Source organism: Cinclus cinclus, chromosome 8 (genome assembly GCF_963662255.1).
Source record: "Cinclus cinclus chromosome 8, bCinCin1.1, whole genome shotgun sequence".
NCBI lineage: Eukaryota > Metazoa > Chordata > Aves > Passeriformes > Cinclidae > Cinclus > Cinclus cinclus.
The window spans coordinates 3129160-3414290 of NC_085053.1; the positions used below are offsets into that span (position 1 = coordinate 3129160).

The 285131-nt window shown below is 45.3% G+C and overlaps 10 protein-coding genes across 17 annotated transcripts; 4 read left to right on the forward strand and 6 right to left on the reverse strand.

Annotated features, from left to right (window-relative positions):
- Positions 1-330: 330 nt before the first annotated feature.
- Positions 331-70520, reverse strand: CEP350 (centrosomal protein 350). Of its 3 annotated transcripts, none has more exons than XM_062497845.1 (38): positions 70486-70520; positions 59859-59944; positions 58188-58231; positions 57125-57239; positions 56366-56498; positions 54770-55365; positions 54138-54248; positions 51617-51730; positions 48178-48321; positions 46708-47360; positions 46236-46357; positions 43921-44969; positions 43171-43324; positions 41913-42076; positions 40836-41025; positions 39238-39476; positions 38963-39126; positions 38204-38314; positions 37828-37959; positions 36187-36326; positions 35691-35810; positions 35084-35250; positions 34404-34600; positions 33704-33888; positions 32694-32781; positions 32199-32345; positions 30787-30944; positions 23370-23569; positions 21436-21647; positions 20102-20246; positions 17305-17465; positions 16602-16741; positions 15686-15768; positions 13002-15058; positions 12308-12709; positions 12073-12219; positions 10842-10964; positions 331-4385 (listed from the first exon to the last, which is right to left on the reverse strand). In XM_062497845.1, exons 2-38 carry the CDS (start codon positions 59929-59931, stop codon positions 4221-4223), a joined length of 9345 nt encoding a protein of 3114 aa, XP_062353829.1. In that variant the 5' UTR covers positions 59932-59944; positions 70486-70520; the 3' UTR covers positions 331-4220. The 3 variants fall into 3 exon arrangements, with proteins under 3 accessions (XP_062353829.1, XP_062353828.1, XP_062353830.1); XM_062497844.1 differs by having other exon boundaries at positions 17278-17465; XM_062497846.1 differs by lacking the exon at positions 37828-37959 and having other exon boundaries at positions 17278-17465.
- Positions 70521-74948: 4428 nt separating this feature from the next.
- On the reverse strand, positions 74949-85576 carry LOC134046893 (torsin-1A-interacting protein 1-like). The gene is made up of 6 exons (XM_062497717.1): positions 85416-85576; positions 85130-85198; positions 82117-82218; positions 81224-81283; positions 78638-78697; positions 74949-77578 (listed from the first exon to the last, which is right to left on the reverse strand). Exons 1-6 carry the CDS (start codon positions 85558-85560, stop codon positions 76785-76787), a joined length of 1230 nt encoding a protein of 409 aa, XP_062353701.1. The 5' UTR covers positions 85561-85576; the 3' UTR covers positions 74949-76784.
- Positions 85577-90147: 4571 nt separating this feature from the next.
- On the forward strand, positions 90148-94698 carry TOR1AIP2 (torsin 1A interacting protein 2). Its single transcript, XM_062497718.1, has 6 exons — positions 90148-90181; positions 91813-91868; positions 91929-92172; positions 92303-92617; positions 92983-93147; positions 93938-94698. Exons 1-6 carry the CDS (start codon positions 90148-90150, stop codon positions 94696-94698), a joined length of 1575 nt encoding a protein of 524 aa, XP_062353702.1.
- A 7179-nt stretch (positions 94699-101877) lies between these two features.
- Positions 101878-121867, forward strand: LOC134046871 (ADAMTS-like protein 2). Its single transcript, XM_062497692.1, has 18 exons — positions 101878-101982; positions 108393-108535; positions 110605-110680; positions 111180-111282; positions 111954-112099; positions 112341-112464; positions 113723-113803; positions 114118-114293; positions 114536-114986; positions 115635-116046; positions 116790-116896; positions 117082-117208; positions 117534-117747; positions 118324-118479; positions 118862-119032; positions 120641-120817; positions 121492-121636; positions 121749-121867. Exons 1-18 carry the CDS (start codon positions 101878-101880, stop codon positions 121865-121867), a joined length of 3033 nt encoding a protein of 1010 aa, XP_062353676.1.
- Positions 121868-125005: 3138 nt separating this feature from the next.
- On the reverse strand, positions 125006-126336 carry LOC134046954 (protein FAM163A-like). Its single transcript, XM_062497838.1, has 2 exons — positions 126244-126336; positions 125006-125407 (listed from the first exon to the last, which is right to left on the reverse strand). The coding sequence occupies exons 1-2, from the start codon at positions 126334-126336 to the stop codon at positions 125006-125008; spliced, it is 495 nt and encodes a 164-aa protein (XP_062353822.1).
- A 22117-nt stretch (positions 126337-148453) lies between these two features.
- Positions 148454-161672, reverse strand: TDRD5 (tudor domain containing 5). Its single transcript, XM_062497721.1, is given in 13 exon segments — positions 148454-148474; positions 149058-149125; positions 150049-150262; positions 152054-152103; positions 152349-152463; positions 153313-153513; positions 154460-154526; positions 155553-155759; positions 156440-156645; positions 158638-158768; positions 159562-160008; positions 160965-161203; positions 161440-161672. Coding segments are annotated over 13 exon segments (2199 nt in total).
- A 2447-nt stretch (positions 161673-164119) lies between these two features.
- Positions 164120-169830, forward strand: NPHS2 (NPHS2 stomatin family member, podocin). The gene is made up of 8 exons (XM_062497493.1): positions 164120-164396; positions 165939-166042; positions 166890-166962; positions 167298-167380; positions 167655-167858; positions 168205-168260; positions 169088-169166; positions 169552-169830. The coding sequence occupies exons 1-8, from the start codon at positions 164120-164122 to the stop codon at positions 169828-169830; spliced, it is 1155 nt and encodes a 384-aa protein (XP_062353477.1).
- A 17759-nt stretch (positions 169831-187589) lies between these two features.
- On the reverse strand, positions 187590-208791 carry SOAT1 (sterol O-acyltransferase 1). Its single transcript, XM_062497494.1, has 15 exons — positions 208662-208791; positions 201239-201297; positions 197416-197564; positions 197262-197321; positions 196844-196951; positions 194885-195167; positions 193705-193783; positions 192966-193047; positions 192260-192305; positions 191058-191187; positions 190546-190643; positions 189960-190058; positions 189332-189467; positions 188414-188559; positions 187590-187646 (listed from the first exon to the last, which is right to left on the reverse strand). The coding sequence occupies exons 1-15, from the start codon at positions 208783-208785 to the stop codon at positions 187590-187592; spliced, it is 1656 nt and encodes a 551-aa protein (XP_062353478.1). The 5' UTR covers positions 208786-208791.
- An 18528-nt stretch (positions 208792-227319) lies between these two features.
- Positions 227320-267399, forward strand: ABL2 (ABL proto-oncogene 2, non-receptor tyrosine kinase). 6 transcript variants are annotated; one of them, XM_062497037.1, is made up of 15 exons: positions 227320-227485; positions 231360-231366; positions 233103-233135; positions 240097-240119; positions 257036-257206; positions 257932-258227; positions 258795-259067; positions 259799-259883; positions 261467-261644; positions 262214-262398; positions 262688-262840; positions 263686-263775; positions 264981-265154; positions 265709-265942; positions 266258-267399. In XM_062497037.1, exons 1-15 carry the CDS (start codon positions 227320-227322, stop codon positions 267397-267399), a joined length of 3210 nt encoding a protein of 1069 aa, XP_062353021.1. The 6 variants fall into 6 exon arrangements, with proteins under 6 accessions (XP_062353021.1, XP_062353017.1, XP_062353020.1 ...); XM_062497033.1 differs by having other exon boundaries at positions 265709-267399; XM_062497036.1 differs by lacking the exons at positions 231360-231366; positions 233103-233135; positions 240097-240119 and having other exon boundaries at positions 265709-266455; positions 266525-266862; positions 266929-267399.
- A 6803-nt stretch (positions 267400-274202) lies between these two features.
- On the reverse strand, positions 274203-279241 carry TOR3A (torsin family 3 member A). Its single transcript, XM_062497722.1, has 6 exons — positions 278920-279241; positions 278451-278564; positions 277563-277828; positions 276817-276992; positions 274883-275007; positions 274203-274453 (listed from the first exon to the last, which is right to left on the reverse strand). Exons 1-6 carry the CDS (start codon positions 279239-279241, stop codon positions 274203-274205), a joined length of 1254 nt encoding a protein of 417 aa, XP_062353706.1.
- Between the last annotated feature and the right edge of the window lie 5890 nt (positions 279242-285131).

The window sequence follows — 285131 nt, forward strand, 5'->3', positions numbered from 1 at the left end:
TAAACCATGAGTTTTTAAAACATATTTTAAACAAATATGTGGAAGGAGCAGCTTTTCTCCCACAGTGAACTCCTGCAAGGATCGCTCAATGCTATTTTCTGGTGTTATCAACAGTCAGCTTTAACACTAAGGAATTTCTAATAAAGTTATGATTATAATTAAGGCAACTGTAATGGGATTTTGTAGACTGTGATTGGCATCCAAAGCACAGCATCAGACAGAAAGGGGAATGTACAAGGGACAAATCTCCAGGACACCATCAGAATTAGCAATTGCTTGGGTAATTAGAAAGCTCTATTTTATAAAAACCAGAAAACAAGATTAATTTATAAATCAGTTTATTTACAGATTTTGTTTTCTTAAAGTACATTTCAGTTACCAAAGATATTTACACTGGTGTACACAGGGACCACCCTGGTTATTTTACAGTTCTTAATTACAAAAAAACCTCCCCAACCCCTCCACATCCTTGGGTCTGTCTACTGTGCAAAGCTGCTGTGGATGTGAACATGAGCTGAAACTGGCCCAAACCCCAAGTTACAAGGTTATTTACACATAAACAGTAAATGGGTTACTTTTCAGCATCTCCACAACACAGTACAGGGGGAGACCGAACCTCCCAAAAGGTGGCTTTGCTAATGTGTATCAAAAGGCTCTGCAAAATCAAGGAAAAAAAAACCCTAGTAAATGCAGGTTAATTACAGTATCCTTTTTTTCATCTGTATATAATTTTGCATTTAACACTTAAATTACAAATAAGTTCAATAGTTTGCTTTTCTCCATTTTAGTTGGTTTGTAAACACTTCAGATGCACTAAATAACTTGTAAGATTCAACTGTTTGTCTTCTGAAAAGTACTTTGTTTTCCTACTATTCTTAAGGTAGCAAAGATATATGAAAGCTGGAACTGCACACAGTTCCTTGCAGAATAGTCACTTAAAAGGTCTCTGTCACTGTGCTACTGAGGGTCTTCTGCAGGTACACACTTATTCAAGTATTGCAAAAAGCTAAGGCCACTTTTTCAAAAAAGGAAAAGGAACAATATGGGATTTTTCAATCCCTCATTCCACCTTGTGAGCAACAAGCCTTCTCTGAAAGGCAGAAGTACTGACATTCCAGGGCTCGGCTCACAGAGCGTCCTGCTGTTAGAGGTACTTGCACTCTGTGTTCCCACAAGCCTGGGCTTTCCCACCTGGCTCTGAGATCCTTCCCAAGATAGAACAGCATGCCCCCAGTGATGACAGCCACTGCCCCAAACAGCTCACGGGTCTCAGCAAAATGTCCCAGCCTTGAATCTTCTTATGTGGTTGCACCAAGATAACCAGGACGTGGAAATATATTCCTCTTACAAAGGGAAGGTTGGGGAGAGAAGCAGAGAATTCAGCCTGTTTATGGGACCCCAGGCTTCCCCATATATCCTCACTACTAGCCCGACCCAGCCTGACCCTTGCTCCATCGCAGTAATCATCAGCCCACAAGTACTCAACCCGCTTGAGGTTTTGAACATACACTCAACTCAAAGCAACTCAACACGTGCGAGGTATTGAGAAGGCGATTCACGTACGTTCAAGTCATTTTAGGGTTGCTCCCAGCAAGGATTGCTACCAAAAAAATCAGTAATGTCTGCAAAGGAACAAAGCCATTACTTAGACACAGCTTCCTTCTGTCCAAACACCTCTTAAAAATAGTTAGTGCTTCTGTGGAGGGTACTATAGCCAAAAGACAACAGATCTCCAACAGACCCCCATTCCCTGCCAGGCCCGATGCTCAACCTCCTCCCTTCCTGCTGGACAGACCAGAAGTGTTCCTTGAGCCCCTCAGAAGAGCAAAAAGCCCTGGGCATGCAGGACAACCTTCTCAACACTGGCACGGTATCTACAGAACAGAACCTAACCTGATGCTCCAGGTACAAACCGACTCTTCAGGTTTCTGTCCTCTTTGCATAATTGCTACCTATAAAAATAGTAGCAATCCTTGCTATTAAACGAGATACACCCAGGAAAGGGAATCTGAGGTGGTGTCCCAATCAGTGACACCATGCTGGTAAAATCTAGCAGCTTTAGTTTGCTTCTGTCTTAAGCGTCAAAGGGTTTCCTGGTTCAGCATCATGACATTGTAAAATGTACAAATGAATCACTTGAAAAAAAAAAAAAAAAACAGCTGAGCAATGTTCCACCAAGACCACTTGACTTTCAGCCACCCAGAAGGGCCACTACTGTGGGACATAACATGCATATGCCAATTGAAAGTGTCCCTACCCACCATTACCTCCTCCTTGTTCTTCCACTCACAGAGCTCCCATGGATATGGCTCACCACTAACTCACAAGTGAGGCGCTGGCAATACTACATCTGAGAATCTGCATGGATCTCTGGCAAATCCAAGATTTCCCAGTGCTGTCCCTGAAGAGTTACCAGCTGTGCGTCATTGTGCAAAATGCAAATATTCCAATGATAGCTTTCAAAAAATCCCAAACAGTAAACAACCCAACTGAAAAAAAAAAGGTGGAAAAGAAAAATCAAACTGGACCAGTAGAGGAGCAGGAAGCCCAAGAACCAAGCAGATGAATTAAACAATTGAGATCACTCTGCCATGCCTCTTGGGGGCTGCAGCATCTTTGGGGCACACCTCTGAGGGCTTCTAAGTGTCTGTCTACACTCCAGTGCCTGGAGAATCTGACTTTCCTCTGGGTCTTGTTCCAGGTTAGCAAACGGACATCCACTATTAAGGCATCAACGTTTGACCCCAGATTGTCCACGTTCCTCCAAGAAAAACACAAGAACAGGAAGAACAGGTCAGGAACCAGCACTCAGCAGAACAATACTGCAGATGAATCCAGCACCAGATCAACCACGTAACATGGTGCAGAAATTCTGGGGAAGGAAGGGAATAGAAAGAGCTGGGAATTTTCACGTGATTTTTCAGCTCAGGCCCCTCAACTCTCCATCGTCTCTGAGCAAAGTGCTTCGGTTTTTAAGCTCCGCTCCTAGACCTGTTTTTGCGTCCCACCCTTGGTCAGTGAGGTTTGGTTCTTCCTACCTTCACCCCCCTCGTATCTGCCTCATGAAGCTGGAGGTTTTGTGCGAAGAATATGGAGCTCTGGAAGATTCCAAACCAAATGCTCTCTCAAGTTCGTCTGTCTCAAAACACAAGACAGTGCAGCCAACTGCACAGGACACTCTCCTGTAACCCACTTAATAAATTATCTTAAAATAAATTAAAAAAAGCACAAAACATGCAGACAGTCAAGCACCAGACACCGCTTTCTTTGGTGAATACACTCTGTTCTCTAAATTGTTCAAGTAACAGCTTCTCCAATTCATTAGGTGACAGTAAGGGAGAAAGCTGAGGGATTGAAGGCCAAATTTTTGTGAGGAAATATTTTCCACTCCTGCATGTCTCGTGCCTGAGAAAATCCTGAGTATCCATTATCTGGGAGCAGCTGGTGCTCCGGTAAGAGAAGTGCTACACAGTAGGAGGCAAGTTGTCCATGGGCTCATCTTTCACACTTGACATTAGGCAGGCTTTATCTTGCTCTGCCTAGGAGCAAAGCAGCAATAATTCTTTACTTGTAGGCAGGAAGCAACATCATCTAATTTCCCTGGACTGGGCTGGCACCATGCTTGGTACCACATCACAGAAGAAAGATGAAAACCAGCTTCACGGAGAAATTAATTAAATAGGCTCTGAAGCAGAAGGAACTGATGCACATTGTTAGGGCTGCAGGAGAAGATGTGTTAAGATTATAACACTGCTCAGTATGGCAAGTCTCTGTTTATGACCGAAACTCAACCAAACTGTTGCTTCTCCAAATTACTCACATTTCCAAAGACAAGTTGAGTACTGATGGCTGACCACCATTCCAGCAAAACAGCCAGTATCCCAACTTAACCCAACCCTTTCAGGGAACAAGCCAAGCATGTCAAAGCCCCAGGATGGGACCTGAGCAGCTGCTGACAGTTATGTGACATAACTGCATTGGCACATGAACAGTCTTGAGCACTCCTTGAAGCAGCCTCAAGTGAGGGATCAGCTTGTTCCAAACAATAAATACGGTGCGAGGTCTTGGCAGCCAATTCAGGTTCTCTTCATCCCATCTGAACTGCCTGGGAACCCCATGCATGGAAGTCCAGCTGCACCACATGCAGGAAGGAGAGCAGGTCAGGAGTCAGAGAGGCCTGTGACTCTATTGTTGGCAGCTCTGAGCTCACTTCAGCACTGTCAGACAAGCAGCAGCCTCCGCTGTTTCTCGTTTATCTGGTTCAGTACATCAACAGTGTCTCTGATTAAGGCCTCGAAGATCCCATCTGCCAGCTGCATCTTTACACACAGTTCATCCTCGTCGTAGTTCACCCACTGTGCTTCTTCCTCGTGGAGTTCCTGCACCTTGGAGGGTAAGAAAGGCAACACAAACATTACAATTCTGTTGCTTTAAAATAATATTGCCTGCAAAGTTCCAGAAAGAGTCCAAAGCAGAGTGTATCTGACAACAACATATCTGTCTTTGTAAGAGATTACAGGAAACGCTTGGAGTAGCAAAACAAGCACAGTTCTGTTTGAACCAGGCTATTTCACTGTATTAATGTTTTCTACTTTTCACTGTAGTGTCCATTTTACAGGCTTTCATATTCCTGCTCAAGTTTTTCACTTGAAAAGACTCAGCTAATGGGTTATTCTTGGCCAACAGCAGAAGCTCTATTAATTAATTAGTCCCTAATTATGTTTTTGCAAGACGCTGATTCCACGCACCTTAAACTGGTAAGAAATAATGGAAAGGCCTTGAACAGGGCAAGGGGAAAAAGAAAAGATTGCACTGCAGTTCAGTTTATAATATAGTAAGAAAATTTTAGGGAAACAACTAACTTCTAATTCTTCAGCATAGGAAGACAAAATGCTTGCATGTGTTGTAACAGCATTACAGCTCATTTGCACAGAATACTCCATGCTTCGTTGGATTTGACAGCATTACTACAAATGAAATTTTGTACCAGTACATCTGAAAAGTACATATTTCCTTCTATTATTAAATTGTTGACAAAGAAAATCCCCTTTCACTGCTCACTAACAGGTGGGTTTAGTATTAGACTGAAATACATAATTTCATTCAGCAAATCAAGTCTCTCCAAACTCTGGCAGTCTTCAATTAAACTTATTAAAAATCTGTCTTACTGACCATTTCAGTATTACAGACAAACCTTAACACAGCCCAAACTTTTTAGAAAAAAAAGGAATGAGTGCAAACATCACTTGTATTTAAAATGACCAAGAAAACCCATTGAAAGCTCTGTCTCTGCTCACTTCAGCAAAAACCTCCTTTGCCCATAAATCTTACACTCTGAACTCAAAATACATTTGCAGTCTGCAAGTGGGGCAGACACCTACACATTGCCAAACTAAGGTTAAACATACTGAAAAATCCACTAACCCAGGATCAGTATGTAATAGTGTTGTTTCCTGAGACAGAACATAAACTACAGCCCCAACACACTCTCCTCCGTTTGCCTGAGGCTAAACCTCCCAGAAACTGATCTGTTTTAAAGCTGACAGCTGCTGTGGCACAATGATGATTCAATAACCCCAGCACAGTGTGAAGCCCAAGAAAAGCCTGCTATGGGAACCCCAGGGAACTGGCACTGCTGCAGGCTTTGCAGGCATTTATAAGGCCCCAGTTAAGACACGGGGCTTCAGGCTGACAGCTCCTTTCTCCCTCTTTTAAGAGAGCCTGGGGAGAGGGGCAGGGATCTTACCCTACAAACAGCTTTTGGAAGAGTCACGCTGCCTGTTTACAAATCTGTGCTACCACAGCAGGCACATCTTTCCCACACAGCTGTCAAGGACGAGGCATTAATGGCTTCATTAGGCTTGTTACTAATAAGGAAGAAGCAACATTATTTGCAATCAAACTTTGAAGGAGCACTGTAGGTGAGAAATAACTTAAATGGAAGGTTAACAAGTAGAAGATAATTAAGTGTGGGTTTGTGTGAGTCTGAAAAAGACTCCTGAACTTTCACACAGAAATGGGCTGCCTGCAAGCTGTATGTGCTGGTTGTAAATGCTGACAAAGTAAACAGCAGCATGTCCCAAGTCCTTCCATCAATAAAGACGCATAAGATAGAAGCAGCAGTTAGCAGACTGATCATATGCTGTGTGTCTGCTTCATAGACTATTTAGATGAGGAAAGAAAGAGACAGGGGTCATGAAAATAAGAGGTGATGCTGAAAAAGGAGATCCTAAAAGCAGAAGTGATTAGGGAAAAAACAAGAGGGGGCTCAAAGGTAGAAGGTGAAGATGGCTGCTGCAGGAAAATCCTGGAAATGGGGGAAGATCCTGAAGACAAAGGAGGTGGGTGGAGACAAAATCCCCTGGGCATCCCCTGGCATGCCCAGGGATCTGGACTGATGACATCCAAGGCTGGTAACCTGGAGCAGCTGCATGACAGTGACTGACGGATTTTCTGCCCAACCCTCTCAGGCCAGCCTCGACTCCACTGCTGAAAGGTGAAGTCAAGACTTAATGAAGGTAACACTGTGGGAAGAGAGTGAGTAAAATAATCAAGCAGGTTAAAAGCTCTGATCTCACTGGCCTTGAACAAACCCCGATGTCCAGATCCACACTTAAGGTGCTGTTTATTTGGTCTCCTCGACAACTGCATGATGAGACAATTTCTTTATGGTGCTCTAGCAGGGAAAAGAGATACATGGGATAAAGAAGTAAAACTAAACAAAAGAGAAGAAGGTACTTGATCCAGGCAGAGAAAGGCTGGATGTTTAACAGCACCAGAAACAAAAACAGTATCAATGATCAATTTTCTCTTGCCTGTATCATTGCCCCTTCCCTCAGAGGCAGAGTGCACAATTTCCTTTGGCATTAGGAAGACTTCCTCTAGCATACTTTTGGAAAACCGCGAAAATGTGCAATTTGCAGCTGCAGGCAAGTCTTGTTTATAGTGTATTCAGAACACGTGTGGAAACTGCCGTGCTGCTTTGTAGCCCTGGCTGCACCATCTGAGCCAAGGCAGTTGTGACTCCTTTGTCTGGGAAAGGTTTGATCCATTTGCTGTGTTATCACAAACTGCTCCTAAGTAATTGAGACAGTTTCTTTAATATCTGACAACTATCATGGCTTGCATGGAAATAAGCTTTGCTTTGTCTTCAGTACTTTGTACTTTCTCATGAAAAAAGTAAAACTTCACATATTTGATACCAGGAAGCAAGATCTCTATACCTGAAAGAAATTCCATTTGGGTAAAGACAGGAAAGCTACAGTTGTAATGAAACTGAATTCCATTCTACATGGAAAGATAAATAGCGATGAAATGCAGAAGGCTGTGTGGTATTTTTTTCTCTGTGCCTCTTTTTTTGTATGCACTTTTTATTAAAACACAAACAAAACCACACATAAGGGGAGCATGCACACAAATTAAAAACCAGGAGATAACATGGTTATATGATCCTGCTGGCCATCTAGTAAATGTCACAGCACCTAAAAACCCCCACATAAAGTAATATTATCAGAAGGAACTTTAGAGAGTGACTTAGCATGTTTTGATTTTTTTGAGATTCCTGTTCGGAACCATGAATATCTCCTAAATAAACTACATTTCAGGAGTCAGTAGACTATTTGGGAGACTGAAAAGAATAAGCATCCAGATATAAAGTAGTGTCTTGGAAGAAGGCCAGCAGGAAGAAGGCAGACAGGTGCGTTCTCACAGCCCTTTGCTCTCAGAGTGCCTGGAAATCTTATGACAGTATACAAGCAGCCTTTCAGTCTGTTACTGTGCACTCCCCTTGGGTTTAGATCTGAGGTGCTGCAGCAGTGGCCCCTCGAGCTTTCCAATTAAGCCAGCTTGGTAGGAACAGCCCTGCTCTGTTGCAGAGTTTCTGCACAGAGAGAAACATTTTGGCTGGTAAATCAACACATCAGAAAATCATGCACTTTTCAGCTGCTGGCAGACTCCTCAGGTGTGAAAACCAAACACATAGGTTTGGCAGTATCATGTGAGCTCTGCTTTCTCAAGCTCCAGATAAAAGAGAAGGGGGCCTGGCAGGGAAAGCAATGGCAGAGTTTGTTCTAGCCCCATGCAAACACATCAGCACAGGGAGTTTTGGCTGAAGATCCAAATGGAAAAAAAAAAAAGGAGTGGAAAGGATCTATTGTCAGCACCTGAACTTAAATAAGGAGATATGAGGGTTTTTGCTGTAGTTTAAATTTGAAAGATGCTGGCAGCCCTGATGTACCAAAATGTACATTTGACAAAATGTACATTCTCCACAAAGAACAGATGGTACGCATGTGATAAAGGAACAACATGAAGGGACAAGAAGGGAAGAAAGCAAACACTTAGACATTCCTTTAACTTCATTTTAAACAAAGCAGCTTGTTTACTGAAAGCGAAAATTTGTTGTAAATGGTGGTAACTGCAGCAAATATCCAGCAGATCAGAGGGAACCCTGAAGAATCCCAATACAAATCCTTTCTGAGGACAGAGATGCCTCAAGAGATTGAAGACAAAAAAAAAATGCTGCAGAAAGGAGAGGAGGAATACGTTCTTTTGTCACTGGCACTAAAACATGACTCACCACACTGGTGTCAATACTGGCAAAGCACAGACCAAAGCGAAAATGCAACTAAAAGTGCAGTGACTGGAAGAAGAAGCAAAGCTGAAGGCAGAGCAAGAAGGTGAAGGATTAATCCATCCTGTTGTTCCTTTAGTTCCCAGCAGGTGTGGTGGCCAACCCACAGGTCCCAGTGTCACAGACATCACCAGTGCTGCTTCTCCTGCTGTGCTCCTTCCCACAGGGATGAACCTTCCACTGGGAATTAAGTTTAATATGATAAACCCGGAACAGTGCACCCAGGCATAATCAAGGAGAGAATAAGTTCAGTAAAACAGTATTTTACTGTCATTTGTTTCTGCGCCTACAGAAGAAATAGAAGTCATGCCCAGCTCCTGGGTCAGACAGTACTGGACAATCAGGTGTGCTCAATCTCAGTATCACTAAAGTTGTCTCAACAGAAAACTGTGAAGGGATGTTTTCATTTTAGGTTTATTTTGACTTAAAATGGAAATGAAGAAACTGGGAAGAAACTATGCTCCAAGTTTAAATGCAAGTAACAGAAGCCTAAGAATGTTCATCTCTGTTTTAAAAGAGGTTTTATTTTAACAGTAGTTGTCTTTACAAGCATCAAAAGAAAGTGGAGAATCAATCAGCTCATGTATGTATTCATATGACATCCCCTACGCATTGCAGTGGTGTATACTGGCTACATCTTCACAAAAACCAGAACTAAGTATTTTGAACTCTGATTTTCAAAGACAATTCTACAACACCTAAATCTACAAAAAACATCTCATTTTCTCTTTCAGGAAATTGCTCTCTTGTACTACTTGAATACACTTTCAACAAAATGTGGAGAATTCTAAAACTGGCCTCTCAGTTTAGGGCTACCCCTTGAGCCAACTGGGGATAGGCAGAGGGTCTTACACCTGTATATCCTCTTCTGGCCTTGGATCTGTGTTACCACAGAATTCATGACCTTAAACTGGGGTTGACTAGGAGACAGAGAAAGCTGTCCAAATACTTCATGTTTCATAGAGATTTTAATAAAATAGAGTTCATTTTCTCTTGCCTTATCCCCTTAGATTTTCAGCTATAAGTTCCTCTCATAGTGCCTCACATCACAGTACAAATTTGTAAGCAATGCCCCTGGGACTGCCTTATTGCTAAATCATGCCCTGCTGCAACCTTCACAGAGTTATTCCCAGTCTTCAGCTGAAGTTTTATTACCATATTCTTGTGAGAACAAAATAAAGTTAAACACATTATTTATTAGGCCAAACTTGTCCAAGCTCCATTAATCTTTGATGTCTGGGTCTGCATGTAAATCACAAACTGGACTGTCTGAACTTCAAACCTCACCTGAAGCACTCTGGATGCCTTCAAGTAGAAAAAACTTTTCCAGTCAGGAATCTTTCTTTCTGGCTACGTTGCAAAAAAATTAGGAAGCTGGTACACGTGCATAATAGCTGTAATATTAGTTCCCTTGGGGATCTAAACACAGAACTTTCTTGTGCATGCTTCAACAACCTCCACATCCCAGAATCAAGTGTATCAGGATGTATTGGGATCTATAAATAGATATTCTGTTTAAATACAATTAAACTCCTGTGTTGGAAACCCTCCAGTGATGGGCAATTAAAAGACCACACAACCCATGACTCCAAATTACTTATATGTGCTTGTTGTGTGGAATCAATTCCAGGTGTAATTAAGTGAAGCACAGTGCTAATGACGACTCATATTCCCAAGCAGAACCTTCACTATCATTACAGCCAATAAAGATGTTAATCATCCTGGCAATACAAGCCAACAAAATAACTTTCAAAAACTGTACACAGCCAGACAAGCTCCATCTTAGGCTGTTTTAACACTGAACTGTCTCTGCCCTAGTGGCAGTTGCATTCATAGTTTAATTACATTCTCTGTATCACTGTCTCAAATTAAATAATATTACTTCAAAATAGAAACATTTTAAATTAAAGTAAGAGGAAAACCATATTCCCTTCTCAAAGAAAAAGTTTACTGTCAGTCAAATATTTCAGTGTTTCCTTCTGGAAATTCATGCTTTTAACTTTTTGGGAGTGAGTGAATTTATACTGCAGTCAAATGAGCAGGCAGAATTAACTCAAGTCACCTTCCCTCACTGGCACTGGACCTCTGACAGCTCCTGTACACTTTGTATTTTTTAAACAGCTTGACTGAATACTGAAAATACACTCATATGCCAAACTTCAGTCTGGTGAACAGTATCTGACACAACTGCTTGTTTTCACACACTTACCAGTATGTGATCCACCCGGTCTCGTTTCTTCCGCCCAAATTTCATCATCTTCTGCCAGTCTGTTTTGTGATTAGGCTCTTTCCTCAGGCTGAATAACTTCAGTACTTCAGCTGCAATGAAGTTCTACAGAACAGTAAAGGTGAGACTTGTCACATTTGGGCTAAGAAATTAAAGGTATGCACAAAGCAGTTCCCCTAAAAAGTCACACTATAGAATTCACATCAGCTGTCAGGACAATTATTAAACCCAGAAGTTGGCGGGGGGAAACCAAGACACCCACTGCTGTAACAGCCTGCAGAACAGACACTTTCAACACTACACAAACAGAAGATTGTTACAATTTATTTTATGGGAAAACATTAAAGAAAAGCAGGGTGGGAATTAGATGTCCTTGTCCCATGCCCCTGCTGTCCCCAGCCACATGCTTTTGAAAATCTTCTCAACTAAGGACTGAGTGATTTAGATACTATTTCTTTCTTTTCTTTGATTTTCTGGACACATAACACACCGTATCTTCAGCAGGTTAATCAAAATTTAATCAACCCCCTCAATTTCAGAAGAAACAGTGCAGGTGGGAAGTTTTCATTTGTGTCCTGATGAGCCATATGGAAGGTTCTTTGTGGAGGGCTTTAAGGGAGACAGGCTTTTTCTCAATGTCCAGCCCTGCAAGTTTAACCTAGGTCCAGTTAGGCTCTTGTTGGTCCCCCAGGCTCTGTGATTTTGTCCTTCCTTGAGCGCTACCACCTATAACATGGAGGCCTCCTTTGGCTTGTCAAATACAACCATGTCCTCACTAGTCAAATTTTGGGTTCCTCTGGGCAGCTCCTGCTGTCCTCAGAGAGGCTGGCATATGTGTCTGACTGAAAAATCTAGCTCATCCCATTTGGCCCAATCCTACCATTGGATCCATTCCAGTTTAGCCATACGGAGCTCCACAGAAATCTGCTACAGCAGCAGCCTGTCAGCATACCAATTTTACAAGATCAAGTTCATCCTGACAGTTCTGCACAGAGCACTGAGGTTTAAAAACAACCAGCAGCAGTCATAAGGACAGGGAGGCCAAACTGTTAAAGGACCTCTCTGACATATTTTCTTTCAGGTTGGCAATCTCCTTTCTTTTCTCAACTCATCTCTTGCTGGATACACCTCTTATGATCTTCCAATACTAAGGTAAATGCCAGTTCAGTGTTTTTCATCTTACTTTCCCTGCTCAGCAAAGATTTCTTCCTACCTTGATTTCATCCAGATCATTTGGATCTTTGACTCGGCGAAAATAAGCAGATGCAATCCTACATGGTTTCATCCAAATGGGTTGATTCAGATTAGGATCCTCAGCGAAGATTTCCCCAAAAATCTCTCTCGTTAAATCAAATACCACCTGAACAAAGGAAGAAGTAAAAGTTATGGCTTCTCATTGTCCATGATAAATTTTCAAAGGAGAAGACCAAAATGTCTGAAGACCATACCTTTCTGTAAACCTGCTTGTTTATGGTGTCTGTATCCTGCTCTTGGAGGGTACCACTAAGATCTGTTTTAAGGCTGCAGCTTTGAAGATTGTGACCCAGCTCTTTCAGTTTCCAGAGTTCCTCAGCTGCTGCATGCACCATCCCTTCCACCTCGACCGCAGTGTGAGGGACCGCCAGAGGCTCCTCGCTTGGCTTTGTCAGCACTTTCTGTGCCTCTGCCTGGGGCAGCACTGCTGGTTCCTCAGCTTGTTTCTTCTGCAGCTTACGGGAACTCAGGCCATAGTCCTCATCAAACCAGTCTTGATCATCTCCCAGCACACTCAGGAACTCCTGGTTGAGCTCCAGCTCTGCCAGTCTCTTGGCAAGCTCCTCCTGGCCACTGGCACCAAAGACAGGACTCTCCTGTGAATCAAGAGGCACAGAATAAACGTGAAAGCGGTGTCACACTGTTGTCTCGCTCAGCTTACATTTTTAAATGCTTTACTGATGTAGTTGGCAATAAATGGCTACCAAAACAAGCCACGCACTGGGATACACAAAAACATCTAAGACGCATACAGAACATACAGGTAACCTCCACATCATCCAACAGAACTCGGGAGAGAAACTGTGCCACACCACATTCGTGACTCTATCATCCCCAGTCAAAGACACAATCAACTCTTAAAATCAGTGCAAGATGTCTGCTACTCACTGGTCTGGGACACATGTCTGGAGAGGAAAGCTCTTCTCTGTCATCTTCCAAATCAGAGCTTAGGAAGAAGTTATTCAGTCTGTCTGAAATCTGCTTTTCAACCTGATGGGGTGGGGTAGCAGCTTCCTCCTTCACCTCACACAGCTCCTGGTTGCTGAGCTGGATTTTCTCATTCTTGATCTTCTTTATTTGCTGCAACTGATTGACTGTGTCTTTCACAAAATCTCTTAGTAGACTGTCTGTCAGCAAACTGACCTTTTCCAGCTGGTCTTTTGACTTTTCTTCCTCTCTAAGAGGCAGGCTGAGCTGTGCTTCTAGCTGATTCTTTTCTTTTGTCAGCAAATCCAGCAGTGGAGTTGCAGGCTTCTCTACGACACCAGGAGAGAGATCATCTAACTTTTCAGCACATTCCTCTCCCAGTGTCTTCTGCCTCTCCAGTTTTTCAGAAAGGAAATCTGACAGGTCATCTGACTGAACAGTGGAAATCTCATCCACAACACTAGAAGTGAGAGGAGTGTGGCAGGCCTCCTCTTTTACAGCATCCTTCAGGTAATCCACCACTGACAGGTCCTGTGCAAATGAACCAGTAGCTGCAGAAATCTCTGTTGTGTTGTTTGCTTTAGATGATAACTCCACATCAACCTTTTCCTCAGCTGAGGCTTCTGAAACAGCTGTGTCCACAGGAGCTTCATCCTGGGAATAGTTCTCTGTTGCATTTCTGCTCTGGCTTTCAGCTTCTTTGCCAGGTTTGGAACTTTCTCTATCTTTCTGCTCAGCTTTGTGTTGTTTCTCCAGTCTATCATCAAAGAATGAATCTTCATCATCCTTATTTGTGTCTAAATGGCTATAGATACTTTCTGTCATGTGAGAGATTTTCTCGGGAGGAGCAAAAATACCATGCTTTTCTCTGCAATCAAAATATTTAATATCATTGTAAGTTCCATTGTTGTTTCCTTCAGGTTTATCTAACTCCACGCCAGCCCAAAACCCTTTGGCAAATTTAGTCAGCCCTTTGAACCGCAATGTTCCAGGCTGGACTTTACTCACAAGTACTCTATCTCCAATGTTGAAACTGGACAAACTATCTGTTTCTTCTGTGATTGAAGCTGAAGCCCACAGTGGTGAACAAGTAGGAGCCTGTTCTTGCTCCGCATCTCTGCGTTCAGTATTTTTCAGAAGTTCTGTTGGGGACTTCAGTTCCAGCAGCCTCTCTGAGTGCATGCTGCCAGAGAGAGACCTGTCACTGAGGCACTCACTGATTTCACCATCACTGCCCAGGCTGGTGGACCTGCTTCGGCTGGCCTGGGTTTGCTGGGACTGCTCCCTCAGCGACTCCCTGTTAGCAGAGAGCAGGGATCCCTCAAAGTCATCTTTGTAGCATTCCCCAGGCAGCGTTTCTTCCGCTGAAGCTTGTTTTCTGGAAGAGGATCCTTCAAAGTCTTCAAGGTACGATGGCTCTTTTTGACTCAAGAGCTGTTCTGAAAGCAGATCACCTTTCTCCCCTGCAGGCTTGCTGAGCTTGTGAGAAATCTCCTCTATGCTTGGGCCACTTACAGCAACTTTATTTGACTGTCTCTGTTCTAAGATTTCTTCTGTATCATGAAGACTTTCCAACGCTACATCTAACAGTTCCTTCTGAGAGTGTTTGTTTTCAGAGCAGTGACCCAGTGAACTCTCCCGTCCTTCATCTAATGTTAGCAAGACATCAGAACTCTCCACAGGCTTAACATAAGAACCTTCACTCTCATATTCCTCTGACTTTATGTATTCCAGTTCTTCTATAATCTCAGGTTTATGGCTAATGGTAGAACCAACACTGGATGCATTTATCACTTTGTTCACTGACTCAAGGGATATCCTGCTAATGTCTTTCATATCTTTGAGATGAGCTGAAGAAGGGGAACTATCTGAGAAATCACCAGATCCTTCTATGGAACTCTTTGGTAAGACTAAAGCCAAGGAAGCTGCTCCAGAAGGTTCTCCTACATGGACAGCTGTCACAGCCACCTTCTTGGTGTGCACAGACACTGACCTCTCAGTTCTTGATGACACAGCATCTTGAAGGAAAATAAAAAGCTAGTTTCAGCAGATTGTAAAACCCACATTGTATTATTGCAAACTGCAATCACAGACAACTAAATTAATATCAAGGCTGCTATGTTAAAAGACAATACAAACTGGTGCCTCGGAAACATGTACTCTGGCTGTCCTATGAACATAAGAAACTTCCATTCAGTTCCAGGGTTATAAAGCTTTCTTTCTACTTTTTCCTTTAACCAGTATCCCAAGGTAAGAACCCGGTTTTTTGTTCACAATGAAGATTAGAAAGAAAGATAATGAGATAATCATGAACAGCAAACCAGTGAAAAGCATCTGAACTCAAGTGGTAAAGGAACAAGAGACAAAAGAAAGTAAAAAGGTTGTCACTTAATTTTGGTTTCATATACACCTCAGAAAGAGTAAACTAAATACTGTGAATACACAGGTTGCTCTGCAAAAGCAGATCCTGGTAAATAAAACTTAAAAAATTACAGCTTCATCACTATCATCTTATGAAGTTTCCATCCTCTCTTAAAGGGAGGATTCACCCTTTTTGTGAATCAAGAAGGAAAAGGTTCAATAATTTTAAAACAATTGGTCTTCAAGATCTTAAATCTGTAGTATGGATTCTTCCAGTTACATACCTGCATGTTCTGAAATGGATTCCAAAGATGCTCTGGATCTCTCTGACTCAGTCAGTGATTTCCAGTTTTTAGCTGTCTCGGGCCTAAATTGGAAAAATCAAATTGCATGAATTACAGTTACACCAGAGGGTGATGTTTGGTTGTTTTTTTTTAATAGATAAAAATGGAAATACAAGCATGTAAAATTGTATCACCACACCAATGTGGCATTATAATTATAACATAAATAGTGTGCTTTGTCAACATACTGTGACTTTAGAAAATAGGAATGGGGACAGAGGAGAGTCTGGTGAGTCCTGGAAAGTAATTTTTAAAAAAAGATTAATCAAACTTTATCTCTTTCCAGGAAAAAAAAAAGAGAGAGAGAAAAAAGTTGGGCTGCTTCTGTTGTTTTTTTTTTTATTTGAATGCACTAAAATTGCACCATCTGCTGGAGAAAATGAAATGCTTAAAAATACAGCAGGAAGTGCAGAAGACAGCTGAATTCTCTACCCTTTAAAACCTAAGATCTAAACCAGATTTAAGTTGCAAAGATGAATGGTTTGCCTTACACAGTGCAGTGGACATAATGAGTGACCAAAATGGCAAGAAGAAAGTGCCTTCAGGCTGCTAATCCATGCAAAGCATCTGGCAGAATTATTGCACAATGAAAAATTATTATTTAAAAAATATTTTAAAAAACTGAAAATCGAGCCTGAAAGGCTGGGCAGAAGAAAAGTGATGTGTTTAAGATAACAGACACAATAAATCTTATCTGTTTTGGGTCTGGTGACAGCAGCAAATAGGTCAATTGGATACTGCCAATGTCCAGTGCTTTAAGGCAGAGCAGTTAACAGCTTTCCTTGCATCCATGGTTTTCACTAAAACAGCAATCAGTTCCAGAATAATCTCAAAAAGAAAGAGAAATCTCAGCTACCTGTGGAGCGATGGTGCCTTGATCTTAGGTTTTTCAGCAGCAGCTGAGGACAGAGTTTTAATCTGAGGTTTGGCTGTTGGTGATGCCTCCAGATCTTGGTTCAGCTCTGCTTCAGTCTTCTTGATAAACTCATCGTATGACTGCACATGGAAAACAATTCCAGCTGTTAATACACTAAACCACAACTATAATTCAACAATCAAAACCTATTAAGTGAATATACACTTGGTTTCTCTAGAAACCAATCTATTTAACTTTCGCAAGACCTACAGCTGCAAATCCTAGAAATTTTAGTATCACTAATCTTTAATCCCAGCTAGGATAGTAATGTGTATAAATGTACATAACCCCCAGAATGCTGCTACCAACTCATTACAGATAGACATTTTAAAAGGGAATGGCATTTTTGCCTCAAGGCTCTGGCTCATGATTGGAAATGGTTAAATAGCTAGGTTGGATGGAGCTTTGAGCAACCTGGTCTAGTGGAAGGTATCCCTGCTCATAGCAGGGCGACTGAAATGAAAGGATTTTCAAGGTTCTTGCCAACCCAAACTGTTCTGTGATTCTGTATAACAGTCACACTTCTATCAGAACAATGTGTCTTTCACAGCTGTTGATACAGTATTATGCCAACATCCATACTATAAAAATTTATCCAAGGCCAACAATCTTTTACTTTGCCCTTCTTTCTTCTGTTCCTAACCTCCAGTTGTTTGATCAAACTGGCTTCCTGGGCCTTCAGTCTCTCCTTTTGTCTCTTTTTCTGCTCCTTTTTCAGCTGATAAACCACAGATTTCCTTTTCCGTAGTTCATCCTTCAGGGCCCTGATGCGTCCTTCGATGTCACTTTGATCAGAGGTGGTTTCTGAAAAAGTTTGGTTTTAGTCTTTACAAACTTGGGCCTCACACAACAATTCTAAACAAAGCAATAAACAGTCATTCAATAATTACAAAATAGAGTCCAAGAAAAATGTCAAAGAATTTAATGTCAACATATTATTTAACATGGTAAGACTCTTAAGGTGGGAATTCAGATTCTAAACACTCCTATGTGTGTAAGATATAAAAAGGTGTTGCATCTTGCTTAATTTAAAAGAGATAGGCTCTGATACAATAACTTGTTATAAAATGTATTCACACTGACCACACATTTATGGTCTTCAACATTAGCTGCTTGTCATGTTGGGTACTGCAGAAATTCATTTTCTGACATATTTAAAAATACAGCTCAAAGCTGCACACCAAAAGTATATCTCAAACACAGGCTTGTAATTGTATTACCAATTTTCAAGTTGCAGAGTATAGTTCATTGATAAGAATGTCACTTGGGACAGTGGACTTCAAGCCAAGTATAAGTTTCTGGCCCATGCAGATTTTGTATCACCTAGACTAAGTACATCTATGAAATACAGAGCTGGATGGCCAACAGCTGGAAGGGAAGTCAGTTTGAACAATGCAGGGAGTGTCACTGTTCCCAGATACTCAGACCTAGTCTCTGCATGGTAACATAATTCTACCAATAACTCTGATTTTCTTATTTCTGCCATAACAGCTTTCCTTATTTCCTCTTTGTCTCTCAGACTGCCTCAGTCTCTCATTAGTTTTTTATTCCACTCACCTGACCACGTCCACTTGTTTCTTGTTTTAAATGTATACCAACATAGTGCAAAACAAGATCCTTGTCCCAGATTGGTGCTACCACAATTAACTATCAAAAACTCTTCAAAGTATTTCCCTGACATAGCCTTACTGGAGCCCCTCCCTGAGCTGATGGGCCCCTTCCTCTTCTATAGCTGCCACTCCTAAGAGGAGGATTTTGGCTGGTTTGTTTTTCTAATGCTTAGTATCATCTGTAATTTTTTCTAGATGCTCATAAATGCCAATTACTTTATTTAGTAATTTAGAAGGTCATTTACCAATATGCTTTGGTCAGCTAGCAGGAATAGATGACATTTCCCTAATCCATCTCATTTCTGAACATAACAAACCACCATAATGAAGGATTCCATTCTTAACAACAACCAGTAAATGCAATCAAACTATTGTATTCTTTTTGCATCAACAAGTGTTGTTCAACATATAAAGAATTTTAAAAAAAGAAAAAAAAACCCACACAAAAAGAATGGAACCTCACTTGCTAATCAGGAGCACTTTGTGATGCCACTGTAATTAACTGCTCCTCCCTAACAGTAAGTGACTAGAATGTAATTACAACACTTCTTGATCAACTCAGAAGGGAAAGATCTGCACATGTTTTCATCGTTGACGATCTTGTCTACGCATGCATCAGACTGACAGGGCAATGACTTCACTGCTACTCAGCAGGCCAGAATATTTGTCTCTTTACAGTGGAATGATTTATTGTGAAACCAGCACCAGCCTGATCAGCTTCCACCTTTCTGTAGAATCTGAGATCAAAGACTGTCAGTATTTTATTTTACACAAGTTTTTTTTCATGACCACTGTTGCCTGCTCAACATTTCATAATGGCTTCCTTACATGAGTGCTGAATCAGAGCTTTAAAATAACTTTATCAAGGTGCTGAAAGCTTCACTGTGTTGGAAACTGCTCTCCAAACAGAACCCCAACACAGATTACTCAGTGCAAATATGTAGATATTTCTCACAGTAAGCTACCAACCATCACAAACAACAGACAGTACATACAAGAGAACCTGCTAATTCTTTTTCCACTGAAGACTTACCATTAACAAAAAACAAGGAAAATGTTATCTCATTTCCCAAGAAGCATTTTGTGCTGCTCTATCAATTGTGGAAAACAAGATGTTCAAGAGACTAAAAGCACGGAAAGAGTAAAAAAAGACTTCCCAGGTGAACAGAGTGGACAACAGTGACCCACTGGATGGTGGCTCAGGAACCCCTGCAATCCACATGACTGAGAGCACAGCAGGGAAATGGCTGTTCTATACCACTTCACTTCCAGCATTCCTCCCCTCAGCATTTACTGGCAGCCAGCTTGGGTACTGGATAAGGGGTATAATGAATCCATACAGGAAATTTTACAGCTCAAATTGCCACCTTAGGCCCTATTTTACTGCGCACAGACCAAACACTCCTCTAAAAATAAATCCCTATGTCCTGCAGCATCCACTGATTCTGCATGTGGCAGAGTAGGCCCAAAGGTCTCTCCCATATTGCCATGTAACAGAGCTGTTCTGCTTCTGCAGCTGGGTGCAGAAGCAGGGATTTTTAAATCCTAGGACCACCTTTAACTACCGACTCTTATCTTCTTCATCTCTGTTTGCAGAACCTGTACCACTTTCTACAAGAAGATATAAAGTAAAAACCTTCTTACATTAAGATTTTCTTCCGCTGAAGAGATCAAATTGCATATGGGAAAATAGTCCCATCAACCTCAAGCCTTGGCCTTGGCCATTTCCAGGAATTTGTCTGCTTCCCCACACCTATGTCTGCATTTCCAGTTTGTTAACTGCAAAAGCTTAGAAAAAGCAGTTTAAACCCAAGTGGGGATTACACTTACCTGACTGTGTCATAGATAAAGATTCATCAGACCAGTTGTGAGATGTCTGGTGGGACTTCACAGGTGAACGTAGCTGTCCTCCATTTCTGTGACTGCCTTTGCTGGAGTCTTGTTTTGATACAGATATGCTGCTTTTGAGAGGAGACTGAGAGAGGAAAAGGATAAATAAGAAATTGCAGTTTGAAAGTAAAAGATCACTGTCATCAGGAACCAGTTACAAGGACAGAACAGCATGACAAGAGGACAACTCAAACAACGGTACCTATTCAACAATCTTAAGAATTTGCTAGACAATAAAACAATAATACCAACAGCAGCAACAGCTGACTGCTTACTTCGAGCCTAGATTTCAATAAACCTGCTTAGACTACTCTACCACCTAAGTAAACTGACATGGCTCTGACTCACAAGTGTTCAATACATATGTGTCATCTGCAGCAATAGTAACTCCTAGTAAATAAACTAATGAAATTAACCACTTCGTGTAAAGGGTGGAAGATGACATTTTGAATCAGTGAAACAACACAGCACTATTTTTCTGAGGCCAGGCAAAAATTCAAAGAGCAAATGTTTTTCCGAAATGCTGCTTAATGCTTCAACATTATCCTACATACCTTTAAAACCCCCTGGACATAACTTCTGGCACACATTAGACACATTTTATTATCTCCTCAGCAAATTTGCAAGAAAACATTTGTAATCAGTCTGGATCAACAGTTCTTTTACCCCACAGACACTGCACTTTCTGTCTTATTGAGCACAGGGCAAAGTTATTGGGACGAAATTCATCAAAATTATCATCCAACTAGAAATAACAATTGGAATAGAATGATAAGGCAGAATTAAGCAGCAAGCAGATACAATCTGAAACCCAAAGGACTGTGCATGAAGTTACAAGTCTGCTTCTTCATTCCACAGCTACACTCTGGGATACATTACTTGCAAATAAGGCAAAACGGAAAAACAGCATAGCTTCCATGGCCTCAAAGAATTTATACAATGGCAACAAGCTAGCCTACAGCTAATTCACACTGCTAAACTGGGTCAGTGTTCCACCACTTAGCACTGCATACCTACGTGACATACGCAAAATGTTTTGCAAGACTACCCACAAGTTTAAAAATATCTGAACTCTGTGCGGAAACAGTATTTCCTCAAGACTTCAAAGTGCACGTATGATCATAATGATTACTCACAGTAATGTGAAATGGTATCACAAACACAGAGAACAGATTTAGTTAAAAGTGTAATTTCTGCTTGGACAACTGGGATGGCTGCACTTGCCACTTCTCTGATAGTGTGTAACAGTACATACGGCAGAACAGCTCACTCACCAGTTTGCCAGGCGAGGTAGAGGACTTGAAATCTTCAGAATAAGCCATTTCTTCATTAATTGCACTCTGAGCTGGGCTTTCTGGCTGTCCATGGCTCATGGGCTCTGATGGGACAGACTCGGCAGCTAGACTGCCAAGATCTTCTGGGATAGAGCTCTCACTATTCAGATGAGAGCAAGAAGGCACTGGAGACTCTTCCTCACTAGCTGTTTCTGAGATTTAATGAGAGAAAAAACAAAGCACATCAGAACTTGCACCATCTTATATGCAGAGGCTGAAGGCATAAGGTTGAAGGCAAACTTACTGTGCTGTCTGCAGATAAAGTAGTAACATGCTCATGTCAACTGTTCAGGTCAAACATTATTTCACTCCTCTAGACACTGAGGGTGAAATAATTAGCAAGAACAACCCTGTTTACCAAAGAAGTATGATTTAAAGCTATGATTTGTGTTCAAGAAACAACTGGACGTGACACCTAGTGCCCTGATCTAGTTGACAAGGCAGTATCAGTAAGATATTGGACTTTATGATCTCATGAGGCCTTTTCCAATCCAAGTGATTCTGTGCATCTGTGAAAACTGCCCAACAATCTTAGTGATTGCTGAATATCTAAAATAAAGAAGTTTTCAGGATATTCTAACATTTTCCAGACAACACACTCCTAAAAGATTATTAGGGAAACCTGTCCTTCCAGTTAACCATACAGAAGCAAGAGTCACTATTAGTCTGAAGAAGTAATGGAGGAGCATATAATCTGCAGGCCAGATCTTGGATTCAGAATTGATTGCTTCCTTTACAGTAGTTGCAGAAAACATTTTAATGTTATGATTTCATCATGAGTCTCTCAAATGGCAACAAACAAAATAATAATTTGGGTTTTCAATATTCCTGTTTACTAAATTCCGCAGGAGTCATGGCGTTACTGAGGCTGCCATGGAGAACTGTTCAGTGTTTGAGTAAAGGCTGGGGAGAAGGACTTTTCCTTCTGAAGCAGGGCTGTGCTCCAATGCTTTGTACAATTAATACAAAGCAAGGCTTTTCTCACTTACTGACAAGAATTTAGCATTTGTGCTGAATTTTTGTTCATTGGAACTTACTGACCCATACACCTCTCATCTTTAAAATGTCTTACAATGCCTAAAACCCACATGACTGCTTTCAGCATTAAGTGTAATAGGGCATTACTCTGAATTCCCTCTGCACATTCAAAGCATGTGTTGCCTACTTTCAGCAAAGTGGGGAAAAAAAGGAAAATAGATGTGTTTTAAGAACAATCTCTGAAATAATTTTCTCTCATTGCAATTCAGTTTCCTGTGCATCAGCATGATCCACTTCAGACAGAGCTGTAAAGTTGTAGCTTCCAACATCTGGGAATTCAATTTTTCCTCACAATAGCATCATTTATACTAATTACATCCTAGCATACTTCACCACAGCTACACATTTCAAACAGGTTGCATTAAAAATGGAGGGAAGAAAAAAATTCTTTCAAATTTTTGATAACACAGACAATGGCAAAGCAGGTCCTGACAGGAGCCATCCTCACCAATAGTACTAAAGCTAACAAGCAGAGACATTTGGCTAACTGCTGGGGAAAATGGTTATAACATAGTAAGTTCAGACTACCAACAAAAGATCATACCATAGTGCAGTATTTCTGCTTTGAAATATAGAAACACGGTTTAAAAATTGTATGTGGAAGTGACTGATGGGCTTATGCTGCACTGTTCACTTGGGAGGATACATAGGAAAGGAGAAACACACACTTAACTGTGGTGTAGAACAGGCAACAGAGTGCAGAAATCGAGACTCTAAGACTGTCCAGAAAACAACCAAAATATCAGAAAAGGAAACAACTGCAAACCTAAGCAATCCTTGTGTCAAATTATGCTTTACTCTTGTCATACACGTCACTTTCCCCAAGTTTCCATTACCTTTGGGCTCATTTCTCTGATCCCCCAGTTCTTTCTTGGCTATCTTGGTTTTGAGCAGCTCTTTGTCCCAGGCAGCCAGAGCCTGCTTTTCCATCCGCCGTATTTCTGCTTCCTCTGCATCCAGGCGGCGTTTCCACTCCAGCAGTTCCTCGGCGTGCTGTCGGCGCTGCATCAGCTTCTGCTCCCTCTTAGTGAGGAACCTGGCAGGCAGAGCACAGGACAATGGCAAACCAGCCAGCCACACTCTGAGCTCCCCACACCCAGATGCTCGATTGCCACCATTCCCAGAATTGCAGCTGTTCAGTTTTCTAGGATAACATCCACAATAATTGCTATCTCCCAGGCTGCTGATGTGCTGCTGCAAAAACCCCACGAGTAGATAAGGGTTCTTTTCTCTGTAGGAAGTAATGTCTGCACCATACTGTAAACAGGCTGTTTACACTTTAAAAAATCTTCAAAATCATTAAAAGTGCAACAAACTATGTGCTAAACTGAATTGAAAAAGTTCCCAATTTCAGGACATGATAAGTACCTGTGGTATTAAACTGGAACCTTCTAGAAAGCCATGAACATTTGAAAAAATGAACTTTTTCTTTTTTGCTAAGACCAATGACAGAAAAATGGTAACCTCGGTTGCCCCATGGTTTTTTCCAAGCATGTTATTATAAGAGAAGGTGATTCTATATTAATAGTCCTCCTGGAGTTTTAATCCTTCTTCCTTTAAGCATCATCTCTATGGACTGGCACACTTGGAATGTTAATTATGAGCTGACAGCATCAAGAGAATAATGATACTGGACTGTTTCTTCCCAGCTACTAACATATCTGGCTGGTAGTTCAAGAAGAAATAAAAATTAAAGCTCATGCTCAAAATTCACAGGTATTTTCTCTCTGACAAAGAGCTCCTAAGTGATCCATGAAACCTTAGCACTGACAAAACTCTCACAGGATTTTGTAGGTATTAATAGGTTTGTGTGAACACACTTGTGCTCTTTGCCAGCTCCTGTCTCATTTCTGAGCACTGAAGTAACCATAGCACTTAACCTTTAAGACAGTAAATTGGAAGCAAGTTCAACATCAATTGCACAAACTTCCTCTGGCACGCCAAGTCTAGAGAAGAGTGTCTATCAATCCATTAATCTCCTACCCTGAAAGCTTTAAGATGCCACAGAATCACTCTGTAGAAAGTCCATTGTTTGCCAGCTAGGGAGTTTGCCTTTGGTACAGAAGTTGTGGTGTTGTGGAAGGCAGACTTCAAAGACTTGTGATATTTTGTTTTTGCAAATGTCCTTATAATTAACAAGCCATCCCAAGCACTTAGCATCAAAGTTTTTAAGCTGCAAAGCAGATAGTAATCTCATTTGTGCTTTTCAATCTCTCATGTTTCAAAAACCCCTTTTATTTACAGAGACTGGAATAGCCAAGTGACTAATGTTCAGGCCTTGCCTGCTAAGGGACATTTCTCATTTGCTCACTTGGTGTTTGTTCTGTTCCCTGGAAAAGTGAGCTGGCAGTTGATCAGAAAGGTTGATTCAGATAAGTCCTTCTCTAAGACAGATTTGGACAAAGGGAGCAAGTTATGATATGAAAAGTTTCAGAAGCCAGTTCGAGATGCTCACAATCCTCTTTCTGATAGTCAAAACAAGAGGAGGTGGTAAACAGAAGCACCTCAGAATCTCTGGAACATCTGCCATCTTCAAGCTGACAGATTCCATGATTTTGTGCACTATTCTATCACTTTCTATAGACAAACATCAAACATTATCTACACTTATGCAAAACTGACAGGCTGGTATCATTAAGAGAGCAAACTACCAACAGCAATTACGTTACAAACATGACAGGGACAGTCATGATAATGTTGTGTCTTTCACCAGCACTATCAGATCTATCCACTCTTACTCTCATTCACACATCAGTTCCAATTAGTCCAGCAGATCATGCATGTGGAACTCATTTCAGAGGTTGCAAAAAGCAACTTTTTCTTCTTTCTACTGTTTCATTTCATCAGAAAATTTTGCAGTTTACTGGATCTTGAGAGAGCCAAGTCCAGTTGAAATAAAAGGTAAGAGAAAGGCTAAAATAAATGGATTCTAAGGAGCAGGACTCCTTAAAAGCAGATGTCAAATGAATTAACCCAGAAGACCAAAAACAGGAGGAGAATTAATGAAATTGCCATGAAAATAATTACCACACAAGAACTACTTAATAAGAAAGGTAAGTCAACAGAAGCGATGGGAGAGAAAGAGGATTCCAACAAAAAACCCACAAGAGGAAGATCAAAGCAGCATGGCCAAAGACACAGACCCTTTCATAACCCTGGGGTTTTAAAGGCCAGAGCCACAAAATAGCAGATGCATTGCCTTAATATTTACTGCAGTCTAGAGGGTTCCAGTTGCAACACCAAGCGTACACATCTATCCTCAAAAGCAGAAAAAACAATTGCAAAAGCACATCTGGCATCTGTGCAGTTGGAAATGTGGGGGAGCAATGAGGAAGCAGCAGCACTCTGATTACAGCAGCATTCAAAGACTATTTCCCTGAGGCTAACATCACACATTTTATCCATGCATTTCAAATATTAGTTTTAACCTGCTGCTCTAAACTGTACTTGCACATTTTAAGGTATACTGACTATAAGCCCAAAGTGAGGTTTCAGCAGCTATTCTGAAGTAGCAACCAGACAGTGGGAGCAAAGTGAACTGTGTTTGCCACTCAGAATACAGTAGGAATAAGATTAGAATCCTGGAATGGTTTGGGCTGGAAAGGACATTAAAGATCATCTAGTTTTACCCCTCTACCATAGGCAGGGACTCCTTTTGCTAGACCAGGCTGCTCAAAGCCCCAGATGACCTGGCCTTGAACACTTCCAGGGATGGGACAGGTTGTTTCTCTGGGCAAACTGTGCCAGTGCTTCACCCATCTCACAGCAAAGAACTTCTTTCTTATATTTAATCTAGATCTACCCTCTCAGCCTAAAACCATTACCCCCTGCCCTATCACTACAGGCCCTGGTAAGTCTCTCTCCATTTTTCTCACAAACTCCCTGCATATGCTGAAAAGGCGCAATAAGATCTTCCTGGAGCCTTCTCTTCTCCAGACTGAACAAGCCCAACTTTCTTCATAGGAAAGGTGCTCCCTCTTATTTTTCTGTGGCTTCCTCTGGACCTGTTCCTACAGATTCATGCCCTTCTTGCACTGGGGACCCCAGAGCTGGACACAGGACTGCAGGTGGGGTCTCAACAGAGTGGAGTAGAGGGGTAGAACCACCTCCCTCGACCTGCTGTTTATCCATGCGGCCCAAAATAGAGGTGGTTTTCTGGGCTGCAAGTGCACACTGCAAGGTCATACCCAATTTTTGGTCCATCAGCATCTCCAAGTCCTTCTCTGAAGAACTGCTCTCAATCCATTCACTCCCTAGACTGAACTGATAGTGGGGATTGTCCTGACCCAGGTGCGGGGCCTTGCACTTGGCCTTGTTGACCTTCATGAGGGTCACACTGGCCCACTCCTCAAGCTTGTCCAGGTCCCTCTGGATGGCACCTCTTTCCTCCACCAAATCAACTGCACTGCTTTGCTTGGTGCTGAGGGTGGAGTGATCCCCCTGTCTATGTCATTGATAAAGATCTGGAAACAGCGAGGCAAGTGTTGAACACATCGACTGCTGAAGAACCTCTGGACTTTCTAGGACTGAACAGAGCATGCTCTATCAAAGAGTCTATCACTGGAGAAATATACAGTTACCTGACCAATTGGTTGTAGATATACAGCTGGAATTTGGGGTGGAGGTTGGGAAAACAGACACTGAGAGAGGCCCAGTGGTGAGACGTAAAGACAGAGAAGAAGTAGTGAACAGGAGAGCAGTGTCTACAAAATAAGGAGGAAGAGTTTAAAACTAAGATAGCAGTTAAGGCAGAAAGAATGAGAAAAGGATAGCATCTGGCAAAGAACTTTAAAATTAATTGCATTTAACATTGTATAGTTAATACCCAACATCTGCAGTACAAAAACTATACACTGTTATGCAGAAGTTTATAGAACATACACTTATAACACCTTGTTTTCTGTTAATGAAAGACAAGCTATTTTCTTTAAATTTCGGAGAGTTTTATTACTTTGATGTGGATTTCCACGTGCTCAGTTAACATATCTCAGCCTGACCTTTCTCGTGCTATTCTCTCAGAAGAGTGCACTGATGGTATTAAAGAGCATGCTGGTTTTGCAATATCAACAATTTGCTGGTCTGAAACTTTAAACACATTTTCTTCACGTGGCAAAACCTCAGTAAAATTATTTCTACAGTAAGGTAAGCCCCAGCGAAAGAGCAAAGAAAAAAAGAGATTAAATAATTTTCTTTAATAACATTAACAGTTCCAGGAGAAGTCCAAGATATACCCACCATTCAAATTCTAGCTGCTAATTGGGATTTTTTGCAACAAAGTACAGACTTGATCTCAGAATACTCAGTACTTTCATTTGAAGTACTAACTGCAGAAAGATAGTACCTACTGTTTCTTTAAAAAAATCTATATAACTTACAGCTCTGCTTAAAATGGTATTTCTTAAAAGTACTACCATTTTAAGCTAATTCCTAATGAATTATCAAATTTATAGAAAAATACCATGCTCTATTTAGCTCCATCAACTACAATGCAAGCTAAGAAGCACACTAAGGAAAAGCAAACGAAAATAAGCATTTAATCCATTACTGCACAGATTATCACTAATGCTGCATAGGCAAGGAAAGCCAGGGGAAAGTGGTTAATTCTCTTTGACAGAGCATGCTCCTGTTCACATGCAGGCTACACAGACTCATCAGTTACAATGAAAACAGAACTATTCTTTCATTCTGCTTTTAGCAGAAGACAAACAATAAAGCTGCCTCCTAAGTAAGGAAGCCAAAGGATTTCCACCTTGCTGTGGAATACAGCAAACCCAGCATAGCAGGCTTTCCCAGTTCCTTCCTCCAGTTCCATAGTATTTATCATTCAGCTTCTTCCCTTGAGCCCTATTTCCTACCCTGATTCCCCTCAAATGGCAGCTTGCTATCATTACACCCCAAACCAAACACTTTACTGTTACTTTTATGTGTTTTACAAATAAGGATATTTAAAAAAAAGATACCAAGTCAGCACTGTTTTTCAATTAATAAGCACTGCTATCACTATCAAAACATCTGCCAAAGGTGTGCAAAAACAGTACAAGAGGAAAATCAAGTTTTAGAGAATCATTTACGCTTATAAAAAATACTTCCTCCTTTGAACATATACAAAAAATCCAAGACTGCTAAAACCATAAAACCAAAAACACATGACCACACAGACCACACACAATTTCCACTTGTTCTTCTTAGAAGTAATTGTTCCATCTCAAATCCTGGTATCCAGCTTTTGAAAAGTATTCTCCAGTGAGCAATATTTCCAACTACATAAAATAATAATCAAATGATGACTAAAATATCTTTAAATGTAGAACATACTTTATATCTGCTACTATCCCTTGTAATATATGTCTTCATGCAATTGTAAATGTTGCTTAGAAATGAAGGTACTTTGAAAAAAAAAATCATTTTAAGAATAATATTGACAAAGACACTAGCTGATAAAAAGTGGCAAAGGATGTCTTGAATATACAAGTATATTTGTCATCTTTTTTATGATTAATACTGTATCTCAAAATTTGTAAGCTGCAGATAGTTTTTAATCACCATTTGAAATTTGTTGAATTTGTTTGTGGGGAAAAATAAGATTAAAGACTCTCTCTTAACAAAAAAATAAGATTAGAAGAAAAAAAATTATTTTCTTGAAACCCTAGAAGTCAGCATGGCCTACAACATACATGCTTTTCAAGTCCCCATCTTAAGGAATTTACCAGTCTCAAAAAATACTTTGAGAATTCGCCACTATGATGATGGGGTGGTTTTCGTACAACTTGGAATCCCAGGAGTTTAGTTTTGGAAATATGGCACCTCAGAAACTTTTCATTATCAGCGATTTGGGCTGTTCCATTTACCAGATGCCACCACAGGAGTCCAAATAAAACACCAACCAACTCAGGAGATACACAAAGGCCACGAAACTACAACATGTTTTGAGTTTTTCCTGCTTCTACCAAAGTCTTCCTTACTGCTGTTGTGTTTTATTTTCATCATGCTCCAATACATACACGGGTGGGAAATGTGCTTCTCAAATGACTGCAAGCAAACAGGCTTGCTAAGGAGTCAAGGATAGCTGACCTTTACATGGCATTGCTTGCTTTGGCATCTTTTATCCAGCTGTGTTTGGAGCCTCAACAAAAAACACATCCCAAAGATCACCCACATAGACTGAAGTGCAGGGACTGTCTTGGTTCTAAGCTCAAAAGAATTGTCTAAGAAAATATTATTTCTTGTGGCAACTGGCAGAAGCCAGACTTTCAAGGAATTAGTCTCGAATAAGAATGCAGGGCTCCAAACTAATGAGCACAAGCAGGTAAAGTGTTTAGGATGCTTTGTGCACACAAAGTAATTCCTACAATGAAAGTACATGGAAACAAGTTTTTATCTAAAACAACTTCATAGGTGAAATCAGAAGATTCATTTTAGGTTTTCAGACCCAGAAACTGCACACAGATTTTGTTATTTCCTCTGGAGCCTAACAAGCATTTTCAACATTTTTCCAACCTCTGAACCACGTATCTTCTCAGTTACCTATCACCTCCTTTAATAAAGAAAATATTTGAAGAATCCATCCTAGCTACTATTAATGCAAACAGAATTAAAATGCAGCAGTTGGATAATTAGATAGAAATCACACATATCTGACAACCTCAGTGTCTTTCTGTGAGATCTGAAACTCAGTTACTAGTTTTTGCCTAAGACAATTGTTGTTATAAGTTACGTTTCAACTCAAAATAAAAATTTGCACTGTAATTCTAAAGTCTCACTCCCTATACTTTTTTACTCTTTAAAGGTAAAAGGGGAGATACAAAATACAGGCACCATTTTGATAATCTGACTTCAGGTCTCTCATTGCAAGAGAAACTCTGACAGGACGTGCTGTGAAGACAGAACATATTCCTTGTACCTACAAACATCAACATCTCTTAAGATGATGTGCTTTTACCAACCCTATCATAAAGTACCGAGAATATTAAACCAAATCTTCTGTAATAAAACCTTGACCACATGATCTGCCAAAATGTTTGAATCTTAGTACCATGCAAGAACTGTAGCCTTTAAATTCTTATATTCAAAGATTAATATGTTTCTGTTCATGTTTCCAAACAGCTGTTTTTCAGGCCATTCAGATCAAAGTGTGATATCAACAACATCAATATTTCTGATGGTCACTTTTTAGTGCAGATGTGGGCCAAACCAACTTGTTCCATTAAAACAGCAAACTTATGTAAAAGGAAGAAAAAAAATATATATAGTTACTTTTCGTCCATTCTGCTGCGCATTTTTTTAAGTTTCTGCATAATGCTGCTGGTCTCACTGCTGGAGATGGAGACTGGGGAAGGGCTGCGTGTTTCTGCATCAGTTGGAAGTGGGCTGAAACCATTGCTCTGCTTGATGTCATCCTCACTGGGAAGCTCCTGCAATTAAAGGGTTAAAATAAAAGAGGCTTTAAAAGAATATTCCAAAATCCTTTAAAAATTAGGTTAATTTGTGTTAATTCATTTTGTAATCTCTAGATTACATGAAATACTGCTTCAGGTAAGTCTGTCCACTTGCAGATTTAACTTCATAACCTCATTTTTACTTGACACACAGCTTTTAGCACACTCTTTCTCACCATAATTTACGTTTTTCCCTAACTGTCGAGAACAAAAAGAAAACAAACAAACCAAGAAGCCACCCCCAAAGCAACAAACCACCAGAATTCAGTTACCCAAACAGGAAACCAATCCTTTCTACAGTACTACTATTAAACTTGTGTCTTCTCAAAATTTTGTAAGGAGGCAGCCAGCTACCAAAACCTCATATAACTACCTTGTAAAGTAGATGCAAGAAACTTAGCATAATTACATTAACACACACAGCAGGAAGTTTTGGGGTTAGGGCTTATATTTAGTACTTTGGGCCTGACAAATAATCAAACAGAAATCAAAGCCTGAGAGATCTAAGCATCAAAAAAAACCTCACATTCCCAAAGTCATTAGTTCAGCTTGAAAATGAACAAACACCATCTACTGTGCATTTAAAACATTCTGTAATTTCTCCAAAGGCATTTCCTTAAACGATGTTCTAAAGAAACTGATGACTTAAATTTTAGCTTTCATATTTTCCAGATTCTGTACTGCTTCAGTATGTAACTCTGAACTTCAAATAAAATGTTAGCAAGTTCTCTTCACAGCTCAGTCAGACAAAACAATCCTTTTCCAGCCCCAGAACCAAGGACACTGATGCAATTTCAGGCCCAAAATATATAAACTACAGTGAATTGAGAAGAGCAATCTGGGAGGATGGGACTTCATAGCCTGGAGCTGTATTGGACAATTAACCCCAATATGGAAATGAACCCAAACTTATAAAAGTGTGAAAACTTGCGACACACCGTCCATCTTGGGTGTAGCTATGGCCGGACTCTTGTACTGCCCAAGGTCTATCCTTTGAAGACCTTTTTAATAAATACCTACTTTATTCCTTTAATACTGCCTAGCTTCTGTTCTAGGTAGCCTCTTTAGGCATCAAAATTAAACATAAATTGCTGAGATAAAGGGGTAAGACTATTTCAGGCAGACAAAACTTCCAACTGATAGGTCAAATCTAGTAGTCTTCCATTCCTATAAACACTGAAGCTGCTTGGCTGAAGAGGGAAGACTCCAACTTCTGTGCTGAACACTCACCAGCTTGTTTTCTCCTGCAGACTTCAGTTTTTCCTGCAATTTCATTGTAGTCTGACGGATTCGCTCAATTTCTGCCTGCTGTTTAAGGATGAGCTGCCTCTCCTTCCGAGCGGCCTTGTTCGCCTCCTGGAGACGTTTAATTTCTGCCTTTTAGGTATAAAAGATTCAGCATAAGAACACTGACAGACCCCTCTCAAGAACACACTCAAAGCTGCCACAGTGCCCTTGCTATGGATTTGACATGACTGCAGTTACATGACGAAGGAACTAGGCTGAACTTCAGGAGCCAAGAACTGCAGATCAATTAATAATTCAGAGTCTCAGTCATGAGATTAGAGATAGAGAAGGACCCTTGAGAGCAACATGCTGAGTATGACTGAAATGCAATTAAAACTTACAGGTAAGAAATACTGCTGGTTCTCCATTCTTGTATTTACAGGTCTGAAATGGGTATACATGGCTTTCAACAGGACTTTCCCAGAGGGCAACCCTTACCTTTTCCTGCTGTAATCTCAGCAGCAGACCACGCTGCCTCTTTCGAATAGGAGGCATTTTATCATCCTCTCCCTTGTCTCGCAAATGCCTGCAAGTAGATTGAAAGGAAGAAGCATAAATGAAGCAATAAGATTACTTTATAATAATACATAATGATAAAGTAATATGAAAAAAAGGCACAGCAGGCCTTTCACTCTTTAAAGTGAAAAAAAAAAGTTTACTTTTCCTATTCTGCAGAAGGGTATACACCTTAATCCTTGGTATGCTCTATGATGGAATATTTTGCATGGTTTGGTCAGAAAGGTACAGTAAAAAGGCCAGTGCAGGTAATAGATCTCAGAAGAATGGGCAGAGGCTCTGTAGAGGTGGCACACTCACCATGTGAGAAACGCAGAAGGAAGAACACTTGGCTCACTACCTAATAATATTTTGTCAAATCCACAATAACAAGAAATTGTAAGAAAAGGTCTGCTGAACAAGGGTACTGTCATGCAGGGAAAATTGCTGATTACTAGTATCAGTGGATACTGCTGTTTACTAGTATTGGTGGGTACTTCAAGTGGACTTCAGGACAAAGCATATCTCGGACTGGAAACAAATCACTAAGTACAACATGCCAGATTCACAAAATGTGGCCTGAGTCAACTAAAATTACCTCAGATACACATCAAACAAAGAAAGATCAAACTGTTTGACACTTCTGTATCTTCCTGCCTAAAAATGTGTAGAGGAATGGTTGGCAACTACCTTCTCTAACTGACAACAGACATCTGCTCTTCTACTGTTTCAGTGAAATTCTTAATCAAATCACATTCAATGTAAATATCAAAGCACGTTATAAACTGGGTCCCATTCTTTCCAAGTCCCAGTAACAACTGTACAGAATACTGATGCCAGAAGATTAGTTCAACCATTAATACTTAATAAGGGAGTGGTAAGGGGGAAACAAAACCTTGAAAAATAGAAGGAAATGGTCAGTCAGCAGTTATATATATTCAGAGCTGCCTTACTTTTTCTGGTGTTCCAGCCAAGCCAGCTCAGCCTTGGTCTTCTCTTTGAGAGCCTTCTCCCGGAGCCGGAGGAGTGAGGACTGATGGGCTGCTCGCATTTCCTCCTCTTTCATGTACTGTCTTACCATCTCCATGGTAAACTTAGAGAAACTATCCTGCCCTCCTGAGAATGGCATGCTTAGCTCCTAAAAGGAAAGACAAAGTTGGCACAAAACCACAGAAATGCCATGGCTTTTTTTTCAATTACAAAGAGCATGTCTGTGTGTGTATATCCACAGATACACAAAAACAGATGCAGGAAGGGAAGTTGTTTTTTTCTCTCAGCTTTTTGCAGACCAGCTTTTTTTGCCCTGGGCTGTGTGACAGTTTTGGAAGGTCCCCACTTTCTCCAGAGCTGTGTGTTAGCACAGTTGGAGGGCTTAATCCACTGTGCTTTTAAAACCTACCTCAAGAAGTCACTCTTCCTAAGCCACAAGGTAGAGGCCTGGATGGACTGTTCCATAAGTCATCACATTTGTACAACAATGACATACAGCATGATTCACACATCTCTCTGTTTTGAGATGCTCAGGGAACCACAGGGAACAAAAGAACCCTCAACCCTGCAAACACGGCTAAGAACAGCTCACTTGAAGCTTATCAGCTTAACCATGTCAGCTCAGTTAATTTAATTTAACTTAAATATGGTTGCCTCATCTACCTTGATAGATGACAGAGCTGTTTTGTCTGGGGACACTTCCTCATCAGAATCATCACGACAGCCCCGCTTCTTCTCCAGATTATTTCTGCGATGACTCTCAGAGGGCAGCAAAGACCGAAAAGATTTTTCTTCAATCTCATCCTCTGTCATGGACTCATCAAATTTCAGGGAATACTCTGTTGCAACAGAACCGGAATCTGAGGGAGAAATCAGGGAAGCAGCTTTCACTCAGTTTTGCACCATGAATGCAATTTCAGTCTGTCTCATCTCACTAATGTTAAGGGGGTCAGAAAGACAGGGAGATAGCTAATGCAGAAAAATGGGTGTTTAGGAAAGAGTGATTTTGAGTTACAGGACATCTGTTATCCAGCTTCGAGCGATCTAACAGATCTGTGTACACAGGTATAAACACGTCTGGAGTTGCTGAAACATTTGGTGTTGTCCCTGAAGGTTCAGCATGTGAGCATCTGGCTAAACTAACATAGCAGAATCTCAAAGGTTCCCATCTCACTGTGCCATTCTCTGTTACCTCTTAAGAGACTACAATTCACCTTGGGTTCAGCTTTCTTTACACGCTTTCCCTCATTTATTTCAGAAATTCATTCTGAAACGGCACTACCATCATGTCTCCCTTCCCCTCACCACCTTCAGACCCACCACACACCAGCAGTACAGCCAACCTTTTTCATCTGGTAGGGATAAAACACTGTCACTGGGCAAGGAATCATCTGCAGCAGTCTGAGCCTCCTCTTCAATACTGCTGGCTGTCTTCTCACGACAGGGAAGCTTTTTCTCATTCTCCTTAGAAGATGGAACTGAAGGGCTCTCCTGGCGGCTGCTGGTACTACTGTGTTAACCAGAGATTATTTTTAAAAAAAAATACTTTCCACTTTTCAAAATCCTTACATTACATTACTACCATACACACCATGACTAACATCACAACAATAAACAATACGCAGAGGGCTTGATTTTGGTTTTAAAATGCAGTTTGGCTACTTTAAAATTCCAACTTTCATCAAACTGACTGCTGTTTTATTCTAGCTTAAAATCCATGTGGTCCGAAGGTATACACATCCTTTACCTGACGATGAGTAGTGATGATAAACAAATGCAAACAAATCCTTCAGATTTTAAAAGAATGAGTAAGCTAGAAACTTTGTTTTAGCAGTTAGAAAAATTACAGAGGACAACATTTTTCCAGTTCAAGATCAGAGAAGGGCAGTGAGAAACTTTATGGGACCTAACCATATCAGGTAAGTGAACAGGACACAGAAAGCTTCTTACCTATGATCATGAACCTTTGATCTTGAGGACTCAGAGTAACTATCAAACATTGGTGAATATGTCTGTTTTGAGTCACCTGTCTCCTCTTTACCTTGTGATATGGCACCAGACTCACATTTCCTGGAAATGAGAAGCATTTGGGGTAAAGCTGCATTGTCTTAAACATAGGAGTAATACAGTTTTTATTAGCATTCATCAGTTTACTAGAAGCAGTAACAACTAAAATTTCTGCTAAAAGATTTCTGAAAGCTTAAACTAGGTTAAATCATCCCACAAAACATTTCAATTACCCTTTTCTACTCTTTTAGGTAGCGTTTCACAGAACCAGTTAACATCACCTTTGGTGTATGCTATTAAGGGCATAAATATGGAATTCAAGCTCATCTTAAATGCTTACTTATTATGACATCTTAGCATTTTCTGCAAGAACAGGTGAAGCAAAACCTAAAAAATCTTATTTCCCCCTCCTCCCAAGATGTGAAACATTAAGTCAAACCTGTTTGTATCAGCTTGGGCCCTCAGCTGCTTCATGAACTCTGAATTGTTGTGCTGCCGTTGGTGGTCAAACAAGGTGGAGACTGCAGCAGCTGGGGCACTGACAGTGTCTGAGATCTGGGTCCGTGCTAACTCTGCCATCTGAGTATAGCAAAAAAACATGGGAATACAGTGAGCTCAGCAGCATCAAAATGCTTCTGGAAGAGAAAATAATCATTCTGGCAGGCAACTTAGTGATTTATAACAACTGTGTTAAGACATGGGGTTAAATTGGTTTGTAACCCTACATGTCAATTCTGGTGGTAAAGGTGCATACTGCTCTGTGAATACATATTCCTCCATACTCCATTCCTTTACACATATTAAATTACAGTGTACATTCAAAAATATTCCCAGCACATTGGTGACAGGTGTTTCCACTGCTGCATTCCAGTTAAAGCAAATGGCTGCTCAACTGAGTACCTGGAGTCACTTGCGAACTGAGATGGAAAAGCTACTCTGCTGACCCAGCATCAGTGATCAGGTCATCCCCATCAGCCTCTCCACCATCACTTCTTATGAGTATCATACTTCAAACTCCAATCAAGACCTGAAGAGATTAAAACCCTACACCAAATAAAAGCTGCCTTCTCTGTTTCTTCTCCATTGTTTCTTAACTGGTTCCTACCCACTTCAGCTCTAAAAACTACAAATGCTTCCTTGTCTTTATCCAAGACTTCACTACCTACTCTCAACAACCAATACACTGCATCCATTTGAGGTATCTGAGCTTTTTCTGCTCCTTTAACCCATTCTTGTCTACTCAAAAATTATTTAAACTTCACATATTTAGCAGAGCCCAGACAAACACACCAGTATTATTCAACAATTCCATTACTCATTATAAAACCAGCCTTGGTGAGCCCCAACATCTGCATGAGCTGTGAAGAAACAGTTCTGTTCACACTCATCAGCCTTTTGCACTCCATCCCATAATACAGACCCACAGCCACTGTGATTTCCAAACTATGATGGAATAAGAGCATTTCTTGGTTACTGTGCTCCTTAGCCATGTCTGAAGCAGCTTCTACATACACATACAGGGAACAAGAAGTATAATAACTGATATAAAAATCTGAAAACTAATAAATATTCTGCATAGTACAAGAGGAACAAAGAGAGATTCAAAACGAGGAAAGTTCAAACTCTGTACCAAGTCAAGAGCTTTGCTGAAGATTCTCCCTTCTCTTTTTTTTAATTTTATTTGTTGTTCTTCTACCTTCAGCAGTAAGCAAAACTGTAGTTCTCTGCTTTTGCAGTTTAATTTGCATATGAAACAGATATAGGATCAAACCGTGATGGAGAGCAACTCTTACAAACTAGAGGCTGTGTTCACTGTAATCAATCTATCCTGGAAGAACAAACTTCTTAAGAGTTCATTAACTGGAAGATCATAAGAATATGGAACAGGGACTTAAGGCTGATGATTGACTTCTATGTAAAAATGCCAGAGTAGCTCCTTTGAAGCCCTATCATTTATCGTGTTATGAAAGTGAAGAAGTTGTACCAAGAACGACACCAAACAGAAAATAACTTAAAAGGCAAGAAAGTATTCAAGTAACACTGCAATTAAAGCAGCTTTTCTCTTTCCCTAGGGCCTCACCTCACCGAGCTGGTGAGCTGCATCTGTAGAGAGCAGTGCAGGTTCTGCCTGTTCAGCTGCAGCCTTGCATGGGAACTCCTGTCCAGCCTCCTGCCGTGACTGGACCAGCTGCTGCAGTGACTCTGCATGGACCTACGCAGAAAACACAGAGAGCTCAGCTCTCCAAAACAGTCTGGCTATAATAACTACAGATTTATTTCTCAAGATCTAGCAGTAAAAAGTTCGAAATAGGCCCTTGAGAGTTTCTTTTAGCTATATTAAACCCTTCTGGCACTTCCATATGTTCACAGCTTCAAACTAAGGATACCTGTAGGCATGGATTCACTTACAACATTTTGCCTCTTACACACTCCATATTTCTGAAGGGCAGCCTTACCTGAGCTGCCTTCTGCCTTGCCTCTTCCAGCTGTCTCTGACTTTCTAATGCTTCTTGTTCAGCCTTGATTTTCCAAAGAGCCAAGTCCCGTTCATGGCGCTGCTGTTGTGCCTACAGATGAGGAACATAAGCTTTAACTGTGCAAGTTAAACATAAAGATGCTATTTTGCCTCAGCCACTGGTTGCAACTATCTCTTAGAGATCTGGATCTACTCTGCTCGGGTGTCTCTTCTGCTGAAACAGTTTTTAACCCACTGACTGTCTTCCATTTTAAGGCAATGCACATTCCCCTTATTATTCCACCACAGTGCAGAAAAAGAGTTCAGGAGATCAATTCAACAAACTAGAAGAAACAATCTTGCCAACATAGGGAAACTTCAACCAAAAATATTGTTTTTGTGGAATAAAACAAATCATCCAGCCCAAACAACTACACTGCATGGCACTGCAACTCAACATCAATCCCAGTAAACAATCATGCTTTTATCTGAGGAACACAACCAAAACAGTGATTCCAGCTAATGGTATATAAATGACACGTATTCCAGAGTAGCTACTTCCTTGGTATCAACTTAAAAAAAGAAAGATAACAGACATTAATCCTAAAAAATGGCCATTATCAGAAATGCCCTATCATGCCCATTACAATTTCTCTGCACTGCTAACAAAAGCTTAACCTGCCCTGACTTAATTTTCTTGCAAACAAGCAATTAAAAAAAAAAAAAAAAAAGTTAAGACAAAGAAGTGTTTTCCCATTACCTTGAGAATCTGAGCCAAAGAAACAGTCTCCTGCTGGGCAAGGGAAATGCCTCGTACTCGCTCCAGCTCCGAGAGCTGCCGCACGGACTCCTCGATAGCGCTCAGGTAGTTCAGCTCTGCTGACAGACGGTGCTGCAGCCCCGCAGGGGAGAAGCGCGTGCAGCCTGCAGGACAACACGCACTGCTCACCCTCACGCTTCAGCGTTCCACGTCTAAAACTCAAGGGAAAACGCTGCAGCTGCCCTGGCATCAGCAGAGATTTTACAAATACTCACCGCTTGCTGAGGCTGCTCCTGCTGCAGACCTGCTGGCTCCCAGGCCCATGTCAGGGAAGGCCACGTTTGGCCTGGGGCTGCACTGGGGGCTGCACCCTGGGGCTGCACCTCCAGAAAAGCCAGCAGGTGACTTGACTCTTTCTGCTGTATTGCCTACAGAATCCAACTGCAACATTTTTTGGGAGCCGGGAGATGGGGAAGAAGTTGGTGTCTTCTGGGGTCTTCCCTTGTCTGAGAAACTGACGGTGAAACAAAAACCAAAAGGAGTCAATAATTCTCCTAGTCCAGAATAATGGAATAACCTTGTTCTTCCATTCCTACACACAAACAGATCTGTGCAAAGGGCACAGTCTGCTCAGTTTGCACGGGCCCAGTCTGTCTTCAGGAAATGGCCTCACGAGATGGGCTTTGTCCCTAAACCCCAGTTCAAAGTTAAGTTTCTAGAGCACCTTGTTTTTCCCCATGTGTTAAGCCTAGTTTGCACATACACACACACACACACGATTTTTTTTTTTCAATAACACAGTATCTTCATATTCTACATGACCAGAGAAATGGTTTCAGTGCCTCCTGTTAGGAGGCTGATATGAGGAAGTCACAATGCAATCATCTGTACATGCATCTTAAAAAGTGAACAGTTTACTATCAGCATGGATGATAGTCTACATTAGGACAGGATAGGGTAGCATTTACTATCATCAATGGATGCAACTGATTGTGACAAGCCACTGCCCTGAGTCTTGACCTCTCTCCTAAAATGCAATGGAGACCAAAACTTGACTTGAACAATTTTTAAGATACTACGGTAACACGTTTTGAGAAAAGATACTTCCTTTTTAAACAGAGAAAATGATATGGATACTTCTTAAATTTACTATTTCAATTTTATTAGGCTGAAGACAATTAACAGTGGCTGTTTAAATCCTTTGGGAAGACATTCTGCTTTACTGGCATCTCTTAGGAGGTCAAAGGACCTTTGAAACCCAATCCTGGATGTTAGCAACAGTCACCAAAAGAAGCCAATACCTCAGAACTGCTCTAAACCAACAGAGACTGAGAGATCACTCATATTAACCAATGCTTTTTAGAAAAAAGTACAGTGAAAACTGTTTCACAACCACACTCATTGGACAATTACTAGAAAAACTGCATTTTTAGCTAGACAAAAAGAGGTTGCAACAGAAAAGATATGTTTCTTTCTTTCTTTCAATACATTCGTTTCCAAGGATGGGTTCATCTCTCAGAAGGCATCGACTCACAGAGCTGGATAGGCTTTGTGAGTATTAGCTGAACAAAAGTACAGCCAAAACTGTCTGAAAAAAGAAAGGTGACTGCACAGGTTGAACAGACCCTGACACATTTCTAACAGACCCTTTCTAGAAGAGGGAAAGAAAAACTGTATTTCAATGCTTAAGGTACTAAGCATGACAGGATACCATGTTTCATATTTAAAATATAGGGAAAAAGTGTTTTCTGCATGCACAGCCAACTCACTTTTGACCATTTCTGTTACTCCCATCTTGCATATCCAAAGACACAGCCATTAACACTACCAAGCATCATTATATTTTCATCAAGTCTTATAACTTTCCTGTTACCTCAGCAGGGAGTGTCCAGATAAGTTCTCCAGTGTGCTGTCTGTATCTGGGTTCTGCTCATGCTCTTTATTAGAAATTCTGCTACTCGGTAAGGATTTCTTAGCTTGTTGGGATCCCCTCTCTAATTCAGACAGTATTTTATCTTCTTCCACAGAAAAGTGGTGAGAACTTCCATTGAAAGAGTCCAACCCTAAGAAGCAACAACAGTGTCAGAAGTTTGTTTGGTTCTACATGTGAATATCTTACAAGCCCCAAAACAATGAATTGACAAGTTTTTCCCCAATTAAAGAAGCCTTTGAGTTAGAAGTCTATAGATCCAACAAGCAAGAAATGTAGAATTGACAATGAAGCTCTCTTCTCTTCTATTGTGGTCACCGCCAAAACTGTCACTCAGCTTTCCTTTCAGCACACTATCAGTTTAAATAAGGAAAATACAAATTTAATTCTTTACTATTAAATATCAGAATATAGCCTAGCTTTCTGAGGGAAAGGTGAAGAGTTTTGAAAAAACAGGAAGACAAATTAGAATGCCTAATGTCATGTCTCTATTGGCTTAAAACCTAGCTTTTTTTATCCATTGCTTATATACTATCAGTGCACCAAGCCTCCAGTTTCTTCATGCTTTTGTAATGTTACTACAGAAATCAATGTAGTTATTAATTTGTGCACTGATGAAAACTAACTGTGATCCAAAACCAAAACATTCAGGCAAAAGTGTTGTCACCTTCACAAACATGACCATAACTCAGAAGCCTACTGGCATTTCCTTAGTACAGAACCTAAGGATAGTTCCCACACAATATTGAAATTAACTGATTTATTACGAGGCTGGTCTAAGAAAGGAAATTTTTCAATGCTGTTGACAACTTATTGCTTATTTAACTTTAAATTACTGTATTTTACTGTCAGAGCATAACCAAAATCGAAAAGAATCTAAGAACGAATCACTGGAGAAATAAATAAATCAATCATTCTATCACTATTAGATTACAGTTTCCAGATATGTAGGACTGCGATTTTCCTAACAAGAAAAGCCTTCACAGAAAAGGATACTCTACAGCCAAATAGTGCACTTACGTTCCTTTTTCCCTCTCTTTTTAGAGGAAGCAGACGAGCGGGAAGATGCTGCAGAGTGGGGTGCAGACGAGTGCTGAGAATCAAGCTCCACAGATCGGGGCTCCAGGGGTGACCTCCTGCTGGGAATTTCTTCCTGAATGCTTGAATTACTGCTGCCAGCAACACTAAAAAGGAGCACATTGGTGGAGACAAGATGAGTGAACTGCATGAATCAGCCCATCTAGAAAAGCAATGGTTTTGAGATTAAAAGCTATGACAGCTAAGACATTGGGAAGTTTGATATGATACTGAACATGTTGAAATGTGTTTCCAATAATATGAAAGACTAAAAGATGGATAACAACTGTCCCATCCAATTTTAACTCTTAAGAGCTATTTGACTCCACACCTGAACAAAACAAGAATGACTCAAAATGTGACTGCATTTCAGATAATCTCTGGGCATACAGATAACAACTGCCAGAAATATGAGCAATTTTCAAGAAAGAACTACAAAAGATTTGCAAAAAAGAGACACCAATGAATCATACACTAAATAATACCAACAGAAAAAAGAAGCTTTAATCAGAAAGTTTTTTACAGCCAACATTTTCAGAGTGAAAAGTGCCTTTTAATTTCTTTTCTTCTGAAGTTAAGTATCATTGGCACAAACACACTTGTGGCCTCTCTCCCAAGTTGCCCATACGATAAAATACAACTTACTAGAAAAAAGAGGGTCTTGTAAAATTCAGGAAGCCATGCAGTAGACATGGACAGTCTAGGATCTACAGTCTTCAAATTTTAATTTGAATAGAAGCTTTTAAAAATTCTTACAGACAGTTTATGTATCCATTACTAAGTAAGCACTGACAAATGAAAGCAATTATGGATTTACTACAAAGTTTTGAAGTACTGAAGGCATTTTGAGACTTAGAAATAGCTTTTCTATTTTTTCTGAATTACAAGACTACCCAACTGAGTGTTACAGTAGTCACACTGTAATTGTAATTCTCACTGGACTACAAAGGATAAGAATCTTGTCTAAAGCTACCTGTCCAGGCTAAAGAACAGCAAAAATGAGACAGGGAACAGGAATACTGTTCTGTCTTAAGGACTCTCTCTTAACTATGTTGGCTGCTGTATTAACTGCAAGGTCCTAAGAAAGTTCTTCACTTTACAGCAGAAAATACATCCAGCATATTATGAAACAAATTTTGTATTAACTGTTTTCTCTTGAATTCTGCATTTTTAATTTTTCTAGGAAGTCTAACACAGTTACCTGAGGTCACGTGAAATCTTTTTGTCTGTTAAAGTGCTGCTTCCCTGTGATGAGGCAAAATCATCCTCGTAAGAAGCCACGCTCTCTGGAGGGCTCATGGCAGGGAGCAAAGGGCGCAGAAGGGCAGAGCCTCCGTTCAGCCTTTCTTCAAACACTGAAGTGTGGAGAGAGAAAGGAGGGGACAAAATTATAACAAATACAAATATACATCAAATAGGTAATAGGAATTAAAATGCTCCTGACCATGAGTTACAATGACTGCCTTTCAAACACAAAATCATCAGGAGAAGAGCAGTACAGCTGTCCTATGGCAGTTTTACACAACATAACAAGCAGTCTTCCTCTTTTTTGTAAATTATCAAATTCTTTACTTCATTAACATACTCCAAACAAAACATTCTTGAAGACCAGAGTGCTTTTGAGTCACCTGCAGAAAATTTCATGCAAATCATCTTTAACGAAAATAACATGAAGGTAAAAAGAATCAAGAAAAACCACCAGAGAAAAATCAAATTGTCAGAAAACATTCCTCCTCAGAATGAGGAGCTCCAGGTCAGAGACAAAGTACTCATAAAAAGAGGAAAAAATCTGTACAAAATGCATGAGACAGCTGTAAATCATGTCTTACACAGATTCACATTTGAGACCTCTGAAAGGATATTCCTTAACTCTGAAGCATGAAGTGCATGGAGCAGTAAGATGGGGGAAACAGCAGTTCACAGGAGGTTTAAGAAATGTTCCAATCTTTACCTTTTCCATGAAGCTGGTAATTCTTTGCAAAGATGTTGATGACACTGTGGGGACTTCCCTTTGCCAGCTCCTCCCAGGGCCCCTTGCTGTGTGTGTCACTTGTCTGAGTGAAAAGTGGGGAGTACCTCTCAGCTGCTTTCTGAAACTCCTTTATGGGCTCAAAAGCATTTCTCTCCCGAATGCAAAAATCCTTCTCTTTTAATGTCTCCAACATCTTCAGGGGCAGCTGCTTGTGCTGGCCTCCCTCCTCTTCTGAGAGGTTTTCATCACTCAGGAGAGGCCCTTCACTGATGGAGTCAATGCTGGACTCGTGCGGAGTAACGGCTTTGCTCAGAGGATACGCCTGGTTCTCACGCCCTGGGGAGTCCGTCTGCCTCTTGCATGAATGTCCCAGGACTCCTTCATGCCTGTTAGCAGCAGGAGACCTCAATCCAAGGCTGATTACATCAGTAAGAGGTCTGATAGTTTCAGGGAGCTTTTTAAACTCACTAAGGTTGCCTACCCCAGGAAGGTTGTCATCAAAGGCTGTATGAGACACACAGGCACCCAGCATCCTTTGAATTCTGGCTGAAAAAGTATTTTCATTTTCCTCCCTCACAGGAGGACTCACAGCCTTTGCCCACCGTCCCTCATCATGGTTTTCTTGCATTAATTCTGAGTTCCACTTGGTACCATAGTTGATACCGGCGCCAGCCAACTTTTTGGCTTCAGTTTCAATCCTGCTAGAAAGGGAAGCAGCTGTAGCTTTCAAAGCTTCAAGGCGATCTAATTTGCTCTTATACTGGCTGGCAGGTTTCACTAAGAGGTTTTCCTGTGCAGCAGATGAATTCAGGTATGACTGAGGTATCAGGGACCCCACAGGGGCAGAATGGCTCCTCCTGCCTGCCAACATCGCGTCACACTCCTTTGACAGAAGGTCCATCTGCTCCAGACTCCAGAGCTGGGAACAAGGGCCTCCACTTGATCCCAAGAGAGCTTGTGGGTGGGGGAGCTGGACTCTCGGGCTCAACCTGTCTGGCTGCACCCATGGAGGCTCCATCAAATCGCTCCTGAAATGAGAAGTCAACATTTACGTTGATGACTTACATGAGTATTGATGTCCTAGATTAAAGCATCGTTGCCAGAGATTTATTTTCAGGACAAAATACTTTTTGGTGGAATCAGAGGGGCGGGGAATGGGACAGTAAAGAGATACACAATGTTATTTAGTAAAAAAACAACAAACCAAGCAACACAGCATCTCCCAAATCTGAAATGCCATTGATGGTGTACTCTTTGTTTTAGGGTTGTAACAAGTTGAGATTTTTCACTGTTAGCAGTAAGTCTTTTCCAAAAACTTCTGACTCCAAAAGGGAGAAATTTTTTTTTCCTTATCACCTGCCCATGTCCAGAACACCTACAACACCCCGAAAGACCCCCAAAAAAACTTCTGCTCTGATTACTATGAGGGCCTCTGAACACATTTTGAAGTCCCATGAGTCTCATCTACTATTAGTGATTACATTTCTTTTTTGATGTTACACTAATAGTATTTACTATATGGTTTAGCTTTTTATTCTACACGTAGTTGTACGTGGCATTCCCAGTGAGCTTCCTTGAACTTTTCCAGAAGAGAACAGGTCTCACTGCACTATGTCAAGAGTACAGATACTGAAGCAAGTACACATTTAAGAAGCAGACATTAATTATGTAGTTAAAAATAAAGACACTTGCACAACAGGGCTATCAAGGATATCCAAGAAACTTCAGGATTTTTAGTTTCTTACGTCTAAGTGTTTGGTTAGGCACCTTGACTTCCAGTAAAAAAACTCTGATAATACACTGAACAATTCAAAATTGGGAAAGCTACATTAAAAGAAATAGGGAAAGGCTAGTTCCAAGCAGAAGCAGAGGTGTTTGGTACTTCACAGAGAATAACTACTGGCTGAATCTTAAACAATAGTTTAAACAGCAACACTGAGCAAATCAAGTAAGAAAAATCAACAGATGCATTCATACAATTGGCTTCTCTTGCCCAATGGCAATGTCAGAGGAAATGAGTGTCCCTACATAAAATATGCATCCCACTGATGTCAACAAAACATTACCAAGAGCCACCATTCACTATTTATTTACACACTCACAAACCAGCCATAGCCAAAATTTTCATATGGCTTCCTGCATCAGCCTCCTCTTTACTGTGAGGAAAAGGCTGCAACTGCCGTAAAGACAATTACTATCACTGGAACAGGAACTCAAGAGCCAAGGCAATTTTCACCTCTCAGAGATGAAAGCAGGAGCACTTCCCTCTCTCTCCCAAGGCCCCATCTGCTTACCTCAGTAGTGGCAGCTGTGGTTCCGAAAGGGACATGTCACTGCTGGAAGATGCACTTGGAGGACGCTCTTGAGCCTTGTTTTCTTTGTCAGATTCCCCAGATGGTTGATAACCAGGTCTGGGCTAGAGATGAAGACAAGCAGAAAAATGCATTTTCAGAAGTGTGTCAGAGTTTAGGAGCTCTTGCCTCATCACAATTGAAAAGGCAAATATCCAGAGTTCAGCTTCTCATTAAAATAGAAACATGATTTTCAATCAGCATTCTAGTAGGCCTTGCTGGGCCAAAAAGCAGCCACTAGCAAAGAAGCTGCACATGACTGAAATCACTATGTTTTAGGCAAAGCTACACATTTTGATTTGTTCTTTTTTCTTAACCAATAACCACCAGAACAACACAAGTCACAACCTCCCTAAACATACTGCCTCCTATTCCTGCAAACAACTGCAAGACTAGGTTAGTGAATCAGCTGTACCTGTGCTTCCTGCACCGTAGGCTGCTGAGGTGGCTCTTCTAAAAGCGTTCGTTCCAGCAAGAGTTTGGAATAGGTTTCCTGTAACCGTTTGGCTGCTGAAGGCTCAGGAGGAGGCACATTCTTCACTTTAGTAACAGCCTCCTTCTGCTTTCTGTAGAGTTCTTGGAGCCTTTTGTTCTTCTGTTCTGTTGCCTCCTTTTGTGCTTTCTTCTCTTCATTCTGCTTCTTCTTCCTCTCCTCCTGCTGCCTGATGATGTACTGACGAACCTCATTACTGTCATAGTGGCGTTTCTTAGAGATGACCTGAGGCTCCTCACTGGCTGCTACCTTGTCCGGTTTCCTTTTGGTGGGACTGTGGCTCCTCATACTTTGAGCAGGCAAAACAGATTTTTGATTCTGCTTTTCCCCATCTGCCTCTTGCTTTGTAGTCATGGAATCCAACTGCAGGTCATCAAGAATTCCACGTATCTCCATGGGCAGGAAATCCTTGTTTACAGAAGCATGATCCTGGTTATCACCTGGAAGAGCAGCTTCCAGTTTTCTCAGATTGGCGTCAGACCGTACTTTACTTCTTGACCTTTCGGAACTTCTTGAAGAGCTTCTACGGGTAACATCCAGTCTAGAATCAGAACCTGTCCTTCCAATGCAACCTGCTAAAGAATGAGATGTCAAATATGTCAGGTGACAAGTAAATTTGCAAAAACAGCTGCGTAAAGAAGGATGATGGAGGTGGGCAGATCTCGCTGTAAACAGGTCTTTGCTTCATTCAGTATCACAGTCTGAATATGGCAGCCTTTGCTCAGAATGAGCCCACACCCTTTCTACTCTTACCAGCCTCACAACCTCACAGGCATAAGAAGCATAGCAGTTTCCAGCATGCCTTATTTGTCCTGTCTGAGATTCTGGATAAATTCTGAAAAAGGGTGGTGGAGGAATCAATGAATATTTATGATGCACATGGATAACGTTATACTGCATCTGGAAGAACCACAATTCCTGTTAAACTGGGATGTTTAATCAATCATCTTATGGATTATATACAGCACACTTGGAAAATTCATCTGGCCTGTGGACTGCTGCTAGCCATTTCTTTCCCCACTGGGTTCAAGAGGCAAAGACAGATTGCAGGTGGTCCATTTTTTTGGTTGTAGCCTGTATCTCATCTTTTCCAGATACCCCAAGTACCCTTGCAGCATGCACCACCCCTCAAGTCCCATGTGCAGGGACCACGACACCAAGAAAAGTCCATAATGCACCCAGGAACAGGGTTTATGCATCCCTAGCCATGGTTATGAGCAAAATTTCCCCCCTCCCATTTGCCTCAAATTCAAGGTTAAAAATAGAAGTAATTTTGATAAGAAACTTCTGTCCCAGAACACTCTACCTCAGAAGTGTCCACTAGTCTGCAGACATGCAGTGTTATATAATAAAGTAAAATGAAGTAAGTCCAGTGATAAAAGACCAACATACCAGACTTGGTAACTCTCTCTTGGCCTGTTCTGTCACTGGATACAGCTCTTCTGTCCTGTTCTATTCTGGGAGCTGGACCCAGGATCTTTTTTACCAGCTTCTGTCCCTCCCGCCAGGAGGATGCACTTATCACATAGCTTCCACCTGCAAAATAAAGAATAAAGAAAAGTCAAGCTCTAGAGGATATGCCATGGTATCAGAAAGAAATATTCACTGCAGCCATTCATCATTTTTGTACCACTTAATTCTGCATTAGTGGTACAGCTGCAGTTACACAGCCAGAACACTGATGTCCCAGCATAACACCCAAAACACGCTTCAGCACATTAAAGCCCTACAAAGCCCGATTTTAAAAAGAAGAACGGGTTATGCAAATCTAAAATATACAAACAAGCCTTACTAGGGACAGGGGTAATATTTCTAGAGCTGTTCACCACCACTCAAATATGGAGAATAAGAAATAAAAACATAAAAGCAACTCAATTGCTGTAATAATAGGAACAAAATAAAGATGAGATATAAAAATCCCTTAACCTTCCTATCAAAATAATATGAGCTAACACTCCAGGAAAAAAACTCGAAAGTACTTTAAAGATTTTTACAGATTATTAATTGGTGAGATACCTGTCTTGTGAGTAGGTTAAAAAATACTGAGCAGCAGCTGTTTTACACCAATGCTAACTCACTGTCCCTTAACTGGGACTTCTGTTCCAGCACTGAAAACAGCTAAGAATAAACCCTATTAGTTGATACTTAATTCAAGGACAGAGTATGTTGCAGGTGACAAAAATCCAATCAAAATGTTCTAGTATTATTTTATCATCCTACATATAATTAAATGATAACAATTGGTTATGGTGGCATCTTTACCTAATACTGGGTAGATTAAATAATAGGTCTATTTAACTCACCTTTCAACACACTAACTTCAAACATTACTAATATTTTTTTTAATAATGACATCAAATGTGCTCTGGAGAAAAACACAGTATAGAAAATGAAATTTAAATCGGTCATTCAGATAATTAATGATCTATAAATTAATCAGACCTTTCAGAGGTATTTAATTGCTAGAAAAGTACCTAACTTGAATATATAATATGCAGCTGATTTTTAACTTTAAATTTAAAATTTAAATTTAAATTCCATTTCAGGCTCTACCTCCAAGTGTTCTGCTTAAAGAAACCCAGCCACTGCAGCATGAGATCACCACAGCCAAACAAAAAAGGTACTGTACTGGGCCCAAGAGCACTTTGAAGACAGGATACCAACAATGTTAAGTGAAATCCAGCACAGCAGAATAATAGTTTTGGCAATCCCTGTCGTCAGTTTCCAACTCCCTTTCTTGCTGTTACTTTAATCTACAAGTCTGCAGCCCACTACTCAACCCTTTGCTAGCAGAACTCCTTGCCTGCATTGTAAATTATCTAAGTATTTTATAAAAGAGCTGTCACTCAAAATACGTCACTACGAGCCTCTTTGAAACAGAGGCATCAGCCAAAGGGGTTCTCCTGCAGAACTCACTGTTCTATTAGTTCTGTGGGTGTTTAAAGAGCCAGTGTAAAGTGTCATCTTCCATTTCAAGTCAGCTGTTTAACTCAAACACGCCAACGGGGCAGAACATAAGCCATGGCTATTAATAGCCTTGGCCATGGTAAGCAGTTTCTTACTGCAATGACTGGAGGAGGATGGACTAGCATGGATATGTCACTTAGAGCTGCTTCTTGTCTTCCAGGGATTTCAGGCCGTTATTTTCCACACATTTAATCCACTCTAACAGGGGGTGGTGCTGTATATGATGGAGGGGCTGGGGCTTACAGCTGTTGAGTCCCTTGAAGGCAGAGAGGACTTCCTCACAAGGGAAAGCAGAGCAGTGGGTACTGATCTCCTCTCTGTGCTAACCAGTGACAGGACCTGAGGGAATGGCCTGAAGTTGTGTCAGGGGAAGGTCAGGCTGGATATTAGGAAAAGAGTCTTCATTCAAAGGGTTTTTGGGCACTGAACAATCTCCCCAGGGAACTGGTCACAGTCCCAAGACTGAGAGCTCAAGAAGTGTTTGGATAATGCTCTCAGACACAGGGTGGGATTGCTGGGGTTGTCCTGGGCTCTGAGCTCCTCCCTCACTTGGAACTGTCATAAATACATAAGACAACTGATTCTTTAAGACAGACAGATTCCTTAAGTAGGGATTGATCAGCATAGGAGGGAGTTAAATCCATGCTTATCACTTGAAGCATTAGTATTCCTTACCACAAAATATTCACAAGCAGGATTTACAGCATGCAGAAGCACATATTCACTCTCTAAAAATCCTTTGCAATAATTTTGACGCTGTTTTTTTTTTTTTGATTCAAAATGTTTACAGATTATGGGTCGCTTTACATAAGGAGAAATATAAAACCTTAGGAGGGATCCAAAAGGTGCCTAAACTTGCACATATTTAAAGAAAATAAATTGCTCTGTGTGTGACTGCAGCCATACCTACTTACTTTGTATGAAAACTAAAACCAAATATGAAATGTATCTGGAAGTCTTCCTAATTCTTTTGCTGCCAATATCAAAGATTCACACTACTGGAAAAACTAAGAAGCACTGTCAGAATTCCATATGTATTTAATTTTTCCTTCTTCTATAAGGCAATGCTCTAGAGTAACCTGCTTGCATCCTCGTCTCTAAATAATTAAATTGTATTTAATAATCAGTGAAATTGTCAGACAACAGTGGGGAAAAAAGTTCTCAGTTGGTAAAAGAAATAAACATTTCTTTAAAAAATACCCAGATTCGGAAGACTAGTCAGGGAATGTATATTTACACTCTTCCACCAACTGAAAAGGTGACGAGTGGGTTAAGCCAGAACTGAAGGTGCAGAATAGCAACAACTTGAAACACGGAAGAACAGCAACAGAGAATCCTGGTCTCTGCTTCCCCACTGAGAAATCATCCAAGAGAACACCTTTAACTGTAGCCCCTGCTTACTCGATGGGAGAGGAACTTGGCAAGTGCCACTGGCACTGATTTTGATATCATGTCTCAGCATTGCTGACTGAGCCATGGGTCAGGCTCTAGTCAGCTTCATCACAAGCTGAACAGAAACAGGATCCAGAGCAGAGCTACTGCTTCTTTTTGTCTACATTACCCTGACAGACACCTAAGGATAGCTCTCCCTACAAGAAACTCACACTCCACAGCAGTTTCCTCAAGGTGCACACAGCAAATGGAAAGGTAAAAAATTAAAATAAACCACCAAAAAATGCACAGAGGCACCAACCAACAACCCTACACGACCCCCAATTCTGCAAGGTGTACAAACTCACTACAATAGCACTGCTGCACATCTAAGAAGGCTTTTAAAGCAATATGCTTTAATTTGTCTTTCTTGAGCCAAAACTCATCTCTGAAGGACACGTAACAATCCTCCCTCTACAGCAGAAATAGTCACCTTGTTTGGACTCCGGACTTGGCAATCGTGTCAGTTTTTGCACTTTCCGCACTGGTCTGGTTGCTTTCTTCTCTTTGTTTCTCTCATTCAATTTTCCTTTCATTGTTAAATCCTCTAAAAACAAACAAAACCTGTTAAGTGATATCCCACAGGGGAGAACACAGAATAACAAGCTTGCTTTGACATTTGAAAAACCAGAACTCAGAGAAACACAATAGAATTCACTGACTTTCCCAGATTATATACCCAGATCAATGACTTCCAGTCCAGCACTTCAAAATCCTCACAGCAAGAGAATTTTGAATCAAGGTCTGTTTACCTTCACAATGGAAGGCAACGAAGCCACAGCAAGGCTATAACAGATCTTTACAAAGTTAATTTTCAATCGTAAAAGAAATGTCAGCAGTTTAACGGGAACAACTGTTGGCTCTCTTCTGTTACAGATACTACATTTTACTGCTCTAAAGCTCTACAAGGACATGTAGTTCCTGAACACATGGGCTGCTGCTTCCACATTAATGCATGACAGCACATTCAGCACATCAGGAACTCTGTGGCTTCTGTTACCATTGTTTCCTGGTTCCTCCTCTCTAAAGAATGGCATCAGACAACCTAAAACAACCATGCAACCCCCCCCCTCCATGGACAGATGTGAAGCTTTATTTAGATGCCTATGAAAACATGTAAAGCCTCTACTTTCAAGTAAATCCACTCTCTCATGGGTCTCCATAGGAAGCATCAGAGGCAGAAGAGAAGGCTATATTTCACAGATAGAGAAATGGAATTTTAAGAGTCTTTCTCACCCTTAGCACCCTTACAAATTTTCTAGCTGCTTTTAAGGCTGATAACAAAAGCAAGATTGTCTAATCAATGCACTGAGTACCAGAGGCCTCAGTGACTGCATTTGCAGAAAGTTAACTTCTTCTCACCTCTTTTAGTAACAAACAGCCCTTTCCTGACTCCAGGAAAGTACAGGCTGCTTCCCCACCCTGCTTCTATTACAGCAATTTTGTTCTAGTACGGCAAATCCTGAACATCTTTAAGACGAAATTATTGGAAGCTTGGGATCCATACAATATCCTTTAGCCTAACTGTTACACAAAGATGAAGATATCGTGTATGGTCTATGCTTACACACAAAAATCTTTTTGTTGTAAAGAACAGTGCTGCTGTAGATATCAGAGATATAACAGATTATTTCAGCACTAGAGAGCAAAGAACAGTTCTGATACAACTGACTGTACAAATCCAAAACACCACATGCTGTAAATTTAATACAGAAGTAACACATGGATAGATAATCTGACAACCTAAAAATACATTTACAGTATATATTATGTGCAGCACCAGTGTTTGTTTACTAGCAATCAGCTATTCAGTATAATCTTTTCACCTCAGAAAGGAGACACTTTCCACAACAGCTGCTCTACACATGGCATCAGGACAGGAGTGTGGATCAACACACACAAAGCTCCTTCCTTTTGTAGGCACTGGACACATGATCCAAGTGCCTTTTAATTGGATCTCTTCAATGATGCTTTTAAAAAAGATTGAATTTCTATAAACAGCTTGTTATGCTTGCCAAAACTTAAAAAAAAAATAAAAAAAATGCTAGTGTAGATTAAAAGTCTGTGGAAATTAGGCATTAATTTCACAGACTGATCTGAACAGTGTATTTGTAAAATAACTTTACTGAAAAGGAGCATCTCTTCTTTCTGAACTACTTTTATGCGATTCCATAAAAAGTCCTCAGTAACTTAGCAAGTTATACAAGGAAAAGACAAATTGGTTTATTACTACACATACCTACAGATTTAAATCTCAATGCATTTTCCTTCAGTCTTACATGATTTGAACAAAGAGAAAAATTGTTCTTAATAAGTAAGCTCTTACACTGTAAAACTAGAGGTTCTCTGGGTATTTTATTTTCCATTCCCTTCCATTTTATTCACCTGATCTCTTCCCTCTCCCCCAACTCAGTCAGCCAGAGGCAAGCTTACAGCACTCCATTGTCCAGCCTAGCAAATAAAAGAAGCACACTTGGGCATCCTACTCCAGCTCACACAGAGAAAAGAGCTGCCAATGGTACTGTAATTTTCCAGAGTGAAAGACTATGAATAAAGATTGTATCTTGGAGCAGTATATTTGAAAACATGAACAAAAAGTGGATTTTGAACTTTTAACCAGGAAATTGTACTAATTCATGCAAACATGTATAAAAAAGCCACAAAATTAAACAAATATTATTCTAATTGAAACAGGAAAAAAGGGAAGTCTCCAAGAAATGTCATTATTTGATTCTTTTCAGTACTGCTTTTTTATTAAAAGTATTTGAATTGGGAGAAGAACTTATTCTGTTGTTGTTTTAGCATTCATTAATTATTCCTCCTGTGGAGCAAATTACAATGTATTTAACACTCACTGCTTCAATTTTTTGTTTCCACAACTTTGTAACTTGTACAGAACACATTTCTCTGCCTCTTAAGATTGTGTGGCTTAATCAATTCCACCTGTGGCTCACCTTTTAACTGGAGTGAAATATCTCTGTAAAGCTCGCGACTAATACGAAACTCGTCTGCATGCCAGATCTTTCCATCTGGAGTGCGAATCCTTGTTTCAGCAGGATTAAAACCTGAAAGTAAACAATTCAAGAGTTTAAAATAACTACCTAAAATGTAAACACAGCTTTGTCAGGGTGGAAGGGATGGGAAACTGCTAAACAAAAAAGGAACTACACACATTTCTAATGCCAAATTAGAAGAAAGTAATATACCAGTCTGTCACTTGCTAGCAGTTGAAAAACAGCAGACTGGGTGAGGAAAAGATTATTAAAAATGTGAAATGCTTTTTCAATCAAGACAACGTTACTAAGTTCTGAGACCACAAAAAATTATTGAAATCAAACCAAACACCCATACAGGGAGCTTCTTTTTACAGTAATTCTAAGAAGAGACAAGAAAATTTCAAAGGAATTTCAGTAAATTAGCAAGAATTTCCTTTTACTTGTGATCTGTGATCAAACAATGTTATTCACTCCCATATTGCCCAAAGAGAGCTATGAGCCAGGTCCATGCTTTGAAATGCTGCTCAGTGGATTGAGCTCTGCTCCCTCACCCCATCCAGCCAGCAGGGAAGGGATCTGCACCTCCATACCTCTGTACGAAGGAGCAGCAGGCACAGCTGTCACCTTCCTGACCTTGGGAGTCACCGTGTTCTCCACATTAGTGACCACCACAGGCTGCTCAGCATATCCCAAGCGCTGCCCTCTGCCACCGAGCTCCTCAGAATGCTCCCACTGCTTTCGGATCCTCTCCTTCAGCTTCTCCAACTTGGCGTCGTGCTGCCGCTGTTTCAGGATTTCCAGCCTATGAGCACTGCAAATACTCGTGGCAGAAGGGGAAGACACTTTCAGTTCACTGTCCTGGGATGTGTTACTCTGAGAAGCTCTAGGACTACTCTCATCTCCCCTGGAGCCATTGCTTTTTTCTTCTTCCAGTCTTGGAGGTGCTGCAAGCCTAAGAAATGCCTCATTACTGTGCAGGGCATCGATTGTTGGTCGGTCATTGAGGTACCTCACGACAGTCTCGTCTGCAGCACAAGGGAAGGGGTTGTCAAAGCCTCTGCTGTGCCGCTCCCGCTCGTCCCGCTCGTCCCGCTCGTGTGCCAGACAGGCTGAGGGTTCACTCTTCCCTTCTGCTTCACTCAGCTCCAAACCAGACAGCAGTTGCTTGGCCTCAAGCTGGCTAGAACTGTGATAAGACAGAGAACTATATATATCCCTGATGTAACAGAAGGGGGAAAAATTCACCATCAGAAACACAAGGCAGGACCTTCAAACTCAGCAATCGACACATTCATCAACTAAATGAATGACTTCCTCTACCTTGGCTCCACTTTAAAGGCAAGTTCTTTTAAAGTCTGACCACCTCACATTTAACAGCGCAAGTCTGACAAAACAGAAGGAGACTTCTGTTCAAAATTTTGTTTGTTGCACTCTGTCTGAAAAGAACCATATATAACATTGAAGACTAGAAAATCAGCAAGCAGTAATGTCACCCTTCAATTTAAAAGAGAAAAGCCTTAAATAACAAGTACAGAACTTATGAGAAGCATAATTAGTACATGAGCTATTAGATTAACAAAACTGACCCGAATCAGTCCCATATGCAGCCAGGAGGACGACCTCACAGCTGACTCAAGCAGTGGAAAAAGAGACCAAAACTTAGATGTCAGGATAACAATCACGTTCTATGGCCTGTTCTATGTTCTGTGCTGCTTTTGCTCCATCAGAAGCTGTTCTTGTATGAGTTTCTCACACTCACAAAAATGGAATGTATCTTTAGTACTAGCTCTAGTACTACTAGTACTACTCTTGCTCCACACTGTGTTGGTAACACATTTGGGAACATGTGCTGAAGAACTAATGGAACAAAGCTGGAAAAGCATAACGAAATAGTCTTTTTGGTTCTTAGTACTGAAACTAAATACCTTTCGAACCCCATCAGGTCACTAATGCCACAGCCATACTACTTCATGACCTGGCCTCATTTCAAAACAGTTGACCTTATACTCACTGGATAAAAAATAAATTTGTAATATTAACTAAAAAAGCCAATACTACATGCTGTCATGTGGGTGGATGATGGGAGGAAGCAAACCAATTTTTGAGGAGTTGTCAAAAATGCCACTATTAGCTTAAATCTAATCTTAGTGTGTTTTTCTTCAATAGTCAGCTGTCCCAGCACTAACCTGTACGTAGGCAATGGCTCACAAAATTCCACACGACTGCATTTTTTCACATTGCTTTCCAGAGTGGTTGCTCGAAGAGGGCTGCGGGAGGACTTCTCCTTGCTCGATTTATTTTGTCCACAGCACCGGGAACCTGAAGCAGAAAACAAAGAATACTCTATGTATCTACCTCTCCAGAAAGAGAAACCTCCTGGGGCTGAATAATTGACATAGTTTTTCTGGGGTTTGAGCAGCTCTCTCTCTTTCAGCAAGCTGAGTTCAACAACTAGGAGCAAGGCAGTAAGTGCCTGAAACAATGATCATACTTAAAAAGAGATAATAATGCTTAAAGATTAATTATAAGTAATTAAATCTGTGAAGTTGGCTGTGTTACCACTAGAGGTCGGTCCGTCTGTTCTTCAGTAGCACACTACCAGAATGCTCTTAGTATATAAAATGAGGGCTTATTTCCTATAAGCAAATGCTCTCCTTCAGTCAGATAACAGAAGCACCAGATTTAGCAAACTTCCTATCAGAGTGGGACAGCCAGTTCACTCACAGCGTGGGGCAAGTCCTGCCACACCCTCTAACCAAGTGACTGGGATAGAACACTCTCCTTCCTAAGCTCAGGGAAGGAGACATCAGTTTCTTTTGGGCAATTAGAGTTTCAGGAATAAAGACCACAGGCAGGAGACAAGCTGGGGGCAGGGAGAACCCAAGCTTTCCCAGAATGCAGTGGCTTTATGCTGCCTCACATGCTCTCTCCTCAATAATACATACCCTTCCTGCTGCTCTTCCTGCTGGCACTAGCAGAGGGCTTCTTGGCATCCATGACTGAATCAAACACAGCCGTGCTGGTGGGAGCTATTTCCAATTTGTTCTCTATATGACGTAGCTAGAATTGGAAGATAATGCAAATTAGAACTTTTTTTTCCTATTTTTAAGCTACATTTTCATTTCCCTCCAAACATGACAAATTATTCATTTTTCATGATGAATCAAACTGCAGGCATGAGCAAATTCACAAGGCTGACATTGCAAAACTGTGTGGTCTTATGGCCAGGAACTACTATTAAGTTTAGTTTAATAAGATTATCTAAACTAGGTTTTGTTGCCTAGTGTTGTTCCCTTAAGTAGGCTGTTTTGAAAAAAAGTAATAATAACATACCATTCAGAGACTTAATGCTTGGCCTGAATAAAATATTAATTCCACTTGGAAAATATTTTGTAATACGCTCTTATAAATGGAGCGTGATACAAATTCCACATGTAAAACCCCACACTGATGCTCCACTACTGAGAAAAAAGAGGGACAAAGCTATGGGAAAGAGCTGAATTCTGTGAAAACTCAAACTGCCTGGCCTCATGAAGCCATGTTTCATAAACTACTACATCATCTTAAGCACCTGAATTAATTACCACAGAACTACAGCAACCCCAATGCTCATAATGGAAAAATATTAAATACACTGGTGTTGCCCCAGTTTCTGACTGGTTTGAGTAAGCAGGGGAGAGCTGTTTTTCCAAGTCTTCAGACAAATGTGACATCACCACTTTGTTAAATAAAAAGGTATTACTACACTCCACTCCAAGTTTGCTGTGGCAAAAGTTTCTCCTTGTGTGCAGAAAACTTTTTCCAAGATACAACAATGTTCAACATTTGCATACTCCAATGGCTTTGTGCTATTTACAACTTGTTGAAGAGACAATCACTGAATAAAATAATACTTTGGTTAAAGCTTCTGTAGGCACTAACCGATTTGAAAATGAGTAAAAAATCCCCAAACCAAACAACCCCAAAGGAAAAAAAAACAAAAAACCAAAAGGTTAAAAAAGTACTTACAGCAGCCTTAGTCTGAGAAAAAGAAGCCCATGCTGCAGTCAGATCTTCCAGGGCAGGAACAAAGAAATTAATCTCTCATTAGTACATGAAAAACAATGAAATCAAATGTTGCTTCAAAACAATTTTCATGGACTTTTCAAGTTCTTTTCACTACCCATGTGCAGCCTGTAAATCTCCTCTATGAAAGACTATTATCAGTCAAGGCTCATCTTAGCAAAGCTATAAAGTCTCTAATGTAACACACTATGAATTTACTAAGTTAGGTTGAATGCATCATGACCTGAAATCAAATCCACCACACATAACAGACATAACAGAAGATATTTAGAAGGTAAAATGAAGCCCGTTCTCTACCCCAACATAAATATTCTATATTTTGCTATTATACTATAGTTTAACTCCTTTTTTTTTCCCTTCCATTTTCTTCTTCAGTAAACTAAGCATGAATACAGGGTCACTGAAAGACTCTACTCAAAACCCAAGCTCTGAACAGCAGAATTATGAACAGCAATCTTTCTGAACTGTATACCCTACAAACAAAACAGAAATAATGTTTGTGATCAACCAGGAGGTACTAACCCAAGCCTTTTAATCTAAACAGACAGCACCTACTCTATAAGCAATTGAGCTTAGGAGGATGTAGTAGTGTTTTCCTCTATAAATATTTACTTCCTCAGTTCCCTTCTTTTTTTGTTTTCTAATGCTTCTTATAATCTAATGGTTTATAAAACACAACATCCGTGTGTCAGAACTATGAACAGCAGTAGTAACAGAGAGTTGAAAGAAATAATCTCTTCCTTATAGTAAAAAAACCTGCCAATTTCATTTCAGGCAAGATGCAAGAACACAAAGGAGAAGGGTTAGGGAAGCAGCACAGAAAAAACTTTGCTTTGACTTCTAGAGATGGTGCTTCTTGTCCACAGAACACCACAGCTTCAAAAAGTAAGTAATTTTAAAAGAAACTGAACATACTACAGGAAATAATCAGCAAAAATGTTCTCTTGCAGATAAAATAATAATCTTTCTACTTTCAAAATAACTTCTGGAGTCCAGTTTTGTCATATTGGAAATCATATGATTGATCTCAAACCACAGGCTTAGCACGCGACTCAGTTGCTCCACAGATGAGACCTTTCTTCCTTTCTGGGAAGATTTTTTCAGGGAAGTACTATAATTCAAAAATTTTTCTGCCCCCTCCTTTCTTAAATTAGAGTAATCATAACAGTAAAAAGCTAAACGATTTTTCCAACTAAGGGAGACAAAAGTGCTGTAAGTCATCCTAGTGGAGATGCACTGCTGCTATTCAAGTGTCTTCACCACTGTGGAAACTGTCAGCAACTGTCACAGAGGCTCTTCCTCACTTCCTTCAAGAGCCAACAATTCCCAGTTTCTGTTCCTGCACTGCTCCTCCCTTACAGAACTTAAAAAATATCTGTCCCTATGCCATCTTGGCAACCATATCCCAGGCTGGCAACTGCTAAAGCAGATCAGCAAATACCCCAGAGATCAGAGTACAAGATTGCTATCTGCAAAAACAAAGCCACAGAACACATGTTCTTAGCTCCAAACTGAGGCAGGAGAACGCTCTCTGGAACAATTCTCCAAAGTTTCAGACAACTCATGACAAAATATCTCCCAAAACAGAAGAAGCAGAACAGAGAAAATCCTTACCTCTGGTGGAATCCTTGCTTTGGGTATGCCTCGGATTTTGTAGAGGCACCTCATTAGACTTGCTGCTCCACATTGTGTCAATTTACCTAAAAAAAAACAAAAACAAACAAACCAGCCATATAAGAATCAAAGAGGTATAAAGTAAAAGCAAATGTATCTTAGTCTAAAGAGAACATAACCTTGATCGTTATGATGAATGTTCACCTCATCTGAAGACTTCAAACCCTCATCATGAAGGTCAGACAATCAGCATGAAATCACAGATGTGGTCACAGCTTCCAGCAGAAACCACGTAATTCCATGGATAAAGAAGGGCTTGATTTTGTTCTCTGTCATAAAGAAACATTAACTTGATAAAAGGAGGCCCAGAGGCTGACACAATTTAGATCAGAGTAACAAGTATTGCAGCAAGTCTGAAGAAGTCCACACTGAAATACTGCACACACAGGCCTAACAGAGACAGCACCACATGGCTTGAACCTATAAATGCTTGAGGAAAATGTCCAACTCCACCAGGGACAGAATGAACGTGTCACTGATCTCTGTAAAAGGAAAAGGCACAGTAGAACTGCAGGACACTACAGACAGGAAAAACGGCAAGGCTGGTGCCACCATTGTTTTCCTGTGGACTTCAAAGGTAAGACACACAGTAAATCTAAGAAAAAGTGTGAACTCCCAGCCACTATCACCAAAGCAGTTTTTATAAAGGATAAAAGAAAACAACAACAACAAAAGACCCCAGTACATGCTTACTGACCTATCTTCATAACACATCGACAACACTTCTGTTATGGAAAGAAAAAAATCAGGTGACCACAGAATTCCAACAGGAAGTTCCAGACCTCTGAAAGAGTAATAAAAGCACATTTTTCTCTCTCTTCTTTCATGAACTCCCAGATGTAATTTTTCTTATTTTTCAATTACTGAAAATGTATTTTGCTCTCACTTCCCTATACGGTGTGCCACATGAAAAAGCAATCAAATATAAAGATCAATCTTCTGGTAAAAGCAGACCAAAATTAACACTATCTACTACTCACTGAAACAGATTTTTGCCCATACATTTTGTGACAAGGATTTTTATCATATATGGTCTTAAGGATACTCACAGTGACCAGCAGTAAAGTTTGATCTTACATTCAGTCATATATCCTGTACTTATAGCAGTAAGTTATCCCACATAACTGCTCTTATGACCCAGGAAAAACTATCAATAATAAGAACACAGGTCTTCAAAACACCTTCAGTTGTGACTTTCTTTGAGGAGACCAAGTAAGTATTTGAAAGACTGAGGAAAAGGCATGCAATCTTATATATGTAGGTACAGAAAAACAAGCCCACAATAACGCAGAAATTCTAGAAAGGAAGGGTGGGTGTGTTAGTTTTTAAGTATCCAATAGTTATGGGCATCAAGCCAATTAGAAAATTCTGCTTCTAGGACAGGTGCTGAAGAGCTCATCCATGCAGAACGGCGCTTTGCGCCTCACATCATTCATGCTGTAAATCACAGCACTGCCCTGCCCTGGAAATCATCCAGCTGATCCTCTCTGTCGTTGCAGAAATGATCTGTTGGGCTAGAAATGTAGAAAATAAATATTAATAAAAATGAGGGAATTTTCCATGGTGAACTGATTTTGAGAGCTGCTGAAAATTCCATATCATACCGGTATTGGTTTCTTGCCCAAACACGTATGTAACAAAACCTACCGAATATATTCAAATTTAGCATACTATAACTTCTGGACAAGCAGCCACCTATTAAAGGATTAAGTATCCATTTTAATGTAATTGCTTGGGATTTATTCTTATCATTGCAATTATTAATATAGATAAGAAAACTTAACGAGGGACTATAATTATTCTTTTTATTTTACACGTACAGATCTACATAGTTTAATTTTAGGATGCCCTGTGAATGGAGAATTGTAACACACTCTATATATTCCTTAAATCTGTATGAAAGGTACCAGATTAAACAATCTGAAATTGCTTGTTAATAGCTTTCATCCTGACACTAAAAACTGCCAGTCCTTTACCTGAGCTGAACAGAACTCGGACACAGAGAACACCTCATAAAGGGCACACTACTCACAGTGATCATCAGCACACATCTGTGAGAATAACAGATGCTCAGTTATTCCCACGGGTGTGTGCTGACCATCACCAGTGGTCACTAATTCTATCTCAATTCCTTCAAAAGTCTCTAACACCCCTCAATAAAAGGCCATTCGACCTCCCCTTCCAGCTGGCAAGAAATCAGAAAGCATCTTGCTGTACTTATCCTAATGCACACCTGCAGTACCAGCTCCAAGTGTAAAGTTCAACCCCCAGTGACTTCAGAGAAGCCCCTGAGATTCACTGAGCAGTTCTGCTTAACTCAGGTTGCTGCTGATTGAAAAAAAAAAGACAAGTCAGAACCAAGCACTCTGGAGCTGTCTACATTTTCAGGAAGGCAATGCTGCAGTAGTTTTCAGTCCTGATGCAATCGTAACTCGGAGGGTTTGGGGTTTAAGGTGTCCCTCTCCCAGTCCTTTGGAAGGGTGAGAGAATTTTATGAACTTTTCAAAACCTACATACAAATAAATGATGTTGATTCCCATAAGCCTTTGAATTCCTACATATTACTAAAGTAACTTCTCTCTATTGCTACAGCTTATATGAATAAGCAGCACTTTATATAAAAAAAAAAAACAAGGATTTGTATTTGTACAATTCAATACCCTGCTTCTGCAAAAAGCTCAACCAGACAGAGAAGACTCTTTAATGTTACCAAGAGTAGAGAAAAAGGGAGGGAAATAAAAAAGAAATAAATCCAGACACAGTTACCATGTCTGTTTATAGGACTTTCATGTGGGGTAATAGATAAGTTAAACACCGAAATACATTGAAATTAATATTGATCAGAGAATAATACTAAACAAAAAAAATATAAAGGAAACTTAAATTAGTTTTAAAATACATTTTCCATCAATACAAAAGTTGTCTCAAAAGTCCCATGAATAGCTTTTAGATAAAATATATAAAAACTACATTCTGAAATGATTGCTTCAAAGAGATCTCGTTCTGCTAAACTAAATGATCCATCTCTATTTAATATTGACCTTAAACGAAGAGACTGAGCACAAAAGATGAAATGCCAAAGAACTTCTGAGGAGACAGCACTGATGGCAAAAGGTTATCTGCAGGCTGGATAAGGCTTTGAGAATTTTAAGATTGCTGGAAAAAAGGTGGAAAACCGCAGAATGAACAGATCTAATCTCATGGTCATTGGATTGCTCACTGGGAGACACAGCCATCCCACAGGTCCATTCAAGGCCGCTTAGCCAAGCCCATCCTCGGGTGAGTGATTAAGATACAAACTCCATTGTGTTCTGACATTTCAATCCCACATCAAGTAGCCATCTCATTCTTTAATCACTTGTCAAAAAAAAAAAAAAAAAAAAAAAAAAAAGGAAGGCACTGCAGAACTGCTACAGATGAGGACCTAAGAGGAAATGTGAAAGGAAACAATATACTCCAAACTCCTGGAAGAAACTGAATGGAGGGATGCATACAGGACCTGACAATCACTCTCTTCTACAAACACTGTTCCTACAAGAAGACACTGAATTGAACTGACAGATGAGAAAATGCATGAGAAAGCACCGGAAAGGAGGAAATGGAAACAAAGAGAAAACCACAGCCACATAACAAAGGAGCATGAGAAACCAACCCATTTAATACAAAACATACCAAGGATGGCATCGAAAGATATAACAGACAACAAAACAAGAAGTCAACATAGTTAAGAGCACAGCATTTTAAAAAGAGCAAGAGATATGAAAGTAGAATATGATTAGCAAAGATATAAAACATGCAAAGAGATTAAAAACAAGACTGGGAAAAATGAAAAATGCTGAGAGAAGCAGAATATAAAAAGGAAGAGAATGAGGAAGCTAGGAAGGTGAGAAATGCAATGAACTTTTAAAGAACTGGCATACAGATCAGCAAAAAGGAAGAAAAGAAACTTGTGTATTGGTCCAGTTGTGAGGTTTTTTTCAAAGATCCTTGGCAAGGTTGTTTTTTTCTTTTTTTTTCCTTTTCTTAGTAGCACAGACTTGGTGAGAAAAAGAAAGAGGAAACTCCGAAGTCATGGCACTGGAACAAGGAAACAGGAGAGGAAACTGAATTGTGCAGATTCAGAGAAGGAAGACAATGTGAGCAAGCTATTTTCACTAACATTTGGTGGTTATGAAAAACAAAAAAATACTTTGTTTCTTCTAAAAAACACAAGGGATACTAAGCAACAGGGATACCACAAAAGAAAAGATGAAGGCTTGCTAAGAGTATGGAATTAAACAAGTTATTAACATTGACTTCTATGAGATATTCTCAAATGTTTCATCTACATAGTGGCAGATTTTGCTACAAACTGTGCGTAGTGCACAAGCACAACATTTCATGCAGTTTAAGCAAAAATAAGGTGCCAGCACCAATAAAAGAAACCATATTTTCCTTTCTTTATGCCTGGGCCTCTCCTCGTCTTATTCAGGCAGAAAGTCAATGGGCTTATGAGGTAAAGCAAAGTGAACTGGGAGTCTGGTACAGGCTAAAAGAATTTTGCCAATTCTTTTTGCTTTATTAGTTTTATCTATGTCACATTATAAGCAACACCCTCCATGCAAGCAGAATGAGGAGGGATGGAAACATTGGTGAACAGTCAGACCAGTCTCTGCTGGTACTGGCTGCTGCTCCCCAGGAGCAAATGTGTGAAGCTGCTCTTGCCTTTGCCTCAAGGAGAACACTGGAACTGGGAAAAACAAGAACCATGCATCTTCTTCTTACCAGTGGAGATACCACTGGAGCTCAAGGGCACCCTGCCCTGGTGTATCCCACTGCACCCACACCTCACACAGTGCACGCCTCTCTGTGGAGGAAATGGACACAGACACAAATAATGGGTTTTGGGGATGTTTTTTCCTGTTTTCAAAAACATTCTAAGTTTCCATGTATAAATACAAAGGTGACTTTTGAATCTTAAAAGACCCTCTGGAGCTGCTGCCTGTGCAGCTAAAGCTCCGCAGTGCTGGCAGGAACAGACACAGGTGGACAGGCACAGGCAGACCCAATCATGCAAATTGTTTAGCTGAGCCAGTCCATGGAAAATGGTGGAAATTAGATTTAAAGATGCCAGAAACACTTTCCATGTCTTCTTAAATACCACAAAATACAATTTATTATGATATGCTTGTGTCTGGAATAAAAATAACGTTAACCTACTCGTTTTTCCGGAATCCAAGTTCTTACCATATTGCATTATCCCATTTAAATGAGAGTTAAAAATATCTGTAATACATTGTTCTAAGACTTGTTTTGGTTATGTATATGGGCTTAATTTTTTTTTTTTGATACAAGACTGACATATTCTTTATTTGGCCAGAGCATATTTTGAGAAAACTTTGCCTTTCAACACTATCAGATGCAGGCAATGTACTGACCTTCCTCAGGATTGAGGACAAATTCCAGCACAACAAACAAATGCATGACGTGTTTGTCCAAAAAGCTCCACATCTCCAGAATCTACAGCTGACACTGCAGAATGAGGCAAGTCCTCCCTCCACCTTCTTCCAACACTCATTTATACGCTAAGCTTCCAAATGAAATTTAAAGGAAGTGAACACCAGCAATGCCCGAGGAGCTCATGAACATTAGCTGCTCTGAGTGATCCAAGTTTAGGTAACATACAACATTTTGTCTTGCAGTACAAGCAGTATATACACCAGAAGAACTCACACTCCAGTCATCATTATTTTGGAAAATAATTACAACAAAACAAAACAGCTTCATAAGTCAAAGAAATTAAATAAAATTGGATCTGTCTTAAGCTAGATAAAAAAAGCTTTAGGGATGCTAAGGCAGTACAAAAAGAGAGCAATCAAGATACAGCACACACTTGCAGACAGAAGAGCATTTAAAAATTTCAAAACATGTGTCACTACCTCTAGGTGTTAACCAGGAAGATAAATGACATATACACACATCCATCAAATGTCAAAAAACCCAGTAGAAAATACAAATATGTTTCCTGAGTTCTATGATTAAATCACTGGCACCAGTCAGCTACTAAATTTGCATCCAAACTATAATGAAGATTTCTCTATAAATGAAACATGTCTGAATCTGATTCTTTCCTACTGTATGCTGAAAATGCACATTTACCACATTTTTTTGCTATGAAAAGACATGGCAACTCGCAAAAGTGTCTCTGCTTCATCACAAGTGATGGAGAAGTGATAAAAAAATAAAACTGGCCCTAAAAAGGGACTAGTGGCTCTACTGAAAGTGAAATGCATTGAATGTCTTCCTCTGCTGCATCATGTGCCTGGAGGTACTCTGAGGAAATCTGTTGAAATGAATGTTGTGACAACTAGTGTAACTTGATTCATTGTTCATGAAGAAATCAGAGTACAAAGGCACAGAGAATGCATCCATTTATTAAGGAGATGCACACAAGGGTTTGCCTATCCATGCACAAGTTCCGTATTTTCTTGGACTTCGAAGACCTTAGCATTTATGACAGAGAAGAAAATACACCAGTTTCTAGAACCAATAAAGTACTCCTGCATTTTCTTTCCTTGGCCTTCAAAACAAGAACTTGTACACTTGTTCCACCTCCAGTTACCAGAAACTACACATTAGAAGATTTCAATTCCTGCAGCCCACAATAAATCCATTCAGCAGAATATGCTCAAATTCTTCAAGTTCTGTCTCATCTCACAAGGAACACTCCACTGTGAGGGAGTCTTCTTAGAACTTACAGGCAATGCTCTCGGCCAAGAACAAGAACCAGACCTGTCAACTGTGGGAAAGACAGCAGCTTTCAACATCTCAACACAACCACAGACATACGAGCAGAGAAGCAACTTCATCTGCAGCTGTGCCAACTGCAGGATGATTGCTATTTTTCTTTCCAAGCAAAGTGCATGAAAACTTCAGGGAAAATGTTCCAAATGCCACTTTCTCACCTTTGATGCCTCTGCTCAGAATTGCATTCAGAAGGAGCATCTAAGAAGTGTCCCAATAACAGCACAAGATGTCGAAACACCCCAAACACAAAAACCTCATGACAAGCTAAACAGTGACCACCAGCTCTGCTTCTGACCTGGCATTACAAAGGCATGTACCAGGACTCTGCTAAAAGACTTTTTCTTGATCTAGCTAAATGTAGCAATAAGATATTTTCTCATATTTAAGTAACACCATCCCTTTAAAAGTTTTTCTGTTTCAGTATGAGAAACCTGGTGCATTGCCATGGATGTGACTTAGTGAGAAATTCTGCCATCAGTGAGAAGTGCTCTTAGGAAGCTAAACCACCCAGAACTTCTGTTAAAATTCACTAAGTTTCAATTGACCTGGTATAATTGATCAGTTCATTTATTTGCTCTATTCTTTCTCTAGCATATTGACAAAAGTTTCAGACTTAGGCATACAAGTAATTTTATTCTCAATGGAGCAGTCCATTAAAGCCTATTATATCATTAGCACAATGATACACATCTATCTTCCAAGCACTTACATCTATGGATAAATTTTACTCTTCTGTTCTAATCCAGCCACATGCCTAATATATTGACTACACTGGGAAAGCTTTCTTTCTGCATTCAACTATCAAAATCCTTCTGTTATCATTACTGTAGCACTACACCTGATCTCATATTAACACTCATATTGATTTGAACAGTATTAGTTAGTTTAGGTACATCGATAGCAGAGTTAAACAGTTCTGCTGTACTGATAAAAAGGTGTCTCTCTGATGTAAATTTTCAACGTGGAGTTGAGCAGATTTAGCAGCTCCACAGGAGGAATCCAAATATTCCTTGCTACCTTCTCTAGCAACCATGTCATCCCGTCACAGATGCAATGCTCACCTGACTGCATCACAACTCACAAACCTGGCAGAAAATTAATAATTTTTCTTTTATGGTGACTTTTCTGTCATTTTATCAAGCTCTTCTCAGGACAGTCAAGGTGGGAGGAAAGAAGCAGCAACAGCACATCACACTATTCATGTTATGTTGTGTAGCTTCACTCATCTCCCAGAGATGGTAATGCAGAACAGATCCAGTTGCTGTATGCACTGACACTCCTGATTTCAAACCTAACTGGAAACACATTAACAGGACTGTAGCCTCATCTGAGCACTCTAAAGACAATGGGACTTTATCCACAAGTCTGCTTGATACAAGGAAACTTTTTTAGCAGAAAGCAGCTGTATGTCTGGTAGAGGAGTAAAAGGAGACACAAAGTTCTTTACATCCAAGTCAACAAAACCTTCAGTACACATGTAGCAACTCCAAGATTAGATTCTTATCCATTTAAGGGATGCTTTTGCTGTGATGACAGAAATTGCCAATGAAGTTATTTCAAGACATAAAAAGACATGATCCACATTGGGACTGGTTTATCAGTAAAGTGTTCAAACCTGAGCTGTGCGCCAAAGCTTAGTAAAACAAACCCACCCAAACAAGATGTTCTTTAATTTTAAAATCACTTTCTCTCAGTCACTACCACACCCAGCCTAGGCAGCCTACAAGATGATCCATGCCCATCAGCACCACTGAATCCTAGAATGGTTTGGGTTGGAAGGGACTTTAAAGATTATTTAGTTCCAACTCACAACCATGGGACACCTTCCACTATCCCAAGTTGCTCCAAGCCCCATCCAATGTAGCCTTGAACACTCCCAGGGATGGGGCAGCCACAGCTCTGGGCAACCTGTGCCAGGACCTCACCACCCTCACAGGGAAGAATTTCTTCCCAATGCCTAAGCTAAACCCAGTCTCTCAGTTTGAAGGCATTCCCTCTTGTCCTACTTCTGTAGTTCCCAACGAAGAGTCCCTCTCTGATTTCCTCGTAGGTCCCTTCAGATACTGAACCTGCTGTGAGGTGTCCATGCAATCTTCCCCGAACAGCCCCAGTGTTCTCAGCCTGTCCTTCAGGGGAGAGGTGCTCCACTTCTCCTACCAACTTTGTGGCCTCCTCTGGATTTGCCTCCAACAGCTCTATGTCCTTTCTACACTGGGGACACCTGAACTGTAAGCAGCACCCAGGTGAGGTCTCAGGAGACTGGACCAGAGGGGCACAATCGCCTCTCTCAAGATGCTGCCCACACTCCTTTGGATGCACGTAATTTCCACAGTACCATGGCCCCTTGCAGAAATGTGCAATTACTACATAAATTAAGTTGGTCTGCTTAGTGGGAACAGGATATCTTCTCTTTAAAGTAGCGTCACTCACCTAAAGAAACCGAAGCCTTGGACAGTTTTCGGTGTTCTCGTGGCCACACCCTCAGTTGTATCTAATTATCTCAAGCATTACCTAATGAAAGTGTTGCAGCAACCAGAACTATAGCAAAGAGACAGCAAAACTTATCCCGTCTGTGCAGACAGCCTGAGAGAACACCGAGAACGTACATGCAAAGCAGTGAATCACTTACAGCTCCACACGTTTGTCTCACAAACACTTTTGGTAACCATACTTTGAGTTTTCCAATCAGTATAACAGTTGAAGCAGCTTCAGATGACAACCCTCCCCCACCAAGAACCGACCAGTCAAACGTTAAATTTTCAATTTCAAGACAGTGGATTGCTCATCTACGCAATGAAGCTATTTCACAGACAAACCTCTACCTGCAAATTTACACAGTGTACCAGGAGATGCTCGGCTGCTGAGCTACAGCTTATATCCGGAGACAGAAACAGCCAGAGAACTAGAAAATTGTCAAGGTTGGAAGAGAACTTTAAGATCACCAAGTCAAATCATTCACCGACTGCATCCCTTAAACCACTAAACCACACTACCAGATCCAGACACGTCCTAAACACCTCTGGTGATAGTGACTCCACCACCTCCCCTGGGCAACCTATTCCAGTGCCTGACCACCCTCACTGTTCCACAAAAACTACACCGACAACAGGCAATATACCACACAAAACTGCGTTCACAGGGAAAAAAAAAAAAAAAAAAAAAAAACCACAAACAAATACACCACAAAAAACCCAAGAAGCCTTTATGTCTCCAACAGGCACGGTGCATGGCACCGATGAAGTCAGAGAACGCTCGGGGCAGATGTTCCCGGGGATGTCAGGAGGACTTTGAGCGGGCACACACTGAGCGATGCCGCAATGCCGGGGCAGGACGCCCCGGCACAGCACAGGCACGAGCAAATCGCACATTTAAACTTTAAAAGCGCCGTCCCGGTGCTCGGGACCGCTCCGAGAGCAGTGGGGCCACCCCAGGCTCCGTTTCTGATTCTCGGCAGAAACACCCGGGGTCGGCGGTTTCCCCCACAACGCGAAAAGACAACAGCGAAACGGAGCACCCCAGCCCTCTCCCTTCATCTGCCACCCCCCGGTACGACAAGCAGCGGAAAACAAATCAAAACTAGAAAAAGAAAAGAGACTTAACGGGTGAAGCGGATGCCGCGGAGACGCCGCAGCCGGGCGAAGCGGCCGAGCCAAGTGACAGCCGGCAGCTCCTCAGGCCGGGCCCGCCCCGGCCCCACCTCGCCCGACGCCCCGGCGGGGCGGCACCGCTGGCCGAGCGGGGCCTGGGGCGGCGGCGCGGGCCGCTCCCGCCGCCTCCTCACCTGGTGGAATCCCGCTGCTCCGGCGGCAGGTCGCGGCACATCCCGCGGAGGGCGGGCGCAGGGAGGGCGGCCCGAGCCCAGGTGCGCGGCCCCTCAGCGGCCCCTCAGCGCCGCCATTACCGGCCCGCAACTGACACGGAGCGGCGGCGGCGGCGCACCGGAAACTCTCGCGAGAACAGGCCCGCCGCCGACCTTCCCAGCATGGCGCCGTCCCGCCGGGCCCCCTCGGCGCCGGCCGCCATCTTGGGCGCGGCGCGGCAGCCGTGCCCTCCCTCAGCCTCGGGAGAGCCTCGTTCTTCAGCGTTTCCCTCGGAGCTTTTCTTTTTGCCGTCACAGTACTACAGGCTCGACCTGCCGGGTCAGTCCCTTTGCGTTTTATATGCAGAGCCCTGGGTGTCGGTGAAAGGCCAGGACTTGGCAATGCTAATTAAAGCCAGCGCTGATGTTGGCATTCCCGAAGCGGCTCCAGCCGAAACTAGGACACCGCTTTTTAATCATTTGTGTTCATAGCCAAGTCATCTCTAGAATTTTTTTTTTTTTTTTGCAAATGAAAGCGTCTCCAATTATACTCTCCCAAATTTAAATTTAAATAAACCTTTGCAGAACTTTCAGAGACAGGACTGAGTACAACAGGCTTCTTTTCACTTTTAACATCCATTATAAACACGGAAAAATTTGTTAGTATACTAACAATAATGTGAGTATACTGACTTCTAAACCCGTAGATTCCACGCTGAAGATGCACTACCCACACTTCAAAAATAAGTCTCAGATATTACCCAGCTACAGCAAATTTTTTTTTCCACTGAAGAAGGAAAGGTATTAGTATAGGAAAAAAGAATTTCTTCCTATAGTTATTTTGGGAATGTTCCCTTCAGGGCCTGTCTGGTTTTCAGTCATTAGTGTGATTGTTTGGTGCCAAATTTCTTGGGGGAGCACGGGGGTGGAGAATTATCTACCCTAAACGCTAAAGGATCATGGAAACTACCAGAGCTACTTACTTCCTTTAAAAAAATATATATATTTTTTTAGACTTCACTGAAAAGGATTAATCTATTTTTACATAGCCTCTGCTCTAATAAATGGTCAACATTTTGCATGTAAATTGTTCCAGTATGGGAACATCATAGGAAAACACCCTAAATACTGAGAGATTACAGCTATGAAGTTTAGGCAATGCAGAATTTAATCACGTCACAATTACAGGATACTCATGTAGCCTTAATTTGGGTCTTTTACATATACAAACTAATTGCAGAGTATATTTTCCTGCATAAGCATACCTCCTTTGAAAGAAGAGGTAAGCTTGAGATGTCAGCGGTAAAACCCTTGGAAATTGTTTTGTTTTGCCAGATGAGGAGAAAAAAATACCTGAACATGGAAAGACAAGCACAGCTCCAGTGAGAAAGAGTGCTAAGTGTTGCAAAATTCCCTCCTGAGTCCTCAAAGTGTGAGCTTGCTGCTCCCAAATAAAGAAGACTCTAAGTAATAATAAGAAAAATAATTATGGCAATTTCAGTCAATGAAAACAATATTACTGCAATGGATGGGAGCCCTGATTGCAGACTAGGGGAAATTAAATTATTACATTCCCCATCATCACATAGTGTTTGCTTAAATTTACTGCTTAATATTGCTGGACTGGCAGCCCATTTAAATTATTCAGCACTTTCATAATGTACTGCCTCTTTAATTATGCTTTTAAACAGTTTCTCTTTTCTGCTTGGACGCAGTTAGTCTAGTTTCATGCTCCTCCTCATCTCCAGGCAAACTAAGCATCACATTAGGATTTTCTCAAACATGGAAATCATTTGGTTTCAGCCAAATAAAATTAAAAGGCAATGTTTTGTGTTCTGGTTTTGCTCCTATTTTTTCTCTGTATCTGCCAGTGCAACCTAACTGTGACACTTCAGATTACACTTTTCAAAGCTTCCCCTACAACGAGTGGAAAGCTCTGATGGGCAAACATCCTACACGAGAAGAGAAAGGAAAAGAGAAAGACATTATTGCGGAAAACGCAGTCACCGTGTTAAACTCTCAGCGATCAGAAATAAAGAAACCATTTACCTGCGAAGAGCCACAGCTGAGAGGACCGGAGGGGTTGAGCACTCTGCAGCTGGATGAGATTCCTAAAGGGCAAAGCAACGCAGGGAAGAGCAGCAAGCGCTGCCCCAGCGCTGGAGGTGGCAGATGGAGACATGCACCAAGTTAAAAGTAAGGAGCCACATTCTCATCTTTCACTAACTCGGTTGTTGCAGCTCCAGGAGAGAGGTTTGGAAAGTTTTCCACTCCACACTGTTCTTGCATACCCCTTCTAAAATTAGAAAGGGGCAGCTGGCTCCTGCCGCCAAGAGCCCCCAGACTCCCTCCCCCCTGGCCCTGATTGACTTGGCTCCCAAGAGCCACGGAGGAATTTGGGGAAGGGTGCTTCCACCTGTTGGACACGGAATGAGATTTTCCAGGCATACAATTATAAATCCAACTGTCGGGAGCTGGCAATAAAACAGGACACAGGGCAGCTGTGAAGACTACAGGACACCCCCCTCCCTTCCCTGTACTCCTACGACTTTGCAGTCCATCTGACAGCAGAAACGACACATGAAAAATTCTTCTCTTATAAAATAAAAGCATCATTTCAGATTTCTTGCCAGTTTCCCAACTATACCACAGGGTCCTAACAGAATCTGGCAAGTTGTTCATGTCCCGCTACACCCCTCCAAAAAAACAGATTCTTTTTCTTAAATACAGAATGCTGGCACTTGCACTGCAGATGGTGCATAGTTGTGTCCTGCACAGCAAATAATTTTATACCTGCCTTAACATGGAGCTCCCCCTTACCTTTTGCACTCAGTTTGAGCTGGACATTTTATTCAAAATAAATATAATTTTCAAAATCAAGGATATGAAAGCCACAACTTTTTTTTTAAAATTTAATTTGCAGAAAGTAAGATTTTGTTGATGTGAAAAAATGGGGGGGGGAGGGGGGGGGAATTAATTCCTTTTCCCAAACCTGCTTAGCATGCTCCACACTCAACACAGCGTGACTCAGAGCAGGGTGTGAGAGACAAGGTAACAACAGCCACTGCTGAAGGCAGTAAGGTGTTTTCATCCTGCAGGTGCCCACAGGTGACAGCAGGAGAGGGGCCACACTCCCCCTTCCGCCTGCAAGGGGCTCTCACCTTGACCCTGTCCAGTCCAATTTGCAGAGTGCTGGAAATCTTGTCTGCAACTTGGTGTGTAGCTGATTCAGCACATCCCCCCCAAAAAAGCTTTTTTTTTTTTTTTTTTTTTTTTTTTGCTAAGGCCACAGAGAAAGAAAAATCCCCTTCTTGGTCTCTCAAGGCCAGATCTGGTGTCTTTGCTCTGTAAAACCACATTTTTTTTTTTCCTGTCACAAGCTAATTTCTTGGGCTGCTGACAGTCAGGGATGCTTCAACTTCACAAGTGAGATTTCTCAAGAAGAAGCCAAACTATTTTACAGTTTGGAAAACATCAAATGGTTCAATTTGCCCCAGGTAACAAAATAATTATACAAAAAGAGGATAGTAATCAGCTGCCTGTGAGGAGCACAGACAGACATTACTCTTCACCTCTGGCTGAGTAGGAGTTGCTTAATGAGCTCTGCATTAAGTACCTGTGGATATTTAATGAGAGCCTTTTAAGGACAAACCCACAAACAGCTACAAAAGGACCTCCTGCTTCAAGAACAGGGTCTTCCAATCCTGAGCCCTTCCCCCTCCTATAGAAGGGGCAACTGATTATACCATCTAGTTTTTTACCTTCCTCAGGCTAAGCAGCACAATATATTTGTATATATACCCCTGTGGGCTTTCCCTACAGCTCATAAAAGCAAAGAAAAAACAAACCAAAACAAAAAAAACCAAAAAAACAACAAAAAAAACCCCACAAAAAACAAACAAACAAACAAACAAAACCACAACAAGTGATTTTCCTTTGGCTAGCACAACATTAAGTTTTTGGTTTCCAGACACCATCCTATTTTCTCTTGAACCTTTTAATACCTATAAGGAAGAGAAGTTTTAAAAACAGAAAATAACCTGTATTAAATGTTTTATTTCTATGTATGTGCAATCTCCTGCCTTCATATCACAACTTTGTCCTTTTTTTTTGTGGTGGCCACTTCTGATAATTTTTTCTAAGGTACTTTTCAGTAAGACTGTCCCTCCAGTCAGTTCACAGTGCACTAGTTTGCAACACCAAAGGTACAGAACATGCAGCTAGGAGTGGAACAAGAATGAAGTCATCCCTTTTGTCAGCTGCTGACTCTTGTATTGGCTAATGAAACAAGTGAACCATATCTTATCATTAGTTCCAGCTGAAATCAGAACTGGGAAATTAGTACAAGAACACCAAGTAAAAGACAATTCACAGCCATTTCCTGAAACATTCCCTGTTAGACAAAAGCCCTGATATTATGAAATACATGCATCTGCATCCCAGTATCTACCACTCCACTTAAGTTTCTTAAAAAGTTCTAAATTTTGCAAAAAGTCATAACACGGGAAAAGAATATCTGAGCACTTAAAATTCAATGGGCAAGTCTTATAACAGCTTTATAAAACAAACAAATGTGTTTATTTTGAATCATTACTAAAATAGTTTACATAATATACAAACAAATATGCTATGAAGACAAATTTGAAAATAAGTCACAGTTTTTTTAATAAAAAACATTTGTCCAGTGAAATGTTCAAAATGTAAATGCCATCTTTTCCTTCCTGAGCTATTAAACATCCAGAACAACAGCACTTCCATTCCATTTTGCCCATTAAAATAGGAAGCATTATCCATTGCTGGCTCTCAAGTTAGAACAAATCCACCTCCTGTTTAAGTGACTGCAGCTCTCCCAAACTCTGCTCTTTTATATGCTTCAGGTGATTTTGGTTGATTCCACTTAACACCCCAAATCTTGCCTTGCATAAACAAGCCAGAAGCTCCAGCTCCTCAACAGGTTTTCCTGGCTGAAAAGGATTTATTTTTTTTTTCTGGCAACAGGACAGTTCAAAGGGCTTGTGAATGAAGGATGGGCCAAATCTCTCAGCTGTTACAAGACAACATCGTATTAATTTGACAGCATCTTCACACATTCCTTCATACTCAATAAAACCAAATGGACCAACAGCTCAGAGCATGAAGTAACAGCAATGAAATGGAAGTGCTGCCATTCTCTTTATTGTTTCATGCAAAATACTTAACAACAGAAACAGGTACTTGTTTTTAATCTGGTATGAGGAATTCTTGACACGAGAGACTAAAAACATTTTAAAAGCATGCTCTGCAAATCTGTTCTTTGCTAGAAATTTATACAGCAAGCAGCCAGCTAGCTATACACAGATACAAGAAGAAAAGTTATTTTTTTAGGATATCAAGTACCACAAATAAATAGATTCTCTCAATGCAAAAATAATTATCTTAGTAAAATGAGAAATAACCTATGTCTTCCTAAAATTTTGTTTGGAAAGCAGATAGTATGTACACGGGGATGTAATTTTATCATTTCCATCCAAATTTTACGACTTGTAAAACTTTGAAAAAGAGTTGAGAACTCCTGCAAGCAGCCAGGCAAAGAGGTATTGAAGAGTTATTTAACTGACCTTAGTACTACTGACTTTAAGCAACCTCTCTACCTCAGCTTTTCTCTTTCTCCAGAACTGTTTGGGGCAGGCTCATTTAAGGAAGAAATGTTTGCTGAAAGGTTCTCTACAGGTCACAGATCTTTCAAGCAATTTTGCCACTTCTACAAGTGGCCAAAGATAGCTGACATGCTGTGATCCACTGGATCAGGAAGAAGCTTGTGCTTAGACTCACATCACTTTATCATCATTTTCTGTTTATTTATTATGTTAGAAGAAAAGTAAGCAATTCAGGGAGACGAAGGTGATGGTTTTACACTCTGTTACCTTGCCAAATATGATACCAGCTTTATGCACCACCAGAGAAGGATCCTCACAGCAAAGCCAACAGTCCTTCAACAGACTCAGAGGCAGATGAGTGACTCTGCACTGATGCACAGCAATACCCAGCTCCAGGACACCAAGGCTGAATGCATCACCGAATACAATTTACCAACAAACAGCAAGGTCTTGCTTACACTCTGTAGTTTACTTAGGGAAGTCCCAGTTACTTTGGCAGAAACAACCCTGCCAGTTGGTGGAAAGTTTCTGCACAGAAAAGACTGGTTTGCTGCTGCCTGAGCTCAGCAGCCACACCAGTCCCTGTTCTGCTTTGCAACACACATTTTGTGTCTTCCTCCTTTCCCAAGTGCTCTCCAGCAACTTTTATGTGCATCCTTCCAGTGGGAGGCCCTTTTCAGGCCAAACAGGCAACACAAGATGAGATATCCGGCTCCACAGTCCACTCAGCTTTTCTGTGTCCATGCTATTATAAGAACTAGGGACATCTGAACTGGTGAACTTTGCCCATAGGAAATCCCGGACTTTCTCCTCCACTTCTTGAAAGGTGAGGCTCTTTCTCAGCGACTGCTCATCCAGGAGAACTGTCAGCAGAAGAGCCACGTCCTTAAACGCTGCGTTCTCGTGGTCACAGTACTTGTAAAAGATTAAGGTGGAGCCTGCAGGCAGCGACTCAAATCGATGCACCACTGCCACCTTCTTGCCTTTACTGAACCCAGAGCTGAGCTCTGTGTCCACCTCCAGCTTGACAGCGTCGCTGTCCTGTATAGCCTTGTCCACCCCGTTGATGCTGATGGTAGTGGCATTCTGGGAGGAGGCAAAAGCATTGGCAATCTCGTTGCTCAGGCACCTCAGGGCCTTCTCAGCTTCCTGGCCAGCTGTGAGCAGCAGGATAGCAGGCTCCAGATGTACATGGGAAGAGTTAAGACGTTTCTCCAGAGACGTGTGGGCTCTTCTCCACAGGTTGGGGTCCTGGCTTTGGTAAGTATTTTTTAGTTTCTCCATTCGCGCTCGAAACTCTTGCAGAATTTCAGCGTCTCTCCTCGAGGAGGTTCCATCTTGAATTCTACTCCACAGGACATAAAGCAATAGGGCACTAATTAACAGAACCAGTAACAAAGTCCACATCTTGTGAAATTCATTCTGCGGTTCACTGTCATCTATAGAAAGAGGGAGCAAACAAGAAGAAAACAATATTTTAAAAGGTCTTAGAAGTCAACAAGTGAAAGGAAGATAAGAGGAAACAGTTAAACCATCCCATTCTCAATACTGGTACAGTAGTTGAAGAGCACAGAAAATATGATCTAGTTAAAAAAAAAACAAACACAACATACAAACCACAGAACAGAGAACACTGTTTCGAACTTAAGACAATTCATGAAGTGACAGCACATTTTTACACGTTCCCAGATTGACTGAGACTAAATTAGACCTTGTTCTGAAAAAGGAGCTCTTCAAGTTCATCAACATTCCATTCAATTTAATAAAATCCAAACTAAGAACTTAGAACGGTTCTGGAAAAGGATTAAAGCTTTTCCCACATTTATGGTCTGCAGAAAAGATCCTATAGAAAACCTGGCTGCACGAGAATGGTTTCTGTGTTATTTCTCTTTCCTGTTCCCCTAAAGATAAAAATAGTTTCAGCAGCAATTTTTGTCTCTCAAACAATGGTGGTCAATGCTATCAGAAAGCATTGTGGCCTTTGGATCAGTGAGCTACACAAAGTACACACAGCAAACAGTGCACATCAAATACCAGATATTTTGATTTGGTTTCGTATTTGAACAGTTAAATTAACACTTGCTTCATGTACTGCAAGCAGAAGGCTCAATTCTGTTCCCAGTAAAATCAGTGACAAAATACACCAATCTTCCTGGAAACAGGAAGAACTGCATTCCTTTTGTTAGCTTTTTACACCCTAACTTTTATCAGGACAGCAACCCAACAATGTTTAAATAAGACCACCACTAGCCCTGTCTCAGTTTTAATCTTGTAAACATTACAGATGAAAGACCACAAATTCAAGTGAAAAATATTACTCATTATACAACACCCTTCCTTTCCTTCATGCTGATGACATGTCCCAGCAAGCAAATCATCTGTTCTGGCAAGGACCCTCAGCTTAACACCAATTCCCGGGAAGAGAAATACTTGGAAAAGGCATGAAAATTGTTAAATGTTACACAAGCACAAAACAGAAGTGAAAGCAGAAGTCTTACTTTTGACCAAAGGCTGTGACTGCTTCTCTGTACTGGACTGAAACCGAGGTTTACTTCTGCCTGTTAAAAGATTAAGAAAGGAACATGAGAAGAACAATAAGACAACAATTATCACCAGTCTTCCAGCAGGGAGTTGAAATCACCAAACTGCATTATTTTCAACAAAAAGCTGTTCTTAGTTGTGCTTTTACATACAAAATTCCACAAAGCTTACGGGAAGGGTAACAGCACCCTGCTGAAGAAAACACAGTCCTGCTAAGTTGGAGCAAGGTGAGGCTGTCCCCTCATCCCAGGTGGGGCTGTGTCAAGATCAGGGTTTTTGGTTCTTTTCCATATCATTCACCCCCTCGTGTTCAACAGAATCATCTTGAACTACGACAATGACACCTTCACCACTATTACCAGCCTGAAAAGTCTCACTCAACTATCAGAGCAAATCTTCATCTCAGCTCTTTGCCAAATGCCAGCTCCCAAGCCATCCTGACAATCTCACCTGAAAAGCACAAGTTCCCAGTCTACCAAAAATCACTCCCAAAGATTTTCAACTCTTGAACAATTATGCACATAAAAGTCAATTTCAAGTACAAGGTGATAACATGGAAGAGATTTAACAACCTGTTATTTGCTGCACAAGGACCCCACGTCCCAGTTAAGTTTCCTGATTTTGCTCAAGAATTTGAGAGGCGTAAAAATGGAAATTTAATTGATGGACACACTAGATAAACAACATAATGCAAGACATTAATAGAAAAAAACAAAGCAATATGTTAAATGCAGAGTCTTATTTTCCCTCTCCATGTAGCTTGGGTTGGAGGCCTGCTTCATCAGCAGTCAGTTTCTTGGGATGAATTATGTTTTTAAAGCAAAGTGCAAACTTTCAACTTCAAAATATACTTTTGGTCTATTTAAACGGCTCAGACAGCAAAGTACAAGAGGCATGATCTATAAAGTGTTATGAACAACTTTCCCAAGAGACCAGTATGATAATATACTGTACAATTTTGGTCAGTATGTTTTCTGCATTTAGCCAGTTAATTAAAAAGACAGTAGAATTTGTGTCTCCTTGTGAACTACAGCAACTGGTTCAAAGCTGAAGGCTCTTTAGTAATATATAACCAAATCAGGATGGTGTCAATGGCACGACTGAGAATAAATTGAACAAACATACCCTGGAGTAGTTATTTAAAGACACTGAAATAAACTCTCTAACCTTGTTTCTGTATGAATGTAATTGCAGAAGGTGCTAAAAGCAGCTCAGGTTTAAGCTGGGGTTTAGCTGGCTTAATGAACTGCCCTATTCTGTAATTTCAACCCCCTACCCCAGAAGGGCACAGCCACAGAGCTTGTCACTGGCTACACTTATCTCAGTCTTCTAAGAGTTAACAGCTGAAAATCACCTCAATTCTGTAATACAACACAATGCAGCTCTGTTTGCACTATTCAGTTTCATATTTAGGTGACAGCTGTAACCCATACACTAAAGGAAAAAATAACTCAGTCTAAAACCAGATCTTACTCTGCCTAAGAATTGTGCTTTATTTACAACACAATTTGCACACAGGCCCAGTAGATTTTTGTCTTGCTTAATTCAAAAAGTCTAACTTCTGCAGACACCTTAAAGATTTCAGAGTTTTAAGTGATCTTCCAAAGTTCTTTACCCAATACACAACTAATCACTCCTACAGACCTGGAGTGGCACAAAAATGTAAAAGTATCAGACAAGAGAGAACTCCCTACATCAATTAATTTGTCAAAGGCATTTCCCATATGTGCAGCTACCACAATTTGAGCTTCTCTTCCTGAAGGCACCATGGTCTAAAAAAAAAAAAAACAAAAAAAAACCCAACCAAACAAAAAAAAAACAGACAAGAAAAAGAAACAAAAAACCTCAAGAAACCCCTGCAAGTTCTTCAGACTGAAATCTGATTTGCAAAACTTTGTACATCCATACCTCTACCAGTTGAGGATAGAAACAAGCACCAAGATTTTACTAAGAATTCAGAACATATTTTTCATCTTCTTTCAAGTACTCTTCCATTAGGAAAAATAAACCCAAAAAAAAACACCAAAGAAAAAACCCACAAAACTCTGAAACACTGGGCAATGGTCATTAGGTGAGCAGACTGGATTTTGCCAGCAAAGAAAAATGCTGCTCCTTTCCAGGAGTACAGAACAATTAATTTGATCACAGCAAGCCACCACTTCTCAGGAAAATAGTAAAAGAGAAGGTTTGTGTACAAACTAACATTCACTATCACCAAAAGGTGAAGGTTTTGTCCCCTTCCTCAGCTTACCCTCACAACTCCTCTATTCCATGCTCTGCACTTTCTGTCCCATGAGACAACTCCAAAAAAGAAAATAAAAGAGAAAGTGAAGCATTTTATGTCGTCAGCAAGTTGAATAAACTCATAAAAAGGCTCTGACTGGAATATGCTGCCTTCTCCAGTTTCTATTTGAATCTGTTTCCTGAGTTCATTCCCATCTTCCCAGACAGTGTCCCAGGATACAAGAAAAAACAGAAAGAAAGGAAAATAATGCCTTTTCATCTACTGACAGGTAAAGACTAGGTTCCCTTGTTTTACTTACTCTGTGGTGAAGAAGTTGAGTAGCACTCTTGATTTTTCTCAAGGAAGTCAGCCTTTATTTCTGAAACCAAAGCACAAATGGAAGAACTCAGTTACCACAACAAAGGGCAGAATAAGAGCAGCCATACATGCTTTTAGCCCTTCCTATGAAATCCTCAAAAGCTTATTAGGGCAGGAAGGCATGCTGTGCTGCCAAATCAAACCTGCAGCATGTGAACAGCCTCTTGGACCCCTCTGAGCTGGAGAAAGCTACTGTAATCTAATAGAACAGGCTTAATTTGGCCTTTCACCCTGCTTTTGCCAGTATGACAAATCATCCTTCTCATACCTTCTTTTAAAAAGACACAACTTCCTTCTGTGGCTAAAAATTATCCCATATTTTTCTTATTGTACCTTCCCATTGCTTATGTAATACACATTGAGAAAAAACTCTGAGCAATGAGCAAAGTGCTCCCTCCCCTTGAAATCACTTGGTTCCCCCTGCAATATCGAATATAATTCACCTTTTTAGAAAAATAACAGTTTCTGTTTTCTTTGCCTGGGGCAATTAAAAATCCACTCTCGTAAGTTTTTTGAAACAGGTATATTACTCTTATTTTTGTTTTGTTTTTCAAAAACCACACAGTTGGGTATTTATCAAAGTTGAAATCTGCCTTTTCTTGAACTGCAAGGTTTTTCACCCAAGCAGATTATCATCATATTAGTTATAATCACTTTTACTTTTGGTCAGGGAGGAGTATACGCTAAAACTTTTTTTTTTTAAACCCTTTTTCATCCATTCAGATTTCAGCTCAAAAACTCTTCCTCTTCTTACAGAACTTAATGATTATTATTTTAATACATTTAAGCAATCATTTCTTACACCATGGAAAAAGTAATGATAGAAGCTGTTACCTTTTAATGGTGTATAAATGTTTGGTTTCTCAGTTTTGTTACTGTCATAAGCCTTTGTATTTTCCTTTACTGGATTCTCCTCAAAGTAAGATGTAGTACCACCTGTAAGGAGCAAGAAGAAGACAAAGAGGATTGGCAACCTCATAAATCTAAAGGACCAAGTTGTAGTTTCCAAACCTTCATTATCTAAATCAGTGATTTTCCAAGTTGTAAATGCCCAAAACTTACTCTCCCAAAATGCAACAAAAAGCAATGAGACTTGAAATGCTCATGATAAATTTGAGTTCACCAGAAATACAGCTGTCTACACCACCACACACTTCTTTAAAAAAAAAAAAATTTAAGAGTTCTTGGCTTAAAAACATTAATACTAGGAGCCAAGAAATCCCTTGTACTAAGGGGATTCAGTGTAAATGTCATGAGAGTACAGAGAATTTTCCCCACAGCTTTGGGCACCCAACTTACAAAGAGTGACTGTCTTACACAGCATTGGGCAGAGGGGGAGAACAGACAGAAGCAAATATAGAAAATAAGTCCTCTTTTCATTTAGTCCAAGCCATGCTTCAGTTAGGTCTCATTCTCTCCCAATCCATAACAGCAACCTAATTTTGCCCCTCAGGTAGCTGGGAAGAATCTAAAGCAACACCTTTCAGCTCTTTGCCAAATTACAGAGTCATTCAGCTGTGAAAGCCAGCTCAGTTAATGTCACCAACTAGAAAGAGTAAAGTCCTGTAAGATATCAGAGGTCACAGAGCAAAGGTCAGAGCTGGGAAACCAAATGCAGGAAAGGATAAAATGCAGTCCAAGAATCAAGGGGCTGGTAAGATAAAAGCTCAGGTATGGAATAAAAAGCTATAGAACAGTTGGGGAACAGAGATTGTGGCACATCTATCAAGCATCAGCAGAGCAAACAGCAAAGGGAAGAATACAATTGGTAATTTTTTTTCTAACATTCACTCTGGGCCCTTTACTCTTTAAACAGCCCAGGGTTCTGCTGGGGTTTAATGTGTTTCTGTAGCTCTTTCACCATATGCCAAGGGCAATGCACAGCTTGCCACCTAGTGTTTAGTAACTTTACTTCGACAAAGAAAACAGCCTTCTTCTAATGTGTTCAGGCACTTTCAGCACACCAGTGTATACATCTAGCATACTCAGGAGAAAAACAAAAGCACCAGACCCATCCAAACCACAAAAAAAATGGGAAAAATCTGTAAGTTTTAAACTATGTAAGTCACAGGTGTAACGTGAAGTGTTTGCACACACCTAATGGGGCCCTATGTTTTAAATCCATCTAAAAAAGCTGTTAAGTGACTGATTTCCCACAAAGCTCAGAACAAAAATACTTACTAAATTACTTTTTTTCAGGGTTTCAGGCAAGCCACATATAGTTAACATTTCACTATGTACCAAGGTTTCAAAGGAAAATCACCCTAGTAATTGTGATCAGAAGATCAAAAAGATCTATGAATCGAAAGAGGGCTACTAGCAGTCCCTACTCTTAATGCCCCTCCCCTTCTTGGCACCAATCACTGCTACTTGTGTCTCAAAGACTTCTTAGAAATTGTAAAAAAGAAAGGTCAGTATCAGACAACTTCTTTGGAGGTTGCTAGAATGTATCTTCAGCTGACTGATCTAGAAGCTGCCTGACTCAAGGGAGCAATTTTAGACTCTTAAAACTCTACAAACTCTTCCTAAAGCTCTGAAAGCTTTTCAGCTTCCCAAGCAAATTGCCTAACCTGTATTTAAAACCTTTTAGTAGAAGCCAGGAACTGGTTTCTCAAGGTGTGGTTTTGGTTCCATTCCGTTCTCAGGGAAGCAGGACAATTATGAACCCCTAACAACCCAGCCTGCCTCACAGACCATCCCCTAAACTCTGCAGGAAAAGCACAACACTGCACATGTACAGATAGGGAGACCGTGAGGAGGGGAAACTAATCCTCTGCTTCTATATAAACAATTAAAGTCTCTTATCATATTTTTACATCTGTTGTGCCTATAATCCAATAAAGCTGTTAAGAGGTGGGGAGGGAGAGAAGCCTCATTTTTTGAGCCATCTAATTAAAACCCAATCATCAGCTGTGCCTCCTGGAGCAGCACAGCCACGTTTGAAACACTAAGCCTATTATATATACCCTGTTAGCCACCATGTGGGAACAAGAGCTTTTTTCACAGACAAACCTCTACACTTGCCTAAAGAAATGCTCATAACCTTGTTCTCCCTCAAAATAAGTCTTTTTCCATGCCTCCTGGAAATTCTGCTTCTGGAGCAGAATACAGGCAGGTAATTCTGGGTGACAAAAACGCAGATGGGAATGGAGAACAGTCCCAGGCTAGCCCAACTCATCTCTGAGCACTGACAACATACACACTCCAAAATAAAGGGGAAGGAAGTCCAATTTATTCCGTTTCCTCACAGAATGAACACGTTTAAGCCACATGACTATGTTACACTGAGTTAGCATGTCTCTGTAAGTTTCAAGAAAGACAAAGGTTTCATCAGCTAAAGCAACAAGCAGGTGCCAACACAACAGCTTGTCCAGCCCAGTGTCCAGGAGCAAGTCCCAGAGCATGCCTGGTGTTTCAAAGGGAGGAGAAGCCCCAGTTATTCATTTCCTCATAAGCAATGCTACTCCCTGGAAGGAGCACAGCCATTGAGGGATAGATTTCTGCACCTCAGGATCCCTTATTTAAATCCTGCCTTTCGAAACCGAGCAGCGTGAGTAAAATCTGACTTTTATGATAAAATACCGTTCCAAGAGACGCACTAGGAAAAAGAGCCACCACAGGGTTACAGCGTGCTCTGCAGGCACCGATCCTTTACAGGACTGCTTCTCCTTCCATCCCTCCTGTACGGGAGAAGAGCCACAGCGGGATTTCCTCCCCTGTGTGTCAGACGCACGGTAATGTCGGCCAAGCAGCTATAACCCAATAAACCACATTTCCCTAATTTGGGGGCATATTTCAGCCCCTCCGCCCGCAGCGCGGACTGGGAGCGCTGGGAGCTGGAGCCTACCTGGCGATCTGTACGCTTTTATAGGGGGGCGCGTCAGGGAGTCTGGGGTCCCAAAGCGATGCTCGTCCCCTGAAACGAGAAACAGGTGAGGGGCACAGCCGACAACTCAGCTCAAGCCCACCGGGCCCGGGCCCCGCAGCCTTCCAGGAGCACCACACTCACCGAGAGCCCGCGCTGGTCCCGGAGGAGACCCACACGGCGCCCGCCCGCCCCACTTCGCCCCGCCCCACCGCGCCCTCAACCACAGGATCTACCGCGGGCCGCTGCGCCCGCCCGCGCCGCTCACCCTGCAGCGCGCTTTGCTGGGCCGCGCTGTCCACCTCGTCCCCGGGCTCCTCCGGCCGCGCCGCCGCCAGCCGGGGGCTCTTCCGCCGCCGCTTCAGCGTGGGGCCGTCCGGCGGAGCCGCCTCATCGTCGCCGCTGCCTACCATGCCGCCCGCTGCCGCGCCGCGCCGCCCGCCCCGGCCCCGACCCCGTCCCCTGCCCCGTCCCCTTCCGCGTCCGCCCAGCGCCGCCTGCTCGGGCCTGCAGCTGCCGCCTTCCCGCGGCGGCGGGGGCGGCTCCGCAGGCCTCACTTCCCGCGGGGCGGGACCCGCGCCCGCCGCTTCCGCCCGCGCGCGGAGCGCCCGCCGTGGCGTCACGTGATACCGCGGCCGATCCGCCATGGGACCAGGATCGGGATGGGGACCGGGATCGGGCCCGGCCGGAGGAGCCCCTGGCACACCCGTCCGGCGGCCCCGCCGCTGCTGCCCCCCAGTGAATAAAACGCAGGGCGGGCGCGCTCCCTCAGCCCGGCGGGGCCCCGCGGGGGCGGCCCTCGAAGGCAGCCCGGGCCCGGCGCCTCCGCTCTCCACCGGGTTCCTTTCCGTGTGCGACCCGATCGCAGCGGAACGAGGCCAGTTTTGCGTTTCTCCGAGGCAGAAAGACCTGTACGATAAGCACGAATAGCAACTGAATAGCAGAGAGAGGAAACTAGGAGGTACTTCGGGGGACGTGCGATCCTCCGGCACTGATAACGTTACACTGTTCTGTTCCTTAGAGTGGCAAGCATTTTGGTTAATCAGCTCTGGAATATCTCACTAGGCATTTCATTTTCTTACCCGTTTGTTCAGATGCATTACTGGTAAACAGAGATTTCGAAATGCATTTTATTACATTCTTGATAAAGTATTTTTTCACCTAGACATGTGGCAGAGTTCCTATGACTGGAGGTTTTCCATTCAGTTTGAAATTTCCTCTAGACTCACTCCCTAGCAGCTCAAGACTACCTTGGAAATGAGTTGCTAAGCAAATAGCAACTACAAATTTACAAATTCACAGAATCACAGAATCGTTTCGGTTGGAAGGGACCTCTGGAGATCATCCAGTCCAACACGCCAGCCAATGCAGGGTCACCTGAAGCAGGTGACAGAGGAACACGTGCAGGCGGGTTTGGAATGTCTCCAGAGAGGGAGACTTCACGCCCTCCCTGGGCAGCTGTTCCAGTGCTCTGCCACCCTCAATGTAAAGAAATTCTTCCTGACATTGAGGTGGAACGTCTTGTGTTTTAGTTTATGGGCATTGCTCCTTCTGTCACTGCAGAGAGTCTGGCACTCCTGTGTAATCCGACAGGAAGGCTGGGTGAGGGAAGTGCCATTCAGCCTCCACTCCTGTGCCTGTCTTTTCTGTACAAAGATTTGAAAACAAAAAATATCTTAAATTCTTTACTAACACGCAATAAATGTTTTAGTTTAACACAAAAGCAACTGAATATTTTTGAGATTTTATACATACCTCCTACTGTACCAGCAGTAAAAATTGTCATTCTTTTCAGTCGTAAAAGCAGAACACTCACACTGAACATTGTTTTCTTAAGCAAAAATTAAAAAGGATGTTACAAATACCACATGAGGGGTAAAAAATCAACAACGTCAAGATCCTTTTTTTATAACTGTTTTGTGATGACTTCATGCTGTAGGCCAGCCAGTTAATTTTCCTGCTAAACGACTTTGGGAGCCAGATTCTCAACCTGGAGAGGCTGAAATGACCCCATGATTTTGTCATTGCCACCAGTTTCGTGACACTTGTGCTTCTTGTGGAAAGGGTGGCCCCTCAGCCCCAAACACCTGCTGTGTTGAAGGGACTGGATGGTTTTAGGGACAGAGGCGTAGAAAATAGTTGGATTTTCGTGAAGCCCTTGCCACCTGCAGTTCCTCTCTGCTGTTCTTTGGCTGTTCCTTACTGATGGAGATCAAGTGGGGGTGCAAGGTTGATGGCAGCCAGGAACAGGGCCCTCAAGGTGACCTTGGACCTTGGCTTCTGTGGATCAGCCACACTGACTTTTTCCTTCCTGCTTTTCCACTCCTGGTTTTACAGCCTCTCCTGCATCTGGTGAGAGGTTGGGTCACGACAAGGGAATGTGCTGAGTCAGCCATGGCCACTGTCCCAGGCTCTGTGGGTGACAGAGGAAGCCACTGTCAGAAATAAGGTGCAGTAGCCAGCACACCTTGCCATCTCATCACCTTCCTGACATGAGCAGTGTCAGCATTGATGCCTGTGCACATGCTGACACCCCTGGGTACCATGGTAAGTATGTTTTACTGACCCCACACGTGACACTGCCTCTGTGTTCCCTGGGCCACTAAGGGTTCCTCCACACAGCATAGAGAAATATTTTTTTCTGCCCATTTGACTCCAACCTCTTACCTGTTTTACAAGTGACTCCAGTACTAGTAAGGGGGGATTTAGTCAAATTGAAATAAATCAAACACATTAGTCCAATCCTCCCTTTCAGCCCTCTACCCCCAGATTGAGGGTCCCAGGCACTCCATGCTTGCTCCTTTCCAGCACTGTTTCAGTGGCCTTTCCTTGTGTTTTGTCTCAGCCATTTGCTGCTGGACTCCTCTGGGGATGCGGGTGAAAAGGCAGGGGGCTGAGTTCCAGGGGGGTTGCTGTCTCTGTTCTGCTGCTCCATGCTGCTTCTTTCCATGAAATTCCTGGGCAGGGGAAATAGGGAAGGGGTTGGAACATACCCATGCCTATGCATGCCACTGTGCAGGCATCACAAATTAGAACAGATTTTTTTTTTTTTTTTTGAGAAAAGCATTGCCTAAATGAGGCCAAGGGCTGACACACCCAGTCTCAGACCCTTCCCCCCTCCTTGCAGTCTCTGGACCACTTCAGATGACACTGGGTGAGCTCTGCACCCCTTTCCCTCCAGGATGATGCTGAAGACATGAAATAGAGATTTCATGTCCTTGCCAGCCTCCTTGCACTGGCAAGGTGGCATTTACAGAGTCTTGTCTTTGCTGCCTATGTGTTTGGGTGGCTTTACGTAGTCCTTTTCCGAAATCAACTCTCAAACCAGTTCCCTCCTCACTCTTATTTCCTTGCTTCAATCCCCTACACTGTCACTGAATGCAGGAAGCCGCCAGTCACGCAGTGAGCCTAAAAAAAAGCTCACAACCACAGAGTCGCGGCCAAAATAAAAGGGAAGTTACTGTTTCCTGAAGGCTCCCGAGAATGGGAAGGAAAACTACAGCTCCCAGCAGGCAGCCGGGAGCCAGGGAAGGGCAGAGTTCACCGGCACGTTTCCAGCGGAGGATTCAGGGTGTGCGCTGGTGTCCTGCCACCAAAGGGCCTTTGGGACGGAGGGCAAGGGGGAAGGCAAGGCCAGCTCCGGCCTCCTCTTGCCACCCCTTTGCTCCTGATCGCCGCCCTGACCGTCTCCGAAGCTGCCTGGGTAAGCGTCCGGCTCCACTTTGTCCTGCTGACTTCCTTCTGCTGGAGCGTCAGCATCGGGAACTGGGAAGGGAAGGACGAGAGCCGGGCGGCAGGGCAGCGACTGCAGCCCGCACTCCCAAATCGTGTGTTGGAGACAGTGCTGGGGGGCGAGGTGTCCCCCTGTGCCGAAAAGCTGCTGAGGAGGCCGGGATGGAGATTTCTGTATAGAAAGCCGCACGGATCGCTCTCCAGCGGGGAAAGTTTCTCGGGAGTTTTCCATGGCGCCTTAGCTGTGCCTGGGAAAGCCATCAGCTGGGTTACACCAGCGAGCCCGGCTTCGTCTGTGCCCTGTCCCAAAGTGCTTTATCCGGGGGGGAATCATCTCTGGAGGGTGCAGGAGTCAGGCTGCGGTTCCCAAAGTGCTTTATCCGGGGGGGAATCATCTCTGGAGGGTGCAAAAGTCAGGCTGCGGTTCCCAAAGTGCTTTATCCGGGGGGGAATCATCTCCGGAGGGTGCAGGAGTCAGGCTGCGGCTCCCACAGTGCTTTATCCGGGGGGGAATCATCTCCGGAGGGTGCAGGAGTCAGGCTGCGGCTCCCAAAGTGCTTTATCCGGGGGGGAATCATCTCTGGAGGGTGCAAAAGTCAGGCTGCGGCTCCCAAAGTGCTTTATCCGGGGGGGAATCATCTCCGGAGGGTGCAGGAGTCAGGCTGCGGCTCCCAAAGTGCTTTATCCGGGGGGGAATCATCTCCGGAGGGTGCAGGAGTCAGGCTGCGGCTCCGGGTTCGCAGCCCCCGGCCAGGCACTGCTGAGCCCGCGGGATGGTTCTGCCGGATCGCTCCCGGCCCGCAGGAGGCAGGCGGGTGGCAGCGATGGGAGGAGCGGGATCACTGCTCCGTGTCGGTATATCAGGTGCCCAAAAGCACACGGGGCAGCCTGCCGAGCCCCAGACTCCAGGCCTGCCATTCCCGAGCGCAGCCGAGTCCGTCGGGATGAGACAGCAGTGCCTCATCCCCCTGGCGTGTCCCTGGATAAATGCGGGCTGAGGGTTCATGGTTCTGGGCGACATCTGCCCATTTTCACCTTGGGAATTATGGAGGAGGAGTCTCCTCCACCATGTATCACGGCTCCTGTGTTTCTGTTTACCAGCTTTGTGGGCGTGTAGTTGGGATTGCCCGGACCGGGACGGGATGGTGTCTGCGAAGGGGGTAGGACTTGGTCAGCCTCTCGAGCAGCAGGGAGATCCAGCTCCCTGCGAACCTCGGAGAAAGTGAAACCAAACAGTGCAGAAGACAGAGCTCCAAGGGGAAAGGAAAATGGAAGAGAATCCAAGCGTGGATCTGCCTGGAGGTAAGTGAATCCTAGGCTTGTTCCATCTGCTAGGAAAATTGCTTTGCTGCAAGTTTTCAGCAGTGACATGGGAACCCCATGCTAAAGAAAAACCAGTAAAAAAGTCCCATTTTTCCCAGGCCAAGGAAAGCAAGTTGCCATTATTTTTTAAAGGGTGAAAGATGAACAAGTTACTTTTAGTTTTAGATTCCAGTCTGCAACAGGTTTAGACTGTGTCCCAAGATGGCAGGAAAAGGAATGCTGCAGAGAGAGATCCAGACTGGAAGAGCTTTCTTCCCTACATGCTGATGTTTCCCATCTGCAGATGCTTGAATAATAAGCCAGTTTTCCACCACCTGTGGCTGGAAAAACTCTGGAAGAGGCAGGGCAAGGAGTAATTTGCACCCAGCTTGAACAGCATGATATATCCAAGTTCCTCATGCTTCAGTTTCTACCGTGTACTTACGTTTTGTGGGAGCCTTGTTATGACTAGTACCTATGAGTGTGTTAGTGATACAGTGATGCCATCACCAGTTCAGGTCTGTCCTAGATAGTCAGAAGTGTTACTGTAATAATCAGCAACAAAGAATGTAAAAATCATGTTCTGACAACTGACAAGTGCAGCTTTTTCTCTGTTTTCAAATTAGAAAGGAGTTCCTTGCCCTTTTTAACAGTGTTTATTCTGATTATGGCATAATAGTTTATGTCATTGTAGTGCTTGATCATTCATAAGCAATTTTTTCACAAGTAATGCCAGAAATTTGAGCTGCACTTTCGTTCTGTAAGAGTAACAATATGTCACAAATGCTGTTCAGTTGCAGAATCTCTCTATTGAATTATGCTCCAGTGCTTGCTTATAATTAAATGTTGCCATAGCTCTTTGGGAGAGCAGCTCCAGGACAGAAACAGAGCATGAGCAGAATTATCATTTACATTCAGACAGATGCTTGAAGTGCATTGGCATTACTGTACTCAACAGCTGTAGGAATTCTTCAAACCCATCACTGTCTGTGAAAACCCACTGTCTGTGGAAAGATGTATTAACTTATCCTACCACTTAAGGAAGGAATTGCCTGCCCATCTCACCTAGGACATAAGCTGGGATAGAGTTAGCTTTAGTATGGCAGGTGTAAGTTCTGTGGTTTGGATCAGTGGGTTTAGAGAAAAAAAAAATGTTGAAAACAGCAGTGTTTTGGCTGTTGTTGAGCAATGTTGGCACAGCATTAAGGCTTTCTGCTCCTGCCCAGCAAATACCCTGGAGTGGGCAGAAGAATGGGCAGGGACCCAAGGTGGGAAAAGGGTTGAATACAATACAGCATCATGCTCAGCAACAAAAAATGGGGCACAGGAAGAAAGGGAGGAGGGGATGGCTTCCAAAGTGGCTGTTGCTGGGAGACTGGCATGGCATCAGTCTGCTTATAGAAGGTGGTGAGTGATTGCCTTTTCATCCTGATTCCCTCCTTCCCTTCACTCAGCTGTCTGGATCTCAGCCCAAGAGTTTTCTTACTTCTGGTCACTCTGTTCTCTCCTGTCTCACTGGGGGTAAATGTCTCTCTAGTGCCAGAACTGGGAGTTGTATGGCTGGTGGTAAAGCACTGAGCATTCTTGACTCCTGTGTGGCTTACTGTGCTTTTGAACTCTGATCCCAACAGCTGGACCAGCCCAGGGTGAGGTGGGGAGCCCAGCAGAGCATCCTGTGCACCAAGAGGCTACCCAGGAAGCAGCTGGGCACCAAGAGCCCATGCAGAAAGCACTCGTGTACCAAGAGGCCACCCAGGAAGCAGCTGGGCACCAAGTGACAAGCAGGTGGCCTGAGACATCCTGCAAACCAGAGGAGGACTCTTCAGTGTGTGAATCAGCTGCTGATGAGGGAGAGACAGCACTGTTGGGTTCACCTGATCCCACAGTAGAGGAGAAAGCTGCCCAGGAAACTGAAGTATTGCCAGAAGAGTCTGACAAGACAAGAGAAGATGTCTTGGAAAGACACCTGGAAAAAGAGGACTTGGATCAAGGTGAGTTTCTCCCCACCCTTCAGCCTGATAACTTGGGCCTTGGCTTGGAGGAGGCAGAGCAGGAGAAAGAGTTGTTGGTTCTTGGGCTAAAAGAGACTAAGCATAGGTCTGTGAATTTTGTTCACCACAGCTGGGCTGGGCCACGAGAATGTGGAAAGCAAAGGAGACAGTCCTGTCCTCCAGGAAACATGGGAGCACCAGTGGACAACTGGGCAGTGTGAAAGCCTCTCTGAGGCAGAGGAAGATGCCTTGTCAGCAAGCAAGGCACAGAGCTCTGACAGTGAAATGACACGTTTGGATGTGACTGGCATGGAAGGTGTTCCCAGTGGCCTCATGGCAGAGAAGAGCAGCAGTGCCACTCTCCCAGACTGGGAGCCAAAGATGCCCAGAGAGCAAGAAACACAGGAGAGCAGGTCCCAAGGCACACTAAGGAAAAGACCAACAGGTGAGCTGGTGGCTGCACACTGCTGCTCTTCTACTTCCTACACTTTCCATAGGCACTAGAAAAATAGTTGGGTGAGATCTCTAGTAGCTGTGAAAAAAGAAGGTATAAGAAATTAATTGGCTTCTCTTTTTCTCTCTCCTTTGGCTCCTGTCATGCTTTGAAAGGCATGAAGCCACACGACACTCTGCATTGTCTTTCTCCTTACCCAGCCCAAGAGGAGAGAGCCAAGACTCAAGGACAGTATTAACCCAAAGCAGTATTCACTTCTAACTCTTTCTTTACCTGGGAGCTCCTGCTTTGCTTACTACAGCTCCATTTCCTGTTCCCTCAGCAGTGAGTGGCACATTTTTTTTCTCTTGTTGCAGGGGACACAGCCCCAAACCCAGAGACTCAGTCTTCCTTGCAGAACATCACCACCCAAAACACAGAGCAGGAGAAGGCCAAAAAGTCCCTCCCATGGAAAGGTGAGGAAAAGAAGCTTCCCTTGCATGTAACTCATCGACCAGAAGGCACTGATCCTCCAGGAGCAAGTAATGAAGCACATTAAGTACTCTTCTCTCTCGGGATCTTTTACAGCCTCTTCTGAGGGTTTATGAGAAAAAACATCCCATTAAATACAGGCTCAGTTTGGGCCTATAGTGGCAGCTTCACCTCCAGCTCTTCAGCCTCAAAAGCTGGCATATTGTGCTTGTCGTGCTGTGAGAGTGCCCTGGGATGTCCTGGGAGGTCTGGGGGGCTGCTGTGCTGAGGGTCCCCCTCCCCAGCCCTGCTCTGTCGTGGGGCTCTAAGCAGGAACAGTGATGCTGATCTGCATCAACACATTTCTCCTGTTAGGAAGAGACTCTGCTTTGCCATGGAGAGGGACACAAGCCATTGTGTCCGTTTTCTGAGCAAAAGCGTGGTGGTCTTTGTTCACTCATAGCATGGAGGAGGGAAGTGAACGCAGCACTTTACCTGGGTCAGACACTTCCATATGTGGTGCTCTGAACAGCCACAAATCCTAATGAAAACAGAGGAGGGGGAAAGAGAAGAAACCTTGTGGGCAACTGCAGTTTCCTCAGGAGGTTTTGCACAATGCTGTAACCTTGCCCTGATCCCTGGAGCTGCAGCCCCCTCACCTGGCGTGTTGGAGTGGGAGCCTCACAACACAGAGCCAGCAGCCCCTTCCCCTTTCCTGGCCAACTCGCTCCACTTGCCTAGTGCAGGGAGGAAGGTCTGAGAGGGGAAAAATAACCATTGCAGCTACTTCCCAGCATGTCAGTGCAGGTCACTTGGGATTGACTCCTGTTCCCCGTCTCCCGTCTCTCCCCTGTTGAACAGGGCTTTTCGTCGTGGGCCTCGCGGTGCTCGGCTTCTGCATATTCTGCTTCGGCAGCCCGACCTCCAGCTCCCAGCAGCCCCGCAAGAACCCCGCGGTGGAGGCGTTCCTGTCCCAGTTTGACCAGCTGCAGCACGGGTTCCCGGGCCAGAGCCCCAACCTGTGGCTTCGTGGGCGCAAGTTCCTGCAGAAGCACCTGAACGCGTCCCAGCACACGCAGCCGGCCATCATCATCCTCGCGGCCGCCCGCGGCGCCGAGCGGACCCTGCGCTGCCTCGGCGCCCGCGTGGCCGACTCGTACTCGGCCGCCCTGCACGGCAGCACGGTGCAGATCCATGGCGGGGATAAAGCCAGGCTCCACAGCGACCAGGCTAAGCTGGAGGTGGACTTGGAGCTGAGCTCGGCGTTCGAGGCCGGGGGCCGAGCCGCGGTGATCCACCGCTTCGAGCTGCTGCCCGCGGGGGCCACCCTCATCTTCTACAAGTACTGCGACCACGAGAGCGCCGCCTTCAAGGACGTGGCCCTGCTTCTGACGGTGCTGCTGGAGGAGGACACGCTGGAGAGCCACGTCAGCCTGCAGCAGGTGGAGGAGAGGGTCCGTGACTTCCTCTGGGCCAAGTTCACCAGCGCCAGCGCCCCCAGCTCCTACAACCACATGGACTCTGACAAGCTGAGCGGGCTGTGGAGCCGCATCTCCCACCTGGTCCTGCCCGTACACCCAGTGCAGAGCATCGAGGAGGAGGGCTGCTGTGCCAAACGCTAGGGACAAAAGTGGCCAGAGCCTCGACATGGTCTTGGCTGGCTCTGGTACAGGCAAAGGCACAACCGGTGTTACTTCTCTTCAGTTTCTTTCTTATAGGTTCCTTGGGAAGAGTTTGACAGGTTCAGGTTGATCCAGGACATTTGGGCAGCTGAGTCCTGGAGGCGATACACAAGCTGCTTTCTGCCAGATGGGAACAGTGAGAATTTTAGAGTTCCACAGGAGAACATCAATGTGTGGGGAGGCAGGAGGGAAAACAGGACCTTACAGGTAGCATTTCTATCAAGAAATAGAAAAATAATGTTCACAACTAGTACAACAGAAAGATGCTGTGATTCAGCAGCTCTTTCATCTCTCCCTGCCCCTCAGCTTGCTCAAGTTGTGTACATCAGTCTCTCAATATACTTTATCTAGGGAGCTGCTAGAACACAGAAAAGTCAAATTCCTCAAAGCCAAACATTTTGAAGGCATGCTTCAAATGGAAAAGCAATTTTCCAGTCAGCCCCAGTAGAGTCCCACTTGAACAGCCTGATAGACACCAGGCAAAGCCAAGATCCTCAAAAAAACCTTCAATTCAAAGATCCTCTAAACATCAATTACAAGAAATTTCAGGTTGTCAGCACTTGAACACTACCCTAATGGCAGGGATCCCATGAGGGCATCCCACTTGCCAGAGAAGGAGCTCCAGAACCAGAGAGCAGTGAAACAGTTGCTGTCACTCAGATAGTGTGAAGCCTCAAGCGATTATGCAGGTAAACAAATGAATAATACAGTGTAATTTAATGCTACCTCTCTCTAAAACAAGTCCACTCAATCCCTTTGCCACACCAAGGCTGTGACTCTCTCCTCATGCCAATGCTTTGGTCCCACACAAGAGATTGTTCTTCCCCTGGATCTCTGATCTGTGTGCAGGGCTGGAAACCTGTCTGCCAGCCTCTCCCCAGGTGACTTGTATTGATGAATGTAGATGTTAATGTTGATATTTCAAACCATGTAGGGTAGCACGCCAGGTCCTTGCCCTCCAAGGGTACATTTGCCTCCCTGCTAGGCAGGTGGAAGTCTGGTATCTGCCAAAGCAAGGAGAAGCAGAGCTGGGTTAGCTGGTAAAGACAAAATCTCTGCCATTAACACTAAAAATCCTTGACCAAGTTGGTTGGTTTCTTTCCATGCCTTCTTTTCTGCATCCTAGGAAGTGAAATCCAAATCCTGGAAGCACTGTGGTTCCCCCCCACACACTGTTTTTGCAGGTTCTGGGGGGGGGAGGGGCAGAGCAGCCAACTCAGGGACACCTGGAGGGCAGGTGCAGGTTACAGCATTCGTTATAACCTGAGGGGCAGCCCCCAGGTGCCAGCCCCATGTGCCTGTGCAGAAGGAGCAGCTGTAGCAGATCATGGCTGGTTTCCACAGCAGCAGCACAGACCAAGGCCTTGCAGAGCCAGGCTCTTATCCAAGCAAGAACAAATCCACACCACCACGGTGGTTTTTAGCAGCTGCACATCAGGGTGCTCCTTACAGCAACTGGACCCTGGTGTTGGATGGGTCTCCTGCCAGCAGTGCCTTGCTGATCTGCCCCACCAAGGGCACAGGGAGGTGCAGCCCTGCACCCTAAAAACCACAGCCTGTCTCTTCTTTCCTCCTGCCATGTGCCTTGACCTGTCTCAGGAGATTAGTGGCCCTCAGCTTGGAGGAGGGGACAAAGCGAAGGCAGAGGGATGGTTATTTGTTCATGTCCAAAAATGGAGTTTTTGGTTGGTTGGGGACTTGAAGACAAGACCACAGGGGTTTTAACTGTGATAAACACTGGGCTAAATGTGAGAACTACATGCTGGAGCCCAGGGCATGGTATTGATACAGGATACAGGTTGCTTCCTCCTCTCTCTCTTTTCTATTGCTGTACACTACTTTGGTGAGAGAAAACACTATATCCTGCTCAGCAGGGTTAAGTGTGGGTGTTGGTGTAAGAACCAGCAGAGCATTAATCATGCTATGCCAATATTTTGATGGAAATCTGTATTTTAATATTATCTCCATTATACATACTGCGTTTGCAATGGATAGCCCAGGTATGCAAAGGCAACTCCCCATTGCTGAAAGTGTCACCTGCCTGAGTTGTTCCAATACAGGGATATTTTTATGGCCTTTCAAAGACAAATATGTGCTTGCTTCTGGAACAGGACTTCTATTTAAAAATAAATGGTGAGATTGTGAAAGAAGCCAGCACGCTGAGATTGGAGTCTGACTGTATTCCATTCTTTCTTCTTAGCTGTTTTCATTAAGCTAAAGAGATCATCACATTAGGTATTGTTTTATTTAGGTCAGGGCTGTAGCTATGCTGACAAAGTGAGTATTTGCTTTTCCTGGAAAAGTTCTAAACAACATTTTTCTCAGTTGTTCGGGGCAAATATTTGCAGCTTTTTCAACTGAGACAATATTAAAAACAAACCCCCAAAGAGCTGCTGGATTCAACCCAGGCTGAAATACACTGGGGTTTGCATAACACTTAATGATAATAAATGAAAATGAAATCCACTGACAACTGAAATGTTTTAGAAATATGAGAAGCAAATATTTCTCATTTCAACAGATTGGTTCCACTTGATATTCCATCACCTCAGCACACACAAACTTTTACTTTTGCAATGAATTATTTTGTCCAGCTCTAGCCTAAACAGAGAAAGGTCTGGAAAAGAAAAGGGGATTTACCCTGTTAGTTTGGATTTTCTTCAGTCCTCTAACAACAGTACTCATAACAATGACACCTGCCTTCACATAGATGTCCATGTGATTGATTGCCAGAGGTAAACATCACCCCTCTCCTGTTTGATGTCAGAGATCTGGTCCTACACCAAAGATTTACATGAAAATCCAGTGTCCCCAGGTACAGCAACACTGGATGCAAAAACCAGGCTGCTTTTTAAAGTCTAGCACATGAATCCAAAAGCAAGTCCAAAGGGAGCAGCTGAACAAACTCAGAGGCAAACTCAGAGGCACCGGTGGGTTTTTTTGAGTCCCAATCTCTGCAGCAGCAGTTCTGCAGGGAAGGATGTGTTGCCACGAGGTGCTCAACAATCCTAAAAATAACCTTGAAAATTGCACAGGAGCACACCTGAGGGGCAAAACCAGTCCTGGAAGGCCAGCCTGGACTGCTCCACCACAAAATCAGCCCTGATTATCCCTGTGAATGTGCTGCTGTCCTGCGAGCCAATGTAACTTCGTCACCCTCAGCATGTAAAGCCAAGTGGCCCAGCCAGTGCTGCCCAGGTGTGGCACATCACCCTGTGCTGCCTGCAACATCCCTGACCCTGTGACTGGTACATTCCTGCCACATCTCTTCTCACCTTTTTGCACCAGCCTGGGCTGGAGCTGGAAGAAGGCAGGGCACAAGGAGGAAGAGTGAACCCAGTTCAGCCACATCTCTCCTGTTGAGCTTTAACATCTGTGAGCTCTTCTGCAGCTTAACCCTCCTGCAGCTCCATGCACAGACTCCACTGCCACAGGGCTGCTCCCTCGGGGGCCACTTTCTGGCCTACAAAACCTCCATTGTAATTGAGATCTGCAGATATTGGGAGCTGGAATCTGTTTTTATTTCCCACCTTCGACTCTGCAGGGGAAGCAGCTGTACAATGAAGCACACAAAGGAGCTTGGCCTCAGCCTGTGGGACGTGGATCCGAGAGCCTGTGATGAAAAGGCTCAAAGAATGCAGCTTAAAAGTGTGTTCCCCACAGAGGGAGGGGGCTAAGCCATGGCAGGCATCCCCCTGGCCTCTCGGCTGTGTCTGGACTGAGCAGCTGTGCTGAGGCTGAGGAGAAGCTCTGTAGATCCCTCATGAGGGCACTCAAGAGCTGAGGATCCTCTCAGAGGCAAAGCAGAGGCATCAGGATAGCAAAACACAAGGAATGGGAGCAGCCTCCACACAACTCATAATCCTTTGAGGTCTACCCCATCCCCTGCCCCGGCAGCCTGGGGACCACTCAGACACCTCTGGGAATCAAAAACCAGCACATGGCAATGCAGACCTAGCCTCTTCCCACAATGACAGCTTGAGCTGAATGAAGCCCCTGTTTTCTGTGTTAACAGACCTGAATCCTTAGGGCTGCTCAGAGCAGTTTAGAAAGAAGGATCAGCCACAGCCCTGGGCACAGCTTGTGTCTGCAGAGTGCCTGGATCACACAGGTTCCTCCTCACAGGGGGAGAGAAGTCCAATTATTCCTGGGCTGGGGGGGGGCATCTGTTCCAGGGCAGGCACCAGGATCCCTCCAGCAGGCTGGGCAGCAGCAGGAATACACACAGAGAAATAAAGAGATACCTAAAGACATCTCCACACCAGGCCAGTCTCACATACAGTTTTCTTAACTTTCAACCTCTATAATTATGATCCCAAGACTTTCCCATGATGGACCATGAGAAGGCAGCTGCTACCTGTGACAGGTGAGCTGTGAGCAGAATGAATCCCTTCAGGTCATGTTCAGGACCTGATGCAACAGCAGCCACAAACACTGCTTCTCCATTCCAGAGGCCTGTGGTTCCCCTTCTGATTGTGTTTGGAAGATTTTTTGGCAAACTGTTGGCTGATGGAACCAAATTCAGTGAAACAAGAGGTTGAAATAATCCCAGGCAACTTCCAGAGGGCAGGGGATGAGTGTGAATCAGTTCTAAACAGGACTGGCATCCTATAATGAAAAACACTGGCTATGGAGAGACATTTGGGATAAAAACCATGGGTGTGAAACAGGGGATATCCTCAAACTCATGAGTCCTTTAAACATCGCCTGGTGGCAGTACAGACCTCCTTTCTGTTAACAGGACACATGAAACTGGAAAGCAACAGGGGAAAAGCCCCTGGTGATGGTAAAGATAAATGGAAGACCACAAAGGGCTGCTGCACATGCCAGGCTCAGTCTGCTCACACATTACACGTCCCACATCAGAACCAGCTGGCCCAGTTAGAAAGAGGCAGCTTTACAGTCTGAATAAAGACAGTAGGGGAAAAAAATAATAGAGAAAAGTGGATTGGAAATTATTAGGAGCCTGGGAGTAAGCTGTGGTGGCTTTGTTAACAAGATTTAAAATGCATTTAATCAGTTGAGTAACACTTCCAAACCTTCCCAGACACTGGTTAATGTGGGGGTGTCTCAAGACTGCAAGGGAGCCATTATCTCCCATATCCTTGTTCCCACATTGACTGAGAGTATTCAAAACCTCTGCACCTCAAGGAAACAATCACACTGCCTAAACTCAGGATGTGAAATGACAAGCAGCATTTTAAAATTGTCTTTCTGCCTTCCACACTGCACTTGTGTCAGCCCTGTGAGCACAGGAGGCTCGGTAGTGATGAAAGAGGATGAAAGCAGGACTAGTAAGAAGGGTCAGGAGAGAGGGGCACAGAGGGGCCCTGGAAGGGAGAGCATTGGAGGCCACCTGGATTTGCCCTGTCACACTCCCACAGAGCCTCACATGCAGACCCCTCTGTCCAAATGTCCGTGCTGCACAACCTCCTTCTGCCTGCCAGGGCTCCTGCTCAGACACTGCTTTTGAGAGGGCCTGAAGAAGATCAGACACACTGAAACTTGCTCAGCTGGAGCCAGCCAGCCCCCCTTTTCTTCTTAGGCACAGCCTCTCCCACACCTCCGTGCCCTTCACAATTTTTCTTACCTGCAGGGCAGGACCTGGCTCCGGAGGAACATTACACGAGGCTGCAGCAGGGCAGAACAGCCAGGAACTGACTGAAACTTTTCTCCCCTCCCTGCTTTTGTAGGCACAACTCTGTTCTTTGTCAGTGCTTCTCAGCCTCATTTTCTCCGGCTGGGTCAGAAGCAGATCGCCCCCTCCTCCCCTTGCCCCTCCCTGCCAGCAAACATCTTTGATCAGGAGTCCCCCTGCTGACATCCCTGTCTTTCCTCTCCCCTCGCTCCACCTTGAGGCTGAAACCCTTGGTGAGGGAGCGATGGGACTCGGATCGCCTTCCCACACTAATTACAGCACATCTGGCAGGCAGGACCCGCTGCTCCCCAGCTCCCGCCCCGGGCTGGGCACACCTGATGCCATTTCTGTACAGCCTGTGGCCGTGGATCACAGCAGGCAGCTCCCGGGAGGGCCGAGGTGTGCCGGCACGGGCACTGGCAGCATCTTGCCAAAAGCTGCCTTCTGGTCAGAAGCAAGGGGCAACCCAGAAAGGAGGAGGCAAGAGATCCGAGAGCTTCTTCCAGTGTCTGAAAGTGCTCCAAGAGAGCTGCAGAGGGATGTTTTGTTAAGGGCATGGAGTGACAGGACAAGGGGGATTGGCATGAAACTGCCAGAGGGCGGGTTTAGATGGGATATTGGGAAGAAATTCTTCCCTGTGAGGGAGGTGAGGTCCTGGCACAGGTTGCCCAGGGAAGCTGTGGCTGCCCCATCCCTGGCAGTGTTCAAGACCGGGGTTGGGGCTTGGAGCAACCTGGGATAGTGGAAACCGTCCCCGCCCGTGGCATGCAAGGGGTGCGACAAGATGACCTTTAAGGTTCCTTCCAACCCAAACCATACTAGGGTTCTGTGATTCAACCACCCTCCCAGCAAGAGCAGCTCCCCGTCCTGGGGGATGCTGTGCTCCGTCCCAGCACGGAGCGCAGTCTGTTCCAGCCCGGGCAGAAGGATGCCCTGGGAAGGAGAGCTTGCCTACAGAGGGCAGGAAGGAGGAATCGGGTAGCAAAAGAATTTTGGGGGCAATAAACGAACGGAGGGCTCCGCTTGAGAGTGAGGGGCAGCGCGGGTGGCTCCGCAGGGACCTCTCGGTGCCGGGGCCGCCGCGGGGGCTCGGAAAGAATCGCCCGGAGAGAGCTCCGAGCCCCGGGACGGCGGCAGCAGGGCGGTGCGAGGGGCAGGCGGGGCGCGGCGGGGCCCGAGGAGCGCCCGGCCCCCATCCCATCCCCATCCCCATCCCCATCCATCCATCCATCCATCCATCCATCCATCCATCCATCCATCCATCCATCCATCCATCCATCCATCCATCCATCCCTCCCTCCATCCCTCCCCCGCCGAGCGGCAGCGCCGCGGGTCGCCGCCCGCCACCCGGCAGGTTGTAAAGTCATTAACTCCCCCAGCCATGCCGGGCCGCGCTCCGCGGGCCCCGCCGCGCCCGCTGCCGCCGCTGGTGGGCCGCCGAGCCGCCTCCTCCTCCGCGGCAGCGGCAGCAGCAGCGCGGCATGGCCGCCGCTCCCCGCCGCCTCCTCCTCCTCCTCCTCCTCCTCCTCCTCCTCCTCCTCCGCGCCGCCGCCCCCCTCGGCGATAAGGTAAGCGGCGGCCGCCGAGCCTCCCCCAGCGCCCTCCCTCCCTCCTGCCTTCCTTCCCTTCTTCCCTCCCCTCGGGGAGCCGCGGCGGGGCAGGGACGCGGAGGGGTCCGACCCGCGGCCCCTCGCCCTTCCCCGCAGGTTTCAGGCTCCCGTGCTCCGGGATCCCCGCGCTTCCCTCCCTCACTTGCATGGGGAAGGGGTTTCGTCGCCTCTCCCCCAAGCTGACCTCGAGGACCGGACTTTGCCCGCTTGTCGTGCCTGGCGCTAACAAAAGGCTGACGGGGGTGTGAGGATGCACGAAGAGGGTCCCGGCATCACCGGAGGGACCGCGGGGGCGCGGCGCCTTTCCCTGGCTGGGGGTTCGCCCGAAGCTGCCCACCACGTTCATCCCTCCGCGTTCGCCCCTAGCAGAAGGTTGGCTCAAGTTTAGGGCTGGAAACAAACAGATTTTCCCCGTCCCTGTCCCTCCGGCCGCCCCGAGCATGGCTTCAGGCAGCTGCTTTCCCCACTAACCATGGGATGCGTGTCCAGGCATCAGAGCCCCGCGCTCCCCTCATCCCTCCTCTCCTCCACAAAGGACCCCTCAACCCGGCCCTCCTCCCGCGGCACTTGTTTCACCGCAGCACCGAGACCCCTGTCCCGTCTCCTTCCCGAGGCCCGGCCGGGGTGAATCGCCCCCGTTCCCGTGGCGGGGTCGGCAGAAATCCCATCCTCCCGGCAGAAATCCCGACTTCGCGGGGCGCCGGCGGCGCCCCTGCCTCCACGGGTCACTGCCTGCATTGTGCCTCGGCGCTCCCGTTTCCTCGAGGGGAACCTGGCCGGATTTCTTTGCTGCTTAAGGAACTCTGCTTTGCTAAAGGCAGAGGGTTTTGGGTCGTGTTTCCCACCCCCAGGCTCACGGCTGCGATAAAGCAATCCCACGTGAGCCGTTTTAGACACAGAGAAGACCAGACGCTGGAGATTTACTGTCTTCTGGTCTGGGGTTTGTCTTAATTTTGAAGCTGAAGTGTCTCATTTTCACTTTGTTTTTGCCTTCCTGCACATCCGCTGCCTGTTCTGTTTTACCCCTGAGCTGCAGGGCTAAGTCAGAAGCTTCAGGCAGAGCAAGCCAGGTCAAGCCAAACAGATGTGAAGCCCTTCACTGGGACAGACCTGGACGGACTCCTCCATCAGCACATGTGCACAAGCTGCTCCGTGTTTGAGCAGCACCTCAGACACGGGCATCCCCCGGTGGGAGGAGGGTTCCCCGGGATAAACACACACCAGTTCTGGGTCCAGCTCTGCCCTGAAGATTCCCTTGCTCCAGGAGATTCCCCGCGGAGCAATGTGATCACAGATGACGGGGTGTGAGGTGTCTGGGTTGCTGGTACTGATTGTTGTCAGTCTCTGGTGCAAGGCAGTGCACGAAATGCTCGCTGGGGAATTAACCTGTGGTTCCTCCTGCCCTCCCTTTTTCCATATAAAATATTATACAAAGAGTATCGGCAAACCTCAATCCATAGTTTGGGCGAGTAGCTTCCACACTAACTTCCTTCCAAACTGCGTTCAATGCCTCTGAAAAAACCTGGTGATAGACATGTCTCATGTTCACTGCCTGTTACTCTCTCCTCCCCCTTCACAGTTTTCCAGCTTTTCTACCAGCTTGCCCCAGGATAAGTGCATTACCCTGCTTGCGGGGAATGACCTGACTTGGACCAAGTCTTTCGTAATGACGTGCAGCACTTGCCTATGAACTTTCTGTCATGGCAGGGTTATGAACAGAATTTGGTAGTTCTCCACTGGCTTCTGTTCACTGTTTTTTTAATTTGCTTTTCATCTATGCCTCATTATCTGTCCAGACTTTTGTTACTTATCTGCTGCAATTCCACATCCTTAACAAGCTTCCGTTTTCCCACAGATTGCTGTTCTTCCTGATCCCTTAAAATTATTGTTCATTGCTTCCTCAGGGCACCTGCCTCTATGAAAAACTCCTTAGATAGCTTGTTTCAGCTTTTCTAGGGAAAATTTGGGTTTGTGTCTGCTTCCAATATCGAATCTCTCACACTGACTATCTAGTCTACACAAATAGTGCAAAACAATGACAGGATGAGAAACAGCTTCATACAAGCCCTGCTTCTTTTGTAAAATATCAGGGCATAATTGCAACTGCTATTGTTTTTTTGTTTGTTTTTGTTTTGTTTTGTTTTGTTTTTTCTCAGGGCTCTGGTAGAGTGTATCACCACAGCTTTAGTCAGAGAATGAGATGGAGAATCCAAACCAGGGGCGTTGAACAGGGTCATTCATTCCCAGATAATAATCTACCATTCATTCCAGGCATTCAGACATCTGAAGCTACTTAGTATTTCAGTAATTGGTGTGGTTTGCTGTATAGAGAAGGGAAATTTTTGGTAGAGGACATGCAGTTAACAGCCTTGGAAGAGGTCTGGGAAGAATTTATTTCATTTTCAGCTGCTGTTTCAAGTTGTCTTACACGCTCAGACAGGGCTGAGCAGAACATTTTACGACAGCTACTGTGCCCTTCAGTGGTGGGCCAGCCCTCAAGGCTGCAGCAAGAGCCTTTCCCCTCAGCTCCTCTATTAAGGAGGCATGTCTGTGGTCTCTCTTCTCAAACAGCTTTTTTTTCCAGCAGCCAGGCTCAAGAATCACGAATCTCAAGATTAGGCACAACAATAAGCAACACAGGGGACTGGGCCACCGACACAGTAATTGCAGTTATTCCCAGGTTTCTGGGAATCCCAGTGTAGCTCTGAGCTGATCCAGAGCATGACAGAGGGGCAGCGGAGAATTTATTTTATCCCTTTCAACTCTTCAGAAAGACCGCCTGGAAATCTGATAGGATGTCAGGCACAGGAGGGCTGAAGCATTTCTTGCTTGTGGCAGCCTTTGTTTGGCAGAGGGGAAAGGGGAAGCAGCTGCTGGGGCTTCACTTGGGCAGAAAGAGCTTTCAGTAGCAGTGGCTTGGAGAGTGATGTTCCTTTGATACTGGCAAATCTAGGGACAGGCATTTTTATCCTGGAAATGTTCCTGCAGGTTGGTGTTCATAGCCCTGCTCCCCCTGCGAGGGGCAGGAGGGCAGCCCTCACATGGCCTCCAGCACAGGTGTGGAGGCACTGGAATTCCTTGGTTAGCCTCAGAGAGGAAAAGCTGCAGCTCTGTAACCACCAGGTGCCAAACCACAGGCACCTCGGGGGAAATTCTTGTGGGGAGTACCTGGCTGAGCTGGAATATGGTCTGTCTTTTCTAGGGATGGAAATTCTCATCACGTAAGGAATCGTAACTCCTTCAGGCAGAGCCCTTGGCCAAGCCCAGGCAGAGCCAGCCTTATAAAAGCTGGACCCTTGTGCACCTCCTGTCTAAACACCAGAGAGCTGGTGTTTAGAGCACAGGAGATGCACATGCTCCTTCAGCCTGCTCCTTTTCCATGATTCTGCATGATTTCCATGATTCCAGAGTGCAAATTAGAGCAGCTCCAGCATCTCCCATAACCAGGACAGTCCAAAAGAGTTCAAAATCCAGCCCCTTTAATTTCTCCCCCTGTGAGGAGTAGGTGGGTAGGGGATTTCATTTGTCCAGAATCCACTCTTGGGATTTGTCAAGATTTGGGAGACTGAAGATAGGAGTTAATCTAATCTGGAGTCTGTCCCACAGTCCTTAAATTATTATCTGGACTTTTGGAAAATGCATGTATCTGCAGTTAAAAACAAGAACAATTTGTGTGTCGTCATCAATGCAGATTTATTTCTGACAATACAATAAATTCAGCACAGATTTGAACCAGCTGCCACAGCTCTAAGTACCTGAAGTTCCCACTCCTAGTCCAGGCCTAGGACTCGGATGTAGTCATACCATAAGGGACATGGCCAAGGGGACAGCTCAGCACTGTCCTTGCTTACACCAGAAAATAAATGCTCCTAGGGAAGGTCTGGCAAGGGAGCTTAGTCATGGAAAAGCTGAGAGCCAAATCAATCTGCTTAAAAAGTGATTGATTCCTCCAGTGCAGAGAAGCAGCAGGAGCAGGGATTTTGGTTATGGGGGAACACATTCCATTAAAAGAACAAGTCTTCCTGACTAGAATCTTCCAATAAATCTTCATCTGGGCTCCTATCAGTGGGGTGCAGTGCAGATATCTATCCTATCCTATCCTATCCTATCCTGTCCTGTCCTGTCCTGTCCTGTCCTGTCCATGAGAAAGAAGCTCACAGAGGTAGGGATGCTGATCTTCCCCCAAACCTCAGCTGTGTCCCCACATGCCCAATCTCCTAGCATCCAGGCAGAACACCCCAAGCAAGAGAAGGAACCCTGAAAAGGAGCCTGCATCTTCTCAGCGTTCCAAATACACAAACCCTGCATCCTGTCTGGGGGTAGACCAACAGAGCAGACTATTTCACTTCACCTGTTTTCCTTCTGCCCCTTCTCACCTGCTTGGATCACAAGATCCTCAGGGCAGGACTACCTTGTAGGTAACAGCTGCACAGGTTTTTATTGTCATTTGGGGAAAGGCTGTGCTAATATTGCAGCTTTTGGTCCATGTGCCTTCTGTCCTGGCAGTCCTGTGCCTCATGGAAGGGGTAAGACACCAGCTTTGGATTTTACCCCAGCTATTGGAGAATCAGTTTTGTGCTGAGCTCTCCACTCAGGCACCAGATAAATCACGGGAATTCTCCTTCCTGACAGCTGTGAAGAGCTCTTCCACCCCAGCCTTGAAATATGTATCACAAAGAAGCACAGGAGTGATCAGAGAAAGATTTTAGTTGAAAACACCTTATAATGAGAGACTTTTGGTTTGTTTCCTTTGCAAATGTGGAATTTGCATAGTCAGAATTTCCATTTACAGTCTGATAATATACAATGAGACAAAAATTCTCATAAGAAATTGGTTGAGATGGTAATTTGAAATAACAGAAAAAAGTATTTTAGAAAACATGTCTGTTTCTTTCAATTTACTTTTCCTTATAACAGCTCAGCTGCTGACCAGAGCATTTGGTCCCTGTCAGGCAAGTCAGCTCCAGCCAGAACAGTGAAGTACAACAAGGAGTTTAGCTGTCTTGTTTTTGAAATCAGCTATTGCAATCACTGGAGACCAAAGCATCAGGCAACACGGTGCTTTTTTTTGCAGCAGAGTATGTTCCTTCCTGCCATCAAAAAGAGGCACTGTGCACATTTCAACCATTTAAGTTACAATTTAAAAAACATTTGCATAAACCAGCTGCATCTCCTCTGCCCAGAGGCTGTTCTGTTGGCAGGCACTGAGGAAACACAAGTTCTCAGGCAGGAATTACATGACAAAATGAAGAGCACTTTGGCTTTAGTGCACCGTGAAAGAGCATAAAGCCAAGAGACAGCCCAAGTAGTGAGCAGAGCACATTTAATGATGAGCAAACCCTGCTGAGTTTTCTCTCAGATCCATCAGTTCTGCTTTGCAGAGGTTGTGTACAACAGGACCATCAACACCAGCGTGTTTTGCTAACAGTAGCACTGATACAACTTCCCTGAGCTCTTGCTTTAAGAAAGCACACTTCACACACACACACACACACACACACTCACAAAATGCATTAATTTTCATCCATTAATATTTAAACGCTTTGCATTTTAACTGGATAAATCCTTTCCAGTCACTGTCCTGTGTTAAACTCAGGGCTGCATTCAACACTACTCACAGCTGTGTTTCAGCAAGTTTGCTGAAGTCCCTGGGAGCTTTTAGACCATCGGACACTTAACAGGAAAATACTGCCAAGAAAAAACAAACAAACAAACAAAAAATCCCAACTAAACCACAGAATTGCTTACCTGCTGGGAATTGTGGACACATAGCCAACAGCTGCCTACTGCAAGGACCCTGCTGGGGCCAGAGGAGCTCAGGTTTGCCAAATGATGTAAAGGCTGAGCCCCAGGAAGATGTGCTGGGAGAGGGAGCATTCCTCCTCTGAATATAGTGGGGTTTGTGGGGAGAGGCTCTGGTTCTGAAGTTCCCTTGAAAATGATTTTTGTGAGGGTTGGGGGATGAGGAGCCTGGATGTGAGCTGCTTTAGTCACAAAGGGAAGGTTATTCATGGGAATGCAGCTCTGAGAATTGACGCCTGTGTACTCCCAGCTTGCCTGCACGGCCAAGAACTGCAGCTCTTCCTCTTCCCTCCTGAGCCAGGTGTGAGCTGTGCTCTGCTTCACCCAAGCTGGGAGTGATGCTGTGGGGCCAGGCTGCAGCTGCTGTTACTGCCACACGTGTCCAGCCCTTCTCTAGATCTCAAGGCATCCTGCTTCCCATGCAGAACTCAGTCTTGGAGGGAACTTTTAATTTTGTGATCCTGGTGTGACCCCACCAGGACTCAGATCCTGTTGCCTGTTTAGGAGGCATCCAGGTGACAGGACAGCTGCCTTTGGTGGCAAGGAGCCAGGTTCTCCAGCTAACAATGCTCTGTTTCTGTCAGGACAGTAGTGAGGCAGCTGATGGAGCTGGCGCCTGGGATGAAGAAGTCACCAAGTGGTGGGGAGAGTGGAGCTCCTGGTCCACCTGCTCCCGGTCCTGTGGAGGGGGTGTGATGTCCCGGGAGAGGCACTGCTTGCGACAGAGGTGAGTTGTAGTCCAGCCTGAGCCTGTGGCCAGGCAAATGGGATGCCCCGCACCTTTGTTTTGGGGCTGAACCTCCTGGGGTGCAGGGTGAGCCATTCCCTCATCTGTGGCCTCCGGAAAGGAAGGCAGCTGTTTCAGTGGGCAGTGGTGGGGAAGGATGACAGGAGAAGCACGCTGCAGTGGGGTAGGTGACAGGTTCCCTGAACATGTCACCCACTCAGCTTGACTTATCTGATAGGGAGCAAGGGCTTGGTCCTCTCTTGGAGTGCTGATGATGAGGGTTTTATGGGCTGGAGAAGGCTGGCTCTGTTCCTCTTCTCCTTTCCTTCACAAATCCTCATCGCCATGGCTGCTGTGATTTGTGGCTAATTCTCAACCCAGCCCGGATCTGTGGCTAGTTCCTGTGCTCAGGATGTGGGCACAATACTGCCAGACACCTTATGGGGACTTGATTTATTCCTGACAGCAGCCAGCTCAGCCACATCTCAGCAATTTCCACACTTTATTCCCTGCAGAGCTGGCAAGTTTTTTCCCCTCTGTCATTTATCTGGTTGTCACCTGACAGCATCTGCATTTGTCCCCTACAGCTGCTACAGTCCTGGGATCAGTCAGATTGGGTTTGTGGGAGTGGGGAGAGCAGGGGAACTGCAGCTGCCTGAACTTCTGCTCTCTTCTCTGGGCTACCTTGGCACCAATTCCCCCTCCTCCTCCTCGTCCTCCAGCAGCTCTGTAACCTGCTACTCCAGGCTCCTGGGATGTTAATGAGAGTGGGCGTCCTGCAGCACAGCGAGCTTTCCCTTCTGCGTGAATGCACTCCTGAGCAGAGCAAGCTCAGACCAGGGCCCCTAACGTGCCCTCCTTCCTGCAGCAGAAAACTGATTTCTGTGAGCTGGTTGACAGTATGGTGAAGGTCCAGATGTGCTGTAGGACCTTCCCTCTGGCTGTGGCCTCCCTGGATGTCTCTGTTGCTGCTCTTCCACTCCAGCACCCTGGGAAAGCAGAGGGGAACAGCATGGGGAGGGAGCCTGGGGCTGTCTTGCACCCCTACAGCCAGAGCAGCCCTTCTGCACTTTGCCTGCTTCCAGAAGAAATATTTTTCTCTCCATTTGATGCCAGCTCTATCCTTGACTCCACAGCTGGGGAAGGAAGGGTTTGCTCTGATGTTTTAGTCCCGGGATCAAATCTGAATTAAAAAAGAGAAATCCCAACCCAAAGGTTTCTGCAGCATTAAGCATTCTGAATGGCTTAAGTGTGAGCCAGGTATGGCCATGAAACAATTTCTGCCTGACTCTGCAGGAAACCTCTGCTTCTGAAAGGCATAGCACTTTTGAAGTCTTACTTCAAAAATTTAGGCCCTGCCTGTGTCATGTAAAGCATTGCTCTGGAGGGACAGCTGCAGTACCTCCAGCCAGACCAGCATGAATATGCTTATGCTGTTCCTTAGGTCCTCGGTTCCCAGTGCTGTTAACACATTTTCTGCTGCAGATCTTTACATATTGCCTAAATTGGTTTTGCAGTTCATTGCTGCATTGCCTTAACCTTTGGTCTCAGCCATTCTCCATATATCTTCACAGGTTTCAAGAATTTTTTCTGTCTTTGCATTAGAGTATCTCCTGGAGAGCTCATGCTATCAGAGTGAAAGATTCAAGTGTTGAGAAATTCCTATGGTTTTGGTTCATCACCTGCAGCAAGCCTTCCCTGATAATCTGTTGGGGTGGCCAGTCCCCCTGATAGGCACCATCTCTCTGCCTATTGCACTGTGGATTCTGAAATCAGTTCCCCCAGTCACTGCAAATCCTGGGCACATCTGTAGGAGTGACGGACCATCCGGTTCTACCTGATGCTCAGCCTACTCTGAAAATAAGAATAGCCTAAAATCACAGCACACCTAAAAGCACTGAAGATCTGTTTCAGAGGAGATGTTGGCCAGTCTAGATCCAGAAAGCTCTGCTCTGATGAAACACCTGCCTTGTTTCTCCCACTTAAGTCAGATCTGACTCCTGTGTCATCCTCAGTACTTGGGTACTTCACAGCCCTCCAGCTCATGTCTGGAAACTTCTGCTTTTCAGACTCCAGATGCCCCAGGGAATGAACAGCACCGTGTGTGTTGGTCAAGCCAAGCACTACCAACTGTGCCAGCAGCAGGTGAGAGCCACTTCCAATTCTGATTGGTTCTTACTGGGGGCTGTGGGACTCAGGGGGTCCTGCTTGGAGCTGCAAAATTACTGGCACTCAGGGTGGGATTGGTCCCTCAGAAGATGGAGACAAGGGATATGGTGCCTTTGAGGATGTGGGAGATGGGCTCTATTGTTTGGGGCTGGGAGATGGGACAAAAGGATGTAAAAGCATATTTGTTGTGGGGGGAGGTGAGGGATGAAGTTTTTCCAGCATGCTTTTCCCATTGCTACTTTTCCCATTGCTGGAAGGAATTTCTGCAACGCTGTTAAATGCAGCTGTTTGAGAGGCCCTTGGCAATGAAGACCTGGCCTTTCTGCCTCTCTTATGGGACTTCCAAGTCCATCACCAATTCCTTCCAGGATGAACAGGGCATTTTCATCCTGCAAGGATGCGGCAGGGACAAGCAGCTGTCACAAGACTGGCTGTGAGATAGGGAGCTTTTTGATTGCATTTATTCCCTCCATAGCCCTGCCCAGCCAACACAGCAAGCTTCAAACAGCAGCAGTGCTCCAGTTTCAATGCCAAAGCCTTTGGGAAGCGCTATTACCACTGGATGCCCCTCTATCCTGGTGAGTTTTCACAACTTCACACAAGGGATGAGGGTCAGAACACACCCATGGGATTATCTTGGGCACAGAAAAGTAAAGTGCTAGGGAGCAAGGGATGGATGCTCCTGGCTGCTCTGGGTTGTTCTGAACAGGATGCTCATTAGTTTCCTAAACAGTGACTTCCACATGGGTGTCCAGTTGTCCTGAGACCCAGACTGAGTTCTCCTAAGATATTACCTTGTTTCTGACTCACCTGTATTTCCATTAGCTGCCAAGGGGACGTGGAGCATCTGCACCTCCAGCTGTTCAGGTGAACGGGGCATGGCTGGCCATCACCCCACACAGCCTGTGCCCCTCTTACAGCCCAATTTTGCTCTTGGGCATTTATGAGTGGCCTGGGATATGCTGATGCAAATTCCCATGTTGGGCACAGTGATGGCACTACAAGGGCGTGGCAAGGAAGAGGGTTTGCCTGCAAGAAGTATTTCTGCTTGGCACAGTCCCCAGTGCAACCTCACACTGTCACCCCTTCGCTGCTGTAAAATCCGTGGCCTCGGGGTGTCATCGTGAGTAGCAGGAACATCCAAGGTGACATCAAACCATCAGTAGGGACAAGGGGAAGGTCCCTTTCCTCACTGCCCATCTCTGGACATCTTAACCTGCCTGGTGACCCTCTGCCTCTGTCCCTGCAGATGACTACACCAGTATCTCCAACAAGCCGTGTGACCTCCAGTGCACCACCCGGAGTGGAGAGAGGCAGCTGATGGCCCGAGCACAGGATGGTACCTCCTGCAAGGACAGGACCTATCAAGGGGTCTGCATCAATGGGAAGTGTGAGGTGAGGCTCTGGGAGGAAGCTGTAGAGAAATTGGGATCTTAATTGCATGGCTGGACCTCCTGGTCATCGCAAAGCCAAGGGGTCCCAGCAGGGAATTGGAACAGAGGCCTTGTATTGGATTCCTTCATTACAACCCCCCAGAACCTCCCCAAAAGAGCACAGTAGCGTTTCCTGGGACAGACCCTGCCCCTGTGGAGATAAGCTGACCCCAGGAAGCCCTCTCTTGTTTTGTCCTTTGCAGCCAGTTGGGTGTGATGGGAGCCTGTACTCGCCCCGGACGATGGACAGATGCAGGGTGTGTGGAGGGGACGGCAGCACTTGCCACCGTGTCTCGGGCACCTTCCGAAAGGCAATCTCACAGATAGGTACTCCCTGCTACCAGTCTGGAGACTTCACCTGCTACTTCTTACCACCAGCTGGCATGGAGGGGGACTGGCTTGAATGTGGGTAGAAGCTTTCCCAGCTGCTTGGTGGAAAGAGTCGAGGAGTGCCACCACCCCTGCTTATATGCCTGTGTTTTGTCCTTCTCACTTAATAATCAGAGGAGATTGGTTTGATGTGCTCTATATTGGGCTAATAAGGTTTCCCTTCACCTGTTTAGAATAGGAAGCAGCTGGGGATCTATTTGTTCCTATTGATTTTGGCATCTCACCCACCTCAGATAACGTGAAGAGATCAATGAATCTTCTTTTATTTGTGCTACGTGTTCATTTGAAACTTAAGCCATGATGAGGGTCACACCATTTGTTTCAGCCTGCATTTAATCTGCTTTCCCCAGTCCTGTGTCTGGCACAGCTGAAGGACAGTTTCCCTCTAAAATCAGGCTGAGATTCATCCCTGCAGCCTCATGGGCCAGTCCTCCAACCACAGGAGGAATGTTGACTGTGGTATGCTCATTAATAATTAATGAACTATGTTTTGAGGATGTTTTGGAACAACATTTCACACTTTTGTTGTTTCACTAGCTTGCCTCGCTCCCTACAAACACCAGCCTAGAAAAGCACTCAGGCCCCTTTCCAGGGCAGGGGTAGTGGTATAACCCCCTGTAACAGTATGGGCACAGTTTTGGCCTCCATTCCAGCATTACATAACGCCTTACAGAACAGACAAGACCTGCATTTCCAGCGGGAAAGACCAGCTGCCAAACCACACAACTTTAAGAGCCTCTTATTTCCTCTCCTTTTAAAGGTCAATTTTTATGTTACTCCCGAGACAAATTCCATGGAGTCAGGAGCTGAGGGGACCTATGGTCTTTTTCCACCCTCTGTTCAGCATCAGCCCTGATCACTACTAAGCTTTTTTTTCTGTGCTCTTGCCAGAAAGAGTGTGAAAGCACATTCATCCACACCCCCAAAGCCAGACTGTTTCATTGTGCAGTTCCTTCCCGACTCCAAACCCAGCAGTGCTCAGACTGACATCCTTAATGGTGATCTGTTAATGGGATTTCAGAGGAGATTTGGAATGAGAGCTCACAGACTGGTGCAATGTGCATTTAGTTCCTTGGCACCCTGCTCCTGAAGGGCAGTGCTGCCTCCCTACAAACACACTTGTCCCATGAGCTGTTTTTCCCACCCAGACCTTTTCTGTCCTGGGGGTCTCCTCATGCTCTGTTCTGTTCCTTAGGTTACGTGTTCATCACCAACATCCCTGCTGGTGCCACGGACATCCTCATCATTGAGCGCAGGAAAACAGAAAACATCCTGGGTGAGCAGAGGAGCTGCATGGGTGTGAAGACCCCAGTTCAGCTGCCTGGAGAGGCTCTGTGCACTCCCACCTGTGCTGTGAGAGAGCTACTGAGAACATTTCCTCCAGGGTAGCTACATGGGTGCTTCATCTCTCCAAAAACCAAGGTTACCACATCTCCAGTGCCAGGAGAGACATTTGGAACCCAAATTTGCTATGGCCAGGGCCTGGGGTTCTGTTTCTGCTGGGCATTTCTCATTCGTGGGCTCTTTGCTCTCCTCATTTGCCAGAGTTCTGCAGAATGTCCTCTTTGTCTGTTTTCTCTCTCTTTGAAGCACTTGCAGATGAATCTGGGCATTTCTTCTTCAACGGTAACTCTGCCATTGACAACCCTCAGAACTTCAGGGTAGCTGGCACCATCTTCAAGTACCGGCGGCCCTTGAGCCTGACCTCGGATGGGCTGGAGTATATCATAGCTCACGGGCCCACTAACCAGTCTCTGAATGCCATGGTATGTGAGGAGCCAGATAACAGGAATATAACCTGGTTCCCAAGCCAAACCTGCATGTGTAGGTGGGCTGAGGAAGCCAGACAGGTGGGGGGGGGGGAGGAGGGGGGCTTTCCTTTTGGATTTATGAGCCTGCTGTCTTCTCTTAACAGCCATCACCAAACAGATAGGGCTAGAAAAGGCTTTTGGGAAATTCATACCATTAAAATAAAAGAAGTTTTGTTTTCTTTCCCTGTTTCCTCCAGTACTATAACTTTAATGGGAAAATGCCTCACATAACTTACGACTACACTGTCCCACGGACACCACCTCTCCGAACTGCAGCCCCTGCTCTTGCCAGCCCTCTCTATCACCACCTACCAGAAACCAGCCAGAACCATCCCATTCCAGCCAGCTCCAGAGCTGCCCAGGACTCCAATGCCACATGGCTCTCCCTGTCACCAGATGACACCAGTGAACAGCTTCCTCTAAGGGAAGGGCAAGAAGATTTAGACTTTGGTCCCCCACACTTTTTCCAGACTGACTCTACCAGTCAGACCCGGGACTGGGGCTGGGAACAAAGTGAAGAGAAGGAGAAGTACAACTTTCAGATCAGACAGGTCTACCATGCAAACACAGCAGGAGAGGAAGAGGAGGAGGAGGAAGCAGCAGCAATTGGTGAGGAAGCAGCAGCAGTTGGTGAAGAAACAGCATTGGGTTGGTTGCTTTGTTCTTCCTCCCCCTGTTTTATTCACTGAAAGCAGACATTCCACACCTTGAAATCTAAGATGGCTTTAGCATCAGTCTGGACGGGAGGGAAGGGTGGTAAATAGTGGGGTGGAGACTGTCAGGGATCAGCAAGGGCCAGTAGCTCTGTGGGGGAAGGGGAGGCTGTGAGAGGGTGGCCACAGTGAGGAGGTGTTAGGTCATAGGTTGGACTTGATAATCTCAAAGGTCTTTTCCAACCTAGATCATTCTGTGGTTCTGTGATCCTGTAATATGGGTTAGGCAGGGCACTCACTTGGTGCCTGAGCTTGGCAGGTAGTCCAGTGATCATCAGGGGATAGCAAGGGGACAAGTCAAATCTGAGGTCCATCTGGGAGAGCCATACAACAATCCAGGAACAAAGAACACCTGCAACATTGTGCAGCCCAGGACTGAAGGCCCAGACTGGAGCTGAAATGGGGCTCTGGAGCACTGGGCGGACAGAGGAAGGGGTTGGCCAAGGTAATTAAAGCCTGCTGATGCTCCCTGGTAGAAATTTTTTATTTTTAGGTTGAACACTGAATGTTTTTTGCCTTGTTAAATACCACACGCTGAAGTACAAACCACCTCGTATAGTTAAAGCATGTATTTTAATTCTAGCTCTCAGGTTCAACCAAATCTCCATCAGCACGGCTGTGCCCTACAGCATGAGGAGACCCGAGCTGTCGGAGAACAGCCGTGTGACATCCTCCAGGCTCCGTCTCTTCAGGCGCCTCTGCCACCGAGACCCTCACAACGCTGCCTTTTGCAGGGAGCTGCAGCCCCTGGCAGCCAGGCTGGCCCCCAGCAACTCCACGGCCGGAGCCGGGCTCTGGCCCCGCTGGCCACAGGGCCTCCGCAGAGCGCTGGCTCGCGAGAACTCGCCGGAGGACCCAAAGGTGGAGGCATTTGCTGGGAGCCAGGGGGAAGCCAACTACAGCGTGATGGCATCTGTGGAGAGCCCTCTGCTTGGGGCCAGCCCCACGGCCGACATCAGCCAGGCAGAGCCTCTGCGAGCCCCCGGCACTGAAAGGTGGCACCTGATGTCCTGGGCAAAACAGAGCATGGTTGGCTGGGGAGGGAGGGCCGAGCCAGTCCTTGATGTTCCCACTCACACGTGGCTATCCATGGAAGCTGCTGTAGGTGCTTCCTCCAAGGACTGATTGTTGCAACTGGCCTGAAACAAAGTTCCTGGAACGTATTTTGGGGTCCATTTAAATGGGTGCTGAAGGACCTCGAGTGGTTGTAAAGAAGGCCAGGAATCCATAGCATGTCACATATACACATATACCATCACGTCATGCCCCTCCTGTCCCATTCCTCTGGGCACATAAGATTCTGAAGCTTCTGTAAACATTTGGCAGGAGGCTGAGGACCAGCTTTTAAATATTTCTGGCAAGCTACACAAGATCTCTCCCCATCACGTTACATGATACGAGAGAGACCTTGCTTGAGCTTCCCTTCCCAGCCCAAATCACGCCTCCAGGCAAGGTATGAGCTGAGGCTGAGGGCACCCCCACGGCTGGCAAACCATTATATACACAAGACTCACTATGAATGATGTTTCCTCCTTGCTGGTTGAATTTGGGAAGTGGATCAAGGCTTTGCACTCTCTGTTCACTAGTGGTCTGCCTTGCCCAAGGATGGGAGGGGAAATGGAAAGCAGAAACACTGGCTTTCTTTCCATCTTCACAGACATAAAGGAGGAATTTCCCTATATTTCACATCTGCAGCCATTTTTTTATTTTTAGCTCACACCACCTCCTTTTTCCACAGCAATGAGTTCGACGTGAGCCCCGTGGGCCACGATGACATCAGCTTGGCTGACATGTATCGGTGGAAAGTCTCAGCTTATGCCCCCTGCAGCTCCACCTGCACTTCAGGTAGGTTTGGCTTCAGGTTACTGATCACATGAGGTCCTTCTGGGCTGTTGGGGGAAAGAATCCTGGTATTTTTTTATATGACAGTGAGAGTTTCAGAGGCAGTGAGCACTCCAGTTACTTAATGCAGGTGGGAGGAGGCTGTTGGATCTGATGGAGCACGGCTGAGGGTGTTGCTGCTCCAGCAGGTATCAGCACCTCCTATGCCATGTGTGTGCGCTATGATGGAGTGGAAGTGGATGAATCCTACTGTGATGCCCTGACCCGACCAGAACCTACTCACGAATTTTGCACAGGGAGAGACTGCCAGCCTAGGTGAGTTGAAGTGACATCAGCTGTCCACAGGGAGATATCTTCCTAAGGATTATTTTCTGCTCAAGGCATACAGCCATTTTTTGGGCTGAAAGGTATGCTCAAACTAAGAAGACCTTGTGTCCCCTTGTAAGCAAAAAGAGGGAAGAATTTGGGACCTAAATTGCCTGCTAAGGGCAAAGCTAGTTTCAAGGCCAGAACCGTTTACTCAGGTATGATGAGCGGAGCCACAGCAGCAGCTGCTGGGTGAGGGAGGCACAGCCCTGCCACTGTATGCCCCTGGTCCCCCTTACCTGGGTGTTCCTTTGTGCTTTCTCTGCTCGTGGAGGTGGGAGACCAGCCGGTGGAGCGAGTGTTCCCGGACCTGCGGCGAGGGCTTCCAGTACCGCACCGTGCGCTGCTGGAAGATGCTGGCACCGGGCTTCGACAGCTCTGTCTACGATGACCTCTGCGAGGCAGCAGGGCTGGCCAGGCCCATGGAGAGGAAAGCCTGCAAGAACAAGGCCTGCGGGCCCCAGTGGGAGCTCTCCGAGTGGTCCGAGGTAGGTTATGCTCCCCAGAGCTGAGCAGGCAGGGCTAGGGTGGGGCCTGGAGGAAGGTGGCTGGTGGATGTTGGGTGCTGAGGAAGCCCCTGGCCAGCTGCACCCTGGGGAAACAAGGAGTGCCTTTATCTGCGGTGCCCTGTTCTGGCACTGCTCAGCAGACAAAGGCCATTACAAAATATTATTTCTATGGTCACTTCTAAAGCGGGACATTGATCAAGTGAAAGCCCTGAAGCAAGAAGATTCCTCTCTTAGAGGATCCAAACTGAGGGCCAGTTGGGAAACAGTACCACGGAGATACAGAAAGTCTAAAAGCCCGTTGCAGTCCCTTGGACTGACTTCCCATAGTGTGCTCAGGTTGTCGCCCAGTGACTTTGAACAGCACTTTAGGCATCAGCACATCGATGTGCCGTAGCTCTAGGTCCCAAACTAAATGAGCAGCAAAGACAGAGGCGGACACACCTTTTTCTGTCCTTGCTGGGGCCCTTCCCCTCTGTCCTAGAGCACAGCTGCTTCCCCACCCTTGTTCTGTGCTCCTGAGCCCCGGGGCTGACTCTCGCGGTGCGGCCCTTGCAGTGCTCGGCGCGGTGTGGGGCTCTGGGGACGATGAAACGAGAGGTGCGCTGCTCCGTGGAAGCTCCCCAGTGCGACGAGTCCCACAAGCCCAGCAGCGAGAAGCCGTGCACGGGCCCACCCTGCGACCGCCGCTGGACCACCTCCGACTGGGGCCCCGTGAGTCCGGGCATCTGCCGCGCCTCTGGCACCCAGCGCTGGGCTAGAGGGTGGGAGCAGCTGGGCAGATGTGCTGCAGACCTCTGTCGGCTCTCTTCTGGCAGAGACCAAGCTACCGAAACTAAAATAACCTCTGTTTTTGCCTCTCCTTGCTGTAAATTTCGGTTAGCTGGGAGCTGAGCTCCATTCAATAATCTGGGAAGCTCATGGCACTTGGAGAATGGAAGCCCCTGACCAAATGAACCTCTAAAGTCCCTTGGGATCCAGTGCAGCAGTCCCAGTGTCAGGGCTGGACTCTGGACTCGACTCTACTGGCACCACCGACCCTGACTTTTGCAATTCCCTGCTTTCTGATGTGTCTAAATGCCTTTTGCTCTCCAAGTGCTCAGGTTCGTGTGGAGAGGGGCGCATGAGCCGCTTCATCGCATGTCGCAACCTGGAGGGCAAGGTGATCTCCAGCTCGCAGTGTGACCTGGCCACCAAGCCCCTGGCTGTCCACCCGTGTGGAGACAAGAACTGCCCTGCACACTGGGTAGAGCAGGAGTGGGAGCAGGTAAAGCCAAGCCCAGCCCTGTGTTCTCAGACTTCCTTTCCACCCTATATCCCACAGGATGTGGTGGGAGCTTGGTTACCTTGGCAGAGTACAGTTGTATAGTGTGACCTCCAAATACGGATTTGTATCCTTGTCCCGGCTCCTTTGAGAAAGAGGGGAGGAGTAGAGAATATCCCAGCTTGTCCCTTCCATGCCCCAAAAAAACCCCAAAGTTTGTGGCATTCGCTGCCTTCCCGAGGAGTTCCACGGGAGGGCAGCAATACCTTGAGGAAACTGTTCTCCCACCTGGCCCCTCGGTTCACTCACCCCAACGAAGGACAGGAGTTTCCCACCAGTAAAGAGAAGGTCTGAATAAAATCGGCTTTGTCTCTAATAAATAACAGCTGGGGGTAAACCTGAACCACAGCCCAGATCCCTGTGCTTAAAAGTCACATCCAGACCTTACCTGTGAACCTGCTTAAGAGATGACAGTCCAGTGAATGTGGTCCAGGTGCTCTGTTCCACCCAACGCTCAGCCTCTGCACATCTTTTTACTCTCTTTCTATTGCTCAAGGCCTAAAGACTTCAGGCTTCCCTATCCATGCTGATCCAAATCCCACGGTACCCAAAGAAACACACTGAGTCAGTTGTGAGGCTTTTTCTTTGAAGTCTTGAGCAAAACCGGGATTCATATAGCACGAAGGAAAAGTTTCTAGGAAATAAAGGAAGCAGCCAAGCCCTCTTCCCTCCAATCATGGCTAAGCCTCTTTTCTCACTTTGCTCCCTTTATAGCTGCTGACTGCATTCAGCTGAACCTCCTCCAGCACCAGTAACAAGCACAGGCTGGTTAAACCTGGCAGTTCTGTAACCCTCCCTTGGTCTTACCCTCCCTGCAGGTCACACACAGTCCTGAAGTGCCATTTTCAGCTGTGACCTGGCTGTGAAACTCATCAGAGCTCTGAAAGACCAGCTGAGCTCCCCACCTTTGCCTGTGCCAGCTTCTTTGCTGTGTTCTCTTTGCTGATGAGCTCTGAGCTCTCAGGGTGACTAAGGGCAGATGCAAGCCAGTTGTGCTGGCCCTGCTGTGGTGAAAAAGGACTCAAAGCAGTGAAATCTCAAACTGGCAACTGCCTGCATGGGCATCAGGGAGCAGATCCTGCCTCCTGTTGCTTTTCCTGGTGGTGTCCTGATGGAGAGAGCCCTCCCAGCTGAGCCTGCATAGCTCTGGGTTTAGCGGTGCTTGTCTGTGCACATCACCTGCACTGCACCACTTTGGCCCCCTTGGGACCACACAAAGCTTGGCAGTATTCCAAGATGTAGGTTGCTACATGCATATGCTATGTGGATTTTCAGAACATAGATGCACATAAAATAAGACAGAAACAGCCTCTTGCAGTCTTAGCTGGGCTGCTCCAGGTGCCCTGCGGTAGCTGCTCTCGGGGCCAGCCAAGGTGAACTCAACTGAACACTAATTACCAGCATCTGTCCCTGCTCCCTGGGAAATCTGGGCAGCACTTCCCTCTGTTAGACTGGTGTGAGCACAGGCATTAAGCCTTCCTTCTGAGCAGAATGCCCTCTTGCCTGAAGCTCGAGCATCATTTGCTACCAGGCTGCTCTGCTCCCTCGCAGTGTGACGCCAGCTGTGGGCGAGGGATGAAGACCCGGCTGGTGCTGTGCGTGGGACTGGAGAATGGGCTGTACAGAGAGTACCCTGAGAAACGCTGCCAGACCTCTCCGAAACCTGAGGAACAAGCTGCCTGTTTCAGGAGGCCGTGTTCAACGTGGTTCACCACCTCCTGGTCCCAGGTAGGGCTGGGGCTGGTGGGGAAGGGGCAGGGGAAGCCTCGTAGCCCTGGTTGGTGGAGCAGGGGCTGTGCTGAGGCAGGTATCTCTGGCAGCCTGCTCTGCCAAGTCTGGATGGGACCCCAAGTTCTGTTCTTCTGCAGAGCAGGCAGCAGGATGAGAGACTGGCACATGCAGGCTGGAGAAAATCTTGGGGCACGGGGGTTATTGCCTCAAGAAGATCATGCACCACACTCCAGGCATGCAGGATACAGCTGTGTCTCCTCTGCTGCTAGGAGTCCACGTTTTGTCTTTCCCTCTTTCCCTTAATAGTAACTGGTGAACATTTAGGGTATGGGAAGACTGGCGAGCTGTGTCTGGCTTATAGCAGCCATTTTCTCCATTTTCTGTCACAGCATCAACACTCCATACAAAAGTAGTTCTGAGCTTCAATAAAGAGGTGAAAAGCAAACTCTTCCTTGCTCTGCCCCTACCCCAACTCAGGGATGCTTTCCTTCAGAAAAAAAAAAAAAAGGGAGAGTAAGTTTGAGATCAGTGTGGCATTTAACCCAAACCTCCTCAAGAACAGGGTTCCCCCAACAGGGTTTGGGAGACCTCAGTAGAGCAAAGAACTTGGGAGCTATAGAAAAACAGAAAATGCCTCTCATGCTCTCCTTCCTGCTTCTTCACCCCAAAAGTGCAGTAAGACGTGTGGTGCTGGTGTGCGACTGCGGGAGGTGAAATGCTACCAGGGGGAAGCACTGGCTCAGGGCTGTGACCCCTCTGCCAAACCAGAGGCCAGGCAGATGTGCCAGCTCCAGCCATGCCCCACAGAGGCACCAGGTATGTCTGGGAGGGCAGGGAGGTGGAGGAGCCCTTGGCTTTGCCCATGATGTCCGTGCTGGGGAAGCACATGTCCTTTGTAACCCCTTCTGCATGTGCTTCTGCTCCCCAGAAGATGTCTGTGAAGACAAAGCAACGGCCAACTGTGTGCTGGTGCTGAAGGTGAAGCTGTGCTCACACTGGTACTACAGGAAGGCCTGCTGCTGGTCCTGTCGCCTCAAGTCACCCTGAGAATTGCCAGGCCATACTTTCCTTCCAAGCTCAGGGGCAGCAGCCCCCTCGAGACAGACTTTCCACTTGAAGCCACCCCACTTGGCTTGGCTGTGGAGCCAGTCCCTGTAGAGCAGCATGCTCAGCGAGGAAGGATTCCTACGACTTAGTCATCGCTGTTCCCTCTCCACCGAGAGGATCTCACACAAGACAAACCATCAGTGCCTAGAAAGCTACTGAGGAGTGAGTTGGGAGAGTCTGTCCCTGCTGTCGCCGTCTCTCAGGGTGCCGAGCCAGCCTGCAGCAGGGCAGGGACAGCAGCACCCCTCTGCTCTGCCCTGCAGGCTTCCTACTACAAGGGCAACTGCAAAAACACACCGAAAAATTGTGTCACAATAAAGAGATAAACTATAAAACTCTGGATTTGGGATGCATGTGCCTAGGGGGGAGCCAAGGGAAGAGCAGGGGACACAAGCGGAGCAAAAGCAGGAGTAGGAAGGGTGGGGAGGAAAAATCCTTGCACCATTAGAGCTTCCAGGCAGCAATGGCTAAAGCCCCTTTGTGTTGCCTGCCAAAAGAACAGAAACCACTCCTGGTATATATTTCAAAGTCCTCATTTATTTCTGACATTGAATTTGGACCCATAGCTGAGCAACAAAGACAGAGAATAGTAACAGGAGGAATTTGAAGTGGAAAAAAATCTGGGATCCCTGCCCCTACCCCATCCTGTTCTTCCACCAGCTCCCAAACCTTCTAATTCTCAGCTGCATCCCCCGTTTTTAGAGCCCTTCCAGACTCACCCATTTCCCTGCAGCCATGCCAGACCTGGGGAGTGTGTTGGCTGCAAGGCCAAACCTCATCTTGGCCATCTGGCTGCTCTGGAATTGCCTCCCCAGCCTTGGCACCTCCTTAGCCTGCGACAGGTCACGCTTAATTTGCTTGTGAGGAAGATGACAATGGAGTGGCCTTCCTTCAACTACAAGGGTGATCCACAGAAGTGTGTTATCCCCACCCTCTGGAGGTCACAGTACTGCCATGGCAGTGGAAAGCCTTTTTGTGTGCCAAGAGGTAGAGTTGGATGCTGGGAGCTGCCGTGTCCGTGTGCTGGCTCTGTGCCCACCAAGGGGACAGCATCACGGGGCAGTCTGGCAGAGACCACGCTGGGACACATTAACTTCTCATGGCTTCCAGCATGATGAGACCTAGCTGAGCAGATGCTCTAGTGGGAAAGAATGGGATTTATCAAGTTAGCCAAGATTTTCTTACAGTTACAGACCATGTTTTCAGGCAGGAGCACTGGATGGGAGGCAGTAGGAGCTACAGATTATTGACCAGTGGGATCCAGAGAGCTTTGCTGCTGCTAACTTTCATCTTTTGTCCTGCCTGCCCTTAGTGTGAGAGGACGTTAAAACCTGCTATCACTATTTGGAGAATGGAAAGAGACTCTAAAAGTGCTGTGGCCAGACTGAGTCTCCAGATAATGGGAATGCAATGTCTTTTTGGGCTGGAGATGGGGGAGATGGTGCATAACATTTGCTCAGAAGTGTGTGTAAAATGCAGGCTGGGGCAAGGTGTTTGGTTACAAGGACCATCACCATGTTTTGTCTGGCTCCTTTCTTCAGACCAGAGGTGCCAAGCCATGGGTAGGTCCAATGTGTACATCAGCCTTTTGCCTGCTAAGGTGGACATTCCAGGCTGGTGCACCCTGTGTCTCTGTGCTGACACCTAGTTCTTCTGTGTGTAAATGGGGAGGTCAAGTCCAAATCCTTCTGTGTGCAGCGGGATAATTTCTAAATTGCAGTGGTGAAAATAAAACCCCTCCACTCATGTTTCTGAGCAGTCCTATCCTATATTGCAAAGGCATGGCAAGGGTTTCCAGCCATTGCCTCCAACAGTGTCTGCAGGGATCGTGGCTGTCCCGGTCCCTCCTCCCTGCCATGAATGGGAAGTCCTCAGCAGAGCAGTCCTGCACTGGTTGCTATGGAAGTGCCTGGGAATGATGGAGACGTCCCTTTAGTAATTTTTCACTTAATTTGATTTATGGAGGAAGAAGAAACTTTCCCACATTCATTTTTGCAGAAAGGCAGAGTCACTGGCTGTCACTGCCATCTGCAGCGCTGGTGAACCCACATTTACATGTTCTAGACACATTTGGGCCTTGCACCCTCTTCTTCCAGAAGCAAAAGCAGGGGGATCCCAGGCATCTGAACATCACTCTCCCGTGGGAGGGCCCTGCAAAGGAGACGTGAACCAGCAGGCTCTGCTGTTGCAGTCAAAAGCAAAATCCATCCTAAAGCCAACCTTCCTCTGGCTGTTTGAGCTGTCAGGGTGGGGCTTTGAAAGCTGAAGGTAACCAAAACAGCAGTTCTTTAGGTATTCAATTCTTCCCATAAGTAAAATCTTGCCATATTCATGGGTCCAAGTTAAAATTGCTCCTAAGAAAGCTTGTGAGGAGTAGAAGAGGTGGGGACTTTGGCCGCAGAAGGACTGGCCTGTGCCTACTGGCGTGGGTGAGCACTTTTGCGAAGAACTTTGCCTCCCCCGGCAGTGACCTAAATTCATGTGCGAAACTTCTTCAGCACGTGTGAAGACCGAAGCAGGTGGGAGACGGCGCCCTATCTTACACTTGAACAGAAAAGCTAACTGCTAGCGGCAGCTAACGCAGTACGAGGGGAGCAGGATGACCTGGATCTTTTCTCCTTCATTCCCCATCGCTGAGGAGCGCTGCCTTGCCCTGCTCGGCACTGGGATTCGCCGGGGAAGGCAGCTGGAGGTCGGTCAGCCCATTGCTCCGTGTGCCGGAGGCAGCGGGCGTCACCTCGGGTGGCTGTGTGGGGACACCAAAGGCCTCACCGGGCTCAGGGAGCCAGGGGTAATTAAATCAGGTTGTACTGTACATAGCCCTCGTTAGACAAGTCCCTTTGGGAGAGAGAGTAGATAATAATGACACTTATGACGGGTTCGGAGGTGGCCGGTTCGACGTTGCCCTTTGAGGTCTCACTCGACTTCTGGCCCGCGAGGCTTGGCCGTGCCGGGCGGCTCAGCCGGACCGTGCCGGCCTCGGGCTGGGCTACGGGCTCCTCTCCTCAAAGACAAGCGAAAAGCCCCTTCCCTGGAGCCCTGCCGGCTGGGGACACCCTGTGCTAGTGGCAATGGCGACTATACCTCCGTGCTGATAGCCCGCGGGTTCGGGAAGCTGTCGCGGAGGAGGCCGTGGCGGCTCACCGTGTAGCTTTGCAGGGTGGCCATGTTGAGGGGCGGCCCCATCTCCTTGTAGCACGCGGGGGCGTAGGTGACCCTCTCGCCCCCGTTGTGCACCATGTCGGCAGTCCGGATGTAAAAGGGGGAGCCGTAGGGGGAGCAGCTCGGGCAGAAGGTGTGAGCCCCGTGCTGGTTGAGCTCGCTGGGCGGCGGCGCGGGGCTGCCCTGCCCGTCCACCATGCGAGAGCTGCAGGCGTTGCACATGACCAGGTGCGAGTGCGTGGGCAGGTCGGGCTCTTCCTCTTCCTCCTCCTCCTCCTCCTCTTCCTCATTGGAGTCATTTTTCTTGCAGCAGTAGTACTGCAGGAAAGGGAAGGGGCTGTATGAGGGGAAGCGGAGCAGCCGGTGGGGCAGCCCTGCCACATCCCCACTCCCCTCATCCCCGTGCCAGAGAAACCCTCCGGGGCCTCTTGCTGATCTGCTCCATCATTCCTGGGTCCTGTGAAGCAGCGGAAGCCAGACAAAACCTGGACCTGAGCACATTGCAGGAGACACCTGCTGGGGAACTCACCCTCATCCCTCTATGAGGTTTGCAAGGGGAAGGTTACTTCATCCTGCCAGCTGAAAACTGCTCCAAGTAAGCGCTGTGCTTTTCATCACACGGGCATTGCTGCATGGCACAGACTTCACATTAACTTTTAAAGAGCAGGAGGTTGTAGCTAGCCGTTGTTGAAAGCCTCCTTGGTTGATTTACAAGGGGAAAAAAATATATATATAAAAATCTCCATTTGCTATTGCAAACCCAGCCAAGCCTGCACCTCAGTCAGTAAGTGCTGCAGAGCCTCAGAAGCCTCAGGGCAATACCCCCCACACCTAGGGGAGCAAAGGACATAACTGCAGCACCTGGGGGGATAGGAGGTTTCAACTCCTTGCCATCACAGGCTAAAAAAAAAAACCCATCTAAACCCTTTGTGCAGCAGCACCTTGGCCTGGAGAGCACAGAATCATAAAATATCCTGAGTTGGAAGGACCAAGTCCAACTCCTGGCCCTGCACAGGACAGCCCAAAAACCATACCATGTGCTTGAGAGCATTGTCCAAGCACTTCTTAAGCTCTGGAAAGCTTGGGGCTGTGACCACTGCCCTGGGGAGCCCGTTCCAGTGCAAGGTGGGGGTGGTACGGTGGAGGACACTCACCTGTAGCCTACAGTAGCAGAGCACAGCAATGATGCACAGTAGGATCACCGTCGCTAGGATTCCCCCGGTGATAACAACAGTTCCCGCTGTCATCCGACCGATTCTCCATCAAACTCTGGAAGGCAGGGACACAAAGCTCATGTTCCCTGGTTTTGTCATCACATCGTGGATGTGATGCCCACAAGCCATCCCAAAATACTGCATTCTCATTCCCCTCTCCCCAGCTGGAAAAGTATCACCCAATATTATCCTCCTCTTCCTCCTCTTAGTGAGAGGACACCTGAGATGCAGCATCACATCCCCTCACTGTTATTGCTGCTCTGGCTTGGGGTCTTTGTCGCCCCACAGCCCACTGGCCAAACCTCACTGTTACTGAGCCAAAAGGAATGATTTCCATCCTCCTGGCAGAAAATCCAGTTTCTGCTTCAAAACGCAAGAACAAACCTGGGTTTTTCACCAGGCAAAGCCAAAGGGGAGCCTCTGAACTACACAAGAGTCTGAGCGCAAAAATTGCACCCTGGCTGCCTGTCAGGCACTTACAGGGCTAAGGAGCTCCCACCCTCATCCCTGTGCCATGGCACCCAGGGGATACTCACGTTCAGTGACGGAGGCGTTGGACCTGGAAGAAGTGGAGGGAGAGGTTAGACATGGCCTGACAGCACCCCTTGCACCTGCCTGCCTTTCCCCATTTCCCAAGAATTTGCCTTGATTTGGGACCTGTGGGAAGCCCTGCTTCACCCCTGTGTCATTTTCTTCAATTTGAAACAGGGAAAGGAGGCATTTCCCAAGCTCGGAGCAATGCTCTACAGGAACAGGGTACAGGCCTGGCTTAGTCAGCACTTGGCCTTTTTCACTTTAACATTTATTACAAGGAAGGCAGATGCATCATTTTGCTGATGTTTTAGATGCTGCTGAGAAATGAAATCTGTCCTCCATCCCCTCCAGGACAGGTGAGCCCCAGCATCCCCTCGCCACCCCACAGACACTTACCTGGAAAAGGACAGGCAGGATGCTGCAGTCACACTGGCCCCAGGCTGGACCGTGGGGACAGGCAGCACCACATGGCCACGGGGACACTCGGCGGCCCTGGGAGGGAGAACAAGGAGAAAAACTCCACCATCATCTCATCCCCCTTCCCAAAGGGGCTGCTCAGTATCCATCCCCACTAATGCCACCTCTGGCATCACACTGGGGCTAAATAAATTGCTTTTTCTTAGGGAGGCTGTCAGGAAAGGTGGGTGTTGCAAAGGTGGGTAAAACAAACTGCCAGGAAAGGAAAATCCCGTGTCCCAAATCTGCCATTTCACCAAAACTAAGGACACTTCTTGTGCCAAGAAATGGGTGCAGCCATCACCCCCCCATCACCCCCCACCCCAAGGCGATGCCCAGCGCAGCCACATTTCATTATTGGCCCCCACGTCCCTCTGTGCCTCGTCCAGAGCAGGGATAATTGATAGAGCCCAAGTGCCAGCCCGTTGCAGCTTAGGAGATCTAATTACCCACTCACCACGCAGCTCTAATTAACGGAGAGAGGTGGCAGCTTCCAGGCAAGACCTTCCCAACTCTGCCCTGCCCCTCTCTGCTGCACGTCCCAGCAGGCACAGTGTGAAACCTTCCTCCCCAAGAATCACCCACCTTCCTCACTCTGCTGTGGTGGTTTGCATATCCTGCCTGCCACAAATTGATTTTCAGCTCATGGGAAGTTCTTGTAGGAAGCCAAAAGGAGGGCACGCATTGGATTTCCTCCTTGAGCTGCTCTCACATGCGAAACAAAGGAAAAAAAAAACCAAAGAAATCAATATGTCCATAACCCAGCTAATATCTCCATCCATCAGGAGACCCAGCACAGAGCTAATAATAGAGACCAATACACTCAGCTCCTGCTCCCTGTTACCAAACTGTACCCTGAACCACTGCCAGGACTGTGAGGGGACACACAGGGAGCCTTCGGTGCAGTTTTCCAGCTTTCACCTCCCCAGGTGCCTTCCTTAACAGGGAAAAGGTGACAGTGGGTGGGTGAAAATGGCACTGATTTTTGATGACAGCAAGAGGGATACGCTGCAAGCTGGGCAGTGATGGATGGTGCAGGCAGCTGTTCACGTCCAGAAAACTTCGTTTCATGGGAGCTGTGATTTGATTTAGAGCTTAGAGAGCAACATCCAATTAGCCTGAGGATTGGAGTGGGCAGGCAGCCCTGTAGAATGACCCCGGGCAAGGAGGGTCTAGCCTTGGGGATCCTTTGGTCACCTCGGAGACATGAGTGTCTCAAAGGCTGGTGGGGCTTCCACATGCCCCATCTCTGATATTCCCATTTCTGGGAATGCTGGGATCAGTATTTCGCTAGCCCTGCTCAGGATCTGGGCTCTTCCTTATTAAAATAGTTAATGTTAAGCAAAGGTAAAAATGAAAACAAAGCACAAGAGAAGTGCTGCCTTGCTTCCTCTCTTTGGAGGGGGTGTTTTTCAAGAGGAGAAAGTTCCTGCCCTTCTCTCCTTCCCCAAACCCAGCCTACCAGCAGCCCAGAAGTTCATTTTCTACCAAGTTTGTGCCTGTAAAATAGCTTTCTCTAATCCACAGCTCCCTCCTGTATGGAAGAAGAGAATGTAACACCTCCCAGGGAAGGAGCAAGAGCCATAGTCTCAGGAGTAACTGGGGTTTTGGGAATTACAAGCTCAATATGTACAGAAAGGGGCAGGACAACTACAGCAGCCTTTTTACATCTCTGCCACCAGGAACCAGCCCATACCCATTTTCCATTCACCCTTCCCAAACACATCCCAGCCTTCTGAGAAAGGAGTATTTTGGGCTCCACTGGCTCAGCTGCACACACCCCCACCACTCCATCCCAACTAAAGGTCATACATTTTTATGGATCCTGTAAAAGCCTGGGCTGCACTGTGAGCTGCACTGTCCTAAAGAGCGACACGACACAAAGGCATTGCTGGGGTGATGGGACAAATCACCCCATCCCAGGGGTGATTTGATCCCCAGGATCCAATGGGACAAATCCAATTCCCCGATGCTCAGTCCCATTTCTCTGTCTGGCTTAAAAGGGGGGTTGAGGGTTGCTTAACTATTTAAATATCCCAGGCTGAGCAGATGCCTTGGTACTCACTTGTCCCTCACCCTGGGTGGCTCAGGAGACGCAACAACCCAAGGGTGGCTGCGGGGGCCCTCTGGCACACAAATCATCTGAACAAAATCAGGATTTATTTGAGCAGGGCTGTGTAACCCTCCGTGCCTTTCAGGGAGTGAGGAGAGCGGTGACACTCAGCAGAGGGGTGTCACTCAGCAGAGGGGTGACACTCAGCAGAGGGGTGACACTCAGCAGAGGGGTGTCACTCAGCAGAGCGGTGTCACTCAGCAGAGGGGTGTCACTCAGCAGAGGGGTGACACTCAGCAGAGGGGTGACACTCAGCAGAGTGGTGTCACTACACTCTGTCCCCGGCGGGTCGGGAGTGGGCGGAGAGCGGGTCCGAGACTTTATCCAGCACCTCCGGGCAGGCGGGCAGAGCCGCTTGCTGCAAAGATACATTTTCTTTAATGTTGTCCCACGGTGCAAAGTTACGGCCTGAAAAGCAACTCTGGGAACGAGCAGCGTCGCAGGCTTCTATGTTTATTCTCCTTCGGTGACGTCCATAGCAGATTTGCACGGTTTGCAAGCCGGTGGCGAGGTTTTTCCAGCCACCAGCCCTCGCAGCCCAGCTGCAACACTCCCGTCCTTACTCACCCTGGCTGTCCCCGCAGCCTCGAGCTCGTTCCTGCCACCCGAGAGGGGTCAAACACTCACACCAGAGCAGGTTGAGGCTGGGGCAGGGCACAGCTATACGCCAAGAGCATCATGCCAAACCTGGCCACGAGTTCTGCCCCGAACCAGGCTCTGCTCTCCTGGTTTTGCTCTGCAGCTCATGGGATAATTCAATGAAATGTCTGCCTGGTAAATTAGCCCGGCCGCTGCCTCACCAGAGTCATCTCCCAGGGCCTAATTGGAAAAAACCAACATCAGGGGCTGCCTTTTCAAAACGGATTATGGCAGCAAACAACAGGGCAGCTCCCGGGCAGCTGTGACCTGCCCCGTGGAGAGATTCAGGGGGATCAACCCTCTGCTGCAAACCCCCAGCTATGGGGCAAGATGGGCACTCAGGCAAGGCTGGGGTCCCCCAAACTCCCTGTGTGTCAGGTGCTCTGTGCTGCAAAGCATAAGGGGCCAAACCAAGCCACGGGGGAGCCCACCACACAAACGAGCCGAGCCAAATGAAATTTTACCCAGAACAATGGCACTGTGTGATGCAGCTGGCAGCCCCCCAGTAGCCTCCCTCTGGTCCCAGTGCTCGCCCCCAGGCTTCCTGCCCAGGTGGCAAACCCCTGGATCACTGTGAAGCCAAATCAGCTGAACCTGCTGCTGGTTCTGCTGGAGTTATACTGGAGTCTGCAGACAGAAATCACAGCAGCACTTGGGAAAACTTTTATTCTGCCTGCTGCAGAAAACTCCAAATAAGGTTTTTCCCAGCAGAAAGGGTGTTTCGTGTGACTCATTTCCTCCCCGAGGTTTTTTCCTGCTGTGATGCCTCTGGTGCCTTGAGCCACGTGGGGGTTTCCCAGCAGTTTTGCTGGAGCCAACACCCTGCTCCTGGCTACCACAGGGGCAGCCAGGTCGCAGAGGTGACACTATCCCCCAGCTGAGGCTCCAGTGGGTCACAGTCAGTCAACAAAAATTCTGTGCCCTGCTGCAAGTCTGCCCTTGCTCTCCCTCCACCACCTGGACCAGCTCCCCAAGGCTTCCCACTGCCTCTTCCCAGCCCAGCAATGGGAAAGACAAAATACCAACAAGGATGTGAAACCAGCTCTTTTCTTGCAAAAGCTTTGTGGTAAAGGCAAGATATTAATCACAATTAAGAAAGAATCAAACGCCTTCAATGAATAGGAGCTGCCAGCTGTACCCCAGTTCCCGGGTGGGCATGAAGGGCTGCACTCCTGCTCTAACACTGTGCTGAGCCCAGGAGATCCCTTCTCCTGGCCATCAAACTCCACCAAAAACCTCCTTCTTGTCCACCCAGGTTGACTGCCTCCCACACGCACCTCATCCTGCCCATCCACCCCATCTCCAGGGTGGGAGCCCCAGAGAACTTCCCAGCCAAGCAATTTGTCTTTACAGCCACAAAGGACCAAGCATTCCCTCCGATCTCTGTCCAGGTGTGTGAAGCCCTGGCACATGCTGGGACCAGCTGGCACATCCACATTCCTCTCCCTGGGAGACCCCCTAGCACTTGCAGACTTGTGGAGGAAGGTCAGCTTTGCAGGGTGGGACTTCTCAGGCACGGATTATCCTGGTATCTCGTTACTTGGGCATCTCATCTGCCCTTTATCTCCTTAAGCGACTATTCAGATCCCGTCCCGCCTGCCTGTGTGGATTAACTGCAGCCATGGATGTGATGGAGGGACACAGAAGGGACTCTCACCCCACTCTGTCCCCTAAAACATACTCAGACCCCAAACCCCGTGGGCTCAGCCAGGGCTAGACCCTGATCGAGGCAAGTCTCTAGATGATTACAACCCCATTTTCAGCTCTTCCTCATTGCTCCTCATATAAGTCTGGGCAGCTTAAAACCCAGGGCAGGGGAATGGCAGCTCCCTCCTCAGCTCCCCGCACGTCTCCTACTCGCGGTGCTTGCTCAGCCGGCTCCCAGTCAGCCCAGCTCAGGAGCCAGGGTGGCTGCATGCAGTCCCAGGAAGGGCGGTGAGCAGCCCCAGACACAGGGAAGGCGTCAGATGTGGGCAGCCCAAAGCGGGATGCAGGATGGGAATATCCTCGGCCTGATCCACATGGTTCCTCTCCCACTGCTGTGCCCAGGGTTCCTCCCGGGGCAGCTCCAGGCAAAAGCCCCGTGGCCAAGGCCAGGAACGTGTGCCGGAGAGCCGCTCCGCCATGCTCCCAAAATAACCAGGGACAAAACTGGCGGCACGAAGCCAAGTCACACAGAGAAAGGCTTTTGAGATTATCCTGCACGTCAGATCCCCACGGGTGCTCTGGAGCCAGCCAGTACCTGGCCAGCATCCCTGCTGCAGGCACTGTCCCTCCCAGCACCCACACATCCCCATGAGGACCAGCTGCAGCAGCCAGGAGTGGAGCAAGCTAGGATGCTGAGTTTGTCCCAGGTGAGAGTGACCCTTGCCAAAAAGCTGGAGAATTTTCCCACACGCGTGTGCTAAAAGCTTGGGACCTTGTTTATGGCTACAGCCTGAGGAGAGCCAGAGCCCAGGCTGGATCCTGCCATACTGTGGATCCCTGGAGAATACAGACCCAGAGAGCAAGGACTAGGATCTTACTTGCACTCCATGTTGCCTCTGTCACAATAGGTACTTATAATGTCCGGCAAAAGACATGGATCCTTGTGAGATTGGAAAGGATCAGGAAAGGTTATTTGCTTCCACCCTGATTCCACCCTTGGAATTGCTGATTTGCACCTTGTACTGCTGTGGGTATCCCACGACTGATTTAACCCCATGGCAAGGCAACAATACAGCACAGGTATTCCCCAGCATCAGCCAGCATTCCCAACACTTGCCCCAGACTCTCCCCAGCAGTGGGATGGAGCCAGCCTCCCATCAAGAATGGTCCACTGCTCATTCCCAGCACTGGTCTCTCCAGCACTCTCATTGCTTCAAGATGAAACCTTCAACTCCTCACACCAGTGGGCTCTTCCTGTCAGGGCAAGGACATGAAGACCTGAGCCGAATCCCTCCATTCCCTGGGGGCTGCAAACACACTCTGTGGATATATGATCTTCTCCCTGGTTTGATTTTCTTGCTCCTCCCCCATAGGAAGGTGCATGCTCTGCTCTCCAGTGAGACTAATTCCACCAGGACTCAGTGATACCAAATGCATCTTCATCCTGGGCACACAGTAGAAGAGGAGGACCAATCCCCAAAGCATTGTTCAGAGAAACCCCATAGAGCATCCCCAACAAGGTCCAAATGAGCAGAGCAGTGAGTTTCCCTCTGAAGATTTTTTTCATTAAGCCAGTTTCTCAGCAGCTCTCTGTGAAACAACCCCCAGGACAGCTTCTTCTCCAAGGCACCACTTCCTCATCACCCTTCTTGCCCTGGACATTGATGCCATCTCACCCTTCCCACCTAATTTCCACCATACCCATGAAAATTCCTTCCCCAGTTTCCCAGTTCCCCCACAGCTCTGTCCTTGCTGCCCTATCCCAGTTCTTCCCAGCCTGACACATGAAATACAACTTGTGGAAAACCTTTCCATGCAGCAGCAAGCTCTGCTCCTGAAAGCAAAGCCCAGGGGAAAAGCTCTGGATGAGGCTGGAGCCCCTGTAATCCCATCAGCTGCAGTCCCCCTGGCACGGCACACCGGGGCAGATCTGTTGTGCCGTGGCGTCACCCAATTTACGTGTTTTGCTAAAATAAAACACAAAACAAATTCTCTGTCTCACCCCTTGGGTTTAACCCGTGCCCTCCCACAAGCTGGGGGAGTGGTGGCTGAAGCAGTGACAGGTATTTGAAGGGTGCTGCTCCACAGGAACACGCATGGGATGTCCCCCTGTGTCCTACCAGCATCTGCCCTCCTGCCTGCAAGCGTGCCAGCCACTGTGGAGGGATTCAGTTAACAAAGACATCATTAGGGGTAATTGCACTGTTTACCAGTTAAGAGGAATGAAGAGCCTTGTGTTTGCCCATAAGGTAAGGGGCTGCCACCACCCCTCTTGGCTTAGGAGGTCTTTAAATCCCATTTACATTACAGTTATGAAAATTATATAGATGCCTATCAGTGATCCACTGCACTTTGCCTTTCACATTTTGCTGCTTGCCTCATATTCATCTCCATCCAGCCATGGGGCCAGCTGAGATCTCTCCCAGCTGCCTACCAGATCCAGGTAAGGGTTATCAGGTAATTGCCATCATTTCTAACAAACCAGATACATCTGTGCCCACTTCCAGCTGGGCAGGTGCCCTTTGGCACCAGGGAACAGACAACCCCCCCAGATCACAGCTCCTCCAACAAAAAACCCGACCCTAGGGCTGGTTATAGTTCAATCCTGCTCTCACAGTAGCTGCTAATCTGTACAGTGCTTGGGAAATGTCCTTTTTTTCCAAGGGAAAGGGAGATGGAGGGTGCCAGCCCTGGGGAGGAAGGCACGGGGAAGGGCAGCCTCTTCCTCCGCATGATGCAAGACCTGCTGCTCTGACTGCCAGCATCCCCCCGGCATGTTCACTTGGAGTAGAAACAGAGATTTATTTTAATGACTCATTAAAGCCTAATTGCATTCAGGCAGCAATACAGAGAGAGGAGCCTCCCACGTGCACCAGTACTACAGTCGGGAGGGCTCTCGGAGCCTCCCCAAAAGCGCAAGGCAGACAGACTGTCTCTTTTTTGTGGGGCCAGACATCAGGGCCAGCTGCAGGCTCTGGAAGTGTGGCTTTGTGATCAGGATCCAAAAAACAACCCAGAAAACTCTCTGATCTTCTCTTTATTTGCCTCTGTCTGCCCAATGTGGCAGCTGCCACCAGCTGCTCATCCCTGAGCTCCAGGGAGGAGACGTGACTTGCCATCTCCAGGGCTCTGGGTGACCATTTCCTAGCCCTGGGGACACAAGTGTTTGTAACTTCCCCTGGGCTCCCAAGGACCCCATAGCAGGAGCAGGGTGGGATCTGCACGGGAACCACCCCAGGTCATCCAGGCGGAGAGCTGGATGTGGCACAGGGATGAGCTGCTCCTCCCATCCTGAGGGCACCACGAAATGGCCATGCTAAAAACCAGCCAGCCTGGAGGGGAGCCAGCCCAAACCCCACCACTGGCGATCCAGCGAAACCCTTGCTACTGACACCATCCATGAGGAGCCTACATACCTCATCCTTCCCAGTGGGATGCAGACCCAATGACAGCCACGCCACCCATAGGAACAGGAGCTTACAGCCACTCTGACTTCCAGAGATCCCCATCCTCAGGACACATTCTGGGAAGCCCCTCCTGTCCTCCTCCCCAGAGTGAGACACCCACAATGATGCTAATGGTGTGTTGTGGGAGCACAAGACACCCCATGGGATGGACAGAGTTACCCAGACACAGCTCTGCTTTCCAAGCCACCAGGAATCCATCTCTCAGAGATGGCCCATCCATTGGGATCCTGGACCACAGCCCCATGGCTGCACACACCAGGGAAAGCTGGAGCCACACATTGCTATGGGGTCAAACGCAGGGCACAGCACCTGACCCAAACCCCACTGTTTGTGGTAAATCCAAGTGGAGTCATTCCAGTATCAGGTCCAGGACTGACTTTTCCATAAAGCTATGGGGAAAGCTCACCTGCAGTTGCTCTACAGACTACTCACACTCCTTTCACCCACTGCACCCCAGCCAGAGCAAGGAGGCACAGTGCAACCAGGCACGGGTAGGCTGGCCCTGCAGAGCTAGACCCTTTGCTGGATTTCAGACCAGTTATTTTTTTTTTTCTCTCGTTGATTTATCATACAGCAGGGATACAGACTCATCCATCACTCAGGATGCTCCACCTCACACAGCCCCATCAGGCAGGAGTGGGCAGGCTGGGGTGGTCACGCACACACTGCCACACACGCCCAGTGAGAAGGAAAACCCAACCTGAAGTCTCTGAATGTCTCCTGCAAATGAAGTGTGAAACTCGCTTTCAAGAAAACAAGGGTAACAGAGCCACGATAAATATTTCATCCTGGTGGGAAAGCAGCGACAGGGAAGGTTAGGAGGGCAGAGATGCCAGGAGGGATAGGGGGCAGCAGAGACAGAGGATGGAGGGGGAGAAGGTGGATGAAGCCAGGGCAGGGAACAAAAGGAACACCACAGCCTGACCTTATTTATGTTTTCCACTTGCCCTGGGGACTATTGGATTTGAGGCCTGACCACAAAGTAGCTCCCAGAAATAGGAGCATATCTTGTGTTCCTGTTTGTGCCCATGGCTAAGATGGGTGATCCTGCACCAGCTTGGAGCAGCTCAACCAATGCTCCGTCCTAAATCTTCCCAGCAGACACACACAGCTGCCCAGCTCTCCTGTTAGTCCATGCACCCAAAATTCCCCATGCAAAATGGCTGGAGGATGCTCTGCATTTCTCCACAGAGGAAGGTTTGCCAAGTGGAAAATCCTTCACACCTGATTTCCACCCTGAAAAAGGTCTTTTGGGCTGGAACAGTGCAGGGCTGGGCTGCCTCCCCTAAGCAGGTCTCTGGAGCTGGCTGTCCTCATGTCTGTGGACAGGCTGAAATCCAGGACTTTGGAAAGAGATGGATGAGGATTTCACATCCCAGCAGAGATGGTGGTGGAATAGGATCGGACTCACTGATCTGATGTTCACCATCACATCGAGAATGGCAGCCTGCTGATGCTCTCCCCCCTTGGATTTTCAACAGGTGAAAAAGTCCTTCCTATGAAAAGCCTTTTCTCCTAATCCCTGGCAAAGCCCAGGTTTGAACCCTTTGGATCCTACAGGAACGATGCTGAATGGCAACCAGCAGCCCCAGTACACACAGTATCCCTCAAACAGCATCACAGAGAATTCTGAGTCTTAGGCAAGCAAGGGGCAAAGCTGGGCAAGGGGAAAAAAAAAACAGTCCCAGAAACACAAAGCTTCTGTCGGGGTGGAATATTCCACCACCCCCCAGAAAATCTCTCTGCTGAAGAGACAATCAATAGTACACAAATGAAATACAGCTGAAAACACTAAATGTTTCCACATGCCGTTTTGGAGGGAATAAAATCCTCCATGATAACCTTAAGAGAAAACAAAAGCCTGGCAAATAGCTCAAGCACAGGTCTCCTTTAATTACTGCAGCCCAGTGAGAGATAAAACAGCGATCCTTCGGAATAAACAAAAGGATTTGATTTCCTCCACTTCAGCAAAGACAGCCACCATTTCTGTGGAGAGGTTTGGTGGTGAGGCTGGGGATTTGATAGGCTAACATGTCCTTGATAAATGGCAAAGCTTTGGGCCCCAGGAGAGGGAGCAGGAGGCTAAGCCCCTGGCTTGGGACTTCCAAAACTTCAAGTGGCTGCAAAGAAGTAGGTTTAGAGACGGGAAAACTCTGTCCTACCCACCCGAGCTGCTATCAGAGCTCACGGGAACGGACCAAACCCAGCACAGGCTAAGTCGGACTACACGAGCCTGAGAAAACGAGTCAGGATCTTGTAGGGCACCACAACCTCGAGCTTCGCCCAGACGAAGCTGTGGCGCAGGGACTCGGCGCAGCCCCGGGATGCAGGGAGGAGGACGATGCTGGGAGCAGGACGATGCAGGGAGGAGGACGATGCTGGGAGCAGGACGATGCTGGGAGCATCCCACCCAAGCATCGCAGCCCGTTGTGCTCGGCGCCCCCCACCACTCCGGCTTCCCCCTTCCCATCGCAGCCCTAATCCCTGCCAGAGCCTTTCCCTGGCCCCGACGCCCCTGGAGAGCCGCGGAGCGGGGGAGGCTGGCGGCGGGATGCCCGAGCCCTACCTGGGCGCCCGGGCCGGGAAGGAGCGGGCGGCGGCGGGTCCGGAGCGCGGCGGCGGCGGCTGGGGCGGGGACGGGCCGGGACCGCGGGGGAGGATTGGAGGAAGAGGGGGAGGGCAAGAGAAATAACAGAGGGAATAAAAAATAATAGGAAGAAGAATAATCACCGGAGCGTGGAGCGGGAGCGCCCAGGCGGGTCCGGCCGCGGAGGAGGAGTTTGCCGGGCCCAGAGCTGCCGCCCCCAGCACCGCCTCCGGCCCCGGCCCCACGGCAAGGGAAAGAGGAGGACACCCGCTCAGCACACGCAAAGCCTAATCCTCTCCCGGGGAGCACACGCTGGCAGCACCCCCGAACTCTTGGGTACCTTCAGGCTACCCCCAAAGCCGAGCCCGACAGCACCCCAGTCGCTGTCAAACCTGCGACATGCCCACGCCCAGGTCCTGCAGCACCCCAGGCATCCCAAAGCCGCTCTTGCAGTGCCCTGAGCACCCCCATCCCTAACAGTGTGTCCTGATGTCGCCACTGTCTCAGCCCCACGCTGGTGTCCAGAGGCTCTGGCTTGATCCGTTCATCATGTCCCAGCTGCTCATATTCCTCTGCCTCTGCAAACAGCCAGGAGAAAAACCATCACACACCACTGCCACAGGGATGAGCCAGGCCCAGGGGTGGGGATGCCAAGCCTGTCCACCATTTTTCAGACAACAACGTCCCCTCCCCTCCCCTCGATTCCCTGTAAAACACGTCTCTCTGAGCAGACACTGGCTCCCTGGTGTGAGGCCAAGCTCAGCCCATTGCTGTGTGCCCAAAGTCCATGCTGGCCCTGGGAAGCCACACACACGTGAAAGGTATTGTCCCCAGTAAGAGTTTCCAACTGCTGGGAAGCTTTGAATCCCCAAAGCAAGAGTTTAAGCTGGAGAAGGTACAGTTTGCAGTTGGCATCGCCTTTGGAAGCAGAAAGCTGCTCACTGCTGCTCACTATGATAAAGATAATTGAATCTCATGCCTTGCACCACAAGCTGACCGCTGCGAGTGTGAGGATTACTGTGCCAGGAGAACATGTTTGCCTGTTTCTCTCTGATTTTGGTCTCAACAAGGCACAAAAGCCATGGAAAGGCAGTGCAGCTTGGCGGGATCAATGCAGAACCTCTGCTACAGCGAAGCAGTCAAACTCTCCTGTGCTTCAGTTTCTAAGGACAAGATACCACTGATACTTTTCCTCCCTGCAGAGCAAGCATTAAAGCTGGGCAGAAAACACCACTCACCTTCTCCCCCGTCACCTTGCCGTCCTCCAGGGCATCCCGTTGGGCACGGATTGCTCTCCCTGTTCTTCCAGCCCAGCCCTTGCAGCTGCTCACTGCCGGCGCCAGGAGCCCGAGCCGCTGGTTTGTCCCCGGGATCCAGCGGCAGAGCTGAGCCGGGAGGAAATAAGCGCTCGTTGGGATGCAAATGGCTCTGCGCCTTTAGCGAAAGGGCAGGATGAATTATGAAATGAAAAGGCGAGATAAGTGGATCCTGCCACAGCACTTACCCTCTGTGCTGCAGGATCCAAGCGCCTGCTGGCTGTGGGATGAAGGGCTGCGTGGCACACACAGACACCTGCACTCAGCCCGGCCAGGGACAGCCTCCCTATTCCCCTGCCGATAGGGGAATCCACATCATCCACTCCAGCACATCAGAGGGCTGGCAAATACAGAGGAGCACTGGGCGAGAAAAGCGAGCACACGGAGTATTTCTGCACAGGGTGGTAGAGATGCATTTTTCTGTTAGCTGGGCTTCAGAGCTGCTGGAGGGATGGGAATTAGAGACATCCAGGCGAGCACGGAGGAGGAGGCCATGAAAAGTGACAAAATAATTTCCTGGGCTGCTCTGGGCAGGATGCAAGGAGGTGATGACAGCCCAGGATGCAGGGAGAGCCACTTCTCCCCTCGGCAAACGCTGCCAGGGCCACGGGAGGCATTATTACAGCTAATTCAGGAACTGAGATTTCACCGTTTCCATGGACGGACACGGAAAATAGTTTCTTTGGGATTAAGGAGTCACTTGGTTTACACAGAGCTGAGATTGCCCAGATCCAGATGATGCTCCTCCATCAACCCCGTGGCTCTGGCCCAAAGCAGGCGGGCACTGCAGGAGATCACAACAAAGCGAATGTAAAACAGCATCGCTCCAGCGAGCAGGTTATCAGCTCGCCTGATTCCAATGCTGGTCTCATTTTTTCCCCCCTCAAGCTGTCTTTCCTATTGTTGTTTCATTATTTTTTAAAGCAATGCATGGGTGACCAAACAGAACAGAGAAGGTGGGATTCCCACTTTGTGGTGGCTGGGAAAAGCTCAGAAACAGGAACACCAGATGCTCTGCAATGGGGAAGAAAATTAAAGCCGAAGTTTTGGTTTCCAGTCAATGTGGTTTTAAATAAAACACAGGGTTTGGGAGGCTCAGTTGGCATGTTCAGAGCATTTGAGGTTAGCACTACTGGCAAATCAAGCAGCAGTTTGATACAAAATACTTGTCAAGTTCTTATTTCAGTTTGTTTTGGGGCAAGAGTAACACAAAGAACCTGCGAAGCATCCTGCTTTGTTGGCAGCTCGGGATCAGCTGCTGCCAGGGCACCACAAACAGCTCAGCAAGCCCAGGACCCAGGTACACATGTACCCTGGCAATAGAGGGATCATGAGCCTGCCAGACTCTCACCCTCTGCAACCCTCAGATGGTGCAGTACCCCCACCTACAACTGACTTTAAATCTTCTAAGTGTCACAGCTAATCCCGTATCAGCACAGAAGGTTCTTGTGGGTTTTATAAAATTCCACCTTTCTCTGTGCTGGAAAGGATTTCACTGACTAGTTAAAAAACAAAACAAAACAAAAAGTACTTCTGGTTTCTTCTGGGTTTTTCTCTGTTAAAAAAAAAAAAAAGAAAAATCTAAGCCCCCAGATTTCTTTTTCCACAATGATACTTCACAACTTTATTCATGAAGATGAGCATTCAGGTAAATAACTCAGTGAGTTGTTTGTTTAGGTGCTTCTTCCAGGATATCTGCACGTGCAAACTCTGAGAGATGCCCAAGTGTGTGCACAGAGCCCGAGCCCTGCCGCAGAGCCCTGCTCCCAGGTGCCCTTGCCTTGGTACACCTCACCCCCTGCACATCAGTCATTTCCTTCCTGTTCAGGCCAGCATTTCCACCAGCCCAAAATGCTGATGCTGAAGGATACTCATGAGCTGAACCCGCAGCTGCTGGCAGGAGAATTTATTTCGTTCTGTGCTAGATCTTGCTTTTATTTTCATTTTAGCAGAGGCCAAGGCTGCTGTATCAATCAGAAATAGCCTGACAATGCCAAATTCCCTCCTCACCTGCATCTAGCCTGCTCCTCACAGGTTTCAAGCTCTCTGGTTGTCTTGTGCACTCAACATCAGGGCTTCCAGGCTGAAAATGGGGGATTAACACCTGGAAAGGTCCCCCTGGAGTCTGACAGAGCCTGTTTCTGTGTCTCTGGTTGGGGAGTGAGTGTATGCATAGGTTGCAGTTCTCAGCACAATCCTGTGACACCCTCACCCCTCACTGGACCTTAATCCCTCTCATCCCCATTCAGGTACATATGGCCACAGCCTCCCAAGCCTGCCTGCTCCCTGGGGAGAGCTCAGGGGAGTTAATGCACAGCTTCCCCCTGCACAGTACGTTTCCCACACCAGATATGCATTCATAAGTCATCATGCACCTCGGTGGGTTCGCTTTTGCCTGCACAAACACTGAAAAATGAGCCCAGCCCCACAAGGAATACTCAGCAGCAGCTGCCCAGCAGCCCTGACGTCTCCATTATCTGAGGAATGTGCCCATCCAGGGATCACACATACCCAGGCACCAGTGTCACAGGAAGGTCTGGGCAGCTGCACTCTGCCCCCCAAATCTGATGTGTTTAGGGGACTGAAGAGACCCCCCCCCCATCTGAGTGGGTTGGGGGAGAGATGTGCCGTGGCACCTGCACACCCACTGAATGGGGCAGATGGTTGTTTTCCCTAAGAGGCTGGTCTAGGGAGGGTGCATTGCCCAAAAGAGAATCCTTCTCCATCACTACATCCATCTAGGAACTCTAGCCCAGGTGTCGAGGACCAGGGCTGTCCACACTGCACAGGGACACACAGGGCTGCCCATCCGTCTGTGCTGGAGGAGAGACAGAATGAGCCTTGGCTAATATCGTTAGCCAGGAGTTACGCTTTCTCCTTTCCAAGATAAATATTGTTAAAGCTCAGGCTTGAGTATTTCACATCCAGAGCTGTAATGATGTTTCCCCGGGGTAGGGGTTTACAGCTTTGGGCTGTGATTAGGCAGCAGGGTAGTATTAACCCCTTGCACTCCCAGAGCATCAGCAAACTGGAGGAGGATCTAGAGCTGCATCCCTCCTTCAGCTGGTTCAGTCTCCCGATCCCAGGACATGGGAGGAAGCCCAAAAGTTCAGGGGAATCAAGGGACAAATCTGGGGTAGCCCATGGAGTACTTTACCCATGTGCTTCTAGACTCTGCCAGAAGCTAAGGATGCACATTACCTTCCTTGAGATAGTTCAGATGTGGGAAAAATATCCCATATTACATTTTGGACTGTTCAGTCTAAAACTGGGGTGAACTGAGTAAACACATCCCTCCAGGTTCATCCACCCCACAAGACACAGAGTTGAGCCACACAAAGGGAATCTCCTTCCCATGGCGTCTGGACAAGTTCGGGATAGAAAAGAGGGAAGGGACAGCGCCACCAGGTGTATCCACTGGCACAGCTATGAGAATGGTGGTGCCGACAGAAAACTTGGATAAATTAAAAAAACTGTTAATTTCCACCCTCCTTGGCCAGCACATGTGAGGAGGCAGGGTTTTCCCCGGCCAACACAGGGATCCCATGGGGAAAGTGCTGACGCCCTTTCCATCACTAATGGATACAGCTCTGGCATGAGACAGCTTTCCTTTTGCCCACCCACAAATATGAAGCCTAAATATTTGATGGATCTGAACTGCTTTTCCTGGCTCCAGGAAGGAAATGCCCCACCCTGTGAGCAGCTCCCCAGCAAGGAGGTTTTTTGCCCTGCTCCAGTGCTCTCCTGGTTAGGGGAGATGGGCTGCAGGGGGGTGATGCTGGTCAGCTCCCATGAGAGCCAGGGATTTCCTTGGTGCATCGATTGCTGAGGGGTCTCTGTGCCTGCCAAGCCACAGCTCTGCTTGTCTTGGCAGAGGCCCATCAATCACTGTGGGCACAGCCACAGCACTAGGTTGGTAGGGAAAACATGCCCAGAGGGATTTGTGGTTCATGTGGCTCCAAGCAGGGCTGGCAGCAGGCACAGGGAAAAGCCCACCCCAGCCCCAGAGGGGGAGTTTGGGTGATGCTTAGGGGAGTAAGAAGGACAGACAGAGAAGATTAACTCCTTGTGCTGAGTGTGACCTTACTGCACGTGCACCAACCTCCTCTCCAGGCTCATGGTAATACAAATTCCATTATTAGGTTGGAGCATCCTCCCAGGGATCACCTACAGGCTATCCACATGCAGGGCAGCATGGGGCAAACCCACAGGGAAGAAGTCAGGCTCATATACAGGCAAGAAGCTTCAGGACCCATCAGTGAGGAGCAAGGGGTACAGTGGTTCTACCCCAACCCAAACCAGAACCCGTAAGTCCCAGCACAGGGCAGTGCTAAGACCTCCACTGGAATATTTTCTCTCCTCTTTCTTTAAGGAGTAGAGCCCTCTCCAACCTTCCTGGCTGGACAGGACCCTTTCAAAGTCACACTCTGGCCATAATCCAGACAGCAATGCCTGCCCAAACCCTGGAACTGGCTGCTCCCGGCTCTGCTCTCCTTAAGCATAGCTGAGAGAGAGATGTAAGGGAAGATTGAGACATTACCCCAGTGACCACCCAGACAGCCCCCAGGAGCATGTAGGGCTCTGTCTCTCCATATTCCACCTTCCCTGCCCTTCCTCCTGTTCTTGTCATATGTCAGCTCCTTTCCAGGTAACTGCAAACACATGGGCAGACAGAGATTCAAAACTGCTGTGAACGAGCCCAGGAGTGAAATGATGAGCGAGGTTGGTCCTAGGGCAGCCCCCCTGCAGCACGTGGGCCTGGAAATCCAGGGAGTTACTCGTGGGGCATCGGTGGCCAGGACAGGGGTGAGCGACAGCACCTTCCCCTCGCACCGCCGAGCCGTGCAGCCCAATTTGTGAGGCTGGGGAGGACGCTCAGCCCCAGTTTTTGGCCCATTAGCTTCCCTTCCCGCAGCCCCCAGCTCCGGCTGCGCTGGCTCCCTCCGAGGAGCCGCATGCGGCAGCAGGGGAGGGATGCCCGGCTCCGCACGCAGCCCGGCCACGGCCACACGTGTGCGGCGGCAGCGGGGGGAGGTCGGCCCCGGGTCACCCAAAAGCAGCTGGAGCATCGCGTGGGCTGAGGCTGCAGCGCCGAAAGCTTTCCCAGCACCTTCATTGCCTGGGGAGTGGCTCTCACCGCCATCCCAGCTCCTCTCCATCCCGCTCCCTAAGTGGCTAGGCCAGCAAAACGAGCTGGTCTCACACTTCTGGCAGCCTCTCCCTGTGTCTGAAAGTGCTGGGGAGAGCAGTGGGGGCAGCCACGGCCCCTAAAACATCTCTTCCTCCCCGGCCCCTGTTCGCTTCAGCGTAGCCCAGACTTGTCCTCATTTCAGGCTGGGCAAACGGCGGCCCGGCCCCAGAGGTAGTGAGATGATGCCAAACCTCTTAATGGAGCTTGACAGCAGTGGGATTAAAAGCACAAGTGAGATCGCAACCCCTCTGCAATCAGCTTCTGCCCTGGAAGAGCTGAATCAGAAAAGAAACCTGCTGGCAGCAGGGATGAGGAGCCTGCTCACGCAGGGTGAGGGCAGCAGGCACCAGGGGTAGCCTTGTCCATCCCAAGCCCTCTTCACTTGCCCTGTCAACTCACTGTCAGTAGGAAGGAGCTGATCTTCCCCTCTTGCAGCAGTACCAGGAAAGGATTTCACCAGCAGCAGTCCCAGTTCCAACTGGTCCTAAACTTTGGATGCAGAACAGCTCATGCTATCTGCCCTGCTTCTTCTTGCTGCCTGTGAGGTCGAAGCATTCCACAGCATCCACAAGGAGCTCGCTCTTTTCTTCCTCTCCTTTGAATGCTGTGCTTGGAGTGATGCCACTGACACTGGAAATGACACCTGAGCAGCTAGGTCCAAGATGAAGAGAAGATGGGAGAACTCACCTGGATGCAAGGGGTGCTTAGGAGGACACCCACAGCCCCGTTTCTGTAGGACAGAATCCTTGCAGCCAGCATCAAGCCTCAGTGCACAGCCCTAGCTCAAACACAAGGCAGCACTGACCCATTTCCCACCCAAGGGATGCCCCAGCAGAATTGCTGCCACACATTTCCTTCACGTTCCTTCTTGCCAGCAGGAATATCTTGGCATTTCTCCTGAAACTACCCAAATGGGCCTCTGCAGAGATGCAGTGGTAGCCAGTTTGCATGAGCCATCCCAGGTATGTCCTCCAAAAGGCCAGCAAGGCACAAGCACTGTCCCCATCTCTGGTCATCTGAAACCCAGCAGGCTGCTCTCCTGCCTGGTAGTAATTTTCTCCCAGTAAAATGCAAGGCAAACCCAGGGCTTTTTACTGCAAGAAAAAGGGAGCCACTCCAGGGACCGGTGGGACGAGCTGATGGGTCCTGGCACAGCACTCAGGCTGAAAAGCTCCAACTCCAGACCTTATTTTGCAGTGACCTGTACCTAGATTTGGCTTTCCCTTTTTCTTGCCAAATGGAAAGAAAAAGAAAGCCTTCCAGGTTAGAGGAAAGAAAAGCATTTACTCATGGGTCAAGTGAAACAATCTGATGCAGGGTTGAATGCACTTTTATCCTCCTCAAACAAGGAAAAGATTCAATTTTCATCTCAAAAAAAAAAAAAAGAAAAAAAAGGAAAAAATATCTAAAAATAAAAACGGTTTTAGGGTCAAAAGCACTCAATTTTGGTTTTCAAGCCCAAATGATTTTCTTAACTGAACCCCACGTTGCAAAGCATGGCTTGACTCAAAAGTGCAGAGGGGTGGGGAAGGATGGGCTGAGGCATCGGTCTGGAAAATGTCACACTCACTGAGATGGCACAGCCACAGCGAACACCACAGGGCCAGCGCAGGACCACCCCTGTCCCCTGAGTGCAGCCTGGGAACCCCGAGTTCTGCTCCTGTCTGGCCGCAGTGCCGGGAGAGGTGTTTGGCCACCTCTGCAACACTTTGCTCATCCAAAGTGAGCTGTCACTTCCCATCCTCCTTGCCAGCCAAATCCTTCCTGACATCCCGTTTAAAGCTCAAAGTACCCAATTACTGCTGCAGCCAGGAGAAACTCTTCCACAAACACACCGCCCAAAACAAAATCCTTGCCCGGAGCACTGCTCCTCACCCTTCTCAGACCCACCACACGTGCCAGGAGTATCTGGGTCCTTCTTGAGGTGGTCCAGGTGTGGCTCTGCTCTCAGGTGCATGGCCCCAGCCACAGGAACACCACATTTCCAGCAGCTGCTTCCCACCAGCCCAGCAGGGGAAGAGCCACCTGCCCCAGCTCCATCCACCTCCCAGGGCTGACCCCAGACCCCTCCCGTCCCCAAGTCCATTAGCAAATCCCTGGAGCACACACCTTGCTGGTGTTTTGCTTAACCCCGGCTTTTAGGGAGAGCTCTGCAGAGCTACGTTACCCTTCAATTTTTAATTTCCTCTAAACATTTTGGTCCTCTCCCCAGGGACTCCGAGTTATCACCTCTGCTGGCAGCACAGCTGCCCCACAGCTCTGGGGAAGGGGGAAACCAGGGGAAAAGGAGGGGAAAGCAGCTCCACCCCAAGCTCCTTTGCAGGAGGAGGACCCTTTCACAGGCACACCCTGGGATGAGTGGCATCTGCACCGGGCTCCCCAGTGCCCCATGGAGATGCTCCACAAGGAGCAGGAGGGGGAACGATTCCAGATCCCTCCAGGAGGGACATGACACCTGCAGAGACAGGGTTGATGCAGAGCAGAATGCCCTTCTCTTCTATCAGACTTCTCTGGGGGTCTGGGTTCCCCCAAAATTGACAAGAAGGTTTATCCCAGTGCCTGCCACAGCCACCTCTCCTTCCCCCCCACCTGGCACTGACCCAAGAGCAAGGACACAAATGCAGCATCACTTTCCAGTCCCTGAGGCATCTTTTTCATTTTTCCACTGCCTTAGGCAACAAATGTACAAACAGGGACCTGCTGAGCATGAGGAATGTGAGCTGAACTGCTCTGGGAAGGGAGATGCCATCACAGAGCTGGGAAGAGCAGATCACCCAGGAGCAGGGGAGCAGCTCCAGCTGGGTTTTCTGTCCCTCAGGTGCCAGAGGGGGTTCCAGGTTCAGGGTTAAGGTTCAGTTCTTCTTCACCTTTTATCTTGATTGAAAGAGCATGAAAAACTAACCAAGCATTTGCAGACAATATGTGAATGGCAAAACCTCAAAGAAAAGAAGTGCTGATCAATCCAGCATGAGGAAAGGTACATGGAAGAGCAGCAAGGCCCTGTAGCCCACCTTCAACAGGTACCCAGGGTGCAGAAAGAATGATCTGCCCTGAATTTGCTCCCTCCATACCCAAACTGGCAGGTTTGGGAGTTCCCAAATAACAGGGATACTGCTCATCACTTGCTGGCTCCCTCCCACACATTTGCTGCTACCTTTCTGCACACATGTAAGCTCCCAGTGTCCACACAGCACCTTCCAGACCCCATAGCATCTCCCCATTCCCAATTTCCTTGAACAACAGTGGGACCCATCCCCAAAGCTCCCAGTTACATGCCCAGGCAGCCTGGGGACCTGCTGCACACGAGGCAGGGAGCAGGACAGAGGCAGCTCCTGCTGAGCATGGGGACCTGCCCCCTGAGCAGGATGTTCTGCAGCTCTTCACCTCCCTCGCCCTCCCAGGCCCCCTGCGAAAAGGAGTCTGAGGCTGCAGGGAGCTGAGCTGCTGAGCTCTGGCCTCGGCTGCCACCTAGCAGTGACCCAGCAGCAGCAGGGACACATGACAACTCTCCAAGCCCCTGCTGCAGCCCCAGGGAGCACTAAAAGAGGATCTTTTACTTCTCAGGACACCCCACCCTGGCCCCAGCTGTCACCTCCCTGAAACCAAAAGGGGATTCTGCAGCAGAGGGTGAGCTCTGAGCCAGATCAGTTTCGTTACAGTGATGGATGACAAAAACGTGCAGTGACTGCCCCAACCCAAAATGTCACACCAGAGAAGTCAGGAAACCTCTGAACCTCCCCCACAGGGTCAGACAGCCCCCACTCCCTAGCATTCTCCTTCCACCTCCTTCATTAGTTTTCCCAGCAGCTGCTTTCCAAGCAGCCACAGATTTTTGGTTTTTAGCTGTTTCACATCCCAAATCACCCTTCAATGCTAAAATTACATAAAAACATAAAATAAAAAGTGTGAAAGAATAATACAATGGTTTGGGTAGGAAGAGAGCTTTAAAGACCAACTAGTCCAATCCACAAACGTCTTGTGTTGGGCTTTTACCCATTCCAGTATTACTGCTAGTATAATTAGCTTTTTTGGGGGGGGTTGTGAGGAAGATACCTCTTCGCAGGTGGACACAGAATGGCCCTTGAAGTCCCTGGAGATGTGAGGAACATTCCAGGTACCAGAAAAGCAGCTGGATGACAGCATTCCTAACCAGGGCACTTCAGTTTTCACAGCTTTTCCCTGCATTAGCATCCATTAGGATCACTTGCCATAGGCAAAGAGCTACACAAACACAGTCAAGCTTCAGGCTCTCTCTCACTGGATTCTCATAGATTTTATTCCGTATCTTTAAGATGAGATTCCTGACATGTTGTACACACAACGTCCAACAAATCACAGCTTCTTCTTGGGGAAGGAGGTTTCTTCAGTCCTCCTCACAGCAAGGAATGTATAGAGCAGCCACTGTGTATAAAACCAAAACCACATCCCCACACAATGTCAAAACAGTTCACGGACTGAAAGAGGGAGGCATGGGCAGTCAGTTTACCTCTCATAAACTTAAAAGGATACATAACACAATGCGACACTTGGATGTTCTCCTAAACCATTATATTGAAGAGCAGTAACTCAGTACACCACCAGTACAACAAAACCAAACTATTTTCCTGAAAGTAAAACTAACATTTATCACACATGCTGGGCACACCTGACTGAGAAATCACACTCCAGGTTTTTTAAACATTTCTGAACAACAACAACAACAAAAAAAAACAACAACAACAAAAAAAAGAAAAAAAAAAGAAAAAAAAAAAAACAAAAAAAACCCGACAGCATGGTCACACATAGAGCCTGTGCTACTCCAGACAGCGTTCTTTGGCAGCAGCTCCAGCTTCTCCACTCTTATCACACCTTCCTTCTCAGGCTGAGTAGCCACTGGAAGTAGGCATGGGAAGTGGCAAATCATATAGTCACCAACACTGCAGGGCAGGAGGGACACACAGGTCCTGAGGTGGCCCTTGGTCACAGAGCCCGGAGCACCACAGAGGCCAACCACGAGACTCCCAGGAAGGTCTTGGTCTTTATGTTTTTGTCATCTGCATAAAGAGGAACACAGAATAGAAAGATCAAATCTAGATCAGATCTACACAGGAAAATCCAAGAGCTCCAGTTTAGACTTGAAATCCCTTTTGCCTGGACATGGTACAATGCAAGAACCCCTCTCTCTCTCTCTCTCTCTCTCTCCTGCTGCTCCACCTCCGCTGCTTCCCTAGAGATGGGAAATCAGATGGGAATTCAGTAGTTTTTGTCCAGGGAACTTTAGAGAGAAAGTTCCAAGGCATGAACAGCCACTGTCTTTGGCAAGTCACTTACTCAACCTTGTAAATCGAGCAACTCTTGCACGGGTGTTGTAAATTCTTCCATCATTTGGAAGATGGAAGATAAACACCAACCCACACAAGGAATCACAGGGTTTACAAAATGCTTTTGTTCCTTATGGTTGAGAGACTGGGAGACTCAGTAAGAAATGAACACTGGACTGAAGAAACAAATACTTCTGCACAAAAACAGCAGAAAGTGCAGAAAAGAGAACAAAACCCAACAATGAGAGAACTAACTCTCAATTCATTTGTTCCCATTAAACAATTAGAAATCCATTTTGCTTCACAAAGGTCAACCCGATACATTGCATCCAGCTACTTATTACTGTGGCATCTCTAGCCCACAGAAACACCAACATTTCCATCTGTTCCAGCAGCACCAGCTTTAGGATACCCAAGAGCGGCTGCAAAACTCACAGCACAGTATCAGACTGCTCAACTTTCTGTCAGTCAATTTTGACTGATGAATCTCTGTACTGTCAAGAAGGCGCAGCATAAATGGTGCTGCCATGAATCCAACAGTGGGATGTACAGCTTCAAGTTGAACCCTGCTGGAAAAGCTTTCTATCTGATCTGGGTCATCTTGCCTCATTTCTGCTCATTGCCTGGAGTAAATAAAGGAGGTGTAAAGGTCTTCTGCTGACTTGACTAAGACAGCAGGCATTGAGGACTCTCCAAGAGAATGAGATGTCTGCAAATACATGTAAAAAAAATCGAGAGGGTGCAATTAGTGCACACTCAGCTCATTAGCTTCCCTGATCTTAATTATCTCTCAAAATTTACAAAGAAGTGGAAGGTCAGCAAATGGATAATTAAAAAACCAGAACAACAAGACTACACAACAATAATCCCCCAGTCCCCTTAGCCAAAGGGCAGCTTTTCCTCCACAGCAAGCTAGAAAGAGCCATAGATTATTACAATATACCCTCTCTTAGCAAAGAATTAACAGCTGTCTCATCTCTGAGCAGCCCCACGCAGAACAAGTGATGGCAATGACAGAGGGAGTTTCTACAAGGAGGCAGGAGCTGAGTCAGAAGAAGCCTCACTGCATTTTTGCTTAAGAATTCAAATTAAATCTACATTTCAGGCATGTTCTCTCACTTGTGTCTCAGCCACAGATGAGAGCTGATGTTTGTATTTCTTAACTCCGTATGGAGGAGAAAACTAGTGAAATGACAGACAAGCAGCAACTCAACCACAGCTGTTCGAAACTGGGTATTTGCTCTCTAGGCTGCTTTTGCTGTCAGGGCATGAGGGGACTGTGAGGCACTTCTGCAGCAGCAAGGATGGCTGGGCAGCAGGAATTCAGTGCTGACAGGATGCCAAAGCAGACATCACTAGAGCCCAATTAGCCAACGACTCCGCTGGATACCAGCAGCCCACTGAAAACCTCTGCTTAACATGCAGGAAAAAAATATGAGTGTTAGGACAAGGTTACAAGATGATTTTTATCTCTTCTCGCCGCCCACGCCATTCTTACTGAGGGACAGGATGCATTTACATTCCTCCAGTCTTCAAATCACCACCTATGTCTGACATTTATGAATCTTGCTTTAGTCAGCTAGGTAAAGAACTCTCCAGATTCCTGCATTTGAAACACAAACCCAGATTTTCAGTCTTCCCCACATTACCTTCTTCCAAATACATACAATAGGATGATGGTTCGTGCCTTTCAGTTCATTTGATAAAAGGACAGAGCAAGGACATTAATAGCCAAGACACACAGCTTACACAGAATTTCACTAGCACAGAAACCTACGATGGCAAGAAAAAAAAAACCTAGAGAAAATGACTACTTTACAAGTTACTAGCATTACACTCACTTTTACTCTTCTTTCAGAGCAGTGTCAGAAACAGCCCCAGAGCAGGCCCACTGCTGGACCATTCAACAGCTGACATTGGCTTGAAAGGTGTTTTGTTCCCTGTAGTAAAATGTCTCATGAAAATACTATAATTTAAATAAAAGAGAAAAGGGGAGAGAATCACCTGTAGACAAGTGCTCCTGGTGTTTCTCATGGTACTACCCTAGACTGCAGTCAAGACCTGGGGTTTACTCCCTGCTTAACCTCTCTGTTCAGCAGTTAATCAAACTGTTAAATAGACAAGGGCATCTCTCTGAACATGCTTTGAAACTCAAGGTGTAAAGCATACACATATGCTTTACATTCACCCTTAGAGTTATTTTTTTAACAAACCTGTGGTTGTATAGAACCTTATCCCCAGCAACAACCAGGACTGCAAATCACTTCCTTTCAGGTCAGTTTAGGATGAGCAAGACCCTTTACTGCTAGCACTTGTGGTCTTTTCCTGCATTCACAGACTACCACCCTGAACTATTACACATCCTTTGCCAAACCCCAGAGATCTAAGAGGAAAACATACACTTCCTGGCTCCCAGGGGTGCAAAACCATGGAAATGCCAAGTCAAACTGATCACAAGAATCTGGCACTGCTCTGAGCTCTCAAGAGTCCACTCTCAGACTGAAAAGTTACGGTGCACGTATGGGAGGTAGCACACAAACTCCCCGAAGTCTGCAAAGGGATCAGAGGACAGGCAACTAGAAAGCTGTTCATGGTCCACATAAATAATAGTTTTCATATTATGTTTCTTCTTGCTTTTTATAAAAGCAGAAAATCAACTCCACAAAAAAACTTCCACAGGACTACAAGAAGACATATCTGCTGAGGCCTGGAGCTGATTTCATGGAATGACAGCTGTGCCAAACCCTCACCTGGTCACAGTTCAGCCCCATCCAGCTTCATGGTTGCTGTTTCACCGTCTTCATCTTGAGATTCCTGCTGCAAGCAAAGGTCTGGCTTCACAAATCCAGCACTCCCCTGCCTTCCACTGGGCTGAACATACAAGGCTGAAGGATTCAGTTCCTCAAATTCCTAGAATAAATAAAAGCCATGCCAGAACAGTAAAAAAATTCTACGTTGTAGCGACCACAAAGAATAAAAAGGATTCAGAAAATCTCTAACAGGTCAGCAAACAGATGAAAGTGCACAACACCCAAGAGTTAGCTCCAAATTCTTGCACAAATGCCCTTATTAAGAAAATCAACTCCTCTTTTGCCAGCAGCAGAATTTCTCAGCAATGCCCCTCTTCCCCAGAATTGGACCTGCACATGCAAAAATACCATCACAGGATCTAATCCTGCCAGAACATGCATTCTGCATCTGCTGAATAAAAAAAAACAAAAACAGATAGAAGCACTCCAGGCTGTAAAACTCGGCTTTCTGCTGAAATATAAAATGATGGAAGTACCTTTCCACGGGTTTGCATAATCCACACAGTTCTTACTGGAGCTGAGACATGCAAACAATGCCACAGGTAAGCCTAAAGCACAAATGATCTGGCTTACAACTGGTGTGACAATAGGCAATTACAAGGTTATGCCATCCAACACTGTACATTTCACTGGCAAATTACGACTGTTTGTAAACCAAAACCATTTCCATACCAACTTTTAATTCATTTCTAGAAGTCAGGCTGGAAACAGTTTGTTCTACTAAACAGAACATCTCTGCTGTACCACCAGATTCCACCTTAACCAAAAAGCAAGCTCTCCACATAGACACTCTGAGATGTAGTCACAAAATGATAAGCTACAGGAAAGCAGGGAATACTAGCTGTGTGCTTCACAAAACCACTTGCTTCAAGGAAAGAATCTTCCCATTACAGGCACTCAAACAGGGATCCTTCCCTTTCCTTTCAGCAGCACTCGCCTCTCTCCTGACCTGGGAAGGGATGTTCTCTCCACAGACATCAGCATATCCCATATCCCTCAAGACAGAGTGGAAGTAGACGTCCTCCTTGGTGGATGTGTCACACAGGAAGAGGTACAGAACACCATCCACATATTCATCCACAATGCCCACAAGTTCCTTGAAGCGACAGAGGTGCTTGAAGAGGAGAACTGCTGCACTGGACCACGTACCCTGAAGAAGAAACTATGTAAGTTACCACAAACACACCAATATCCACCACCTGAGACTTTTCCCTATGGTGGGCACTTGTCAAAAGCCAACTGAGCTAGGCCAGGCTAGTGACAAATACAAAAAAGTCAGGCAGAGAAGCTTCCCAGCATGGAACTAGACCACACTACCCCAAAGCCTGCAATTCTCATTACACTGGGAATGCCCTTTCTCCCTAAATACCAACTTCCAAACATAGTTCCATGGCATTCACCACTGATTTTATTCCAATTGCCTAAAACACAGTTGCTAGTTGGTTTTGTTTGTTGGGTTTTCTTTTTTAATTCCTGGCATCACAAGACTTGACAAACATTAGAAGTATCAAAAGTCATTAAGATGCTGCTAAAGCCTCACCACAAGGAAAACTGTGATTAACCCTCAAAACCCCAGGTAAATAACTTCTTAAAAGCAACAATTCTGCTCACATGCTTTCCTTCAGAGATTGTACTTCTCAGGCTTCTTGACCAAGAGGTTTCCCATCACAGAGAAATTTTCTTATGACCTCTATAACTGGCTACGCTAACTACATCAAACCAACTCACTTAAAGCTCTGTTACAGACTAAGTTTCTAAAACAGAGGGTTGGAGCTACCAAGCCTTCAGAAGGATGTTGGGGAACTACTGGCAGGGATAGGAACAAGTTTGCTGTGTTGCTTAACAGTAGCCATCCGTTTCTGCATGAATATAAGCAAGAATGCTCTGATGACAAGGAAAGCAGTGAAAAGGTGATTGCTTGTACAGCAGATACTCACCCAGAACACTCTGCTGAACATAACAGCACTAATTCTGCTGTAAATATCAACAGCATCTGACTTCTTCCAAATGTTTGCCCTTGGCAGGAGAAAAAGACAACCTCTACTTGATAACTCCTCTACATATGTCAATAAACAAAACTGCATGTGGACACGTACCTCCACGGGTTTTACCCATGCCAAGGAACACGGGATGGCCTGAGCAGGGAGCTTCAAGTAGTGCCACCTAAAATACAAAGCAAAAGCATTACAGAAAAAACAGGGGTAAATATGCAGAAGAGCAGAACGTCTTTCTCTTTGGGTTTTACTATCAGTTTAGGAATGCAGAAGCATACTTTGGATTGTACGCTCATGACTAAAACCCAACAGCAGCTTCAGAAAACACTCTGTATCCAGAGAATGGGCACAGCAAAAACAGCAATAACAACTGGTCCCTTATGTATTCCCTGGCGCAAGCACCATCCCATCAAAACCCCTTGTAGAGACAAAGCTACAGACATGGAACCATGACTTTTGAACCAAAGAATGCCAACATCCAGGCACAAGGAGAGGCGAGAGGGAAGACACAAATATAGACAATGTGCTGAACTGCAGAGAAAAAGTACCTCTGACATTGCAAAGTGCCACCTGGGGAATGTGCCTTCAGGAGAATGTGCATATCCATTCATGCAACCCAGGAAGGAGCATTAGGGAGCTTGCCCTGAGGTGAGAGACAGCAGCAAGAAGACAGGCTGAAGAGTGAAGGCAGACACAGGAAAGGATTATAGCAGTGTACCCCAAGGGCCAGTGCTGGGTCCAGTATTGCTCATTCCTTTATGATCAACCTGGGCTTTGGGGGAGAGTCTACCCTCACTCTGTTAATGACATAAAACTGGCAGGAGTGGATGATGCCCTAGAGGATCAGGTTGCTATCCAGGTAGATCTTGACAGAATAGAGAAATGGGCAGACAGGAGCCTCACAAAGTTCAACAAAGTCATGCACTTGGGGAAGAACACCACCACGCATCAGCACAGTGTGGATCAGCTGCAAAGTGTCATTTTTACCAGGAGAGTGACCAAGCACTGGAATGGGCTGCCCAGAGAGGTCATGGAATCTTCATTCTTGGAAACATTCAAAAACCATCTCAGCATGGTCCTAGACAGCCTGCTCTAGACAGCCCCACTTCAGCAGGAAGCTTGGACAGGATGACCTCCAGAAACCTAATCCAACCTCAGCTGTTCTGCGATTCTGCCACTCATGTAATTCACTTACTTGAGGAATCTCAGCCAAGACTTCTGGACAATTTGGAGGTGTCCATAGTCTGCATAGAACACCTCCACCTCCTGGTCATTGATCACACGGTGGATGATCACACGGTACCACCACTTGCAGACCATGACACAGCAGAGCTGCCCAGGCCGCACTGCAGACTCAGGCATGATGTATTTATCAGAAGCAACTTTATGTGAGTAAACATGCCTGTAAAAGATCACAGTGAGAAACCAGGCTTAGGAGGATACAGGAGATGAACAAGGAGAAATATACGGGGCATTAAAAGAATCCTGACTTTTTCAAAGCCCCCATGACATGAATTTTAAGGAGTTGTTTTAACAGACCTTTTTTATTTCTGTTCTGCCACACTTAAAACTGAAATGGGAATCAAATTGCAACCCTAAACTTTTAACGTTGGAATTATACACTCGGTGTCCAACAAAAAGTTAATGGGGATTAATCAGAGGCTAAACACAGTCATCCTGATCATTACTTTTTTACCATCACTTTGACGTATCAGCATTTCTCATGAACCAGGATCTGGAGTACTAACCCAGGTGCAGTGTTGGAGGTGGAAATAAAAACCTTTAACTGAGCACAACAGTTGCACAAAAAAGACAAAGGAACCCCTCAAGCTCCTTTTCACGACCCTTCCAGGCTTACAAAGTTCAGAACTACTAGGACACAGACAAACCACAGGAACTGCTGGAGACCACACTTAGTGCTTGTTAGTTAAAAGAAACAGATAAACATTTTGAGTAGTGTTTCAGGACATCACCAGCATCTCTGTACTGTCAGTAATGAAGCCAGCAGTGCCCATCACCGAGAGCTGGATACCCAGTTCCCTCAGCACAAACACCCACTACACTGTTATATCATGCTCCCACCTCATCTCAAACATCAGATCCTGCAGTTTGTAAGATGCTTCTGCGCTGCAGATGTGGATGTAGAACTGGCTAGGAGAGACAATGAATTCCACAATGACTCCCACCAAGCACCTTCTCTTCAGAGGTGGCAAACTGCAAAGGCTTCTGCCCTGAACAGCATCTGGAGGGATTTCTGGAGTTGGTGGAAACTGCTCAGAACCTTGATGCTACAAGGGGATAAGCAGGAGGTGGCACTCAGATGTCTCATCATGCACTGAACACACATAATTGGCCTTTCCACTAATTTAAAAAATAGTTCTACTTTCCTGGGGAATTGTTAATTACTGAATATCAGAGAACCCCAGTGAATTGCACGAACTTGCATGAAAACTTTCCTTGTGATAGAAACAATAATTTTCACATTCCTTCTTCCCTCCAGTGTTAAGAGGGGTACAACAAAAATACGTTGCTCATATTCCTGCAAGGAATAAAGGAGAGGAATTGAAGTCAGGTCACATATTTAGGCACAAGTAGTGAATGACTATTGCCAAAAATCAAAACAAAATCAAGCCCCAAACCCAACTCACTCCTTTGCTGGATTTTACTGAAAAGATATCATTTCTATGTTCCATGACCATGAAAAAGTACATAATTGAACCAGCAAAACTATCTGAAAACTATTCCAAAGTGACAGAAGACATGAATGCATCCCACTTTCACACTAGAGCTACTTCCCAAAGACAAAACCAGTCAAAATTTACAAATTCTGTTTTCTCACTTTAGACAAATTTGTACAAGTGAATTATTCACACAGCTTTCAATTTTTCATTATTCTAACCACTGAAAACATTATTTTATTTGAACCAGTATGGATGGGAGCCTTAATCAGACATCAGCTACTTTCACTGCCTCAAGAACTTACGTGCCAGCAGACAGCACTTCTCCAATGATTACAACTCAGAAATACTTCAGTTTTTCTCATTGTGAACACAGTACAAATTATCACTACATCATACATCAGGCAAGGTGTGGGCAACTCGTATTCCAGCACACTCCCTGTTGCTTATACCTAAATTCAACTGCAAACAACGGGGTTTTGCAATAGTGGCTCTCTTAATCACTTTTTAAAGGTGGAGATCACAAAATCATTGAATATTCTGAGTTAGAAGGCACCCACAAGGATCATCAAAGTCCAGTTCCTAGACCTGCAAAGGAATCCCCCAAGAATCCCACCATGTGCCTGACAGCATTGTCCAAATGTTTCTTGAATTCTGGCAGGCTTGGTGCTGTGACCACTTCCCTGGTCTTCCTCCTGCAGACTGAGTAAAGCCTAATGCCCTTCAATTTTTGGAGCTAGAAATTTTGACTAAAGCATTTGAGTCAAACAGTGAGTTAAGATTTTTGAGTCTAAGAGCAACTGAGGGAATTCTGGCCTGAGCTGCAGTATCGCCTCTAAAAGCCACTTACAATTTCACAAATTTCCTCTGTGTAGTCCCTGCAAATGTGAAAAATTCTTTCCCTATCTCTAAGCTCCAATTGTACAGCTGGGTATAGTGACAAGACAAGCTTGGCAGAGGAAACACCTCTGAGCAGGAAGATTTTCCTGAGAAAAAGGCCTAAAGATGCTCAAAAGAAAAAACTAAAGGAGGGACAAACAATTTCTGCCAAAAAGATTTGGCAGTTCAGAGCCTCTGCACCGTTATTCTCCATCCCTTTTTAAAAACACACTGCTAAACAAAACAAAATAATGATAATTTCCTACCAACTAGCAAACTTGAGACTGCAGGAAACAAGGTCACTGAGGAACATTCCTCAGCTCTGTCAAACTGGTTGGCACTGAAGCCCTGTCAACAGCAGCAGGGGAAATTTCACACAACCGGTCTTACAACAAAGTTATTACAGTCCAGTTACAAGTAACTATAACAAAAGGTATCACCAGTCCTGTAAGCCAGGAAGACAACTCAATTAGCTGGTCTTGGATGATCTGATAGACCTCAAGACCAGAAGGAGACCAGAAAAAGACTGACTTTGGATACCACTTAAAGCTATCCACCAAGTCACTATGAGTACAGTGGCCTCCAGAGACATCTAAAACAGGTGCATAAAATGTTAGGAAGCAGCGGTGCCTCAACAATGCAAACTCAACAAAGATAGCAAAAAGAGTATCACACCTTGAAATCCACATGCAAAATCTACAGATAACTTGTCCAGCCACTTACTTGTTTAAAGTGATCACCCAAATCTACTGCTTGTGTTTGCACTGGCTCAGAATCCACCAGAAGTGCTGCCTGGTGGAAGCTCTCTGTCTCACGGATGGGCTCCAAAGGAGGCATCTCAGCTGCAGATGCTGCTGCAAAGACAATAACTTGGCTGTTATCCTTCATTGGACTGATATACAGTGTTGCATATTAAACAGAAAGGGAAAACACAAAATAATGGAAGCCTGAAAACACAGGTGTTGTTTCCCTCAATACTTGTAGCATTCACAGCCACAACATTCATGAGGATTCAGCGTGTCAGTACGTTAAAACAAAACAGGAATCACTTGCTCTTTTAAGCAAGCTAAGGGTTAAAATCCATTGCTAGAATAATGTTAAAATGAATTTTCCCTTGAAAAGCTGTGAATTTGGCTGGAACTGTATGTGATTATCCACCCTCTCCCACAGGTTTTATGGGAATGATGAAGGCATCTGCAGTCCTATCTCTTCTGTGGAACCTGTAGCCATGTCTTTTGGACCAGTGTTAAACCTCCAGCCTCAAAAAGTGTATGGCAAAAGCTTTACCAGCCTGCAGAGCAGACATTCAGAAGATTCTTCTAGTTTCTTCACCTGTTCCCTGAAATTCCAGCTGTACACACACACTTCAGCTACTCCATACCCTGAACGGGCTAATCAGCCCTCCTTTCACCTCACACCACGAAACAGTGGCAATGTGCCGAAACCTTCCCCTTAAATTCTCTGCTACCAAGACAACTGCCTTGTGACAGCTGCTTCTGCAGTACTCAATAGCCCTTCTCTGCTAAACCCCAGGGGAATCAGGACTTCCACAGCAACTGGAAAAGCAGCAAGAGACACCTGAAAGGCAGTTGCTTGGCCACAGAGCTTGTAAGAGCTACGCCCTTTCAGTTTCAGACACCACCTCACCTTGAGGCACCTCTTCTTCTTCCTCAGCCTGAGGCACCTCTTCCTTTTCTATGTGGCTTGCCAAGCACTTCCTCAGGACCAGCAAGGAACCTGCCTTTGTCTGCTCAATGACAACGGAATCAGACATGCTCCTGAGGACTTCAAACATGGACAAAAATCCATACTGCCTGTACTGGAACGCCCGGCCAAAGCGTCTGAGGAAGGCCTTGTCCAAGTCCACAAGCAGAAGCGGTGAGGAGCTCAGCAGATCCTGCAGCTCAGCCTTCACCACTGCTGGCAGGACAGGAGTCCTGGCACTCAGAGTTCGGAAACTCTGTGGATTCTTAGAATTCTTAGTGGGAAAAGTAGCATTTGCCTTCACAGCAGTTTTGTTTGATGCCTTACGTGCCTTTACTTTCTGGTTGGCAACCAGCTTGGCAATCCCTTTGGTGGAGTCATCTGCGATGGCTGCAACAGAAAGAAATAAACAGACAACTAAAACAATGAACCATTAAAAGCTCTACACTGGCAAAGCTCCTCTTCGTTCCTTTCTTTCCTCTTCTCCACACCCTTTCCAGAAGCAGTTGTCCCATTCAAATCGCAATCACAGTAAACCATGGCTGATTTCCAGAAACCCCACCCTTTGAAAACTGGAATGAACAATTTTTAAAAGCCAGCAACCAGTCTGCACCCTCATCCCTAGAAATTCAGACCAAGCAGGAGGGCAGAGCAGATTTTTGGATGCAGGATCACAAACAAAAACCAAGCTGCTGAGAGTTTTGCTGGGAAAACAGAACCACAGTAAATTCTCACTACAGAGCAGCCCCTGCCCAGGGAAGGTCTCCCTGGAGAACAGCCCTGGCCTTTTCCAAGCTTCTAAACAACTTTTTCTTGTGTAACTGTAGCATTCAAAAAGCCCCCAACCATTTCACCCTTCCCAATCAACTCTGTGTAACTGCCACTTGTAGTCACAACCCTTCCCCAAAGAAAAAGAAAATTAAAAAGGGTCTTTGATAGAGGTTAAGCTTCCTATGGGGTCAGGTATGGAAACCTCCACAGCTTCTCTCAAGAGGCCCCATCCCTGGTTTTGGTTCCTGCTGTAGTCTGCATCTACAAGAAAAGTGACACTCACCAGTTCTAGTGTACCCATAAGGAAATGGGTTAGGCAGTTTCTAAACCTAGTGCAGAGTGAAAAAGTGTACAAAAATAACTAGAAGCATGGGTGACTTTTTAAGGCAGGAAGAGCACGAAAGTGTTAAATGGCAGATCAAAATACAAGAATAGCAAAGACAAAAAATTAACCAGAGTGGTATGAGAAACAGATTAACATATGCATGACATACAGTTCTGCACATCTGAACATTGCTGCACTCCAGTATGAGGTTCCAAACAACTCCTCCACCCATGTGGAAACAATACCTCACCTTTGAGGATTAAAGTGCCATTCTTAGAAGAACAAATTCGGACAACTTCAGGCATTTGTGTCACCAGCTCCAAGGTGGACTGGAAGCCCAGGTCGTGCAGAGGGAGAGGTTTGCAGACCATGGCCGTGTACTGCTCTTCCAGCTGCTCCGGCGTCAAGCCCCCTTTGGCAGCGATCAGCATTGCCCTCACCTCCTTCTTGAGCACCTCCATGAGCGGCGCCTGCTTCGACGCCTCGGTACTAAAGGAAAGACAAGCAAGCAGGTGACAACTTGTACCACAGCTGCTCATAAACACATGGAATTTTAAACTTTTTCCCACTTAGCAGCTGAAAGCTGGCAGGGGGAGCGGGCAGCAGGTTCACCAACAACCCCCGCATTCACTTGCCAGCACCCCGTGAGTTCAGCGCACCCCTAAAACTCTGCCAGTCCAGACACCCTGTGTGTCCACACTGCGGCCCAAGGACACCCCACCGACCGCTTCGCAGAAACCCCCGCGACCCCCAACGCGGGGGTTCGCCCCTCAGCCTGACAGGGTCTCTGTCCCGCACACGCCCTCCCGCTCCCCTCAGCCCCATGCCGGCACACCCCCACGCTCCCACACGCACGGCGCCATGGCTCCGGCCTGCCCGCGCGCATGCGCGGTCCTTTTCCCGCCTTTCCGGGGCGCGAGGGCGGGCCCCCCCTCCCCAAATCCACCGGGGCCGCCATTGCCGCGGCGCTGAGGGAGAGGGGTCTGCGCCGCCCTCAGCGCTGAGGTGGGATGGGCTTTCCGCTGCCTGGGGACGACCGGCAGGGAGACGCTGTCCTTGTCTTCTTAAAGAAACCCCGAAAACTATCTGAGAAGATCTCTGAGATGATCGGGTCCAGCCCATGACCCAGCACCACGGTGTCTGCCCGACCTGAGTACCGAGTGCTGTGTACAGGCTTTCCTTAAACGCTTTCAGGGATGGTGATGTCCCCACCTCCCAGAGCAGGCTGTTCCAACGTCTAACCACTCCTTACCGTGAAGAAATTTCTCCCTAGTCCAACTCAAACCTCTCCTGGTGCAGCTGGACACTGTGTCCCCGTGTCCTATCTTGGGGTGACAAGCTTGACCCTGGCTACACGGCCCTGTGGTTGTGGTTGTAGAGAGTGATAAGGTTTCCTCTGAGCCTGCTTTTCTCCAGACTGAGCTCCCTGAGCTACTCCTCATCAGACTTTTGTACCTTCCCCACCTCCATTGCCCTTCTCTGGACTTCTCCAGAACCTCCACATCCTAGTGTTATTAAGAGGAGTCATGTAAAGAGTCTATACATATATGGGTTTTTTTGTCCCATCTAAGAGGAAAGTCCACAGTGGAGACATAAAAAGCACATTAGGAAAGAGCCACACACAGAACAGGACCAGTTCCTTCAATGTAACAATATTTTAAACCGGATGTGGTTATTAAGAGGAGCCTTGTATTTTTGTCAGTCCCATCTGAGAGGAAAATCCATAGAGGAGACATTGACTTCCCAGAGTTCACAGACTGTAGTTAAAGAGGGGTGCAATGGCTGTTTCCTAAGGGGTCACAGATACCTGATCAACTGCACAGCTGATTCCTGCACAGGAGTAATTTTCAGTCTGTAACAGGAGCTGAACCTGTGAATTTTGGGACACCCATCAGCACGTGCTCTCAAAAAATCTTCTCGTTTCAAAAGTTAGCAAACACATCTCCTAGGCATGGTGGAATGAGGACCCACTGGTTGAGTAAAACATCAGACAAAAGCATTATGTTGCAGGTTTGGAGGTGTTAAACATGCCAGGGTGCTTTTGACAAGACACCAACTGGAATCCAAAACCAGACCTGAGCTGCCTTTTGCTGTTGCTGCTTGAAACACCACCTTTTCAGCAGCTGGGGACCCATCTCTGCCACTCCCATGTTGGCCAAGTGATAAACACAAAGTGGAAAAGGTTTCTGGAGCACTTCCAAAGAACATACACTGTATAAATTTATTACTCACACCCAACTTTTCTCTGCCTTTAGCCCTTTCCATCTATCAGTTCCTTGGTGACCTGCTGACACAGCACCCAGCACAGCAGAGAAAGTAGGCAGCTGGTGCTCCTGCCCTCCCTGCCTGCAATATCCTGACTCCGGGTGGAGCACAAGTTGTCAATAAAACAAGAATCTGTGAACAAACAAGATCAGCACCTCCCCAGCAGTCTACCCAACTCCCTTCAGCCACTCCTCCACACCAGGGACTGGAATACCTGAGTTCAGTCTGTCCTGCTTTATGTCCCAGGTGTGTCTTTCTGTAGTGTCATTTCTAGCCAGGTGCTGATATCTTTAATACAGTTGGTGACTTTAAAAGTGTTTCTTCCACAGGTTTCTGCAGGTGTCAACACAGGCTGAGCAGCATTAAAAGAGGAAGCCTCTATGTTTGCTCTACCATTCTCCTGCTCTGGAAAACTAGGGAGGCACTTAGGCACAAACTCTTTTGGCGATTTAGATTCAACAGCTTTAACTCTGTGATGGCTCTCAAATTAACATCCATTCAGGAAAGCTGGGACCAGTTACTTTCCCTCTTTGCTAAAATGTGACTCTAGAGAGAGGTTTGTTGCTGCCACTGTCCCTCCACAGTGCCAGCCAGAGTTTCTGGAGAGCAGAGAATTGTGAGATGGTACTCACCCAGATGTTTACCACAACGCTCCCTCCAACCACTCCTAAGTAAGACACTGGTCTCACCAGCAAATGTTTTCCACCCTGCTTTCTATCTTGAGCCACTCTCCCCTTTTGATATCTTTGGGGCCGCATGCCTGACAGTTAGTTTTAGGTAGGTTTTCAACAGCTTTGCAGAAACTATCTACTAAAAATTACCGGAGTGCTTCTGGTTGTATTTTATTTCCAAAAGCAGGAAGATGCAAATAGAATGTCCCCCTGGGGTCCACCCTAACTTTCCAGATCTAACTTTACTTCCCATCTCCACAGCAGTGCGTGATGAGAGCAGAGCAGCTGGAAACAGCTTGCTCACTTCACTGTCCATTATGCCTGACAAGCCTGTGATGAGCTTGAAACCAACCTCCTTGATGTGACACCTCCCCTTCCATCCACCCCTGCCTGCTTTTCCTGCCTGCTGCAATAAATTTGAGCACGTACTCATTGTACTCCCTAGGCAGCTGCATGCTCCTTGGCACAGATGAGGATGGAGAAAAGGTCTTGGAGCTCTTCCAGGGAGTCTCATCGAAGACGCAGAGAGTCCCCAGCTGCGCAGAGCAAACGACAGAAGAGAGAGAGCAGCAGAGAAGCTGGCAAAGGAAAGGGAGATGTAAAGCAGGAGAAAGCCAAGGAGACCAAGAGCACCGCGGGGAGTGATGGTAGGGTGCAAACCTCCACGGTGGTGGATGTGGATGATGTGGTGTCGGATGAAGAAATGGATGCAATGGCATTGCTGGATAGTGAGCAGCAAGAGGAAGGTATGGCTTAAAGAAGGGAAGGGGTTGGAAAGCTGTGGGCTCTTTGTTGCTGCGTGGGTCACAGTGTGACTGCTCACTGCATGGTGTCATCACACCCACTTTGCACAGGTGTGCTTATGCTCAGGATAGGATATGGGAGACTGTCCAGCCAGCCTCCCAGCCAGCTTCTGCAGGCTTATTAGCACCATCCAGCAAAGCAGTGAACCTGGATACAAGCAGTTGCATTTCCAGCATCCTTCATGCTTCAGCTTGCTGCTCCGCAGCTCTGTTCATGCTCTGGTCTCTCCTTTTATTGCTTGGCCTCCTTCAGGTGGATGGCACTGGCCTTACTGCCAGTTCATAGTCCAAAGGAGCTCACTGCAGGGAAGAACTGCCCTTGAGGTGCACCCTTGCCGCTCACCTGCTGGATAACCTTTAGGAGCAGCTCCTCTCCATGTGTTTGTTAGGCACATTCCCAGCCTACTACAGTAGAAGGGAGCATCATGATCCTTTTGGTAATATGACTGGGCTTGTTTGGGCCCAGCATCACATCGTGCCTTTCCATGCTGGCACCTCTACTGCCCCAGAGTGACGCAAAGGTTCAGACTTGCTCCTGGCTCCCTGGGTTCTAGCTTTTCACAGCTTCATCTTTCGGCCTCCATTACAGGAATTACGGCTATTGGGCAGTGCTTAGGAGCTTTGGTGACTACCCAGGTTCTTGGGATCTGAAGCTCTCACAGGACCTGGTGGTTCTGCAAACTATTTCAAAGGCAGAGGGGCAGGGACAGAAGGGATGTAAGGGATTAAAAGTGGGAGGGATGGTAACTTTCCAACTTCACAGTTGGAAATCCTGATCCACTCTCTGGCTCCATCTGTTCTCATGCCATACCTGCCGATTTCTCCCTCACACAGGAGCACAACAAAGGGCAGTCAGAGCAAGCCACACTCACTTTGGGGAGATGTAGAAAGTAATAATAACCTGGCTGACCACCCCAGTCAGCCTCCAGTAACCTTGGGGTGACTTCTTAGAATACAGGAATATTTTAGTGGCACCAGAAGCTCCATCCCACTGCATTAGGGAGCCGGAATGCAACTAAAATCCTATTCCAAAACAACTTGAAATACTCTGATAGAGAAGAGCACTTCAGGCTATGCATGTATAAGGCTCTCTCTTATTTATAATCTTTGTCTTTAGCTCATTTTTCCACATAAACTTCAGGGACCCCAGCTCAGCAAAGTTGCCCATTCCAAGCCTTTCAACCCTGCTTGGTAACCCCAGTTCTTCAAAATAAAGTTTGCTCTCTAGTCAAGCAACCAAGGAGAAGCATGGCTCAACTTTTGTCAGTAAAGCAGGGACAAAATCTATCCCTCCACCCTTGCAGCTCCTGGCAATCTGAAGCAGGGAGTGTTCCTTAACTCACCTCCAGAGAGAGCCAAGTGGTTCATTTACAGTGAGCCCAGGCAAAGGACAGCAGTGAAGCTGATGTGTGCAGGCACTTACTAGGCTATCAGTATTTTGGGAGCAGTCCTCTTCTAACACAGTCCTGTTGGGTTTCTCCCTAGGTGTAAAGTCTCCTGGTCTGGGTGTCTGTGAGTGGTTTTTGACCATCTTGTGTTTCCTGTTCATCATAATGACCTTCCCCATTTCTGTCTGGTTCTGCATGAAGGTGAGAATAGCCATGGGGCCTCTCAGGATTTGGTTTCTTTTCTGGATGTCACACACTGATTCAGCATGTGTAGGACATGAGCATAAAGGGGTTTTTGGTATAAGACCCCTATTTATACCTCTTCAACTCATCATGAATTTTGATTTGTCCTTTATTGCGTGTTGCTACAGCACAGGGGTCCAGCCATTGCCTATCAAATACTCCTGCTGAAATACCAGCAGGAAGGAACTAAAGTTTCTCTTTTTAAAAACAAATTGCAAGTTTGTTCACTTTCAGACAGGTCCCTTAGCCTACCTGGCCCAGACATGGCTGCATGGTAACATCAGGGTAAATAGGCTTTAAATTCAAAATTTTGAGAGATTGATCTCTCAGTTAATAGCAGGTTTTCCCTCTTCCTCTCATTTTTATTCAGGTTTATAGCATGGCTACAAGTAGGCACTTGTAGGCATTTTGATTCCCACTTCTCAGGAAATTTCACATTTGTCTTGATATCAACAAGTATTACAGTTCAGCTCTTAGGATGAGCACATATTTGCCTTGGAGGGAAACAAGCAACATTTTAACTCGGGTTATTTAAGTTTGGCCAGGCTATAAAGAAGCAAAACTCTGGGTCATCTTGGGAAACTGCTGTAACCAAATCTCTGTCTGTCACAGGGCTCCTCATATACAAGGCTAGCCAGCAGTTCTGGGCAAAGGGTAAAGTGACTCAGTGAGAGATGATGCCACAACCTGCTGAAATCCTCCCTTTGCAGGGCTTTTCCAGAATAAACTTCCTCCCATGCTGGTGAGGCTGCTTTTCCCAGTCCTACCTCTTCCTCTCCAGCCTAGCTCTTGTTTCTCTCTGCAGGTAGTGCGGGAGTATGAGAGAGCCATTGTTTTCCGACTTGGGCATCTCCTTCCTGGCAGAGCCAAAGGACCCGGTAAGGTGTTTACTGAGCTCCCCGCAGCCACGCTGCTCCTCTTCTGCATGCCTTACTAAAGTTCACATGCTGGTGCCCTCCAAGCAGACATGGCCAGACAGGAGATGGGATTGGTTTTGTTCCCTTCCTTTAAGAGCTGGTAGTTTCTGATGGCTTTTTCATCAAAGAAGCAGCCTGAGAGTTTGAGCCTATGTATTGCTGTTCTTTTGCAAGTTCTTCATGCAAGACTGTTCTTTTGTAGTTCTGCATGGTAAACCCTCCTTTGTTCTCCAGAGCAGAAGAGGTAATTTCTGTAGTTCTAGTGATTACCTGCTGTCTTTCTCTTCCTCCCACAGGCCTTTTCTTTTTCCTTCCCTGTTTGGACACCTATCACAAGATAGACCTCCGTCTCAAAACCCTAGAGATTCCTTTCCATCAGGTATGGCTGACACCCCCCCTCTATAGTAATTCTGAGATCTTTTTTATGTTAAATCTTATGCTTGAAACCTTCATCCTTGCCAAGAAAACTTTGGAAAAACATCTCAAAGTAACCTCTAGTTTGCCCAAGATCAGTCAGTAGCAGAGGTGGAAGCTACAAAGACTTAACCATTCAGCCAGTCTTCACAATTCTCTCAGTTGTGTGCTTTTCTGTGCTGCCTTAGAGTTGCCCAAACCAGCTCCATCTCCCCTAATGTCTTATGTCTTCTACTTAGGTGGTGACCAAAGACATGGTTACTTTGGAGATAGATGCTGTCTGCTACTACCGGCTGGAAAACGCCTCTCTTCTCCTCACCAACCTGACCAGCATCTCCAGTGCCATCCAGCTGCTGGTGCAGACCACCACAAAGCGTCTCCTGGCACATCAAGCCTTCTCTGAGCTTCTGCTGGAGAGGAAGAACATCAGCCAGGAGATAAAGGTATTTCTGTGGGGAGGGAGACAGCAAATAAAAGGGTGAATTGAGGCTCCGCATGGAAGCTCAGGTGGCTAATTCCTCAGAGTCACAGACAATGGTTTGAAGAAGGCTTCCACACTTGGAATCAATGTGGACTCTAGTTAAATCACCCTAAACCCCTGGGGTAAAGACAAATGGGAAGTGAAGGCAGTAATTTTACTTCTGAGGGACCTTGCCCAGTAGCACACTGAACCTGATAAATCCGCTTTACAGTCCTGCAGTTTAAGTCCCTGCCCTGTCTTGCTCCCTATAAGGGGCCTAGGCCAGGGCTGCTGTTGTTCCCATGCTGTAAAAATATTCTTCTTCACAGGTGGCTTTGGATGCGGTCACCGGCTGCTGGGGGATCAAAGTGGAGAGAATAGAAATGTAGGTAGGAAATGCCAGTAGAAGGGAATTGTCTCTCCCTTTTCAAGTACCTGTCTTCTGCTTCTTGTGTTGCCTGCTCCTCTTCCTGCTTTGCCTCTGTCTCTCTCTCTGCGTTTGTTCTGCACAAGGTAGAACCTCACCTCTCATTTTCCTATTTTCCCTGACCCTTTTCAGCCTCTGCCTCATGTAAAATTTCCATATGCAAGACTGTTCTTTCTCCTGCCCTGACAACCAGAGCAGGATCCTTAGCTGGGATCTCATCACCATTTTGCTGCTGCTGCAGGCAGAGTTTGCACCCTGTTCTGGTAGCCCAAAAGGTACAGCAAGGCACTGAACTCTGTGTCACACTCTAGATCAAAGGCCCTGGGGTCTCAGTACTGGTAGGGATGGGCTCATCACTCAAGTCTGTGCAGAAAGGTGGGACTCACTGATCACACAGAGGGACATGGAAGAGAGATCCAGGCAGTGAATGAGTAAATCTGTGAACAGAACATTCCTGTGCCTGTCTTGAGAGCTGTGTCCTAGTGGAATCTCTGCTGCCTCACAAAGAGTGAGCTTGAGCTATAAGCCTCAGAGACACAAAGAGGTCTCCCTGCTGCCTGGTGATCATGCAAGCATGGTCACTAAAAGACCAAGCTGAAAGAGAAGGATGGGAATGGAGGTAGAAGGCTAAAGTGAGATACCAAAAGCGGGACACCCAGGGGGGCAAAGAATATGAATGAGGTGCTCTGCAGAGACCAACTGAACCCACCCCAAGCCTCCAACCAACCATCCAGTGCTGCCAGGAGAGCTAAGAACCCAGCTAATGCCTGTCTTTACTACCACAGCAACAACGTGCAGCTGCCTGCTGAACTCCGTCAGTCCCTGGCTGTGGAAGCGGAGGCCCAGAGACAGGCCAAAGTGCGGGTATGCCAACATCTGAACACTTCTCATCTCCTTCCAAAGCATTCCTCCACTCTTTCCCACCTCTGGTTTGAGGTCCCTGGGGCATGTCACACAGGCACACGGCTCTGGGCTGGTGTGTTTCCTTTAATTCCTGAACAAGAGCTGAGTCTAACAAGGGGAGCTTAGTTGTGAGCTCCTATGGGCCTGGTAAAAACATGCCAGACATGAACTTCCAGACTTCTGGCAATGCCAAGAGGTTAGTACATGCTGTGATCTTCAAGGAGCAGGAATGTTATAATCACACTGACCCCGAAAATTTCACCATGGCGACCTCCCGCTGTAACAAACAGTCCATGCCCCCTCATTCCCAGCCTCACAGAACCTTCCTTCTTCCCCTGCTTGGTAGGTGATCGCTGCAGAGGGGGAAAAGGCTGCTTCCGAGTCCCTGCGGATGGCAGCTGAGATCCTGTCCAGTGCTCCAGCTGCTGCTCAGCTCCGTTATCTCCATGCACTGCACTCCCTTACCACAGAGAAGCCTGCTGCTTTCATCTTGCCCTTGCCTCTGGATGCCATGAACCTAGCCTCTCCAGCTACCCAGAGCCCTCCAGCTGTGAGCAGCCTCCTCACAGGCACCACAAAGCTCCCAGAAATCCCAAAAGACAAGAAGGACTCACCCATGCTCTGAGAGAAATGGTTCCCACATTGCTCCTGCTCAGAAAGGAGCAAGAAGGCTGGCCCATCAGGTTCTGACCTGGAGGCAGGAGGGAAAGCAGCCCAGGCCTGCAATATAAAGTGGATTGTACAGAGAAAAAGCCTCTACTTTTTTTTGGAAAGGAAAAAATGTGGGGTGCAAGGAGCAGGCCTGGCAAATGTGTGAGCAGGGGGTTGAGAGAAGTGGGGCATCATCCCTTCCCCTCCACAGAGCCAGATGCAGCTTGACATGTTACAGCCTGGCTCCTGGGGTCTGATCCATCTTGCCCCATCACCTTGGAAGGAAGGACAGACCCTCTCCCAGTCCTTACATGCTCCCCATCCACAAACCAAACAGCCGGGCAGGTGGGAGTGGGAGCACGACAGTCCGTGGGGGAACAACACAGGCAGAATGGTGTGTGCTGCCATCCTGGTGGTCCTGCAAGGAGGGAAAGAGCTGGGTGCTTGTGGTGTCCTGGATATGGCCATATTCATCCTGGGAATGGATATAACCACCCACATACATCCCGACAACCAAGGCGTTTAACCTTAGTTCTGAAGTAGAAGGAGGAGGAGTTGAGGGCAGCCTTTAAAGCTTGGTGCTTCCCTGCCGGGCACATCTGCTGTGCAGAGGAAAGGCTGTGCTGCTGCTCACTTCCACAGGGTGGTGAGGCAGGACAACATCTGAGCTCCTGGGTACTTAAAAACGTTAAGGGGTCCCGTTTAACCAGCGCCCCCTGGGCTGACAAGGGGAATCCGGCACCACTGGCTGAGAGGCTCAGGAACAGGAACTTTTGCCTGCCTGCAGCTGCCTTGGTAATTTTCAAACACGGAGAACGAAAAGAGAGAGTTCTCAAAAATCCTAGAAGCCACAAAACTCCTATATATCTTTCCTGCCTACAGCTGTTTGAAATGACCAGGAACCTACAGGTACTGCAGTCCTTTCGCTTGGCAAAAAGTTGGGAGTACTGTCAAAGGAAATATCCCTGCACTCAGATTTTCTCATCCTGGCGCCCTTTGTGTGGACGTCAGCTCTGCTCCTGCCCTTTTACTTGACCTACCGCATCTCCCCTTGCTTCAAAGCAGATCTCCCTGCACAGCCATTCCCAGCACCACTGTTCTGCTCCTGGTGTCCTGTACAGGTCAAGACAAAGGGCACTTTGTTGCCCTTCTCCTAATTGCCCCCACATTGTTGGTCATAATGCCCCTGCCTAGCAGGGGATACCCAACCAGTTGCTCATTCTTGAATTTTCATTTATTCACAGCTCTTCGCCTGCTGATAACTCTAACTGCTCCCATGATACTCAATCTACAAGTGTTTGCCAGCATTTTTACAGCAAGGACACCTGGCCAACCATCCCTCTTACAAATGGCTGGGAAGTGGGAAAAATCCACCTCTGGACTTGGCAGTGACCACACAAGCACCTGACCTCCGGGCGTAACCTCTCACTTACATAATTTGCCACTGTAACCCTCTGAGGGGAAGGGGCAGCAGGATCACTGTGGTTCCTGCTGGTGTGTCTGTGATAGCTCTCAGGAGTGATCTGCTCATGAAAAATTAGCTCTGGGAAATTGAACAGCTCTGTCATCTTCCACTGGGGAACATGAACTGTGTAGTTACCCCTTAAAGCTATTTCTGGTTCTGCTGGAATTGGCCCTTCTTTCCCAACCTCTAGGGTGTATGGACAAAAGGGCATAATACAACAGAGTGAGCTGCAGCTGATCCTGTCTCTGAACACTTCTTTGGCTGCATTTCTAACTCTGTGTAAAATGATCCATCCCCACCAAGATTCTTGGCACATGAAGGACCAACAGCTTTACAGATAAAGTCTCAAAGGAACAACACTTAGTCCAAGAGTTGACTGTCAGGAGTCATGCAGCACTAGGTCAGGGCACACCCATTACCCTATTTGCTCTTGTAGTTGCAGAAGCCAGGCATGGGTTTTTCAAACATATCACTTTCTTGCAGAAAGGCAAATTATAGCTAAGGGCATCCTCAGCTCCAAAAAGCATGCCTTGTTCCAGCAGGATCTTCTCTCTTACATATACAGAGCCAGCAGAAACTTGTCATTTTACCATCAGGAGATACTATGCTCAAAAGCCTTGCTGAAGGAAAACATAGTTTAAAAATGTACTTGAGGATTAGTGACAGAAGAAGTTTCCAAGAATTTACTCTGAGGGAGAGGGCAGGTGTTGTCTGAGCCGATGTGATTCCTGACAGTTTCATTGCCTGCTCTTCCAAGCTGAGAATAGGTCAAATTGCAGAGTCATCCTGATTCTTGAAGATATTTCTCCTTATCAGTCAGACAGCTGGATTGTCTGAAGCTCAGAGGATGAAGAGGGTACCCAGTATCATATACATAACCAGGCCATGCTGGCACTGAGATAAAAAAACCTCTTGATATGAGAGGGAAGAGGTGCAAACAACTTGCTTACATGATCCAACAGGGATGAGGCAGAAGGAAATAAAGCAGCAGGAAAAGATTGATGAGTGTAAACAGGAGGGGCAAAGGCAAGAGAGACGTGTTGCAAAGAAAGTTGAGGTGGCAATAGTTTTACGAGGCTGACAAACTGTAAAGATGTTAGAACTGTGGGAGGAGGCAGAGGACAAGCAAGACGTGGAAGTGGCAGAGGCAGGAAGAACAGTATAGATGCTGAAATGGCAGAGACATGTCAGGGTAGTAGGTAAGGAGTAACAGCAGTGGATCAGGGTGAAATGCTACTGGAAATGGGCAATAAGACGCTACTCAGCCATTGCTGTTCTTCACTGTTTGCTTTTTCTGGATCCCTTGGGCTGGCCAGAGATAGCCCTTTGGGACTTGAGCAGGCCACGACTTCTGAGATACTTTCTTGGAAATTTTTCTGAAAGAAAAAACAGCAAGCCAAAGCCATTAAAAATACCACAGAGTTAAAGTGTGCCCAAGGTATCACATCCTTAAAACCAAGTTAGCCCCTCCTCCCATTTTGAAGTCAAAGGGACAAGATACACTGAAGGACTAAAGAAAGAAATTTTAATTCCCATTCTTTCTCCTTCTCCAAACTTAAATCTTGTGGATCTAATTGAGAAAGGATACAAGGAAATGCTTTTACATCTAATAAGCTTGGAAGTCACTGCCACACCAAGTGGGCAGGAACAGTAGGTAAGCAGTGTTCAAATACCTCCTGGAGAAAGCAAGAGTGCCCCATGCTATAAACACAAAAGATCTGTGGCCTCTGGAATATAATTTCTTTCTAATCCAAAATCAGTGATCCTAAACAGATCTTTCTTGACTGTCACAGAGATTACTTTCTCACAAGGAACATGATGCCTATTACAGTGATCTACTAGATACAGACCCTATGTTACATGTCAAAATCAAAATTTGTTTCTCTCAAAACCAGACCATGTTCAGCAGTTTTTTTCTGCCCTGATCTAGAATCACATTAAAAGCCTCTTTGCTTGACCACTGGCAGAGTTGAGAAAACACACCAGAAAGTGTCCAGCAGGGGAGAGTTGTGCATTAGACAGATGAGTGAGGTGTTCTCAAAGATTGCTTCAGTCTCCAAATCTGGAAAAAGGTCCAGAATATTGATTAGCCTGACTTTGCCTTTCCTTGTTTGTTGCTTCTTGGATGCCTTCCTCATCTTTCTCCAGCTCAAACTCTCGCTCTTGATTCCCTGCAGAGCTTCTTCCTGCTTCTCTTCAAGACCTTCAAATCTTTCCTCTGCATTCTGAGCACGGATTTCTGTTTCTTTGAAACACAGAAGCAAAGTCAATGCAAAAACCTGCAATCTAAGGAGCTGCTGGCAGGAGACCCAAGGGAAAGATCTGGAGAGCTGAAGAGTCCAGTGGGATTGGCTGACTCTATAAAATATGCTTATGGGTTCAGAGAAGGGCATTGTTAAAAGATCTACAAAGGATTTTATGGTAAACCTTGCAAATTTAATGAATTATAAAATTTAGTGTTTTCTAGCAGAGGGTGAGATGCTGATCTTCACTGTGAGAGGATAAAAATGGAGCAGAGTCAGTTCTATTAGCAGGACTGATGAGATGGTTAATGCAAGCTCTCAGATAAAACAAGCACCTGCCTGCAATGAAACCCTGCCCTGCTCAGGCCTCCACCACAGGGCTGTACTCAGAGCAGCTGCACTTGCAGACATTCCAGTGCTGCCAGAACTTCAAAGTGTTCCTGCCTAAAGGGAGTGGAGGACTTGCTGGCAATCACCTTCCTCTGGTTGGAAAAGGAAAAACCTTTTTTTAAGTGAACATGAAACCAACAATGCCATATTTCATCAGCAGTGTGTGCCCAGTTTGATGCTGGTGTCTCAGTTCACAGTCCCAGCCCAGGCAAGACCTCTGTCAGCAAAACACTGCCAGAGGCCAGTTCAGGCACTGAACACATCTTGGCATCAAAACCAAACTAAAATCCTTTTCTGATGCAGATATGAAACTCACTGGCTCATAGTCTTGGATTGCTCCAACAGAAGTTGTTGATGGCTGTAGCTCGACCAGAAGCAAAAAGAAACCCCAAAAAACACTCCAAAATGTTTGGAGAACAGAAAGAAGCATCTCCTTACAGGATCCAACAGGCAAAAGTCAGCTTTCAACCATGATTTTTCAGTAAAAGTAACTGTCGAGAGGCTCCTGCTCTAAGCCTTGAGATTTCCAGGTATTTATTTCTGTAAAACAAATCAAAGTCCATAAAGAAATGCTCCTGCATCTTCCACTGGCATGCAGAACTGCTGTACTTGGCCAGGTAATTCATAGCAGCACCTCGCTGCTGCTGAGAGAGAAAAGGAAATAGGAGGAAAGGAAAAAAGAAAATAAGTAGGAAATACCACTGGCCTAGTGGCATTCAGGAGATTGTAGGGCCACATCACATCACACACTGTGAGTAATAAATAAAAATGTGCTATTAGAAAGTAACACGTTGCAGCTACTACAGTTACCTGCATTATAGCAACTTCCTCTTTTACTTCTAATTTTCTTTCTCTGTAACAGATTTAATATTGGTGTTGGCATCTTCACCTTCAAACTCTTCTTGAGTTGAAGAAATTATAGTCCTTAAAGTCCCTAAACTTAATCTTTAGTTGCAATTCCTGTAAGGCACCGTCAGGATCAGGTAACACATTCCATTTGTCCATCCAAATAATCTAGGCAAGGCCAGCTGGTCTCTTTCTCTTGCACCAATCTAGACTTTAACTTTAGCCTCCTAGGGAGTCCTGAGTATAGATATTTCTAAACACAAATGAATATGCTAATTACTTAAAATTACATCAGCAGCAAGAAAAGGCAGCATGAGAGCTGCTGCACTGGCTGTACACTGGAGTCATGAACAACATCACTATGCCTTGGGATTGAGTTCAGAACCTATGGGAAGAAATTGCCCAAGACAATAAATCTAAATCCATTTCATCTGAATGTAACCTGCTTTTTCATTAAAGCAGACTAACGCCAGGCCAGCCATCTATACAATGCAGCTCATTGTCACAGGCAGTCTCAAACATCCTTCCACATAAGGAATTAAATCAGAAGCTCAACCTGATCTCCTGGGCAAGGCAACCACCAGGATAGCAGCAGAAGTCCACCTCAATGGGTGAAGCAAAAGCCATCATGCACCATGGGGAACTGATCTACCAGGAGGGTAAAACAGACACTCACAGGACAAGAAGTCTGCTGTCACATCACAGAAATCCACCAGCCACAGAACCAGTTTTCTGTGTAGTTCTTTTACCTGCACAAAGCATCAGAGCCAACCTCAGCCACTCATAAACGACTGGTCTTGCCCAGTAATCTGAAGTCGATGTATTTCACGTAAATTAATGTTCTACCTCATTCAATTCGCAAACTGATCTAATGACAGAAACGTTTATTTTTACCTTTTTTTTTCCCTTCCATATTCATTACAAACACATCTTTTCATATGGATATATCCTATGGATATATAGATATGGATATATGGATATATCCTTCTCCCAGTTCTTGTTTAGGATCGTATCAGCTGTGTGGTATGTTCTCATGTCCAGAATTCAGCAACAAACCAAAAATCACACACTACACTGCAACCCTAGGAGAAAGACTCCCCAGGAATCTACAGCCTTAGGAGAAGGAAGTAAAACCACAGAGAGCCAGCAGGCACAGCTGCTCTCTGAATGGGAAACATCAGTATTATTCCAGAGGAAATGCTTACTAAGGGTGAAACAATAAATTTGTGTTCATACAGTGCACAGGAGACCCTGCAGCTATTTTTAGAAGAGTTCTCCTCTGCTCCTTTGGCTGGCAGACAAAAACCACAACTCAGACAGGAAAGAAAGTGTCGAAAGAGAAACAAGGGCTCTTCACAAGTGTGCTCTGGCCAGAGGGAGATGAAAGACTGGATACTAGATAGAATGCTCTTATTCTTAGCAACTGGAGTCTTGCACTTTCTTTTTTCAATAAGAACATCATTAATTCAAAGATGGAACCCATTGCTGAATCATCTGGAAAAAAAAATCCATAGGTACCTCCAAAAAAAGCCCCAATTCCAGAAGCAAAGTGACCTCTAGAGCACCAGACCCTAAGGATCTCTTGTCTCAAAGATACATTTTGCTTGCTAGCTCAAAACCCCCCAGTATATTGAAATACACCATATGCTGGAAACCTGACACAGGCTTTTTTGTTAATGCTGTAGTTGTGGGCAAACCTGGCATTCACAAGGAATCTTGCACATACACATTATGGATGTATTCTGGAAATTATTTATTTCTTGATGATATTTACTAAAGACAAAGGAGCACCATGGAGAAGAATATGCCCCCACATATCTGACTCTATATGAATCATTTTGGTGTTTTTTTTTTTTTTTCCAAATGTCAAGATTTCCAAAGCAGGTGGCAGTTCTGAGGGAGATGGGGGTGTTCCAGGAAGGATATTGAAATCATCAACTGTTTCCACAGGTGCTGCCAAACCAAAGTAAATAAAAGACAGTCACCAATCATTTTAACACTTTAGCTGATCACGTTTATCCCATTGCACCAGAAGCCCCACAAAAGGGCATTTTAAAGTGTAGCTTTCTGTACAAGGCCAGCCCAGATCCAATTTACACCTCTGTCTTACAGCAAGTGTGGTTTATCATCACTCTCAGCTTCATGCAATGGGCTGGAACTTGTACAGCTCCTCACTGCATCCACCTGGGCCAGTAAGGCAGGAATCTTGTGATAAAATGCTGGGAGCTTGTCTTTGTGCATGACAGGATCTCACTTCAACTTTCACACCTTGAATACTTCTCCCCAGTGCTAGTCAAAAACCTAGCTGTGCCTGCAAGGAGAGAAAATACAACCTTTAATTATAATTCCTTCAGCCAACAACAAAAAAAAATGGATTCTGTAAAGGATGCCAAGAGGGATGAACAGCCTATGTGGGAGCTGGCTACACTGAGGATTAAGAATTAGCTGTTTAATAAACACTGAATACAAAGCAGGCTGAAAGAAAATAGGCCTGATATAAAACCCTGACTTCTTGTCTTGGCAGATTTGACTTCCTAATTGCATAAAGACTTAATATAATTCTTTTTAAAAGAGCTTTGCTGTTACAATCACATTCTTCAAAGATGTAGGTGATGCAGATGTGTAAAATGCCTGGACAAGGCAGTAAATTACTTGTTCATTCACTTATCTGGGCATGCTGATGGATATTCCCTGTTTCTTGGGGAATATCCTTGGGATGTAACAATGCCTGCTCTTGATAGCCAATGTTTAACCTTAGTTAAAATCCTGGGGAGGTCCTAGTCTCCATGACATCTTGTGGCAAAATTGGCATGTTAAGCACATGGTGGCAATGACAACTCTTTTATATTTCAATCATTTTGATGCATAGCTTGGTTTCCTCTCTTGGTTTGGGAGAAGTGCAATGAAGCAGAGTTGGGATGTCCAGACTGGTAAGAAATTGAGTCATTTACCCTCTGTAGGATGGAACTTTTAGACCGCACAATGGGAGCGCCACAAGCAGGCATTAGTTTTGAATTATCAGGAAGCCAGAGAGAAGCAGTAGGAATGATTATTGTTTAAATTTTCCCTGCTGTGCAGCATCAGCTTAAGGAGAAAGAAAAGTTAGGTCCCATAAGGACTTGGGAACACTTTCATGGGGTTTGGCCATATTAGCCCTTACAAGTATTTTGTTATCCTTGCTAGAGAGCATCTTGCTTCGGGAAGGCTGTCTGTGTCACTGCATTGATCTTAGCACTTAACTAAAGCCCAACGAAAGAGAGACCTAAGTGAAGCTCACTGGAGAGGTCACTCTAGTCCCAAGTGCAAATTTCAGGGTAAAAACACACCTTGTTCTCACAATAGAGGTCCTCTGTGAAGGCTTTAAGAAGTGATCAAGGAAGACTGAATAAAAGCTAAGACCTCAAGCCAAGCCTTATAAATTTCCTGTAAATTTCTTTCTTACATGTCCTTTCTAAAAGAATCTCATCTGTCATTGTTCTCTCTCCCTCTCATCCTCCTCATCAAAACATTTGAATTTCTGTTACATGCTGCTTGAGACCAGGTAATTGGATCGTAGAAGATAATAAGTACTTCAGGTAACTGAGTGCCCTTGCCTTACAGGACAAAATTACCATGTTCTCAGTATTGTCTCTGACCTATTCTTTATAATCTCTGATTTTCACTATTTCTTACCAAAGAGCCAGTGTAAAGAAAAAGGATACCTTGTGTTTTCTGCTCAAAGGCCATTCATTACATTACAGTGCAAAAATTAATCCAAGCCATTGAAAACTCCTTGACTTGTATGGATCAAGTGAATACTTTTCCTGTGGCCCAATTCCCAAAGTCTTTGTGAAAATGAGCTAAGATTTCTTTTTCTGGGCTCTACTGACTGAAGCAGTTTTGGATCAGACATCCATGCTGTGCCTGTGCTCAGACCATGGCTAACTATGACAATCTGCTGTTAACTTTTTGCTGTGCTGGTGTCTGGCCGATTCTGGCCCCATTCCTTCATCTTGCTCTCCCTTTCTTAGGACAAGTACTTATTTCTTTCCTTTAGCTGTCTCAGCTCCTTTTATGGGCTGAAATATGGCATGAAGCATAAGCTAACACTGGGAAAAGGATAGGATAACCTTGAGTGACAGAGTAAGATGACAATATGAGAAACAGCTCAGCAAACCTGAGTAACACACGTGCAGTTTAGTTTTACTCTGAATAAAGGAAATAAGATGATTAAAAACCAATAGAGATTAAACATTTTGGAAATCAGCAAAGAGTCAAGGTCTTGCAGAGGCAAAGGTTGAGAAGGTTAGTTGCAAATTACTCAACAGTTGTTATCATACACAGGAGATGATAAATTTATATCAACAAAGAAAACATTTATTTATGTACTTTATTATCAGGATAATTCAGTATCTAGATGAAGATAACTTGCATTACTGATAAGGCAAAAAAAAATATTACCCTCAGAGAGTGCTATCTGGTTAATGATCTTCAAAGTGATATTTTACTCTTCATTTTAAATATCCAAAATTTCCTTTTATCTCCTTTCCCATAAATCATCCACACAATCACAAATCACCCACTCTCCTACTGAACATATGACTTCTCTGTGTCATATCTGCACTGCATGTTCTTTGCACTCTATCACATTTAAAATTACAGAAATCCTTTTCACCTGTCAAATCAAGTTTCTTGGTGCTTATCCCTTGAATGCTCTTGATTCCCAGCACTTATCTGGGGGTTGTACTTTAACTTTGGAAAAGGCCAGTACACATTATGTCAACTGGTCCTTTATTACCTGCTACTTCCCTGACATCTCCAAGTAAAGACTGAACTGCAAAATTGGTTTTGCCTTACTATTCCCCCCACTTTACCTTCTATTGGAATCCCAGTAATTTGTTTACATGCCCTCATTTTATTTCTTCCAGGGCAGGCTGCCATAGAGATAATGCCTCCCTACTGCTCTATGTCTGCTTTTAGAAGAAAGCACAAGCCTGCCTTGCCCCCAAAAGCTGGACCAGCCTTTGGCTGTGACAGAAAGGTGATGGCAATCAGGTAAGAGAAGTATGAGGAATTCATGAGCACAAAGATGCCACAGTGAGTAAATAGTACAATAAATTGCAAATCTGCTGATGACAGTTCTGAGCATTTCTACAGATTAATGTAATTTGTCAGTCACCAGAGCTGTTGATCAGCTAGTGCTCAAATGGGACTGAGTTTAGTGCACTGCATGAACTATGGCATTGATCCATCATAACTTCTCATGTGGAGACTCTTGAGCTTCAGCACAAAACATTTGAGCTGAAGTGCTTTTGCTCACACTTGTGATGGACCTGGATGCTCATTGGGGCTCAGCTAACACAAGGTCATTTCCTGAGAAAACACTGCTTGATAGTATGTTCAACCCCCAAAATTTTGCATTTATCAACACCTTGATGTCTTGTAGGATGTCATCCAATGCCTTTTTATCATCAGAGAGTAGCTGAAGCAGAGGGAAAGAAGGAATGAGAGCTGAGGAAAAACTCCATTAGTAGTCAAGGACTCTTGCCCCAAGGATGGGGCAGCCACAGCTTCTCTGGGCAGCCTGTGCCAGTGCCTCACCATCCCCACAGGGAAGAATTTCTTTCTAATATCTAACCTGAACCTACTCTCTTTCAGTTTGAAGTCATTCCCCCTTGTCCTATCAGTACATGCCCTCATAAAAACAAGAATGATGTACATATACTTTGGTTCCCTCCCAAAGAGGACACAGGTTTGGCAGCTGGGAGAGGGAAGCTCCCATAGTGCCTTTTCACACTGCTTTTACCTTTCCCACTGTGTGATTCAGAACCCAACAGAAACAGTCTGCATCTGAAAGCAGATGGCAACAGCCAATCCTGAACTGTGCCAGGGAAGCTGATGAATTTTAGGATCAGGGAAACACTGGGACACATGTACAAGGATGTCCCTTCTCCCAGCAAGTGATACACCCAGGGAAACACTTAATGACAGCACTGATGGGAGTGTGACTGTACCATCCTAATGGTACTCAGAAAAAGAGCTGCTGCCAGTCATTGCTTCCTTAGTTACTTGACAATCTACAGTGTCACACAGATAAGAGACACCCTGAAGTAGAGGGCAAAATCTTTTTCTCCAACCCACCCCACGGCAGCCCACCACTCCCTTACTGCAACCTAAAACACGCACCAGTCTGTTCTGCTTAGCCTGAGCCTTACAGCCAAGGCTCCCTCCCTTGGGTCAAGAAAGATGGATGAGATCATGCTTTTTAGGCAGATTAAACTTGCATTGCCTGTGGTTTGCCAAAGACCATTTTTCAGTCTGCTGCCAATGCCCTATTGCCTACAACCCAAAACATTCCTCCCTTCCAAGCACCATTAAACATCGCTTACGTACAAAGAAGTGCAAAGCTATTCCCTGCTAAGTCAATTAAAGCCAGGAGAGCTTCTTTTCTTAATCATGGATCACAGAGCATCCCTGCCAGCCTGGCATCCATTGGAAGGATGGTTCTAAGAAGTTCTCATTTAGCAACTCTCTTATTTATTAATCCCAAAACATCTTTCCCTCAGACCTCTTGGCCCACACTCCGACAGGACAGCCAGTCTGTTCATCCAGCCACATCAGGCAGCACAGCCACTGACCAGAGGAAACCAAGGGAGAGACCTTGCTGTGTGTTTCCAGCTCTGTCTTTCCATTGCCCTGGGCTCCTTATCCCTTCTTTGCCTACCTTCCAGCACCCATCAAACTGACAGGGTGGTCTGTAAGGTATCTGAATTAGCTCAAGCAATTAGGATAATGCCAAAGCTGATCTCGCGTTTGGAGGCAGCTCTGCGGACAAGGCACACGTGGCTGTCACTGTTGAGCAAGAAATATGTCAGAGAGTGGGAGAGGTCAGGGTGACTATCTAAATAAGCTCTGTGTGTTATTTCTTGAGGCTAAAGAAACCAGTGAGGACAAAACAGCCTCAAAAGCAGCAAGGAATTGACACTAGCACAGGACATTTCCAAGCATGTTTGCAGGGACTGGAAGGTAGCAGTTCAAATCTGGGTCAGGTGGTGTGGTCAGCAAAGTGATGCAATATAGGATAAATTTATCTTAGGAGGTCAGCAAACTTTTTGCCCAGGGAACAAGCACATGACCTAGAAAAGACTATTCTACACAGAAAAAGACAGGAGATGGAAATACTCGCCCCAAAACCTCCTGGGGGTTCTGGTGGTTTGTGGGGACTGTAAGTACCCTGGGCTGTGGAGAGAAGCACTGGCACAGATCAGGCTTTGGAAACCTCCTCTGGAACAAAACTACTCTCTAGGAAGAAAGAAAAGACCTGATGTGGTTAAGCACCCTGGAGGTATACCACAGCTTGGAGATTTCTGGAGAATAACAGATCAGAACCACTTCAACAGCACTGACTCTGCTGGTGAAAGAGAAAGCAAAACTGATGATAAAATACAGGGCTGAGAAAATCTGTGGAAAAATTCCTGGTCCCTTACCCCAGAGCAGGATCTAAACCATGGGCAGCTAATCCCATGTTTAGGGGTTGTTAGATCTTTGGTGAAGCCCAGGACAAGTTACCTGCTACCTATAGGAGATAAAGCTCCAGGTGCATGAACACAAAGGGATGCTCTAAATCAACTTCAGTCTGTGCATCTGTAAAGCCATTTTCCTTCTGGTAGACTGCTAGCAGTCAGCATCCTGCAGAGCTGGGAGTGCCCTACAACACCAGCAATTGCATAAATAAAGGCAAAATGTAATGCAGGGAAAGATCCTGTTATTAAAGGGAAGCTGGAAGGATGGAGAGCCAGATGTAGAACCCCACAGCCTCCAGCCCAGACCTACCTGACAAGTCCTCACCAAATGCCTCTTCTCAACTTCCTGCCATTGGCTTTTGGTTCAGGAACAGGCACTCCACTTGTAGGCATCATGAGTGGGGTTCTTTTAATGTTTAGTCAAGAAAATTTGCAGTAATGAATGGTCCAGTAGCATAATTAAGCCCACATTTGTACTTGATAGGGCTAGGGTGTTTCTTTGGCTATTATTTACACTGATACTCTGTGCATCTGGTCAGGTGCCTCCAGTGCTTTGCTGCATCCTCCAAAGGGGCACTTGCTTGGTTTCCACCTGCAAACTGCCTGAAGCACAACTGCTTCTTTCATAGATCTTACTGGGCCAGATATTTATTAGATTTAATGGTATTTGTCACAAATTATTAATCTTACCACTTTTTCTTCTTCAAGGTGTATCTTACTAATGAAAAAAAGAATTCCATTAATCCCCATGAATTCTCTTTTGAAGCCTTTCTCCCTGATCAACCTTGCCAAATGTGTAAGTTTTTATAAATGCTTCTACTATGAAGACTTTTTGACCTCCTTATCAGCTCTATCCCTATACTGTGTGTTTTAATTATGTTAATTACATTTCTTTGCCTTCAGATACATGTTGGTGGTTGTAGATATAATCTAGGAGTAACCCTGACAGGGAGTTTCTTGTCTTGCTGGGAAAATGGCTTCAGGGAAAGAAATACAAAAAAACTGCAAAAAAAAAAAAAAGTCTTGACAAAAGTTTTGTTTTCCATCTCATGCCTCTTTGGCAGTACTTGATATTCCCACCAGAAAGAATGGGAAGATTAATGGCCTTGTTCTGTAGCTGTTACTGGCTTGAGGACACAGACAGGACTTTGGAGCATGTGGTACACAGATGGAAAAATAGCACATTAAGTTCTTGGCTCACAAACCCTTTTCAAGCCCAAAGTTAAGGCAGAAGTCACCAACATAATATACATTCGGTAGCTGCTCCAATTTAATGTGCATTAAATCAGGAAAGGTGAGAAACTCTGGTCTGTTCTCAGAGCTATTGTCTCCCTGTGCTCCTGTCTCACACCTCAAGGATACCCTTTCCCTTCTCAGTGATGCAGTGGCTGATACAAAGTTTAGAAAACCCCATCTTCCCTTCTCACCTGGTATTTTACCTTGGACATTTCATGCTGGTTTTCAGGACCTCAGGAAGGGCTTGTGTAAAAGTTTCTTCCCACAAACCTACCCAAGATCTGTCCTCTGTCATACCACGATCCTGCCTGCTGCCTCTAAGCCTGGGTCTGATAATGGCATGAATGTCTCCATCCCTCTCCCCTCCCTGTCCTTGGAAAGTAAGAAAACACTTGCAGCCCCAACCAGGAGACAGCTGTGGGCACAGGCAGCTCCAGGCTTCCCTTCCTCCCTTTCTTCACAAGACTCTTCCCAACATCTCCCCACAGCAGCCACCTTTCCCAGGAGAGAAACCCCACACATCTTATTCTGCTCCCAATCCCATCCTCTGTGCCATCTTGTAACTCCCCCAAAACCAGGAGCCTCCGAGAAAAAAAACAGGCCAAGGCAATTTCTTTTCCTCCCCTAATAGCAAAATATATTTCAACTGCTGTCATACAGTAGAGATTATAAACAGCTCTTGTACGTGACAGAACATGTACAGGTTGCATCGTGGAACAGCTGGTGCCAGCGCCAGGACCAATGCTGGGGTGTCCCCTTCCACAGCCAGGGAAGGGCCACCATGGCCAGGGGCACCAGGAGAAGGGACGAGCTGGGGTCTGTGGGGAGGTCGGGGCAGAGCCAGTTCTGATGCTGCAGAGCACACGAAGTCTTGGAATCTTGCTTTGGTACATCTGCATTCAGAAGCAGGAGCTCAAACAGTTCAATTTGCCTTCAGAAGGTAGGCTAGGTGCAGTCCATGTAATATCATATTGAACAAATCCAGCAGGAATTCCCCCAATTCCCACCAGAGCACACACTGTACATGGACAGCTGTCACAGGAGAGCACAGAGCTCACAGATCAGACCCAGGACTGCTTCACCCCAAGACTGGCAGCCACACACCCCAACAGAAAGGACGGACTAGGCATGAGGACTCCACAGAGCTTTGGTCTTTCCAGGAATAAATTGTTTTCTGCATGAAAACCAGGATGCATTTTACCGTAGTAACACTGATTTTTGTGAGGTTACTGAGCTAGGAGCTGCAGCTGTACTGGCTGCCATTCCAAAGCTGGAGGCTTCCCACTCACAAAAGAGGGAGTTACCATGGAAGTGAGCTGCACAGTTAGTGTTGGAAAGAACCACAGAAAACAGATTATATTATATTACCTTATATTAAGAGCTCATAATGGGCAGGTTGGGAATCTTCATATCCTCACCACTGACCAGAACATTGCATTGCTCTGGTCAAGTGCTCTGGCACTTGCAGCCTAAGAAACTCAGATGTGGTATAACTGACTTTTAATTAAACAAGCAATGTGAAAAAGACTTAGTATTTCCCCTCCAGCACTCTTGAGAAAAATGAAAATAAGCCCACATTAAAAAGCAATTTAAAAAACCCACAAAATTGAAAGTAATCCAAATTGTTAATGCCCTGACAGCACGGGTGCCAGATGCCTTGATCTACAAGGCTGAAAACCTCAACTTGTCAAAAATTAACACTAGTTCCAACAGCTGAGCATCCCTTTTTGGTTGCCTTTTGCTTGCCAGATGCTCAAACCCTCAGGCTTCAAACAGTGATAATGCTGACATAGTAAATGCTGATATTCCTTCTGAGCATAGACAGTGCCAGGTGTGAGAGAAATGCCAAAACAGCACCAAGTGCCATCCTTTGGTCTCTTTTTGAAAACACTGAAACTGCATCGAGACCTGCCAACTGTATCAAGATGGCAAATCAAGTCCTTAATCCATCCCACCCTCTTTGAGTGCAGTTAACTCCCTAAGTGTTTTGAGCACCAAACGAAAAAGAATTGGACTGAATCTCATCCTGTACTAAGGAGGTGACAAAGCTGTTTGGCCAAAGGATGTTTTTTTGTGTATTTGACTGTCTTTTCAATAAGGAAGCTTAGTTGTTCCAGAACTTCTGTTCTTTCCTCCCACAAAATATATAGTGAAATATCTCAGATTACTCAATCTGACTGATGATAAAGTAATCCATTTAATTCTCAGGAATTTATACACAAATACTGCCAAATTTGAGCATATAGTTCCTCTGAAATTACTTTAACAGTTTCATCAAGCAATTTTTAGCAGGAGGTGTTTTCAGAGGAGAATCTGACACAGAAACAGTATTTGGCAAATTCGACCTATGACAATGTCCTTTCTCAAGAGCATGATTCCTGCTTACTGAAGACTTGGAAGAGTTGAAGTATTCCCTAGCTTTCCTGAAATTATTTCTGACTGAGATTAGTGAAAGCAGAAGCCCAAAGGAGAGTCTGAAGTGGCTTGGGAGACAAGTCCATCAATGGTCCCAATATTGCTGGCATGAAATACCCAGGGCTGTAGGCAGTAGGGAAATGCTGTTCTCCATTGGCAGTTTCTAACAACATTTGAGTAATTCTAAAATATTTGTCATCAATGTTCTGGTATCTCTATCAGGTGGCCCTTTTCACCAAAGTTATGTTCATCAGGTGACCCTGGCTCCAACAATGGGAGCTACAGTTCCAGTAAAACTGGAATGATCTGTATCCAGACACTCTGGAAGTTCCCTGTTCTGTTTAGCACCTGACAACAAGGGAGCTGAAAGAACTCTGACTGATTAATTGCTATGGAAATACCAAAATCACCAAACACCTTTTTTGGTGTGTGTGTGTGAGAGGGTGTCCTACCTCTTCACCAAGAAGACAGTACCCGGGGAGCTGATCTCCACCTGAAGCCACCTCTGATATCAGGGCAGACACAAGCAGGTGACAAAGCAGCTCTGGGCCAATCCTCATTCCCCAGCAGCACTAGAAGCTTCTCCAATACACACAGGCAAGGTGTGCTGGCACATTGAACTTCACATGGCCATTTCAAACAAGATCATGCTCTGTACCTGTAAAGTTGATCCCATTTTCTTACAGTTGGGTCATAGCATTTCAAGTTTTTCTTAGTAAAGAAACCCTTAATAACCTGTATACCTTAAAGCACCTGCCAAATTAAAGCAAAAGCTCTTTCACAAGTTAATCATATTAAAAGAACTGATTACCTAGAGCAGGAGAAAGGAAGAGCAAGAAGAAAAGATACTCCTCAAGTCACAAGGGCCTTCAGAGAACAAAAATGCTGCAAGGCAGTTGGGAACTAAATGAATACAGAGAAAACACATTTTTGGTGTAAAAAGTCATATAAAGACTTTTTATATGACTTTTATATGACTTTTTATATGGCATGCCCTTTTATATGGCATGCCCTGCTTCTGAACCTGACTCAGCACGGTGACAATCCCTCATCCTCTGCCCATTTTATACGTGTTGGCAGCCAACATACACAGGATGCAGTTTGAAGCCAACCAGGAAAACTTTGGCCATCTTCAGAGCAAGAAGGCAAACACTCTGTTGCTCTGCCACTTGTCCATGTCACAGTGGCAGGCAGGATCATGAAGAACAGAAGTTTTGTAGACATCCCATTACCAAAAAAGAGAAAATAATTGCAAAGGAATGGCTAAGAAAGATGGACGGATACCAACAATGAGCTACCAGCAAATCTGACTAGCTTGCCTCTAGTCCAGAAAAGCAGCACTTGGGGGGACCCCTGGATGAGTAGGATTCCAGTAGACTCCACCTTCAGCTCAGTGTTTTACTGGCATGGAAATGGCTCAAAGTGGGACAGCATGTAATAGATGCTGCCTTTGAAGTCTGTTGCAATCCAGGTCAACTGGTTTGCTCCAGCAATGTTTAAAAAATTACAGTTTCTCCCCAATAAACAGGAGGCACAACTTCCCTTAGAAAAAGTCTGTAGTGAGTTAGATCATTGGTCCAAATACTTGAAGGACACCTCTGTTTTTGTGTGATGACATGGCCAGAGCACCCCATTTTCACATCTTCGTATGACACGACCATGAGCGTGGCTTTAAATAGTCCAGGAATGTGGGCTGCAAAACATGGAGAGGCAGTAAAAATTAGTCACAGGCCAACAGCATCAGCTGTGGTACAAGCTGCTGAAGTCAAATTTCTCTAAGAGGAAAGATCAAACCACATTTCTGCACCCTACAATCCTGTTCTTGCCCTCACTAAGCTGTCCCTGAAAATGTAAGTACAGCCACAAGTTCTGTTACATCAGGTAAACACTGTGCCTAGTTGTATAAAGAAGCCAAATAATTTATCACGGCAAACTCTTAATTGAGAAGAATCAAACTTAAAATAGAGGCTGCCAAAGGATACCTTCGGTTAAAACTGAAATCAACTGGGACAGCAGGAGGTTTTATCTAGAACAGAATCTGGTACCAAGAAAATGAGTTAAAGAAAACACCACCAGAACCCCAAACTACCTATAGGCAACCACTTTTCACCACCACCCACTCTAGCCTGGGAGAGGCACAACAGAACCAACACAGTTCTTCTGACTTCATTGGCTAAGTGCTGCAGTTCCATTGCCACAGCCTAAATGAGGTCTAGCATATCCTCAGAAATGGGTTAATACCACCCTCAGTTTCAAGCAGTGAAATACTACCAGCACAGAAAGAGCACTACTGAAAGCACTTCCGTTAGGCAGCCTCTAGGCTAAATAACTCCTAAGGAACAACAGATGTAGCACACTGCCAGATAGGCTCGTGCCATTTAACTTCCACTCTTCCTGCACAGCAAGACAGGACAGCCACTCCCACAGCTGGTTATCCCACGGGAAGGGCCAGGCACTCACATTTTCTGTGGGGCAGTACTGGCGGGCATACCACTCCTGGCTGTAGAGGCAGATGATGACACCTTGGCCCAGGAAGAGGGAAGTCCACATGATCACATTCCAGAAGGGCCCTTTCCGACGGTCATTCAGGGTGAAGTTGAAGACCACTGAAAATGGGAGAAATGAGAAGCAATGCTCAGAAACAAACCTAAGATTCAAGAATCAAGGATGAACTGATTTCACTGGATCTTCTGCTCCTTTCACTTCATCTCTGGAGCAAGCCAGTTACAGCATGATAATCTGGTTATGCCTGGCAACAGAGCATATACTCTGAGCTGATTCTGACATTTACTTTCAGTAAGTTTGCCAACAAGCTGTGTGCCTCTGGGGATAAAGATTATTTGTGGTACACTGGTCACCAAGGCATGGCAGCAGTAGCCTGGAGTTTATTAGAGCCCTCTAACTCAAAACACAAAAGGAAATGCAAGAGCTCTGACTATAAATGGGCTCTTCCTCACTGCAATAGTGAAGTAATAATTGCCTTATACTGTGACTTTATAGAGGAAGACTGACAAGCTGCTGACACACAGCAATTCAACTACAGCTTAGCAAAGAGGAAGCAGAGCTGTTAAACTCTGTGCAGTGTCACAGGAACAGCAGTGTATCACATACATCTCTCTTCCTCACCACCAAGACCTTGATCATCTAAGCCCCCAAGGTTCTAAATCATCTGTGTGTATACAGGTGTGTATCTACTGAGCTGCAAAAATCCATTCACAAAGCTTGGACTCACAATTGCAACCCTTGGGCAGCAGTACTGTGTGTTAGTGCTGAAGGAACAGCTGGCATCATTATCAAAAGCACAAACCCCGCTTCTCTAAAAAAAAAAAAAGCCACAAACCCCACAGCCACTCCCACACTCTCTTCCTTGGAACTTACCTCCAAAGCATGAAAACAGGCAGAAGAGAACTGGATAGAAGAAGCCAAAGCAGATGCTGAGGACATACTCGTGCACAGCAGCTGACACAGTGAAGACAGACAGCATGGCTGCTGCTCTGAACTTCTTACCAAAAAACTGGGAGAGAGAAGAATGCCAAGTATTAGGAGCTACTCTGGTGTGGCTTTTGTTTGTTGCAACACACTGAATTTTCTTCCCTGAGCTACGAAGGTTCTCCTCCAGCCAAGAGGCACATGTGAAATGCTAAGTGCCTTACAGAGCACCTTGGGGTTCAGGTGTTTCTCTTCAGGTATATTTCTGGTTGCCTGCATTAGTACTTGTGCTGAGCCCACTCATTAAACACCTACCACAGCTCATGAAGACTGCAATGTGAGTTCTGACTGCTGAGGCAGTCCCTGAATTCCTACATCTCAGCCCCACATTTTCACACATTAAGGACTTGAAAATGAACAACGGATCTCTAAAACACACAGCGGCTTCCCACAACAGCTGACGTGAAACATTTTTATGCTTCTAAACAGACAGGAATGCTGCATCTTGACAAATGTACCATTTTGCCCAGTAGCTGAGTGTTTAGTTAACAAAAGAATACATCTGCCTGTTACTCACCCAAAGGAAGTCCCTGTAGGCATAGTAATAGAGCCAATCATGGACTACCACGTTCCAGGTTCTGTAGTAGTTTGCATAGGATGTGGAATTCCACCAGTCCTGAAAGCACAATTGAAAGACTATAAATCTAATTAACTATAAAACATTATAAAGGGCTTTTCTAGGATATCAAATTGAAAAATGTTGAACAAAATATACCAAACTAACATAACAATTTGACCATGCTTTCCATCGCACTTTCAACATTCTTCTTGGAGTACTGAGGTCTGGTTTTATGCCAAACTGCAGTGGCTGACATGATAAAAGAACAAAAAGAGGGTTAATGGAGCTATTGGGTAGGTCTGGTGGCTGGTTCTGTTTGTGCACAGGGGTGTTTCACCTTGAAGCAACTCAGACTGCCAAGCAGAAATCAAATCTGTTCTACAGCACAGCAACAAACTTAAGCCTTAACACCACAAACCCAAAAGAAAAATCCCATGTTTTTTTTGTTTGGTAAAATAACCTTCAGTTCCCTCTTTTTTTAAAAAAAAATTTATTATGACAATGATTTTCAGAAGCTTTATAAACTACAGATCCTGCTTCTCACCTTGTAGAACATCCTGTCTGCAAAGCGCAGCATCTCAGCAAACGCATTGAGCCAACAGTGAAGGAACGCAAAGAACACCAGGAAGAGAATCAGTACACCTGGAAACAAGGGATAGCCACACCAGTTTTGCAGTGTTCTCTCTCAGCCACAAGCGAGAGCACCTAACACAGTCAAAAATTGTTCTTATAGGCACTGACACAGATGAGCTCTACTGTTTTGTACAGGTAGCAATACAACAGTATTTCAGTTTCTCACCACATCAGGCCCTGCTTGCCCCAGGGGCGACAGCAAGGCTGCCCCAGAGCCTGCAGCTTGATTTGAAGACAGTTAAACTCAAACCCAGCTTTTATTTTGCATTGCTGATTTTGAAGTTTTACCCCTTAATGCCACAGTCCGCCCACAAGATCTCCTTTATTGATCTCTGCCTGTCATGAATGCATCTCAAATTAAGCACTTCTCCCCCTTTCACCTCTTCCACAAAGATAAAAGTCACTCATGGATCTGGACCTTACCTGGCAGGATGGAGTTGAAGATACAGAGGACCAGCCCTCGAAGGTTGAAGGTTTCCTGACTACTGTTGCGAAACTGAGGAATGCAGAGTCTCACAAAGATGTAGTAGGCATAGAAGAGTGAACCAAGCACCTGGAACAAAAATACCCCAAAACCTGACTTCATAACAGGAATGCAGAGTTAACACATCACCACTTGCCAGCTCTATCACAGAAAAGCAGCTGCCTACAAAAGCCAAAATAATTTATTTTACATTGCTGCCAATAAACCTTAAGGATGCAGGCAGAAAGAAAGCCACAGCAATCCCTGGAGCACACTGACAGCCAGCAGCAAAACCAACTTCTCTTTTCTACTACAACAGCTGTCAGTTTTATCCAGTCCTATCAAATCACACATTTTGACAGAAAAAAATCCATGCCACTGCCAAAGTGGGGAAGTACCCTTGATCTACATCCAAGATGGCAGAAATAATTGCAAAATACTTAACTGTAGTTAAATCTAATATTAAACCTTATATTTATTTTATTCCAAAGGAGATGTTTACAGGCCAAAGCATCTCAGGCTTTCTCTGGCTCATGAACTGATGCTGTGGATGTTGAGGTCAAACTGCCAGTCACAGTTGAAATACTCTGATGTAAGGCAGGTGTGTGCTGTCATCCTGTTTGTCTAACAGCAAGCAGCCAAAGGCCTGTTCATGCTGCCTTTTTTTTTATTATTGTTTTGCTGTTTAAACCATAAATGCATTGTGTGACAGCAAAGGTTTCAGTCACCCAAATCCACTACTTGGAAACCCATCCACAAGAAGCTACTGAAGCTCACGGCTACTAATGTGAATAAGGAATCAACCTTAAACTCAAGGATTTGGACTCCAGGCCTCATTATTTCAAAACTGCTCTTAATAGCTGCAGAGAGGAAGCTGTGCCAGTGCACTAGAATCAGAGTGAAGAAAGAGGGCATGGGTGTTGCTCTACACACACAGTTTTTTATTTTATCTGGAGGCCTGTTTAAGCAAAGATTTATTTTTTTTTCTTTCTTTGGCACAACCATTAGTGCAGTAAGATCACAGTTTGTTAGTCACTGAAAAGTATTCTTTATTGGTAAGCCCATGCCAAGTAGAGTGATTTAATGCCAAAGAGAGAGCTGTTGAGCAACACATCTTAGATGACCTCCAAGAGAATATTCTGCAGAAAGCTTCACCACTCACCTGTGCAAACTTGGTAGCTACATAGCCCCATCTTATCGTGGGATTCCTAGGAAAAAGAACAGGATATAGCTAAATTTGACCTCAAAGCAGCAAACCCTTCCCTTCAATTACTTGAAGGATTTTTCAACTTCACTGACATATTCTCCAAGAGAAAAAGAAAAATAAATAAAAAGGTTTTTGAGATCCAGAATTCTTAATCTCCTGGCATCCAAGGATGTCTGCCCAAATTGCTGGTTCCTCACTTTCAACTACAGCAGAACTCCAGCAATTCCATAAATGGAAAGGCATCTGGAGGGCAGCACTGTATGGTTCCATAGGAGGTGGGGATCCAGGGACAGCTGTGTGAAGGACAGCTGACTTCACACTGCCAAAGTGCAACCCAGCAATGTACAGAAGAGTTTGAGAGTTGCTACTTTTAAGGGCTTTAGCCTCAAACTCAGAGACAGGGCAGCTTATTAGCAGCTCATAAAACACACAGGTTCCTACTGCAGGAATTGCCTATCATCACATACTCAAGTTCTTAATTTGTTCAACTTGAAGTGAGTTTCCCAAAGAAAAAAAAGCAGAACTCCATGAGCAAGTCTTGCCCTTGCCAGCTTAACCACATCTTTATGAAAGCTCTAACTCATAAATTGATCACACCCAGGGGTGCTTGGTGTTGTTCAGTTTTCAGACTACTTTAGTGTTATATTCTTGCTCACATTACCTGGGGTAGTTGTCTCTGTAGATGAGGGTGGGAGCAAAGAGGAAGTACAGGTACTGAGAAATTCTAGGAATATGTAACGTGCCTGGGAAGAGGGAGAAACAAAAAACAAAAGAACGCGCTGCAATCTTTTTACTGACAGTTCAGTTTCTGGAGAAAATTGGTTTTTATTTCACAAAACAGAACCCTTCTCACCTCATAAACCTCAGTCTGGAACTAGAAGTGTGGGATTTGCAGAGAGTAAAACAAACTTGACCTTTCAGATGGTGTGCATGAAAAACAGTTAACAAGTGAGGGTAACCAACTATCTGCTAACACCTTGGTATCACATTTCCTTTCCTATCAACACGTGGGCTCAGTCATGAGCATACCAGCTCTAGCATGCCTTGCTTAAAAGACCTTTTGTTCTATGATTGCTGTCACTTCAACAAGAGCACTGAGCTGGAGGTCTGCAAGCAACATCTAGACACCTTTTACTCCTAAAAGCAGAAAGAGGGAATTGTGGAGACCAAAGACTTAAGACACAGAGAGGACTTAGACCTGAACAACAGTCTAGCTTGTTGTCTAAAACAACTGAATACAAATGAAAAGGTTCAGGCTGAAATTATGATGCAAAACCTTTGACCTCCCCATCCAAAGTCACCTATTCAAATCCCACCACTCCAGCTCGTGAGGGCAGCTCAAAGCAACAGAAGGAAAGCTAGAGCTGGCTATGTAAAATGAAGCAGGGCAAGTTACTCACCAGACTTGTCCTTCACCGAGGACAGGACTCGGGGTACGTTCTCCCGGATGAAGGAATGTGCCTTCATAACGAGACGAACCTGTAAGGCCAAGAGAAGAGCAGCTTAGTGCTCCCATTTTCACAACTTTCCAGTGAAGACTGGATCAAGCATTTTACAGCAACATGTTCAGCATCTTGGTTTCTTTCCCATTTAGCCCTTTTACAAGGAAAGGGCTGCTTCTTCTGCCCACAAGCCTGTTTAACTGATATGAATTCCAAACTCTGCAAGGGGAAACATGCAGCAGCAAACATGGCTCAGGAGAGTCAAAACACACCTCATCTACACTTGCAGGACCACCACACACACAAGGACTCTGAATAACACCAGCAAGTCACTGATCAGCTAACATTAACTTAAAATTGAAGGGAAACCTTCTCCATTTCAGCAGGCCAGAATGTTTCAAAGTCTAGATGACTCCTTGAAGTTACATGTGTTGTACAGCAATTATCACTACCTGGGTATAAGATGGTGTCCCAAATAAATAGTCCAGAGCTGTCGAGCAAGATTTTCTTTTAATTTGGTTTTAATACTGAAGAACCAAAATGAGAGCCAGTTCAAAGTTAATTCTTAAATCTTATCCCTGACCATCCTTGTTTTAACCTGGTGGTCTGACCAGACCTTCACTCTTGCACTCTTACCCTGCTCCCCACAAAAAAAAATTCTACTTCCAAACAAGTTCTGGTAACAGAGCCAAGATACTTGCTTCTTGAGAACAGAAATGCCATCAGGAACCACTTCTTGACTTTGTACTTGTTTTTTTTTTGGGTTTTGTTTCTTAAAGAGGAACGTTACAACTTCCTTGTGCACTGTGGCACAACATGTTCTTAAAATTAGTTTTAAGCACTTAGCATCCACAAGACAACCAGAAATAAATGGAATGCCAGTAAAATCCACAGTAAAATCTTAAATACTGGGTAAAAAGCTGCAAGCAGTTTCCAGGTCAAAAAAGTTTATTCTCTTTCTTACTAGATTTGCTGCATGTAACTGTTCTTAAGTCTCAGAGATACTGCATCCACAGCCTCAGCTTAATTTAATGAATAAAAGCAACATTTGAATCCTTTAGGAAAAAGGACCCTTTCCACTTTGAAAATAAAAAATCAATGTATCCTAGAATACAGAGGATACAGGGTAGGGACTTACCTGTTCCAGTATTACAATGAAGCGGGAAGCTGGAGGCAGGGCATAGGATACAGCAACATAGGTTGGTCCAAACCCAAGCCCAGCTATTTGGAAGAGTGTGAACAGCATGCCATAGAAGAAAGAGTGGACTGAACGATGGGAGGAACTGGAATAGCCTTGGGCCCACCAGACAAAAAGTTTGTATGGAACAAATACTGTGGCAGTGAACATGCACAGCCAAGTACAGAAGACAACTGGGAACTTTCCAAAAACAAAGACCAGGAGATCAAATCCCAGGACCAGCCTAGAAGGCACAAGGAAAGAGACAATTTTTGAGCGTCCATTCTTTGATTAGAAACATTTCACTCAGTGGCTACAAAACACAAAGCTTCTAGATCATAACTGTTTGACAGTCCGGATAGAAGTGACCGTGGCAATATCAGCTCAGGGCTGTCAGTGGCAGCTTCAAGTAGCCACCCTCAAGTATCCCAGACCTTAAGAGAACAACTGATGCCATCAGTACTGCCAGGCACATCTTACCTTCAAATCCCAGAGGGCTTAAGCACATCTAAGATCAGCATGTGCTTTAAGAGTAGGCTCAAGCTCATCTCTCCTAAGACCAGGCACGTGATTGAAGAATCCACTGCTGAAACACTGTCCATGAGAACTTTTGGCGAACACTCCCGAGACATCATCACTACTCCACTGAAACTCAGTTCTTCCCAGGGGCTTAAGCCTAAATAGGTTTTTTCCCTGCCTCTACAGGCATAGGGTATTTTAACATCCAGCACTCAAACCTAGTTTAATCCTTTTTTGTGGGCATTCCACATGGATTCAGTTTAGAAGTTACCCATAAGGTTCAGGGTCATTAGAAGGTCAGTCCAAATATGACCAACCAGGAACTTTAGTCCACTAATCAAGCTTAAAACATAAGGACATAAACAAAAAGCTGATCAACTTTACTGCCTCTCACACTCAGAGCTTACTCCTACAATAGGCAGCTCTTCTAAACTAAGAGCAGAGAAGATGACAGTACAGAATACACCAGCAAAAGTTTTTCCTTCTCAGGTGGAGGCTCAATTGCAAACTGGATTCAAATTATCAGATCTAGCTAAAACAACAGATGATTTGTAAAGTAATCAGGGTATCCATCCCTAGCTGATTTTAAGGTAAATACACATTCTCCCCCAGGGTCCATACACTAGTACGCTAGGATCAGCTAAACAACGTTCAATAGCACATGAGCCTGTTATACCCAGACTAAAGGGACAATGATTATAATCAAGATACAGCTCTGTTTTTGTACACTGAAGAGCAGATAATCAGCAAGATAAACAGGTAATCCTACTTGTGTACATGAGATACAGCTTGCCAAAATACTATTTAAGCAACAAGTAAGAGTGAGGAAAGCAGCCTTTCACAATCTTGTTCACAACTGGCTACCTGCAAAGCACTATCTTAGCAGAGGCTCTGCCAACATCCTTGAGATTTTTTTCCCCAGGAAAAACAAAGTACTATTTTAAGTACAAGTACAGTGCTCCAGAACTGTCATTTTTAAACAGAGGAAGGACTACTGAAGTATTTAAAGTTTTTCTAAGCAGAGTCCTTCTTCAGTGCAACACAAGCAGCTGAAAGCTGCTGTCTCATGAAATATACTCAACTAAAATATTCCACATTCCCTTTTGCCAGCCTCGTGATGAGCTAAGCACGTTGGGCTGAAGTGTGTGGCCACAACTCTCGTGTAACACGTCAGTTAGCAGTGTTTTCCTGACATCCAGCTTTCCAATTTGAAAAGGCCATACCCTCTCAACAGGAATTCCAGCATGTATTCTAAGTATGCCAAGTTGAAACCCATAGTTCCAGCAACACCCCAAGAAGGATTCCCCCTTCTTTCTGCAGCATTCTGCAGTTTTGTGTGCATCTGTCACTCTGGAAGAGCTATTCCCAGCCCTTATCCCTGTCTTTCCATGGCATTCTTACCTTCCTTCATCAATGAAGTCTACTAGAAGTGTACTGAGGATGAAGACAATGAGAAGAGCGATGAACATGTGGTAGATTGTCCTGATGTGACTCACTTCAAACAGCTCACTAAGGGAGAGACCAGAGTTAAGGCACAACTGGGAGGCCACAGACACTTCCTCAGCTTATCCTCAGACAAAGGGTAATTAGCCATGATCCCAGTGGTACTGAGAGGGCTGTAATTAATGTTTGTATTTGCAAGATGTAGTACAGATTTTTAGAAAGAGAGAAGCTTGAACAGATTAATCCCCATGGGTTTGAACATAAGACTGAGGGTAGTGGCAGGGAAAGTATCTCAAAGCAAAGGCTCATTAGCTTGCTATCAAGGGTATTTTCAGTGAATTTGATGAAATTACTTTGATGAAGTTAAGTTACTCACTCCAAGAGGGACCTCCTGGCAGTAAAGATTTTCCCATGTTCTGGAGGGGCCCTTGAAGTCCTACAAACAAAGAAGAGAACATTTGAAACAAAAAAGGAAATAAAGCTTCCAGGAAACACAACCTTGTTATAGCAACAGCTTAAAAGGGACTTACTTGGCTTTGTGCAGTTCCTTCTCTGCACAGGAAGCTGGGAAAAGGGAGGCTGGAGATGAGGAATCCAGGAGTGCTGATTTTGCCACCAAGCTGTTCACAAACTCTGTGAAGTGACTGTCCACCTCCTTCATGAATGCTGGTTTTAGTTGCTGACAGAGTAAAAACACAGTAGCAAACTGTTTAACTTGCTGGATATATTTTCATAAAATATTTATACTCCTTTTTATCCTGGAGCAGGACAGAGCAAGGCATCAATAAAACACTTCTGTACCATGTGCCAACAGTTGGAGCCTACTTGGATAAAGACTGAGGCTTATCCTGGCTTGTTTACACACCTCAGGCCAGCAGACTTTGAATAACATTTATCTTCTCCATCAGATTCAACACAGAATTGCTCTGGCCTTTTAGAAGATGGATCAGAGTTCTGAGAATTTAGTTCCTTAATGATTAGTCTTTAGTTCCTAAATATGATGAACCTAGTAATGAAGCACAGTTAAGAGCCAACCCCTAAGCTCCTGAACACTGTCAGAGAGCCATCGCCTTTTCGGCACAGGCAAAAGGCAAGTTTCAAGAAATTATTTAAAACCTAATTGCACGTTATATTTTGTTTTCTTAATGCAAGTGTTTACTAGTCATGTTTGTCTGAGCATTCTTTGCCTGGGACTTTTCCAGTTTGCCTCCAGATTCAAGTTGCAAGTCTTCCTACATGATAATTACATGTCAATCATTTCATGTGCTCTTCCTACTGACCAGCTGCTCAAGAAACACATGTTTCCCAGATCATAATTCCCAACTCCCATCTACTTTCTCATCTTGAAGGCTGAAAAGGAAAAATCTGTTTTCAAGGAGGTTTCTGGAGAAGAGAGGGTTGTGTTGAGACCCCACAGCACCTGCCAGGGCAGTCAGGGAAGTCAGAGAGGAGCTCTTCAAGAGTAAGTGTAGGGACAGGACAAGAGGAAATGGCCTCAAACTGGCAAAGAGTAGATTTAAACCAAAGGTGAGGAAAAAAATTCTTCCCTGTGGGTGTGGTGACACCCTGGCACAGGTTTCCCAGACAAGCTGTGGCTGCCCCATCCCTGGAAGTATCCAAGGCCAGGTTGGACAGGGCTTGGAGCAACCTGGGATAGGGGAAGGTGTCCGGCACATGGCAAGGGGTGGAACAAGATGATCTTTAACAAGATGATCTCAAACTATTCCATGATCCTATAAAATACATGAATAGATGATGTATTCTTATAAAATACTCCTATTTAATGTGACAACAGCCAAGTAAGTTTCCTCCCTGCCAGAAAATACATGATCTGAAGTGAGACCACATACAAGCAGGAGACCCTGAAGTCACAATGGATCAGAACTCTAAATTCCTCCCATTCTATAGTGGTCAGATCCAGAGAGATCTCTTGAAGCAAAAGCTGCAGTAGGAGAAAGAGCAGAATAGTATTTATCTTTAAAAGACATCTTTCTCCTATTTGGCAGCTTCCAGAACAGATTAAACAACCTTCATCAATGCTTAACAAAATTCTTAGGATTTGGCTACTTTTAGATATTGCTTTCCTGGGAGGCAGAGGATTGTCCCTGCAAGAGATATGAACTTGTTCCTTTAAAAACAGGAGGGAAAAAAAAAAAACAAAACAAAAAACCCCCAAATATTGAGTACTTGTGAATATAACCTGTAACAGAAGACACTGGTGCTCTCTGGTACAGCCTAATTTTACAGCATAAATGCACATATCACTACAAAAAAGTCAAATAGAAATTCCTACTTCTGTTGGAGGGCTCAAGTTTCCATGCAAAACAAACCTCAAGTGAGGGTTTAGCAGGTGATATTTCCTTAAAGTGCCTCTTCCCTTTGGCTGGCACTCTGCTGAGATTGCAGGCTCCTAACACGGCCCTCCAGGGCTGATACCAACACGTGCAGACTGGGAGAGCAGGGCATGAGTTCTTAATAGTTTAAACAAAATACAAACCAGAGTACAGGTCCTATAGTAGTTGTAACTAACTGCAATTACAAACCAAAAACCCTTAAAAGAATGTTATGCCATCAAAAAGAGAAGCTGGCCAAAAATAAAAAATTGATGACAAGTCAGAGAAAGTTGAGGGAAGCAACCCTTACTTACAAAGTTGCAACAGCTCCCCAGTACTTGACTCATTCTAACAGATTTGGTAATTTTTGTCACTGACACATGACAACCCTCAGCCCTGACCTAGTGACAGAACACACCATTCTTAACTGTTTAGAATGAATAAAGGACTGGACTTCCAGACTGCAGATGCTTGAAGACCTCCTATGCATGAATAACACCCAGCTCCTACAAATCCCATTTACACCTTGAGCAGGCTTTTCACAAATCAAGCATCTGCCTAGAATTTAGATAATTATCACAGAAAAGGTAAACTGCAATCCAAGCCTCTGTTCAGTGGTTCCCACAGCAAAAGGGCTCAGCACTCCAGGAATTCTCAAGCATTTTAAAATAGGGTGGTTATTCTTCCCCTCTGCCTTGAGGCACCTGAAACAAATCTGCAAGCTGCATAAAGTTTAAAATCGGAAGTCCTTGTGTTTTGGGAGAAACCCACTGGTTTTCTACGATTCTCTTTGTGGGTAAGCAATCACTTTTTCTATGAACTGCCTCTCAAAGCTGGTGACCATTAATAAAAATAAGGAACAAGAGACACTCCTGAAGAATGAAGTCCAAGGTCAAGCTGTTCCCTTGCAATCAGCTAGTGGTCCCTGGACCTTCCAAAGCTACTTGTGCTTGACAGTGAAAGCCTTCTCCTGTAAACACCCACTGCCAACAGTGATTAACAACGACTGTTTTGTCTGCAGAGGAGTTACCAGGCTTGATCTCCTATTCTCAATAAGGATAAACAGCGTAAGACAACATCCAAAATAAAATTCTGAGCTGACTATCCCTCTAAAGGGCTGAATTTTAGGAATTGTAGCAAAAAAAAGCAGCACACCCTTTGCAGATGACTATTTAAAAATACTTTAGTTATACCTGTTATAAAGACACACCACCTATAGAGGTAGGGAGAAAAAGGAAGTAAAAAAAAAAAGTGAAATTGGAAAAATCTCAAAGGTACAAGGTATTTTTCTCTGTCTTCTAAGTATCTACTCCCTGTTATTCATGTCAAGGTGGCACATTCAGATTACTTCAGATTTACCACGGAATTTTCTGCAATAAAATTATGCAAGAGTGCAGGGCAATTCGCCCTGAAGGGCACGGGTGCCACAAAACAATGGTTAACAAGGAGGGTGCAGTTGTCAGCCAATTTCATTTAATTTTGGCATAAATCACCTTAATATAATCTAAGACAAAGGCAGGCCACACAGATGCAGATAGTGCCAGAAACACCCAGTGCTACTTTCTTTGAGGATATTGTTCACTGACAAAAAGGAGGAGACCAAAGCTCAGGAAGGTCATCTCCACAGCCAGGGCAGCAGAAACCGGGATGCAGGCTCCGTGCTGCCCTTTATTCAACGGATAGCAGGACACAGAGCATTTTAAAGGCTCAATATGCAAGGAGGCTGGCTAATCATCACACTGCCAAAAGTTAGTGGTGAGTCAATTTTCATTTTATTTACAGGTCTCAAAGATCATTCTTATCTTTGGACTTCAAACTATTGGGGTCAAGTAAGACAGAACCTCATTACATAGCACTACCCCTCTTGTGCAAAGTGGGAGAGAGAAAGAGGGCTGTGGAAAAGGCACTGCACTCAAGCTAGGACTGAATAGGGCTATTTGTGTTCCAGGGCTAGTGACTTGCCAAAAGACTTCCAGGGTCAATTGTCCTGCTCCCCACCACAAGCAAGTATTGTGTTTACCTCAGCTTCTGCTATGAGCTGCATTTTCCTCGTTATCACGTGGTCGACATCAACCCAGCCTAAGGAAGGAAAGCAAATATTGAATATTTTTAGTTGCATGTCTGAAAACACAAAAAGCACAGCATACAGTAGTTCAGACTACTACAGTAGTTGAGACACCAATTTTTCAACAGCATTTCTGACTGCTACGAGGGTCCTACTAAAATCAAAGCTGCAGGAAGTTCATGAACTACGACCACGTGTTTTAGGATCACAGCACTGTAAGGCAGTCAAACAGCTGGGAACATGCTGGATTTTATTTTTCATTGGCAACTCTGCACATTTTTCCAAGGTCCCTAAACATATTGAGCCTTGAAGCAGCAATCAGAACGACCCTTAGAAGGTCATTTCAAAATGTGCTGATTTTTTTATCAGGGTTTTATCTTAACCAGACATAAGGTTAGTTTGTCTGGAGGCCTCTACATTGCCAACAGTCAAGGCAGTCAGTCACAGCTATTAGTAAAATACCATGATCGGCTCTCAAAAGGCTGAATGGCAACTTGGACAGTTATCCTGTGTTCAAACCTGGCTATTCCCACTCCTTTTATCCCCTAAGAGAAGTGCTAGATATTAGTGTGACTGTATTCCTCAATATGTGTCACTGTTTAAGTAAACAGTCAGGTCTAACACGCCATCAGTATAATCTGACTTTTGTCATTACTAACACCACTGGCCAATGGGTAAAAAGCCTCAAATGCCACTTCTCCTTCACATTAAAAACTACACCTGTGAGATGCCTCTGTGAAATCAAGAGGAACAACACCCATGGATCAGACATTTCGGACTAGCTATGTTTTAGGACAAGCACCAGCTGGTGTTTCACTTCTCCAATAACAACAACACAGAAGATAAAGTTACTTAAAACAGAGAGTCTTTCACATGAAGGAAAATCAAGATTGAAGCAGCAGCATCGATCCCCCTAAAATACCAGTCAGAGTGAAAAGATAGCAGCAAACCTTGCCTTGCTCATATCCTTTGGCATTTACAGCTACAGCACCACCAACATACAGCCAGGATTACAACTTGCATGTTTGGTTTCTAAGACAACATTACCACTTTTAGAATAAGAAGGTACTGAAGTGATTCCCTAATAAGATTCCAGGGAAGCACAAGCTAACAGATTTGCTGTAGAGGTGCCAAAGTTGTGCTGCTGTGAGACAAGAAAACAGACTGATAGCACTATCACAGTGCATAACGTAGCCTCCTTGCATGAGCATAGCCTCTACACAAAATACAGTTTCATTTTCAGAGCAGGAAGTGCTTCTGTGATGCTCAGGAGTGTCAGTCAACCTGTTTGAGCAACTGGTTTTAAGTATTTTAGGTAGACCTGCTTTAGAAGTGACTCCAATTCCAGTACTGGAAAAGAGTACAACACAAGAAAATTTATCTTCAGTGCAGCTATGCTCAGTTGTTAACATTAATTCCACTTCCCACTGATCAAGCAGGAATTTTGTTGTTTTTTTTTTTTTTCCCTATCTACTACACAAGCTATAAACATAGGGACAGACCAGCAACAACTACTTATTACTTAGCAGACTTCTAATGTAACAGCAAACAAGGAAACTGCTTAACACCATTGATTTTGGCTTCATCCAGGATCCATTTTTACAAAAATAGAACTCCTGGTTGCTAAGCATCTCACCTCCAAGACAAAAAAAGGCCAAACACATCAGCATTTAAGCTCATTGTGTTGTTACGTTTGCAGAACTACTGCAGTTTGGAAAACAACTTGAGAAGAACATAAGAAACCCTTGACCCACTCAGCCCATGCAGCCCATGAGGCTGGTCTCAAAAAGATTCTCACCCAACACATAAAAACAAATCAAGTTGTTGCACAAGCAGCAGAACTGTATCCCCTTCAGATGTTCTCAGTGGCTCTACTCCCTCACTCTGCCACTCCACAGTTGTATTCCTGGCCCATTCCTTCTATTACTACTGTGGGAAGAATCACCTTTTGCTGGCCTGCTAGAAAGCAGAACAGAGCTGCTGAGCTCAAAGACCAACTAACCTTTCCCTTCAAACAACTAAGAATTTGTGTCCCTTACCCAGCCGCTAATCTTCAAGATTATACCACGTTTGCTTGAAGCCACCCAACAACAGCCAAAGAGGACATGGCACTTAAGGAATAGCATTATCTCCTTTTTAAGATAAGTTAAAAATAAAATAATCAGTTCTTTGACCGTCTATTTCTTGTCCAGTCTTGCCTTTGAAGCCTCAGTTATTAAAAACTCACATTAAAAAAACTACCCAGGTACGGCTCACTTTGGAAATAAAATATCTTTGTAGACTACAAGGCCATAAAATTTGGTATAGTTTTTCATATACCAGATGTCCAGCATTAACAGCTGTACAAGAAATGAGGACAGTCTTTGACCTGCTGATGCTGTAATTTGTAAATTGGAATTTAAATTGCCCTCCTGTCACTTTATTTGCCCTCATACTAGTGTGCATGAACAAAAAATATTAGAAACAGCATCTTTTAATAGGTTTTAAAACCAACCTCTCCATGGCTTCAGTCTAAGCAATTCTTATGACAAAGTAAGCTCACCTGTGAGCTTGTCTTTCTCAACACAATCTTCTGTAGAAGAAAACTCACCCCAAACCAACCCATTCTGCTGTATTGCATCAGCCCATAAATCCAGCTGTGTCACAAGGCAGATACCAAAGAAAAAGCCCATCATCTTTAATCACTCATCTTCCCTTGCACAAGACTCCACTTATGTTCTGTCAGGTCACTGGAGAAGAGATTCATCACATGATTTTGAGTCTAAAAGAAAATGTGCACTGCTGAGAAGTCCAAATCTTCACTTCTCTTTGACCTTGCAAATGAAGCCTGGATCCCTCTGTATGAATTTGGGATTGAAACAGCATTATAGAAAAATGGACTCAAGGCTGCACTATACAAGGAGGCACACCTTTGCATTTAAAAGAAGTTGAGATATGCCTTAAGAAGACAGAAAAAATATTAAAAGTAATGAGAAAGTTGACTTGAAGACTAGTATGAAATAGTGGCCAATTTCAGAGGAGGCTTAAGCAGGTCTTGCTTTGGAAGAGCTTTTTTCACCAGAAGTTGTTATTTAATGGCATTGGGTTCCCTTCCCATCAGCAAGGACATTAAAGAGATCTTTAGAGGATCACTGGTCTTGGGTTTGATCCTTTTAGAATGTGACTTCTCTGTACAGACCAAATTCCAAGCAGGTTCAAAAGTCAGAAGAAAAAAAATTAATGAACAATTTAATTGTAAGCTTTGTTTCCCTCTGAAAACCAAGCCAATAAAAAAATCACCTGAAGACTGAGAAAGCTTCTTAATTGTTGAGCAACTAAAGTTTCACAAGACTGACAAAGTGCCTATTCTAAAGCATCTTGCTGTCCCTTTTTCAACCCACTCTTACACACATTACAGATAAATGACATCTGAAATGGGTAGAGCAGAGAAACAGTCACATGATGTTGGGGCTGCAGCTTGGGATCCAAAAAACCCCAGCTTTGTTATTTCTTGATACGACAATTTCCCATTCAAGAGGTTAAAGCAACATAGGCAGAAGGATTTCATTAATGTCAGTCACCTGGATTTAAAGGCTCCCTCTCCAAAAACACTGAAGATGTTATCAGAAGCAAAGCCATATTAAAGCCAATCTAGTGCAGGGCTACTGTAAAGAGGGGAGGAGTTCCATATTGCTACAATGCAACACACATTAATAATTTGATGCTAATGAGCCCTTATTCTTACACTTGGTAATTTATTTGGCCACTCAGCAAGTACAGGCAAATTATGACTAGACTCAGCTGATCTGTTTAAAGAATTCACAGGCCATAGGTCACTGCACTGCAGCTGGGCAAGTATTTAGCTTAAAAAGTCAGTTCTGCAGGGACATGGAACCCAAACAGCCTCTTCACTAGCAGGAAGGAACACCAGCATTCTCTACATTATGCTACCATGTCCACAGGTCCGTCATAGAAAACTGCTGAACCTTCACCCAACTCACTGGTTCCAAAACAGGACAGCCAGTAGAATTACCACAATCCACCTAGAGAAAATAGCTTTTTGATCTATCTCTCAGAAACGCATCCCAGACACTCAATTCAAGCAGCTTAATCCAAAAGAAGAAGCCTGTTGAAACAGTGAACATCATCGCTGTGAGTCATACAGCAAAGGCTAAATCTTTCCAAATCGCTTCCTGTTGGAGAGCTCTCTCCTCCTCCATCTCTCTGTAGTCACACACAGTTTGTGCATCACCATGAACTTTTGCACCAGGGATGATCGATAGTAACCTCTCCTCTGGAAGATAACAGCCCCTTTCTAAGATTACCAATCAGGCTTACTCACACCAAACAGATATGCCACACAGCTTGTTTGCAGATCAGCCTCCAGAGACACTTCCAGTCCTTCCCTCATTTCTCAGCAAACAAGAACAGACTCCAAACCCACCATTTTACTGCTCTGAATGGACTATCTGAGCACTTTAGAGGCATTCATGTGCACATTTATGACCCACATCCTCTCTAGCCTTTTAAGATCTGTCCATGCAGTTTTTGTTATGCTCATTCCAGGTGACTGGTACAGTCCAATAACAATATCCCATTAGGAAGAACAGTTTTATATTTCTCTGTGCATCTCCTGCTGAAAACGAATATAAGACTAAATGTAAAACTAATCTTATTAAGGAAGCCTGGCTTTTAACATGGGATTATTGCCACCTAGATCATCTGCTGACTCTAAACCAGGACCAAATTAGTTGTTTAATTACAACACTGGAGCTAACCCAAGGAAGAGAAATGGTGTATAAGGCTGAAGTTCAGCTACCCTGTCAAAGTGAAATTTCAGGCTGAATAATTACAAGACAGAAACAAATCAAGGCACAGAAGAAATCTTCTGGCAATCTCCAAGTTATGAGTATTTCCACACTTCTATAAAACTGGGCATAGCTGAGTAAAAACTATTTGATCTTAGAACCCAAACAATGAGACAGTCTTCAGAAGCACTGAAGAGCCAAGAAAAAAAATAACTTCAACTGTACAAAGAGAAGAGTCAGACCTTCTGTAGCTCAAAAAGCCAATACATGCATTAAAATTATTCCTCTAAGCAATTTCAGATCAACCAATGGATTTGAGTTTTAATGAAGAAAGTATTAAGGGCCCAGAAGTTACTGTAGAAAGTTCATACACTTCTGGAAACAAGTCAGTTGGCCCTCAACACCTCAATTCTCACTGTAGAAAGCAGCCTGTGTTTGCTATAATCAGAGAGAATCAAGGGTGGGTAATCACATTAATGGTTTAGTTTTTCTATGGAAATAACTGCCACAAACATGCTACAATACTTACTTCCATGCATTCTTGGCCCGGCTAGAATCCCTTGACTGCAACAAACATGCATTTTGTCTAAAGCTTTTGCAAGACCCAGCATTAAGTTGTTACAATACAAAAAAAACTGTTGCCAGACAGCAGATCATTAGCTCCACACTGCCTTTGTGCACATCAGCACTAATGCCTTAGAAACAGCTATTCAGGAGAGAATGGCCAGGACAAAAGAAAGAGAAAAAACATTTATGCCTGCTTCTGAGAAATTCTCCCACCTCAGCCATAGAATCCTACCTAGTTACACAGGCACCTTGGACTGCATGAAGAAGCCACTGTCTGCAACTCATGAACACTTCAGCTTCATAAATCTTCAACCTTTGGGTTACAGAGCTGCTGATTTAAGTCCCCTGTACAGACGACTTCCTGACCAGAGGGATGCATCTTTCTCCCATGCCTCAAGGCATCAGATTCATGCCTCCTACCTTCCTGTGTTACTCTTCTTATCACCAACACTGAGCTAAGTAACACTTTGAGACATCTCTGCTTAACTGACAGCAACCTTGGCAGGTAGGAGGCACTCAAATCTTGACTAACCAGGATTCCTCCCTGTTGTCCTTCACTACAGTTTGCATGGGATTAAAATCACACCGCACTGTTCCAAGCCAACACACCAGGCATGTGGACACTTTCAAGAGATCTACCTCAAGATGTTTGCTACACACTCACAATCTCACCTGCAGTGAGGTTTTGCCACATCTCAGAAGTGATAAAAGGAACAGCCTGTAAAGACAGACACACCCACCCATCAAGTCCTAATTATCACTGCTCTATTTATTACTTATCCTTCATTCATTACAGTTAAGGAGTTTCCACGCACAAAAAGGTTAAAAGTGGTAGAACTCTACTCCCGAGCCCAGCTTCACTGGATTCCAGTAGAACCAACTCCCTGCAACTTTCTAACACAGTCCCATTTGAGCCAATTAAAACGATTGTGCCACCAACATCTTAAAATCCCAGTTCTCCATGCAGTTTGTGGGATGGCTGTCTCTCCAATGCATTTTGTTTTATGTAAGAAATCTGACTTGTCCTAAACTTAAACTTGCACCAACTTCCATTTCAGTTGAAAGAATTACTATTGAAATAGTGATGATATCCAGAAGCATATCAGTGAGAATAATCTCCTGTAGTCACTGGCACCAGGGTTTTGGATCTCATACTCACACAACACATTGTGATAACCTACTTCAGCTTTTTGCTTAATCCATCTCACCAAGAGAAAGGAAACAAGCTGCAGTTTCATCTGTAGCCTCCCTATCACCAGGCTGGAATGTGGCACAGCATAAACCACGAATTACAGAGGGTCACAGAGTCCACAGGCAAAACCACTCATAGTGCCACACAACTGTCCCTGCAAAACCCAAAGGACAGGGTATGGCAGCAGTGATCCTTCCACAAAGCCAACTTTAAGCCATGTAACTTTTAAGGTGACCACAAAACAAATGAACACACACACAACTGTTTATTGTTCAGTTTTCTGGGAGCCAAGATTGAGTCTGAATAAAATGGAGCTGTCCTGACCTGAACAGAATCCCAGAGCAGCAGAGAATCATTCTCTGTGGCATCCTACCTCCAGCTGTCTGTCAGGTGGACACACCACCTTAGCCTGGTGTGTTAAAGACCATTTTCTTCCATCTTGAGAAGTCACACACTCAAATGTTGTAAAGGAAGTGAGATGAAGTCCCACAAAAAGCATTTACCAGGATTACTCAAAAGTGTTGCCAGGAGGCATTTGCATAGTTTACAGCATTAATGAATCGCTTCCTCCTGTGACAATTAATCACTGTTTTAGATCCCTTCAAGTACTGCAGTGCACAGCTCCTGAGGGAAAGCTCTGCAGGACAGCACTCCAAACAACCAATACTTGCTGAAGAAGTGCAGCTGGGACACAGGGAGCTCCAACTTCAGCCCTCACAGAGACAGAAAAACAGAAATGAAGGAGCAAAGAGGCAGAGCCATGAGTAGAAAGGGCACCTTAAAGGAGATCACATGCCAGAGATGCAGCCAGTGCTGAGCCACTGAGTCTCACCATTGCTTGAGTTTTGGAAGGGCCTCTCACTCTCAGGTCTCCTCTGTGTTTCTTCATTCTCAGGGGTCTTGCAGGTTGCAGTGGAGCCAGACTGGCGTTTCCTTACACAGTCATCACCTGCCATGGTTACCTAGCTAGATGAGAAAAGAAGAGAAATAATTAATGATAAAAATCCCATGTATTGTCCAAAAATATATTTACATAGCCTTTTTAATACTGAAGTTAGACTTTCTTTCCTTCATTATGAATTCAGAGTGAGGCTAGAGGAAATTCAGCACACACTTGAAGTAGTCATTTACTGTTGATCACACTTCCTTTCCCTTACTACAAGCAGTACAGGAACAAAGTAACCAAGTAAGTTCCCCTACCACAACCAAAGCATCTCCCCACACCACCCTCTTCTCCCTACAGACTTAATAACTACTCAAAGTAACTTAAGCTTCTGCAAAATCTTTAAAATCTAAAAAAAAATTAAAATTTAAAAAACCCTTGCAATTCTTTCTGACAGCCAGATGGACATCAAGACTTGTCTTCTGCGAGATGTGGCAGGCTTATTTTGTAGAATCACCAGCAATATTTGACCTGACCCAAGTCCCTTCCTTATCAAGTTCTCAGCTCTTGCTGCAGGAGCAGCTTCCTCAATGGATCCTTGCGTTCTGCTCAGCCAGGCAGTGGTTGCCTTGCAAACCAAGGAAAAACAGGAAGAAAGTTTGAATGACACCATTTTCAATGGCAAAGGTCACTACTGGGGACAGAGCTGCCAGGAAGGAATACCTGAAACACCACATGCAGGAAGAAAACAAAATTCTCAGCTAATGAGAAGTAAACAAGGAGACTCTAATTTGGTCACAAAGTACTATCCCAGGACACTCTCCATAAAACTCAGCTCAAGACTCTCCTGGAGATGTAGCTACAATTTGGGGACAATTTGCAGATTTTTTTCCAGAAAACCTCACAGGCATGTATGTAACCACATTTTCAAGCTTGATATATTTTTTCATCTTGGCACAAACTCTGCAGCAGATGTGTTTAGCTGCTAGTGAACAGCATACGTGCACCAGCACAGATGAGCTGTTACAGACAGGCTAGGAAAACTCAGGAACTGGTGAAAAAAGAACTAATTAAGGATGGATTTCCTCAGAAGAAGGAGGCTGGCACATCTGCAAAAGGAAAATAAAACTATGACCAGAGCTTTTCAGAACTCAACTTCCTGTGTTTGTCCCTCTAGTAGGAATCTCCTGTTCTCCTTTCAGGCTACACAGCATACAGGGCAGAGACACCAGCCACCACCAAACAACAAATCGATAATTGGGTGAGTTTCCCAGCTCAAACAGACGACCAAAAGTTTAATTTTTGTCTCAGGCCACTTTTCACCTTCGTCAAGAGGTTAGGAAGGCATTGCTTCCTCAGCGGTGCAGAGTGGTTACACTATCTTACTGAAAGGTTAGCAAAAAGGAGTTAAAAATAACCAGCCTTGGGATGGGGGGGTGGGGGGAGAAAAAGTCATGTGTGGCATGAAAGCAAAACATAAAACAGTTAACTGAAAGAGTTAATAATTCAGATAGGCTAAGTTATCACAGCACAGCCCTTTTCAAACCGAAACAGGAAGTCTACTAGGGGAAAGCTACGAAAACAAACATTTTCCTAGTCTAGTTCCCATCCGAACAGAGGCGCAGCATTATAGCACCTAAGCAATTATCAGCACATCAGAGCCTGAAGAGGGCATCAGCCCTTCCCTCCCACCTCTGTTCGAACCGAAACTTTAATGACACGCAATGCCACGGTACCTCCAAGATGCTCACCACCCCCCTCACAAGAGGGAATCTCCTCACAATTAGCAAACAGTCACTCCTGTCACCCCCTCCGAGGACATCCACAACTGCAGATGGAGTTTGTAGAGCTACAGACCCATTAAAAAGATTACCTAGCAAAAACTCCCTGATTTCACTGGTACCTGGTTTACGGTACTCGTAAAGGGCTCAGAAACCTCGAGCTTCTTCACCTTCCCTTTCGACAAACCGGTAATTAATAAGATGCCTCCTTGGGAGAAAAGCAGCACTTTAGAGGAAATTCATCGTTGTATTTCAAAAGGCTCGGTGAGGAATAGCTAGGAATGATGGAATGGTTTAGGCTGGAAGGGACCTTAAAGATCACCTAATTCCAATCCCCTGCCTCCAACACTAATCACACTAGGTAACAATTTTATCCCAAAAACTTTCAGCTCTCTGAAGTCTTCCTCCGACTCTTGGCCCTCGGGCACAGCACCAGCTCGCAGACCCGGACCCTCGGTACCTGCAGAGCGAACCACAAGGTCCAAACCAAAGTTAAGGTCACTGCACAAAACCAAGTTAAGGTCATTCCAGAGCTCATCCGCAACGCGCCAACACTCGGCGGGAAAACGTTTTTTTTTATCCGAAGCCTGAGGATATCACTGGGAGCTGCCCGAAGAGCCGCCGAGGCTCCGAGCCAGCCCCTGCCCCGCTAGCTCCCCGCATACCGCCGCGCCTCCGCCGAGCCCCAGCCCCGAGCGGCTGCGGGAGCCACTTCCCCCGCGGGCGGGGCGGGACGGCGCGGACACGTTCCCGTGGCCGGTGCGGCCGTCAACCCGCGGAGCGTCACCTCAGAGGCCGGCCGAGCCGCTGCCTGCTCTGCTCCGCTCCGCTCCGCTCCGCGTTCTGCTCCTCCCGCCGCGCGCGCGCCGCCGCCGCCTCTCCCCGGGGCTCGCGCACGTCACGGCGCAGGGGGCGGGGTCTCTGCGGCGCCGCCCATTGGCCGAGGAGGCGGCTCCGCGGGGGCGGGGCGGGAGGCGCGCACCGGGGGTGGGGGCTTCCGGGGGCGGCACGTGAGGCGCACGTGGGGGGCGCCCCTCCCCCCCCCCCCTCAGTTTCCCGCCTTCCCCCTCCACAGCCCCTCAGGCATCGCCGCCTTCTCCCCGTGCTCCTGAGGCGGGAGCTCAAGTGGGGGAAGAGAGGCGCCAAAAATTCGGGGAGCCTCCGTTAAGTGTGAGGGAACATCCAAGGTTGGTAAATGCTCGGAAGTCAGAGGGGCCGTGAGCAATCAAAGCTTTATCAGTAAGCTACACACTTGGCATGGAAATTGGTATGCTGGTCCCTGACCTACTGTGAGAACAGTGGGTTCTGGATAAAGCAGTAGGGAATGGGTTTTGGATAAAGGGGTAGGGGGAAAGGGAAGAGAGAGAGAGAGAAAGATTAATTAAAGAGGAAGGAAGGAAGGAAGATTGATTGTTCGTTCGTTCTGGTTCTGGCCAAAGTCCAGCTGAGGGAATGTCAGTCCTGGTTCCAGGGTGTCAATTCCAGCTGTGACCACCCAGTCCAGGTAGGCTCTGTCACCCCCACGGCTGAGGACTTTCCTCTCCCTGAGGGCCCCCCTTCACTCCCCATACCCCAGGCACAAGGAAAACTTTATTTAAAGGCAGCAGGAGGACAGGGAAGCCAAGGCTGGGAGGGCCCAGTGGTGTTATCTGTCCCCGTCCTTCAGTGGGAACACATGGGTTGCTCAACAAGTGCTTCCCCTGGCACCCAGGCTCGGCACAAATGTGTGTCCTACTCCCTGAGGTTCTTCCAAACGGTAGCCAGGGTAGGTATTTTTACAGGGAAGTAAAAGTGAAGCGTCCCCCAATTTGAGTCGTTCCCCAAGAAGTGGTGTTTTGTGTCAAGGGGGTGTTCTCCCTCACAAATGTTACCCTGGAGAGTGGGATCTCAGCTCACCAGTTTGGGGGAAGCTGAGAGTGCGCCTGGCTGGAGAGCGCTCCTTTAAGCCCCAGCTGTGCTCCATAGGGACAAAAAACAGAACAAAGGCTGCTCCAGAGGGCAAAAAATGGGACGAAGGCTGGGGTTTGTACCTTGCTTTCTCTCTCTCCCCAGACAGACACAAGCTGGTGATGGAGGCTGAGTCACAGAACACATCATCAGCAAACAAACTCTAGTAACCTCCTGTGAGCTGCATTTCACACTGCAAATGGGAACGTTTTCCCAAAGCCAGAACTTATCCTCTAATCTCTTACTGGCAAGTACATATCTTTCCTCCTCACGACATCAGGGCTGTGCTATGCATGATATGTCCCCAGGTGCACCTTGAAAGGTCACCCCAAAACAAGGTACAATGTTACAATGGGGTAATAAAACATTTCCATCAGACCTGTTACTAAAATTTATTTTGACCAACACACACCCCAGACACACATTTAAATTGTTGCTGCTGAAGCAATCAGAAGTTGTTTTAAATATCTGTGGGGACTCTTGAGCAGAGCCACAGAGTGAAAAAGTCCAAAAATTATTTATTTTGTAATTTGTCTTCACACTATTATCCCATCACTCATATTTCATACTGTTTAATAAGAAAACTTGTAAAAATATAAAGGAAAAAACTAAAGGCCTTATCACTGCTGAAATGCAATGGGTGAGAGCAGCAGGAATTTTCACATAAACTCGTCCCTGTTCTTAATAAGTTGACTTTAACTTCTTTAATAGTGCTGCTTAGAGGTACTTTCAGGTCAGGCTGTATGTGATCTATGGTGCCCTCATGCAAAAAAGCTGTGCCAGCTATTTACAATGAAGTTGTGGGGCCAGGATTGACTGGGCAAGCAAGTGTAAGCAAAATAAAAATCAAAACCCAACAAAATACTCAATGTACAATAATATAAGGTTCAACAACTTCTTGTTGAAACAGTTTCATCCAATTAGTAAAAGCCTGACTCTGGATGGTAGGAAAATGAGATTCCTTTAATAGACAGAAAAGTGCAGCTAACCTTCAGAACAAGTTTGCTTTGCTTATTTTCCCCTAAAGAGGCTGTAGAGAGGTGCCACCAGATTTTATCGGCAGCTCTTGACAGTTCAGTGTGACAAGCACTGAGCTCTCTCCCTGGGTTCTGGGTTTTCCCCTGGCAGAGCTTTTTCACATCCTTCCTTCCCTTCTCTTTAGAGGCTGTTTACCTGCAGCTCACCGAAAAACAAAGTGGCTGCTCTCCTTGCGTTCCTCCCCATTATTTACAAGCTGCTGGGAGAAGGCACTGCCGCCTCTGCTTCCTGCCACTCACGCCCATCATCTGCTATTGTCTTTCCCACTCTAAATTGCTGCATTGTTTCATCAGCCATCATTTACCCCGCTTGTCACCACGGTGCTTGTAATCCTGATTTTCTGGAGTGTTGTACATTAATCCTCGGGTTGCATTGCTCAATGATTGCCCAACCACAGTTGTTCCTGAGCACTCCTGGCTGAATCACCGCGTGGTCGTTCCCATTGTTGACGTGGGAACCTTGGCTCTGATACCCCAATTTCTTGCCTCAGCTTTCACCTTCCCAGCCTCAGGCAGCCACTTGACTTTAGCAGCACTGCTTGTTTCCCTCCTTTCTTTCTCTCTTTCTCTCTTTCTCTCTTTCTCTCTTTCTCTCTTTCTTTCTCTCTTTCTCTCTTTCTTTCTCTCTTTCTCTCTTTCTCTCTTTCCTCTCTTTCTCTCCTTCTTTCCTTCTTTCTTTCGACAATGGTCTCAGGCACAAGGTGTGATTTTTGGGTATCTCCTATGCGAGGCAGGAGTTGGACTTCATGATCCTTGAGGGTCCCTTCCAACTCAGGACATTCTATGTTTCCTTCTTTCCTTCTCTTTATTTCTGTGCTGTATCCTGCTACTTCCTGCCATTTTGGGCACTGCTGTAAAATAGATGTGATTAATGCTGCCTACTATTAATTCAGTGTAGTTTATTTTCTATTTGAAGCATTTTGGTATAAGTAAGCCTAGGGAGTGAGCAGCTGTGGCTCTTTCTTATGCCCACTTTAATTGACCAGGATGATTAATTCCTTTAAAACGTCTATCTTTGCTTTAGTCACTTGTGAGCCTCAATGGCTTTCACAAATGCCAGCAGATCCTACAATTAACTGTTTAAAAGTGTGGTTTAGAGTCTCCCAAAGTGCAGGCGCAATAGGAACGTCCTGATGGATAAATGCAGGAGCTCCCTCAAGTGGTGAAAAATATTGTTACCTGTTCCACTTAAACGCTTTCCTTTTAAAAACATTAAGAAAAGGACAGCAGTGTCAGATTTAGAATGTAAAGCCAGTTACAAATGTAGCATTGAATGAGCTTCCATTTTTACATAATCAGAAATAATGGTGTGCATGTAAGATTGAGGCAAAAACTCAGTCAGGCAAGTGCTACAGTTCAAAAGGAAATAATTTAAGAAACTGCAGAGGACTTAAGCCTGATCTGATAACACATGACTGAATTTTGGCAGGAAAGCAAAAAACTAGCTCCAGCAAATATCACGTTGAGAATGCCTGAAGTGTTTATAAATCATAAAGTTTACTTTTTAAAAACTCCGGCTCAAGCTTTCACAGTTTCTGCTATCATCATGTCAAGATTTTGTGCATAAATACCCTTGCTCCTTTTTACTCTGTGTGAGGCATAGAGCTTTCAAAATATCTGGTGTGAGAGATTCAGATCAGCAAACTTTGGAGAAAAGGCAGAAGCAGCAGCAGTTACACTTACTTTTGAAGCCATAGAGCTGCTGGTTTTGCTGGCAGGTGAAAGAAATGCCCCCATCCATCTCAGCAGAGGGCACTGGTAACCTTACTCAGAATCACATTGCTATTTGCTACTGAACTGAAATCATCCTTGAACAAAAAAAAAAAAAAAAAAAAAAAAAGAAAAGAAAGTGACGCCCTACTGCAAACCAGTGAGTTCCTGGCTTCCTTTGCCAGCTCAAAAATTCAAGTGATGAACTTGCCATGACCAAGCAGGAGGTGCAACAGCCAATTCAATTGCTGTGATTCCATTGCTGAAAAGGAAACATGCCTTTTTTTTTTTTCCTGAGGAGTAATTAATTTTGCCTTTCCCTGCCATTTTAGGTAATAGAATGAATCTTGCCAGCTGGGATGGTGTAATTGTTGGGGTTTTATTTATTTAAGTTGAGGAGGTTATTTCTTCAGTGTGTTTTAAAAGGAGGAGATCCTTCTAGTCTGGCTAAACATCAAATCATGAGAGGTATTGACCCTGTGTAAATACTGTCTCACCCCACTAAGCTGAACTGTGTTTTCTGAAGCTGTTCTTTATGCTCTCTGCCACACCAGATTTCTCTTTCTGTTGGGCTTGGAAACAACTTCAGCTGGGTCCCAACCACATTATGTAATAACATTGTTCTCCTTGTAACACTAGCTCAAACCAAACTCAGATTTATTCTATAGCATACTCTGCTGCTTATTAAAAATGCATGAAAATATTGAACTGCCTCAGTGAGAGGGTCTCTGAAGTTGTTTCAGCAGGAGTACATGGAATTAAATGTGCAGTCAACCCTGGAAGGATGACTTCAGAGAGATGCATTCCAAAACAAACAGATCTAGTTACCAGTGTTGACTCTTCTGCATATAATGGCTTTCTAAATATTTTTGTGGAAACAGAGCACTGAACTTGGCCAGCATCTCCTTTCCACTCCTACAGTAGCAACTGTAGGGGCTCCTTGTGACTCCACAGACTGCCAGCTGTGTTACACACCTGGGACCCTTGTGAAGGTCAGATACAGCAGATGGAAGGGCAGACATTTTATACCTGATTTCATGATGGCTTACTACTCTTGTGCTAATCCCTGCCTCTCCATTTTTCATAAGCATGTGCATCCTTTCTGTTTTTTCCTAAATAAATACAAACCAGTTTGCTATTGCTCTCCCCACAGCTGCTGAAGTGGAGAAACCAGTGTGTGCCAGTATTCTGTATCAGTTCCTCATCTCCCATTGATGTGCTACAGTACAAATGTCCTTGCTGCTGATGGACATGGAAGAGAATCAGTGCTTATGGAATAACAGATCCAGGATGATTCCCAACCTGTTTGCAGGTAATCCTGCAGTTCTACCTGTTCTACCTGTACTTCATGAAGTGCAGGGTCTGGGGACTAATAAATTTCTGTTTGCAGTAATCAGGTGGGAAAGACGTGAGACAAAAAACACTGAGGTGCTATGGTGAGACCAGATCCCCTCTTTTGGGGGAGTATGAGATCTTTGGGGTCATCAAGGAGAGACCTTGCAGAGAACTGTCACAAGGGGCACATGGGGAACACCATGGAAAAGTTCAAGAACATTGAAATGGCAGCTAGAATCATAATAGCAAAAGTGACTAATGAAAGACCAAAAAATTATGAGGACGGGGGGAAAAATAAACCCCATCAAAAACCAGGATATATTTCTCAGAGGAGAACAAATATCTCCATTAAGCCACAAAAGATGGACTCTCTGCTGTAAGCTAAGAAAGAAAACAGGTTTTTACTCTCAGTGTCAGACATTTCCTCTTTTCCACCTTGTTTTAATCTCTGCAAAAATAGATGACATGTACCGAAAGTCGTCCCAAGCAGGAGACATTTCTAAATCTGCCCAGCCAGCTCTTTGGCTGTCTCCATGGCAATGAGGCAGCACATCCTGCTGCTCTCCCTTCCATGAGTGCCTTTCCCAAGTTTAACACAGACTGACAACGCCGTGCCTTTGTAGCTCCCCTGCCAAAATCCTCTCTTTTCTCTGCTCAAGGCCAGTCCCATCTGTTCCTTCCTGCTTCTCCCTGATTTTAGAAACACCTGGCTAGAGGGGGAATCCATCCATTGCTTCTCTGCTGAAATTATTCAGGCCAGTGAGGATCTTCTGCTGGGTGTACAAGTGGAGGGACTGAAGGGGGCAGTGCTTTCCTATTTGGGAAGAAGTTTTGGATGATGGTAAGGGAGAACACTGCAAAGCCAGGAGCATAAACAAAGTGGAAGGAAGGAAAATCCAGAATTCTGTCTAGTCTCCCAAAGGAATCACACTGAGACTTGGCACCACTGGCCATAGCAACAAATGGAGCAGTAAAGAATGTACAGACTTGGTACAAGGCAGTGCTTATTGAAGGAGATGACAAGCGTGAAGGAACACTTCCAAACCTCTGAATTCAGATAGATCTGTGTGTCACAGCTGAGTCTCTGGCAGCTCTCAACTTCCAGAAAGTGGAGAAAATAGGAGTTACAAAGCTGAAAGAGGCGTTTTTGCTATCAGCTGAGGATAATCAGCTGGCAGAAATGGGAGGTTCTAATGTAACTACACTGGGAGGTGAAGCAATCTGAAGGGTTTGCTGCAGTTGATCTGCCTTGGGCTGAGTTGATGTGGTTACAAAAACATCTTTGTGCTCAGCACTATTCCGTTGTTGGCCTAGTGCCTTGAGGCTTACATGCTTTGGAAATATGGATGAGGAGATGAAAACTTGAGCTTGTTTAAAGGTTTTAAATCTGAAGATGGCAGGCCCAGGAGAGGGATTCTGAGTTCAGGCATGTAGGTCATGCAAGAGAGGTCTTGTCTTCACCAGCAAGTGAATGTGAAATATAGTAAAAGTGTTCCTGTTAGTTCAGCCTTGCCCACACAAAAAAAAAGTCCCTCATTGCAAAAAGTGGCTGGAGAAACATAAATTGACAAAACAACCAGAGAACAAGGTAAACCTTGAGTGAATTCACTTCATCTTCTACCATCCGCTGTTTCTCTACAGTAGGGACCCACACTAAGGACCACCATCAAAACATCCAGCAGTGCTCACTCCCCACAGATTTTCCACTTGTGATTTCCTTAGTGGCTGCTGACTCTGCTTTCTATTTGTGAGCTTACTCTCCCAGTTGCAAAAGGCTTCCAGTGCCCCCAATACCAATCACCCATCTTCAACACAGAAGTTTTTGGTTTATTGTTCTGCAACTGTGTCTAGCAAGACCTCAGTTTCCTGTTGCCTGCTGATCAGACACCAAGTTATGGAAGAATCTGTGGCATGATGCTACTGTAAGTCTATGATTTTCAGAGGAAGAATCCAGGCTGAAAGCTTTCTGGTGACATTCCAAGTAAGCTGTCATGAGAAGAGAATCCAACACTCAAGACCTCAGTGCTTATGGAAAATCAGAGGGTTTCATCTACTCAGAAGAAAAGAGTAGAACTATAAATGCTAACTCAGTAACTCCCCAGGAATGAGCATGTGCCATGCTGAGACTGAATGCATCATTAGCAATTCCCTGGGGCCGGATGTCTATTTCAGACTGCACAGTATAACAGCTTCAGGGAACGTACAACCAGAGGATGCTGATAATTTCACAGTTTCTGCTTCCCTGTGAGGCAGAAAATAGATGTGCTCTGAAGCTCTTTCCCAGGAAGACAGAAGTAGCGTTTTCCAAAGCCATCAAAAGCAGAGGAAGATAGGTGTGTTCTCTGCAATCTGGGAGAAAGGGAAACAGAATAATCTGCTGCTGTGGCAGCTAAAGGAGGCTCTTGGCTGATCAGCAAGCTGTAAGGACTGAAACTATGGAACTGGTCCCTTGCAGAAAAGATTCTGGGGAGGCATGTTATGTTGGCTCAGCTAGATGGATATCTCAGAAGCACATAGGGTCCACAAGTGGATTCACACCACACCAGTGCCTCCCCTCGCAGCACAGATTAAAATGCTCCCAGTACATTCACACTTTATCACAGGCAACCCATGGGAAAAACTTCCAGGACAGATGACTCAAGGTAATTTGGTAGTGTGACTGCATCTTCCAAAAGAGCAGACAAAAAGGGAAAGGCAGACAGCCAGGCGGTCTCTAGCATGCTGAGGTCAAATTCCCCTTTCTGCCACTCTCAGCTATGGGAAAGTTGAGGACGACAGAGAGGTACCAGACACGCTCCCGTGTCTGCTGGCAGAGATGGGCGAGGCCCCCGGCAGGCTGAAGCACACGCTCCTGTGAGCACAACCATGCAATCTCTGCCATCAGAAAGACGATGCCAGGGTTTTAGGGATGCTCCTGAATGTCTCAACTTCTCTGCATAGTTCACATTGCACAGTAAATGCCTCGGCTGCATGAGATGTGCTGTTGGCTCTGGGGAGGCATTATTTCAGGTCGGCTGCAGCTGGGAGTATGTAGCATGACTTCAGGCCTCATTAGGTGCACTCTTGACAAGTTTTCTGCACTAACATAAAGAGAGAAAAGGTTTTCTTAACAAAACAAAGCTTATACAGTTGTCCTATGTGTATGAGGAAGGGCGTGTCTGTCTCCCTGTCGCAGCTGTCTTGTTTCTCCCAGTAACTTTTGAACTTCCTGGCCAGTTTTATGTAAATCAGATGGAGAGATGAAGGTTCAAGAAATAATCAGTTCCAATGGCTTTTGTAAAAAATTCAGCCTAGTCAGAGGACAGTCTTAATTAATGCCTGGAGTGGAGGAAACTTTTTTTGGAATAAGAATTTAAGTTGGCAGTGATCGCTAGTCCAGTCTCCTGCTGAAAGCACAGACAGCTTCAAAGCCAGATGAGGCTGCTCAGGACCTCATTTTGAAAACCTGCAAGGTGTCAGGAATCTACTCTGGACCTCAGCTTCACAAAACAAATACACTGAGTGCAACACCTTTGGCTCTGCCAATCAGAGAATTCATTTCCCCCTCTTTTAAAGGAGGTATAGAAGCAGCAGCCCATGGTAAAGCCTGTGACAATCCCCACACCAGGCAGTCCATAAGGCTCTGCTTATGTTAAATATATTTAACCAGCAGCTAGTTACTTTATTTTGGCATTCTGTGTTAGTTAATGATTCCAAGTACAAAGGTCAGACTCGGAGACACAAGGCTTTGTGTATTCCATTGTTTGATTTACCAGAAGCTACAAGGGAAGGAGTGCTGCTCTGTATAAGTGGGAACTACAAGCTACACATACAGCCTGACAAGCTAATGAGAACAAGTCATTCATTAACAGGAGACTTGCTGCTAGGCAAACACACACAGCTGGTATGGGAGAAGAATTTGGATGTGAAATGAGACAGTGTAGTTGGTTTTTTATAAGACATTTCCTATTTCAGCAAGTTTACAGTCTAAATAAAGACCACACAGAACACATTAAGAGTCTGATCAGAGGAAGATTTAGGCCTATGTCTTTTCTGAAAGGTTTGGTAATGAGCAGGGAGGCAGAATTTGCAAAGAGAATGGAAATATTTGCATGTTTAACAGAAGGAACAAGTTTCAGTTTTAAGAGAGATTTGATTATAAATGCAAATGCTTCTTTCTTGAGTACCAGTCTATTCTGTACACACATACACAAATGCATTCACAGAAATAGCTTACAAAACTCTGGAGCTTTCTCCTGCTTCTGTTGTTACTATTACTTTTTTTTAGAGTTTCACACTAGTAAGCATTTTTTACAGGATTAACATTAAAGTTGGAAACTGCAAAGCATAGCTATTTAATAACTGTTTGAGGAAGGAACACAGTGTCATTTGAAAGATAAAGTAAGAACTTACAATTCTTGCATAATCAAATAAAAAAGCCTGTCAAGGAAGAATCTTTCCAGATTTTGTGGAATGAAACAATAATAATATTTTGGAATAAACTCTGACTTTCAAAGTGATTTAACTGTTCAGGAACATTGCATAGAACATGACACCATCCATGGCCAGGGCACAAATAGTCCAGAGCAAAGTTGGATCCCTACTATCCTAAACATGCAACACAGAGCAGCAATCCTGCAAGAAGCTGTACCCTCAGGCTTCCTTATGAGATCAAAGGTTATATTCAGAAGTGTGTACAACTGAAAACAATACTAGGAGTGCAGTCACTGTGGGATTCATTATTGTAACAAAGGCATCTTCTGAAGACGTGTTTTTCAGCATGACTTAGAAAAGGGAAGTGAAGTTGCTGGGGAAGATGGAAGGGAAGGAGATATTAGGAGAGAAACAAGAAGCAAAGAACATGGAGATGAAGCACTGCTGATTACATAGTCTTAATGATCTTTTCCAGCCTAAATGGCTCCATGATTCTAATTCCATTTTATTTTAGCTTCACATCTTGTTTTTAATGTATCTTTATTTTGTTTTGGACTGTCACAGAGGTTTTGCTAATCCAAAGACAGCACAGCAGTCATCAGAGGAATCTACACTGGGACAAGGCTGCTCTCTGAGGCACTGGTGGAGGAACTGCAGTACAGCATTGTGTTCTGAAGCATTTGCTGTCTCTTAACGAAATGTCAGCTCTCTGGATACAAGCCTCTCAGTGAGAGGAAACAGAAAACACATGAAGAAAAGCTTCCATCTGTAAATCAAGAGAACCCCCTCACTGTCCAACGAGATACTAAGATTTTAAATTAGGAATCATAAAAATTAGGCTCCTAAACATAAATTAAGGCAATCCTGGAACTCTGGTGGCAAAACATTCCTATTGACCCACCTGTAGCTGAATGCCTAAAAGCCTGAATCATCAACAGCACTGTCGAGGGACCTCATATTACCTCAGCAAATGTACTATATCAGTGATTATTGTGCAAGCTTAGTACTAATTCGCAATTCCCTGCAGATGCAGAGACTTGACATCATTTTTGTTTGGTAGAGGAAACATTTTCCAACAACATTCTTAATGTTCTTATTAGCATACTCTTCTGCAGCTTTTGGTGCCTGGAACAGATGCTTGGGAAGGGTGGTGCAGTTGTAGTACTTAGAAAAATATAGTGGACAGGAAAGAAATTACCAAAGAAGTCCTGTAATCTCCTTAATTCCATCTCTCCCCACCTCTGGCTCCACTCTGCTGGAGGCTGTGCGGGGTTATGTGTTATACCCTGATGGGTACAGCTTCTGCAAAACCTCAGCATGGTTAAGGTGCTGCTGTTGACAGTTGACAGATACATGTGCAAGCTACACAGTTCTGATCCGTGAGGCTGCTTAGTTACACAGCATACCTAACCCTAAAACACAGGGCCAAATAAAAGAAGAATGGGGATGCCTGAGATGCTGTGGTGAGCTGGCTGTCTCTACACACTCATCTTTTCCACTACAACACTGTGTGCCCAGTCCCTTCCCCCTGTGCATGGAGCCCTTTCTTTGCTGGCTCTCCTGGCCGGTGTCAATGTTTAGACTTGTGGCAGTGTCAGAAGAGTGGTTTGAATGAGGGCAATGCTGAAGCAGCAAAAAAGACAGAACAAAAGGCTGCTAACACCGAGGAGGAGGACGATTTGGGTGGTGGGATGCAACATTTCTGGGAGTGTGTATGTGTAGTTTTCTTTTTATCTATGGTGGAAGAGAAATGAGTTATCGACAGAGGAAATTTCATCTGCCAAGGGCTGCATGTGAACCCTTCTGTGCTGTTGGGCAAAAACTGTTACTTCCCCAGAAAGTTTTTATCTTCATAGACTCTCAATGAACTGGCATGAGAGTACCCCAAGCTATCCTCCATGCACTGTACATAAATTCTAATTTAAATCATAGTAATGATTCAAAATAACTTTTAAGACAACACTGAAACCCTACCTATTGTGCCACGACAGATCTGTGCAAATATTTTAAGAGGTGTCAGTCAGAGATGAAAGGGTGAGCGTTTGAACATGTTACACCAAGAAACAACATCCTCCTTTGATACGGCTCAGCACTTACAAGCTTTCAACATTTACTGCAGAATAACTAACCTTATGTCACAGAGCCTTTATCAGATTCGTAAACCTTTCTTCTTTGTGTTAAAGCCTTTCCCCAGAACCCCATGGTGGCTGAATCCCAGAAGCCAGGTGGCTGCCTGGTATCAGGCAGGTGTAGCCTGGAATAGTAGAGGGACACAGAGCAGCACTGCCCTGGGTCACATGGTGGGCAGTACCCATTGCCTTGCAGACATCCCAGGGGAACTGCAGTGTCCTGATCTCCACAGCTTGTTCTGGCACTGCAATAAAGGCACAAAAAAATCCTGTACACAGGTATCCCTCAAACAAGCCTCTGCTGTTTACACACTTAGCAAATACCTTAACTAATACATCTTTCACACACATCTGTTTCTCCATACAGCTTCTGTGTACAGAAGGTATATGATCTGGAAGAAGAGCAATAGTTACTGCTAGAATTAATTTTTAAGCTGCCACCAGCATCCTGCTAGTTAATTTTTCCTAAGTTACAAATAGAAACTGCCCAGTTAACTCAACACTCAGGCTCAGGAGTCTCCTGTTTGTCCACAGGCTCCTTCTGGCACAGAACCCATACTTCAAGCAGATGACAGTGAGACTGTCATGCACAGTATGATGTAAGACTGCTCAGCCAGAAATTTTTTGAGTGTGTGATTTTTGGAGCACACTGTGGATGAGGAGCAAATGTATTGCCAGTGCTTATAAGAAGCTTCAAGAAACTGATATACCATTAATATTTAAAATCAGTTCTGAAGTGTTTCTAGAAATACCATATTTCTTGTCAGGCACATGACTGTAACCTCAGTGCTGCCTTGGTCCTTTTTATCCCTTACTTGAACAGCTCATGAATGGCAGATTGACTGGAAACCCAAAATGGCCAGGACAGTAACTATTACTGATGCCTCACTAACGCATGGTGCCAGACTTCTTCACAAGAAATTACCCTTGAAAAACAACCTGTTCCTGATGCTTCATGAGGCTCATAACATTACAGCTGATAAAAGCAGATAGCATTGGTGCAGCTTTTACTTCTTGGCTTTGCATGGTTAATTATCATGACAGTCTGTGAAGTAAATACTTACTGCATTTAAACAACAAGGAATGGTGTGGCTCAGTGTCATTGGTTACTCAGCAGTACAGCGTCCTTTTCAGTCTGGGGGGTTTCTTGTTTATATCCCCATTGCTGTTCTAGCAGGGACTAGAAGAACTGTTGCCAACCAGGGCATCCCCTGTTTATATGACACCATAAAAACAATGTTGCTGAGGGGACTAAGTGGGGCACAGTCTGAGGGTCTGGCTTGTTTAGAACACGTCAAGCAATGGCTGGGGCTCTGGGTTTGCTTTTTTAGCAGTGTACAGTATGATCCGTAAAAACTATTGTACAACAGCAAAACCCCCATGCTGCTGCCCTCTTCTCCTTGCAACAGACCTTCTTAGAAAGCCCCTGCCTGATCCCATCCCCAGGAAAGATGGTTTTGTGTGTCAGACAAGTTTCCTGCAGTTGAGCATTAATGTAACCCACAGTGAGCTGTTCCATGTGTGGAAGGTGCTGGGAGAGAAAATGGGAGGTTTCATAAGATCTGAGGAATAAGAACAGTGTTTAAATCCAATTCTCCTTGGTGCACTTGCATATAACAGTCTCTTGACACTTGTATCTTCTTTTAAAATACTAATAACCTTCCTCTGGATAGTTCTTCATGATCAGCAAGTAAAAAGAATTAGGAAAGAAAAGCAGCATTTCTGTTGATTTTTAAAGAGTGTCTCTATGCTACGTGGCAACTGCAAATGGCACGAGGGAGTTCTGTGTTTGTTGTCTCTGCAGTCTCCAGAGAACATATATTTTGTTTACAAGGCAAACCATTTATAAATGCCAAATCCTGCAAATTCTAGCTGGAACAAGATCAGGAAATAGCTCCACTGCAGCGTTTACCATGGGCTGGTTCTGCCTGAGACTGTGCATTCTGCAGGAACATCCTCTGCTCATATCCACAGAATCATGTCCGTACAAGGTCCCAGACTTGGCACCATGTACCCCATGCTGCACCCTGGATGTTCCCAGCACTATTTTAAGAACTGTTTTGTTGTATGTTCTTAGCAGGTCTGTTTGTAATTCCTGATCTCCCAAATGTTCTTGGTCCATTAATTTAGTGAGTTAAGGCATTTCTGGCTCCACATGCTCCTCATTCCCATTTACTTCATCCAGCCTGTGTCAGAGTACACCTCAGTCTAGTGGGATGAACCACCCCTATTTTAGGCAGAATTATTTTTGCAGCAGGGCTCAGTTTGAGTACATGTACCAGTGTGGACAGCAACTTGTGACCCAGGGAAGGTAGAACATGAGCTTAGAATTCCAGTCACTGAAAGCTGGCTTTCACAAAGCTCTGAGAGGAATGTCTCCTCACCTTCCCCCCACAGGACAGTAACACAGAGGTTGGAAGCTGGTTGGCTCTCAGTGTTACCAAGCCAATTTGTCACTGTCACATCAGTTCTCAGTGGTAAAGGCATCTGAGGGGAACAGCACTGTGGCTCATCCAGGATGAAGCAACATTACCAAGACATTGCTGAAATAGTTGCTAGCATGGAGAGAGAAATACTTCCAACTGCCCAGGTCCTCGAAACTCTGACAAGCACCTCGTTTTGGGATGAAACTTCCTGCCTTCTGCTTTGGAGTGCCTTATGTGCTAGTGTTACAGAAGGTGAAAGAAGTTGGTTTACTAATTAGCTACAGAATTGAGTGTATGTTCAACCACCCAACAACAAGATGCTGCTGCCAGCTATTCCTGGTGTCATTCACACAGCAGTGCTTTCCTCCTCCTCCATGCCCTTGGCCAGGACAACAGATCCTGGCAGGAGCCCAAGGAATCATCCCAGAGCCTGGTAACCCACAGAGATCACAGAATCAATTAGGTGGGAAAACACCCTTGAGATCATCAATTTCAACCTAGGACCTGACACCACCATGTCAACCAGTGAGCACTGAGTGCCACATCCAGTCTTTCCATAAACACCTCCAGATGGTGACTCCACCACCTCCCTCTGCAGTCCCTTACGATGTCTAATTATCCTTTCTGTGAAAAAATTCATCCTAATGTCCAACCTGGACATTGGTCCTAATGACCTTTCCCTGGTACAGCTTTAAGACCGTGTCTTCTTGCCCTGTCCCTGGTTGCTGGGGAGAAGAGGCTAGCCCTCATCTGGCTACAACCCCCTTGTGCACAGTATAGGACAAGCCCACTGCCGCTCCCTTCTGCAGCTGGGCACGTGGCCCTGGCTTTACCCTCATGCCTGCTCAGGTTTGTAGCCAAACCAGCCCTGCTGTAGCCTACAGGGATAATGTTGCTCGGGCTGGTGCAGCCTTGAGGCCATGGCCACAGCCATCGCTTGACAGAGTTCCAAAAGTATTTGTGTGACAGTCTCGGGCATACAGGGGTGTTCTTGGGGTTGTCCTGTGCAGGGCTGAAAGATGGACTTGGTGGGTCCCTTCCTACTCAGGAGATTCTGTGATTCCCCTGGGCTGCCGCTCACGGCTGAGATGGGAGACCTCTCCTGGGCTGTGAATCTGGTGAGTTGCCCGGATGGGCTCTTGCTCCTTAGCCCATGTCAGTGTCATTCTCTCCAGTGCTCGTCCGCACTGGTGTGCCTGGCAAGAGGATGGCGCCAGACTTTTCAGTGGTGCCCAGAGACAGGAGGAGGATCAATGGCCATAAACTAAAGAAATTCCACCTCAGCATGAGGAAGAACTTTACGTTGAGGGTGGCAGAGCACTGGAACAGGCTACCCAGGGAGAGCGCGGAGTCCCCCTCTCCGGAGAAATTCAAAACCCGCCTGGACGCGTTCCTGTCACCTGCTCCAGGTGACCCTGCCCTGGGCCTGGGCGATCCACAGCGGTCCCTTCCAACCCAAACGATTCTGGGATTCTGCGTGCCGCGGCGGGGCGGTCTGGGCTGGGGGGGGCGGCCGACCTCAACTCTATCGCAGCTTCCCTCCCTCGCTCCCTCGCTCCCTCGCTCCCTCAGCTCCCTCCCTCCCTCCCTCCCTCCCTCCCTCCCCTCCCCTCCCCTCCCCTCCCCTCCCTGGGCGGACCGGAGGCGGCTGCGGGAGCCGCTCCGTCCCCGCTCTGCCGGCGCTCTGTGGTTTAAGATGGCGGCGGGGGCTGCGGGGGCGAGCCCGTGAGCCCCAGCCCGGAGCTCCGCGGGAGCCGCCGGGACCGGCCGCGGCAAGACCGGGACGCGCCTGCCGGGCCAGGAGCGGCGGGATGTGAGCGCGGCCCGCCATGGGGCAGCAGGTGGGCCGCGTCGGGGAGCCGGGCGCGGGGCTCCAGCAGCAGCAGCAGCAGCCGCGGGGACTGCGGGGGAACAGCGCGGCCAGGCCGGCGGGCCGCCGGCGGGAGGCGGCCGGGCGCTCCGCAGAGGGAGGATTCAACGTCTTCACCCAGCACGGTGAGCGGCCGGGGCCAGGGGGAAAGGGGCGCGATCGGCCTTCCTCCCCTGCCTCTTTTGTTGTGGTGGGTTTGCTGGGGGAGGGGAGAGGCAGGCAGGCGGGGGGAGCGTGGCAGCCACGTCCCGGGGGATGCTCGCCTTCGGAGGAGCTTCCTGCCCCGCACCCGCTGGAGTTGGGAATCGGGACTGCCCGCCAGCCGCAGCGGGAGCGAGGTGGCACCGCCGGGGATCGGGACTTACGGGGGTTCGGTCGCTGTCACCGCGGCGATTCCGAGCTCTGGTTTTGTTTACAAAGGTAACATGTGCCTTGTCCGACTGTTTGCCGAGGCGTTTGTGACTTGCCGTTGTAGATCTGTGAGATCTGATGGAGCGAACAATTTCGTTTTGACTGGAGTATTATAGCTGCCATCTCATTCTCGGTTTAAGTTTTTGCCTGTCTACTTCTTAATCTACTTCTATTCTTATTGCTGTAAACCGAGACCGGAAATGTTTCACGTACACGTTTCTGTAACCTCTCTTAGAAGGACCTACACAACTTCAAATCTCCCCTAGTAACCATGTTTCTTTTTTAAAATACTTTTTTGTGCGTTATGTTAAGATGTTGCCAAGTTTTGGAAGGTGAGATCAACTGAAACCTGTTTGCTTTGACAAGCACGTTGAGAGTAGATGTACGGATGCATCTCAAGTCCTAAAGACCTGAATCAGCTCTGAAGAGCTTGGCTTTAGGTGGAGAGAGAGTTGTCAGTGTCTATAAAGCAAGGCTGCTTCTGACAATACACATTTTGTTTTGCTCAATAGAATGAGCTCTGGCAAAAAGATTAAGGAACTTGCAGCCAGCAGTCTGAAAGCAAATATCATCTTCTGCGACTGCTGACATGTAAGTATCTATCAAAGCAAGACCACAGCACTAAATCTGGTCTTAAAAATCTCAGTGTTACCACAGCTTTTGAGTTCAGGGAGCAGTATCACCTTTAAAAACAAAACAGAACATGCTTGCTGAGTGCCTGACCCACAGTTAAACTAAGAGTTGTTATTTTATTGCAACTTCACATTTTACTCTTTGTATTTTTGTACCTTAAAAGGCACTTTGGCTCAAACATTCCTATCATGGACAGCACACTCACGGTGTTAAGGACGTCTCAGAAGTTATGCACATAACCCACTTCTTTCAGCTTCTTTCAGTGGGGTGTGTCTAAGTCTATTAGCAGAGCAAGAATGCTGTAGAGACTGCTGTGCTAATGTCAAACTGTCTTTTCATGCTTTGGTACCAAGGTGACTCTTTGGTTCTTGTTCTTACAAGGCAAGGACAGAAAGGATGTTTGTGGGAAGGACAGTACAGCATGTGGGGATGTGTAGTGACTTCCCAATAACACTGTTGACACTGACTGAAGCACTTTTTGTTATTGCCTCACATTTTGGTAATAATTTAGTTCAGCATCCTGAACAAATCCTTCTAGCTCCTCCCCACACCCTACTAAATTTCAAAGGTAGATGGTAGGGAGAATTATTTACATGTAGTGGCAGGGAAGTGGGGAGGAAAAGCTTTCTGAAGCATGCATACACACCAAGAAGACAAATTATGTGGTCTAACAGCCCTTCTGCTCTGTCTTCCATAGAATGAGAAACAAGAATGAGTCTGGAAGGCCAATGCACTGAATAAAACTGTTCAGTGCCACATAAAAAGAACATTGCTCTGGGATAAGACCAGTGGTATTGTTCAAAATAATTTCTCTGCTGTTTATATTGCTTAGGTTTTCTGCTTTGGTGGTAAGGTAATGAATGTAGCTTTACTTAGGGTCTTAGGATTCTTTCTGTTATTTTCTTTGCAGACTGTAAGGGAAGGTGTGTCTTAAAAACAAGATACAGCTTTTTATTCTGTTATATTATGTAGAAGGGGTGGGACTTTTTGGCAACCCAGGTTTAGAGAATTTCAGAGCAGGCTTCGAACTCCTCTTCCATCTTGGTGGATGCCTCAGCTGTGTTAAATTGTTCCCTGATTCCATTCACATTTTACTAGGAACGAGTTAACAAGTCAGCATTAATAATCTGTAGTAAATACTAGTAAAAGTTGTGTATCTTTTTAAATACTTGTCTTGGGCAAAAACTAAAATGTGTGTAGTGTTCCTGAATCTGGAGTTCACTTCCTTTGTCAGAGAAACTGTTTCCTGTGATCCTGACTCTCCTTGTCCAAGGGAATTTTTTACCATCAACTTGTATTCTTATTTTTTGTTTAATGACCTTGCTCTCTTGTTTTGCATAGCCAGCAGCAAGCCAGCTTTTCTTTAAGTGAGTCATATGCTTCTGCTGCTGAGATGCTCTGGTTGCTGTTGGTATTACTTGATCCAGATTGCTCTTTTCTAGTAATTTCTTTCTGAACTTGACCTTCCATACTGTTTCTGGGACATGCATTCACAGTGTATGAAAAGTGATGGCAAAAGCACAGGATTATGGGTTAGCACCCTTGGACCAGTGGCTAAACCGGCCAGTCACAGGATGGGGCTGGATTATCTCCATTCCTTGGTGTTCCTTGATGCAGTCATGGATGTGAGGAAGACAACCCGTTTATAATTCCCTACCTCGTGTTGGCAGCCTTCCTAACACATTGTGCCAGCAGCAAACCTTGCTGAGTACTCCTGCCAAGGGTCATTTTGAGGGGCTGCTTCTTCTGGATTATGAAAAGGGTGGATATAAACAATGTTTTCAGCCTCAGACCTATTTTGCTACAGAATTTTGAAGAGCAGTTTGAGTCAAATCAATGAAATGTAAACCCTTTTCAGTAAGCTGCTGGAAATCTGAGACAAACATTTTCACTCAGCTAACTTGAACCATAGATGTCCTTGAAAATCAAGAGATTGAGTAGCGCCAGTTTGTCCCACGATTATTTGCTGGGTTACAGTTTGTGTGGCAGAAGCTGTACAGAGGAGGCACTTACAGGCACTACCTACTTCAGGACGCACTTTTGGAACAAACATATAATTTGAAGATGTTTTCTGTTTTATGGAAAGCAAGGGGATCTGTATTGTGGCACCTCACTATTCCATCATGAGAACAGATACCTAGACTGCTGGGGCTTTCAGCTCTCTGTGGTATTGAGTTCTGTGTGTGACATTGAGCAGACAAGTCCTAAGCAAGCTGATGCACTCAGTCCTGTGATTCCATTAGTTATGAAGCAGAGTTCTCCAGGATGCAAGAAGATAATAAACATTCCTGGCATGTTGGCAGTGACTTACAAAAGCAGGCTATGGTTCATAAGCGTGTTGGTTGCTGTTAGTGTAGTAGAAAGGATGAGTGTAAAGACGGGGGGTGTACAAACACTGGTGTTCCCATGTGTGCTCTGTTGGAATTCACGAGTACCACAGGACAACTCAAGAGGGAAGAGCTGCAGTGAACAGTAGTTACAATCAAATTGTTACAGATCAGTGAAACCAGAAAAGACAAGAAGTACTTGGTGCCATTACAGGATGAGCTTTCCCTTCCAGGGAAGGAACAGGGAAGAGGGTTATCTCCTTATCCTTTCAGAAGTTTGTTTGAGGAAAAGGGCACAAGCAACAGCAATGTCCAAGCTGCATGGACTCTGCTTGCCTCCTCATGTGACCTTTGAACAGTGACACTCATAATTTTCTTTCAGAAGAGCACTGATAACAGCCTACCAACTACCAAGATACTCTTTGGAATGGTGTTAGCATGCTTTTCATCTCCAGAAAGACTTGCTGAGTGTTGTAGAGCACATACTGCAGGAAAATCAGATTATTTAAATCCTGACTGGGAAGCCTTTGCAATACCTGCTTGCAATACTGCTGCAGTTGCCTTGGTGATATATTTTGGGATAGTGGAAGGCTCTGCTACACTTGAGGTTGTGATCCAGCAGGCGCAGGACATTTGTTCCCTGTTTTGTTTTCTAGAGGAGGAGTTTAACAACCTTTTACTATGTACATCAAGGTCAGGCTAGATAAGCCTATACTTTTAAAAATAAAATTATCATTAAAGCTCCCCTAAGGCAGTCAGAGTGCTATGACACATGATAAAAACATTCTAAAATAGGAAGAAGCATAAATAACACTGTCCCTTTGAAATTCAGTGAAACTGGAGGGCTGAATGCAGGAAAATGGCAAGAAGGAGAGAAAATAGGGTCAGTTTAACAACTGCACTTTGTGGGCTGCCTAAAATGTTCTTTATTTTCATCCCAGTGAAATGCAGCAAGCTTGGGCCAGAGCTACTTGCCCACAGACTTTCCTGTCAGTAAATGCCCCTTGCAGATGGAATATAATCACTGTTATTCTGTGCCTGGCGTTTTGTACTGTAAATCAGAAATCTTGTGGGACTACAATGTATAAATAACTCTTAACTAATTATTTGGGGAATAAAGGATAGTTCAGCTGAGTGTCTAGAGGCACATCCCCTGTAGAACATGAATTTATAGGCATGTTCTCTGTTGCATCCTTCTCTGTGATATCTAAATTATTCCTGCAGATCCATTACATTAAATATTGGTTTTTATACCTTGTGTTCAGGTGGGATTTTTGCATAATGAATTTAGCAAATGAGAGGAGACTACCAGCTTGGTGGGTGGGACAATATAATATTGACTACTGATCTAATCTTTTTTCACATAGACAGGGAGCACAGTCTGAAGAAGGTAAGACTGAAATGAAATTACTTCAAAAGGTTTTGCTCAGAACCAACTTAAAAATCAAATTTCAAAGCCCAGACATATCTCCAACTTCTCAGTTCTCCCCATGTAGCAGATGGTGTGGTACAAGTTGTTCTAGCAATATTTCACAAACTTGCTATTGCTTGCAAGCACAGTGTTTTGCAAAAAAAAAAAAAAATTGTGTTTTTTTTTTTTTAATTAAGGACATGGCCAAGTGAACAAATTGGTGGGATGGACACACAAGCAAATTGTTACAAGTGTTTTAAGGCATTGTTTTTTAATCTGGTGGGATTGCCAGCTCGCATAATTAGAGTGGGGAGGGTTGGACTATCTCCTGGAGGTGCTATAGCAGGGTGGCTTCAGGAACGTTTTATAGCTCGTACTGATTACAGATTCTGGGACTGTAAGCCTGAAATCATGTTTTCTCTGGTGTTCAGGAGGGGTGACCTGCTCTGTGACCCACTTCAGCATATATCATGTTTGTTTGTTCCTAAAGCAGGTCAGTCCTTGCTGAAGTGAAACTGTACTTTGTAGATCTCTGTTTTATAGCTAAAGGCAGATGATCGTTAGCATGATTTATTCTAGCTATTTTCTCTTAGTTGTCACAACTTAATGTTTCCAGGATACTTACTATCCATAAACTGCCTTCTAAGTATTGCTGGCAGTTGAATAATTTACAGTCATAAAAAACTATCAAAAATCCAACTAATACAAACCAAGAAACAGCAGTTTCTATTTACTCCAGCACGGATGCATGGGGAAGTTGTTAAAAGTAATACAGCTGGGTTTTGTGTGGTGACTTGCAGAGCTCATTTTCACCTGGTTACATTTCAGAAAGCCAGGGATAGATGGATGACCACTGACCAAAGCCTCATGTACATCCTGTTTCCACCCTGATTCCCCAAATCCCCAAACCCTTAGCAGTGCTTTCAACAGCGTGTAATTGCAGTGACACAAGGCTTGAAGTGCAAACTGCCCCAGGACTGGCTTTGCAGGTGAATCTGCAACACAGACATAGATTTTCTTTCTTAACAGCCTTCAGAACAGTATTGACTGGTAAAGAAATACTTCTCATACTTGTTTGGGCTTCTTTCCCTCCACACAGCAGCAAAGAAAAGCTTGTGCTGAGGGGTAACAACATTGGCTTGCTGGGTCTGAGGTCATGGTTTCCTCACCGTTACTGCATCGTTCTTCACATTTCTCTGGCTTTGTGGTTATGAAATACTTTATTTTAAAGGCTGATCTTGGTATTACCCATAGAGATTATTCTCTCTGGAATAAGTGACACTTACAAAACCATTGAGGCTTCCTGTTGGTAACACTGCAAACCACAACAACAAAGCTTAGTTATATTACCCATATCTGCTTAGGAAGTTGTCTGTGCTTTGTGGGCTCTCTATAGAGACATGTGCATCTCCCAGTACAGCAGCTTGTCTGCAGCTGTGTGTAAATTAACTTTATAATAGGTGGCTTTCTGTACCAGCTAATTCAGCAGAGGAATCAGAAAAACCCCTAAAATAGCTTTGCCTTTTTTGAGAGAGACAAAGATGCACAGAAATTCACTAAAAATTAAATTAGTTTTGTTTCAATCTTCTGGTGCTCTTTAGAGGTCAGTTAAACATACTTCTTTACTTATTTTTCAAGAAATTCCCCTCTTCTTTTCTATGCTTCTTAGCCAAATATTGTCCTTAGAATCTTAGAATTACTAAGATACTTCAACTTAAAATCTACACGTATTAAAAAATCTGGAGCTTCTCTTACATTGATTTGAAAGTTTTCTGTGACAATAGTGATGCAAGAATTGGGACTACAATTTTTATGTGAGAAAAGTAGCTCTTAAATGAAGGAACACTCATTTTCCTGTAGTTCATCATGCCTCATCTTTTAATTTATAATGCTACTGGGTTGGATTTTGGTCTCTTTCCTGGTTTGTTTGGTGTTTTCTTGGTTTTATTATTTACTATTGAAGTGAAATGGAAGTAGCTGGTTCTTGTTATAAGCTACATATGGCAAAGGCATAGGAATCATCTCCTGCTGCTTTTTGGGTCAAATTAGCAATTGAATTATAGGATAAGAGGATGAGAACATTCTGGATTTGTGACCCTGTGCACTTCCATGCCATTTCTCCTTGGCTCTCTAATGATAATCCCAACAACAAAGCTTCAAATATGTCTTGATTATTCCTATTTGTTGTCATCTCAGCTAAGGTCAGCACCATGACTGATTTTGAAACAGGTTTCAAGCTTGCTTCTGGTTGAAAGAAGTTGTGTGAATATTGATTAAATTATATAAATACTATACATTTTCGAGCATGTAGCATAGATCATGAAGTGTTCCTGTTTTCTAGATTATGTTTTCAGTTAGACTCATATTTTTTCAAAAAGTTAACTGTGGAGAGTAGTGTGCCTCAGTAAATGCACCAAAAACCTACAGGAACTGCAAAGTGAAGAGGCATTTCCCCATCACAAATCTGTGCACACTCCAGCATGGCCTGGGGTAGGAACTTGTTTAAATATTGTCATATCCAAGTAGATTGGTATTACCTCCCACATTAACCCTAAATATCAGAGATCTAGAAGGTATTTACAGAGCACAGATCTGTTTTCTAGACAAAACCCCAAAATATTTGTAGAGTCTAATTTCATCTCCCCCTGGATTGTGAAGATAACCCTTCAAACCCAAACTGGAGTGTAAATTAATATAATGAAGCCTTCCTTAGCTTGCAAGGTCAGCTCAGTTTCTCAAGATTATTTCCAAGCCTTTGCTGCTCAGGATTGGTTTTGCTAACTGGCAGTGTCACAGAGTTAACAAGACTGTTCAGTTTTACTGCTGCTATTCAAAAACCCGTGGGAGGCTGCACGACTGATGAGAATATCAATTTTGTGTTGCTGCTTAGGAAAGCCAAGAGCAGAAGTAGAGGGAAGGTACAGCTATAATGGTATTTTGGAAAATTGCTTGATAATGGAAGGAAACTGGAAAGATTATTTAGATTAGCCTTGAAGGGTTAAAAAAAAAAAAGGTGTTATTTCCCACCCAGCAATCTGTCAAAACTGGCCAATTAATGAAAGTATAGTGACTGTTTAGCAGTAAAAAAGCCTGTTTATCCAAATATTTTTAAAATTGATACAAACTGGGTCATCTAGGAAGAAGGAAATGCACTCTAAGAAATCTGAAAAACCTTGAAGATGTTTTGAATAGTGACATAACTTCCTTCCTCCATTAGGTCACTGGGTGCAGCAGAATTCAAGGTTATACAGGTCTGAGCTGGTTTGCATAAACATGGACTTAATGCTTGTATTTAATGCAGTTTTTTCTTAAAAGACATGTTTGAATTATAAAGCTTTTTCTATGTTCACCATTCCCTTCAGTACAAGTGAAAAAGAAACAGCGTCCACTGTCTGAGAACTGATTTGTGGTTCGTTTTCACTTGTAAATTAAGTTTTTTCCTGTGTAAACTGACAAATATTTTCAGTCTAATAGGTGGCAGCTCTCAGGCTCAATTCCTAGATATAAAGTTAAAATAGCAAGGTTTTAAAACTTGAACTGTAAATTGCTGGGTGTTCTTTGTGTGCTCTTTGGAATATCATTGATTTTAATTAGCAGAGTCTTGGTAAAGTTGCTCTCACAGTGGCAGCTTGATCACCGACTTGAATGGGCATCGAGTAAACCTGATGAGCTTTGTCATTTTGGCAGTAAAATAGAAATGAAAAATAAAATAGCCAGAGCCACCTCCCTGCAGGCCCCAGAGAATTCCTGTGCTCTCCTCTCTTTGCCCTGGAAGATTAGTAGGATTTGGGGAGGTTTTGGCATCTCTTTCTGAGGCAGGGAGATGTCTAAGCTTGGGGATGGATGAATGGAGCTTGTGTGATCAATACCACTGTGAAACCTGTGCTGTGGCCTAATTACTCAGTGAAGCACAGCAAAATACTTTTTCACTAGTCATCAATTGTATGCTCATTGTTCGGGGTTATGTTTGTTGGTTTGCATAATTTTGATTTATGGTGGAATAAACAGAGAAAGCAGAGGTACTTTATGAGATTAAGAAGGCTTTATCTGCAGAAGATCCTTAGAATAAATAGGAAAATGGTAGTGTTTTGTAGTGCTGTTGTTTCAAGTTATACTTAGTCTGTTTTTTAAGGTCAGGGTCTTGACCTTGTGGCTATAAGACTTGCCACACCAGTGTGGGGAAGAACTGATTTTCCATGCTAGAAGAAACCAAATTTTTTTTTAACTAAACTAATAAATTTCAGTCTGATACGAACTACGGAAGGACAAGAAGCCCATTTTTCTTTTTTTTTTTTTCTTCCAGAGGTGCATTAGATGCCTTAGGATTGATTTCCAAACTCAGTAGGTGCTCAAATGATGATTGGAGTGGCCTGGCCTGCCATAGCTCCTGTGAGACAATAGTCCAGCAGACTGAACCCTTGTTACATTGGCTTTGTTAGACGATGTTTTCACTTTTAGGTCATCATAAATAAATATATTTGAGTTCTTTAGGGGTAAAAGGTACATAAAGAAGGCACTGTCCTCTAAATCAGACTCATTGCTTGTGTGGTAATTCTCACACTTAGAAATACAGATGTGCTTTCTTGAATAGTTGAAGTAGACCACAGGGCTTATGTCTGTGAAAGCTGAGGTTGGCTGTAGTCATCTGCAGAATTTCATATTCTTGTTTTGAATATGCCTGTGTAGCTTCCATCTACTTTGTTGTCAAAGGTTTGAGCTAAATTTGAACGAGACACTTGGCACGTGTCTTTCCAGCCACACACAAGCTTGCACCAGGACAGCAGAAGCACGGGGACTTTTCTGTGTGCCATGTAAGCATTTCTGCTAAATAAAACACCTTTTTTCCTCATTTCGCGGGCGGCAGCAAAGCCTGGAACTGCTCCTAGGTGCAGCCTGGCTCTGAAACAATGCTCAGCTGGGCTCCGGGTACCTGCTGTGCCCCAGGTGGGGACTCAGTTTAAACTTTTAAATTTTCAGCAAACTAGAAGGATGGATCACAGCTGCTCTTGCCTAACGCTGTTTCCAGCCTGCCACGAGAGGGTGCTCCAATGCCTTCATTTATCCATTGATGCAAGGGGTTTTTCCACTAAGAAAAGTGGGGTGTGTTGTTGAACATTACCGTGTTACAGTGCAGTGTTTTAAGTGTTGGGTTATGAAAGCAGGCAGGATCCACATAGCAAAAGGCAGATGTGGCTGTATTAAGATGTAACAATACATGTTTATTTTGCTTTTGCCATTAAGAGCTGGGCTGCTTCCCTTTTAGTTGTTTTGTTTCTGTTGGGATTTATCCTAAGTTAACTTCATCTGTCAGCAAGGGAAATTTCCCAACTTGTTTATGTGCAAGTATGCAGACAGCTTTCGTGCATGGAAGGGCATTAAATCTGATACTTTTGCTAGGTAATCTGAGCACTCAAATTAAGAGTCACTTCTCATTGCTTCTGTGCACTTCTCATCTGTAAAATTGCAATAATTCTTGCTTGGTTTATGGAGCTATTTAGACTTAATTTTGGCATAAACAAACACAGGAAAGCTGTCTGCAGGCTAAATTAAATGTTCAGTCATACACTCTTGTCTCATCCTGTAGGCTTTGGAGAAATGTGTTTGTTGTGGCTCTAGCCTGTATTTCAAAACATTTGTGGCATGGTAATAGGTCCAAGGGAAGGGTAATGTTTGTGTTAATTGTTGGACTTGAAAATAAAGCTCAAAGCACTGTGCTTTGCTCAGTGTTATCTCTCAGAAATCCTTAAAGAGACCAAAGCTACAGTGAATTAACAGAGAGAAAACTCTAGAGTAATGTCTTTGACTGTTCAGCAACAGAGCAATCCAAAGGGAATTACAGTAAGCATTAATGCACTTGGGCTGGTGGCTGGGAAACAGGATCTCTGCAAAGAGATCTCACACCTGGTGTTAAGGGCATGTAATTACCAAAAAAAAAAAAATAGCCTGACACCACAGTGGTGTTAGCTATTGACTGCTGAGCTGTGGGGTAGTTGTTACACTAAATTGGGATGCATTTGTGTTTTTCTAAAAGTCACTTATCATTCCCTTAAATACAAGCCACTGAAAGGCCACTAATCAGTCCTAAAACAGACTCCTAGAAAGGAGATCTGAAAACCTGTTTAAAATACAACGAAGGCAGACTTTGTCTTGCATACTGTCATGCAAAAGCAAAGACGTGACTTCTGCTATGCTACATATTCCATTTTATTCTCCCACAAACTCTCCTAACTTTGAGATCTTAGGTGCATTTCAGGCCTTGGTATCTGTTTTGTTACATCCCTCCATCTGTTCTTCTTCTCAGAGAAAAATAGTCTTCATCACATGGTTACCCCCTGAGCTGCAGGGAGGAGGGCTTGTAATTTTTGAAACTTAATAAAAGCTTTTACACAAACATCTGTTTGTTCGCAGAGAAGTTGGCTTTAGTACATAGAATTAACTGTTCTCATACACCGAAGTGAAAGCTGCAACTCCAAGGATTACTGTTGGGCTTTTAGAAATTAGGTAGTGGTCCTGTGTTGGGAACAAGTGGGATAATGTGTGAAACGAGGGTGTCTGAGGTTTAAGGGGAAACAGAATTGAATGTTCAGGAATTGATCCTGGTGACTAAGTAGGAAGAACAATTCTCTTTCCTCAGAGCGTTTAGCATTCTTACTCAGCTGGTTTCTTATTTGGAGCAATATCTATTCTGGAAATGAGACAGGTGATGCACAATGTCTTTCTCTCTGACTGTGTGCTCCTAGTCTGTTCACAAATTCTTTGCTGACAATGGATGTCAGCTCTAGAACCAGGAATACAGATGTGCAGGAACTGGAGAAAATAGTTTCTCCCTGTGAAGGTACCATCTTATATATATGGAGAGAGAAATACTGGCATGAGTAAAAATCCCTGCAGTTAGGAAAACTGCATTCCATAGTAGTTAGCTATTTAATTTTTTTTTCTTTTGCACTGTCAGAGTAGTAAGTTTATAAAAGGAAGTCTGTTTAGTGACACAGATAGGTGAGGCATGAGCACGCAAGATGGTTTATGCAGCACATCTCTAGTAGGACTATGGATACAACACCCTTTCTACAGGCCCATGCTCTTTTTTCCCCGAGTTTGACTGCAGAGGCTTTCTATTATGCTTTGCCCTATGACAAGTGTTTTTTACCTTTTAAAGCTATTTATTTGAATCTTGCTTCATTAGTGTGAATAAGAATAGGAGTTTTTGTTTAGACAACATCAGTAGCTGGGACAGTAGCTGTTGTCAGAATCTTTTATGACTTTGATTGAAAATGTTATTACTTAGATAATGTGAGGGTTTTGTAATGAAAGCTCTGAGTTGCACTTTATGAAGGATCACTAAGCAACACCAGCTTGAGTCCTGCTCTACCATAGCTTCCAGATATTTAGGAAATTACTTTTGTTTTGCTTTAGACCTTCTTCATAGCACAGATTTATCCTACTACTCTGTAAGGCTGTCAAAAGAATAAAATACCAAAACTGCAAGACACTCGATATATCAAGTGCTACAAAAATATCCTGTGTAGTATCAAGTCATAATATTAGTATGCACTGACTGAGAATGTTGTGTAGGCTGTGAATTTAATGTGTCTGAGAATAGGCATTTACTGCTGGGTAGAGCATGGTTAGCAGCAGTGAGAGGAGTCACCCACAAAGCAGGTACAACCTCAGCAAAAGTCTGGAATTTATTAAATCCCCTAGCTCTTCCATCCTTTAATTGCTAATAAAACGTTTCAGCAAAAATTGTCAATCTTACTACCTGAGCAAGGGAGATAGGTAGCAGGAGGCTACCTACCAGAGGGTTTAGAGATAAATCTTACTAGAATTTGTATCCTCAGTGGAAAAACATCATTGCCTCTTGTCACAAATCCAGAAAGCTTTAGTTCCAGATTTAGAGAAACCTCACAGTTTGGGATGAAATATTCATGCTGCTGTTTCCTGACTGCCTCTTGACTAAAAGAGCAGGCACATCAGCAGGTGACAGGTGAGCCTCCTCAACTTTGTATGGTATCCCTCATGCAATTTTAAACGTGAAAAAGCAAGTGCCTGCACACCTCATTCCAGGGAGGAATGCCCGATCCTTGGAGCGTGCTTCCAGAGACAGCTGCACAGCTAGCACATGTGTCTGCACAATGCTCCCCACCCCACAGCTCCAGACACAAACAGGAGATGAATCTCAACAGCTGCAGAAGGTTCATTTTATGAATCTTAAGTAGGGTTAGGAGTTGTTCGAGGTGTTTATTTTTATAATTGTCTAGTGATGGTTGTAAGGTATATATATCCCAGTTCAGGTAGTCAGGGTAATACTAATGTCTTTATAGGGGAGGAGTTCTGGTGATCTGAGCCTGTGTGGGTGCCACATCCCTCTAAAAATAAATAATGCTTATATGGACCATAGTGTTTTTCTATGCCCTACCAGGGTGCTGTTAGTTCTCCTTCCTCTTTTCCCCTGCCCAAGCTACACATGTTTTTGAACAGGTTGATTTTTCCAGTTGTGTTTTTTCTTTGAGAGGAGCTCTTACAACATTGGCAAAGCTCCCACTAAAACTGGTTTGAGACCTCCACACCAAGACATGGTTATTTTTCCTCACCAATTTAAAGGAACAACCTGTATTTTATGTATTTGTCTTAGATTACAGCAACCACCTTCATGCACTAAAAAGAAGGCCAAGACTGTCCATTTCCCTGTTATTCTATTTTACCTGTTGTTATGTAGGATGCCCTACCCTTGCTTTAGAAACAGAATCACTAGACTCCATATATTTTGAGTCATTTAGTTTCAACCCTGCTTCTGCAGCACATCTAAAGTGATTTCCCCTTAACGAGGCCAACAGTAGTAATACCAGTAGTATAAATTCTATTATTGTAAATAATCTGCCTGCAATATTCACAGTACATAATTTCCAAAAGATTCACCAGGAAGTTTTTTAATGAGCAGTAGTTTTGGTTTTGGTTTTTTTGCTACGATGTGGGGTGGAGTTTTAAGTTGATCTAGGAAGTACCTGATGTTGAAATAAAGTTTTACAGGATATAGCCTACTTGTATCCTGGTCATCCGAATGGCAGCGTGATAAGGCTGAATGGATGGAAACTTGTCAAAAGAGACCAATATTTTTGCCCAAATAGTCTGGTTCTGCCAATGAATCTGTTAGTTTAGTTTTGTAGTAATTAGGAATGAAGTTCTTACCCTGGCAATCTTTTACTGCATTTTCATTAGACCTAATTCAGATATGGAAGTTTTACTGAACAGTCATGTTTGATGTTGCTAGCAAGAGGACTCACCATCCCAGATTAGTCAGTCCTTCTGATGGCTGATTCCACTCACTGTATTTGATCACAACTATTTAATGTTTGCCATTACTCAGTCTTTGGCATCAGAACCCAAGGTGTGACCCTGTACGTTTAATTTACTGATCTTTTTAGAGAGAAAAAAAATAAATTAAAATCTGGCTCTATACAGGTCCCTGCTGGACCTGTTCTCCAGGCTCTCATTTTTTTGTATATCAGTCATTCACTTGGGTGCTGTTCAGAGGCTTTCCCTTTTTGGGGCACTATTCATGATGAAAGCATGACCTTAAGGGGTGTTATTCCCACAGCCTTTGCTGATGCATTGTGCTGGAACTTCAGCATCTTTGCTGGAGGAACTTAGTGTATTGGGTGCTTCCAGATTTCAGCTCTTGGGTCAATTTTTCAGGGACTGACCATACAGGCTTTAGAAGAATTCAACATGGTTATGCATGTGTTTTATTTTAGACTTAGAGACTTGGATCTCAAAGCAATTATAAGTCCATATTTTCTTGCCTCGCTGTTTTTGACAGCTTTGGCATTTGCTCAGCTCTATCACCTATCCAGGTTATTTCTAAGCAGCAGCTCTCTTATATTGACTTTTAAGTGCTTAAAGTAGCTTGAAAGTAGTGAGAAGACAGTTTCTGACAGTGATGTAGATGAGCTGGAAACAAGTCATTAATTCTAAAGACCCTTCAAATATTAATTAGCTCCTGATTCTGTAAAGTCCTTCTAAGCTGAAAACCCATTTTAAACCTCAAGCACAGCAGCTTTCAGTCAGGAGTTAATGGGATCTACCTCTGGATGCTCCATGGCTTGCTGAGGAGCAGCTCCTGGGATGAGGCATGCCTTGTAGCTTGCGTCAAGGGTACTTCTTGCAAAGTCACAGCAGGTTGGAATTCCAAAAGAGAAATGTCCTGAAAGGCAGGTTTAGAAGCATCTCCAGAAGCTGGCAGTGACTGACTGTGTTGTAGTAAATAAGGGATGTCCATAAGGATGGGATAGAGAAGCCCTTGGCTGGAAACAGGATCTGCATGGGATGGTAAATGTTTTGCTTTCTAACTACTGTACTGAGGAGAGCTCTGGTCATTTAAATGTCTTCAAAATACAGGACTGCCCTAGGTAACTGCTGTTAATAGTAGAAGTTAAACTGAAAGATCTCCCAAGCTGCCAAAAGCTTTGGAGTGGTTTTAATTTCCAGTACCTGGACAAAAGACAGAGGACAGGATCCCTTTGCTGTAAGAGGCTGGGTCAGAGTGAGTACAAGTTCATAATGAGCTTTGGTTTCTTGGGTAGCTGATTTGTAGTAGGTTTGTACTTTGAGAGGCTCAAGAGACAATGTTTTGAGAGGAGCATATGGAGGACTGCCTGTTGTCTTGGGATTTCCAAATTCAAGACAGCACCTGGTGTGCTGGGGTAGCCCTGTAGTGAGCCCTGATCCCAAAGGAAGCACTTGTGTGGCTGGTTCCTGCAGGGATACAATACAGCCCTGTGTAATCCAAGCAGTCAGCTGTCTGACAGCCAATATAGGCCAGCAACAACTGGGAATGTTTTTCTGTGGAGTGGGAGGAAGAAGGAATGAGGTGGAACTCTGTCAAATTAGAAAAAAGAAAATATCTTAATTGAACAAGAGAAAGGGACCTTTCTTGGCCTTTCAAACCAGAAGATGTGGGGATACTGCAAGTTGGCACAGCCGGACTTTGGTCTCAATTTCAGTTCAAAGTTGACATTTCATAAAACAACACTCCTAAATGAAGCAGTCTTACATAGCTCCCTGGAACCAGATGTATGGCACAGCTGGCAAAAGTCTTGCCATGAAACTGAATGTAGCCATGTCCTTTTGTCAGAGCTTTTTATTGGCTCTGTGGAAAAGCATCTTACTGTGCCCAGTAAATTCCACACGAACTGATGTTGTGGATGGGTGCAATTTAGGAACTAACCATTGCTTTCCAGAGTGAGAGGAAACAAGCTGCTGAGTGAGCCACAGTGTTACACCTCCCACTGGGAATTTCCATCCCTTTCCCTCTTCCTTCCTCCCTCAGAATATATATAGTAAATACACTAAATTAAGCCCTGGGGGAGGTGGCACCCACAGGAGCTGTAGCAGAGGCTGAGTGGCCCCAGTTAAAAGTAGCTGACAATACTCTGACCAATCCTCTGTGCATCCCAGTCATGCCACCCGAAGTGGCAGCAGGGGAGATGTCTCAGACAGCTATGCTGGTACTGAGTGGGATGAAAGCTCCTTAAATAACCACCAGTGGGTCCTATTCCCTGAGTGTGTCAACATTGAGTTGTTGTTTTATTCTCTGAACAGGAAATATTAGTCAAGTAACTGAGTGGCGAGCAAGTGACAGAAATGAAATAATGTTTTTTTTGTTTTTTGCTTTTTCTAATTGCTGGATCTGTTTTAGCACACAGCAGATACTTTCCTTGTCATTTTGCATTTCTATTCAAAAACCTCCAAGCAGCAGATGTAAACCAGAACAAAAGAGGAGTTGATCTGGCTAAAATCAGGGGAGTAGCACTGTATTGAACCTCATCACTGACTACTCCAAAAGAACAGTTGTCTAGGTTTTGGGGTTGTAGTACCTGCATTTTGAGAGGGTAAGGCAGCCTTGGTCCCTTCCCCATCATTGTTAATCTTTGCATGTTAAATTGCAGTTCATCATCCAGTCTTGGAAAGCCTTACTCTTAATATACCTTACACTGTCTTCCTCTCCTTATTCCAGGTGAAGAGCAGACATTGTTGCAGTACCAAATCAATAAAATTGGATTTAATTTACTTAGTATTGTCTCACAGCCCATTATGATCCTAGATAAATCCAAACAACTGTTTTCTTCTTTCATATTTCCCCAGCAAAACAAGGGGATGTTGGCAGTGGTATAAAAAAGTAAACCATTAATATTCAGGTTAGCATTGTAAATTGGCAACATCTCAGCTCTTTTGGGGATTTGTCTTTTGACAAATTGTTAGATAAATCTGAAATTGTAGTTACCTCCCATATGATGTTTGTCTGTAGATCAGATTCTGTCCTTGCTAGTCTCATCTTGCTAGCCAAATTGAAGGTTAGTCTAAGCATTTTCCATGCAACTTCTGCTTTTTGAAATGGCAATCATGTACCTAGGCAAAAGATGTGGCCTAATGTGTCTGGGGAATTAAGCCACTCATTTCCACACTGTTGTACTTTGTTTGCTTTTCTTTACTGCTCTGAAAACAAATTAGTAGAAAAAACATCATCTGCGGGATGTTTTTGTTCTGTTGTCATCCAGGCCCTGTCAAGTTTTCCTCCTCCTGGGTTATTTCTCCCTAGAGCAAATGATACTTTCTTTAACCAGTCTTCTAGTTCAGCACTCTTCTGTTTCCTTTGAAAGGTAACTTTTATCCTTTTTTTCCTGTTTTTTTTTTTTTCAGGTGATCCTCACCTTAGGATAGCAACATCTGCTGATTTAACCTTTCCACACACTACTAACCACTGGTTGTAGTATAGAGCTTGTTAGAAGATCTCAATATTTTTCTTTTAGTGAATAGGCTCTTATAAATGAAGCAGCTCTCAAACAGGAACAAAGTCTTTTACTCAGCTTTCTAACTTTCCTCGAATTCAACTGTGGTTTTTGTTGTTGTTGTTGTTTTTGTTTTGTTTTAATTAAAAGCAGCTATAACAAATGATGTGAAAAAGAAAGCAAATGGCAAGTGGTAAACTTGCTTTCAGGAGGTTGCAGGTTGAAGGAGCAAAACAGGATTCAGTGTGAACATGTAGAATGTGGGACACAGAGAAAAATGGTTCTACTTTTGCATGTGAGGTATTAAGTTCTGAGCTGCCCCTGTAACAAGAGGAATCAATCTCTGAGCTGTAATAAGACATATCATGACAACATTAAGAATTATAATCCAAAAAGCATTAGGAATAGAAAGGCATGTAGTTCTGCTACTGTACTAAGCTATGGTATGAATCTATGAAGCTATGGTTGCACATAGTTCTGATCTGGTTGTTTGGAGAGGTGTGTGGTAGAGCTAGAAAAACCCAAAGGAGGAATGCTTAAAAGTGCCCAAAGGCAACAACATCAGACCTGAGAGAAACTCTTCAGCCTGGAGGAGGGATGGCTAAGGTGGAATGAGATAAGGGCTTATAAAAAACACAGGTAGCAGAGAAAGCACCTACGGGTACTGATCATTTGGGATTTACCTTGCAGAGACTGAGGATCATCAAATGAAATTAAGAGATGTCCTGTCCAGATGCAGTCAGAGCCCATTCTTTGTTCTACAAGGTGCTGTGAGCTCTTGATACTGTGGCAGCAGGATTTTATGTGTGAGGCTAGTTTGCAGTACTTCAGACAGTAACTGGACAAAATAAGGCCTGTCAGGAAACTTAATTGCAACAACACAAGCTCTGGCTCAGAAACACCTCGAGTTACAGCATGCTGGAGGCTTGGAAAATGTTCTGGAATAATATGGTTACCCTTTTCCCAGGCAGGATGCTGGGCTGTAAGTGACCCAGGATGGTGGTTGTGTGCCTGAAGAATCCCAGTTGTCAGCTGGCTCAGTTGCTTTTGACATTCTTAAGTGTTCTGCTAAATCTGAGGGGTAGGACTTGTTTTTCCTATCATGCTTCCTTTAAATGTCATATAATTTTGATGTTAACAGTCAAAAAGTGCTGTACTTCCTAAAAGATAATCCACAACTTTGCCGTAGATCTTTTAGCAGACAGATAAAATGTGTGTTTGTATATCAGCTACATAAAATTCCATCAAGTTTAATACACTGGCTAGTCTTACCTCTCTTGAAATAATTTAACAAAAATATTATTTCTTCTATTGTTCTGTCTTAAAATACCTGAACTACTGAATAATATCCTTTACCAACATACTAAATTATATAAACTTTTTCCACCCAGCTCCACTTAATTTATTCACAATTTTTTCTGTTTGCTTGCTGTTACCTTTCTTTGTAATAAAACTGACTTTATTTCTACATCAGCAAGTCAAACAGTGACTTTTTTGTAGCTATACTTTAAGGAGTACTGAACCTGCTCAATCTTACAGTGGCTTCTTTTTCCTTCAAAGCTGCATTAATTCTGCCAGAACCCAGAAAGGATTTCCCAAAGACATTATTCCAGTGATTACATTCTCAACTTAGTCCTGAATTCAGATACGTGAGGTCCAGGCACTGCAGTTACGTTTGGAAAAGTAAACGTGGTGACACAGCCTGAAACTGCAGAGCTGTCGGCAGCACTGAGCTCTGGATTCTCCCTCTGGAGAGGCTGGGGCTCGTGTTACCCTGGTCACGGAGCAGCTGCTGGGCCAGCACTGGTGAATGGAGCCCCTTGTCTGCTTGGTGGAGCCAATGACAAGGATCTGGCTTTCGCCAACAGGAAGCGGTTCCACAGCCGGAGCTAAGTTTAGTGCCATGGATTTGTTCCTCTGACTTCACATTCCTGCTGCCCCCCCCACGAAAGAAAATCAGCCAAGAGGGCTGAGAAGGAGCCAGACAGCTAAACCTCACTCAGCCCGGGCTCAGCTGAATGTCAGGCGCTTTCCACGTTAAGAGTTTTCCCTGGTTCTGAAGTTCACAACACATCATGCAATTTTTGGGCGAGTATTCACGCTAAAGCTCGGCTTTTCTTGGAGGAGAGGAAACGTTTGTTTGTTTTCCAAGACAAATGTATTTCAAAGGAGGCAAGATCACAAGGGTATTTTAGTCAAATGAAGTAAATATTCTAAAAAGGAAGCCCCTTCTTTGTTCGAGAGAAGAAAATGGCTGTGGACGATGGTTTGAACAGCATATTGGTTGCTGAAAAATGAGGTTGACAGTTTCGTGATTTATTTTTAGCTGGAGAATTTTTTTAAAAACAGAAGTACTGTGTAGCCTTGGCAGTTGCTGCATATTCGGTGTGGGTGGATGGAACTGAGAAATCGCATCTGTGCTAACAAGCGTTTTGGGATTCCATTAAAAAATTAAACTCATGTACTGGAAACTGAAGCTGTACCAGCTCACCTGGGGAGCTCTGCCCTCCGCACATCCTCCACAAGGTAAGCACTGCTGTATGTCCAAGGCACTTGCAAAAATACTTGGACCTCATGATGTGACATCAACTCAAATTTGGGCTATTAGATTGACATATTCTTTCTCTCCTGAGATGACAAGTCAATGAATTAACCTCTACCCTCTCCAAGTTTTCCCTCTAACTAAAAAGGCTAAAAATAAAATTCTAAAAGGCAGCTGAGAAACAGTTTAATGTGGTTGTTAATCCAAGTCAGCTTGGATCAGCTGAGTCTAAGGAAAGTACCTGATACTGTAAGGCTTCTAGTAATATGTAATTATGTCACTGGTAGAGCAGCTTGGACATTTATATCATGTTAACTCCAAGGTCTGATCAGTTAATGCTCTACATCTGCAAAATCAACCTCTCTCCAGCTAGACTTGGTGAGTGTGGGTATTTCTGGCTTCTTCAGGGATCAGCTGAACTGTGATTTCTCAAGTTGCCTTTTTCCAGAAGAGCTCTTACTCAAATGTTTGTGTTACACTGAGAGTAATTAAGTGCCCGTTTGATTTGCTTAGTAGAAGAAGATAATATCTGGCTTTCATGTGGCCAGTAGTAGCAACTCCCCAGGAATTCTGTTGCAGTGAAGTGTAATGCCCATTAAGCAACTTCTCTCCCAAGGTACTGATTTTAAAAAGCACTAAATGATTTGCTGTAAGCTGTCACATATTTGGCCATCCCACCTTTCCTGGAGCAGGACTGGGTGACCTAATCCTCCGCACCCTTCACTCTGAAGAGGTTTACTGGAACTTGCCAGGACAGGGGAAGAATGTCAAACAGGCTTTTGATCTACAGTTTCCCAGTTACCTTTGAAATCTGTGTCCCTTCATAGGGCTCTTTTCCCTAAAGCTGACACTGTGGGAGTAGTTGCTGTCCACTGTGGGCAGCATTCAGAGGAAGAAAGATTGGAGCTTCAGTACTCAATGGAAGGAGGTATGTGATACAGGGCATTTACAGTTGATGGTCTCTGCTTGTTTCTAGACTCTTGCAGTGGTAAAGCTGACTGGCTCTATAGAAGCTGAGCAAATCCATGGGAATTAAAAGGAAAAAACACTTTGATACAGTACTCAGGATTTTGCAATAAGGTTACATTTGTAGTTTTTTTGTTCAGAGAACCTCTTTGTATTTAATTTTCATTACATTAAAATATCCCTTCAGGAAAGGAAAGGGGTTTTTTCCTTATCATGCGGTTGGGTTTTGGTTCCTCACCCGGAGACCCTTTTGAAGAAGTTAGACTTGAACTGTATCTGGTCCAGTGCTCCTGACCATTCCCAGTACCTGTGGCAAGATACATCTGTTGTACCTCTTAACAACTGTTAGGTCCAGCTCTCTTGTGCTCACATGGGTTCCTCACCCTAAAGTGTTTTTTAAATGCATCTAAACCCCAGCATCATTTTGCTGGCTGCACTTACCAGAATTGCTTTCCTGACAGGGTTCTGTGAAACTCGTAGAGGTGATGAGAGCCAGACTATTTGGCTAACAGTATTGTCCTGAACATGATCAATAGTTCATCTACTTCAAAATTCTCTCTTAAAACAGCAGAGCTACCAAATGCTACTCTAGATGGTTCAGTCACAGTCCACACTTTGATCTAGGAACAAATTTATGCATCTTGGTTTCAAGGAATTAAGATTTTCAAATGAAGGCTTGGGAGTTTAAGCTTGATTTATTTCGTACTGGATTCTGCAACAAAAAGCTACTTCACCAGAAATTAGCTGAAAAAGAAACAGGGAAGCAGTACATTATGTTGATAATGGGAGAATGTGCCACTGACACCTGAGCAAAGAAATGAGCTGAGGGACACCTCTGTTTGATTGTATTAGTAACAAAGGGATGGGATAGCTGGTACCAGGGAAACAGAAGACAGGCAGCTTGTCTAAAATCTTAACACAGCTAACCCCTTGTAATGTTCAGGTAGACAGACAATGTTTTGAATTCTTCATGCATTGGTGGAACTAAATCAATGGAGATCCATTTGTCTCTCTCCTTTTACCAATTTGATTTGGTAACACCAAAACCCAAAGCCTTGTCTTCCCTTGGATTTTTGTATCAAGGCAACCAAGAAGCCCCTCTTCTAGGCAAAGACCCACCACTTTAACTCCTGTGTCATATCAGCACTTCATCATGTTGGAAAATTAATCTGTTTGCAAGAGATGAAGCATATAGAAAGCTATTTCTCACTCTGAAACCAAAGATCACTTTTATCTATGTCAGATACATTTTGATAATTGAAGCATGACAGTGCTGCCAGCTTGAAATATTTCCTTTTATATGATGTGAGCTGTTCATGATGCAATTTTGTCACTGACACTGAAGACTCCTCCCTTTCTGTCTCTCCAGCCTGGTACCATAAATAGAAACCTACTCCTTGCCCATCCCAAGTTCTTGGCTTGGAGCTGTATTTCTTAGCTTTCTTCAGTGGGTTGTTTACAATACTTAAACCTTGCCCCAACTCTGTGGGAGGCCCAAGGACTAACTATGGGTCTGTGCTTGGCGCTAGCAAACCACGTTATTAAGAGTCTGGTTGCTTGCAGGACAGGAACATCTAGGAATGGCATTTAGTGCTTGCTTTTTACCAAAGCCATATGTGAGCTGTCTGACCTCTGTAAACTGGTGTTTTTCACGGCCACATGGATGGCAGCAGAAAGACTAGGTGGTCCGTTTAGGTAAAGGCTGCAGTCTGTTACAGGGTAAAGGAAGTTCATAGGTCTGCCTCGATATGACCACATTATTAGATAGCAGAAACTTGGCCTGTTCAGCACTGGTTGCTTTTCAGCATGTAGCTTGTCCTGAGTATTTTTGGTTAGCAGGAAGCACTGACACTTGGCTTCAGAAACAAAGCTGCTGTAGAACTTGATACTGTTCCAATTGTGTCAGCAAAATAGGAAACCCACTTGCTGCTGTGTTATCAGTTTTGTTTCCTTGTATTCATTAAGGCAGAAATCCTCCCACTAAGAAGCCAGTTAAAGATCTGAAGGTCCAGTGGTATAATGTGATGGATGTTTTGAAGGTGCAGTGGAAAATACCAATTATACCAGCACTTGTTAGGTACTTGATGGTCTACTTTCTGTGAGTTGACGGCCAATGCCTGTTCTTTGGTAGTCTTAAAAGCAGGCAAATAAAATGAGTGTCTTAAAACAGCATCATAGGTAATTTATTGGTGTTTAATTTAAGGACTCAATAGTGAAAATAAAGTGAGATAGTGGCATATGCAGGGATCTAAGTGGCTTTGTATTTGAGTTGTTCCTGTGTAAAAAAATACACACAAGTCTACACCCTGTTGGTTTTGCTGTAAAGCACCAATATATCAGATTAAGACTGTATGCAATAACCAGTATTTACCCTATAAACCCCCTTGTCTCTCTCCTTCCACTGACAAACCAGTCACTTTGGCTTATGGCAAACAACACCAAACCAATTTCAGGGCTCTATTTTCATTAACACATTCTTTTCTTTGATTAAGAGACATTGATATTCAGAGTATAGCAAGTTTTTTAGAAGCTCTCTGAACTATACATTACAAAGTAGAGTAGTCAGCAAGATCTCCTTTTATTCAACTTTTCCCCAATGCTGGAAGAATTAGAAAAATGCTTCTAAATGGATGACTTGTTGTACAGGAAGTTTTACAGGAAGAGTAACCACTCTCAGGAAACAGCTTTGAAGGGCACCACAGGGAATACAGTAAAGAGCTCAGAAGAACTGCTGTGCCTGAAAGGTGGATTCTTCCACTGAGGAAGTTGAATGTACCAGCATTAAGATTTTATGTCATACACTTACTGTGAAGGGCATAGGAACAGGATGCAGATGTAGTGGATGCAGATGGCAAAGTGATGGCCTGCAGTGTAAACTGACTATCTAGGAAAGTCAGTTTTAAGAAAGATAATGTTTATCTGGAAGCCAGAAAGATGCTTGGTTTTATTCTGGCTGGGTACATTTGACAGGGCCTTATGAACAGCTATGTACTATGTATCCTTTCTGCTGGAGGGCAGCTTCAGGAGGGTGCCTGGAAAGAGTGTAGGCACAAAATTACTCTGTGGCAGGAGACTCAAGGCCAAAATGTTTCTCACCCATAATGCCAGTGCTGGCAACTACATGATTCCCATCATGAGCTCTTAATACACCAGCCAGCCATTAGGCTTTGGCTAGAGACTCTTCTGACAGAGGCTAAAATTGATGGGGTAAGTAGGGATATATGCAAGATACATTATTAATCCAACTTAACTTCCTGCTAATCCTTCTTTGTTCAAAATACCAATTACTCATCTGTTGTACTTTAACTAAGAAGTAAACATGTTATTTTAACTAAGATTAGTTGCTGTCACAGCTGAGACTAATCTAGCCACAAATCCATTCACAACTTGCACTTTCCTGGTACCATTCTAGGTAAGGGTGATTGTCACAAAGCTCATCCCTGTCTTTCTGAAGGTGTGCTGGCTTTCTCTACACATCCTGATTATTCTTTGTGTATTAGCAGACATGGTAAGTTCAGTATAAATGGCAGAGTACTTGGAGCAAATGCAAGCTGACAAAACAGTAAACTGCAAGAAACAAAACAAAGAGGAAAAGAGAGAAAGCCCAGGAGCTCTCAAGTAAAGGTATCTCAGCCTCTGACCACTGGGTAGCATGCTCCAGGATTCACTGAGCTTGGTTTCGGAAGAGGAAGAAAAGAGATCAACTCCCCTTGTCAGAACTTTAGGAACAATAGCATTCAGGTGTCCTAAGGTAATTCTTTGCCTAGGTAGTTTTCCCCAAATGTCAGGTGTTGGTGGCAGGGGAAATGACTCATGTCAGAAGCCATATGGGAAAGGCAGCTCCTCATCATCACATCTCCACAGCTCTATGTACTCTTTTTCTATATTCATAGCCTTACAAAACACAAACATTTGGAATAAACTTGGTTGCTTACCTTTAGTCTAGACTGAGTCATCATCACACAGTGCAGCTGCCCTGTCACAGAATGAAAAGCAGAACTCCACAGATCATGGTAGCGCTGCTTTCTTGCCTCACTGGACTGCAGCAACCGGACTCCTCTCCCCTACAAAGACCTAAACCACAGACTTCACTTTCTGTGCTCCCTTTTATACACGTCTGCAGGCCCACCACCCTCCCAGGTGTGAGACTGCCATGGTGAGTGCTGGTTTGTTAACCCTTCCATGTCCACCTCACAGGAGCCTGGCCTGCCACAAGGCAACTCTACTAGAAAACCAGGGCTTTTAAAGAATTCAACAACAAATCTGGGGGTTTTAAGAGGTAATTTGTGAACTTCCCCTAGTGGAAAGCTGTCCCAAGTGTTACTAAATCAGCAAATGTGCAGCTCAGACTGGGTGCATGGTCCTGGCCTTGTTTTATGTGTCTGTCTGAATTCCTGCTGTGTCTAAGACGTTCATGTGCTCAGTGTTTGTACCTCTCCGAGGTGTGAATTTTCACTAACTTGCTTTCCTGTTGTTTCCCATAAGTAGTGCTCCAGCAGTGGTATGTGGAGTGGAGAAGTGAATCAATATGGGCGGTCCCCTTAATGGGTGATCTGTTTTGTAATTTGTGCAAAGGAATTTCTCCAAGGAAACCGTTGGGTTTCTTCCCAAACACTTCGTTACCTAACTCTAGTGGAACAAAACTCTTTCTCTATAGCTCATCTCAAAGTTGTTTCAACTTGCAGTCCAGTCCCCACATCCTCTGTGCGTTCAGCAGTCCCTGGGAAGCTCCACCCTCCCATCCAGTTAATAACCACATTATCCCAGGGCCTGATTTTCCCAGTCCCTGCTTTGCCCGTCTGGCAGCGCTTCCTTTCCCCTTGGCCGCCGGCCCTGCGATTGCTGTGTGCGGAGCCTTTGTGCTCAGCCCTGGACTCGTGGTGCCAAGCAGCCTCTTTGCTCTCTGGGGAGCACGGCATGAGTGTGGGGACAGTCCTCTTCCAGTCCAGCAGCTATGGCAAGGAGGGCACACTGCTCTGCTGCCTCGGCGAGGGCACCTCTGAGCACTGTGTGCGCTTCACAGGTAGGATGCTTGGGGTATAATCCTGTCCTGTCCCTTTCCTGTGTTTTTCCAAGTGCTTCAAGGAGGATGAGGTCCTTTCAAGTCTGTCTTTGTCTTGTAGTAGGAGACCAGCCATAGGCAGGTGTGAGATTGCCAGCTTTTAGTGGGATTTTAGGATTTGTGAAATGCTTCTTTTCTACAAGCAGTTACTCATATTTCAGAAATAGAGACCACTTCAGCACTTATTGTGACTCTGAAATTTAAAATTTAGCATATTCTACCTCCTGCTCTGAGACCAAAGAGATGGGTAATTGGAGTGTTGGCAGCAAGGGTGGGGGGACAAAACACCCCTTAAATGGTGGCTGGATAGGAAAGCATTCATATCCGGAGAGAAGCAAATTGTATTGTGGGAATAAAGAAAAGGAAGGAGATGGATGAAGTGTAACCTCCTTGTGTGACTGTGTATTACTTGTTCACTAAGTGATGATGTAAGTTTTCCATTGCATAGGAAATGAAATTGATAATGTAAGATTTATGGTTGAATAGGAGCTGGTATAAAACTGAATTTCCCAGCTCATTTCCTGACTCTTGGTGTGGGCAGAACTTGCAAACTATTCAGCTGGAGGGGCACCACTGGTGACTTGATCATAACAGAGATAACCAAAGCATGTTTCACTTCTGTGATGGATGGTATAGATCCCACACCATATGGAACAGCATAGGCTGTTACGGAATTATAACCTACAAGAGATACTTTTTTATCCTGGTAAAAACCCCTTTAGGTGTTGGGTAACCCTTACAGTTACTTAAGCATTCAAGTCACTTTTACGTGAAAGTGAAGGAAATTAGTGAGATGTGAACTCTTAAAAGCATTTATTTTTCGAGTAATGTGAATTTTAGGTAAGCACTGTAGCTAAATGATTGAAGCTTCTCATCAATCATTAACTTCTGCTGGCTTTTTTGTACACCAAGTGGGTTTTAAGAACATGTGCCAGCCTCCCAGGCATTCCCAAGAAAGTGGTAGGAGTGCCACATCTGCTTTGACTCTCTGCTGCCAGTCCAGCACATCCCCACACGTTTCCATGTGGGCAGGAATCTTGGTGCTGAACAGGTGGCATTTCTGCTGGCTTTGCCTTGCCCTCAGTGGGCTCAGCTGGGCACAGGGCTTGCTGCAGCAGTTCTGGAGCTGGACCGACCCAGGGCTGCTTCAGGCTATCCATGGGTGCATGGATAAACACTTGACATCATGCTGTCTGTGGAGCAGGGCTTGGGTGCTCAGTGTGTGAGCTGTTCTGGCTAGAGAAAGAAACTGAAAGGATGATTTGACTTAGAATAAATGTTATATTTTTGTTTAAAGCCTTTCACTAGTTGGCAGATACGTAATTGAAAGTAAGAAGGTCATTAACACCATTAAGATATTTTGGAGCTGAAAGTTTGGGTATTTTTTGGAAACTGCAGAGATGCATAAGTCGGGGTTCTACAGCACATTTGACTTTGCTTAAAGCATTGAATCACTCATGACACGAGTCACTGTAGGAGCATAAAGAATGTATTATTTAAATATCTATTTTTACTCCATAAAGAGAGCTGGATTTAGGAACTAGTGTTCTTTCATGGAGCTTAGTATGCACACATCCAGCCACAAGAAAATGCAGTGGGATGTTGGCAGCCGTGCTGTAATGTAGCTGTCTGAGCATTGGGATTTCTTATTTCCCATGACAGCATCCAGTCTGATGAGTTAATATCTTGTAAAAATAATTGCAGTTGAGAGTTAAGACTAAGAAGTATATGTAAATATTGCATCTTCAGGCAGTGCATCTAGGAACTGACAATTTGGTGCTATAGTCTGTAGTCTCTTCTTTTTGTGCTAGGAGAACCTCGACAGAAGGCTACTTTTAGATTATTAAGCAATTGCAAAATGAACAGGTTATGCAAGTAGTAGAACTCTGAATAATTACCAGAAATGCAGTCAAAAGCCACTTAGCTACGTTTAAAATAGAAACAGAACAAACCTCAACCACTTACTTTCTCACATGCCTACAATACAGTTAAAAAATTACCTTATAGGCTGGAAACCTCCCTTAGTCCTCATTTTCCAGGCTTGAGCTCTGTCCTGTGACACAGATTTGAGACGTTACTGTGCCTGTTACATGGCACAGGCTTCTTCCTGTTTTGTGCCTCACTGACTTCCCAGTTTTCCTGTCCTGTGCTGCGTTTCAGCTCTTTGTTCCTTTTTCAAGTGTCTTATAGACCAGCTCTTTCTCATGAGTGTAGATCTTGGGGGCCTATGGGGAAGGGGGTAGGTGTAGCCACATACACATTCTCTGGCAGTGTCCACTTAAAAACACCCCAAGCTGACTTCTCAGCCCCTCAGAAATGGCCCACTGTAATGCAAAGAAAACCAAAGATTTTTTAAAAAAAAAACTTTTTACGTTTAGTGCATTTAATGAAATCTCTTGGCAGTATACATTTCTTTAAGTTCAACTAGAGAATTCAGAAATAGATATTGGGACAGGGATTTAGATCTGTGCTGTCAGAGAAAAAATATGTAACTTTACACCTTTTATATGTTGTTTTTTTTCCCCCATGTATGAAACCACACCGTCACTCTTTTTCTTGTCTTAATGTTGAGATTTACTCTACTACATGTTCCAGGAAAACCTCTCCATGAATTAGAAAGTCAGTGATGGTCTTGACATAGCACTAACATGAAGTGTTCACAGTTCTGCTTCTTACTACAGTTCTGCATAAAGAATCATAGATTTAGATTTAGATTGGTTATAATAATCACAAGAACTGTAGGGATTTTTTTCTTTTGTTGCTAAAACATGTCTGATTCCTCCTCCCGCTCCCTTGTAGTGACAAGTTTGCATCAGTTGTCCATTGAAACAGCAAAGCAGAAATGCTGCTGCCAAATACTCAGCATCACCTGTAAAGCCTTCTGTCCCTGTCAGTTTTCCACCTCTGTTTACACAGTCTTGAAATGTATTACAAATCACTGTTATTCCTGTTAATACTTGTCTTGGGGTGACTTTATGATGCTTGTATCCCCAGTTGTCTGCTCTGTTGGTGTTGAACATTGAGTTCTGCAGCTTTAAGACTGATTCCAGGAGTGAAGGGGGAGAGAAGAGGTGCAGAGTTTGTTATCAGATTCAGATATCAGAACCGGTTACTATCCCAACATCTCATCTGTGTCATAATTCAATCTTATCTGTATTTGTAATGTTGATTTCAGATCCAGGCTATGTCCACCACAGAAACAATAAGGACAAAACATTTTGTGATTTGAAGGTTTGCTTCACTACTTGAAGTAATTTTAAAAAGTGCTTTTCCCTGTGCACCTATTTTTAATCTATGAATGCTTAAATAATTTTGAATAGAGTGTAGATAAATAAAAGTATATCTAATATAAAAAATATTAAATAGAAGTTGTGTATTCACAGCTTGCTACTTGGCTTACGGCAGTTACAGCAGTTAAATCACCTTTTCCAGGAGTTGGGCTCTATGATCCTTGTGGGTCTCTTCCAACTCAGGATATTGCCTGCTTCCATAATTAGAATTGTACACGAAGTGATTTCCTCTCCTGTCCTTTCCTCAGAGGCCTTGCACCGCCCCTACGGTTGCGACCTCGAGCCCCAGGCACTGAACGAAGCCATCAGATGGAGCTCCAAGGAGAACCTGCTTGGAGCCACTGAGAGCGATCCCAATCTCTTTGTTGCACTTTACGATTTTGTAGCAAGTGGTGACAACACACTCAGCATCACCAAAGGTAAGACTGGGAGCACAGAACAGCTGTGGGCTTGAAAGCTTAGCAACAGAAATCAGGGAATGGAATCTCTGCATTGGATAGGAATGGGAATAGAGAACTTCGTGAATGGGAATACTGCATTTGGAGAAGGCGATTGATCCCTGCGCTGATGGTGGGAAGCAGACAGTCTGTCCCTCGTGGTGTTAGAGGGACACCTGCTGGGCAGCTCTGCTGGGACAGTCACAGTTCTGCCCATTCCTGTGCCAGGCTCCCTGCATAACCGGCCCTGTGAGATACCTGCTGTAGGAAGGGCTGAGGGAAATGGCTACGTCATAGATGGTAACAGAACTTGGCAATTTCAGCCGGGGGCAGAATCAAGAATTAAGCTTGCACAGACACTTTCTGATTCTGGTCAGTATGTGTGTCAGAACTGTTAAATGGTGTGTCTTTTAAAGCTTCAGGGAAACAAACCTCATCCCTCCAAGAAAATAAAATCTTCCTAGTGTAATAAGCTGGAGTACAAGAAGCTTTTTGAGTTCATCTTACTGCACTAAATCAGTGAACAGTATCCTAGGTATTCTGTCTGAGCCTTTGCTTCATAAATACTTCATATGTAGCAGTTTAATTATAAGATGATTTCTATTGTTAAGCTACAAACCCAGGCTCACCTGATGCTGAATTTCTCCCCCAAGGAGACACAACAGCTTGCACTGTGCTTATTTTGTTTTTTATCTTTCTGGTCACAGGTGAGAAGTTGCGAGTCCTGGGTTACAACCAGAATGGTGAATGGAGCGAGGTACGTTCGAAGAATGGGCAGGGCTGGGTACCAAGCAACTACATCACTCCAGTGAATAGCCTGGAGAAGCACTCCTGGTACCACGGGCCGGTGTCCCGCAGTGCAGCAGAGTATCTGCTGAGCAGCCTCATCAATGGCAGCTTCCTGGTCCGGGAGAGCGAGAGCAGCCCAGGGCAGTTGTCCATCTCGCTCAGGTACGAAGGACGTGTTTACCACTACAGGATCAACACCACCTCGGATGGGAAGGTAAGGAGCTCTGGACAATGCTGTGGGGAGAGGAGATGAGATGAAGATATTAATTAAGAGGTGGTGCAGAATCTCAAGTTGCAGATACAGTGTTAACATAAAAGAAGAGCGCGTGCGCTGAGGGTTTGGTGGTAATTCCCCAAACAGCACTTTGGAAGAAGTGCAGACAGTTCTTGTCTGGGCTGAAAGTAGTTGGGTAGCAAGGCAGCTGTGGTTGGAGGTGGTCATAGCCTTCCACTGATCCCCTTAGAAGCAGCAGAGCTTTGGTAAGTTGGCATTTTTAACCAAGATGAAGCAGTGGCATGTTGTGTTGAGAGACCTAAGAATTCCAGTTTCTAGTCCTGTGAAGCACAAGGCAGGAGACAGCACAGCTCTTAAGTGATGGCTTATAGGTATAAATCCCACAGATTAATATTTATTTGCCCAACAAGAAGAGAACAAATATTCTAAAATCCTAGTTTTCTGATTTTTTAAAAAACACATTAGAATGTTTATACCTGTCTTCCAACATTACTAAAAACTTTCAGCTGCCTTCATTTAAGCAGCTTCCTGTTTCTTGCTTCACAGGTCTATGTGACAGCAGAAAGCCGTTTCAGCACCCTGGCAGAGCTCGTGCACCATCACTCAACAGTGGCAGATGGCCTGGTGACAACTCTGCATTACCCAGCACCCAAGTGCAATAAGCCCACCGTGTATGGAGTGTCCCCAATCCATGACAAGTGGGAGATGGAGCGCACCGACATCACCATGAAGCACAAGCTTGGGGGAGGGCAGTATGGAGAGGTCTACGTGGGGGTCTGGAAGAAATACAATCTCACAGTGGCTGTGAAAACGTTAAAGGTGAGTTTTCAGATTTAGGACACTGTTCGTTTGGTCACCATTTATGACAGGAGTAAGGAAATTGTAATGTTCTCAACTACACCTCGTGATAAGAACGGCAGAAGATGGAGTGTGCTGATCTGCATAAATCCGTGCTTGAGAGGAGCTTTGCAGATCAAAGTGACCCTGTCAAACTTACACCAGGTCACGTAGCTTAGAAACACATAGGAGTTTTGGCCCAGCAGCAGCTGCATGTCCAAGTCAGACCAGTAGAAATGGTTACAAACCCAACTTCCCTTCCTCCAGAGGAGCTGTGGAGGCTATAAGAAATCAAAGGTGTAGAAAATACTTTCAGTAAGCTGTCTTCCACTCCTGAAAAAGTTCAGCTTCTCCATTTATCTTCCTTTTCAAAACCTTGTGTTTGTTTGGATATTAACAATTGCAATTCTAAGTGCTTCCTGAGTAACTTAATTCTTATAGCTATACAGGAGAACTAAATCAGTGATCCTGACAGTCCTCCTCTCACCAGCCACAGCAGCTACCAAATGAGCAAGCCTGGCCCTGCCAGAGTACTGCAGATTGGTCTGCAGGACAGCCAGGCAGCTGTTCAGGGCTGTTACAGTTTGCTGTTTGCAAAACATCAGAGTGGAGACAAAGATGTCATCATTTATATTTAACCTGGATGTGTGGTGTTAACCAGACCTTGGTCATGAAAATAAATGTTCTCTTCTTTTGCCTCTCTGTCTATCTAGGAAGATACCATGGAGGTGGAAGAGTTCTTGAAAGAAGCTGCTGTGATGAAGGAGATCAAGCATCCAAATCTAGTTCAGTTGTTAGGTCAGTGAAATGCCTTGCTCTTTGTGTTCTTATTTAGTCTTTATTTTGGCAGAAACTTGCCTAGTTTAAATGCAATGGAAGCTCTTCTCTATTTATATAACGTTATGAATTGGGTCGGGGTGGTATTTTTGACTGCTTTATGTAATATTGGAGCTAAGAGACACTAATTTTAAATAAAACATCAGATACAGTCACTTACATTAGTAGACAACTTTGGTGTTGAGGCATGACTGTTACATAAAAGTTTGCAATATCATCTTCCTGCTAGTTTGTTTTCTTGGCCTTAAACATGCTCCAGGGTACAGTGATCAGATTCCTTCTCTGCTCTGTTAAATCAGATTTACAAAATCATTTTCCGTGACTTATTTTTCTGAGAGAACAGGAAAAATAGTAAGAAAATTCAAAGTGAAAGGAAAAATTCTGTTGGAAGCACAACAAATGCCTTCTCAAATCAGAGACTTCTACAGAAAAGGCTGCATTGAAGAGAACAAATTAGTCTATAATTAGGCAGAAGACACCAGATTGCTGCTGCGATTTGTATCACCAAATAAGTACATGAGATCAAACAACTCAGGACTGGAAAAAATCCACAGGCTTTACATCTTGGCTCTGCCCTGTTGTCTCACTGGCAGATGCATGATATGATGATCATTATTAAATAGTTTGCATAGCTGTAAAATCTACATGCACGAAGATTCTTAAGGAGACACCCTAAACCTTTGCTAGTGTGTAATTGCCTCTGGATTTCTGGTGTTTTCAGGAGCAGAGCTGTCAAGCCAAGCCTAGGATGAAAGGAGAAATGTGAAGAATTTGAAGGCTTTTACTAATGGCAACTGTTCTGTAACCATTTTTAAAAAAGGGCACAGATTAAGTGTGTGCCAGCCCAGTCTGGTTCCGGGAGCAACTACTCAAGAGATTTGTCATCAGAGAGCTGCGTTTTTGCTCTTTCTGTTGCACAGTGCAGTGGTGCTTTACTCCTGAATGTGGGAAGAGCTGCAGGGGGGGGATCCCAGGGCTGTGACAAGAGTATCCTGTTGCCCTCCTCCTCCGTCTTTACGTGCTTTGTACAGTGACTGTAGCAAGGAGTCATCCCAGGAATGTGTGAGAATGCTGCTCTAGGAGCAGGTCCCACCGTGCTGAATCCTTACCCAGCACATGGGAGTGTTTCACATTACTCTGTAGTGACATTTCAGTCTGGAAATCTTGCCAGCTGACAGGTACCTGCTTCCGAGTTGGCTACTCTTCAGCTTTATGAAGTAAGAGGGGGAAAGAAAAGTTAACTATATGTTCATAATTCTCCTTTTTCATTCTGTAACCTTTCAAAGAACAGAATTACTGCTTCATGTATATTAGATAGGAAAAGTGGTGCTTTCATAGACGTGTTTCTCTCTATCCATAAAGTGGATAGAGAGAAAGACAGAAGCCCTGAGTTTGGGCTGCACTGACCTTGGTCTTGTACATGGAAGTCTTGACTTTCCCAGAGAAACGCTCAGCGGTACAAAATGCAATAAATGGCTGTTAAATCAGGAACAGGGGTGGGAAAGGGGAGCTTTATTGATGTGCTGCCTGCTCCTCCCTGGCAGGTGTGTGCACCCTGGAGCCCCCCTTTTACATTGTGACGGAGTACATGCCCTATGGGAACCTGCTGGACTACCTGCGGGAGTGCAACCGCGAGGAGGTCAGTGCTGTTGTGCTGCTCTACATGGCCACCCAGATCTCCTCTGCCATGGAGTACCTGGAGAAGAAGAACTTCATCCACAGGTGGGTGAAGTCATGTTGAGCTGCTATAGTTTCAGATCGCAATGATAAACAGGCTACCAGAATGATGGGCCAGGAATTCCAGCTTTTGGGGAAGTTTCTTCCATAGTTGGGATTCACACTGGCTTATCCATTGGGTGTGTTGGATTCTCTGCTGTCTTGCACCTCATTGCCAGGACTTTCATAGCAATCTTGTGCCCAACTGCCTGGCAAAACCTGTGCCCCCTGTGAGCAGACCATATCCACCCAAAGTCCTGTTTAAATGCAGATAAAGCTGTGCCATAAACCTGTTATCAGCGTGTGATGAGCTCCTGATCCCATCCTATCCACAGGAAACGTAAACTTGGCACCGTAACAGCCATCATTACTGAAAACTTAATGGAATTTAAAGAATTAATCCTAATCCTGATTTACTTCATTGCTCCTAAGAATAAGTCCACTCAGTTTCTGACACTGTTCAGGGCAAAGCTTATCTTGCCTCTGCCTGCTGTGTACAGAGAGCACTTTCAGGGCCCCAAAACTACATTCAAAAGCCCTTCTCCTGCTGCAGTGTCCTTTGTTCCTTTGTACAGGGACCTGGCAGCAAGGAACTGCTTAGTTGGAGAAAACCACGTGGTGAAGGTGGCTGACTTTGGCTTAAGTCGACTCATGACTGGTGATACCTACACAGCCCATGCTGGGGCCAAGTTCCCAATCAAATGGACAGCTCCCGAGAGCCTGGCCTACAACACCTTTTCAATCAAATCAGATGTGTGGGGTAAGAAAACTCACCTTTACTGTCCTTTTCTTGTTCATTTTGGTTTTTTTTGCTAGCCCAGACAATAACTTGCTTTCTGGCCTGGGCAGAAACCTTTGTGAAGACGGTCACATTCCAGGCCAGAACTTCAGGAATCAATAACATTTTTAGCATGTGATGTCTCCACCTAGACTGGCCTGAAACACCTGCGAGGAAACAACGCTGCCTCAAGCTGCACTGAAGGCCACAGAGTAAGGAACAACACAAGGGCAGACTTATGACCAAGAATTTTGTTTTCCTCCTTTTGCAGCTTTTGGGGTGCTGTTATGGGAAATTGCTACCTATGGGATGTCACCATACCCAGGCATTGACCTCTCTCAGGTGTATGATCTGCTGGAAAAGGGCTATCGGATGGAGCAACCAGAGGGGTGCCCTCCCAAGGTGTATGAACTGATGAGGGCATGTGAGTATCTTCTTCCAGTTTTGGGGACAAAGCCTGGGAAGGTGGGAGGAATCTGTAATTAACAGCCTGTTCTCCAGCAATACCTGATCCTCAGCATGTCAAAGTCAGGGTGGGCTTCAGTTATGAAACAAAGAAGGTGGGGAATTATGAAGGATATTACTGCTTAAAAAACCTTAAGGAAGCTGACAAAAGTCCAAGAGCTGGGTATTCACATGACCCTAATGCAAAACAAGCAGAATGCCAGTCACTTTCCAGACCCTATGTGATACCAGCAGACAGTGCTCCCAGAATATGTTTCTCAAGTTCAGATTTCTAACTACAGAAATTACTTTTCATCATGATATTCTTCTGTAACTTTCCAAGCTCCATCTAGGATCAAGGCTCTCTCCTCCTCTTTCCCACACGGGGTGCACACATCCTTCTTTTGGAAGGGTCTGCCTGAATTTCAGTATTAAGACCATGTGAGGCAGGAAGGTACCTGGAGATTTAAACACTCGGTTATCTGTGACTTGGCTAGATGTATTCAGTCCAAGCATCCAGGGTAGCAAATATGGAATTGTTCTTTGCCCAAAAAATTCAGAAAGGGGGATAGGGAAATCTGAAAATCCTGTAGAGTTGGCAGAGAGCTGGGATTTTTAGAACTGGTTCTCAAGATTTGTTTTTGAGGATATAGTAGGGTGACTGACTGCTGCCATGAATCAGTAAGTGTGAATGGCTCTAAAGCCTCTCTCTAAAGTCTAAAGTTTAACAGTAGGTCAGAGTCTGACTACTTTCTGTCTCCTTGGACAGAAGAAAAATTCATCTCCCTGTTTCAGGCACTGAGACTTTGCTTTCTGGCATTACAGGCTGGAAGTGGAACCCACCAGACCGACCTTCCTTTGCTGAAACCCACCAGGCTTTTGAAACCATGTTCCATGACTCGAGCATTTCAGAGGGTGAGAGCTACTGTTGTTTGTTTTTGTTCCTGAAACAGACTGGAGCACTCCCCAGAGTGCTGTGTCTGATGGATGGGCCAATAAGGCTCATCTGCTAGCAGTGGGGTTGAAATGGAGCTCCATTCCTTATTCCTTTAAGCCATAATTGGTATAAATACATTTACTTACTTGTTCCACAAATACTGAATAAACTTCAAACACATACCAGTGCAGGGAACAGTGTCATTTCATTTGAGCACTAAGATGCCAAAGAGATGACTTAAAGAATACTCTCTCCTCTATCAGAGGAAATTTCTTGTTTTCCAGGCTGAAGAGTGAGGAATAGTAAGTGATGGAGAGAGAGAGAAAGATGTATACAATCACAGTCCCTTGCTGGCTGCAGCAATTAGGTCATGAAATATTATTCTACCAGCCTCCACTTTTTAAAAATGTGCTTTAATCTCTGGATTTTCTGCTTAGCTACTTCTAGGAGCAAATCCATGCAGCTCAAGTCTGAAATAAAATCTACCAAGAGGTAAATACTGGTGAGGAATGTGATACTATTCAGCAGACAAGCAGAAATGTCAGAGCATTCTGCTCAATTTCTAAATTAAATATGCAACTGATCCATCAACTTCCCTACTACAGAGAAAACACACCAGATGGAATTTTACCAGTGAGGATCTGTAATAGGCACGTCCAGTGGCCATCCAAATGCCAAGCTAAGTGTGGCCAGGAGGTTGTGGGTCTTTTTATGTGTTTGTTTTCTTTTTGTTGACCTATTGTTGATGTGAAATCCTCATTTCTTCATCTAGGGGAATGCAGTGCTTTGCCTCAAGCAAAGCAGTTTAGATCCAGGTCCAGGGAGGATGCAACTTTGGGGGGACATCAGTAGGAGACGTCTTTATTAAAAACAGGCAAATGATTCCAGTGCTGCCTTCAGCTCTTGAGTAACTCTAAATAGACCCCCTGTACAAATCCTGTCCTACCTGCTGCTCTTTTATTTTGGCTGAATTTATAAAGATGTAGAAGAGTTTGAAATCGTTATGAAAAACATCTGACCCTGAATACCTCTAGACCTGCACAAAGACTAAATCCATAAATTATGTATTTATCAGTCATGGATCTCTTCCTGCCAGTCTGTGTTTGCAGTAAAGACCCAGGGATTTTTTTCCTCTTCCTTTGCTGGTCTGTTTTGACTATTCCCTTTTTATTTTCCCTTACAGAGGTAGCAGAGGAGCTTGGGAGAACAGCCTCGTCCTCATCCATAGTTCCTTACCTGCCCCGCTTACCCATGCTTCCCTCCAAGACGAGAACGCTGAAGAAACAGGCAGAGAACAAGGAGAACATTGAAGGAGCACAGGACACTGTGGAGCACTCGGCGTCCAGCTCAGCACCAGGTATGGGCACAGGGAAGCAGTGAGGCCATGTGCTCTGGGTGCAAACTCCCAGAGAAACAGAGAACAACATGACATGGGCATGCTTTGTGCTGCTCTGTCAATTATTTACTAGCACACAGAAAACATTGTCATTTATTCAGTGTTCTTTTAGTAAGTCACATTTTATTTTTTCTTTGAAATTCAGTTTTGCTGCTCTTTTTTAAATGACTGCTTCAAAACTAAAGTTAACAATGCAGCAAGAGATTTTCTCCTGTACTTAGGGTATTTGGAAAGGAGCAGAAAATTATGGGAAGGGAGCGATAAACTGAAAGAAAAGAGCAACTCTTTTCTGCTCTCTCTCCAAAGTGTCCGTTTTCTATACTGAGAACAAGTCACATGCAGAAATGGAAAAAAAAGTAAAGAAAAAATAAAATACAAGTGCTCGCTTATTCCCTCACTCTATCTCTGCAGCATCTGGGGCAGGTAAATACACCAGGCCTATAAAACCCAGTGCAGGATAGGAAGGTGGAAATGGAAATAGATTGTCCAGATTAATGCCCGTTTCTCCTGCTCAGGTTTCATCAGAAGCACACAGCCAACAGGCGGATCCCCCGCACTGCCCCGCAAGCAGAGGGACAAGTCCCCCAGCAGCCTCCTGGAGGATGCCAAAGAGACCACGTTCACCAGGGATAGGAAAGGGGGCTTCTTCAGCTCCTTCATGAAGAAGAGGAACGCTCCCACACCTCCCAAGCGCAGCAGTTCCTTCCGGGAGATGGAGAACCAGCCCCATAAGAAATACGAGCTGACGGGTAACTTCTCCTCTGTTGCTTCCTTGCAGCACGTGGATGGGTTCTCCTTCGCTCCCGCACAGCAGGACACGAGCCTGGCACCCCCCAAGTGCTATGGAGGGGGCTTTGTGCAGAGGACCTTCTACAGCGAGGAGGGCACTGGGTCCAGCAGTGCTGGGGGTGTGAGCACTGGTGGAGGGTGGTCAGGCATCACTGGCTTCTTTACGCCGCGCTTGATTAAAAAGACGCTGGGTTTACGAGCAGGAAAACCCTCTGGCAATGAAGAAGTTTCAAAGCCTTTTCCAAGGTCAAACTCTACATCTTCCATGTCCTCAGGGCTTCCAGAGCAGGATAGGATGGCAATGACCCTTCCCAGAAATTCCCAGAGGTCAAAAATTCAGCTGGAACGGACTGTGTCTACCTCCTCCCAGCCCGATGAGAGCACAGGGAGGGCCAGTGACCTGATTACCAAAAGGTTTGAAGAAGGCCCTGCTTTGACCAGAGAGAGACCAAAAGCAAAACTCTTGCCGAGGGGTGCCACAGCACTCCCTTTCCGAACTCCCTGTGCATCAGAAGAAAAGGAGGGTCCAGGGCTACTGGCAGCTTCTAAGGGGAAAGAAAAAAACAGTGGCCCACGACAAGGGGCCCTTGAGGATGGCGAGAGGCCGGGGTGGTCATCTCCAGTAAAGGCTGCAGCAATACTTCCAACCACTCATAACCACAAAGTGCCAGTCCTAATCTCACCCACTCTAAAACACACTCCAGCAGACGTGCAGCTCATTGGCACAGACTCTCAGGGTAATAAATTTAAGCTCTTATCTGAGCATCAGGTCACTTCTTCCGGCGACAGGGACCGGCCCAGACGGGTAAAACCAAAGTGTGCTCCACCTCCGCCCCCGGTGATGCGGCTCCTCCAGCAGCCAGCTGCCTGCTCGGATGCAGCAGAAGAGCTGAGCAGCGTGGCAGGAGTGCAGCACGAACTGGAATCCAACGAAGGGAGTAAGAAGGCAGCAGCAGCACCTGTTGGTGGAAAATCTGGGAGGCCGGTGATGCCTCCGCCTCAAGTGCCTCTGTCATCGTCTTCCACCTCCCCAGTGAAAATGGCCAACGGCACGGCCGGCACCAAGGTAGCGCTGAGGAAGACCAAACAGGCAGCTGAGAAAATCCCCGCAGACAAGATCAGCAAGGAGGCGCTGCTGGAGTGCGCGGATCTCCTCTCGAGCGCCATCGCCGAGCCCACGCCCAACAGCCAGCTGGTGGACACGGGGCACCAGCTGCTGGATTACTGCTCAGGCTACGTGGACTGCATCCCGCACACGCGCAACAAATTTGCCTTCCGGGAAGCCGTGAGCAAACTGGAACTCAGCCTGCAGGAGCTGCAGGTGTCCTCGACAGCTGCTGGCGTCCATGGGGCAAACCCCGTCCTTAATAACTTATTGTCATGTGTCCAAGAAATCAGTGATGTGGTGCAAAGGTAGCTACTGTCAATCTGGGTAAGAGAAACACACACAGGGAGGGCGGGACTGTTTTTCTGTACTGATGCTTTCAAAAGGAAAGACTGATACTTGAGTATGTGAAGTACCTCAGATCACTGAGTTCTCCTCACGTTTACAGGTTCATCTCAAAAAATTGGGGATGGAGAGGGTAGATTAAAGCTGTAAGGGGCAGAACATCAAGGATCTGTCCCTACCGAGTCGGGCTGATCTGCTTGGTATGGCAAGGGAAAGAAAGTTCCTTCTCCTCCCCTGGAGAGGCAGGAGAACCGATGGCAGGTTCTCCCTCTGGGCAGGACGGTGGTAACAGCCAGAGGCCTGGGGTGACTGCAGCTGCCTGGCTGCACAAATCCTGTCGTGGCTGCACTCACTGTGCTTCTCTGTCCTGACAAGGCCAAGGAAAGGCACTGGGGCTCTGCTGGTACCAACGGCAGAGCAGCCAGAGCGACTCCGGAGGGGAGTCATGTGCAGCTAGGGGAAAGGTCTAATGCACTGACAGTATTCAGAGCTGCTGGAGGTGGATGCACTGGTCTGGATGGCTTGACTTCCACAGCACTGTTGCTGCTGTAATGAGAACTGCAAGATTAGTTAATATATGAAACTGTCCTTTTACCCTCCTGTCCACCTCATCCACCATGTTCTCATCATCATTGTATTGGAAGCGTCAGGGATGCTGGGCAGACTTACCACTGGAATTCCCCCTTCCCACCACACAGCCTTCACTCAGCTGATACCTTTTTCTAGTGGTCTAGCACAGGGTGTTGCTTGATGGTCATTTTTGAGTAGTTTGGGGCTCTTGCACAACTTGCCAATGTTGTTGTTGGGGTGGGTGGGTTGTTTCTTTTTTTAAGCTCTAGATTGTTTTTAGCTTGTTACCAGCTTGACTCCCCAGTTCAGTTTGATCACTATGAGGACCCATGATAGGTAAGGCAGAGCCTCTGGCCCCCTGGCTGTTCTCCACATTCCTTTAGCAGTCACAGCACTGCAGGACCAGCTGGAGAACCAGAAAGTACAGCCCAGCCTGCCCACCACATGTCCTTACTGCTGCAGGATTCCCTGGACCTGTCCCTAACCCTTCACAGTGCCAGATTGCTGGGATTTGTTCTGATGTTTACCTGTCTCACAGGCTTCCAGCTTCCCTGCATCCAAAGGTGATAAAGTATGGCAGCACATAGGGAAACACCACAGGCATCTCCATGTATTTATTCCCATATATTAAAGGCTAGACCAGGATCCTGCACTGTGGTGTAGGGAATGTGCACATAACCTGTGCACTCCTCTGCCTGAGGCATGGCAGCAGAAGCTGTGGCTCTACCTTGAAGGGCTCCCACTGGGAATGAGAGCAGCCAAGTGGTTGGCATTGTCATCCTTGGTCCTGGTGCTGTTTGGAGACTGTTGTGGCCTCAAAAAGCTGGTCTGTGTCTATGCACAACTCCCCAAGGTGTGAATGTACTGGCAAGTAGGAAGAGCTCAGTTGCTGGTTTGTGAGAGAAAACAGGCCTGAAACCTGGCTCCAAATACACCTTACCTGCATGCTGCTGCTCACTTCACACTGCTGGTGATAGAGGATCTAGCTTGCTTTGCACCTTAAGTCTCTCTCTTTTTTTTTTTTCTTTTTTTTTTTTTTTTTTTGCTAAAGCGCTTTTTAAACTTGTTTTTCAAGTGTGGCCGTGCTACTTTTAGTCTGAGCATTTAGAGTGGAGCTGTGGCACAGGTGTGACTTCAGAAGATGGGCACTTCCATTTCTGTCTAGAAGCACATGTTGATGCTTGGAAGCAGGCTGGGTATCTCAGCAAGTGTCCCTGTTTTTTCCACAGAGCATAGCAAGACAGGCCTGGAAAAATCTCTAGAAATGGGCTGGTGTCTGAAAATCCTCATTTCATTACTGGTCTGAGCTAAGCAAAGTTGTTTCAGAGTGTGTGGAGGCACACACAGTAGAGGAGCAGCATGGGAGGTACAATGGACCAGTGAGTTTCTGTGGCCCAGTAAGTGAAGTGGTGGGGGGAAAAAGAACCAAGCAACCTCTTGTGCTGGCAAATCCTGATCCCCTGCAGCCCTCGGGGCTGTCCCAAAGCTCTTCCACAGGCAGAGTACCAGCCCCTTATCTCCTAGACTTTACTGAGGGCTTTTGTGCTTTACCTTATCTCTTTCAGTCATCTTCATGGAAGGTGTGCATCCAAACTAACTGGCTTTGGAAAGGTGACCTGCAAAGGGAAGGTGGCTTGTGGCGTTGCTTCACACTGCCAGTCTAACAGTCAGAAGAATTTAGAAGGTGGGGGGGATCTCTTTTCTTTGGGGCAGAAGGGCAGGGAAGGGCAGGTCTTGCTTACCCTGGCAGACCATCACATGGGTCCATCATTGTACTGCTGCTCAGCCTGAGACAAACGGGCTGGAACTGAAGGGATTCCAGGGGAAAGGAATTTTAACCAAAACGTTTTAAAGCTTAGCCCAATTCTCATGAGTATTGATAAATATTTTGAAAAAAGCCTTTTCTTCCCCTCCCCCCAAATGCCAGTCTTCCAGAAAAACTACAAGCAAAAGTGATAGAATAGCAATATGGAATTTCTAACTATTAGAACTCCCCTCTTGCAGCCCTTTCTGAAGAAAGAAGCTGTGTCCCAATGAACACTGGCCATCCCCACTTCCTTTCAGATGCCCCATTTTCTCCTTGCCCTCGCAGCAGAGATGGGCAGTGGAGCAGGGTGGTAGCATCCAAGTGTTTTTCCAGAGTCACAGAATGGCTGAGGTTGGAGGGACCTTTGGAAGTCATCCGGTCTAAGCACTCTACCCAAGCAGGGCCACCAAGTGTCACCTGTGAGGACCATGTCCAGGCAGCTTTTGGGCATCTACAACCTCTGTGCCCAACACAGGAGGCCATTTAGTTCTGACCCTTCCTTCCTATGGTGCAGAAACAAAGGTTAGTGGAATGTGGGGATTTGCCTGTTGTCACTCATGAAAAGCATTTTCTCTGCTCTTACCTATCATCCAACATCAGGTAGGCAGATTGTGGCAGAGGTACTGCTGACTTGACAGGTTTTGTTGTTTTTTTCTTTTTTCCCTCCTAAAGTGAAGGCTGCAGAATTGGTGGGACTTCTGCTGCCCTAGAGTGTTTTATTCACAAACTGCAAAGTTCCCTTGCCCTCTGGCAGGATAGCAAATGGATGCTATCTGGGAAAGCTGGTTCTGCTGTGAATTACCATCCAGTTATTCTTCCTTCCAAAGCTACTTCTAAAACTTTTATAATTGTCTCTCCCTTTACCCTGGTCTGGCTTTCTCTTCACCCTTAAGGTTCTCCACTGTGGCCAATTCTCTGTTTTCAGCCCTGGCACCAGATGTGCAAAGGAATGTGTGGGTGCTGACACCCCACTGTTTGTCTCAGTGAAGAGCACTTCATGTTCCATGGTTTGGGGCAGGGGACAAGGCATAAATCCTGTTTCTTCTCCTCAGCACTGCCAGGCAGCCATGGGGACATGGCTGGAGCTGGGCTCTCTCACTTACACTGCTAGGGGCCAGAATTTAAAGCAGTCATCTTTGCCACAGGGATGGCACCCAGGGGCTGCCAAGCACAAAGCACAGAGTGAGCTCAGGGGGCACTTTCTCTTCCTACCACTGTGGGAATTAGCTGACTCACTGGTGCAATTCTCTATTCTTCCTGCACTGTACACCCTTCTTAATCCCAAAGTGGTGCACTAGATTTAGTCAGGTTCTTCATTAGTGTGGGCAGGGGTGAAGCTGAGCCAAGAGTCTGGGTCTTGGGACTGCACCAAATTTAGGCAGTGGGAAAGGAGAATTGAAGGGAGCAGTGTTGCTGATGCAGAACACAGCAGGGAGGGAGAGGAGGGCTGTGCTTGTCCTCCTCAGCACATTTCTCCTGGATGCTGCTGGCCTTGTGTCAGTGAGACATGGCCAAACACAAGTGTTGACATCTGTCAGGGTGCTTTTGCAGGAGTTGTGGGGCACAGGGAACAAACCCCACATTAGAGACAGAGCAGGCCCTCCCCACCAGGCAGAGGTGTGGGGCGGGGTACTCTGTGCAGCCACAGATTTAATCCCAACCCTCGTGTCCTATCACTTACCTGAGGCAGGCTTTTCCTCTGGGGCACCCAGAGCACTGACAGGCACGAGTGACTCCAGAGGATGGTGGTTCCAAAGCCATCAGGCTGCTGCCTTCTCGCGTGACACACTCAGCTCAGCCCTGCTGCTCACCGGGAGCGGGCAGGGAGACTGAGAGGCAGAGACTGCAGCAGATGTGGAAACCTCCCAGGGCACTGTCCAGCACAGGTGGGTGTTGGGGTTGTGCTGCAGATCCCTGGAGTGTAGAACAAAGCCCTCAGCCCATTCTCTGGTGGCAGGTAACAGGAGGTTCTGGGACATTGACTTATTTCTCACAGCTCCACGCTAAGCAATGTCTGTACCAAAGGAGGTCGTTCTTCCCCATGTGTCTGTTGTGCACAGGAGGTGGAGCCTGCTCGGCTCACATGGCACTGTATTGGTAGTGAACTCGTTGAGGGCAGGAATGGATTGAAATGAAACACGTTAATCACCAATCACTCTTAGCGGTGTTGTCAACTGTTTTTGTTTTTAAATTGTTATTGTAATATATTTTGGTTGTTTTTCTAATTTAATTCTCTCACTAGCGTCTGACTGTGAACTGCGAACAGTGTTAAACTTGATGTAAATAAGGCCCTTGGAAGGGCCTCTTTGCCTGTCGTTCCACAAAGTTTTGCCAATTTGCATTTTGTTTTAAATAAAGGTTGCAATATTTTATTGGCAAAAACCACTTGAGTGGATGTAGGGTGGTTTTATTTCTTCCCTTAATGAATGTTTGAAGCTGCTCTATCCTAACCAGAAGCTCGTTCCTTTAGGTACAAAAAAAAAATGCTGAAAAGAGAAATAATTTAACTCCACAAGGTTGCAAAAAAAGCAGTATCTTTATTTATATGGTATCTGTTTAGAAGCAGACTCTTGCCCTGGTGTGGTCAGAGAGCAGCTCTTGCTGTTGTAGGGCTGATCAGAGCTCACCCAAGTGTGACACACACACCCATGACCCAGCAGAGTGCAGCTCTTGCCTCGCCCTCGTCGATGCCAGCACCACCTCCCTGAGCAGCCCCAGCCAGAGCTGCTCCCATGCCCAGCTCAAACCCAACCCCAGCCTGTGGCAGCCTAACCCAGCTGAACACTTCTTGACATTTAGAAAAAAATCCCGCACTATCCTGGCTTACACACTAACCTTCAACAAACATGTTGCTAAATTTTCTGCCCTGGTGACCAAACAACCTGAGTTGTGTCCTGTGAGGCAGCAGCCTCCCTGTCCCAGCTGGAGGCATGCCCCCCAATGTTTGCCAGGTTTCTGACACCAGAGCTTCACCATAAACCAAGCCTCAGAAATGCCTGATCACACATGCTGGCACAGCCTGAAGGTCCATTCCACACAGCCAGGTTCAGCCACCTGCACTGGCTCAGCAGTGGGGAAGCAGCCTGCTCCTCTCCGCTTTGGACTATGAAGCCTTGTTGGATAACAGAGCCAGCATGCCCAGAGGGAAGCAGGAACTCAAAGTCTGCAGGGCTTGGACGTGTCTGTCTGGTCAATCTTTCCCAGAGGTCGTGCTGCTCATCACTGGCACCACAAAATGGGTCAAAGCTGAAAATAGATCAAAGGTCCCCCTGTGGAGTGGCTGGGAAGCCAAGCCCTGTCCTTGGCAGGTGCTGTTTCACTCCTCACCACCACAGCCCTGTTGGAAGGGAGTTTTGACCCAGAGGTCACAGAGTGATTCCCGTAACACTGATGAAATTTTTTGGAGCTGCTGCAACACACTTATCACCTGGTGAGTACCCAGACAGCAAACAGCCCCTTGTAATAGTAATAATAATAATAATGCTGATACCAGACAAAAAAAACACAGCATGAAATATACTGAAATAAAAACAGAAAAAAGGAAGGAAAAAACCCCAAGCTTCTACTACATCCATGAAAACTCTCATTCAGCTGCAGCCTGATGCTTCAGCCACCATCTTCCTCATCTGCCTTTTGCCTATGGCAGAGGAGTTCTCTCCCCTTTTTGATTTTGCACTAAAGGAAACAGGCTCTTCCCCAACCTGCTCAGAAAAATAACTGCAGCAGAAGTTCCCCTAACCCCAGCAGCTGCTTCCATACAACGGAAGACTCCAGTGAGAGGTGGGCACTCCAAGGTGAGAGCTATGGATTTGGCATCTCCAGAGGAGATTATTCAGTCCTTTTCTCCCTGCACAGACTACAATCCTGGCCTGTGTGTTCCTGAGCAGCAGGCACTGTTGAAAGGCACGAGAGCAACAAAGGGAAAAAACTCAACTCCAGCAAAACAGTTCTGCGTGATCTTGTAAAGTGACTGAGAAAACTGGGGACAGGAACGTGGCTTCAGTCACTCTGTCTCAACAGGACCAGCCTGTCCAAGGCCTCCCTTCACCACACAGCAACAAACCAAGGACTTGGGCATTCCCAGTCCGCACTCACAGGGAACAGCATCTGCCAGCAGAACCATATCACCCATTCAGGCTACTGCCAGCTGAAATAAGGGACTTAGAACACCAGACAGACTCCAAACGCAGCCAAGCACAGGCTGTCCCCACATCCCAGGAGTAAGGGATGCACCTCCTTCTCTGCAACAGCTCTGGGAGTAACAGGGGCTTTGAGTCTCTGTTAAGTCTCTGTGCAAGTGCCTGGCTGGGTCATCTGCTTCTGACCCTGTGTGAAGAGAGCAGCTCCCAGAGGGCAGAACCACCTTCAGCACACGCGTGGTCCCACCTGGTGTTCAAGGAAGGAAATAATTGATGCGCTGGGGCACGGATTTGCAGCCCTGTGCAGAGAAAAGCTCCTCCTCTTTGGGGACAAACACCATCATCTGGGCCACCTCGTCGAGCGTTGCCTCGGTGTAGGGAAGCCCACGGGCCAGGAAAGCATCCCGCGCACAGAGCTTCACGTGCTGGTATCCCAGGGGCAGGAATGGCACCACGAAATCAATGAGGTTCTCTCTGAGGAGGTGACTGTGGGCATAACTGTTCTCTGAAGCAGAATACAAGACCAGGCAAACTCAGAAGCTTCACCTGAGAGCATCATCCCTCTGTGAGGCCAGGCTTGGCTCCAAGGGGCTCATCCAGCCGTGGGTGATGGGACCCACTTGTGCAGAGCTGCTCAGCACTCTTGAGTACAGAGCATCTCTAGGAATCACACCAAGAGACACGTGGAGCCCCAGAGAAGCCTCAGTACTGCCCTGTGACACTGAGATGCCTCTTGTCTGCAGCCATTTGCAGGCCAGAGGGCCTCCTGGCTCCCTCCCCACGTACCTTGGCTCACAGAGACCAAGGCAGAGGCTCTCAAAGTCAACAACCCCGGGCTGGGGCAGAGCAAGGGCTTGTTCCCCCCACACAGCCCTGTGTGACACACGGTGGATGGGACAGTGCAGAGCAGCTTTACAGCAAGCCCAGCTCTTACCTGCAGCCTCCTGCAGCTCCAACCGCAGCCGCTGTTCCAGGAGCTCCAAGGAGATCTCCTCCCGTGCCCGGCCGGCTCGCCTGAAGTCCAGGGCGACCTCATTGATGGTGTTGCCACCAAGATTGCTGTGGGCACAGAGGGAAGTCACTTAAGATTTCCCCCAGAGCTGAACTGCTGAGAGCTGTCAGTATTTTCCCTGCAGACAGGCCCCAACAGGCTGGCTGGCAACAGAGGATTTCTGTCTAGGACCAGCATGTGGAGAGCCACTCTTCTTCCAAAGAACCCTTTTCACAGGCATCAATGCAGCTGTCTGCCATCCTGCCAGCTCAGACCCAGGGGCAGCAGAATCCTCCATCTCCTTCAGTCCCCTGTCCTGGCTTGAGAAGCTATTGACCTCTCAGGTGACACCTGGCTTCACAGCAAACACTGAACAAACCACCACAAAGTCCAGGTTAAAGGGCAGAGCACATGGCAGGAGTCCCACTGCAAGTAAAGGTCCAGGGCAGGGATTCAAGTGGCAGTCCAGGACTTGGCAAAGCATCCTCTGCCCAAGGAACAAAGCAGCAGCACAGTTCCCACCTAAGGGTGCCTCCAGACACCCACGGGGACAGCTCTGTGGTGGGATTTACAAGGTACTGGCATCTGTTGAGGGTCTCAGGACAGCCCTTCACCCTGGAAAGCAGGTCCAGGAAAGGTATCCCCCCTACCAAGTGCTGGTGAGGGTTTTGCCCCAAGCCTTGAATGCCCCAGTGAACTGGGAACCAGCTGGATGCAGAGCTTGTGTAAGTAGGAGGCGCAGATCTTGCACCCCATCCTCATGTCAGAGGCTCTGGACCCCAAATGGAAGGCAGGGAAAATTAAAAAGCCACCATGTTTTTCCCACCATGCCCCCACCCCTTGTCAGGGAGAAAACAGGTTGTAGTGATCCTGCTCCCAACCCAAACTCGGCAGAAACAGCCCCTTTTGGCAGGACTGGCATCCAGTCCTACCCTGTCCCTGGCTCCCACACCTGGGCAAAGCTGCAGGACCGTGCCAGTGTCTGCAGGAGCCCTGGGACAGAGCCATCTGTCCTAAAGCAGGTCAGTGTCACACTGCCACCAGGAAATGATGAAATCCCTGGGATTACACACTGCTGCAGTTCAAGGCACCCTGCTCCCCTCTGCTTGCTGGCATGGGGGCGGGGGGCTGACACAGTGTCCATTCCCGACCTGCACGGCTCACCAGGCAGGACACAAGGTCAGCCCAGTGCAGCTGGCAGCACATCCATCCTGTGCTGAGCAACAGGGCAGGGCCTGCCCCTTCCATCACAGCTCCTTCCACACAGGTGGGACTGAAGCATGAGTTCATGAAGCAGAGTTCCACAGGCACTGGGCACACAGGGAAACCTCTCTGAGGGAACCACCAAGCTTGGAGGTTGGAACACTTGCCTGGATGGTGGGAGGTGGAGGAGGAATGCTTTGCTTATCTCCAACCAGTAGAAAGCAGCTCCTGCCAGAGCCAAGCACAAGGCTGCAATTCTTAAACTGAAGGGGCCTCAAGATGCTAATTTCTCACACTTCAGTCAGGTGCTTGCCTCACATCCTGGTTTTGAGATGTTCCATTTCTCCCTCCAGCTGCATCCCACCCAGAGACCCAGCTTTGCTCCCTGGAGTGTGACATCTCCTGCTCAGCTAGGCAGGGTGACACCATGCTAAGTGACTCTGCTTTCTTGCCTCCTAGTGTAGACACTTGCTCAGGTGTCCCAACTCAGCTGGACCTCGGTTCCTCCTGCAAATGCCCTGCATCCATAGGTAAAACTGAACATGGAAGCAACCACCATGAGAGAACAAGCTATCTATGCCCTCCCCTGCAGCCTCAGCCCCTTGTATCACACACCTCTGGGAATAAATACCACCACTTGGTTCCTCCCCATCCCTCAGGGAACCAGAAATCACCTGAGGAAGAGGAATATGGATCTCTGGTGATCCACCTGGCCCTTGCTGTCGTGTTGAGCCATGAAGGGCCTGATGGCATCCAGGAGGCTGGAATGCAGCTTCTCAGCCTCGTCGAAGATGAGCAGGGGCTGCCTGCAGCGCTGCAGGGTCTCGCTGATCTGCCTCTGCAGCTGGGCCTGCACAGCAGCAGAAGGAATGTCAGGAACCCCTGGGGTAACCCAGCCAGGCACCACAACTGCTCTGTCTCCTCCCACCCAGCAGGACAGGGCAGAGGACAAGAGAGTGGAGGCAGGAAAACGAGTGAGGCAAGATAAATTAGTTTATTAAGTGAAGGAAAGAGGAGAGAAAAAAAAAATCAAGTGGTGCAAAGACAGCCACCTGCCCTGCCAAAAACAGACCGATGCCCAGCCAGTCTCTGAGCAATGGCTTCCTGCCCCCCAAACACCCTCCCTGCAGTTTTTATTCCTGAGCACGACAGTAAATGACGTGGAATATCCCTTTGGCACTAGGTCTCAGGTCTTTGGTGTGTCCCAAACTTCTTGTACACCTCAGCCTACTGACCTCAGGGGCTGAGTGGGAGAGGGGGAGAAGCCTTGAGGCTGTGCAAGCACTGCTCAGCAGTAACCAGGACAGTGCTGTGGGATCCAGTTTCACGCACAAACCCAAGCCCCTGCCCCACATGGCTGCTGGGAAGGACATGACCCCCAGCCCAGCACATTGGACCATCCCGTGTTGTTGGCTCTCACCTTGTAGGAGTCCACGTAGTTGTGATGTGGGAAGTGGAGGAGGGACACGAACACCCTGACACAGTCACTCTTCAGCCCATCCCGGTACAGGTGACTGGCCACCATCCGAGCCACAAAGTTCTTCCCTGTGCCAGACCAGCCATGGAAGGACAGGACCAGAGCCTTCTGGGGCCGTGGGTTCTGCAGGAACCCCTGCACTGCCTGCACCACCACTTCTTTGGCCAAGTGCTGCCCGTGGAGCTGTCCACTGAGGTCTGCCTCCAGCCCTGCACAGGGAAAGCACAAACTCAGCCTTCAACTGCCAGTGCAGCTACTGCAGGTGGGAATAAGAAGAGAAAATGTGGCAGGGCTGCCTGGCTGAGAGGACTCAGAAGTGGCATTAAAGCCCCAGGCTGCTTGTGCCCTGCCTACATCAGCCTCTGGCCCCAAAAAGACACAAATATTCCACTGACTCCTTTTTTCCTTTAGGAAGAGGTAGAAAGCACTGATGCCCAAAGGCCCTCCCAAGCTGCCAGCACAGGGTTTGTGTACCAGGAGTGTCAGGAACAGCAAAACACAAAGATACCTACTGGTGGCTTACACACAGCTATCAGTGTGCCCTCCCAGCCTAGGGCAAGGTCCTGGGCCAGTTTGGATCCCACTGCGTGTGCCTGGAAGCTATGGGATGCAGGCAGGACTCGCGGCAAGCTACAGAAGATATGCTGTGCAGTAACAAACAAACTCTTTGGTCTCACAACTTCAAATGGGACACAGGACTGAGCTCAGCCTCTCACCCTCCCACAGCTCAGCACCCCACTCAGGAAAGCCCTTCACTAACATCCCTTACTAGAATAACAGGAAAAAAAAAAAAAACCTCAAATAAAGCTACACAAGCAGCACAGCCCCTACCTGTGATGTTGTTGATTATCCTGCAGTCTCCTGTCTCGCAGCACTTGCTGAAGCTGCAGTACCAGGCAGAGAGGATCTCCAGGTAATCCCGGCCTATCAGAGGAAAGCCCCAGCCTGGAAACGGGAGCAGTCTGAGCAGAAAGGTTCCAGAAAAGTGTTTCTTTTTACATTTGGAGCAGACACTCAGCTGAGCCCTGTTACGGGCAGCCCTCTCCCAGGCGCATGGACTCATCCATGCCCCTGCAGGCAGCCCTGGCTGTAAGGAGGGACAATGAGCTCGGGACTGGCAGCAGCTGGTTCGAGACAGCTCCGAGTGCCCAAGAAGGGCGAGAGCACTCCCGACATCCCGGGGAATGCCAAGGAGGGTCATAACTAGGGCAGCAACCCAGGAACCGGGGGCACAGCAGTGTCCGGACCTGCCGCTCCTTCCTGGGCATGGGAGAGAGAGGGAACAGGGCGAGGCGCTTACCTGGGATGGGCTCGGCCTCTCCTTCTCTCTTCCGCTGCTTCTCCTCCTCTTCGCAGCCCTCCCGCCACACCTTGCACGCCAAGTGCTGCCAATACTGCTTGGAGAGAGCACCCACGGCTCCCAAATGCTTCTTCACGGTTTCGTACCTCGCCTTGCCCCACGGTGCCCGCTCCGGGACGGGTCCCTGCTCCTCTGCCCAGGGCGCCCGGGGCGGGGGCGTTGTCCCGGGGCTGCCCGAGCCGCCCAGGAGCAGCAGCAGCACCAGGACGCAGCAGCCGAGCCCGCGGCGGGCCGGGAGCCGGCCCTGGCCCAGAGCAGCCATGAAAGCCCCGAGGGAACCGAGCGGCCCCGAGCGAACCGAGCGGCCCCGCCCGGCTGCGCTGGGCCCCGCGGGCCGGGCCGGTCTCGCTCCCGAAGCGCTGCGGGTCCCGCACGGACAGAACCGAACGCCGCACCCCGGCAGAAGCTCCGGCCCCGCCCCGGGCCCGGCCAGCCCAGGCTGGGAGGGGAAGGAAGGAGCTGGAGGGATGCCCGGGAGGCTCCCGGACACCGCCTCCCACCGAGCTGCGGCACCGGCGAGCAGTGCCTGGGGAACGCAAATAATGCGTTTGTTGAGTAGCCCAGCGGCTCGGCTGAGATTTTGCAGCCACAGACGCAAGAGCGAATGGCAGCTGTTCCCCAGTGTCCTTTCGAAGGGGACACAAAAATAAGAGGTGGAAACAAGTGAGTCAGCACGGCTGTCCAGGCTGTGGCTGCTGCCTGCTGTCTGGCTTTTCTAATTGGGACCAAGGCCAAAGTGCTTTGGAAACGGAGAGGATTTCAAGGTTATCCCACGTGCTCAGAAAAATAAAAGTAAGAAGGATGGAATAAATAGAATTAATCCAGCCTGGTAATTCCCTGGTCGGGGTGGACGGGAGAGGGGGGTGCAGCCCAGGCATGGAGCAGAGTGCATCACCATCTACAGGTGCCTGCAAATATTACACAGCAGCGCTTAAGATAACTGGGACTAACAAAACGGCCCCTTCCAGCTACAAAAAACAGTGAGGCTTTAACCTGACCACCGCTTGCAGCAACTTAAAACAGAACTCAAAACATTGCATTAAAAAAATAAATTAAAAATCAAACTTGCTGTAGCCCTAGCAAAATAAATTGCTGTCAGCCTTTCTGAAAACTAGTTGAGGCATCTCAAGCATTTATACACATTCATAATAAAGTTCATAGCTGGAACATTCAAACTTGGCCCAGCCAGGATAACTGCTCTAGCTGAAAAAAGGGGCGGATGTCATTAAAAATAGGTGCTTATGTGTTCCAAAGGAAAAAAGAAAATTCTGACGGATAAACTGACTGTCCAGCTCATGGCATAATTCCTGGGATGTCAGCCCTGCCCAAGCACAGCACACAATAAGAACCAGAAGGAAAACCAGAACTTTTATAGGAGTTGCCCAGTGGCACAGGTTGCCCAGAGAATCTGCGGCTCCCCCATCCCTGGAAGTGTCCAAGGCCAGATTAGATGGGGCCTGGAGCAATGAGGTCTAATAGGGGGCTTGGAACAAGATGATCTTTAAGGTCCCTTCCAACCCCAGTCATTCTAGGATTCTGTGAAGAGGGGTTAGGAAGCACATGGGTTTTTTTCTTCCTCTGCTGAAACCCAAACTGCAGTTTGCTAATCTTGAGGTGAGTCTGGCAGCAGAGACAGCTGCAAGGACCTGCACAGCCCTAGACTTGATGGGAGGATGCTCAGCTTGTCACTCACAGCTGGTTGTTCCAAGCAGACAGTCCTAGTGAGCAGCAACCACCAGATTAAAACTCCACCACCTTGGCTCAGCCTAGCTCAGTTCAGCTCAGGTGCTGGCTGAAGAGAAAACAGCACCACAAGAAATGGTTATACCTGGCTTATTCCATACCCCAATGCAGCTTGGGACAAGCACTCAGAGGGAACCTCACAATCCAGAATTTCATTTACAGGATGTCCAGGGAAATGCCATCCACCCATCTTTTAGGTTTTCCCCCCATTTCCATACAGCATTTTCTTCTGCACATCCATCTCTGCACTTTGACAAAAGGCAGGGGGAGAAGAGCCTCTCTCCACAGCTCAGTATAAGACAGCTCTGGATTGGATCACTAAATAAAAGAAAGATCTAGAATAAGGATATGAGAGAAGTCCTTTCCCCTCCTTCCTTTTTCCCCCACAAAGTCCTGTCTATCCCCAGTCTCTTAAAAATATTGAGATTCTACGAAGAACAAATCACCGGGCCCACATGTGGGATATATGAACTAAAGCCTTATTTTCCTAATTTTTAGAGTCAATAAAAAAATTGTAGGGAAAGGATTTGAGGACTCCAGACAAAGTGCTTATTTTCAACCCCCCTTTGGTTCTCCATTGACCCAAAGCTGTTTGTGTTCATTCTTTTGTAAAAGTACATTCATTACATAACCAGAAACATTAAAATCTCCCAGTTATACAAATTCTCCCTCTGTTACTATGGCCAACCACTCCAAAAATACAGAGCAGCAGCACAACAAAGTGCTTGGAACAACAGCTCTCTGAACTGCCAGTTTCTGCCTGTCAGAATTTAAAAGCATCTGTAGCTGTTAAACTGCTCACACACAAGCAAGAATCCTGTCCCACTCCCTGAGCAAATTGGTACCTCAAAAATAGAGATGGAGGAAAGGAACAGTTACTGTCAGCACACAATGCTAAGAAACAAAAAACCCCAGAACATCCTCCCACACAAACCCCTCAAAATAAACCCCAGAAAGCAGTTCATATGGAATTCAACAATTTTGAAATCAAACTTTCAAGCGAGAAACTCTAGTTTAAAGAAAAGCAGGCTTCACACCACCAGTTGATGCTACAGAGCAAGTCAAAGATCCCTGAATTCAGAAGTGCTTCACCTCCTGCCCCTGAAACATTCACTGGGGCAGTAAGAAAAACTATGCTGCATACTGAATAAAGCTCTGCTCTCAGGGGGAACAGTGACCTGCCCCACCCCAATAAAAGCTTAGCAAAGGTGGCCACAGACACCTGCCAGCTCTGCAGACACCTCTCACAACCAAGTATCCATCCCTGGCTGCATGGAACCAGCTCCTGGGACACTGCCAAGGGCTCAGCCCACGTGCTCAGCAGACAGATGCAGGGCCACGGGATGCATGGGCAGAAGACCACCTCAATCTAGGTGTATTCTATTTCTGTATCCCTTTGGGACACTCTCCTTACCGGCAAGGCTCTGGCAAACAAGCGACATTTTTTGGATACACGACTGGAGTAAACGCCACTGACAACCATTAGCAGAGAAGTAACTGGGAGACAGCAGCAGCAAAACACTTCACACATTCAGCACACCACATGTGGGAACCCAAGAGACAGACAGGGGAGGGGGAGAGAGACTTAGGCAATCCATCAATGTTGCTTTATTAAAATCTTTATTCACACAATGTTGCTTTATGTGGGATCTGACCCTGGGGATAGAAGTAGAAAGTCATGATTGCCTTCTGTTTGCTTATTAGCAACTCCATTTGTGCAGCAGCTCCCAAGGGCCTCCTCTGGCACATCCAAGAGGGGGTCTGTTTCCAGCAGCTTGCTCCAGCTGCTGCGGTAAATAAATTACCTTCTTAATAAATTAGTACTTTTGAGTTGAAGTTTGTTTGGCAAGACACACTCCAATTCAGCAGCTGCTGGAAGAGGAATTGACTTGAGTGTCTTCTCCCCCTGATGGCTGACTTGGGAAGGAGGAGGTAAATAGCAGATGGCTGATGAGGCTCTTTAATTAGTTCTTGATTTCTGTGTTTCCAGTGCTCTGATATCATTGATAACCATGACATAACCAGTGTGTAACATCTGGGGCCAGGGGGTGACAGTGCACGGTCAACAAGAATCAGAAGGTGTCTCAAAAACCTCCTGGACAGAGCACCTGCCTTGCAAACAATGTTATTTTTTCAGAGATTCAAGCAGACCCTGTTGGCACCTGGATGCTTCTCCTCATTTCCTTTGCAATGGTTACTACTCAAAATCTCTCGTGTTCTGTGTTCAAGCAAAATGACCATCACTGCCAGAAGGGCAGAAATTGTCACAAGGTCAAAACCAGATTTCAGTTTAAGAGATGAATTTATTTTTCTTTCCTGCTGCAGAACACCAAACACCAGTAGTGTTTACAGCAATCTGAAGCATCAATATCACAAATAAAGAACCAACCCCAAAAAACAACCATTTCTTGCCTCCTTCTACTGATAATGCTGGACTTCATGCCCTTTGTCCACAAGTAAACCAAAATAAATCAATACCCTGCTTTAAATCTTTGACACTTATACTGGGGAAAAACTTATCCCCAGGTTCTGTCTGACAGCAAGAGCTTTAGCTTAGAGCAATATGTAAGTCCTCAACGCTAATTTAATTTCAAAGACTGAAAGACCTTTTTTTTATTTTTTGAACCCATCATTAAATCAAATGTAAATATCAAGAGTGATCATATAGAAATCAAAAATTAAATTTTGGTAGATCCCTCCCAAAATATTAAGAGCTCATGATTAAGCTCAAAGAGAAGAATATGCTTTTAGAAAGGCTACAAGCCACCAACCATGTGCTTCGTCATCTTCCCTTTGGGTAAATCATCTGAAATTTCCTGGGAAACAGCTTAAATCAGCACTCGCTCCTGCCCCACAGGCAGCACCCACAGCTTCTCCAGTGTGTTCTGTCATCAGGTGATAGAGGCATGAGCTCCACAGTGTTCTCAAAGCTGGCTGTGTGTCACCACACTAAGAACTCCAGATCCCATCCCAGCATCTCATTGCTCTGGGGCACATCCGTGATTGTGGCCAAGTCCAGAAGAGAGCAAGAATAACATAAGATTCAATCTCAGGTAAACAGCCACATTCTACTTTCAAGATACTCTGCTCATGCAATGAGAAAGACTTAAACAAAGCAAACTGATACCTGCATTTTTCAGATAAACTCTCTCCCTGACACCTCCTGGATCAGGTGTGGCCAAGGTGTGAGAACAGAAAACAGCTCTTTACTTGCCTGCCACACTGCAGTTAGAGAAATCCTGACAGGAAAATCAAGGAAAAAGGCTCAAACTGACATTTTGGTGCTCTTGCTCTCAAGTCCAGTAACCTGTAATCACCTGGGGAAGGGAGCTCTTTCCTTACAAGAAGGACCATGCTGGCTGAACACTGATGCAAAGCTGTTCAATTTGGAAACAGTGGTGAAGCTGCTTCTCTTCTGGAAACACAAACTGAGACCTGTCCCAAGGTGATCAGTTTTATGACACAAACTCATGGGCAGTACAGGCTGCAGTGCTGAAGGAGAGCAGGACTAGCACAAGATGGATGTCGCAAGCCTGCCCGGAAAAGCCAACTTTTCTCTGTCTATGGCAAAACCATTAGTGAGGACCCCAGGTTGACCATCCCAGGCAGAACATCACAGTGGGGGTTGCAGGAAGCAGCTGGGGAAGGCAGAAAATGGAAACCTCCTGGAAGTGGTCACAGCTGCTGAGCTCAGCCATAGCCAAACCAGGTGAACGTGGGACCCCAACACCGGTGTTCCAAGAACAGCAGTGCCCATGGGAGCAGCAGAAAGCTCTCTCAGGTGAGATGAAGGAGACAAACCACACGTCAGGGTTGTCTACACACCTCAGGTTACTGCTGGTGACTGGGGAAGTCCAGCAAACACCTCTTCCCCCAGTCCCACGTCCACGCTCCAGGCTCCACAGTGCTCAGGGCTCACAGTAACACAGCCTGACCTTGCTACACAGAACTGCTTCCAAGGACAGCTTCTGTCCTCCTCAGCTACAAGAGAATGAAAATTTGGTTACAGAGGACACAGGAGTGCAAGGATATTTTCTCTACTCAGATCTTGCCAGATTCCTTAAAAAACAAGTGTCAAGACACATGGAAACCCTTAATTATCAAGTGCTGTATAACCACCCTGTCCTCTCCTAAATCTCTGACCCTGTGGATAAACCTTTCATAGGACTTCAGCAAAAACAGTGAAGCATTATCACATATGAGGCAACCCCCTTTCCCAGGGAAAGCCAAGTAAGCAGCAGAGGGCCCCTCAGACAACCAGAAGAACATCCCACCCTCGGGAGGGTGGCCCAACTCTTCAGTCTAACAGTTATTTTATTTGCCCCCCACTCGTTCTCTAGAGAAGCAGTAAAATGCCCAACCAGCTCAGAGCTGATTGTGTACAATCCTGAATCAGACAAACTTGCCAG

Excerpts from the sequence above, each read along its gene's own strand:
- CEP350 (XM_062497844.1), bottom strand. The coding sequence starts at position 59,931 with ATGTGGAGCAGCAAGTCTAATGAGGTGCCTCTACAAAATCCGAGGCAT. Across the intron at positions 57,240-58,187 it reads TTTCTCAGACTAAGGCTGCT|CTACGTCATATAGAGAACAA; the intron begins GTAAGTACTTTT and ends TTCCAATTCTAG. Across the intron at positions 23,570-30,786 it reads CGCAGCAGAATGGACGAAAA|GTTCCTCACTAAGAGGGAGC; the intron begins GTAACTATATAT and ends TCTGCCTGCCAG.
- LOC134046893 (XM_062497717.1), bottom strand. The coding sequence starts at position 85,560 with ATGGTAGGCAGCGGCGACGATGAGGCGGCTCCGCCGGACGGCCCCACG. Across the intron at positions 85,199-85,415 it reads CCAGCAAAGCGCGCTGCAGG|GGGACGAGCATCGCTTTGGG; the intron begins GTGAGCGGCGCG and ends TTCTCGTTTCAG. Across the intron at positions 78,698-81,223 it reads CTCAACTTCTTCACCACAGA|GCAGAAGTAAACCTCGGTTT; the intron begins GTAAGTAAAACA and ends ATCTTTTAACAG.
- TOR1AIP2 (XM_062497718.1), top strand. The coding sequence starts at position 90,148 with ATGGAAGAGAATCCAAGCGTGGATCTGCCTGGAG. Across the intron at positions 91,869-91,928 it reads AGCATCCTGTGCACCAAGAG|GCCACCCAGGAAGCAGCTGG; the intron begins GCTACCCAGGAA and ends GTGTACCAAGAG. Across the intron at positions 93,148-93,937 it reads CACTGATCCTCCAGGAGCAA|GGCTTTTCGTCGTGGGCCTC; the intron begins GTAATGAAGCAC and ends CCTGTTGAACAG.
- LOC134046871 (XM_062497692.1), top strand. The coding sequence starts at position 101,878 with ATGGCCGCCGCTCCCCGCCGCCTCCTCCTCCTCCTCCTCCTCCTCCTC. Across the intron at positions 108,536-110,604 it reads AGGCACTGCTTGCGACAGAG|ACTCCAGATGCCCCAGGGAA; the intron begins GTGAGTTGTAGT and ends TCTGCTTTTCAG. Across the intron at positions 113,804-114,117 it reads GAAAACAGAAAACATCCTGG|CACTTGCAGATGAATCTGGG; the intron begins GTGAGCAGAGGA and ends CTCTCTTTGAAG.
- LOC134046954 (XM_062497838.1), bottom strand. The coding sequence starts at position 126,336 with ATGACAGCGGGAACTGTTGTTATCACCGGGGGAATCCTAGCGACGGTG. Across the intron at positions 125,408-126,243 it reads TCTGCTACTGTAGGCTACAG|TACTACTGCTGCAAGAAAAA; the intron begins GTGAGTGTCCTC and ends CCTTTCCTGCAG.
- NPHS2 (XM_062497493.1), top strand. The coding sequence starts at position 164,120 with ATGAGGATGGAGAAAAGGTCTTGGAGCTCTTCCAGGGAGTCTCATCGA. Across the intron at positions 167,381-167,654 it reads TAGAGATTCCTTTCCATCAG|GTGGTGACCAAAGACATGGT; the intron begins GTATGGCTGACA and ends TCTTCTACTTAG. Across the intron at positions 167,859-168,204 it reads ACATCAGCCAGGAGATAAAG|GTGGCTTTGGATGCGGTCAC; the intron begins GTATTTCTGTGG and ends TCTTCTTCACAG.
- SOAT1 (XM_062497494.1), bottom strand. The coding sequence starts at position 208,785 with ATGGCAGGTGATGACTGTGTAAGGAAACGCCAGTCTGGCTCCACTGCA. Across the intron at positions 197,565-201,238 it reads AGCTCATAGCAGAAGCTGAG|CAACTAAAACCAGCATTCAT; the intron begins GTAAACACAATA and ends TTACTCTGTCAG. Across the intron at positions 190,059-190,545 it reads CAGACAGGATGTTCTACAAG|GACTGGTGGAATTCCACATC; the intron begins GTGAGAAGCAGG and ends TTGTGCTTTCAG.
- ABL2 (XM_062497033.1), top strand. The coding sequence starts at position 227,320 with ATGGGGCAGCAGGTGGGCCGCGTCGGGGAGCCGGGCGCGGGGCTCCAG. Across the intron at positions 240,120-257,035 it reads AAGAGCAGGCACATCAGCAG|AGGCCTTGCACCGCCCCTAC; the intron begins GTGACAGGTGAG and ends TCCTTTCCTCAG. Across the intron at positions 259,068-259,798 it reads TGGCTGTGAAAACGTTAAAG|GAAGATACCATGGAGGTGGA; the intron begins GTGAGTTTTCAG and ends CTGTCTATCTAG.
- TOR3A (XM_062497722.1), bottom strand. The coding sequence starts at position 279,241 with ATGGCTGCTCTGGGCCAGGGCCGGCTCCCGGCCCGCCGCGGGCTCGGC. Across the intron at positions 275,008-276,816 it reads TCCATATTCCTCTTCCTCAG|CAATCTTGGTGGCAACACCA; the intron begins GTGATTTCTGGT and ends CTGTGCCCACAG. Across the intron at positions 274,454-274,882 it reads GGAGCTGCAGGAGGCTGCAG|AGAACAGTTATGCCCACAGT; the intron begins GTAAGAGCTGGG and ends ATTCTGCTTCAG.